This window comes from Lissotriton helveticus, chromosome 2_1, assembly GCF_964261635.1.
Source record: "Lissotriton helveticus chromosome 2_1, aLisHel1.1, whole genome shotgun sequence".
NCBI classification, from domain to species: domain Eukaryota; kingdom Metazoa; phylum Chordata; class Amphibia; order Caudata; family Salamandridae; genus Lissotriton; species Lissotriton helveticus.
The window spans coordinates 436,100,851-436,389,208 of record NC_136059.1 but is presented as its reverse complement, the minus strand read 5'-3'; positions in this window follow the sequence as shown (position 1 = coordinate 436,389,208).

Below are 288,358 nucleotides of genomic sequence, written 5' to 3'. Positions count from 1 at the left end.
TTTGTCTTTTTAGTTAAGCTGTAAATGGAATTCTTTGGGTTATTCTGATGTGGTATGTTGCATGTAGCTATTGGATAAAATGAACCTATTTGCACTAGCTTTTTCATTTCAATACTGTTTTATATGTTTTTACTTAGTGGATATTATAGTAGTGTATGGTTTTGTGTATTTTTGGATAGTGTTATTGTATTTTATGTATGACTTTTATGCTTTTATGGCACTCAATGTTTGGTGATTCTCATCGGAAAGGGACGTTTTTCAATACAAAGGGGCATATTTACATGTTCTGGTGCATCTCTGCAAATCAGCAGGGATGCGCCAGAACAGATGCATCATGCAATTCCCTCCTTCCGCCACCACAGATGCACCGCATTTACAATGCGGCGCACCATGGTGCAAAGAAGGGAAGATGCGTGACGTATCTTGTGGCGTATGGGTGGCGCATTGCAACTCCTGCAATGCACAGGGGCCACCCATACTCAACGTGGTGCGTCACTCCTTACGCCTGCTTCAAGCAGGCGTAAAGATTTGACACAGCAGCGTCGTAAAACTGACCCAGTGAAATCATGTAGATTTCACTGCGCCAGTTTTACGGAGCTTTCCTGCAAGGAACGCCCACCCTGCGACAGAACGGCCACATGAAACCTGATGCAGGTTTCATGTGGCGCAGGGCTTTACAACGTGACGCATCTGCCTAGATGCGTCACGTTGTAAATAAGACGCAACGTGGCGCATTGTTTACGCCGCCGCTGCGTCACAAAAGTGACGCAACGGCGGCGTAAAAGTGTCGCAAGGAGCTTGTAAATCTGCCCCAAAATACTTTGAATGATGTTCATTGACAGGAATAATTGAAAGGTGAGGTTTGCTGTGTAATTCAATATAATGATTTGGATATAATATCCTATTGTGAGGTATTGTTAAAAAGGCATGCTATAATCAGTCTATTGGCATTTATGAATTGTGCTGGTGCTTGTTGATTTTATCATAGTTCTTGTTCATGAGGTTTGGCACAATACATGTTGTGGTAAACACATTATTATTTAGGGACTATGGATGAAATAACGACTACTATGGAGATATGTAAATGTAAATGTAAGCAGGTATTTATAGAGCGCACACTGTCGCTCCGGAAGGAGCATCCTGGCGCTAAAAAGAAAGTAGCTTCTGTGAGATATCCGGAAAAGTGCTAAATGGCAGCAAACACATATGAGTCTGGCAGATTATATATCCAGGTTTTAAGTTTCTTTCTGAAGGCCGCTTCGGTGGGTTGCAATCTGAGGTCATTTGGCATAGCATTCCAGGCTTTAGGGGCAAGGACACCAAGTGATTTACCTCCTTTCATTTTAAGATGAAATTTAGGAACTTTAGCAAGATTGAGCCCCGCTGATCTCAAGACTCTAGTTGGATTATAGCGAGATAGTCTTTTCGACAGGTACATAGGTCCAGTGTCGTTTAAGGGTCTGTAAGCAGTTATTAAGATTTAAAAAAAGATTATTTTATGCATCGGGAGCCAATGCAAAGTTCTAAGGGCTTCCGATGCAGAAGATCTCCTAGGAAGTTTTAACACTAACCGTGCTGCCGCATGTTGGACACTTTGCAGCTTCTTAAATGTTTGTTTCTTTATTCCGGCCATGAGGCCGTTGCAGTAATCTAAGTGGGAAAGTAGGAGTGACACTACCACAGACTTTCTCGCTTCAATAGGAAGAAAGTCAAAAAAATTCTTCAAGGATTTTATCATATTGAAACAGCTGCCTGCTAGGTTTCTCACATGATGATCAAAAGAGAGAGACGAGTCAAAGAGAATGCCAAGGTTTTTGGCTGACTCAACCACGTCAGGCGGTGGAAAGAGGTACCTTCGGGCCACCATTTACTGGGGCAGAAACTATTATTTTTCCCCATAGGCAGAATTTCAGTTTTATTTGAATTGCATTTAAGGTGGTTGGTTGTCATCCACCGAAAAACCTCAGTTAAGCAATTTTGAAAGTTTGCCTCTGCTCTGGTGGTAGTTTTATCCAGGGATAGAATGAGTTGCGTATCGTCGGCATATGAAGTGACGCATATGCCAAACGATTCAATGAGAGTAATCAGGGGAGCCATGTAAATATTAAAAAGAAGAGGGCTCAAAATCGATCCCTGGGGGACCCCTGCATTTGTTTGTTTTTCTTTTGAAAGAAAAGGTCCTAAATATACCTTCTGTGTTCTATCTGTAATGAAGGAAACAATCCAGTCAAGAGCTATGTCCAATACACCATTCCCTCTCAAACTATTTATGAGGATGTTATGAGATATGGTGTCGAACGCCGCCGACAGATCGAGCAAGAGCAAGACGGCGTTTTTTCCTTCATCTTGGATAGATTTTATGATGTCAGCTACTTCCATTAGAGCAGTTTCTGTCGAATGCTTACTGGGGAAACCTGATTGTTGTTGATGCAGAAGGTCATGTCTTTCCATGAAATTCGAGAGTTCTTTGTGGACCATTGATTCCGTTATTTTCCCAAGAATTGGCAACAGGGCAATAGGACGCAAGTTGGAAAGCTCTGAAGGGTCTTTATTTAGTTTTTTCATTAGAGGTTTCACTATGGCCTTTTTCCAGTCTCTTGGAACAGTTCCTTTGCCAAGAGATCCATTAACTATGCTGTTAATAATGGGATAAACTATATCCACTACTTGATGGAGAATAAACGGAGGGCATGAGTCTAGAGGTGACCCTGATTTACAAGACATTATGGCATCCCTAGATTGGGCTAAGGTGACAGGTGTGAAAGTGCTGAAAGCACTAAGTTCCTTAATTTTGGGGCTTTTCATTACCGTCCCAGCTATCAGCTCTGCCTGGGGAAAGTCTTCCTGAATCGATTTTATTTTTTCTTCGAAATAATCTGCGATCCGGTCACAAAGGTCTTGGGAAGGAGGAATTTCTGGCTGCAGGGCTTTCGGGTGGGTAAAAGTTTTTACTATAGAGAAGACGGTCTTTTGTCTATGTTGGGCCTCTGATATCATTTTAGTATAGTGGCTTCTCTTTGCTGTTTTTATACACGCGAGATATTCCCGCCTGTTAGAAGCGGCTGTCTCTAGTTGGCAGAGGTATACACTTCTGACAAATAGGGACACACCTTTTCTAGTCAGGGCAAGGGGATCACACACTTAGACAACCCCTGCTCACCCCCTTGTTAGCTTGGCAAAGCAGACAGGCTTATCTCAGAGGCAGTGCGTTAAGCATTTATGACCACATACAGTAATAAAGTGAATACACTACAAATGGACACGACACAGTAGTATTATAAAAATAAGGATTTTTATATAAGGCTTAGCACAAGACCAAATAACGACAAAAATGTACCACAATCTTAATAAATACTCTTGGAAGGAAAAATAATAATTCAAGCACGGTTTCTTCTTAGCACAAAGTCTTTAGTATCAAAAGCAACTCTTCTTCTCTAAAACACAGTTCTTGGCAACAATGTAACCCACATGGGAGTCACACGACGTCGAGGCAAAGTTAATCCAAAGGTTTGGCGTCGACCGCGAGGAGCGCTACGTCGAGCCCGGAGTCGCACAGACCCCCACAACACAGTACCTTGGAAAAGAGAAGCACTCGATGATCAGCGGCGTCGAGATGTCCGGCGTCGCGTCTTCGGCGTCGATCGGGCCTCGGAGTCGGGGCGATCTGCAGCGGCGTCGACCGAGGTCAGGCGGGAGCAGCGCTCACGAGATGAAGCAGGATACGGCATCGTCGATGTCGATGTTGCAAGAGTGAGCAGCGCTCACGGCGTCGAGAGGGCTCGAAGTCGATGCGATCAGCAGCGGTGCAGACACGAGGTCACTTGGAGCTGGAGCCGAACTCACTACTCACTGGCGTTGTTGCTGGCGTCGATCGGGCCCAGCGGCCGGCGTCGAGGAAGCGGGACACTGGAGCCGTTACTCACGATGTCGAGCTGGATTCGGCGGCGTCCGTCGGCGTCGAGATTGCTGGATTCTTTCAAAGCTGCTGGATTCACAAGTTCCAGCAAATAGCACTTTAAGCAGATGAAGTCCTTTAGCCCTGTGACTTCAACAGGAGACTGGCACTCTTCCAGCCCTTGGAGATTTTCTTAGCAAAGATTGAGAGTACACACACAGTTCCTCTCTCCTGGTTCCTTGGCAAAAATAAAGAAGCAATGCAGGATTCCCCCAACAAACAGCACTCTGGCAGAAGGGGTAGGCAGTCCTTAGATCAGCAGGCTTCTTGTCCTTGGTTCAGGTTTCCTTGTCAGAAGTGATCTAAATTCTTGGTTCAGGGGTCCTTCTCTTATACCCCTTTTTGGCTTTGATCCCTTTGTCCATGCAGGGGAATTTCCCCCCATCTTGGGTTTGTTGTGGGTGTTGCCAGGCCGAAGCACCTGGCCTATTCACTGTGCAGGGCAGAGTCTTCAGCCGCCCAGCAGGAGTGGAGCCAGCATTGTCACTGGCAGGGGCAGGGCCATCAGTTGCCCGGCAGGAGGTGGGCCAGGAAAGTCCCAGGCAGGCACAGAGTCATCAGTCGCCTGGCAGGGGGGAGGAGCCGTCATTGTATCAGGCAGGGCAGGCTATCAGGAGCTACTCTTCCCCTACTCTCAATGCAAATGCCCCACTCACCCCATACTGACTCATTCAGACCTCTGGAGCCATCCAGCTCCTGTCACACGCACACCAGAACCAGCAGAGACCGGTAGACAGTTAGACAAGAAAATAGCTACTTTCTAAAAGTGCTATTTTCAAACACAGAGTCCAAAAACCATCCACACAAACGGATGCGTTATTAAACCCTGAGCTCAGGGATACCAAACTCGACATTGCACCATGCTCCCCGAGCCTGCTAGGATTATAGCATTAATAATCCTGGCAGCCCATTCTAACTGATGGAGAGCAGGTTACCTTACACTAGTGAAAAACGAATATGGCTGTAATTCACTATTAGGACATGCCAACCTTGTCAGGCTTGTCCTACCTTATGCTTACAATGCACCCTGCCCGTGGGCCTCCCATAGGGGTGACTAACATGAAGTTAAGGGAAGGTTTAGGGACTGGCAAGTAGGTGTACTTGCGCAGTCTGCGTGACAGTACCAGACTGCACGTGGTCTAGCAATGGTAGACCTTCAGACATACTTTTACTAGGCCGCTCTTGTGGGTGGCACAACACGTGCTGCAGGCCCACTAGCAGCATTTGTATTTACACGCCCTGGCACTCCTGGTGCACTCTACTAGGGACTGACAGTAAACCAAATAAGCAAAACATGGAATTCAATCAATACAGCAATTTCACATAGGGAGCACTTGCACTGTGGCACTGATCAGCAGTGGCACAGTGCCCAAAGCATTTACCAGCAAAAAAATCGTAAACAGAGGAGGCAAACAGAAAAAATGGAGGAGAGACTCATGCCAATGATGCCAGGTCTAACACGTGTCCCCTCCAGCTGAAATGTGGGGAGAACTACCCTTACCCTAGGGAGTCCTCATCACTAAGGCGGAAAAATCTGGACAGACCATCAGCATTGGCGTGATCTGTGCCAGGGCGGTGTTCCACCGTGAAGTCCATCCCCTGTTGGGAAATGGACCACCTCAACAGCTTTGGATTCTCACCCCTCATCTGCATCAACCATCTGAGGGGCCTGTGGTCTGTCTGAACCCGGAAGTGAGTCCCAAACAGGTAGGGTCTTAGCTTCTTCAGCGCCCAGACCACAGCAAATGCTTCTCTCTCTATCGCACTCCACCTCTGTTCCCTGGGAAGTAACCTCCTACTGATGAAGGCTACAGGTAAGTCTCGGCCCTCTTCATTCACCTGAGATAGAACAGCCCCCACGCCATGCTCTGAAGCGTCCGTCTGGACAACAAATTCTTTAGAAAAGTCGGGTGCCTGGAGTATGGGTGCTGTGCACATTGCAGTTTTGAGGGTGTCAAAGGCCGTCTGACAGGCGTCAGTCCAGATCACAAGTCGTGGCTGCTTCCTGGAAGTCAGCGAAGTCAAGGGGTGCACAATGTTACCATAATCCTTGACAAACCTCCTGTAATAACCCGTGAGACCCAAGAAGGCTCTCACCTGAGTCTGGGTTTTGGGCGGTGCCCATGCCAGGATGGTATCAATCTTGGGTTGCAGGGGGGCCACCTTGCCGCTCCCTACTTGGTGCCCCAAGTACACCACCGAACCCTGCCCAATCTGGCACTTACTGGCTTTGATTGTGAGGCCTGCTCTGCGCAGGGCCAACAACACTTCCTGGAGGTGGTGCAAGTGTTCCTCCCAGCTGGCGCTGAACACTGCGATGTCGTCCAGGTAGGCGGCACTGAAATCCTCCAGTCCAGCTAAGACCTGGTTGACCAACCTCTGGAAGGTGGCAGGGGCATTCTTCATCCCAAAGGGCATAACCCGGAACTGGTAGTGCCCATCTGGTGTGGAGAATGCTGACCTCTCTTTTGCCCCATCAGTCAAGGCGATCTGCCAGTACCCAGACGTTAGATCAAACGTACTAAGGTACCGGGCAGCCCCCAACCGATCTATGAGCTCATCAGCTCTAGGGATGGGGTGCGCGTCAGTCTTGGTGACTGAATTGAGTCCTCGGTAATCCACACAGAACCGAAGTTCCGGTGAAGCACCAGGCGCTGCAGCCTTTGGGACCAAGACCACTGGGCTGGCCCAAGGACTGCTAGAGGACTCAACCACCCCTAAGGCAAACATCTTGGAAACCTCCTCCTTGATGTATGCTCTGACCTTGTCAGTCACTCTGTAAGCCTTGTGCTTCACAGGAGTGCTGTCCCCGGTGTCCACATCATGGACACACCACTGAGTGACACCAGGAATCAAGGAAAACAGATCAGGGAATTGTCCCAACAATTGGCGACAATCCTGCTGCTGTTCAGGGGTCAGTGTGTCAGAGAGGACAACACCATCCACTGACCCATCTTGCTCTTTTGCAGACAGGAGGTCAGGAAGAGGCTCACTCTCCTCCTCCATTCCAGCATCTGTAGCTAGGAGCATGCCCACTTCGGACCTTTCTAAGTGGGGCTTTAAACGGTTGACATGCAGGACCCGCAAGGGGTTCCTGGGAGACTCCAAGTCCACCATGTAGGTGACATCGCTCTTTTTCTCCACAACCTTAAATGGTCCAGTCCATCTGTCCTTGAGTGCACAAGGTTCCACAGGGGACATGACCCAAACTTTCTGTCCAGGCGGAAGCTCTACCAGAGTGGCCTTCTGGTCGTACCACCGCTTCATCTCCTCCTGGCTGGCCTCCAGATTGGCCTGAGCAAGATCTCTGAAGCGCCTAGTCTGGTTCCTAAAGGCCAGCATGTAACTGTATACATCCTGGGGAGGTTTCCTGGGAGATTGCTCCCAGCCTTCTTTGACCAGACTCAAAGGTCCTCTTACCGGGTGACCATACAAGAGCTCAAAGGGGCTGAACCCTCGAGACTTTTGTGGCACCTCACGGTAAGCAAACAACAGGCATGGCAAGAGGACGTCCCATTTACGCCTCATTGGTTCTTCAAGACCCATAATCATGCCTTTAAGGGTACGGTTGAATCTTTCAACCAACCCATTACCTTGAGGGTGGTAAGGAGTGGTGAACTTGTAGGTTACCCCACACTCCTTCCACAAAGACTTCATATAGTTGGAAATGAAGTTGGTGCCCCGGTCTGACACCACCTCTCTGGGGAACCCCATTCGGGAGAAAACACCCATCAGTGCCCGTCGCACCACGGGGGCCGTCACTGTTCTGAGAGGGATGGCTTCCGGGTACCGTGTGGCATGGTCCACCAAGACCAGGATGAACCTGTTGCCCAGGGCTGTCTTGGGGTCCAGGGGCCCAACAATGTCAATCCCCACCCGGTCAAAGGGGGTACTGACCACGGGAAAAGGTTGGAGGGGAGCCTTCTGCTTCCGCCCGCTTTTCCCACTTGCCTGGCAAGTTTGACAGGTCTTGCAATGGATATCTGTATCCCTTCTCATCTGAGGCCAATAAAAATGGGTGACAAGCCTGTCATAGGTCTTGTCCTGCCCCAGATGTCCAGCTAACGGAACGTCATGAGCTAAACCCAGTAGGAAGGCTCTGAAGCGCTGGGGTACCACCAGCACACGGGCTGACCCAGGCTCAGCAGCCTTAGGCTCGCTATACAGGAGGTCGTTCTCCCAGTAAACAAAATGTGACCCTGACTGATCACCTGAGGTTTGGGCTGAGGCCTGCTGCCTCATACCCACAAGAGAAGGGCACACTTTCTGTTCTGCACAGAATTCCTCCCTGGAGGGACCACCATCCTGCTGCCAGTGGGTCAGCTCGGGTAGGTCTCCCAGTTCAGCAACTTGTTCACCTGTGGGTTCCAGGGCATACCCCTCAAGGTCTGCCTCCTCCTGGACCACGGGAACTACGGGGGACGGTTTCCCGCGCCCCCTGCCTCTTCTCTTCACAGCTGGGTCCTGGGCCATACTTTCAGGCTCCAGAACCCCATCAACACCCTTACTTGCTGTCATGGATCGAGTGGTTGCACACACCCACTCTGGCACACCCAACATTTTCAAATGTGTCTCCCTCTCCACCTTAGCCCAAGGGGAGTCTTCCAAATCATTGCCCAGGAGACAATCAACAGGCATGGCGGGCCTTACAGCAACTTGAAGAGTACCTGAAACTCCCCCCCATTCAAAGGAAACTTGAGCTACCTCACACTCTCTCTGGGAGTTGTCAGCAGCTATCACAGGGTAGAATGCGTGGGGAACAACCTGCTCTCTGGACACCAAGTGACACTTGACAGCTGTCACACACGCTCCGGTGTCTCTGAGAGCTTCCACTCTATGGCCATTAATGGTCACCCACTGCCTATATTTCTTAGTGTTACTAGGCAGAGGGGGTGGAGGGACCAATTCCATGTCTCCTAGAGAGACCAGGTACATCTCTGCGGGACCCTCCCCACCATGGGCAACCATCTCCTCTCCTCCCAGGGCTACACTCGCCAACTGACGGGGAGCTGCACGTGGTGGTGCAGTAGAGTTCTTCAAGGGACACTGAGGATCATAAAAACGGTGTCCCACCTGCTTACAAGCGAAGCAGGTCATTGGGCCCCTACGAACAGGTTTACCTGTCGGGGCCTCTGATTTCTTATCTGGGGGAGGCTGGGAACCCTTCCCTTGGTTCCCTTGGGTATTACTTTGGGGCCCTTTCTGGAACTCCTTCTGTTTACCCTTGTCCCCCCCACTCTTCTGCTGGGGACCCTGCCCACCTTTGGCTGAGTCTCCCACTGGACCCTTGTGGACCCTGGTACTGACCCAGCGGTCCGCCTCTTCAGCAAGTTTTCTAGGGTTAGATATCTTGCTATCAATAAGGTGCTGGCGCAGCTCTGGAAAACAGTTATTAGACAAGTGCTCCCAAGCAAACAAATCATAAAGAGCATCATAACTTTCCACTTTGCTGCCCTTTACCCAACCATCCATGGCTCTGCAAAAATATGACACATATTCCACCCACGTCGTACCAGGCAACTTCTTACATTCTCTAAAGGCCTGTCTGTACTTTTCTGGGGTTAGGCCATACCTTAACATTAAAGCATCTTTCATATGAGCATAAGACATCCTATCCTCAACAGGCATGTCTAACAGGGTATCTCTTCCCTCATTCACAAAGCGACCCCACAACCCCGCTCCCCAATCCTTCTCAGGGACCCGGTGGGCCAACAATGCTAACTCATATGCTTTAAACCATTGACCAATATCCTCATTCTTCTGAAAATCTTTGATCACATCTTTGGGAAAATAAAACCTACTTTCTGCAGGCACAGATGGGATGCTGCCACCAGAGGGATTCAATTCTAACTCTTTAGCTTTGAGCTCCAACTCCCTCATCCTGGTATCACGCTCAAAAGCTAACTTCTCTCTTTCAAACTCTAACCTTTTGATCTCCATATCAGCTTCTCTCCTGCCTCTTGCATTCTCTATTTCCAACTGCCCATTTATCTTAAGTTTTGCCATTTCCATGTTGTAAGCTCGCTCTTTCTCCCTTTCTTCTCTTTCTTCAGGAGAAAGACCCTTGGAGGAAACACTGCTGCCAGGAGGGGATGTGGGCCCATTCACTGGCACCTCCTCCTCCCCTTCCCCTGGCGGTACCACCACCGCATCAGAGGGATCTCTGGCCTCTACCCAGGCCTGCAATGCTTTGAGATATTCTGGTTTGTTTTTGCAGCCTGTGGTAGGAACTTTAAATTGCTTGCAAAAGGATTTCAGATCCTTTAACTGATAGTCGTTGATCTTACTCCTATCAAATTCCTCCTCAACAACAGGTGTAGTGCCTCCAGCATTACTCATGGTCAAAACTGGCAGTTTCAAAAATCAAGCTCCAGGAAAGCGGAGAACAAAAATAGAATATCCAACCAAAACAGATTGTGGCTGCGCTATGGTCTGCTTTCACTATGTAGCGCACACTAATCACTGCACATGGGTCATAAATGCAAAGTTCAAATCCTCACCGCTGACCCACCAATGTTAGAAGCGGCTGTCTCTAGTTGGCAGAGGTATACACTTCTGACAAATAGGGACACACCTTTTCTAGTCAGGGCAAGGGGATCACACACTTAGATAACCCCTGCTCACCCCCTTGGTAGCTTGGCAAAGCAGACAGGCTTATCTCAGAGGCAGTGCGTTAAGCATTTATGACCACATACAGTAATAAAGTGAATACACTACAAATGGACACGACACAGTAGTATTATAAAAATAAGGATTTTTATATAAGGCTTAGCACAAGACCAAATAACGACAAAAATGTACCACAATCTTAATAAATACTCTTGGAAGGAAAAATAATAATTCAAGCACGGTTTCTTCTTAGCACAAAGTCTTTAGTATCAAAAGCAACTCTTCTTCTCTAAAACACAGTTCTTGGCAACAATGTAACCCACACGGGAGTCACACGACGTCGAGGCAAAGTTAATCCAAAGGTTCGGCGTCGACCGCGAGGAGCACTACGTCGAGCCCGGAGTCGCACAGACCCCCACAACACAGTACCTTGGAAAAGTGAAGCACTCGATGATCAGCGGCGTCGAGATGTCCGGCGTCGTGTCTTCGGCGTCGATCGGGCCTCGGAGTCGGGGCGATCTGCAGCGGCGTCGACCGAGGTCAGGCGGGAGCAGCGCTCACGAGATGAAGCAGGATACGGCGTCGTCGATGTCGATGTTGCAAGAGTGAGCAGCGCTCACGGCGTCGAGAGGGCTCGAAGTCGATGCGATCAGCAGCGGTGCAGACACGAGGTCACTTGGAGCTGGAGCCGAACTCACTACTCACTGGCGTTGTTGCTGGCGTCGATCGGGCCCAGCGGCCGGCGTCGAGGTAGCGGGACACTGGAGCCGTTACTCACGATGTCGAGCTGGATTCGGCGGCGTCCGTCGGCGTCGAGATTGCTGGATTCTTTCAAAGGTGCTGGATTCACAAGTTCCAGCAAATAGCACTTTAAGCAGATGAAGTCCTTTAGCCCTGTGACTTCAACAGGAGACTGGCACTCTTCCAGCCCTTGGAGATTTTCTTAGCAAAGATTGAGAGTACACACACAGTTCCTCTCTCCTGGTTCCTTGGCAAAAATAAAGAAGCAATGCAGGATTCCCCCAACAAACAGCACTCTGGCAGAAGGGGTAGGCAGTCCTTAGATCAGCAGGCTTCTTGTCCTTGGTTCAGGTTTCCTTGTCAGAAGTGATCTAAATTATTGGTTCAGGGGTCCTTCTCTTATACCCCTTTTTGGCTTTGATCCCTTTGTCCATGCAGGGGAATTTCCCCCCATCTTGGGTTTGATGTGGGTGTTGCCAGGCCGAAGCACCTGGCCTATTCACTGTGCAGGGCAGAGTCTTCAGCCGCCCAGCAGGAGTGGAGCCAGCATTGTCACTGGCAGGGGCAGGGCCATCAGTTGCCCGGCAGGAGGTGGGCCAGGAAAGTCCCAGGCAGGCACAGAGTCATCAGTCGCCTGGCAGGGGGGCGGAGCCATCATTGTATCAGGCAGGGCAGGCTATCAGGAGCTACTCTTCCCCTACTCTCAATGCAAATGCCCCACTCACCCCATACTGACTCATTCAGACCTCTGGAGCCACCCAGCTCCTGTCACACGCACACCAGAACCAGCAGAGACCGGTAGACAGTTAGACAAGAAAATAGCTACTTTCTAAAAGTGCTATTTTCAAACACAGAGTCCAAAAACCATCCACACAAACGGATGCGTTATTAAACCCTGAGCTCAGGGATACCAAACTCGACATTGCACCATGCTCCCCGAGCCCGCTAGGATTATAGCATTAATAATCCTGGCAGCCCATTCTAACTGATGGAGAGCAGGTTACCTTACACTAGTGAAAAACGAATATGGCTGTAATTCACTATTAGGACATGCCAACCTTGTCAGGCTTGTCCTACCTTATGCTTACAATGCACCCTGCCCGTGGGCCTCCCATAGGGGTGACTAACATGAAGTTAAGGGAAGGTTTAGGGACTGGCAAGTAGGTGTACTTGCGCAGTCTGCGTGACAGTACCAGACTGCACGTGGTCTAGCAATGGTAGACCATCAGACATACTTTTACTAGGCCGCTCTTGTGGGTGGCACAACACGTGCTGCAGGCCCACTAGCAGCATTTGTATTTACACGCCCTGGCACTCCTGGTGCACTCTACTAGGGACTGACAGTAAACCAAATAAGCAAAACATGGAATTCAATCAATACAGCAATTTCACATAGGGAGCACTTGCACTGTGGCACTGATCAGCAGTGGCACAGTGCCCAAAGCATTTACCAGCAAAAACATCGTAAACAGAGGAGGCAAACAGAAAAAATGGAGGAGAGAGGAGAGCCTAGGGGGTCATAGTCCCTCCTCCATTTCCGTTCACATTTTCTGCACTGGAGGTGGGCTTCCACTAAGGCCGGTGTATACCATGGGGCACTTAATTTCTTAAATGTATTCTTCATCTTAAAGGGACGCTTCGGGGGAGCTAATTCTCGCGTGGCGGTCTGTATCCAATAATGGAAATTTTTTTATTCTAGCTCCACGTCTTCGGACAGGGTAGGAAGCCCTGACTGTACTGATTTCCTAAGACTGCTATTCTTAGCTATCCCTGTCCAGTTTGTTAGGATGTTAGGGGATATACAACCTCTTACTACCTTATTCGCAGGATGGTATAATTTTATGCTAAACGGGATGAAGCAATGATCCGTCCAAAGTTGGGGTATTGGGGTATCAGTAGATAGTGCGGGAAAGTTGGAACAAATCCTGTCCAATGTATGACCTGCTAGGTGAGTTTTGCCATCTATTTTGCCGATATGCCGGGTGAGCTCTAATAATCATGCCACGGAGATTTGGAATTGTGGATATTGCATAATGTGTTGCTATTTATTAATATTTGAATTACTATTAAACTCATGAAGTTACAAGGAAATCATTTTTTGGAAAGAAAAACATGTTGGCAAGAAGTGCTTGAACGTTTCTATGGAGTTTTAGCTGTTGAATAAATACTCATGAAAGAAGCAAACAGAAAATATGGAAAAACATAAAGAAAGATGTGACTTTATATTTGTAGACAATGTTACTTAACAAGAATATTAATCTTGAACATCTATGCATCAATGTCAAACCATATCATTGACCACATCCCATATTTAATTATGGTTGCTGAGAGACATAAGTCTCTGAGTAACCTAACTGCAAATTGTTTGTTTACATTGATAAGACTCATCATTCACATTATCCCCATCCATGGTAGAGGACACTGCTTCTGATTTAGTAATTTTCTCTCTGATAACTATCATCTCAGATTTAATTCCTTCAAGCAATGGTGTGTTATCTGTTTGATTATGATTAACTGATACAAGTGCTTCTAATATATATTCAAGAGTCTGCTGCATCATCAGTCAGTCAGCCAATACATCTTTATTATGTCTAAAATCAAGTTTAGTACATGACAATTTAAAACAGACACAAGTGCATTACCAATTTAGTAGAAATAAAAACATCTAAAGCCTTTGATAACAGGAGTTAAAACATAGCATTTAGAATAAAGTACAAAACACAGAATCAGAGCTATAAAAAAAATGGAGCTTACAAAGTGCAAATATAGTAGTGCAGGGACAGAAAGTATAACATCATCTATAAGATACCCCACAATTAATAATACATGCATAGTTCATCTTTCACTGAAACAAATGGAGCTATCTACTCGTTGTGCAGCATCTTCCTGTGTCTTAGTGCTCCTGAGAGAAAGCTTGCGACTCCCAAACTGTCAAAGGGTGAAGACAACATTTATAAGTAAATCATGGCAGTCCTCACTTGGCAAAATTACAGTTCCTTATCAACTGAAAATGTATTTTTCCGTAAAATGTTATAAAAGTCACAGAAGAAAATACAATGTAAAGTATCTTGCTCTAAGGAAGTGATGACAGGGACAGGGCTTTAAGGCACCTGGCTTTGAAAAGCCTCTGTGAATAGCTAAGAGCCAATGAACAAATTGAAATCTGACTCTGGTTAGGAGAAAACGATGATGGGTGTTATTAAGAAAAGGCCAATAAGGCTGCCCTAAAGGACAGGCCCTAAATATTATATATTGCCTTACTGTGGGCTTGGCAAGTTCCTTATCTTCCCATTCCCCCATACTCCAGGCAAGGAGCTCATTTTTAATATCCCTCAAATCACTATGGCGCAACCGCCTTGGTTTCTTAAACAATACATGGGGACATAACCTCCTCAGCTGTTCCTGCACAAAACCCAACTAGCCCACTCAAGTACAATACAATACAGTCCACTAAAACAAGCTGGTTTAGGGTAGGAACCGGACTTAACCAAATGTTATGCCATCGCATTATTGGTGCAACTGTGGTTCAGTCAACGATATAACCCTGGACAAGCTCTTCTTGTACCATAAAAAAGGGAAGACATGTGGGAACAGCAAGAAGTCTATGAAGACATTTGTTCTTAGCCATCTGCAAATTATTGACGTCTTGGTATCTCAACATATGATAAACATAGGTGGCCATAGGTATACATTTTTCTCTATAAACTTTTAGTAGGGCAGGTATGGGTTTGGCCCCTAGTCTCTTGGCAATGTCCTTGGTGGATCCCACTGTCCTTGTCAAGATATTCTTTTCAAGTGTTCTTTGTGCCTACCATGACCCCCTTTCATTAAACAACACCACCAAACAGGGGAAGGCAGAAACTTTGGTGAGTTCTGCCCCCTTGCAGAAAAACTTGTTACTTTGGGCTGTCAGTTGACATAATATATGATTTTTAAAAAACTAATTGAGAGGTCAAGGGAGTCCATAAAATCAGTAAAGGTATATAAAAGACTTTGCAGTCCTACCGCTGTCCGGTCAAGTAACACAGCGTTGTCTGCATACAACAAGGCGGTGCGGGGATACGTTTGGTACCAGCCCTAGGAATATCTTTATAAGCTGCTGATAGTAGGTCCCCTAGCTTGTTAATGTAGAGGGTAAACAGTAGAGGGGCCAGAATATACCCCTTCCTGACCCCTCTCTTAACCTCCCAAGAAGCTGATACAGAATCGTTCTTATTATATTTCTAGGAAGCTGTGAGATTATAATGGGAACTGTGTAGGAAGGCCACCAGATGTGTGCCCATACCCAAATCTATTAGGGAGGGCCAGAGCTTAGATCTGTTAACACAATTGAATGCAGAGGTTAGATCCATTAATGCCATATGCAGACGTCCCCTTTTGGCTATAGCATATTTTCCCATAACCATATGCAAGTTAATGCATTGGTCCAAAGTCCCTCTGCCTTGCCTAAAACTATACTGCAGGTCTGAAATAACGTTAACATTGTCTAACTTTAGGGTTAGGTAATCCAGTACCACCTTGCCTATGACTTTGGCAGCTGAGTTCAATATAGAAATCGGACGGTAGCATACACTTTAAAAATAGGCAAGAGAGGGGCATGGTCAAGATGGCAACCAGGTGAGACGTGCATTGGCATCTCCCTGATGCTGCCGACAATTAGCATCGAGATTGCTGCACGGTGCCAGGTGCGTTCCGAAGAAAGGGGCATGACAGAGACCTGGTGCATTGCCCCTGCCACACATACCGCGATCGCTGATCCGCAGAACCCTGAAATCTCACCAGATGGTAGTGGGGCAGAGTAGGGCCTACTAGTGTGGCGCTGAGACCTGCAGCTCCACACAGCATTACTCAGAGCGATGAGATCCCCGATAGCCCACCGGGAGAGAAGCTGAAAGCCCGGCGGAAGCAGCGACCTGACCCTGGCAGAGTGCTGTAAGAAGAGGCGGCAAATGAGATCACCATCCGGGACCTCTGAGAGGAGGTAGGCACCCGACCGGGGTGAATTGGGATCCCTGGCGTAGTGGGCTGTGATAGCCAGGACGGAAGTGCTGGTCTAGGACAGCCCAACGAGCCATGCTTGCTTATGGCACAGGGGCATGACAGACGGTGTTGGGACTCCTTTGGCTTCGTAGGCAGGCCAGAAGGGAAGCAACCAAGGGGTCGCTTGATTCTGCGCGGCAGATCAGCGCAGCACGTAACTTTTCCCAGCGGCCTGAGAACTAGTGGAAATAGTAGAGGAAAGTGAGGATCGCTGAGACCAACAGCATCCTCCCCGCCAAGAGCAGTGAAGCTTGAGAAGAGCACAGATGGGCACGAGGCATGCAAAGGCTCCAAGGCTGCGGCCCGCACAACTAGCAGAGATGGCAACTCCGGGAAAGGTAGAGGTTCCCCCATCAGCTATGTCCCTCCAATACACCCCAAAAAATCAATTGGGTTGCCATCCTCTTTAGCGCAAAATGTGGCGGTAAGTTAATGCCCACCATAGCAGAAATCAGAGGAAGGTTACTAGCAGTTAGAATTCAGTGGGAATCAATGCAATTCACGCTTGTCAGCATATACACCCCAAACACACAACAGGACACTTTCATACGCAAAGCTTTTGGAGTGGTTATGACATCTACAGATGCAGCTATCATAATTGGGGGGATTGCAATCTGTTTATTGATAACACTCTAGATCGTTCTGGACAACAACACACGCAGACAGGGTTTTTCTCAGCATACGGATTGCGTTGGCTTGCAGACCTTGGATTCCAAGGTATGTGGTGCAGTCATCATCCAGACACCAGAGACTACACACACTACTCAGCAGCGCACAAAACATTTGCCTGTATAGATCACTTCTTAGCTTCTTCAACACTAGCCTCTTTGATCCTACTATTGAGCCGCGTTCTCTCTCCAACGATGCCATGATCACGGTCTCACTACATCAGGCCACTCATTCTTCTAATCCAGTGGGGTGGCGCCTGAGGGACAGGCTTTTGAAATCCAAAATAGTGGCGGAAAAGGTCCGAGCAAGAATCCTAGACAACCTGTCCATAAATTACGTGGGGACAGTATCCTTGGCTGCAGTCTGGGATGCAAACTAGTAATTAGAGGGAAATGCATTGCGATCTCAGCAGGGCAAAATAAACTATGCCTCAAGAAGTGGCAGAGCATTGAGCAAGAAGTGGCAGAGTTGGAAACAATACATAAGCGAATGGGGGCACCCAGAGTCTGGAGAAAGCTAGAGAACAAAATGCTTCTGTTGAGATGTCTTGACTTAGACAGAGCCAAATACTCTCTCCTGAGACTGTGCCACAAGTTCTTTTTCAGCAGTGACAAGTGTGGGAGAATGCTAGCACAAAGGCTTAGAGACTAGCGACATCGATCAGTGCAATAAATAATGTCAACGGTGACACAGTACAAGCGTGTCAAGAAATAGCAGATGTATTTCAAAACTTTTATCAAACACTGTACTCTGAGCAGGACACAACCCAAATCCCACCTAGCACTTATTTGTGAGACATACAGGTGACCAGACTCCCAGCAGCTCATGCATAGCAGCTGGATCAGGCAACCCGTATGCAGGAGGTGATATCAGCAATTGCACTTCTCCAACTGCATAAGTCCCCAGTCCCGACAGGTACACTGCACAATTTTACAAAATATTTTGCCCAGAATTATCCTCCCTGTTGACACGTCTATTCATCTCTTTCTTGGAGACAGGACACTAACTGACTCTATGCTACAAGCCTCATTGTCTGTCATTCTAAAACCAACAAAAGATCTGACGGACTGCAGTTCTTACCGCCCTATATCCCAATTGAACATGGATGCCAAAATATTTGCTGGAATCCTAGTGGCCTGGTTAAACCCACTCATGGCGGGGCTGATAGACCCGGATCAGCCCGGCTTCATTCCCACCTGGCAAGGTGGGGACAACACAAAGTGGCTACTCCACCTCATGGATGTCATACACCGATCGCAGAGAGAGGCAGTGTTTTTATCCATCGGTGCTGAAAAAGCATTCGATCACATGCGGTGGTATTACCTCTTCGATACACTGCGACACTTTGGGTTCATTAAGTGGGTTAGCTGCATATGCAATGCTCCAAGAGCCTTTGTCAGAGTCAACCGAGTGTCCTCAAACAGGTTCCTAACGCAAGAGGCACCCGCCAAATGTGCCCCTTATCACCGCTTCTTTTTGCACTATATCTTGAACTATTTGCGAAAAGCATTCGTGATGACCCCCAGATCAGTGGTGTTCGGTTTGGAGCTGACACTCTCACTATCAGTCTATATGCTGATGATGTTGTCCTCTCTCTCACACAGCTGCAGACGTCTCTTCCGGCCCTATTAGCGGAATTGGAAAACTTTGGGAAGGTCTCGGGATTCAAAGTCAACTTAAGTAAATCTCAGGTCTTGAACCTCTCAGTAGCCCATGTCCATAAAGAACTGCTGAAAAGATCATTCCCACTGACATGGGCTGAACAGTCCATACCCTATTTGGGCATCCCATTAGCCCCCACTATACCCAAGACTCTCGCTCTAAACTATGCAGCTATTATCGACTAAAATCACACAGGCCCTGAGTAGCTGGGGATGTCTGGGGCTGGCGTGGTTCGGGAGAATTGCAGCTTTCAAAATGACGTTTTTGCCGCGCATTCTATACACCATCCAGACCTTACCCCTGGTTCCTCCTCTGAAATTAATTTGCTCACTCCAACTTGCCATGAGTAGATTCATCTGGGGAGGCAAGTAACTCCACATAGCCCTTACATAAATGTCACGGTGAAAGCGAGAGGCTGGGTTGGGGGTGCCTCTGGTTCATAAGTACCTACAGGCAGCATATCTATGCTATATACTTGAATGGAACCGGCCGTTGTCAGAAAAGCACTGGACCTTCATGGACCCGACGGTGGCTGGGGTAAACATCTGGAGAGAATTTTGGCTCCTACATAAAGACAGGGCATGGGGACTATACTCTTCTCCAGTAACAGCACCAACAATTTCTGTGTGGGATAGTGTGGCATGTGCCAAGCATTTGACTACTTTGCCTGCCGCAATGACTCCATTCACAAGAAACCCCAATTTCCCTCTGGAACGCAATTCAACAGTATTTGATTGGTGGCGGAAACAGGGTTGCAAGCGCATAGGATCTTTATATGATCCAGTTGGTCTGATCCCATTTGAAAAACTGAAACAAGACTACGATCTTCCCCAGCCAGACGTGTTTCAATACCTTCAACTACGCCACTGGGTCACAGGGCCTACATACCACGTGGCAGCCTCGAGGAATTTAATGGGGTTTTATAAAGTGGCTGGTACGAAAGCAAGACGACAAACACCTCATATCAGAGCTTTATGTGCTGCTAACAAAGGACACAAAAAGTGGCCACTTCAAAGGACAAAGGCGATGGGAGGAGGAGCTGGGAAGATCACTTTCTGGAAAAGAATGCGAGCATATCCGCTTTAGAGCTCACCACACAACTCACAACACAGCAGGCTCAGAGTCAGCATGTAAAGTGCTATCATATTGGTACCTTACTCAAGTGCGTATTCATAGCTGAGACAGAGGTCGACCTGAAAAATGCTGGCGGGGATGCGGTCAGATACAGCAGCGACATCCAAGATGCGATGGCAGCAGCAGCTATGGCGACATGTTTTCTCTTCATTGCGAGACGCTTCTTGCAATGCTGTGCAATACGACAGCTACAGCAGCGACATCCACAATGCGACGGCAGCGGCTGTGATGGCGACACGCTTCTCCTTCTTGAGTGGCGCTTCCAGCTTCTTGCAACACGCAGTCCCTCAGAAGGCCCAAAGCAGCAGCAGGCACTTCCAAAGAACTCTGGGGAGCTGGGGGTTGAGGTCTGTTGTCCCTGAGACTTCAACAGGAGGCAAGCTCTTTTCTCAAGCACTTGGAGATCCTTCACAAGTTGAATAAAGTGCACACAAAGTCCTTTCTCCTTTCTTTGGCAGTCAGGCAACCACTACAGGCCAATCCCCCAAGCAGCACTTCAGTTTAGGGATAGTCTCTCCTCAGGTTCTTCAGGTTCCTCTCCTCAGCAAAGGTTTCTTCTTGTTGTCCAAAAGTGATCTAATTTCTTGGCATCAGGTTCCCAATACTTATACCCCAAAATCCTTTGTCCTCTGAGGGCAGGGGGGCCTTTGCCTAGTCCAAACCAGTTCTGGGGTACTGTTTAAATGACTCCTTCTTTCCTTTCACAGTGCAGGGCAGAAACATCAGACGCCCCACAGGAGGTGGAGCCAGCATTGTGGGGGAAAGGCACAGCCCTGGAGCACTCTGTTGACATGACTCCTTCTCTCCTTTCACAGTGCAGGGCAGAGACATCAGATGCCCCACAGGAGGTGGAGTCAGCATTGCGGAGGAAAGGGACAACCCTGGAGCATTCAAACTCCAGACAAGGCATACACAACCAAGCAGGCTTGGATACTTAGACATAAAAAATACCTACTTTCAAACACAGATTGTTAAAACCAACTTAACTAAAAGATGTATTTTATCATTCTGAGTTCAGGCATAGTAAACTCGAATATCTACCATGTTCCCTGAGTCAGTTATGATTAAAAAATGTAATAATCTAACTGCCCATTCTGGCCTATGGAGAATAGGTAGCCTTGCAATAGTGAAACATGAAAATGGCTGTAATTCACTATTAGGACATGCCACACACACCAGGGCATGTCCTACCCTACACTTACAATGCACCCTGCCCTTGGGCCTACCATAGGGATGTCTGACAAAAAGGGTGGATTTAGGGACTAGCAAGTGGGTGCACATGCCCAGGCAACATGGCAGTACCAGACTGCACACAGGCTCTGCAATGGCAGACCTGAGACACACTTTTACAGGCTGCTTCTGTGGGTGGCACAACCAGTGCTGCAAGCCCACCAGCAACATTTGGTTTACAAGCCCTGGGCACACGTAGTGCACTGTACTAGGGTCTGACAGTAAATCAAATAGGCCAATCATGGAGTTACTAATCCATACATCAATTTACAATAGGTAGAGTATATGCACTTTAGCACTAATCAGCAGTGGTACAATGCCCAGAGTCATAAAACAGCCAACAACAGGTCAGAAAAAGTATAGGAGGAAGGCAAAAAGTTCAGGGATGACCCTGCATAAAGGGCCAAGTCGAACACTTATTAAGAGCTTCCTGACCGCCAGCGGTCTCATGGAGGTTCTTACTCTTTGAAACTGCTAGTGGTCAGGAAACAAAGAGGACCCTACAGCCCCCCCTTGCCCCATGCATGTTGGTGCATACAGGTCCAATTCCTGCGTAGCATGGACATAGCAGTCCATGCCATGCAGAAACTTGCTTTGGCGTTCCCTTTGCTGTGCCTTTTTTAAAAGCACTGCAGTGGTAATGCCAAAGAGCCACCAGCCAGACAAAGAGAAATCGTAATCTGGCGGGCATCTTGTGGTCAAGTTTGGCGTTGCATGAGCAGGGAGGTGGTGCGCCACCCCGCTCCATTCACGCACCGCCAAACTCGTAACCAGGTGCCTAATATCTAACACTTTCCCTAGCGTGGCTTAGATTGCAATGAGAATACTAAATCACATCCTCTTAATGTTCAACACTTTCCTCGACGTAGTTTTGATTGTTGTGGGAATAGTAAATCTTAACCCTTCAATGTCAAACTCTTTCATCAATGTAGCATAGGTTGGAGTGGGAATGGTAAATATAAATCACCTAGGGCCCGATGTAGGTAATCCTCATTTACCGACTCTAAAATACCGAATTTTACCGATTCGGTATTCTAGAATCGGTAAATGAGATGTAGCTAAAAAATCTGTATTTTTACCGAATCAGTAGGATTCGGTAATTACCGAATCGGTATTTACCAATTCGGTAATTGCCATTGATTGAATCAATGTCAATTACTGAATCGGTAAATACCGATTCGGTAAAAATACCGAATTGTCAAGGGGAACAGGGTGTCACTTTGACACCCTGTTGCACCGCTGATTTTGGGTTGTGTGCCATGTGGCACACATACATGCCCTAAGTGCATGTATGTGTGTCACATGGCACAGGTGTCCATGCACAGATGTGCATGTACACAGGAATTTGTTATTTACCATGCAATAGTATTACATGGTAAATAACGAATCGGTAATGGCCTGTGGCACTGTTTGTAGTGCCACCTCCATCTGTATTTACCGATTCGGTAACTTTACCGATTCAGTATTTTACAGAATCGGTAAATTTACCTAATCGGTAAATATACCGATTCTGTAACTGTAAGGCCCCCGACATGTCAAACAGCAAATACCGGTCGGTAACGGCCGAAATCGGCCGTTACCGACCGGTATATGCCGTCCTACATCTGGCCCCTAATGTCTAACACTTTTCCTAACATCTCTTAGATTGGAAAAGGAAGGCTATATCTTAATGTTTACTATTTTCCCCAGTGTAGGTTATAGTGACGTAAGATTACATACCTTGTAGGTTGATACATTCAAATTTTCAGGTATAATTGTTATGCTGTTCTTTTTGCACATTGATAATGTTAGTAGAAGTGTTATAGGTTTTTAGCAAAATTGTATATGTAGATTGTTTTGGCGTTCTGTATGAAGCTGACAGCGGCTTAGTATTTTATGGTTTATATATTTATTTGCATTGGTTTTTATTTTAATTCATACTTCAAAACACATTTTGTTGTAATAAATGTAATACATACAACATACATTGTATATGATGAGCCATCATTTTTATTTTATTCACAGTAAAAACAAATCCTTTTGTTGTTTTAAAATTTTATTTATTTTTCATAGTACAATATATTTTTCTTTGGGGTATTCCTGTGTGGTATGTTGGATGTATTTATTGAATAAAATGAACTTATTTGCCAACGTTTTTTCATTTCAATACTGTTTATATGTTTTAAATTAGTGGATCTTATATGTAGTGCATAGCTTTGTGTATTTTGATATATTTTTATTGTATTATATATATGACTTTTATGCCTTTATGATTGGAAAAACTGAATAAAGCTGATGATGATGAATATGAAAATATATTGCTATTTTCACACATACATTTTACATATATGTTGTACTTTCTGTTTAAAATAGCATAGACGTGTTAATGTTTTTTAAACGGATTTGCATTGTTTTGTTTTTAATTACATCTTTAAGGAAATAACAGTATGTTTTTGTATTTTTTTCATATATATTTACGGAATTCTAGTTCATTTATTATTTCCATTAAGATGCTATTTTTTACTGCATCTATATCATTTTATTCTTATTTTCCTCAGTGCGAATTTGGAGCAGTTATAGTTTGAGGGGACAGAGTGTGTTGTCAGTTACAGAAAGACATTTTTAATTTTCCCATTTCTTCTTAACTTTATTGTTAGTATTTAGTGTTTGTAATCATATTTTGGTGTAGTTACATGTGTGTCTGAGGTCGGTATTATTACTTATTGTTATTGTTAATTCCGGCTTTTATAGCGCCAACTCACCGGCAGGTCTCAAGGCGCTTATGACCGAAAGGCAACAATTACATGATTGTCAGAGGAAAAAAAGCAACATCATGTTTAGGCCAAGCTCAACATATCCCTGAACAGAAAGGTTTTTAAGGTTTTTCTGAAACGGAGGAGATTACCTTCTTTACGGAGGGTTTCAGGTAGTTTATTCCAGATTTTTGGAATCAGAGCAGAGAAAGATCTCCCGCCTTTTGTGGCCAGCTTAAACCGGGGGCATACCAACAGCTGTGTAGAATGTAGCTGTCAGTTTGGTGTAACGGTATTTGGTAGGTGCATGTAAATTGCAACGTTTTAAAACTGTTATATATGTGTTACATTAGTGTGCTACATTTAGCTACAGTTATTTTAGTTGGTGGTAGGTAAGTTACTATGTTTGTATGGTTATTATGATTATTGTGACTGGTTGTAGTTTATTATGTATTTATTATATGTGCTATGTTTTTTAAATGTTGCTTATGTGCATTTAATGTATTTGCTTTATCTAATGGTATTTATGGCAATGTTCGGTGGGATATATTTTATGTTTTTTGTCATACAGGCGAGAAGATGTGCCCTTAGACAAATTTTTATTTTGGATGCGGCTTTTTTTATTTTGCTTTCAGAGATATGTTTTAGTATGTCCTTTTTTAAAAATAGTTTCACTACCATGCCTATTTTTTGCACTTGTTTAATTAAATGTTTTTTTTTACAAACGTATCAAGATATATTATTGAATGCAGTTATTTTTAGAAATTGATTTTATATTGTTGTTTGCATTGGGCTACCCTATCTGTACTGAATTGTGAGAAGTATTATTATTTTTTGGGTGGAGGAATGTTTTATATGATTGTCATTGCCTTATATTATTTTGTTTAAATGTATATGTATTAATATATTTGTAACTATTTACAATTATCATGTGTTTGCTACTTTAAGTATAGGGTTATATTTTTCAAAGAATGTCATTGATCTGTAGAAGCGGTTTGGTTACTCTATTTTTCTTGCCTTCTGAAAGGGATTGTTGAATTCCTAAGATTTGGTAGCTGTGTCCTTTGTGTAATATTTTAATGAACTGCTATATGGTTGGATAGTGTCTGTCATTTGTGACTTGTAATTAGTTATTCTGCCCTTCTATTCCATTGTTTGTTTTTGATTCTTACTTCAGGTTGCTTTTGTATAGGTGTCATCACTTGATGTCTGTTTCCAGAGTGGTGGAGGCAACCACACCAGGTGTCCTCACATTAAACTAGGAGTGGGTATGGTTTATTTTCATTTTCATTGTAAATGTAGAAGCTCTTAGCAGGTTGTAATATCTTTGGGTGGCACAAATGCTGAAGCAAACATTGGAATGTACTATTTGTTGAGTTTTCAATACTTAAGGATTTTGGGTTTTTTGTTGGAGCCATGTGGCCCCAGCATAATGAAACTAGTGCCCTTGGTATTTGTAAATTGCGTGTATAATGGCACACTGAAAATCTATGATTATTTTATTGTGTGCATAACTGGTGCATGCATCTTGTATTTCAATAAACATTTTTAAATAGATGTTTGATTGGTTATTGGGTAGTAATGGAAATAACAATGCTATATTATTGTCATGTAGTTGTTCATGAATGGTATAGAATTGGTAGAAAGGTGGTAAGAATATTTTAAGGGTTCCCTCTATTAGTCACACAGGGCATTATTTTAATGTTTGCTTGTTTTGTTCTGTAGCAAACATTAACATTTGTTTTTCCTTACTTTATGCTCCTATAGTAGGAAATTCTCTTCAGTATCAGCAAGAAGTAAACTGTTAGGAATATATATCTCTGCAAAGGTTTAAGGGGTTGGATTTGTTATTTTATCATAGTGTCTCTTTCCACTTATGTTTGATTGTTAGGCACAGCTGGTAGTAGTGCTACCTAGTGGGTTAGGATTTTGTGGGTGTACACTTTTAGTACTGTTCTAGTTGGAGCACCAGCTCTTGACTTATATTTCTGACCTCTATTTCTGCCACATTTGGTGGATGACTATGCTCAGTGGTGCTTTCCACTTCAAAATTTAAAATAAGTGCCCTCCCACAGCAACCATTCAATTAGTATTTGGTGCGTTTCTAGTAACTCCGTTCACTGCTGCTGCGTTCGTTTCTGTAGGTGTAACCTAGGTATGTTAGCATGGGTTTTCTTTTCTGGTTAATTTGGACATACTGTACTCGGTGTTATATTATAAAATATCAACAAAATTTTCTGTATTGATTTCTTTTAATATTAATTATTTAAATTGTTTGTTACAGTCCAATATAGGAGTGAAATATTATGGTTGGCATATATTGTTCGTTTTCAGAAGTTTTATTAATTATATTTTGGTTTTGGCTATTTTATCATTTTACATAGTTCAATATATTTGTAAGATTTTGGGCTACAATATTGTGGTATCAGTTTCTGATATTTGTGTTGTTGATATTCCTCAGTACAGTCTTCATTCAGTAGGAAGACTAACCAATAGATTGGAGGATGTTTACTCTGCACATCACTGCTCGGGGACAGCCTAGAGACCGACCGTTTAAAATAGTGCCTTGTTCATATTTAAAAATAAAATTGCTCCCATAAAGCAAAAGAAAGCACCATTTTACAACAGCTGTTCGAACAAACTCAAAATTGGCTGGCATATCTTCTTAGGCATTGAGGCCTGGGAGGTCTGAGTCAACTGGTCTAACTGACAGCTAGAATAAGTGGTGTTTCCTGTATGCCCAACAGGTCACCACCCAGTCCAAACTCAGGTAAAAGCCCAGAGACTGAGCCTTCAATAAAGTGACTTACTTGTGTTTTCTGCAAAATAATGAAAACAAATTGTTTACAGAAAAGAAAATTATGCCCCATTTTATAACTCCTGTTCAAACAAAGCCCACTTTAGCTGGCATCTTTTTGCAGGTGCTGACAGTATAGGGATTCAGTCAGTTTGGCTAAATGAAAAATAGAGTTGAAGAATTTTATCTACAGCCTGCAGTCTAAACTCTGAGAAAGTCCAGAGACCAAGATTTCAATAAAGTGCATTTTGACCTGTGCAAAAAAATAGCTTTAGTTTACCACCAGAAAACACCACTTCACAGCAGCTGTTCAAAAAGAAACATTGCCTAAGAATCAGGGGGCATATTATCAAGGACGACATTAAAATTATCGCTGGTCTAGCAGCAGAAAACTGCAGCTAAGGCGACAATAATGGGCTTGATAATATGCCCTTGAGAATTTCAACAGAAGCCCATGTTCACACCAGAACATGGACTACTATTGGAATAATATGCCCCTATTTTATTTTGACATTTTTGGTAGTCAATGATTAGGGTGTCTGGCTGAGCTCTTCATTTCCTTATGTTCACCTGTGATAACTGGTTAATGTGCCAGATACTGTGATGCCCTGGAGTGTATAGTTTTATGGATAAATATACTCCTGTCCTCAATTAGGAGCTACTTCATTGTGAGCAAAATTGGAATACTGACAAGAAGCTTGCTTCATCCAACCAAGCTGCTAGTCAAAAGGCTTCTTACCTGGGGAAGATGTAGTTTTGACATTCTAGCACTTAAGCCTTTACTATAGACTGGGAATATATTCCTTGTTAAACTTTTTCATCTCAAAGAAACGCTTTGATTCCCTGCAGGAGTCTGACTGTCAATGTCATGTATAGGATATAAATTGAGCAGGGTGAGAAGCATGTAAAGTTCACAATGTGAAGAATCCTTGCAGAACAGCAATGATACTATCAGGGGTAAACCTGAAAGCCTGAGTGCCTGGGCTACAGTCCACTTTGCACATGCCTCAAAACTACTCCGTGCTCCCAGTACCTTTGTAGGGAAGTACATTAGGGACAACTAATAGCATAGCCAACTGTCATGCAGATCTGTGTAATGTCAAAGTATGAAAGGAAACACAGCAGTAACTGCATTTTTGTGCTGAAACATCAACTACGTGTAGGGTACACACACTAATAAACAATCTCCAAAAAGGAATTCCACCATACCAACACAAAAAACACTCAGAGGCGAAAGCAATAGCTAGGTTGTACCCATCAAACACATATACAATATTCATCATTGAGAGAAATTCAGCTTAAATAATTTTTACATTGACGAAAACAAATAGAAACATTCACCACATTATATTCCATACAATTCAATGTCCGGCCCAATTTTAATCCATCCCACATTTCCATCCATTGAATCTGTCCCCTTGTCCTGTGTGACTCCAGCATTGTTTGCAGGGCCAGAATATACAATCTTCTCCAAAACTGCACAATAATCAGGAGTAAAGAAGTACAACTATAATAAACCATCCCTAACTATACATGAACATTAAATTGCAAAATAATTAATGTTAGGACAACTGTCATTTGTTGTCCCATAAAGGAGGGAATGGTAGTTAAAAAGGCTCATGGCTAGTCCAAATGTGTCCTGTTGTGGACCAGCAGAGTGTTGTGCAACATAACTTGCCAATCAAAGCACTGCTAGGAGAACCTCTGCAGAAAAGTGCATCGAGTGGGTAGTCCAGGCACCTGAAAGATGTCATTTGGGAATGGGGGACTTGGTTTAGCTAGAGGGGGGGATTTGGGTTGGGGGGGGTGAATTGGGTTACAGGAGTGATGGGTTGGGATTTCGAAGTTGTCGTATATTTCTTGGGAGTAGTAGCTTGGGCTTTAGGAGGGGTGATTTTTTTCTTGGGAGTGGTGGCTTGGGGTTTAAGAGGGATCGATTGTTACTTGGGAGGTGTGGGTTGGGATTTAGTAGGAGTTGCTTTTTTCTTGGGAGTGGTTGGTTGTGATTTAGAAAGGGTTGATTTGTCCTTAGGCGTTGTGGTTTGGGATTTAGGAGAGGTTGCTTTTTTCTAGGGAGTGGTGGTTTGGGATTTAGTAGGAGACCATTTTTTCTTGTGAGTGGCGGTTTGGTATTTAGGAGCGCTTGATTTTTTCTTGGGAGTGTTAGGCTGGGATTTAGGAGGGGTCGATTGTTCCTTGGGAGGTAGGGTTTATGATTTAGGAATGATCGATTCGTTGTTGGGAGTGGTTGTTTGTGATTAGGTGGGGGTGATTTTTTCTTGAGAGTGGTGGATTGGGATTTTGGAGGGGGGTTGAGTATGGTGGATTGTTCTGTATGTGCCAGTGTGGTATCTGGGAAAATGCTGGGTGTAGTTGATGTGTTTGTGTATGCAGGTTTGGTGCTTGGGTGGATGCCTGGTGTGCTGGTTGGGTCTGTGTGTGCAGTAGTGGTGCTTGGGGTAATGCTGGGTGCAGTGGATGGGTCTGTGTGTGCAGGTGTGGGGCTTAGGGGAATGCTGGGTGTGGTTGATGGGTCTGTTAGTGCAGGTGTGGTATCAATGGGCATGCTGGGGGTGGGTTGATGAGTGTGTGTTGTCTGGATGTGTGCCTGTGTTCATTGTGGTGCTTTTGCTTGTGTTTGGTGCATATGTCTGTTGGTGTGGATACATACAAAGGCGTGAGTGTGTTTGGGATAGGATGTGGAATAAGGTAAGGGATGGGGCAGAGAAAGGAGACGGGATATGGGAGACTGGGGTGGGTGGAAGACTGTCATGAGGGAGGAGGCTAGAGTCTGAAAGGATCTCTGAGGGCCAGACTGAGCACCAAGGATGGGCCCAGCAACGCTGGAGAATGACTCTGATGAAGATGGCGCAATTGAGGTTGCGTCCTCTGTGGTACCCCTTCACACTCTGTGCCACTGGCTCCATCAGTCTTTGATGTTTCCTGACCATAGCACTGTGGCCAGCTGCTACCCTATTGATGTTGGCCATGTTTTCTCCACCTTTCTGGGATGATGCTGAAATTGAAAACAAAATAGGTTTATTGCATGTGCCAGGACACACTTTGCTAACAGCTTTGATCACGGAACATTTATCAAGCATTCAGAAAACTCACCCTACAAGTACCTGTTTGTGGCTAAATTAGCATGAGGGCATGCATGCATGCTACCCAAAATGTCAACACTTCCTCACAGTGAAGTCAGACCCCCAAACATCTACAATTGCATTACTGAAGTTTTGGGATCTCCATCTTCATTTAACTAGTAGGATATCTGAACACCTTGTACATTTTGGGACTTGTTGTATATCTTAGTACCCTGCTTTTTTCAATTAGGTCCTCAAAGTGACAGATTCCACACAAGGCTATGCAAGAATAAAATGGTTATACACCAAATCTTGATGGAATGATGGAAAAGCCATGCTGCCATGTTTATGCAATATGTACAGTCACATAGTTGCTGACACAGATTGGCCTTCACACAACATTGAGATGGAATCAACCATGAACAAATGGAGGCATGTAGATCATGTATGCAACTGTAGTTCACAAGACAATACAACAGGGAAAGGTGCACGTACAGTCTAATAGTAATGGCACCAGTGATGTCTGTTATACTTGTTTACTTTCTATTCCACACTCAACAAGAGGAAGCAATGCTCAGTCCCTGTATCAAAAGTGCACTATAGGCTATGATGTATGTCAGAGGGCCAACATCAAATGAGACACAGTACTGAGTGACCATCATCCCTGAGACAATGGACGCTACTGTCCTTGTTGGGACAATTGTCATCCGCTACTACATAAAAAATTATCTGAGTAAATACTGTACTGAGTCATGTTTCTGCAAAAAACTGTAAATTGGTAGGGGGCTGGGCTCTGCTTTGTTCCTGATCACGAAAACAACAGGCAAAGTGCATCAGCATGCACCTACTACCAGATCTATACAACCAAAATGTTTGTATGTTTGCATGTCGGCAACCCTCAATATATATAGGCAAACACCTGCCTGTAACACACAAATTAGCCAATGTCACATTTAGGAATATGGCTAGCACTTACCCCATTGCAGCTGGTGTTGGGCCATCAACTGCCCATCTAGCTCCGGATAGGCCACCACCAGTATGCTGCTCATTAGTGGGGGTGAGGGTCTGGTGCAGACGAGTGGATGATAGGTGGACTGGCCAGGCTATCCTTGGGCCCTCTTGCAGGTAGCACATCTTAGGTCCTTCCACCTCTTCCTGCCGTGGATACTGTGCTGGTTATAGACCCCCTGGGTCAGCTCTATCGGGGGATGACTTTCCACATAATTTGCTTTTGATGGGCGTTGACCTATATGGATGGGAAAAATTATGAAACAGATCTGGATAGCTAGGGTAAGGGCAACTTCTTGGTCTAAATACATCTCGTATGCAGCTACATTCATTACCACTTAACACACTACATGTGTCATTACCACAGGCTACACACCATTAAGACATTCATTCTTAGGTTCTTATGTATATGTTGACAGTGCTCAATCATAGTCAGATCCTGAACTGACTAATGCTGCCCACTACAATTATCTAGGCCAAGAACATTCTAACAGTATGGCAGGTGATGATCTATGGAAAACCACACACCATTGTTGACTGTAGTGTCAACACTACAGTCAACACTAAGTTAGTACTGTCAACAGTGAGGGGAGTGCATTGTGCACTACATGTACCATGAAGCAAAGAAGCAAACTTTTCTGGGATATGATGTAGTGTCTGGCTACACACTTTTCCCTACCTAAACTAATTTTATTCACCTCCTCTAACATTTATCACACATTCCTAAAGTTTCTTTTTGTAAAAATTGCATTCTGGCCTATTAATTACACCTCATTCAGCCCAAGCCGGAGAGTACGGCCTGGGTGCAAAGAGTACGGCCCAAGCCGGAGATTCCAATCCGACTGCGTCCGTAAAGATGCAACTCGTAAATGTCCTCTGTGAGTACAAAAAGTTGTAAAGTTAAACTTTCATCTCAGATTGCTTTTGTGAATTGGGCCCACAGATACCACATAAAACTCATGATCCAAGCTAATCAATATGTTACAATGCACACTGTGGCTATCAAATACTTCACCTTTTGGGCATGTGACACTCTGAAGGTGTCTGTGAGTCATATTTAGCTTCCAGACACCAGTTTTGCGATCCATGGTATCGTCTCAGTTAGATGTGGGACTTTACATATATCTAAAAACATCCTCAAATGCTACATCAAGTACACATACAGTGCTCATCCACTAAAGCCTATGCAAGTATCTGCTCATTTCCATGATCCAATTGGCACATGTATCATGGATATCATGAATAGAAAACTTGCATTGATACGTGCATGCAACTCAAGTCAGACATAGGGCTTTTCAACCATCACACATCACAATGGTGATGTAAACATCACACAGTATGGTACTAAACAATCCATTGCATATTGTTATAATTTGATGTGTGATATGTACCTTCTGATCTTGTAACATGGTTAGTGAGATTTAGTCGGAGAACAGCAATCGGTAGAGATTAATGTCTTGATATTTTCAGTTTCCATGCATGTTACTCTAACAATTAGAGATTGAGTACTCAAGTACTTCGGATAGGCAGCTCATAACCTGTCCAGAGTTGTAGGATGGTTAATGTAATGTACATGACCTTTAACATCCATTCTATCCAACACATTAGATACCTTTTTGGTAATGTTACATTTTCAAAGGTCCAGCCGAGTACAAGACAGTAGTTGACACAACGTTGTTAGTCTTAGCCATTTGTACTCATGTGAACAGTGCCGAGTCAAAGGGTCATATGCCACTTCCCCTCTTTAGATTTTTGTTACTGGCTTTCTATGTTGGCCCAACACACTTGTTGTGTCATACATCATGACATGGTATATTCCAGTTGATGTGACCAGGGATACAGATAGGACAGTATAGTGATATGTATCTGAGGAGCGCATCGGATGTAGCATGTTCACTTCATGGGAACTGTGGATCAGTTGTTTTTTCATTGACATTGTGCACATTGAAACATAGATCTTGTTTTGGATAACTGATACAGGGCATCATGGTAATTGCAGATATTTTAATACCATATTGCCAGCCTAATCTAAATGGTTGGTGTTACACCTGTAGACATTGATTTGTTGGTATGATGTATGCCTTTACGTTGGGTAAGTTCAGATGTAGCAGTGGATATTTTAATTCTAATATAATTACAGGCATCATGGCATGGTGTGAGACTTGCTGCAACATAGTCTATATACAACACATTCATACAGGAATAATTTCACCTCTGGCACTGATCATTTCCAGTTTGTAAGTTAGGGAAATATTTACTACACACATTGTTGAGATCTAGTTTGTGACGGGAGTGGATTTTTAGGTTTCATGTGAATTTGTGAAGTGATACTTAACAAACTCTGCTCCCTAAGGTATTCCATAAATGCCTTCAGAGTGGATGACTTACTCCTTCCAGGATATTAACTGCATAAGTGTGCTGGGAGGGCCATCATCAGTCCTCAGGGCCACCAGGTGTTGCCTAGAGGCTAGGCTAAGTACCTTGGTCCTGAGGTTGTTTCTTCACTTCCTAATATTCCCCTGCATGTGTGGAATGGTGCTACCACATTCACTTTGCAGATTACTGTGTCCCACATTTCCCTTTTCCTACTAAGAGGAGTATGTTGGACTTAGGTTCCAAACAAATGTGGCTGCTCTTGTGCTGTGGAGTGAAAAAGGATCAGGGTATGATTGGGGTGTGTTTTATAGTGTGCTATGCATGTGGCTCCAATTAGCCACGGTGTGCTGTATTTTTGTCCATCCAATTGCCACTGTTCTGTTGATTTGCTGTGTGCAAACTGCAATGGCTTCTCGCATTGGCTTCCTGCCGTCGGAGCACCACTGCAAGTGAACCAACATAACAGCAGTATTTTTGTAATTGGGTGGGTGTTAGACCTCTGCAGTGAGGGGGTTGGCGAACTAATATCCAGCATTTTAGTCCACCGCATTGCTTGCGAGGAGCACTCCATTGTGACGATTTGCCTCTCAGCCTCCATTCATTGGGAGACAGCTGCCATGGCGAGTCAGAGGTTAGACCGCCACACTCGAATCAGGCCCATAGTCACTTTTTTGGAGCTTTCGCTCTAAACTTTGAGCTAGGTTTCTTGTCAGGCTAGGTTGAGAGCGAATGACTCTGTGAGCACTCTTGGCGACGTGATTTGTCGCTTAAAATTTTCATCCACTTCAATCAATAGCTTTACTTATTGTTCAAATCATAGATTCCTTTTTTTCCAAGTTTTCCACATTTCATTTTGTTTCATGCGTTCATCCACATACAATTCATATGATTCTTCTCATATACAAATCAATAGCAGGATCAATCAACACATAATATAGGTGCCCCAATGCATTTCGGACGGCTGCCCTTCATCAGGGGGATAAGTCCTGTCGTAAATTCCTTTTTTTCAAGTTTATCACTTTTCGTTTTGCTTCATGCGTTCATCTATATACCATTTATATGATTCTTCTCATATACAAATCAACAGGAGGATCAATCAACACATTACATATTTGCCCCAATGCATTTTTGATACATAGTTTATTCCTCACCATTCACGTTTGATATGAGTTCTCCGCACACACACATATAATATGCACAAAAATTGACCAGTAAATACTTTTTTTGTAGGACTTATCCCCCTGACGAAGGGCAGTCACCCAAAATGCATCAGGGCACCTATGTAATGTGTTGATTGATCCTGCTATTGATTTGTATATGAGAAGAATCATATGAATTTTATATAGATAAATGCATGAAGCAAAACAAAAAGTGGAAAACCTGAAATAAAGGAATCTATGATTTGAACAATACATAAAGCTATTGATTGAATTGGACAAAAATTTGAAGCGACAAATCACTTTGCCAAGAGTGCTCACAGAGTCTGTATTTGTATCCCACATCTCAAGGATCAGGAGGTGATACACAGGAGCCATTAAGAGGACTAAATCAATTTAATTTTAGCCCAAAGATTTCTCAGACACAGGGTGTGCAACCGTCATCTAATCATTCACTGAGAGCGGATGACTGCAGCTTGCTTCAGGGTGAAGCCTCTGTGAAATCCTGGATGTCTTGAAGCTCAGGAGCTTTCAGTGGGAAGAACCTGAATGTCAGGCTGGGTCTTGGTTTGACATCAAATGCTTGATTCTTGATGACTGGTTGGTCAACTGTTGAAGCTTTTTCACAAAATTTCCCCATATGATCCCAAACTTATGAATCTTCTTCCAGAAAGAAGGTCCTTTTGGGCTCCTGAAGGGTCCTCAACACCAATTCAAGGCAATGGAATCTCTGAGTTGCACCTTGGGAAGGTGGGACTACAAGACCCACAATGTACAAAGCCAAATCCTAAAAGGTCCACGTAACCCTTTCCAGCTGGGATCGTCTGGTGGAGATGATGCAGGTGGAGTCTTTAAACCTGTTCCTTTCAGGGAGTCCACTCCTCAAACTTTTAGAGTGAGACAAAATCCTTCTTTACTGAAGCCCAAAGTGTGCAGCAGTGTAGTCCTTCAGAGTGCAGTCCTCTTTGTGCAGACCAGGGGTTAAGCAGGGCAGTCCTTCTTCTACTTGTTTCTTCCAGTTAGGGATCTGAGTTGCTGGACAGTTCTCCCATATTTATTCAGGTTCCTGTGCTGGCAAGCAGGGGGCATCACTGACCAATGGGGTGCAGGGTGCCACCTTCAATGATAACCACTTCCCCTATAGGGTGGTGTATTCTTGCCCCAGAAAACCCTGTTCCTTGAAAACCAAAATGGAGAACATCTCTCCTGGAGCTTCAGATCTGGCTACCCCAGCTAACTTTCCCTAAAACTCCCTTTCCAGCCCCTCTGCTAATTCAATTACTGGGCTCCCATCCAGCTAGGGATGCAGGAAGTGGAAGTGGGCCTGGGTCCTGTCCTCGCTGTCTTTCTTTATTTAAAGACCAGTTTGGCTACCCAGCCCCCTCCTGCCTATTGGTGTACCACTGCAGCTCTCCTCCCAGCAGATGTCTCTTTGTTTCCTTTCAGACCATTTCATACCTCGTCAGAGCAATTTGGCTCAACTTGTCAAAGGCTAGCCAATCAGGAAATGCTGCTGTAGAGCTGGATTCAGGCACATCAGAAAACTGTAATAGTTATGATAGATCTAACCTTGGCAAGTTGTTGGGCTTATTCTATCAATTAGACACTTTGAAGTATCATTTTAGCTTACTTTTGACACTAGTTAGACTTTATTACAGTTTAATAAATCTCTCCTACTTTCTTCTGTCAAGCTAATGTACTGCAAGGGTAAAAAATTAAATGGTCAATTTTTACCTCACCAGGGCTTATAAAACACCTTTTATAATGTCTCTGCTTATTATACCATTGGTACCTTACCCGTGGGGCACCTAGGGTTGTCCTTAGGGGTGACTTATATGTACAATTAAGTTAGTTTAAGTCTTCGGAGGTACCTTTATTTCCAAAATCAAATTTGGACATAGTTTTATTTAGAAAGCAGACTGCAAAGCAGGGCTGGCTTTTAAAATGACATCAGGCAACACAGCAGTGCACCCTTAAGTGCATTACATCTTCTGGGCCTCTAAACCTACAAGCCCCAACATAGAATAGCTTAAGGATAGGCTTTCATACCAATTGCAATTACACCTAATGGTGAGCAGGGCCCAGGACACAATCAGAATCAGTAACCACCAGTATCAGTCGAAGAATGAGGGTGATCAAGGCAAAAGGAATTACTTTCTCACAGGTGGCACATCAATTTGGTGTACTTGTATACACTGTATCATAATTTGCACACACACACCAGTTCCCAGTCCTGAGGAGATCCCTAAAGTCCTAGTGGTCCAACCACATTGACATCCCTAACAGGGGTACTGGACCTGAAGACCTTTTGAGTTTGTACCTTAAAGGGAACACACTAATTGATTAGGGTTTCCCAAAGAACTGTTTCCTGGCCTCCTGTTGTTCTATTGTGATGTAACAAATATAGCATAGTTCTGAAAGAAGACTTGCTTTTATAGGCAGTGAATGTGCATATACATTTGTCCAGGATCTGGATGTTTAAGGGACACTATCCATGCCACAGAATATTTTTTATTGCATATTAGTGGCAACTTATCACATTTCAAAGAAATATGAAAACAAGAAATAATTTCTACATGCACCACAGGAGTGTGAGTCTCTTGAAACACTTGATGTTTCCAGTTTTCGAGAACATAATGCATCAGTAATTTGCCAGACATCTGATCTTCATTGTTACAAATACATAATTTCCTGGGGTCCTGATTTATGGTTTCTGTGTCACAAATGTTACAGTTATCTTGTTCATCTTCATTATACCCTAATGCACTTGTAATAAGGTAGACGACATGTTAGTCATCTTTGTGATGCAATAACATAACCGCCAAACTATAAATCAGACCATTTAGCATTAAAAACATGCGTGTAATGTAGGATATTCATACATGAGTTATTGCACATATTGATTTCTATTCATGTTAGGAAGCATAGCTACAGACAGAAATGTATTAAACCTTGTTATTTTCATCAATGAAAACAATGTGGAGATGCCAAGGGCCTTATATTCAGGCTTTTATAGGCTTCCTCAGTGACTAATGTAACAGGTACACCACCCCAGAATTAAAAGTCTATTATATCCTTCCAATTAATATATAACACACTTGCAAAATTGACATGAGTATTAAGCATGGGCGGATTTTGCGGATTGGCAATCCGCGAACTTGCGTATTTACGGATTCGCAATCCGCGAAGATCCGCGAACTCTAGCGGACTTGCGGATTTTTCCGTTTTTTGTGTTGGCGCGTGTTCGCGCCGATTTTGGGACAAGTTCGCAATTGCGAACTTACTTTTCGGCTTGCAACGGCCGCGACTATGTTGTTTCTACGTCTGGTTTATCATCACAGGTTCACAGCACCCTCTGTTTCACCACTGCCACCCTCTGGGACACCCATGCCACCCTCTAGTACATCCTCACAGGCACCTATTAGGTTTATTTATTACTGTAGATTATGGTGGTTGAAAAAAGCTAGCACACCTGCCCTTCTTCAACTGCCATCAATTAATTTGTGTTTCATTAATGTGTCAGTAATTTTGAAAGTTCCAGTCTGGCTGGCACCTGCTTCCTTCCTTATCTGTAATTTGCTTTTTGTTGCAGTGAAATTTTTTTTTTACAGGACCTTTATGGTGCTATTCTATGAGCCTGCTGTTTGGGTCATAGCAGGGTCATAGAATTGTTGCAAACTCTGGAGGGGCCCATCAGGAAGCACTACCTTGAATGTTACTAATGTTAAGTTTGAACTTTTGCACCTGCTCATTGCTTTCATTTTAGCTAAAATCGTTTTTTTTGCAATTTCGCGCGTTATTTGGGGGCGCGAATCCGTGCGAGATCGATTTCGGAAGCCGCGAATACGTGCGAATACAAAATTGTTTTTGTTGCGACGTGTATGTTCGCGTGATCTTGCGCGTGTTCGCGAGGCGCTTCTAGCTATTCGTTTGCCAAGTTACCCTATCGGTCGTACACGGGCGCGGCCATCTTGTTGGCGTGACGTAATTCCGTTTCCGCCCGCTATGTGTAATCTCGCAAAGTGTGCTGCTCGCGAGTACAAGTTCGCGCGTACTCGCAAGGAAAATCTCGCGCGAACTTACCCACGCGGTCGTGAACGGGCGCGGCCATCTTGTTTCTCATTCATTGCTATGGTTCTGGGCATGCTTTCTCTATCCTCTCTCAATCTCTGCCATCCTTTGCTTGTTTGAAGTTTTTTTGATCTAATTTTACTTATTATCTAACCCTCTATTTTTCTAGCTCTATATTTTTGTGTTTTCTGCAGCTTTTAGTTACTTTTAAACTACTTTTTTAAACTCTTTTATTTTCTTCTTCACTATTCTATTTCTTCTTTATCATTTAAGTTTATTTCTGCCCAGACCATGGTAAAGGGAGCCGGGAAGCACCCTGAGAAGGGGAAGGGTCCCGCACCCCGTGCCCGGCTCCCGTGCGGGCGTTTAAGGGGGGAGCAAGTGGTCCCGAGGGAGATCTTTAGCGCGGAGGAAGTGGCGGCACTGATCTTCCATGTCCAGCGCCGCCTCCCCAAGACGATCCTGGGAGGCGGCAAGATCGCGACCGGCTATGGCATCCGGGAGCGCCGCCAGCGGTGGGAGAAGGTGTGCCGGGCCATGTACAAGATCTCTGGGGTCCGGCGCACATATAACCAGGCCACCCACCGCTGGACCGATGTCATGGACCGGGAGCGGGACTTGCTGGACGCGCTCGGCGTAGAGGTCCCCGGGCTTGGTGAGTAGTAGTAGTAGTACATTTACTACTCTGTTTTATCCTGCTCTGTTATTTGCAAATCTTTGTTCTTTACCAAGAGCAATAATGCTGCCGATTACATTGAGGTAAATTATATTTCAAAATCTTCTATGCATTTCATTTTCAGGTGCACTGCTCTCCTTCTCAGTAGCCTTGCTTGCTACTATGCTTCTTTGTTTTGTATGTTGTGTTCAGAAGCATTTCATTGGCCTGAGAAATTATGTATCAGTGTACTGTAAAGAAAAGAACTGCGTAATGCTAGACAGTAAGGGTCATATTTTCAATTACCGGCGCATCCCTGCAAAGTAGCAGGGATGCGGCAGTAATTGTGTGCCATGCCACCACCACCCATTGGCCCAAAACGTCACAGAAGCCTTACGCATCTGTGCCGTAAAGGCAGCGCATTGCTGGAGTTGCGTGCCAACGATGGCGCAGCTCCAGCAATGCTCTGGGGTACCCTATCTCCCCAATGCTGCATCAAGCCGTACGTCGGCTTCAAGCGCGCAGGGTTTGAGTCATGCATCATTGTCATAAAAATGACTGATTGACATCTTGTAGATTTCCCTCAGCCACTTTTAGGATTCGTTCCTGCGCAGGTACGCCCTCCCTTGCGCCGGAACGCCCCCTGATGGCGCAGGGCTTTACAACGTGATGCATCGCCCATATGCCCATATGTGTTTTTTTTTTTAATATATACGCCGCACCAACACCATGGCGAGTCTTTTGTTCTGCCGCTGCGTCAGAAAAGGCACGCAACAATGGAGGAAAATCAGCCGCAACTTCCGCAAGGGACTTATAAATCAGCCCCAACAGACTGAAGTCCAGTGTCCTTCCTTTAGACAGTCACATGGCTATCAGAAGAAATAGTGGCGGTGGTGGCGGGTGGATTGATAGTTTGAGTATTCACTGATCTGCAAGCAGGATGGACTTTGTCTGTCACGTGTTGTGCACTACTGCCTGCAGTGCCAGGCCTAGGCAAACCTCTTTAGTAGTCTGTTTATTGAGTTACATAGGAACTTTCTAAGTCAACGTTCCGCAAATCAGGCAATACGAATAACGTAGTATACCACATGAGATAGATCCCGTGGAATAGTTGTCTATCTATTTGCTATTTTTCCAAAATATGTTGTTATTGTTCTTTTGAAATGTTTGATTTGGTTGAAAAATCTCATCCATGTTTTATGGTTTTTCTTTCTTTCATGTTGTACATCAGCTCCCCCCAAGGGCAAGAGGACACAGGAGGAGGGTGCTGAGGATGCAGGCCAGGATCGGGCAGGCGAGGGCTCCTTTGCTGGCCCCAGTAAGTTTACATTTTACTAAACAGTACCTATTTTTTCCTAGCGTTCCTCATTCGATTTTTTCTAAATCGTCTTTGATCTTCTTGTAGACTGGATATAAATTCTTATCCTGCCTCGAATATGATGACTCCCTGTGGTATTACTAGACTATTCTTATTAGTCTGTCTGTGTAGCTAACTAAGATTGGACATTTGGCAATTCCATTGGACTCCCATTATATTCAGCAATACCTCTATGCACTGTCTCCTTACTGACTAGATAGTGTGGCAGAGTCATTCAGCTCCCGAAGTCACCGATTATAGATCCCCAATGATCTCTAGATTATCGTACGCAGGACAAGAGAGTAGTACGGAGTCACAGCACAGTCAAGAAGTGTCAGAGGCACTCATGCTTGCAAAAATTCCAAAACCTTTAGCTCATCCACTCTAGTCTAGAGGAACAAAAACCACAGAGTCTATTTAAGTGTAAAAGCTGTATTAAAAGTAAACACATTTATTGAAATCTACTTTGTCATAAAACTATTTAACTGTAAACGGAAAAGTGGTTAGTGCTGACGATTAATTGGACACATTTCTTGTGGTCGAGCCGAACTCTCACCTACTTTGAACTTGATCCTGGTCGTGTTCTTAGGACTCAGGAGTCAAGCTTCTGTCTGTTAGGAGAAAAAGTGGTGCGTGTTAAAAATCAAAAGCAAGCATTCATCAGTTGTGCATAAAAGTGCAGCAAGACAACAGCCTTCCCTGGAAAATGGGACATTTTTACTATGGAGTAGACAGTCACAAATTATTACATTGTATTCTGTTTTTTTAACATTTCTCCTAGACCAAATATTATATAGTAGTGAGTGGTGTATTCTAACTTTCTTAAATGTACTTTGTAGGTGTAACATCTGGTGACGGGGCCAGCGCGGAGGTGGCTGATGTGTTGGACTTGGACTCGGAGGCCTCTGGGGAGGATGCGGCGGTAGAAGAGCTGGTGGCCGTTCCTGTGGGGGATCAAACGGTGGTGGCGGAAACAGGTAAGCTATATATTCCTTACTTATTGAGATTGAAGACTGCATAGTGTGCTTTCTGCACGGGTGTATTACAATTACAAATCAACCAGGTAGTAGCCTCCTCGAAATGTACTTCGACTTAGCTGTGAAGTTTTTGGTGAGAAGAATCCCAATAAGTTCTTAGACGAACGTGATGGATGGGATGAACGAAAAGCGAAAGAAGGGTGTAAGTAAGTGGGACGCGAACTTGTATGATGGCTGGCAAAGAAGAACGATATGTGTTTGCTTGGACCCAGAGGTGGCTGGGAAGGAAAGAATATGGTATGGTGCATGGCTGGGTCAATGATGAAGCAAGGATGGGTGGAAGGACAGCAGCCTGGGTGGGTGAAACAGAAACTGTATGTGTGCGTATACTTTGAATGAATGGATGCCTGGAGCATGGTATTCTCTGACTCTTACATAGCAAATGTGTATCTAGAGAGAGTAGATGGTCGCCAGGTGAAGTAAGTGTTACCTTGAAGAGCATGTACCACCGCACCCGCACGTCCGTCCCAGTGCAGGGAAGGCAAGGAAAAGAAATTGTAAATGTGTCCAATACTACCATGAATAGTAGCAGTACTTTGTATTGCGTTTGCATTCACAGCATATATCTGGTTATTACGGTGGACACTCCGTACCTCTCTTAATAACTTTAGTTTACTTGTAGTACGTCATTCATGTGTGGGTGTATCACTGTGTTCACTCAATATTAAGCAAAGCACCTAAAGTCATCTCATCTGTCATTAAATACGTCCCATGTGAAGTGATAGATAATCAAATTAGTTAGCTTCTTCAGTTTCCTTTTCTAGTACTCATTTGCACTGTAGGGTGAAAGGTAAATTAATTAAGCAGTAGCCCTTGTAACAGAGTATTCTCAGTGCCACCCGTAATAGAAAAGTAATAGCTTCACCACCTGCATGTACTGGACCGGTACAGTAACGCAAGTCTGTCTCCATCATCATGGTGTGCAACTTTTTTTCTCGGGTGCAACTTCACTGTGCTGTGTCCATGTCATTCTGCCGGCTTGCATAAGATAACGTACCCATTTCCCTAAACAAGAGAGAAGAAGAAGAATAAGACTGGTGTACTGTCATAGTCGACTGTAATGGAAGTCCATAGTGGTCGTAGAATTAGTTCATTAAACTACCACTACTGTTAGAGCAAGGATGCAGAAGTGGGAGGGTTACATAGATACTGTCCTCAATAGTTATGTACTGTGCTTTCAATTTGCTACTTGTACTCTGTGACCCAACTTTCGGCTCAATCACTTTGTGTTATTAATAAGGAGCATTGGTTACAGACTATGTCTTTCTTTCTTCATATAGTTGCTCCTTCTTCCAAATCAACAACAAGGAGGGAGCAGGCTAGATTGGCCCGGCAACGGAGGCTGGAGGCCACAGTCGCCGAGTATCGGCGGCTGGTGGCCCTGGAGGAGGAGGAGGACACGCAGTCGAGCGGGGCAACATCTTCGACTGCATCCTCCTCCGTGACTAAACCAGCGGGACCGAGCCGGGCTAAGAAAGCCGACCGCCACCGCCAAGCACCCGAAACACCAGCTGCCCCCCACAGGAGCTGCAAGGAACGCCAACACCGCCTACGAGTCCGCATGTCCAACCTGGAGCAGGAGGTCCTGAGGTATAAGACCTTGGTTAAGGGCCTCCGCTCCGAGCTTGCCACCCTCCGCAAGGAGTATGATGCCCATGCCGCATCATGCACCAGCACCAGCACCCTCCAGTAGTGGAGTGTCCCTTGCCCTTTTTTTATAGACTTTTGGGGGGTGGGATTTGGGAGTTGGGATCGTTTTGGGACGTTTCAGAGACAATCGTTGGGGTTAGGGTGGGTGAGGGAGATTATTTTGTTAGGGATAAATAAATATATTTTTCAACTACTTTATCTGACCATACCTGTTTTTTACTGCTTTTCAGTCTGGTGGGTGGGGGGCGGGGGTGTAACAGTAACTTTGTTTTCCTGAACAGTCGTAGGACTTTAGTAGTACAACCGTCAAACTCTTGTCTACTCCGAAATAATACTCCATTATACTACCTCCCACCAAACGCTTATCTTACCTGTAATTTGTGTTAGAAATTAGGGCTAGGCCCAGGGCTGGCTCCAGGTGAAATGGGGATTAACGTTGTCATTCCTGGGCGGGTGACATTTCCTCATTGCGGTGTTACTAGTGGTGTGACACAGTGGCAGTTGCATGCCTATGGAAAAAAAGAAAACGAAACCTTGTTTGTACTCCTTACTGTAGCATTACAACGGTTACGGTACGATCGAGAAAATAGCAGGTGACAGTACACTAGAACAGTGCCATAATGTAGCCTAACAAATGGTAAAGTATTGCAAGTATAACTAGTACTTGCGTTGAATTTATTTGACATTGGCTACTACTACTAGAAGATATAGTACTGAAGCTGAGTAAGTCTAGAAGATATCCTCGTATTCCTTCACCAGCCTGTTGCTGCTATCACCTTATCCTCCCCAGCAAGTGTGTGGAATTATTGATGTCATTTTAGTCAGACATCAAGCAAAACAACACAGCCCGGGGGAAGAGGGTTAGGGTTTGTAAAATGGATGGGAATGGGGGTTTCTTTTTGGGTAGGTTTTGTTGAGAGAAGAAAAAAAAAGCAGAGCATGGACAAACAATAATTGAAGATACAGAGTTTACAGACAATCTTTGGTTACAAAGTAAAGGTAAGCACATGCAGTCACACTCATAGAATAAAAGACAACAATGGATACTGTATCTGTATTGCGTATGTTGTTGGAGTTGTCCTGTTGAAATTGGTAAGTAAGTTGCATGCAGCAAACAATTCCTCTTATTGGCGGCACTCCTCCATTCCAGCTGACGCTTCGTCCATCAATGTGGTGGTGACCACTGACAGAAGAGACACCCTGTCCACTGCCTGCCTGGCGGATGTTGACTGAAACCCGGCCTGTAATTATTGAACGGAAAACAGGAAGTGCTATTACAATACCACTGATAAATAAATAAAAGGTATGTACGCTGTGTGGTTCAAAAAGTCACACTTTGATGATGCCTAGCAGAAAAATGGTTACAAAACGTACTTTGAAAGTAACAGTAGACCCAAATACAGACCGTGGATTGTATTCAAACCACTTGCCTGCAAGCAAAAGTATCCATAGCCAGCATCGCTCCAACAGTGCTCTACAACAACAGAACCGCGTTGCAATAGAACCCCCCTAAACACATGCAATCCTGCTGCTAGGGCTAACCCTAACGAACCCTAACTTACAAAGTGCCAAAACTGGTGTTTCCTTATGGATTTTGTCCAACTAACTTCTAGCCGGTATTAGACCTTCCCAGGAATGCCCCAGGCAAGACCCGCCAACCCACCCGCAAAAAAACACCCGACACAACACCACCAAACAGCGAAAAAGCTAAATCTCATACTTACAATGTCTCTCGGCCTTCGGTCCAAACGCGGCGCTGTGCAGCTAGGTCGTCATCATCATCATCAATCATCATAACTCCTGTTTTCCACCACGGATTTCCTGAAAAGCAAATGCAATCAAGATTAGACTGTCGCAGCAGTGCTTCGACAGAGACCCCGGCCGCAACCCACCCACGAACAGCAGGAAGCCCCCCAAAACGCTACATTGAGCAAGATGTCTGAAGAAATGGCAAAAAAAAGGCTGTTCCTTATGGATTTTGTCCAAAACACTTGTATCCGGTATTAGACCTTCCCAGGAATGCCCCAGGCAAGACCCGCCGGCGCCAACCCACCCGCAAAAAAACACGCGACACAACACCACCAAACAGCGAAAAAGCTAAATCTCATACTTACAATGTCTCTCGGCCTTCGGTCCAAACGCGGCGCTGTGCAGCTAGGTCGTCATCATCATCAATCATCATAACTCCTGTTTTCCACCACGGATTTCCTGAAAAGCAAATGCAATCAAGATTAGACTGTCGCAGCAGTGCTTCGACAGAGACCCCGGCCGCAACCCACCCACGAACAGCAGGAAGCCCCCCAAAACGCTACATTGAGCAAGATGTCTGAAGAAATGGCAAAAAAAAGGCTGTTCCTTATGGATTTTGTCCAAAACACTTGTATCCGGTATTAGACCTTCCCAGGAATGCCCCAGGCAAGACCCGCCGGCGCCAACCCACCCGCAAAAAAACACCCGACAACACCCCCAAACAGCGAAAAAGCTAAATCTCATACTTACAATATCTCTCGGCCTTCGGTCCAAAGTAACGCGCTGTGCAGCTAGGTCATCATCAATCATCATAACTCCTGTTTTCCACCACGGATTTCCTGAAAAGCAAATGCAATCAAGATTAGACTGTCGCAGCAGTGCTTCGACAGACACCAAAAATTACACACAAACCCCCGGAACCCCGCCAAAGAGCACCTCAAAGGCAAGCAAGTCAGCAAAAACGGCAAGAAATTTTCACCTCATATTTGGTCCAAAACACTTTTGTCCATTATTAGAGCTTCACAGCAATGGGCCCAAAACCGTCAACTCACCCGCAAAGAAGTACAACACCCCCACAAGTGCTGAGTCTTTCTTCATTGTGCGTAATCCAGCACTCTGCTTGGAGGGAAATCGCAGTCTGGAGGAGGAGGATAGAGGAGCATGTTCTTCAGAACTTGTGAACCTGAGGAATGTAGACTGCGGCACCTTCAAATCAATAAGCAAACAAGTGAAGACAGTTCTGATGATGGTCTTCTTTTTGGGATTAGGTGATTAAAGTTTGAATTAAATTAACTGTGCAAAACAAAGAAAGAGAGACACAAAGCACACAGGAATAAAAGTGAATAAGGACGAAAAAGAAAGTTCTTGATTGATTGTCTCATTTTCAGGGCTCGGTGTCAGGGAATAAGAACAAGATTTCGTCATCATACTCTGCGAATTCAGGCTGGATGAGGTCAGTGGCACCGAACAGAGAAAAAATCCCCTCATCTACGTTGCTGTCCTCATCGTCTTCATGTGGCGTGCTTTCTCGCACTTTGTAATCTGGTGGTATGAGGTGCTGATTCATCTTGATCATTGTCAGCCGCTCCACATTTTTGGGCGATAGGCGGCTCCGTTTGGCAGTTACAATGCCACCAGCAGCACTGAAAACACGTTCAGAAGACACACTTGCGAGTGGGCAAGACAAATAGTTTATAGCCAGGTTGTAGAGCTGTGGCCACAATTGTTTTTTGCCATGCCAATACTGCAATGGCTCCTCATTAAGAAAGACCACTGTTGAGTCATTCAGATAGTCCTGCACCATCGACTCAAGGTCATCAACTGTTCCTCCACTTTGCTTACTTTTTGCTGTGCCTGTGACATTTTTTAGAGAACCATACCCCATCAAACTTAGCCAATCCTCCTCCCCAGCCACTGTTAGTGTTGTCATTGTGTGTGGTGCAGATGATCCAGTTGCCGGTGTCTTTAACGGCTGAGAGGTCACTTGTGCCCCAGCCACAGGTGCAGAAGTGGATTCTTGTGACTGCGGATGGCCTGCTGATGCTGATGCTGATGTACTGGCTTCTCCTTCAATAACCTGCCGTTCTTTTTCAAACCTCTTGGCTGACCAGGCTAACCAATGTTTGTACTTTTGAACATCTGCATCAGCGAAAGGAAAGAATGCGTTGTCTGCCAGCGCCTTTTTGTAGCGTGGATCCAGAATAGTAGCACAAATGTAATGCTGATCTGAGTTGATGTTTTTAAGACGTTCATCACCACGTAGGCGATGTAATAATTTCTCAGACAAAATGAAATGGTTTTTTTTTTTTTCATCTTTTTCAAACTCAGAAGAAACCGCCATCAGTTGGTGCTCCAGTATGCACAACAATGGGATAGCTTTTCCCAAATTACAGTCCTCCTGGCTGACTGCACGCGTGAAGAACTCAAAAGGACGAAGCATGTCTGTCAGGCTTTTAACTATGGCCCATTGCGCCTTACTCATCCGCAGGTCCTCCTTCTGAGATGTAGCCTCTGTCAAGAAATAGTGATCGAGTACCGTATACTGCTCATGCAGACGCTCAAGCATGTAGAAGGTTGAGTTCCAACGTGTTGCCACCTCCTGGATGAGTGCTTTCACTGGCATTCCACGTTGAAGTAGCAGTCTCCGCAGATGCTTCCGGGCCTTAAAAGAATGGCTGAAATGGTTGCACATTTTGCGGCAGGTGGCCATTACCTCGAACGCTGGACTCTCTTTATCACTCAAGAATTTTTGAACTACCAGGTTGATACAGTGCGCCAAACACGGCACTCTAACATGGTGACCCTGTGACATGGCCTTAACTACATTGGCGCCATTATCCGTGGAAACATAACCAATCTTGCGTTTTAGGGGGGATAGCATTGACAACACCTTTTTGTCAAACTCTTCCAAAAGGTTTTCTGCTGTGTGACTTTTCTCCAAGGCAAACATGGCTAGTGTTGCATGTTTCCGAGCAGCTTTGAAAACTTGGTCCGGGTCAACACCTGCGTTTAGCTTTGCTATAACACCTGAAAAAGAGACCCAGTGTGCAGTGATGCACATGTAATCATCGCCTGGGCCACTGGTCCACATGTCTGTTGTCAGATGTATTGTGTGAACAGCACTCTTCTGCAAAGCTGCCCCAATCGCCTGCAGCACATCTTCATGTAGTGCTGGAACCGCAACTCTGGCAAAATAGAACCGGCTCGGAACCTTCCATTTAGGGCAGAGCGTTGCAACTAATTCAAGAAAACCTACCGCTTCTACAAAAGAAAAAGGTAGAAGGTCCACAGCTAGCATTTTAGCCAGCTTAGTGTTATACAGACGCGTCAGTGGGTGGTTGCGTTCATATGGCACGTCTGAAGTAAGCATTGTTCTAATGTTGGCCTGGACCAAGCATTTACGGGCTGATAATGACTTCGTTGACCCAATTTTGCTCGCTGGTGAACTTTTGTGCGTTGGTGTCTCACTCGCTCCAACACTCTTAGTGTGCCTCACATTGGGTGTGCTGCTGAGAGGGGTACTGGGTGTAAGGGAAGTGTTTGACACGTCTTCTTCCTGCTCGTCAACATCAGATGAAACATCAACGTTTCCTTGATTTTGGCCTTTCTTGATCGCAGCTAGGTGCGCAAACCATTGGACACCGTGCTTTCTGTCAAGATGACCACTCTGGCCGCCGGTACCATAGTTGCTACCTGGCTTACCACGACTAACTGCAAGCTTACAAAGGGTACAAATGGCAAACCTTGGATTTTTGGGACAAACAGTAAAGAAGTCCCAAACTGGGGACTTGAAGTGTCTGTGGGACCTGGAGGAGGCGGCGATACTGGTGGTGGTGGTGGTCATGAAGCTAATGCCAGATGAAGTGGAGGATCTGGATTGGCCAACTTTTGTACGTTTTCCACTTTCACCGCCACTAATTAAGGTCGAGGTTGACGCAGGTCTCTTCTTGCCAGAAAGAAATATGGAAGCGGGACGAGTTGGTGTACTACTTAACTCCAATGATTGTGGTGTTTCCACTGCCTCCTCATCGACAACATCATCATCATCATCATCACGCGCAGCAGCTCTTCGGGCTAGGGTCAAAATGTCTGTTTGCTGCATGCCCGCTGGGGCTGCAGTGACCTTTATGATGACTGGGTCGTCGTTGGCAGAGTCTTCATCAGCAGCAGTATCCGCCACTTCTTGTTGAGCCTCATCACACTCCATAAGTCTGAGACTTTGGACGAGCTTCCTTTTACGCTTAAGTACCTTTGTTGGATCATGGTGTGCCTCACTCTCAGACGGCTGTGGTGCTGGTTCCCAAGTTTGATCCGTATCATCAGAAGGAGGTGTGCTTGAAGAGGATGTAGACACCACCCTTGATCTCTTCCTTGCTAGGGTTGTGGAAGACAATGAAGGATCATCAGGAGGAGTGGCTTCCTCAAATGATACCTCGCCTTGATTGTCGATTTCCTGATGTGCCCCTACTTCGGGAGGAACAACTATTGTGGGCACTTGTTGTGACCCTCCATGCACCTCTGCATGCGCATCTCCTTGCGCTGCCTCTCCTTCCACATGTACTTGGGCTTGTACTTGCACATGTGATTGTTGTTGCCGCTGTGGTTGTTCAACACTCGTCAGATGAGCTACAACAACCTGTGTTGATTGAGGGACATTGCTGCTGCTTTCTTGCGATGAGCCAACATCACTGGTCGATGGTGATTGAAGAAGTATACTGGCTGCCTCTGCAGCACTCAAGGGCTTGGACTTAAGTTGGCGTGGTGGTGGTGGTGGCACTGAGCCCAATGGAGCGGGGGTGCTGCTGCCAGCTTGGTCCCCAGCAGATCCCGCTGCAGCTGCTGCAGGCATACTTTTTTTTTTACTCACAAAAAAAGGGGCGGGCGGCACACCAGTGTCCTTGGTAACTTGCTTCTTCTGCTCCTTACTGGCACCTTTCTTGCTAGAGGAGCTACGGGTTACTTTTTTTGGGGCCATCTTCTTCAGAGCAGGTCAGCAGGCAGCAGTTGCACGAGTTGCAGAGGGTTCTGTGTCCAGACGTGACGTCGCGTGACGTTATGCTGCACACACCGCTGCAGGACTTCTTCCTGGCACTGGTGGTTCTATTGAGTCTTCTTGTGCACCTAAAAGCAATGGAAGACAGAGGAACATCAGTTCAGTTATACACCCCAAAAAATCGACAAAACACAGAAAAATGAGCACAATCCCATGCCATCCATGATGTTTACATTGAAGACACCCCACAGAAAGACTAGGGACATGCAAGTATGCAACACTCACTACCCCTGGGCATAAGGGATGAAAAGTAGGCAAAATAAGTGCAGGCCTCAGACACTGCCTCTCCTCAAAATGGCCCCCTTACACCCCAAGCACATGTTGCTGCCTGTACCAGCCAGCACTCAAGATGGCCACCACCACCACCCACATGGCCAGTCCACATCAACAGTACACCCCCAAAAAACAGAAAAACAGCCAGAAATCACCACAATCCAATGCCATCCATGATGTTTACATCAAAGAGAGTGAGACAACACCACAGGCACACTCAGTCCATGCACCACCACCACCCCTGGGCAAGCAAAAGGCCACACCAGCAGCCCCCCAAAAACGACAAAAAACAATAAAATAAGCACAATCCCAGCCCATCCATGGCCTCAATTATGTTTAAATTCAAGAAGACACCCCACAGAAAGACTAGGCCCATGCAACACTCACCAACCCTGGGCAAAGGGCCACACCAGCAGGCCCAAAAAAACGACAGAAAACAATAAAATCTGCACAATCCCAGCCCATCCATGGCCTCAATGGTGTTTAAATTCAAGAAGACACCCCACAGAAAGACTAGGCCCATGCAACACTCACCACCCCTGGGCAAAGGGCCACACCAGCAGGCCCAAAAAAACGACAAAAACCAATAAAATCTGCACATTCCCAGTCCATCCATGACCTCAATGGTGTTTAAATTCAAGAAGACACCCCTCAGAAACACTAGGCCCATGCAACACTCACTACCCCTGGGCATAAGGGATGAAAAGTAGGCAAAATAAGTGCAGGCCTCAGACACTGCCTCTCCTCAAAATGGCCCCCTTACACCCCAAGCACATGTTGCCTGTACCAGCCAGCACTCAAGATGGCCACCACCACCACCCACATGGCCAGTCCACATCAACAGTACACCCCCAAAAAACAGAAAAACAGCCAGAAATCACCACAATCCAATGCCATCCATGATGTTTACATCAAAAAGAGTGAGACAACACCACAGGCACACTCAGTCCATGCACCACCACCACCCCTGGGCAAGCAAAAGGCCACACCAGCAGCCCCCCAAAAACGACAAAAAACAATAAAATAAGCACAATCCCAGCCCATCCATGGCCTCAATTATGTTTAAATTCAAGAAGACACCCCACAGAAAGACTAGGCCCATGCAACACTCACCACCCCTGGGCAAAGGGCCACACCAGCAGGCCCAAAAAAACGACAAAAAACAATAAAATCTGCACAATCCCAGCCCATCCATGGCCTCAATGGTGTTTAAATTCAAGAAGACACCCCACAGAAAGACTAGGCCCATGCAACACTCACCACCCCTGGGCAAAGGGCCACACCAGCAGGCCCAAAAAAACGACAAAAAACAATAAAATCTGCACAATCCCAGCCCATCCATGGCCTCAATGGTGTTTAAATTCAAGAAGACACCCCACAGAAAGACTAGGCCCATGCAACACTCACCACCCCTGGGCAAAGGGCCACACCAGCAGGCCCAAAAAAACGACAAAAAACAATAAAATCTGCACAATCCCAGCCCATCCATGGCCTCAATGGTGTTTAAATTCAAGAAGACACCCCACAGAAAGACTAGGCCCATGCAACACTCACCACCCCTGGGCAAAGGGCCACACCAGCAGGCCCAAAAAAACGACAAAAAACAATAAAATCTGCACAATCCCAGCCCATCCATGGCCTCAATGGTGTTTAAATTCAAGAAGACACCCCTCAGAAACACTAGGCCCATGCAACACTCACTACCCCTGGGCATAAGGGATGAAAAGTAGGCAAAATAAGTGCAGGCCTCAGACACTGCCTCTCCTCAAAATGGCCCCCTTACACCCCAAGCACATGTTGCCTGTACCAGCCAGCACTCAAGATGGCCACCACCACCACCCACATGGCCAGTCCACATCAACAGTACACCCCCAAAAAACAGAAAAACAGCCAGAAATCACCACAATCCAATGCCATCCATGATGTTTACATCAAAGAGAGTGAGACAACACCACAGGCACACTCAGTCCATGCACCACCACCACCCCTGGGCAAGCAAAAGGCCACACCAGCAGCCCCCCAAAAACGACAAAAAACAATAAAATAAGCACAATCCCAGCCCATCCATGGCCTCAATTATGTTTAAATTCAAGAAGACACCCCACAGAAAGACTAGGCCCATGCAACACTCACCACCCCTGGGCAAAGGGCCACACCAGCAGGCCCAAAAAAACGACAAAAAACAATAAAATCTGCACAATCCCAGCCCATCCATGGCCTCAATGGTGTTTAAATTCAAGAAGACACCCCACAGAAAGACTAGGCCCATGCAACACTCACCACCCCTGGGCAAAGGGCCACACCAGCAGGCCCAAAAAAACGACAAAAAACAATAAAATCTGCACAATCCCAGCCCATCCATGGCCTCAATGGTGTTTAAATTCAAGAAGACACCCCTCAGAAACACTAGGCCCATGCAACACTCACTACCCCTGGGCATAAGGGATGAAAAGTAGGCAAAATAAGTGCAGGCCTCAGACACTGCCTCTCCTCAAAATGGCCCCCTTACACCCCAAGCACATGTTGCCTGTACCAGCCAGCACTCAAGATGGCCACCACCACCACCCACATGGCCAGACCACATCAACAGTACACCCCCAAAAAACAGAAAAACAGCCAGAAATCACCACAATCCAATGCCATCCATGATGTTTACATCAAAGAGAGTGAGACAACACCACAGGCACACTCAGTCCATGCACCACCACCACCCCTGGGCAAGCAAAAGGCCACACCAGCAGCCCCCCAAAAACGACAAAAAACAATAAAATAAGCACAATCCCAGCCCATCCATGGCCTCAATTATGTTTAAATTCAAGAAGACACCCCACAGAAAGACTAGGCCCATGCAACACTCACCACCCCTGGGCAAAGGGCCACACCAGCAGGCCCAAAAAAACGACAAAAAACAATAAAATCTGCACAATCCCAGCCCATCCATGGCCTCAATGGTGTTTAAATTCAACAAAACAGTTGTATCATGCACCCATAACCAACCCTGGTCCTACTGGATACTGTGGCTACCCACAATATAATTTATTTAATTTTCTGAAAAAGTTGCAAAATTGTACTTGCAGCAACTGTAATGCCCCAAACAAACTTACTTGTGAAAGTTGATTTCTAATCCAAAAGTGATCCAAAGACAGTCAAAAAGGCCTCAAATCCAAATATCCAGCAGCACCCACAAAAAGTAATCCTTCCAGCTCCAGATCCAAATGAAAGTGACCAGGAGATGGACAAAGCACTGGGAGGAGCCTGCTGGACAGGAACAGGAAGTTGGAGACTGTGGGGCACTTCCTTCCTCCCCCCCCCCCCAAAATGGACTCCTTGCAAAAAAAAAGGCCATGCAAATGTCAACCTGAGGAGTGATTCTGATAAAAATCATAATTTTCTGAAGGTTTATCCTGTTTGCTGGTGATTTTCTTGTGCGAAATTGCAAAATCTCTATTTCGCAAGTGCGAGATTGTTCCTTTCCGCCGCAACTACATGTTCGCAATTGCGAACTCTCGCGAGGTGTGCTGTGCAAGGTGGCAAGCCGCGAGTACGTATTCGCGGGCGACAAACTCCCGCGGGAACACGCAGCAAGATCTAAAATGGCGCGTCACTCGCAAAGAAAAACAACTCGGCAAACGCTAAAATGACGGAAAGTGAACGCCGTGCACCACGCCGCGCGCCGCAACCAAGCAAAAAATCCGCCGCGAGCGGATTCACGGATTTTCGACAAATTCGCGAGCGTTCGCGGATTGCGGATTTGCCGAAAATCCGAAAAATCCGCGAGCGGAGCGGATTTTACGCCCATGCTTAATGAGTATACCATTGAAGTGTGTGCCCTAATATTAAAATATGAAAACTGTAAAGAAGGGTTAAGAACAACATTGCATATTTTTTCACATAAACAAATGTACCCCCGTATTGCCTTCAGCTCCCCATCCAAGTAAGGGTAGGCCACTGCCAAAATGTGACTCATCAAGGGGTGTAGCTACACCCACACCCACCTTTTCTGGTTGAGGAACCTTCCATATTTAGTTAAAGCAATGAGGTGGGTCCACCGCCGAATGTTCTTCAACTTTTCCTGCAGTCGATGCTGTGGACCTCCTGTTAGACCATTTGTTGAGCAGTGGCCCACCAGATCTTGTTCTTATGGCGGGTTCTGACCTACACGTAGGGAGATAAGATACATCTTTTAAAATACTATTCTTAACCATGCTATGATAAATATTATTTATATACATTATTATGCATATATGATCAGAATTTGATGCATTCCAAATGTGATGGATATACCGTCCCTCTTATTATAAGTGTCTGATATACTATGTAACTTGTAGTAAGATGGATGTGAGGGAGTAACATGTCAAACAATCTCAAAACCAGTGTTGTATTTTAAGATTGTTGTTAATTGTTTGTGATTATTTTACTTTGGCCATCACTCAATGTTGTGTGATGCCCTTTAACACCATACTTTCGGGCTGATTTATTTTGGTTGTTACTCCATGACAATGCAACAGATAGGATGTCCATATTATTACAGGTGTATTATATAGTATTTGGCTTGTAATTACGTGTATGGGATATATGACACTTTGTGATGGAATAACACTGTCTAGCAAACAGAACAGGGTCCTTAGGTTTTATGTAGTAGATACTCCATTCCAAATGTTGGGGAATAGCCTGTCCACAAATAAAACATTATAATCTTAAGCGTCAAGCACACAATGAAATAACAATATGCACCATTCTTAATAGCTTTTCTGTTGGGAATGAACGTCCACAGCCATGGCCACCCTTGGCTCAGATAGTGCCAAGCCCTCTATCAGTATCATCACTCAGATTATTTAATGCCCTGCTCAACGACATAGCTGCTCTGTGCCAAAGAGAGGGCCTGCTTGCCCTGGGCAATGCGGACGCACGTGAGTCAGTTACTTTCACTCGACGCTAGCTGCTAGACGCATTAAGTTTTGCTACTGCCATTTTAAATGCTTAACTGAAATTTCATTGCACTAAATACTTTGTTTTAAAGAGCGTTGTTCACATTTTAAAAAAACTGTACCCTATAGTTGTGCCTGATTAAGTGCGGTAGACAGCCAACTGCGTAAATACCTCATTTGCAGTCTGGTGCCATCTCTTGAGTTGCTCTCCCCGGTCCACCACGGGTCTTGGTCCCGATTGAGTGGAGGGAGGCAACTTCTGGCTGATTGGAGGTTGGCAGTCTAGTCCGCCAACTTCTACATAAAAACACATGCAAAACAGAGCACGCAGCAGACGGGTGTGAGTCAATTTCTTTCACTCTGCGCTAGCTGCTAGACGCATTAAGTTTTGCTACTGCCATTTTAAATGGGAACTGAAATTTCTTGCACTAAATACTTTGTTTTAAAGAGCGTCATTCACATTTTAAAAAAACTGTACCCTATATTTGTGCCTGATTAAGTGTGGGGAGACAGTCAACTGCGTAAATACCTAATTTGAAGTCTGCTGCCATCTCTTGAGTTGCTCTCCCCGTCCACCACAGGTCTTGGTCCCAATTGAGTGGAGGGAGGCAACTACCGGCTGATCAAAGGTTGGCGGTCTACTCTGCCAACTTCTACATAAAAACACATGCAAAACGGAGCACAGAGGACACGTGCAGCGTGCGCGCCCGACCGTCGCCAGGAGCTAGGACCCCCGCTCAGTTTGACCCAGAACAAGGTACTGATTGTAAATGAAAATATTCTAGGAGAGACCTAGTGCACCTCAGGGAAAACCTTCAATGTCAGAGCCACCCTCCTATAGTGAATGAGTTGAGGCGCCTCGCTTCTCTGGAAGGCCATTTCTCATGTATGCGCTGCAGGTACCAGAGTATAGGACCTGATCATGAGTCATTCAATTTAGATGAACCTATACTGTTGGGTCAGCCTTACATTAATATGAGACACTCACCCATAAGGAAAACTATAAGACAGAATCCAGGGCAGGCACCAGCCTGCTCCAGGCAGAGCTGGAAGGGTTTTAGGGGCAATGTAAGATCTCTCCCTAAGCACACAATCAAAATTTGGGACTTACTCAACTCAGAGAAACCAGATCTAGGCTTCCTAACTGAAACCTGGCCAAAACCAAGCTCCACGCCCACAATTACCATAGTAATTCCAGAAGATTAAAAGATTCAGAGATTAGATAGGCAGTCTAAAGTAGGCGGTGGGATAGCTATAATCCACACCGACAGGGTGAGGGTTACAGTACTGGAACAACGGAGTAACGAGAAAATCAAAATGTTGATATTTCGGATGGATCTATTCTCACACTACAGCTGGAAAGGTGCATTAGTCTATTGGTCTCCGGGTCCTATTGCCGAATTCTCACTCCAGTTGATGGAACTGATTGCGTCTCATGTGATCTCTTCCAACAACTTTATGCTGTCGGGAGACTTTAATATACATAGTGAGTCCCAGGACAATGCGGAGACAGCATCTTTTCTGGCTGATTTGGCCACACTGGACTTAATTAAAATCAATGATGGCCCGACACACAAAGCGGGACATACCCTAGACATAATTTTTTCCAACTCAGTCCACCTCTCTTGTAAAGCCCCACGGCCACTTGATTGGTTGGATCATTCACTTATTGACTTCCAAAAACAGGAACCCAGAGGACAGGAGTTACACAGCCTAGATCGCCAGTCCCTATATAGACAATGGCTTCAAATCACCTCTGACTCCTTTTCATAGGTCTTTACCTCTTCATGGGACACTGAACCCAGGAATATCAAGGAGGGCCTAGCACATTTAAATGAGGAGGCTAAAGCAGCCATTGATCATATTGCCCCATTAAAAATTGAGATGAGTAAATCCAGGCAAGCCCAAGTAGCCTGGTTTACACTTGAGCTTCGTGATGGAAAAAAGCATTGTAAAAATCTGGAGAGACGTTGGCGACGGACTCATCTTACTGATGACAAAGAGAAATATAGGACAGCTGTTACCCAGTAAAATAAAAACATAAAGGGTGCCCGGAAATCCCATATTACCCAACAGCTTAGTCAGGCGGAGAATACACCTAAAGCTTTGCTTCAGATGCTGAAAACGTTTACTGATCCCAAAACCTGTGATCTTGAGGAAGCCTCATCTCAAATCGCCTGTGATAAAATTGCTGACTATTTTATACAGAAAATAGATACCATCTATAGTAAGACCACCTCTGCAGGCAGCTCACAGGGTGCGGCAAATATAGAACATCCACCTTGTTTGAAGGCAAACCCATTGGTGAGCTTCCCTCCTCTAACTCTAGAGGAGGTGGAAACCTTAATGTACAATGTGAAATCAGGCTCGCCACTTGATGTTATACCTGCCAAACTTTCATCCTCTTTCGCTAAACAACTGGCAGCCCCAATCCGCTCTTTACTTAATTTGTCAATGAAGGAAGGACAGTTGCCTTTGGCATTGAAGGCGGCACAGATAATTCCGATCCGGAAAAATGCCAAAACTCCTATGGAAGACCTCTCTAATTTATGTCCAATCTCTCTCCTACCTCTTATGAGCAAACTGCTGGAAAAGCACATTAATAAACATATGTCAGACCATATCGAATCGGCAGGCAGCCTTGATCCATCACAATCTGGCTTTCGGCAGAAACATAGTACCGTAACAGCTCTGGTAACTGTCACAGATAACATCAGGCTAGCATTCGATAGTGCTCAATCCACTCTCCTGGTGCTATTAGATCTCTCCGCCGCATTTGATACGGTCGACCACCAGATTTTGCTCAGGAGGGTAAAAGAATCTGATATTGGTGGAGTGGCACGGCAGTGCATGACAAGTTTCCTTACAAATCCATCCCAGACCGTGAATCTGGGGCCGTATCGTTCTAATCCTAAAGAACTGACCAAGGGAGTGCCCCAGGGGTCTTGCTTAAGCCCCACATTATTTAACATCTATATCGCTTCCTTGGCTGTACTTTTAAGGAACCATGGTTTCGTCCCAATATCACATGCAGATGACACCCAACTCACCGTCACCCTCAAGAAATCTCTCCAGACAGCTCAAACCATCTTTTCCTCTGGCATGTTGACCATCTCTCAATGGATGTGGAACAACTTTTTACAACTAAATGCCGGAAAGACATGCTCTTTGAAGAGGCTCCACTGCTGTGGACTCCAGAGTGGTGGCCAAGAGAGCTAGGGACTATCCTGGTACCAAACACAATGGTAAAAAATCTAGGGCTACATATCGAGCAGGCCCTGACTATAATGGAGCATGTGACCTACACAGTTAGCTCATGTTTTCTGCTGAGCCTGCTAAGAAGAGTCTTCCCCTTCCTCCCAGATTCTACAAGGAAGTCACTTATCCAAACCTTAGTGTTGAGCAGATTGGACTATTGCAACGCTTTCGTGATTGCAGCCAATGAGTCCTCTCTTGATCGCCTACAGGTAGTACAGAACACGGCGGCTTGCTTAACACTGAACGCCCCGTACAGAACTGCCTCACTCCCCCTTCTCCAACAACTCCATTGGTTACCTATACGCAAACGAATACAATTTAAGGTTTGCTGTATGGCACCCAAAGCAATGTGGGGTATAGGACCTATTTACCTGGCAGAGAAACTCAATCGCTACATTCCCCGTAGCGATCTCTGCTCTAGCTTGAAATACCTCCTGAAGACACCCAAAGTTAAGAAGTTGAGGACAGGGGGGAAAGCTTTCTCATATTTTGCTCCTCTCTTCTGGAATCAGCTCCCCATTTCACTGAGGCAGTGCCCGGACCTTTTGCAGTTCAGAAAGGCTCTGAAAGCTGTTCTGTTCAAGCTCTTGATACTTGTGACAGCTCTCTTATTGTGGGTCCGTGAGTGCTGAGATACCCCTTCGGGGGTGATTCAAACCCTATACAAATCCATTAAATAAAATAAATAAATTACAGATTTGCTTTTGCCCACAGCATACCTGGCTGGTCAAGTACTGTGGCACATAATTAGAATTCTGCATCTGTGGTGTAATTGTTAATGTTTCAGGAGTACTATATGTACATATAAATATATATATATATATATATATATATATATATATATATATATATATATATATATATATATATATAGATATAGATATAGATATAGATATCTATATCTATATATATATATATATATATATATAGATATATATATATATATATCTATATCTATATCTATATCTATACATATATATATATATATATATTACCTACTGGTAATGGTCTCCAGTAGGTAGATATAGTTAAGACTAATTTGCCATGGAAATCGCAACATTCTATTTGGAATAACTTTGGTGCCGGTTGACGGATCTTCACAAAATTCTCAAAACTAATGGCCAGGTCCGCTCCGCTCCTATCCTGAAAGTCTAGGGGTGATTCGTGAAGTTGGGGTTGAGAAAATAGGTGTCCCAAAACGTGTTTTCCCCATGCAATTTTCTATAGGGACCTCTAGCCGCAGCTACACCCCAAACTGCTGAACAGAATTACACCAAATTTGGCAAAGAGGAAGTCTTCAGTTCAGACTCATGCCTTTTGCTTGAATGGTGTCAATCTGTTCAGTCATTTTTTAGATATTAAAGTAAAAAAAGTACATATATATCTGGGCGGAGCCTAACAACACATCTCATTGTGAGTTCTGATTAGCTGTCAGCAATTCATCCAAGAAGTGTTGGCAGCCACCTTGGGACCAATGTACATGATAGCACCTCATTAAAACGCATTGCAGTTAATAGAAGGATTATAAATCATTTGTTGATGGTACCATACTCATTTTAGGAATTGTGGTGTGTTCTAAGGTGATTTTACCATGTGAAAAAGCCTTCTGCTGGGATAGCATGAATCATGTTTGAGAGAAAACTATTTTCTTATGGTTGTCCCATAGAGGTTTGGAAGGTGCTCCAGAAGCTAAAATGAGAGCATATTTTCTGTAAATTAACATTATCTTTCTCAGGAATGTGATAAAAGAAGTCTGACATTCTCAGTAAAACATGTACATCCAACAAGGGCAGAGACTGTCAGTTGATTCGTTTGTGTTCTACTGCAGCTTCCCCAGAGTGTTCTAAAGAACAACCAGCTTGCTTACAGCCTTACTAATCACAACAGTATGGCACACCTGAAGCCAGCTTGATAAACTGGTAACACTCAAAACATTTAATTTAAAAAGGAATAAAATGAGGGGGTTCATTTTGTCCTAGAAATTATGGTTAGTGCTGTAGGAAGAAAAATTAGGACATGTTTTAAGTGAGATCTCAAATATCTTCCTGGTATATTTCAACAGAAGCAGCCTGGAAGTTGATTCCTTTGTGTTCTACTGCAGCTACCCAGAGTGTTCTAAAGAACAACTGGAGCGCTAACAGTCTTATTTATGACAAAATGATGGCATACCTGAAGCCATCTTGATTGGAATAAACTAGTAACACTTAAAACATTTAATTTAAAAAGGAACAAAACGAGGAGTTAATTTTGTCATAGATATTATGGTTAGTGTTGTAGAAAGAAAAATTAGGGCATGTTTTAAGAGAGATCTCAAATCCTCTTCTATTTAATTTGAAAATTCAGATATGCAGACTAAACAATCCCTTTCAATACCAGCAGTAGACTTCCAGTTAACTCCCTGGTGAGCACTACCCCCTACACTACTCAAACACCACTGCACTACCCTAAACCTTAAAACACAACCCCCAACAGGAGACCTCACACTACACAAACACCACTGCACTACCCTAAACCCTAAACCCTAAAACACTACCCCCTACAGTAGACAAACACCACTGTGCTTCCCTGAACCCTAAAACACTAGCCCCAGCATGACCCCCTATACTACCAAACACCACTGTACTACCCTAAACCCTAAATCTACCCCCAGCACGACACCCTACACTACCCAAACACCACTGCGCTACACTAACCCCTAAAACGCCACCCCCTACATTACACAAACACCACTGCCCTACCCATAACCCTAAAACACTACCCCAGCACGACCCCCTACACTACACAAACACCACTGCACTACCCTAAACCCTAAAACACTACTCCCTACACTACACAATTACCACTGCACTACCCTAAACCCTAAAACACTACCCCCAGCATGACCCCCTGCACTACACAAACACCACTCTATTACCCTAAACCCTTAAACACTACCACTGCACTACCCTAAACCCTAAATCTACCCCAGCACGACTCCCTACACTATCCAAATACCACTACACTACCCTAAAACAAAATCTACCCCCAGCACGACCCCTACACTACCCAAACACCACTGCACTACCCTAAACCCTAAAACACTACCCCAGCATGACCCCCTACACTACACAAACACCGCTGCACTACCCTAAACCCTAAATCTACCCCCAACATGACCCCCTACACTACACAAACACCGCTGCACTACCCTAACTCCTAAAACACTACCCCCAGCATGACCCCTACACTACACAAACACCACTGCATGACCCTAAAACACTATCCCCAGCAAGATCCACTACACTACCCAAACACCGCTGCGCTACCCTAAACTCTAAATCTACTTGCAGCACGAACCCCTGCACTACCCAAACACCACTGCACTACCATATACCCTAAAACACTACCCCCAGCACGACCCCCTACACTAAACAAACAACACTGTACTACCCTAAACACTAAGACAATACCCCAGTACAAACCTGCAAACACTACACAAACACCACTGCACTACCCTAAACCCTAAATCTACCCTCAGCACAATGCCCTACCTTACCCAAACACCACTGCACTACTCTGAACCCGAAATCAACCCCTAGCACAAACCCCTACACTATCCAAACACCACCGCACTACCATAAATCCTAAAACACTACCTCATACACAAACACCAGTGCACTACCCTAAACCCTAAAACACTATCCCCAGCATGACCCCCTATACTACAAAAAAACCACTGCACTACACTAAACCCTAAATCTAACCCCAGCATGACCCCCTACACTACCCATACACCACTGCACTACCCTAAACCCTAAATCACTACCCCAGCACGACCCTCTACACTACCCAAACACCATTACACTACCTTAAACCTTAAATCTACCCCAGCACAACCCCTTACACTACCCAAACACCACTGTACTACCCTAAAACAATACCCCCTACACTACACAAACACCTCTGCACTACCCTAAACTCTAAATCTACCACCAGCACGACCCCCAACTCTACATAAAAACCACTGCACTACCCTAAACACTAAATCTACCCCAGCACAACCCCCTACACTACACAAACACCATTGCACTGCTCGAAACCCTAAAACACAACCCCCAGCACGACCCCTACATTAAACAAACACCACTGCACTTCCCAAAACCCTAAAACACTACCCGAGCACGACCCCCTACACTACCCAAACACCACTGCACTACCCTAAACCCTAAATCACTACCCCCAGCACAACCCCATACACTACACAAACACCACTGCACTACCCTAAACCCTAAATCTACCGCCAGCACCACCACCTACACTACCAATTCACCACTGCGCTACCCTAAACCCTAAAACACTACCCCCGGCACGACCCCCTACACTACCCAATCTCTACTGCGCTACCCTGAACCCTAAAACACTACCGGCACGACCCCCTACACTACCCAAACACCATTGCGCTAACCTAAACCCTAAAACACTACCCCCGGCACGACCCCCTACACTACCCAAACACAACTGCCCTGTGGTGCGTTTTAAGTTGAGGAATTAATTCCTCTTCAATTTTGAGGATCCCTGGAGGCCAACTAGCCCATTATGTACCTCCCGTATGTGCCAGGGAGCTGCGTTGATGAGAGGTGTTCTGAGGCCACGCCCCTTTTTACACCTCTCTGCAACGCAGCTCTGTGGTGCTTACTGGAGGTAGCTGGTGGGCTAGTTGCACCCCAGGGACCCTCAGTATTCAAGGGGAGTTAATTCCCCAACTTACAGGGCGCGTTTGCACAGTGGTGAAGGGACGGGGCGGGGCCTGAGTTCACATGTGTGCAAACACACCCTGTGGCGCGGTTTAAGTTGGGGAATTAATTCCTTGTCAATCCTGAGGGTCCCTGGGGGCGAACTAGCCCACCAGGTACCTCCAGCAAGCGCCATGGAGCTGCGTTACATAGTGTTGTAAAAAGGGACGTGGCCGCTGAACACCTCTCTGCAACGCAGCCTCCTGGGGCATTCTGGAGGTACCTGGTGAGAATTAATTCTCTAACTTAAAACACGGCACAGGGCAGACATATCACCTCAGGCCACGCCCCCTTCCTTCCTTCACCACTGCGCAAACGCGCCCTGAGGCGCGTTTTAAGTTGGGGAATTAATTCTCTTTCAATACTGAGGGTCCCTACTGGCCAAATAGCCCAACAGGTATCTCCAGTATGTGCCAGGGAGCAGTGTTGCAGACAGGTGTTCAGAGGCCACGCCCCTTTTTACACCTCTCTGCAACGCAGCTCTGTGGCGCTTACTGGAGGTACCTAGTGGGCTATTTTGACACTAGGGACCCTTAGGATTGAAGGGGACTTAATATCTCAACTTAGAACGGTGACAGGGTGTGTTTACACAATGGTGAAGGGAGGGGATGGGGCCTGATGTGATGTGTGCAAACACGCCCTGTGGCGCGTTTTAAGTTGGAGAACAAATTCCACTTCAAACCTGAGGGACCGTGGGGGCCAAGTAGCCAACCAGGTGCTTCTAGGAAGCGCCACTGCGCTGCGTTGCAGAGAGGTGGTGCAGGCCGTGCCCCTTTTTACATCTCTCTGCTACGCAGCTCTGTGGCACCTACTGGATGTACTACGAATTACGATTTACTTACCTGTTATCAGGAGAGACCTCAGTGTTGCATCTTTGAGCCCAGTACTGAGCCTGAAAAGTAATTCTAACCATACTATGGTAATTCTAACCATTCTAACCATGGGGGAGAGGAGTTGGCCTAACGGCTAGGGCGCTCGACCTCGGTCCTGGGGATGTGGGTTCGAGTCTCGGTAACGACGCCAAAACCTCCTGTGATTCTGGGCAAATCACTTAATCTCCCAGTGCCTAAAATGAAAGTGTGTCCTCATGTAACGTAACTAGAATATGTAAAGTGCTCTGATACCTGATTCGGTTTGGGTCTAGTTAGCGCTATATAAAACTCTGCAAAAAAAAAAAAAAAAATACTTACCAGTAACTTGAATTTATTTCCATAGGCTAACATTGCCTTTTTTCACTTGGAAATTCTTCTAAGTGTGGAGTTTTCGAACTTTAAAATATTCACCTAAAATCATCTGAACAACGAGTGCTGATTTACTCACCTGTTATCAGGAGAGAACCCAGTGCTGCATCTTTTAGCCCAGCACTGAACCTGAAAAGTAATTCTAACCGTACTTACCAGTAACTTGTATTTCCTTCCATAGGAATCCATTGTCTGGTTTTCACCATAAAAGTTTCTAAGTGTTGATTTTAACAAACTACAAGGGGGTGCCACCTCAACCATAATTAAACAAAGCCCGTGGTGGTGGTGGTCTCTGGGGCTTGGGGGGGCCCACGAGGCCCCCACTCATAATTGAAGAAAGTCCTGGGAGGTGACGGTTCCCGGGACTTGTAGAGCCTATAAGGCCCCCCACCCATACATATTAAAGCCTCAGGGAGGTGCCAATCCCCGGGGCTGCAGGGGCCGGCACAGACCCCGCACATATCTGGCACATTGCCCCCAGGACCTGGCCCACCGCGGGCTTATTAAAACGAAACGCGGGAGTGCGCGCTTCATTTAATTTTTATTTTTTGTCCGGATTTGTGCACCCAGCGCCAAAAATATTTTTTACAAATGCTTATTTAGGGCCTGGGGGGTCCCTGTGGTACCCCCCGAGCAGTTCTTGTGGGTCAGGGTGTTTCTACCCTACCCCCTTTTCATGTTTTTTGTCCTTTTTTCTTGTGACTCAGTTCAACTGAGTCACAAGATGGCTGCCAACACTTTGTAGTTTGTTGGCAGCCAGAGTCAAGTGCGCGCTCGGGGGGTGGGTCGCGGATCCACCGCAGTCACCAGATATGCAATTTTTGTAAGATATGAATATTTCAGGAACTACTGAATGGATTTACATCATTTAACAAAAAGAACGCTTTCTGAACCAAGAGCTACCTTTTTGCCAAAATTGGTGTAATTACGTTCAGCAGTTCGGGCTGTAGCTTTGTCAAAATTTTCCTATGGAAAATAACATGGAGAAAATACATTTTGGCCCCCCCTTTTTTCTCGGGCCCCTGCTTGACAAATCACCCCAAAACTCAATGCAGGAGCTGACCTGAGCTGGGCATTAGTTTTGAAAATTTAGCGAAAATTCGTCGTACGGCACCAAAGATATTGACAAAAGAAAAAACGCTTTTCCTATGGAAACTGGGTCCCAACTATAACTACCTACTGGCGAATATATATGTATGTGTGTGTGTGTGTGTGTGTGTGTGTGTGTGTGTGTGTGTGTGTGTGTATATATATATATATATATTTATTTATAGTACTCCTATATCTATATGTCTATTGACATTTGTGTACAAATTGCGTATGAGTAGCTTGTGAGTAAAGCACAATTTGTGTGATCATAGAGTTTGGAACAATGTGGATGTGCTATTACATACATTAGAATCCGTGTGTCCCATCACTCACAATAATCATATTAACAAAATAAATGTAATTGTAATTGATATACATGTATGTAGCTTACCTGCCTTACTGCTGGCCCATGTAGCTGGATGTAGTTGGGCAGGGTCCACTCTACAAAGATGTCCAATTTCTCAAGAGTGCAGCTTGGCACATAGTCACACATGCGGACAGCAATGGTGGGTTCCAGCAGAAGTAGTTGGGCAGCAACAGGAGAGAAGGTCTGATACATTTGACGAATAGCGAGCAAATTACCTAATCGGCTTAGAAAACAGTACTTCTACTTGACAGAATTTCCATCAACAGCCACTTACATAGTGGATGATGAATTCCATCAATCTTGGACCATTACAGCCAATGTCAGACAGCGCCCTCCAGAAACGGTAGTTACGGACTGCACTTATTAGCCATTCATCCATTAGAGATATGTGAGACATCCGCCATGTTTGGTCTACTATCAAAAACCAACATTAGAAGCATGGGCTTAGAGTTAGCCTGACAAAATGGTGGCCTGGCAGCATGTTATTGACTGAAACATCTGGCATCCATGATATTGCTTCTGATTATAACTGGAACATTCCCATTGCAAACAATATATAAACACCATGTACCATGTAATATTTGGCAACCTTGACAGAATTGTAAAAACTCAATAGAAAAATAAATTAATAAATTGCAATATAAATTTTGTAATAAAAAACCAATAGGGATGTAATTGCTTATTTTAAAATATCTTTTATTTCAAACAAATCATTTTCACATGCACCTAAAAATAAAATGTACACATTCCACTCATACTGAAACTTTTACATATTGCACTCATATGTTACAGATATGTTCATCAACCACCCCTGAAAACAATGTAATGAATATAAATAAAAACCATGTCCCGATCCATAGACCATGCAGGGAAGACAAATCATTAAGAACTATAGGCTAAACCGATTCACCTTTGAGGCTTTGGCACTGCATCAAAATTCAGACTGTTATCCCAGATTATGAAAGTACACAGTTAGCAATTTCAATGAGATGTCATAGCACAATTCCTCTCACTCATAGAGTGATCAAGTAAATGAGTTTCATCACACTTACCTGATAAATGCTGTCTGTGTGTCAAAGTGTAGAACTTGATTTGACGTTGTCAGTTGTAGCATATCTGTGGAACTTAGGTGTAATTCACGTTTGCGTCTGAGCAAAATGATGTGCAAATCAATATCAATTCCTTTTATTTTTTACTTAAATACATCTAGGTTTGATGATTCCCTGTAACCCAAATAACTCCCTTTTGTAAAGTTTGATTGTTCAGTTAGATACACAGTGCAGGTGCAGCATTACACCTCATTGCTTACGTACTATTTATGACAGTATTTTTCCTACAGCCTGACAAACAATCTATGGGCATCAGCTGACAAATGTGTCCAATTAACTGACAATCAGTTGTTAGCAGAGATGTGTTGTGCCAAAGTTGAATGAGACATCTGTACCACCCTGGTCCGCAGACACAGGCTACTTTGCAGTGCTTTTGTGTGACATATATACTTCACTTGATATCTACTCATATATAAATGAGCAGATGTATGTGTATTTGCAACAAAAATAGTTATGCAATTTTCAAGGCTCATCGTATTATGCAATGAATGCCATGTGTGAGGTAATGTGTGTTAAAGTAGTGTGTTACTTAAATGACAAAGTGGATCAACTTCATTATAACTCCACGTTTCCATTCCGTAGCTTTCACTTTCTAAATTCATTTGAATCAAACATTTTTCATTGTGTGTTTGTTCAAAGGCAAAATAAAAGAATGGAAATAAACTCCTAGATTGCAGAGATAAACCCTGAACTGCAACAGTTTTATCCTAGTGACATGGATTCATCTGTTTCGACTTGTAATACTGTAATATCTTTGTATGATATTGTATAATATCAGGAGAGAGCGTAGGTGCTATGTGAGTATAATAAGAGTGGTTAGAGCTTAACTCGTTATGAATAATGTGATAGGTATTGTCATTCCATGGGGGATGACTTGTTGTCCAAATGTAATGTCACACCAGTTTGTGTTTCTTGCATGAGGTGGTTTAAGGAGAATGTTGGGTCAAAGTGAGCAAAAAATAGATTTTTAATACATAGAGAAATATAGTGAGTTGTGACAGACATCAAGTTGCATACTTGTGTGAACAGGTTGTCCTTAGTGTAGACATTTGCATCAGAGAGCAAAGTATGATAAATAGGTATTGCGAAAGAGATGGTGTTTGTACTTGCCAGTTTCCACTCTGATTGCAGTTCCCACAATGCCTTCAGTGTGGAGTATGGACAACACATTCTTATCCCACAGCATTATGTCGAAAGGCCTGGAAGACCCACAACCAGTTTCCATGACCGCTTCATGTGCCCTGGATGTAAGGGACTGTCCCCTGCAGGTAGTTCCATAGTCTATCGATGTCCTTCCTTGGAACTGGAAACAGCCTTTACCTTATCAACAATTCTGTTCCATATTTACTATCTCATGCCCACGGTTGTTGTCTAGACCAGTGCTTCTAACAACTGGGGCTCAGTCCTAATTATCTCATTCACCATGACAGTTAACTCATCTTCCCAGAATTGGTTATCTTTTTACCTACATATTATGCGATAATTAAGAAGTACCTCTGCTGCTGGTTGTGAGTAGTAAATGCCTAACAAAAATGAATGTGTCCTCATGTTACAAAACTGGTGCTATGTATGGCCCTCGGATACCCGATACCTGCGGGTCAAGTTTGCGCTATATAAAACTCTGCAAAAAAACCAAATAGGTTGTGTGGATAATGACGTGTCTTTTGTTAGTTGGAACTGCGAGCGTTGTTGGTGAGCATATTTTGACCAAATGTGTGTTGATGGACATACTTGCCAATGCTGATGGACACGCCCTCCATTGGAGAAACAGTGTCTTTCATCACTGTCCTTTGTTGTGAGGGTCCCCCAGTCCCACACTTTTTGGTAGACATCTTTAAATATGGCAGACAGATGTCTATCATACCAAAGTTGAATGAGTGGTGTTCATCTATGGTGGATGGAGTAGCAATAAAGGACAACTAAAGTTCAGCCTAAGTACTTTTGTTAATCATGATGAATGAGCGTTCGTCAGGCCAAACTCTAAGCGAGGAGGATGGTTACCAGTTAGCCTGATGGACGAATCAGATCATCTAATACTGTGGAATGATGGTCTGTCTTTCAAACTCTAGATCACAAATTCTGAATGCTGCTCTCTGGGTAAGGTAAGCTGACCTCATGCTGTTCCACAGAAAAGAGGACGGTTTGAAAACATATGAAAGACGCTAATGTTCAGAGACCAAGAAAACAAAAAGAGCTTACCTATAGCATGTCAAGCAAGAACTGTACTTTTTACGAAAAGGTCAGGAAAGAGTGGTTGAAAAGCCTGTTTCCACTGAAATCTGTATTATGGTGTCTAATGAGCTATCCTGTGCAGAACGTTTGCTTAAAGTACTTAGGATTTTTCCACTTGCATTTAACACCATTTTCTGAATCATAAACATTTGCGCCACACAAGTGACATGATTTTGAAAACCATTCATTGGGGCATTATTTGATTTAAAATCAAAGGGAATGATATACTTCCCCCTAGTAATGATTTTAAAAACACAGCCAGAGCATTGTTGACCTAAATTCCTACAACTGAAGCTGCATTAAGTATATCATAAAATTGCAATTTATGTGTTTTTTTTTAAATATCTCACGATTCCTCTAAGTCAGATATGTTTAATTTATCTGCAATTTAAATTGTCTTTTGAACTAATTGGTTTGTGAGTGTTATGCTTTTGATTCCTAAAGTTGTTTTGGTATTGGTGTTCTTACATGCATTTTCTCTGATGGAAACATGGTGCAGGGCCAAGCTTCCAAGAGTAAAACCAGGATGTCACACACAAACCAGCATTTGCATTTGCCACTAAATTATTTAATTATAGGAGCTCAGCCAAAGCTCACATCAAGGATGAGATTTTTTTCTCTCAAATCTAGTTTCCTTCACTCAGTATTTACCCAGTCATTCAATCATAGTGTGTTATGACCCATCTCCTTTTTTGCTCAGTGATATATTTTAGAAAGATAACTGTACTGCATAGGATGTGCATACAACAATGTATACAGCCGAAACGTGGATGAACAGAGCCTTCATGTGAGAGCACATTTTTGTTAAACTGCAGAATATGACTACAATAGCCTACAGAGGGCAGAGAACACGTTCATCAAACGACTTCTGACAGTTCCCACAAGTACAGCTTCCACCATTTCCCACAGTGAATTGGGTGTGATCCCATAGACATTTTGTATACAGTCAGCCCCTTTAATGTATGGCATAGCATTTGGGCGAAAGATGAAGCAGCCCTGAACTGTGCCCTTGTTCTAGATTGTTTAAAATTGGATCATTTCAGGAAAATCCCTTGGCTTTCTTATATTAGTGATTTTCTTGAGAAACTAGGACTCCCTGATTGCCCTGAAAGCCCTAGTAAAATAGCCAACATACCAAGGGCCAGGTTGAAAAAAGAAATGTTAACCCACCTGTACTCAGCTAGAGATAACAAGGAGAGGGGTAAAAAAAGGGTTGTTGACCACTCATTATTGATTTGTAAACCAGGTATTGCGCCGTACCTCTCCTTTTACTTTAGGCACACCAACATTTTTTATTTGATAAGATTTAGGATGGGAACTTCCTATTTACTGGTGTTATACCCACTTGACACACATTGTGATGCCAACTTGAAATTGTGCCCTTGCGATTCAAAGTCAGTCCAGTGTACCTTGCATTTTATTTTATTTTGTAATCTTTATATAGAACCAAGACGTGCTTTTTTGAAACCGCTTTTACGATTTTTAAACATTCGCAAGTGTCGGGCCGCGTTAAACCATCTTCAACTGCTAAATAATTAATTCATTTGTTTAATGGTGTGTAAGTATATCTCTTCGGCTGTCTGACAACAGAGCATTGTTGGAACATTATCATTTTGTATTTGGATTATATTGATCAGATCAGCATGGCCATTCATGAATTCTTGCGTGGAAAGATAGTATGACATTGTCTCACATATAATTTGCATTATTCACAATCATCATTATCATGGATTTATGATTATTTGCTGGTATTTTACTCTACTATGAATTTGTCTGATGAAATGTTGTTTTTTATGATGCTCTCTTTTATGACTTGTATTCAGCTGAATAAAGACTTTTGACTGACTGAATGACAGGATTCCACTGATCCCCCTTCCCTAAAGTCTACATCGCTGGAACAACCCGATCGCTCTCTGACCTCACTTCCCACAGCTGGTATTCCATTTATACCAGATGCACCAATCTTATTACCTTTATCAGCACAACTCTCTGATTCAATGAAAGATGATCATATTGTTACTCATTTCGTTGCCCCAATAACACATAATTCTCCTTGCCCAGGATCCTCGTCTATTGACGCTTTGTCGAACATCAGAAAGCCAGCCTCTTCCATCCAGCAGCTTCACGTACTATTTTGGAATGTAGCGGGCCTCCGTTCAAAGCTAGACCTCAAACCATGGTTGGACATAATGTATTCCCATCAATTAGTCTGTTTACAGGAAACCTGGGCCATTGAACCCTTACACATTCACGGCTATAAAACGTTCCACTCCCCAGCTAGCACTACCACTCATGGCAGATCTAAGGGAGGGCTAGTGGTGTATATTTCAAACAATTTACCATCAAAGAAAACAACTGTTTTATATACCACTATGAACTTTCAAATTATTATGGTTGTATTTAGTAATTGTATGTTACATCTCTTTATTAATTTCTATAACAACCTCTGCCCCGCCGAATGTGTTAAGTCTGTAAATGAAATCTCCACAGTTATAAATGACCAACGTAATAAGCACCCATCATACGTATGCTATGTGATTTGGGGGGGGATTTCAATGTTCCTCTGTGTACCAACCATATGAAAGGTATTTGTGGTCTCCTAGATGAAAATGACTGTCCATTGATTCACTTCACGCACACACTCGTAGGTAATGCCCTGAATGTCAGTCTTTTTTCATTGGAACTAGATTATGCAAATGACCTTGTGGACCCCTCAGTTGATTTTAAACCCACATTCCACGGTAGGGGCTTGTCATGCACTATTGATTATAATGTATGCTCACAAACATTAAAGGGTAAACTCCAACAGTTCAACACAGGCACTGATACTTCCAGTTACCATTTTCCTAATAGTATCACCCTGTCAATCGACACGGATGTTTTACATCCTACTAGGATTAGCTAATTAACCCAGCAATCATTGGCCTTGGATAAAGTCAATGGCTTTACTGTGAAATGGTCTAAAATTGACCCCGTAGCTATCAGTGGCAATGTTATATCAAAAACCCTTCCATGGATAAATAATTGCCTGGCAGAGGACTCCCCACCTCAGTTGATTCTATCCAGTTTCTCGGAGATTTTAAAAGCTATGGGGTCTGAATTATTCCGTAATCATAATCCTGGTACTCAGGACTCCCAAAGGTGGTTTAATGCAGCCTGTCGGAAAGCGTTATTTGCCCTAAAAAAGGCGTTACATAATCCAAATAGAAATATAGCCGAGATAGCCAAACTTAGAAAGGACTATAAAATGGCACAACAAAAACGTAAAAAGGAACTAAAGTAAAACTTATGGGCCCAACTGCATGAGAGCTGCCTAAGTAAAGACAGCTCCCAGTTTTGGCGCGTAGTCAAAACACCTTTTTTGGTTGACGCTAAAACCCCCCAACACTTAGATGTGGCCGTGACCGCTGACGAGTGGGTGACCCATCTCTCAAAAATTTTTGGGGGCTTCTCAGTTGATACTACAAAAACGGTCAAGCTAGTAAATGATCCCACCAAGGCACAAGTATATCCCATCGAACTTCACTTTAGTCTAAGTGAGGTCATTTACGCTTTAAGGTCCTCCAAAACCGGTAAGGCACCTGGCCCTGATGGAGTCCCATTAGATATTTTTGTAAATAACTTAGAACTATGGTCCCCCATCGTCGTCCAGGTGATGGCGGCAGTTTCCAAAATTGGCTTAATAGATTCTTGGTCCTCTTCCATCTTGCTTCCCATCTTCAAAAAGGGGGACCGCAACAACCCAGCCTGCTACAGGCCCATTTCCCTCCTGGACTCCTTGGGGAAAGTCGCAGGGCATCTGATCCTGGAACGTCTCCAAGACTGGGCGTCGGTGAATAACATCTTGACCGACCTCCAGTACGGATTCCAGGACGGACTCAGCACTGTTGAACAGGCCTTAAACTTAACCCTATTAATAGGCAAATATGCCGGGGCTAAAGGTGGCAATCTATACTTAGTATGCGTCGACCTCAGTGCAGACTGTGTGATACACTTTAGGCTATGGTCCATCCTTAGTGAACTGGGGGTAGATCCCCCTCTCATTAAATTCCTTCGTGAGCTCTACTCTGACGCCACAGCGTGCGTGAGATACGGGATCGGCGGTGAACTAACACCTTTATTCACAAAAAATAAGGGAGTTAGACAGGGCTGCGTCCTGGCTCCTTTCCTGTTTAACCTCTATACTAACGGGCTGGAACCGGCCATGTTAGAAAGGAGCCAGGACTTACCATCCATCAATCATTGCCCTATTCCCGCTTTATTCTATGCGGACGATTCCGTCATTTTAGCAAGGACATTAATCCAGCAACAAAAACAACTAGATAAATACTGCCAGTTCATGCTCTCCCTGGGGTTAAAAGTCAATAAAAGTAAGACCTATGTCATGTACACAGGTCCTAAGGTAAAGAACCCCAAGCCTGTTTTCATAGAACAAGTTAGATTGGAGCGGGCCAGGGAATATCCCTACCTTGGCATTTTAATGGACGACCAGTTATCTTGGAAGCAAGCAGTGGCAAGCAAAAAAATGCTCTTTCAGAGAGCAACTTCAGCCCTTGTCTCCTTCTCAAGAAAACTGGGTAAACCAGCCCCAAACGAGTTGCTTAAAATTTACCACGCAAAATGTCACAGCGTAGCAACCTATGGTGCTGGCGTCTGGGGCTATGTTCCAGTAGACGACTTACAAATGGTCCAAAACGGGTTCTTAAAATACATTCTGGCACTTCCCCAAAGTGCTCCAATATACGGTTCTCATATCGAGCTAGGTATCGATTACATAATCAACAACATCAGATGCCAGCCGATTCTCTTATGGCACCATATTTGGAATAAACCCCAATGTCACCTAACCCGTTCCCTAATACAAGATTGCCTATTCTCGGCGAGTTGGAAAAAAATACCTTGGTTATTGTATGTTTCCAACTTTCTAAAGGATTTGAACTGCACATCTTACTTCATTGAACCAGCTTCAATTTCAGACATCAGTAGAAAGGCGTTGAAAAATCTCTGTCTCAACCATCTGAGAGATCTACGCCTTTCTCATGAAGCATTAAAGCCAACAAATGTGCAGATCCTCATGGTTCAAACCTCCCCTGGTATACAGCCTTATTTAACATTCTTTTTATCTAACCACGAAAAATTTGTTCTAACTAGGTTCCGTTTTAATACTTTTTTCCGCCTTGTTACCTTCCCCAAAGAGTTAAACTGGTCACATGATCTGGTAAAATGTCCGTGTGATGGTGTATCACCTCAATCGACCATCCATTTAACCCTGTTCTGTCGCAATTATGAGCAACCTCGCAAGCGCTGGATCATCCCACTTCTTCGATCAATGGGGTTGAGAACTTGTCGGCCAGACTATCTGGCACTTCAACTGTTAGACTCACAATATGTAGCCAAATGTGTAGCCCTTTTTCTAAAATCATGCTTGAATATTCGCTGTAAAATTGGACCACCGTCTCCCTGAATTGATGTGAATCGTTGTTTTATTGATTATCTTGTAAATCAGGTCTTCAGGTAAATAGTATATTAGACCCGCAGGACATCTATTTTAACATTACAATTATGGACTGGAGTAATCAGATAGAAAACATATATTCCCAAGATGGCGGGCATGAAACCCTCTTCGTTTTTTGACTCCAATAATGGCACAGAAATCAGTCTGATGTAACAGGTGTAGAAATGAATTGATATTGAATTGGTATTGACAAGAATACTTGTAATATGATGTTTAAGCTGCAATTTAAGGGTACATAGAGGTATGTTTTACAACCTCTGAATAGAGGTTGCAAATCCCGATCCACGGCAAGATAGAATGATTTATAGTAATGAAGTATTGCTGTAGAAATGACGAGTATTTATGTTATAATTGAAGGATAAAACCTGGGCTGAGATTAAATATCGCTGAAGGTTGGGAAGGATATACTTCCAAGATGGCGCGCGCTGTGTAGTGCAATCGTCGTCCTTCTATGATTACTATGACAAAATGCAAAGCAGCTTAAAATGGCACTGCGCAGCGCGTTACGTGTTGACACCGAGGAAGGAGTTCCTCCTAAACGCGCCTGTCTGTTTAATAAAGAAACACCGCGAGTACTGTTTTCCTTTCAAGCAAGAGAGAGGATTGGGAAGCTAAATATTGATGCGAGACACCACCGCAGAACAGCCCCCGCCGTGTGAGTGACTCGCGTGTTTGGTGTAAGCGGAGCTGTGATATATATATATATATATATATATATATATATATATTACCTACTGGCGGTCGCCAGTAGGTATATATAGTTAGGATTTTTTCCCATGGGATTTTTCAAAATTCTATGTTGAATAACTTTGGCGTTGATGGACGGAATTGGCTGAAATTTTCCTGAAAATGGCACATTTACTCGCCGGTCCTTCCCTGAAATTTTGGGCGGGATTCGTCAAGCGGGGGCCCAGAAAAAAGGGGGGTCCCAAAACGTGTTTTCCCCATGTTAATTTCCATAGGGCGGTTGGCCTCACTTTTAGCCCGAACGGCTGAATGGATTTTCACCAAACTTGGCAAAATTGTAGGGACTGGTAGCCCGATGTGCCTTTGCTATGTCTCAAGATATGTGCTACAGTGGTTTTTACGAAAATTAACTTTGAAAAAATATATATTGGGCTACATTGGGCTATATATATGTTAGAGCCCAAATGTAGCCCAATGTAGCCCAATGTAGCCCAATGTAGCCCAATGCAGCCCAAAGATGGCCACCAGAGACAAAAAAAACAAATGTAGCCCAAATATCAGCCAGATGTAGCCCAACTATAGCCCAATGACAGAATGTCCCAGAGTGTTCTAAAGAACAACTAGAGCGCTAACAGTCTTACTTATGACAAAAATATGGCACACCTGAAGTCATCTTGATTGGAATAAAGTGTTAACACTTAAAACATCTAATTTGCAAAGGAACAAAATGAGGGGGTTCATTTTGCCATAGAAATTATGATTAGTGAAGAAGAAAGAAAAATTAGGGCACATTTTGAGTGACTTCTCAAATCCTCTTATATTTCATTAAAAAAATTCTGATATGCAGTCTCCCAAGATGGCCACCAGAGACAAAAGAGCCCAAATGTAGCCCAAATATCAGCCAGATGTAGCCCAACTATAGCCCAATGACAGAATGTCCCAGAGTGTTCTAAAGAACAACTAGAACGCTAACAGTCTTACTTATGACAAAAGTATGGCACACCTGAAGTCATCTTGATTGGAATAAAGTGGTAACACTTAATACATTTAATTATATATATATATATTCACTGAAAAAACCATAGGTTTCACACCAGTTATAGTTAGGAATTAGCATTTAAAAAACCTATTAAATTCACTGAAAAAACCATAGGTTTCACACCAGTTATAGTTAGGTGGAAATTTTACTCGCATATAACCATTGAAATTCCCACGGTATAGTTAGTTGGACTCACTATAACTTGCGCGTGCAATGTACTGCTGATGACGTCACATATTACATCACTCATGACATGGTCAGTGACATCACTCATGACATCACTGATGACATCTCAAATGACATCACTGATGACATCATCCAGTGAATGTGTATCTTTCTGAAAAATAAATATTTTTTATATATGTATATCTAAAGGTTGATGGAAGAATAAATGGGTAAATAAATGTCTAAATGGATGTTTTTTTGTGTAAAATTGATTGGTTAACTGACTTATTAAATGTATCTTAGTGAATACATATATTAGCGAGTAATGTTTAAATATTTAAATATCTGTATCTGTGTCTCACTTTGTGTATAAGTGGCTGCATGGGTTGGTGAGTAGCTACATGAGTGTGTATATGGGTTATTAGTTGGTTTTTTGAGTATCAGTATCAGTGTCTGTATGGTTCGGTGGGGGATATTACTTAGAGCACAGATGCATGAATGAGTGACTCACTATTTGTATGTATTTTGAAGACAGCATGTGTGCAAGACTGTATGGGTGGATGATTGTGTGTATGGGTGGGTTAGTGAGTATGTGTTTTTATAATTGATTGTTTAAGAGAGTAAATATGTTTCCGTTTCTGTAGAAGTATGTGTAGTGGTGTGTATATAGCAGTATAATCAAGTAAATGTTTTTTTGATAGTTTATTTGCATGTGTGAATTTGTGTGTGAGTAACTATATGGATGAGTATTAGTGTGTAACAGGATGTATAGGTGTATGAGTACATATGATGAGTAAGTACATGCATGAGTGACTATATAGAACTGTTGGTGAATGAGTGGATGTGTATGTAGATGTTGGAATTACCTAATAAGTTGTTGTAATTGGTATTGGTTTCTCCTTTTTTAAGAAAATGTTAGTTTCTATTTTTGAATGTGTGTGTCAAAGGTTATTTTATGCTGATAGGAGGTCTGCCACTTTGTCACAAGGATGTTGTCATCAGTGATGTCATTTGAGATTTCATCAGTGATGTCATGAGTGATGTCACTGACCATGTCATGAGTGATGTAATATGTGACGTCATCAGCAGTGCATTGCACGCGCAAGTTATAGTGAGTCCAACTAACTATAACGTGGGAATTTCAATGGTTTTATGCGAGTAAAATTTCCACCTAACTATAACTGGTGTGAAACCTATGGTTTTTTCAGTGAATATATATATATATATTCACTGAAAAAACCATAGGTTATAGACCATATATAGTTAGGAATTAGCATTTACAAAACCTTGAAAATTCACTGAAAAAACCATAGGTTATAGACCATATATAGTTAGGGATTAGCATTTACAAAACCTTATTTTACTCACACAAAACCATTGAAATTCCATATATAGTTAGTTGTACTAACTATATATCGCGCACCCGCAATCCACTGCTGATCATGTCACATATTACATCATTCATGACATGGTCAGTGACATCACTGATGACATCACTGATGACATCTCAAATGACATCACTGATGACATCACTGATGACATCTCAATGACATGACTGATGACATACGATGAACTTCTTCAGACTCTAAAATAACCTTAGATACACTCAGTGTAAACAGACACTCACAGACTGTCACTCATCCATGGAGTTACTCACACACCTACTCAGTCATGCAAAGAATCAATTACACCTCCATTTCCTCAACTATACAGTTATACATACCTTACTTATTCAAACATATACTAACACATATTTACTCTCTATTAAAATCCCTGATACAAGTTCACAATGATCAATACAGCCACTCACACATTCACGGGCTCTTATGCACAGTTATTTATATATGTCAACTCTCACATGTACTGTGTTTTACATATGTTCTTACTTTGACATGTAGCACTCAGATATCCATTCACTCACCAATGCACTCAGTCAACCGCCCATACACCTGTTTCCACATGCACTTTTGAATCCATATATCTAGTGAATCAACTGCTTACACATCTATGCACAGAGTCATACACCTCCCAGCCACCCACACACACACTCAGTCTCCCATACAAATACTTGGGCAACCAATCAATAACCCATATACTTACTCATATAGCTACTGATCAACACATGCAGCAGTTTACAGAACAACAGACATAATGATGCACAAATTAAGACAGTTTACTCACTAACCCATGCACTCAGTGACAAAAATGTAATCACTCACTCATACAGTCAGTCACACACCTACTAAATCCTTCATCCAGACACTTATACATCCGCTCATTCTTCAATATGTAAGACATTTGAGATGTCATCAGTAATGTTAAATGAGATGTCATCAGTGATGTCATCAGTCATGTCATTGAGATGTCATCAGTGATGTCATCAGTGATGTCATTTGAGATGTCATCAGTGATGTCATCAGTGATGTCACTGACCATGTCATGAATGATGTAATATGTGACATGATCAGCAGTGGATTGCGGGTGCGCGATATATAGTTAGTACAACTAACTATATATGGAATTTCAATGGTTTTGTGTGAGTAAAATAAGGTTTTGTAAATGCTAATCCCTAACTATATATGGTCTATAACCTATGGTTTTTTCAGTGAATTTTCAAGGTTTTGTAAATGCTAATTCCTAACTATATATGGCCTATAACCTATGGTTTTTTCAGTGAATTTCAATGGTTTTTTAATAGCAAATATCAAAACCTTTACAATGTATTCTTCTTTAAATCGAAAAATATTTTTTACATGTTTTTAATACAATTTTTTTTTTATTATTTTTATTGTTTCGCTCCCGGTACGCGAACCGGTTAGCTTCCCGTTAGCTCAATTCGGAGCCGCGACCCGGTCCGCGAACCGGTAAACGTTCCGTTTGCGCAACTGTCGCGTTAGAAAACAACATCGTGACGCGTCGCGTCAGCATGACGTTTCGCGTTCTCGCGTGATACGTCATATGACGTGCTACGTTAGCGTACCCGGAAGCGCAGCGGTACGCGAACCGGAAGCGATCCGCGGCGCGGCGCTGACCGCGTAACGTAAACACAGCAGGTCATGTGACTCGGTAATAACACTTTTCATTGGTTCATTTCACTTTTGGTTTCCTAATAATGTAATACTAGGTCATGTGATCTAAAATGAACACTTTTCATTGGTTTAGAACTTTTGCTTTTCCCAAATGATGAAAACCCCTCCTTCTTTCCTCACTCTGACTTTCATCTTGGTGAGAGAAAGACCCTTTATTTACATTGTGACATGGCTTCATTAGTAGCTTCAGCTGGTTCTAACCCACCACCTCCACCAAATCCAAAGAAGAGAGGACCACCTGCTGAAGTAATTTTACAACAAGAAGAGGAAGAACAGGAAGAGGAGGAAGAGGAGGAAGAGCCAAGGTTTTTGCCAGAGGAGCCCAGGAGGTATAATCGAAAAGAGAACTACATTTGGCAATTCTATAAATTTCCTGAGGGGCAAAAAAAAGTAAATGCACGCTACGTGTTTTGCCGTATATGCGGTGATAGACTGTCAAGGGGAACTGAAAAAAAGTACAGTTACGGCAATCACACTATGCATCGGCATATGAGTAGGTGGCATCCTAATAATTATAGTGCTGCCCAGCTACGTGATGAGCAACAAAATCCCCTTCCGATGGCAAGAAGATCGGTTGTTCCAGAGGTGTCGGGACCAGAGGCGAGGGAGATGATCCCAAACATTCAAATGTTGTTTGGGCACGTGAAGCAAGTGTGCGTGCACTGCGGCGATTTCATTTGCTACAGGGAAAGTAGCATCATTTTGATTATGAGAGCTATTCAGAATCATGTTAATGTTTGTCCGAAACGCCCCAAAAAATAAATTCTTTTTTTTTTGTTGCTCCTGTTGAGCCCTTTACAATGGATCGTTTTTGTTTCCCCCCCCCAAAAAAAAACCAAAAAAAATATAAAAACGTTCAGAAAATACAAAAAAAGTAAAAAAATGTTCAAAAAATACTAAAAAAAATATAAAACAACAAAAACATTAAAAAAAAGTTCTTTTCAGAACTACCTCCCCGTTATAAAAAAATTGGTAGAATATTTGGAACTCTGCCAACCTCTATTTCTCTTAGTTCGCTCCCCGGAGCGCTACCCGGTACGCGAACCGGAAGCTAACCAAAAAAATTATTTAAAAAAAAAAAGAACAGTAAGTATAAGGGAAGGAAACAGACAGTTATGTGAAAAGAAAGACAGCTCTAGGGAGTAAACAAGAGATACTGTTACCCACAATCCACTGCTGATGATGTCACATATTACATCATTCATGACATGGTCAGTAACATCATCAGCAGTGGATTGCGGGTAACAGTATCCTTAGTTTACTCCCTATAGCTGTCTTTCTTTTAACATAACTGTCTGTTTCCTTCCCTTATAGTTACTGTTCTTTTTTAAAAAAAAATTTTTTGATCAGTCAGAAACAGTGAAATTAATAGAAACAGAGAGAGTGAACAAGAGTGAAGAACTATGGTCCTCCTCAGCCACCCTCAGAAAACCAAGGGGGTCAAGATACATCTACCGTGCCCCCTTCTACCCATTCTGAATATTATTTGCCCTCCATCTTGTATCTTGATTCGACCGAAACACAAAATGGTGGACTCCCGTAACGCTGCTGGTTTGCGAACCGGGCCGCTTCCCGGGAAGCGGTCCAAAAAAAAAGGTGGGAAAGTAATTCACAGACACTAAGAGTAATAGAGACGGAGTGAGTGAACAAGACTGAGGAACTATGAGAAGAGAGGGACTGAGAAAAAGAGTGGAAGGAGTTGAGTAAGTAGGTAATAGAGAAAGGAATGAGGAAAGTAGCAAAGGCAGGAAACTGAGGGTTAAAGAAGTGAAGCAGTGGAACTAATAGTAGGTGAATGTGATAGAAATGTAACGAAAAGAGTACAAAATATTTACCTTATAATTGCCGTTAAATTACTCACTTTTTGTTTTTATACTTTCAATCTGTGAAAGAGAGAACCAACATTTGAAAAATATTAAAACATGTATTTAAAAATTACAAAAGACAAGAGCAAAGATTGAAGGACAAACAGTTTTTCAACAACTTTGACACTTACAGAAGCTTCTGCTTCTCCAGGCCCCCTACACAGTCCTAAAGATATACATTTTAAACTAACAGTATCTTGATGCAGATGAAGTGAGGCCTATCTTAAAACATGGTGCATATTTTGCATTGCTGTTGTTTCAGAAAAGTGTTGCAAGACACTAAAATTTTAAATAATTGCTTCAGGATGCCAATAAGATGTCTACTATCCAGAGTTTTGTTTCAGGTGAGGCCTACTCAGGGTTGCAGATGAAATTTCGAGTTGTTGAAGAGAATAGAGGACATAATACATGTGAAGGTCTACCAATGAAGTGAGTCATGTCCACTGCACTCTTCAACAAAGTCCAAACCTCCTATGTTTCCCTGGACAGACCTAAACTTGATCTGCACAATGTGATTCGTAATGATAGGAAACACAGGTGATGTAATTGAAATACATGCAATTTATTTTGCTCATTTCACAATCACATCACTTGTGTTTCCTTTGCTTAGGTATCTCATTGTGCAGATGGAGTCTAGCATATGAAAGAATACGCAGAAGTGCAGCACTGCATGCAACAACTTTGACACTTACAGAAGCCTCACCTTCTCCATGCCTCCTACACAGTTCTACATATACATCATAAATGCAAACAGTACAGAATTAATTATACATGTTAAATGGTTTATTTTTGCTGTTCTCAGAATGTATCAAATTTCACTAAAAACAGTGACTTGAAGGTATTCATCATGTAACAGCGGGGAAAAAAAAACACAATCAAAATGATTGTGTTTAAAAAACCCATACAACATCTGAAATCAAAATTCAGAACTCCTTAAAGTTAACTTACTTTTCATGACGTCCAAGGATGTCCTATGAACAGCTTACACTCTTTTGTGCTGTTATTACTTTCAGCCTGCCACTTTCTGAAAGAAAATCTCCATCGTTTTTAAAAACACGTTACATGCAATAAATGACTTCTTGCTCTCTACCACAATTTTCCACAAGGCCAAATCTGGTCAGAGCCATTTATAACTCTTGGATTTCTTGTAAGCCAATCCCGTCATTTGGCATTTCCGCAACTTTCAGAATTAAAATGTTGAAGATCATTTTCACAATCCTGGAATAGTAATATCTTCCCCTTCTTGCTCAGTCATGTTCTACTTTTCCTATGACACTGATAGAAGCAGACTTACACTACCTCTATGACTAGTACAATTATTTAATTCTCTACATCACTTTTAATCACAAAGCAATGTAAAACAGTGGACAGCATTGCAGACTTACATTCCCTCTACTCCATGTTTTGATTGGCTGCTTCAATTAGTTTATAAAAAGAAACAGTTTTTCTGAACTCATTCAAAGTGCACGTATTTCTCCATAATGTCCATTTCTATGGTTAGAAGTTATGTCTCTGAACTACACTTATCCTCAAGGCCAAATTGTGTAGGAGCCATTAGAACTTCTTGAAATTCCACAGAGCACATCCCGAGATTATTTCCCTAAAATTTTGGTTTTAAAAACACCAGGTAAGAGTTTTTAAGGTCATACGGCAATTTTTTTTTGAAAATTAAAACAGAATCATTGCAGAATGACCAGCCATTTCTAGACTTTAAATAAGCTGTGTAATGTCCTGATGTTATTGAAGGGCCGTCATGATATATAATTGCTGCAGTTACAAAAGTCCTTCCTGATATTGACAACTGCGAAGCTACAAAATTTTTAATTAAAGTTGTCAATTTTGTTCCATCAGGCCTACATCGTTGGAACATTAAAATGACATACTGGCCATATGTTCGTATAAATAATGTGGACATCATTTCAGATTTACATTGGCTACACTCCATGCTGTGATCAGCTGCTTTTACTAGCTTATTAAAGGAGACTGATTTACTGTCTGGCAAAGGTAAATATATAGTCTACACTAGTAGTACTTGATACCATACAGTTCTCGCAGTCATGCTGCCATTGATAAGAAAGCCCAAACAGCTGATCTACATCTACACCTTCAGCATGTAATACATCAAGCATATACATTAAAAACTCCTGACAATCTTGCTGAATATTTGAGAGAGTTGTGTTTGGCCTGAACATCTGTCTAACAGATTTCGAATTTCAGACACACTTTCTATGTTTCTTCTATCAATGGTACATTTCTCTAACACAGAATTTAACAAACTGCAAAATCTTTGATCAGAATTGACCACAATCTCTTCTTTTACATTTTTTAGAGAAAACAAAACATTAACAACTACATTAGCATAGCAGTTGACACCAGAACTGTTTTCAAACTGAAAACCAACAACATCTTCAACAGAATCCTTTTTGTTTCTGCTTGTAATTTTAGGTTCATTGACTTTTTGTCTTTTTGCTACAACCTCCCCAGTATTGTTCTCATTTCTTCGTTTCCGGCCTACCACACGTTTCTCAAACAAAGGATACTGAGGCAAATGTGGCGCATACTCTCTTCTTAACCTATTGTATTCCTTAACACAATCTAGATCCGCACAAATGTTTGTGACATCACACTCAATCAAGTACAATCCCGATAAAGTTCTAACTCGTGACAATGCCACATATGCCATACCCTCCTTGAACACAGAACTGCCAATATTCACCAATGCACTGTCTACACTTAAACCTTGCGATTTATGAATTGTCACCGCATATGCCAAGCAAACAGGAAACTGCTTACGGCGAACATATAAGTCTTTTACAAGCAAAAATCTAGCAGAACAACGAGCAATTAGCTGTACTTCCTCAATGCCATCAAATTTAATTTTTAAAAATTCAATTCCATCTCTATTTCTGTATTTCACAAAATCAACAACATTACCCATTGATCCATTTACCAGACCTCTTTCAACATGTAAATTCCTTCTTAAAATTATACGGCAGTTCAAGCACACATTCAGAGTCTTTTCAAAACCTGCAGTTTTAGATATACTCTTCTCTAATGAATCCAATTTTGTTTTCAGATTCTCAGACAAAATAATTGTTGATCCCATATGCTCTACTCTATCAATAGCTTCCAGTTTCATAATCTCTTGCTTTTCTAAATGCAACATTTTGTTGTTAAATTTGGCACATTCTGCAAGAGTTGGCATCAAACATATTCCAGATTTCTTCTCAGTAATTTTCTGAAAAATATTCTCAGGCACAACATCTTGTTCTGGATATAAATTTGACAGTAATCGTGCATGTAAAGCTTCTTTCCCATGCTCGGTCACTTTTCCAATTCTAACATCTTGTAGAATAGTCTTGTAAACTTCATCCTTCGCCTGACGCATATTTTCATGCAGTTCAGCATAATTGAAGTTTAACCATATATTGACGTTGCCAATGCTGCCTAGGCACTTCCTGGTATCTTCATGCGTGAGCATTTTGAACACAGGTTGCCCTTTCACTGGTGTCAGCTGCAGAAGATCTCCGAAAACAATGATGTGTTTGCCACCAAATAACACATCATACTCTGTTTTGAGAACTTCTTGCATCCTCAAATGCACAAAGGCAAGCATGACATTGGAAACCATGCTTACTTCGTCAATGATAAGAAGTTTCATTTTCCTCAAGATTCTTGAAACTTCAAAACAAGCATCTCCAGATAGCTTGTGATATTGTAATTTGTTGTCATGCTCCACTGGCAGCATCAGTAAACGATGTAAAGTAATCCCTTTAATATTATGTGCTGCCAGTCCAGTTGGAGCAGTGACAACACAAGACAGCGATGACTCTGTCCTTTCCTGCAAATAGCATGAAATTGCTTTAATGAGGAAACTTTTTCCAGTTCCCGCTTCTCCACTCACGTACAGTCGGACAGGCTTCAACGACGTACATGAGCACTCTTTCTTATCATGACTTAATCCATGATCAATTTGCATGGTAACTTCGTCATATATTTTCCTCTGCTCAACGTTGAGTTGTCTTTCCAACTCTTCTAAGTTAACCGCATCCTCTTGATCATGTGCCATGGCTCTTTCCACTTCATTCATAGCAGTGGCAGCTTCATTTTCGATAACAGGTCCTCCTAGTGGATCCTGACTCAATGAAGCAGAACTCTGACTGTCCTGAGAACTGTCTCTGGCAATCTCGGCTGCAATCGTTGTTTCCTGCTCAATTTCCGCATTCAACATTTCTACATATTTGGGAAAAGCAGGACATTCTATGGTCTCCTTGGCGGCATTGAAAGAGTCTTCGTAACAGAGGAAATCTCCAAGCAGTTCCTCTTCTGCACGCCAAGGCTTGAAAAGTTGCAAAAGTGCTAAATAGAAAAACTCCTTTTTTTCAGGAGATTCACCACTCAATTTTCGATGGTTTACCAAGTGGCATTTTCTTTGCTTGACCAGACATCCCTCACTTCCTATTACAGCATACACTCCTTTCTCAGTATCTTCTTTGATGTTCCTCTTGAATATGTAATTTTGCAGAACCTCATACAGACAAACATTCTCGAGGTGACTGCTTCGATTTGGATAATATGTATCCAACATGTTTGTCTTCAAAATGTCGGTACTGTTTGGCTCCTTTTCCGCCAAATACTCAATTTCCCGCACAGGTTTGAGAACTCGATTACGCGTTGCTGCAAGACCAAGACTCGCCCAAACGATACTCCTGGACTTGGCATAGAGACTTGCTGAAGACAACCGGTCAGAACATTCGTACGCTCCGATTTCTCGATGCGACAACATCTTCAGACTGAAACTGTACAACTTCTTGCTGAGGCTCTTTTCATGGGAAATGTCCTCCCACATATCCTTCAATTCTGTCTTCTCTTTTTTGGTGATGTAAGACGTCACATACCGAGCCACAGCCATACAGTTATCAGCCACAAACTGTATATCCATGTTAGCATTCCACATGGACAAAATCACCGGGTTGTAGTCGTTGATGTACTTGGACTCTTGGTTCCTCTTCAAATTGTAAGTGTTTTTAGGTGATTTCTTCATGACATTGTGTCGCAGCGAAGACATCAAACTGTTTACTCTTCCTTTAGAAATCACCGGTCGTGGAAAGCCGAAACGACATTTAGTGTAGAACTTGTCCTTGTTTCGGAATTTACGACGGCAGTACTTTCCACATCGATGGCTTTGGAAACGCAGAACTTTTTCTCTTAGGCTTTTCTTCTCCTTTGCGTTTGGAACAGCACACATAGAATACTGTTGGATGAAACTCATCACTGAGTCTTCTGGATCCGTTCCAAATTTAGGTGCATCCTTGATCCACAGCAACATATGTATATGAGGAGCACCTCTTGCTTGGTACTCCTTTCTCCAGAAGAAATCCAACACCTCTCCAAGAGGTGGATTCTTCTTATTCATGATGAAAGACATCATAGCTTCAAATCTATGATTGAAGTACCTACATACATTGACTGGATCCAAAGAGCACAGTTCTCCAGGTGTCTTGAATTCGATGTTATCTACGTTAGCATTTGCCTCTCGTAGAAATTCAAGTAAGTCTTCCCAGCCATACTCGGCACAGCTCAGAGTGAGGAACCATGTGGGAGTACCTAAGTTCCTCAGCATACATTTTAAATCACCATGACGACGGTACCAGTACTCATTAGTACCACGCTGACACGCCATGAGATTAATCAAGTGAGAATCCAAAATACTGTCTTGGACATTGACTTTATCCATAAAGTCACTTGCCGAGATGTTTTGCATGTGTATACCACTTTTCAAGATGTGGTTCACTGCATATGACAGTCCAGACAGATCGCTTTCAAACAGGAGATGAAACAAATAAGGAATGCATTGTCGAAACCTAGCATCTCCTGCATACAATCGCAAAGTCCGGTATTCAGAAGCAGGAATTTGATGAGGTCGCTCATCATATCTTCCTCCCTGACCTGTTGGAAAAAGCTGTGGGAAACACCGAGCTTCCAAACTTTCCTCCCAAACACTAATGGGACTCCCTTTGGCTTGTTTCATTTGAAACAACTCAATAGCATTCCCCATGACTTCCTTGGAATGCAAAGGATGAACACTATAATGTTCATATATTTCTTCACTAGTAGAGGGTTCTACTTTCTCAATTTGACCAGCACACAAATCGCTATCCTCTTCCTCACTTACTTCCTCTTCTGCAACATATACATTCTTATAGTATTTATTATTTTTTTTCAAATACAATGTTGCCTTTTTAACTTTCCTAACATCTACTAAATCTTGCCATATTTTCTTATTCTTTGTCGGAACCCCATTAACTAAGATAACCAGAGGTTCCTCTTCCACTTTTTCTACTCCAATTGTGTTAATGTTTTTCTTCAAATCTAGAGGCAAATAAACAACTCTTCCCTTTAATCCTCTCTGTAAATCTGATGGAGGCAATTTCCCTGTCTTTGGCTCCATTCTTACAATAGCCTGAAAGGGATGGATACTTTGAATCAAAATAGATTCATAAGTATTTAAATCCTTCAATTCAGAAGGAATCTCAACCAATTCCAGATTATTATGAACTGCTCTAGCAGGCATCTGGTTTTGATTTAATTTGCAACAACAATAAGTACACACACGTTGATCCAATCCCAAATCAAAACAATTTTCTACCATCAAGTATGTTGCAAAATCCTTCCATTCACTATTATTTTCCCTTTCACTTTTTGCATATAAATCCACTAACTTAGTCTGATTCTTATAATAAGTGCGTCGACAACACACACAAGTGAAATTAGGCCTCTCACTTGATTTCACCTCAAACGTCGCAATTTCCCTCTGGAAATTATCTGTACTGGAAACCTGTACACTATCTTCCACATGACCCTCTTCTTCTTGCTCAATTTCAACATTCTCCTCTTTACTTCCAAAGTAACAAAACTCAATTTCTTCACATATATTCTTCACATCTATTTCAGAACCATGCAAAAGAGCAGCGCATAATTGTTTAAGCATAATTGCTGGACTCTTAGCATAATACAACATTCTAACTAATTTCCTCACTTTGTTATGATGCACTGCTAGCATCCTGAAATGATGAAAAACACTCTGGCATACTCTCCTGGAAAGACAAGCCAGTGAATGTCCATGCAAACCTGTCACTTCTCTTACTCTGCAAGGATCTAATTCTTGCAACAACATCATTTTCTGCTTCAAACTTTTCTTATTAAATGACCGTACAAAATCACAAAGCAAATTGATGGAATCCTGTCGCACACTGCAAATACTACTACACTTCCAGGTGTACACAGGACCCTTAGCACGTCTTCCTAAAACCTCATTACCTAACACCTCTTCTGCCTCTGTTGTCACAAGTTTTTCTTTTTCAACTGGACAACCATCTTTCACTTCATAAGCACGACCACTGGTGTCAACTGCATGCACCAAATCATTATCCTGGAAATAACTCTCCTCATTAAAAAATGCCTCACAGCTTGAACTATGCATCCATTCTCCAGAAAAAACTTCACAAAAATTACTACGATTAACTATTCTCTTCCATCTACTATTTCTTTTGAAATCAAAAATTGCCTTGTTTAGCTTCCTAATTCTATTGATTATCAAAATAAATAACTTACGTTTAATTTCAAATGCCTGATCAATAACTTTCTCTACTTTTTTTTTTGTCTTATAAAAAACCAGTTTCTGTTGACCTTTCTTAATATTTTTTAACAAATTGCCAATTATCCTGTTCCGGAACATTCGTTTACGAATCTCCCTAAACTGTTGTTTCCTTCTACTATCATGCACAGAGTTATCTCTTGCTCTAGCAGTAACATTTTTCATTGGCCTTTCTTTTCCATTTGATTTCCTTCTCGTTTTATGGACTGAAACATTTTCTGTAGTAATATTTTTTTTACTACACATATTTCTTATAAATTGTTTTGTGCTCTTACCCGGTGCTTTCTTCGTGACTTGACAAATCTTTTTGTTAGAGGACTGCTGCGTGTTTTTTTTCACCTGCTGTCTTTGACGTTTTGCAGCCTTTCTCTGTCTTTCTATTGTAGGCATGGTGAAATCTTGAAATGATCTGCAGTTGAATCTGTGGAAAAATATAATAAATAATGTTATTAACCATTATTACCAAACAGTAAATCAGTAACAGTGATAAAAAACTTAACACACTACTTGACATTTTAATTAGAAGATTTTTTAGTCGTTGGCAAATTTACAATACAGAAATACCAGAAAAGAAATGACATTTATATTTATGTTACCTATGCTATTTTATATGTGAATCTGATCTAATTTTATGAGCATATTTTAATATTTTATTGAAGACACTACACATAACCTGCTTTTGAAGGTGTCTTTATTTTTAAATTAAACGGTTTACCTTTTTACTTTTTATTAATTATAAATTTTAAAAATAAATGTTTATATTTCCAAAGGCTCAAGCAGGTCAGCTTCCCATCCTATATCATATAATTCGGACAAATCTGCATCCTCATCACGCTCTTCTTCATCCTCAGGATTTAAATCATCCAAGGGATCAACATCCACTGATGTTTCAATTACAAGTTCAATGATGAGGTCAAAATCAACTGATTGCAGATTGTCGCTCATGTTGAGGTTGTCTTTATCTTTAAAGAAAGATAACAACAATGAGATGTTGCAGAGTAAGAGACAAATCTCACAGATTATAATAGTAAAATTGTTTAACAAGAGAAACATTTTGCAGCTATTATTTAGCCATGTCCAGCGATGCTGAGCAGGTGAAGCCTATGTCTAATCTTTCACTGAACAGGACTCATCTCTTCTTAACCTTGGATAAGCCTCACCGACTCTGTGTCCCCTGCACATACTTAAATGTAAAGGGGCAGATTTATGTTAAATGGCACATCCCCAGGCATGCACCAGTTAACGTGCACCACTGCTCTGCCACCCATGGTGTGCCGCATTTACAATCAGATAGGAGAAACCTGCGTCAAAACCCTGCGCCTGCTTGAAGCAGGCATAGGTCTTGACGCAACATTGTGGAGATGGTGCACCCCTGAGCCTTGCTGGTGCTGCATCGCACTTGCGATACAACTCCAGCAATGCGCCACCTTAACGGCACAGATGCGTCAAGCATCTGTGCCGTTTTTGCCCCATGCTGTGCCGCATTGTAAATGCAGCACACCATGGGTGGCGGAACAGCGGCGCAAGATGACTGGCACATCCCTGGTGATGCGCCAGTCATCATAAATCTATCCCTAAGCTTCTTATCTTGTTAGAGATGAACTGCCATATGTATCATCAAAATATTTTGCATTTCCTAAATAGCGAATTTTAAGGAATAAATAGCGATTCTTTACCATTCCTAATTTGCGATTAGCAATTTGCTCATCACAAATTAGGAATTTTTCCAAGGGTGCAGGGGTGTCTCAAGAACACCCTGCTGCACCCCTGAAAAAGAAATTTGGGGGCATATGGCACACATACATGCCCTAAGGGCATGTGTTGGCGTCATATGGGACCTTTTGTTTTTTTAAAAAAAAGCTTTTTGAAAAGAATTCACAAATTACCACCAATTTACCACAATAGTTTCCAAATCCTTAATGTCATTTTTTACATATTTTTTGTTTGATACATTGCATTTAAGTAGTCACAAAATTTGCAAATCCTTCAGTGCAATTGCAAAATAAGGAATAGCAAATTTTGCTACTCCTTATTTTGCATCAAACTTGTTTGATACATACCATTTGTCTAATTAACATTCGCAAAGGCCAAAATTCGTAGAATTTTGATCTTTGCGAATGCTAATTAGCTTGATACATATGGCCCCAAGTGAGGCCTGTCTTACGACATGGTGCATCTTTTGCATCACTGCTGCATCGGTTTCATGTGGTACGTTTTTTTTACACCATGACATATCTGCCTAAATGCATCAATTTGTAATGTTGTCTCCTCATAGCAAATCTTTTGCACCGCCGCTGCATCATAAAAGTGACGCACAGTGGCACAAAAGAGGCATACACCTATCATAAATCTGTCCCTAGCATTTTAAATGATTAATCCAGGATGACGATAAGGTGTGGCCTATCCAGAGGTTTGTTTAAGGTGAAGCCTACTCAGGATTGCAGATTAAAGTTACGCTTGATGAAGAATACAGAGGAGATAATACATGTAAAGGCCTACCAATGAAGTAAGTAATGTGCACTTTATTGCGCCAGTCATCATAAATGTATCCCTAAGCTTCTTATCTTGTTACAGATGAACCACCATATGTACCATCAAACTATTTTGCATTTCCTAAATAGCAAATTTTAAGGAATAAATAGCAATTCTTTACTATTCCTAATTTGCAATGAGCAAATTGCTAATTGCAAATTACCCATTCACTTCCATGGGCTAGGAGGCTCATAGGAATGAAGGTTGCAATTTGCGATTAGCAATTAGCTCATCACAAAATAGGAATTTTTTCAAGCGTGCAGGGGTATCTCAAGAACACCCTGCTGCACCCCTGAAAAATAAATTTGGGGGCATATGGCACACCTACATGCCCTAAGGGCATGTATGGGCGTCATATGGGACCTTTTGTTTTTTGGAAAAAAATGCTTTTTGAAAAGAATTCGCAATTTACCACAAACTAGAAGTTGGTGGTAGTTTCCAAATCCTTAATATCATTTTTTACATATTTTTTGTTTGATACATTGCATTTAAGGAATCGCAAATTTTGAATTAAGGACATTTTAAGTCATTTCCACATATGCAGTGTTTTCAAATTATGATTTGAAAATCGTTTTTGGGGAAAAGTAATGGTTTGCAAATTTATGACAAGGACATAATGGTGTATGCTTCTCTATAAGGCATTTCAGTGTCTCTGATGTCATTTTTCCCATATTACATTATAAGACCTTTCCCCATGGAGCACATTCCTTGTAAATATGCTCCCACCTGTGCATGGCGAATTTAGATTTTGACTGTTTGAGTCACATAGCCATGTTAAAAGTGACCCAAAAAAATTGCAAACGTTTTAAAAAAACACATTCATGTGTCTTAAGGACATTTTAAGTCCTTTCCCCATGGACAATGTTTTCTAAGTGACGCAAAAGAGGCATACACCTATCATAAATCTGTCCCTAGCATTTTAAATGATTAATTCAGGATAACAATAAGATGTTGCCTATCCAGAGGTTTGTTTAAAGTGAGGCCTACTCAGGATTGCAGATTAAAGTTACGCTTGATGAAGAATACAGAGGAGATAATACATGTAAAGCTCTACCAATGAAGTAAGTGATTTCTACTTCATTGCGCCAGTCATCATAAATGTATCCCTAAGCTTCTTATCTTGTTAGACATCAACCGCCATATGTATCATATAACTATTTTGCATTTCCAAAAAAGCGAATTTTAAGGAATAAATAGCGATTCTTTACCATTCCAAATTTGCGATGATAAAATTGCTAATTGCAAATTACCCATTCATTTCCATGGGCTAGGAGGCTCATATAAATGAAGGTGCAATTTGCGATTAACAATTTGCTCATCACAAATTAGGAATTTTTTCCAAAGGTGCAGGGGTGTCTCAAGAACACCCTGCTGCACCCCTGAAAAAGAAATTTGGGGGCATATGGCGCACATAAATTTTAACAACATTCCTTTACCTCAAAAACGATTTTCAAATCATAATTTCAAAACACTACACATGGGAAAATTACTTAAAATGTCCTTAAGACACATAAAAGCGTTTTTTGATTGCCTTTCCTGCATGGTTGGGTCACTTTTAACATGGCTATGTAACACAAACATTCAAAATCTAAATTTTCCATGCACATGTGGGAGCATATTTACAAGCAATTTGCGCCACAGAGAAAGGTCTTACACTAAAATGAGAAAAATAACATCAGGGACAGTCAATTGCCTTATAAAGAAGCATACACCATTATGTCCTTGTCATGAATTTAAAAACAATTCCTTTTCCCCAAAAACGATTTTCAAATCATAATTTCAAAACACTGCACATGGGAAAATGACTTAAAATGTCATTAAGACACATGAAAGCGTTTTTTGATTGCCTTTCCAGCATGGTTGGGTCACTTTTAACATGGCTATGTAACACAAACATTTAAAATCTAAATTTCCCATGCACAGGTCGGAGCATATTTACAAGCAACTTGCGCCACAGAGAAAGGTCTTACATTAAAATGGGAAAAATAACATCAGGGACAGTCAATTGCCGTATAAAGAAGCATACACCATTATGTCCTTGTCATAAATTTAAATCAATTCCTTTTCCCCAAAAACGATTTTCAAATCATAATTTCAAAACACTGCACATGGCAAAATTACTTAAAATGTCCTTAAGACACATAAAAGCATTTTTTCATTGCCTTTCCTGCATGTTTGTATCACTTTTAACATGGCTATGTAACACAAACATTCAAAATCAAAATTTTCCATGCACATGTGGGAGCATATTTACAAGCAATTTGCGCCACATAATTCATAATTTTCTCCTTAAAGCACACTATTCTCTATCTAAATTAAAGAAATATTTTCTCACCTTAGCAAATACTTTGAGTTTGAAAACAGTCTCAGAAACACACCAATTTGTCTTCAGCAGAGCAAAAGGTATGCACTCCAGAGTCTGCAGCTATCAAAAGCACAGAAATGCTGTAATTCTTCACACATATTTCTCATGTCACCCAATCAAAACTCTTCCCTCACTTTTTTTCAAATGAAAACCCTTCCCCCCTCTGCCCTTTCTGTCTTTTCTGCATGGCAACCACCTCTTGGAAGACTTCTGGTGTTTGCAAGTTCACACAACTTTGTTGCAATTGAACTCTGAACTCTCAGTGCACCTGCATATCCAGTGCATTCTTTCATTTAATGATTTTTTATTGACCACTCAAAATACATCTTTCAAATAACTCATCCGTGCACCCTAACTTTCTGTTTTCAGCAATCAAAATCCACCAATCACTGTTACTGCTTCATGAACACAGAAACTCCACAGTTTTTTTCATTTTAAACTCTCATTTTTTCAACTGCCATTTCATTGCCACACTTCATCTGACTGCAGGAGAACCTTCTCTCACCATGTTTTCTGTCTGGATTGTTGGACATAGTTATATTCACTGGGCTCAAAGGTACGTTGAAAACAGGAAATTACCTAACCTCAATTTACAAGATGTGGAAATTAAGTGGTTTGGCCACAGAGGATTAAAATGTCACCAATTGATACCATTGGTGAAAACCTTTATGCATTTGCCCAAACCTGACCTGTTAATTGTGCACTGTGGAGGTAATGACTTGGGCACTTTGACTGGTGTAGGTCTGGAAATGCTTTTAAAGGACACCTTTGAGCAATTAATGGCACTTTTTCCTCAGACTGCCTTGGTATATTCAAATATATGCCAAAGACAGAAATGGAGGTGGTCAAACCAATTTTGTCCACAAATTGAGAAGTCGAGGAAGCATGTAAACAAATCTGTTTCAGCTTACATGAGAGACCATGGAATGGGCTCCCTGTACAACAATAACTTGCGTTACTACATGCAAGATATCTACAGAGGAGATGGAGTTCACTTCTCAGATGAGGGCAACAGAATTTTCACTCTGAATTTAAGAATGTGCATTGGTACCTACTTATAAGTACCTAAATGTACCATAAACCCAAAAGCTCTTCTCAGAGCTACCCTACATCTGATCACTCACAATTATTATTTTACTCTAACATTTTTCACTAATTTCCAACAAAGTACGCTCCCTGGGGCGCTACCCGGTACGCGAACCGGGAGCTAACCTCGCGAAATTTTTTTTAAAAATGTTTTTTTTTCGCACATATAAGCCTCCTCAGCCACCCTCAGAAAACCTAGGGGGTCAAGATAACTCTACCGTGCCCCCTTCTACCCATTCTGAACATTATTTGCCCTCCATCTTGTATCTTAATTCGACCGAAACACAAAATGGTGGACTCCCGGAACGCTTAAGGTTCGCGAACCGGGGCGCTCAACGGTTCGCGTACCGGGTCGCTCTCTGGGAAGCGCACCATCAAAAAAGGTGGGAAAGTAGTTCACAGAAAAGCCACTGGAGACAATTTCACCAAATATAGATTAGCTCATACTACATACCAATCCCTACCATTTTCACAAATTTGATTGGAATTCCATTTAGTCATTTAGCCTGTAGACCTCTCTAAATACCCTGAGGTAAATTACTTCACAAAACACATCTGAAGTGTTGGAATTCACAACCAATGAAAATGTTACTTTCATTTTCTATTTTTTTTACCTGACATTTCATTGGTTATATACCTAAATATATATAAAGGAAGAGAAGAAAACACAGCCATTTTGACTACTACTTCTTGCTGTACATTTCAATAGTATTTTCACTAATTCCTTCAACTTCTTTCTAAAGGTAAGTTTTTATTTTTAAAACTGAAGTATATTGTGCACTATAAGTTAATATGGTAAACTTTTTCTGATAGATATATACTATCCCTCTGTAGTAGTTATAGATTTAGAGAGACTTCTCTGTTATAGTTATGAATGGAGTTAGGCTTCTCTTGTATAATTATGAATTTACTTACGTTAAATCACATACACTTTTTTATATTCCTACTTCCACTCTGATACTATACACTGCCCAAAGACAAATTCACTGATAAAAAATGCCTATCTAAAATTATTCCCAACATTGCCCTATCTCTACTAATATATATTTTTTTAATCCAAATTTCAGGCAAAATGGAAGGCGAAAACCAAGTTTCTTTTGAAATGGACCTGCAAGAGAGCAGCCAAGAATTGATTGATACAATTGATCAAATTGACATTGAATTTTTCGATGAAACTTGGGACAATGAACTACTGCAATGTGTACAAGCAGTAGATAACCTCCTTGCAAATGAGGACATTTTACACCCTCAGAGACTACAATGTATATTCCATGATAATTATGACATTTCTGACAATGAAATGTTAGAAAGTTTAATAAATTATGAAACACAATCACATTAAAAAAATGCTTAAAAAATAAAGAAAAGAAAAAATAATCAACAAAAACAACAACCAATTAACATACAGCATTTGAAAAGTCTATCATTCATTTTTCATTGCAGTACGCTGCCCAGAACGCTTCCCGGTTCGCGGACCGGGCGCTCCCCACGCAAAAAAAACAAAAATTTTTTTTGGGTTTTTTTGCCCCGCGGGGCCCTTTTAAAACCTTCACATTAAACCTAGGGGGTCAGGGAGGATCTAGTATGCCCCCTTATGGTCATTTTTGCCTTTGTTTTGGCCTCCTCTTGTCTCTCAATCCTACAGAGAGACAAGATGGCGGCCGCTCCGGACTGTTTAGAATGTTGACAGACACCGGAGAGCCAATCAGCTTAGCTACGCGAAGTTCCGGTACGCTTAAGGTCCGCGGACCGGAGCGCTGCCCGGAGCGCGCTTACAGATATATATCTTTTTTTAAACGTTAATTTCTCAAAATCCACTGGAGCACATATATTGAGACCTAGAAAAGGCACATCGGGCTACCAGTCCCTACAATTTTGCCAAGTTTCATGGAAATCCATTCAGCCGTTCGGGCTAAAAGTGAGGCCAACCGCCCTATGGAAAACTCAATGTTAAAAACACGTTTTGGGACCCCCCTTTTTTCTCGGCCCCCCCTTGACGAACCCCCCCCAAATTTTCAAGGGCTGCTCAGAAACAAAATGTTCCATTTTCCAGAAAATTTCAGCCAATTCTGTCCACAAACACCAAAGTTATTAGACATAGAATTTTCAAAAATCCCATAGGGAAAAAATCCTAACTATATATACCTACTGGCGACCGCCAGTAGGTAATATATATATATATATATATATTCACTGAAAAAACCATAGGTTAGAGACCATATATAGTTAGCTGGACATTTTATTGACATAAAACCAATGAAATTCCATATATAGTTAGTTGCACTAACTATATATCGCGCACCCTCAATCCACTGCTGATGATGTCACATATTACATCATTCATGACATGGTCACTGATGACATCACTGATGACATCTCAAATGACATCACTGATGACATCACTGATGACATCTCAAATGACATCACTGATGACATCATCTAGTGTCTGTGTGTTTTTGTAAAGTTTAAATATGTTTTACATATTTAAGAATGAGTGGATGTATGGAAGACTGAGTGTGTGTGTGGCTGGCTGGGAGGTGTGTGACTCTGCATATCAATGTGTACTTGTATCAGTGATTGTATAAGAGAGTAAGTATGTGTTAGTATATGTGTGAAAAGTATGGTGTTCTGTGTTTAACTGTATAGATGAGGAAATCGAAGTGTGATTGATTCTTCACAGGACTGACTAGGTGTATGAGTGCATATGATAATGTTGTAATAATGAGTGACTGTATGTATGAGTGATTGTATGGGTGAATGAGTGAATGTGTGTGTAGACGTAGGAATCAGTGAGTGCGTATGTAGTAACTGGTATTGGTGTGTCATGATGTCATCAGTGATGTCATTTGAGATGTCATCAGTGATGTCATTTGAGATGTCATCAGTGATGTCATCAGTGATGTCACTGAAGTATGGTGTTCTGTGTTTAACTGTATAGATGAGGAAATGGAAGTGTGATTGATTCTTTACAGGACTGACTAGGTGTGTGAGTAACTCCATGGATGAGTGGCAGTGTGTGAGTGTCTGCATAGGTGTATGAGTGCATATGATAGTGTTGTAATAATGAGTGACTGTATGTATGAGTGATTGTATGGGTGAATGAGTGAATGTGTGTGTAGACGTAGGAATCAGTGAGTGCGTATGTAGTAACTGGTATTGGTGTGTCATGATGTCATCAGTGATGTCATTTGAGATGTCATCAGTGATGTCATCAGTGATGTCATTTGAGATGTCATCAGTGATGTCATCAGTGATGTCACTGACCATGTCATGAATGATGTAATATGTGACATCATCAGCAGTGGATTGAGGGTGCGCGATATATAGTTAGTGCAACTAACTATATATGGAATTTCATTGGTTTTATGTCAATAAAATGTCCAGCTAACTATATATGGTCTCTAACCTATGGTTTTTTCAGTGAATTTTCAAGGTTTTGTAAATGCAAATTCCTAACTATATATGGTCTATAACCTATGGTTTTTTCAGTGAATTTCATTGGTTTTTTAAAAGCTAATATCTATAGCTGTAGCTGTAAAATATATTCTTTATTACGTGACGTATCACGTAGCCACGTGAGACGCCTCATGACGCGTCGCATAACCGTGACGTATCGGCTCTACAGCGCAAACAAAACCCGTAACGTAAGCGTGCCGGAGCACGCTTACAGATATATATATTTTTTTTAACCTTAATTAGACAAAATCCACACGTGCACATATCTTGAGGCCTTGCAAAGGCACATCAAACAAACAGTCCCTACAATTTTGCCAAGTTTGCTGGAAATCTATTCCCTTAATTTTTTTTTTACTGTTTCTCTTGGTTTTCCCCTTGTTACGCTTACCGGGACGCTACCCGGTACGCGAACCGGACGCTCCAAAAACACAAGATGGCGGACTCCCGTTACGCTGCCGGTTAGCTGCCCGGTTCGCGTACCGGGAAGCGCCTCTACCGCGAAAAATCGCGGGGGACTTTAATATCCCCCTCATCAATCCTAGGGGGTCAGGAGGGGTTTACCTTGCCCCCTTTCCTTCATTTCCTCCTTCTTTTTTCACCACATCTTGTCTCTCGATCGTACCGAGAGACAAGATGGCGGCCGCTCCGGACTGTTTAGAATGTTGACAGACACCGGAGAGCCAATCAGCTTCGCTTCGCAAAGTTCCGTTACGCGTCAGGTACGCGAACCGGGGCGCTAAGCGGAGCGCTGTCACAGATATATATATTTTTTTAAACGTTAATTTCTCAAAATCCACTGGAGCACATATATTGAGACATAGCAAAGGCACGTCGGGCAAACCATATCTACAATTTTGCCAAGTTTCATGTAAATCTATTCAGCCGTTCGAGCTAAAAGTGAGTCCAACCGCCCTATGGAAAAATGAATGGGAAAAACGTGTTTTGGGACCCCCCTTTTTTCTCGGCCCCCCCTTGGCGAACCCCCCCCCAAATTTCCAGGGGCTGCTCAGAAGCAAAATGTGCCATTTTCCTGAAAATTTCAGCCAATTCCGTCCACAAACGCCAAAGTTATTAGACATAGAATTTTCAGAAATCCCATAGAGAAAAAATCCTAACTATATATACCCACTGGCTATCGCCAGTAGGTAATATACATATATAAACATATATAATCTGCATATCTATATAAATATAAATGCATGCATACATATACATATATGCATACATATGCATGTTATTTACATGAAAGTTTTAAAAACACTAATAAAAGCAAAGCTAAAAAGCCACCTCATTACAAACAGAATGGCTTTAACTTAAACGAGGGCGAGATCTATTGCATTTTCAATGCTTGTTTACATTGGTTCTATCAAGAAGGCATTCAGATGTGTCACACATTTGCCATAAATTCTGAATGTTAGCACTCTAGTTGCTCATTAGATCACTGTAGTAAAGCTAGTGCTCACCAGGGAAGTCTGCTGCTAATCATGGTTTGCAGCCATTTTCCCGCATTTTTTATCCCGCAGACTTTCAGTCCGCATACCATTATCCCGCAAGGTCATTGACCTCGCATACCATTATCCCGCATTTTTTCAAAACGCATGTGCATTTATCGCGCATGCCTTTACAAAGAATTACGTTTTAAAGGCATGTATGGTAAATGCATTTGCGTTGTGAAAACCACGATGACGAGAGAGGTAAGTGGGTTTGTGTTAATTTTTTCGTGGGTTAGTGATTGTGTAGTGTAGTGTAGTGTTGTGTAGTGTAGTGTTGTGTTAGTGTAGTGTAGAGTTGTGGTGGTTGTTTAGTGTAGGGTCATGCTGGGGGTAGTGTTTTAGGGTTTAGGGTTGTGTTGTAGTGTTTGCGTAGTGTAGGGTCATGCTGGGGGTAGTGTTTTAGGGTTTAGGGTAGTGTTGTAGTGTTTGCGTAGTGTAGGGTCATGCTGGGGGTAGTGTTTTAGGGTTTAGGGTTGTGTTGTAGTGTTTGCGTAGTGTAGGGTCATGCTGGGGCTAGTGTTTTAGGGTTTAGGGTAGTGTTGTAGTGTTTGCGTAGTGTAGGGTCATGCTGGGCGTAGTGTTTTAGGGTTTAGGATAGTGTTGTAGTGTTTGCGTAGTGTAGGGTCATGCTGGGGGTAGTGTTTTAGGGTTTTGGGTAGTGTTGTAGTGTTTGCGTAGTGTAGGGTCATGCTGGGGTGTAGTATTTTAGGGTTTAGGGTAGTGTTGTAGTGTTTGCGTAGTGTAGGGTCATGCTGGGGGTAGTGTTTTAGGGTTTTGGGTAGTGTTGTAGTGTTTGCGTAGTGTAGGGTCATGCTGGGGTGTAGTGTTTTAGGGTTTTGGGTAGTGTTGTAGTGTTTGCGTAGTGTAGGGTCATGCTGGGGGTAGTGTTTTAGGGTTTTGGGTAGTGTTGTAGTGTTTGCGTAGTGTATGGTCATGCTGGGGGGTAGTGTTTTAGGGTTTTGGGTAGTGTTGTAGTGTTTGCGTAGTGTAGGGTCATGCTGGGGGTAGTGTTTTAGGGTTTAGGGTAGTGTTGTAGTGTTTGCGTACTGTAGGGTCATGCTGGGGGTAGTGTTTTAGGGTTTAGGGTAGTGTTGTAGTGTTTGCGTAGTGTAGGGTCATGCTGGGGGTAGTGTTTTAGGGTTTAGGGTAGTGTTGTAGTGTTTGCGTAGTGTAGGGTCATGCTGGGGGTAGTGTTTTAGAGTTTAGGGTAGTGTTGTAGTGTTTGCGTAGTGTAGGGTCATGCTGGGGGTAGTGTTTTAGGGTTTAGGGTAGTGTTGTAGTGTTTGCGTAGTGTAGGGTCATGCTGGGGGTAGTGTTTTAGGGTTTTGGGTAGTGTTGTAGTGTTTGCGTAGTGTAGGGTCATGCTGGGGTGTACTGTTTTAGGGTTTTGGGTAGTGTTGTAGTGTTTGCGTAGTGTAGGGTCATGCTGGGGGTAGTGTTTTAGGGTTTAGGGTAGTGTTGTAGTGTTTGCGTAGTGTAGGGTCATGCTGGGGTGTAGTGTTTTAGGGTTTTGGGTAGTGTTGTAGTGTTTGCGTAGTGTAGGGTCATGCTGGGGGTAGTGTTTTAGGGTTTAGGGTAGTGTTGTAGTGTTTGCGTAGTGTAGGGTCATGCTGGGGGTAGTGTTTTAGGGTTTAGGGTTGTGTTGTAGTGTTTGCGTAGTGTAGGGTCATGCTGGGGGTAGTGTTTTAGGGTTTAGGGTTGTGTTGTAGTGTTTGTGTAGTGTAGGGTCATGCTGGGGGTAGTGTTTTAGGGTTTAGGGTAGTGTTGTAGTGTTTGCGTAGTGTAGGGTCATGCTGGGGTGTAGTGTTTTAGGGTTTTGGGTAGTGTTGTAGTGTTTGCGTAGTGTAGGGTCATGCTGAGGGTAGTGTTTTAGGGTTTAGGGTAGTGTTGTAGTGTTTGTGTAGTGTAGGGTCATGCTGGGGGTAGTGTTTTAGGGTTTAGGGTAGTGTTGTACTGTTTGTGTAGTGTAGGGTCATGCTGGGGGTTGTGTATTAGGGTTTAGGGTAGTTTAGTTGTTTAGTGTATGCTAAAGGCATATTCGTTCTAAAAGTTTTCGTTATTTTAATTTGCGGCCTAATAGTACATGCAGGATTTTTTTTGCGGACTGATGGTATGCGGGATTTCGTCATATATTCGCTAATCATACTTTCTATGGCAAAATGAACCCCCTCATTTTGTTCCTTTTTAAATTAAATGTTTTAAGAGTTACCACTTTATTCCAATCAAGATGGCTTCAGGTGTGCCATACCTTTGTAATAAGTAGGACTGTTAGCACTCTAGTTGTTCTTTAGAACACTCTGGGACATTCTGTCATTGGGCTATAGTTGGGCTACATCTGGCTGATATTTGGGCTACATTTGGTTTTTTTTGTCTCTGGTGGCCATCTTTGGGCTACATTGGGCTACATTGGGCTACATTTGGGCTCCAACATATATATAGCCCAATGTAGCCCAATATATATTTTTCAAAGTTAATTTTCGTAAAAACCACTGGAGCCTATATCTTGAGACATAGCAAAGGCACATCGGGCTACCAGTCCCTACAATTTTGCCAAGTTTGGTGTAAATCCATTCAGCCGTTCAGGCTAAAAGTGAGGCCAACCGCCCTATGGAAAATTGCATGGGAAAAACATGTTTTGGGACCCCCCTTTTTTCTCGGCCCCCCCTTGACGAAACCCCCCCAAATTCTCAGGGGCTGCTCAGAAACAAAATGTTCCATTTTCCTGAAAATTTCAGCCAATTCTGTCCTCAAACGCCAAAGTAATTCGACATAGAATTTTCAAAAATCCCATAGGAAAAAAATCCTAACTATATATACCTACTGGCTATCGCCAGTAGGTAATATATACATATATATATATACACATATATATATATATATATATACACATATATATATATATATATATGGCGGACTGGTGCTGGGCTAGCACTCAATAAAGATATTTGCACTTTCTTTGGGTCTCGCTGCTCTTGTTTGGTTCGACGGCGATTGCTGCTGCTGTTGCTGAGCATTTCGACTGGAGAGCACCACATACCTTATATATATATATATGTGTATATATATATATATATATATGTGTATATATATATACATACATATATATATATATATTTATATATATATATACATATATATATATATATATATATATATATATATATATATACATATATATATATATATATATATATACAAAAGTCTATACAACTCCGCAAGGAAGAGGCACGTACACGAGGTAGGAATGAATAAGGAGAGATCGGGGAGGACATGGGAGAGATCGGGGAGGACATGGCGGCTAGCAGCTAGCTGGTCGCAGAGGCTCCACAGGATCCGGACAGACGGACAAATGTGAAACCGCGTTTTCGTTACTCACTGCTTCACGGCATGTATGGAGAAGGCTGCAATACTGGGGGTGATTACATATTCGATACCACGATCAAGGGTCGAACATCTCGCTGTTTTGTTACTGCTTTCCCCCGCCGCGGGTAGGAAGCTGCCGAGAGGCGGGGCTGGCTGATTCTTTAGGGCTGTGGAAGCCTGTCGCTCAGTTTCAATTTGGATACATCTCTTTGGTTCCCCGCCGTGAGGAGTTTCTCTCTGGGAGTTGCATACCCCGGGATAACACCCCAGCGCTGGAGGGCTTGGACCAGGCTGTCACAGGAGCGGCAGGAGCCGACTTCAAGGGCACCGAATTCACAAAGGTCGTGGAGAGAAGCACGGAGGTAAAAGGCTCTCAACCCATTGTGAGTGAAGGGGGTTTAGAAGGGGGTTTAGCTCTTTGGACTCGGGCAGCCTGGGGGGTTAGAAGGGGCCGCAGCGCAGTGGCAAGGGTCTCCCGCATAGGCAGAGGTTGGGGAAATCGGAGCTGCACTGAACTCTCTCTCCCAGAATCCACTGGAGGTAGTGAGGGAAAGCAAAGCACTGGCTGGCAAGATCTGGATTTTGAAGACTTAAGTGGGGAGAATTTACAGCTCTCTTTAAAAGGTACGGCAAGCTCACCAGTTTCTAGGTATACCCTCAGGAGTAAAGGTAGAAATCAAGTCTTAATGCTAGCGGATACATCTAATATCCTCATTAAAACGAAAAAGGTTGTGTCAGGGACCTTTGTAAAAAAGTATCAACGACAACTAATCCCGCTATTTCAATCAAATCTAAGCCAAAGTCTAAACCCAAAAGGAAGGGTGGTATCAAGAATTCCATCAAGAGAGATACTCTCCCCATATGTGGAACAGAACAGATGGCAGATCAGGGATGCGTAAATGAGGGGATATCAACGGACCAGACTGCCCTGCGAATGCTTCAGTCTTTAAGTCAAGAGATGAGCAATGGCTTTGCGGTCTCGAAAAAGAACCAGCAGGAGATTAAGTCCTATTGCGAAAAGTTAGAAGAAAAATTTGACTCACTTGCCGCTAGGACTGAGGCCCTGGAATCAGTAGTAACAGATCTGAAAACTCTGACTCTACAACACACAAAGAAACTTGACAATCTAAAATAACGTGAGCGGGGCCTTCAGGAAAAGTTAGAGTCCATTGAAAATTCTCAGAGGAGAAATAATCTACGACTCCTCAAAATTCCGGAAGGGGGCCGAGGGGTCTAACATAAAAGAATTTGTGGCCAAACTCATAATATAAGCTACCGCTTTAGAGCTCTTGGAACAAGATCTCATGAGGGACATACAGCGAGTGCATAGGGACTCTTTTAGGCTAAACCCCAATAAAACTAGACCGAGGAAAATCCTGATACACTTTTTAACCTCAACTCTAAAAGAGGAGATCCTCAACAGGGCATTAAAAAATAGCACTCTAACTGCTGAGGGCATAGTGTTCCAGATAAGGTCAGATGTCTCCTCAATAACTGCGTCTAGGCAGTGGGAGTTAGGGAAACTTCTTGAACCCTTCAGGCAGGTTGGTTCAACGACACAACTGAAATTCCCGACGTCCCTAAAAGTAATGTGTAATAATAAAATGAGGGTCTTTAAATGTGTGGAGGAGGCGGAAGCTCATCTACAACTGATCTCTGAAACAGTGTGGGAGGCAGAATTGAGATAACTTCTTACACATCAACAATACCTCCACAACGGACATTCACTCATTTCACCATGTCATGTTATCCAGAGTTTCTAGAGTTTAAAAAAAATACACACATAGAGATTATTCAACACTGTCCGGATGCTGGGAGGGGAGCCTCAAGGCCAGAGGAGGGCCATAGGAAGAAGAAGGGGAGTTCTCCAGGGGAGCGCTTGGGAGGGTAAGGTGGGGGGCTGGGTGGGGTGGGGGCCACTGGGTGGGGAGCATGTGGGAGAAAAACAAAAGAAAATTGTCCAACTCGCCAACTAGGTCATCTGAAGGCAAACAACAAACACTTAGATAGGAATGTCACAAGCTAGGGCAGCTCAGGATATATACTTGAAGGTTCTAACATGGAATTTAAATGGTCTGAGGGTAAAACACAGAAGGGAGACAATATTCCAATATCTTAAAGATGCGCCAGAGCAAATCTTTATTTTGCAAGAGACACATGTTATGGAAAAAGAGCTGAAGGAGTTTTGCAAGAAGAAAAAATGGATACAGGAGGTTATATGCACCACTCAGCAAGTCCATATAAAGGGTGTGGCTATTTTAGTCAAAACCAATTCAGCTCTCACAGTGGAAGGCCATAAGGTGAACAAGAAGGGCAGGTGGGCAATAGCAAAGATTAGGTACCATGCAGAAAAATATACGATTGCCGGCTACTATGGACCAAACTTGGACGATCCCGCCCCGTTGAGGGAGTTGCTGGAAGACTTATTAGTTTATAAAGATCCGCTAATCCGAGCGGGAGACTTCAATTTGGTCCTGGATCCTTCAATCGATAAAACTTATAAGAACAAATCTCCACAGAACTGTAGAATTAGATCTCTATTAGTAAATGCAATCCACCAAATGGGTCGGTTGGATGTATGGAGGAAGAAATAGGGGCCTAAAAAGGGTTATACTTTCCACAATAAGAAGCTGGGGCACAGATCCAGAATAGATTTCTTTTTGATTGCTGAAGAATTATTAGCTGGTGTGATAGATGTCAAGCATTTAGGCGGGCATTTGTCAGACCATTCGGCTGTCTCCCTAGTTTTAAAACTGTCCTCGGTTCAGAACACTTGGAGATGGACTTTAGATCGAACTATATTCTCTGACGACGAAGTGGTAAAAAAGCTACTACATGAGTCAGCGAGCTTCTTTGAGACGAATCTAGGGATCTCTTCAATTGACATAGTATGGGACACTTACAAGGCATACCTGAGGGGGTTGATCACAGCTATACAATCTGGGCGACAAAAAAAGTTTAGAGCCACGATAGCTGAAATTGAGGCTAAAATCCGTAACTTAGAATATGTTCTAATAGCACAGACTCTGACATCCAAGGCCCACATTCACGAAGAGCTCTCAGCTTGCAAAATAGAATTAGCAGATGTTTTGATGCCAGAGTTAGGAAACGATGGCAGGCGAGCTTCCTTGCACATTTAGAGTATGGGGAATCTAGTGGGAAACTCCTAGCAAGGAAAACTAAGAAGGAGCAAAGCCGTAATAGGATTAGAGGTGTCTTGTCTGAAACCGCAGGCGGGATCTCAGAGAACCCCAAGGTTATTGAGGAGGCTTTCTTTAAACATTTGGAGCAGGTCTATAAGGAAGATCTTACACCCCAGGAAATGTCATTGAAGTTTGGCTTGATCGTTATGCTGTGGCAAGACTCGATGACCCTACATCTAAAAATCTAAACAGAAATATCAGTGCTTTGGAGGTGGCTAATGCAATAGACTTGGGTAAGAGAGGGAAAGCACCGGGCCCGGATGGCTTGCCAGCGGAGCTTTATAAGGTTTTAGCACCAGTCATCGTCCCCATCATGCACAGGCTTTTTTCATCCATTTTTGAGGAGGAAGGGGAAACTCCCCCGTCATGAAATGAGGCAAACGTGGTCCTTATTTTGAAACCATCCAAACCACCAGCCCAATGTGACTCTTACAGGCCAATCTCTCTGCTTAATCTTGACTATAAGATCTTTGCCAAGATTTTAGCAGAGAGATTAAATGGTGTAGTAGGGAATATATTACATAGCAACCAGAAGGGCTTTGTTAAGGGACGTAGTATACAAGACTTGACAGTCGCACTAATTGGTGCTATAGATCTAGCAACTGGGTATAAATCGCCATTGGCCATCATTACACTTGACGCGACCAAAGCGTTTGATCGCGTAAATTGGGTTTATTTAGCACGAGTGTTGGAAAGATGCAATCTGGGCACCAAATTTTGTAGAACCATCTTATCTTTCTATCATCACCCCACTGCAACAGTATTGGTTAATGGCAATCTATCTGGCCCAGTTACCATCAAAAGAGGTACGAGACAGGGTTGCCCCCTGTCACCTTTACTCTTCAATCTTTATATAGAGCCGTTGGCAGAGAAAATCAGACAGGACACTAATATACTATTGTTTAAAGTTCGGAATTGGGAAAAAAAGTGTCACTTTATGCAGACTATATGATGATTTATACCTCTGATCCATTAGGGGCGATCCCACTAATATACGATGCAGCGGTACAGTTTGGGCAGATCTCGGGATATCAGATCAATCAGTCCAAGTCAGAGTGCATGGTTTGGAATATAAATGCTCAGGTTCCCATCTTGAAACATGAGATTAGATACTTGGGGATCCAAATTACCCAGGATATTGAACACCTGACCGACAGAAACTTGGCCAAAGTAGAAAAAGAAATTGTAGAGTCCTTAAAGGGATGGTCACTCCTCCCCCTTATGTTAATAGGTAGAGTCAACATCTTGAAAATGATGCTCCTGCCCAAACTGATATTCCTATTCCAGAATATTCCTCTTGCATTTAAAGAAGAGAAACTTAAGAAAATCCAAGCCAAATTCAATTCCTTTGTATGGGCCTCAAAGGGCATAAGGATCTTGTGATGGAAGCTTTGGCGAAAAAAAAGCAAAGGGGGCCTGTGCGCCCCAGACCTGTAGCTGTACGCTTGGACACTTTTGCTAATAGCAGGGAAAATGCTTTTCAATCAGCCAGATGGATCAGAAACAGACAATGTTCAAAGAGATGTTATGGGAGATCAAGGGAGGAAATCACGGCTTCTTGTATAAGTATGGAGATCCGCGTTATTTTAAAAGGTTCGCTTAAAGGTATTGAAAGATATGGCCTTTTTTCTGGGCAAGAACAAGGAAATCCCTGAATATCGGCTACTACAGTGCGCTGGCTCCCATCTGGGATTCACCGGGGTCTCCAGAATGGTCCAGGGACGCGCTTTCAAGGCCATTGATGGAGGCCAGGATAAATCAGTGGATCCAGCTAATGCCCGAGGGTTCATTGATACATTGGGATGAGATTACAATAATGACAGAGAGGAAACTATCCAAATTCAAATATCTCCAAATCTACAGTTGGAGCCAGGCTATGGGATCCCTGGTAGGAGGAACAAATGATTTGGAGAACGCGCTCTAAGGAAAGAACAAGAAGATAAAGGCAGCGACCTTGTACTGGACTATGCTGGAAGCCGAGGATGGGAATTTCACTCTGCCTGCTGGGCTTTGGGGAGAATACTTGCCGGATGAGAATACAGAAGAATTATTGCAAGTATCTTATGATTTACTACACACTACAGTAGCGCCTGCCAATTTAAAAAGAAATCATTTGTTTTCTCTCCACAGAGTGTATTGGTCTCCAGCTAGGCTTTCAAAATTCTCGAAAGGCCCTACTCCCTGCTGTCCAAAGTGTCAGCAGGAAAAAGCGGACGATCTCCATATGTTTTTTAAGTGTCCAGTCTTACATAACTTCTGGGTAGCGGTCTGTAAAGGTATGGAAGACATGTTTAAATTTGGAATCCAGGTGAGCATAATCTTAATTTTTTTTTGTATCTTGCCAAATTATGATCTATTATCTCGTGATATTAATAAGCTGACAATATACCTGATTGTACTTGCTCGGAGAGAAATATGCAAATCCTGGTTAAAAGATACTGCACCAATTTATCTAAATTGGTTAAAAGCAGTCAAACATACTTTGAATTTAGGCAGGACAAATTGGAAAAGGAAAAAGCATTTCTGGCTGCCCTGCATAACCTGGTTGGATCAGTTGTGATACATCTAAGCTATTTTGTCCAATGATTATGCCTTTTTGCAGACTCATATACCCTTTGGATCAGTCCCGTGGTTGGCAAGGTAGAGGAACTGAACTGTCTATATGTGAGGGTATCTGCGGAAAGTGCATCCCAAAAGATCTCCAGAGTCACCTATAGGTGGAGGCCTACACTGGCTGGGAAGTGTGCTACACAGTTCTGGTGGACTCTGGGCGTATCATTGGCGTATGAGGACAAAAAAAAAAGGATTGTTTATTAAATTCAGGTCTCCCACCCACGACCCCTGCACAGCACACTTTATCAATCTGTTTGGCGCCATATAATTTCACCTATATATAGCCCTCCCACCTCACATAGGCTTCAATAAACATAGAAAGCAGAGTTTGTGAGTGACACCCTAACTGGCAAAAACACACTGATCATGGCATAAAAATAAAATGCCTAGTGCAGAAAGTATATACATACAAATAACAGCAAAATGCACAGCCATCCTGTTTTGCCAAAATTAGGAATATCACATACAATACATAAATGTATAAATGTGTGTTCCCTAATCGGAGGATGAGAGTATTGAGATTGTAGTCTCAAATAAAGTTATTGTCAAAGAGATGCACCAAAGCTCCCCAAATCATGCAGCCTACCCAATACTTAATATCATTAAAACATGCTTAACAATGTGCTAAATGTTAAATTCATATATACATGCAGACTATAAATTGCCACATTGCTAAATGGAACCTAGTTCTCCATCACTCAGTTAAGGCAGACAAAGCAGAATGAAAAAATGCATCTGAAGTTATCAATCACCTGGAACAAATTAAGGAGAATTGAGGCTCATAGCACAATACACGGGCTCGGATTGCATTAACTAAGTGCACTTTCGACCCTAATATCAGCCTCCGGAAAATCTCTACTAAACAGCAGGACTGCGAGGCCCAGAATCCTCTATGACGGCTTAGCTAAATCAAAAGTAATTTATAGTTATCTGAGCTAACTATATGCACTCACATTGCATTGCTGATGGCCTCACATATTACATCACGCATGGCATAGTCAGTGACATCACTGATGACATCTCAAATGATATCACTGATAACATCATCCATATAACCACTCACCTACCCACTCACACCCCCGTACAACCTCTCATACACCCACTCACACACCAAGAAAACCACTTGCATACCCATTCAGAGACCCATACAAGAACTCACACGACCACCCACTTCTCATTAGAGATGCTCACTGTCCCACTCACTCACTCATACAGTCATTCTCACAACCATTCACCTCCCTATATTGACATTCATGAAACCAGTCACTCACCCATACAGCCATACTTTCACCCACACAGCTACTCACACAAATACGTATTCACCTATACAGCCACTTAACCACCCACTCACACACCCACACAGCCACTCAACATAGCCACTTAGTGAGTAATACAAACACTCACAAACCCACACAACGTTTTAAATACCCATTCACACTTCCATACAATCACTCTCATATCTGCTCACTTATCTATACAGTCATTCACACAGTCTCCAATACAACCACTCACACACCAACTCAATTAACCTGACACTCACTCAAAAAACCAATCTCTCACCCATACAGTCCCAACCAAAAAAGCATTTTTATAGGCAAGGAGGGCCATGCGGTCCCCAAACTGGGGCGATTGGGCTGCGGGGACCCCAAACCCTGGAGCCTGGTCTTTGAAAAAAAATATTAAGCGGGGAGGCAGCCTTTTTTAAATTATATTTGTAATAGGGAAGGGGGCCCATCCATTTAGAAATGAGGAGGCTGCGTAACCCTCCTCCACGACTGATCAGGCCCCACAGACCCTATCCCCCATGGCCTGGCCATGTTTCCCTGGGTGCCCCCAAGCCACCCAGTCTGTATTGGGACTGTGGAGGAGCCTGAAGGCCACCGTGGTCCCCGCTTCCAGTAGGAGCCAGCATTGCTTTCTGACACAGAGAGCTGCAAAACATGTAGCTCCTGTGTCTGAAAGCAATTCATCAGTTTCCCTGCTCACTTGACAGCGGGCAGAGAAACAGATGAATGCTCAACTTTCAGCAAGTTAGAAAATGTTCACTGGTACAGGCCTGTCCCTTTCATGCCGCACCTGGCCATTGAACAGGGCTACATGACCCAGATCCCCTCTACTGCTTACCTGGGACCTCGGGCGGCTACAGCTGCCACCACAAAGTCCACTGTTGCTTGCACTAATGTACCATAGGAACAAATTGGATTTTAAAAAACCTGGTAATCCGCTAATATACTCACCTTCCATTCCTTTGCACTACAAGGCCTCCATTTCTGTTACTCATGAAACATCCTGCTGGAAAATGCTACTTGGGACTGGGGTGAGCACTTGGGGAGGGCACAATAAAGATGGCCTATTTATTGACATGAAGAAATGTTTGCCGGAGGGGCACTGATGACCCTAAATGTCTTTTTATGTATGAGCCAATGCCATGAAGTGAACGCTGCTACCCCTGGCTTCCCCTGGGAGCCCCCCACAGTTAGCACACTGCACACAGTAATTAACTCTGAAGGGCCGAAACACTTGGGGGCATATTTACAAGCCCCTATCGCCACCACAATGTCACTTTCAGTGATGTTTTAGTGGCAATAGGGGCTTCGCCTTCTTTACAAGACAGCACTAAGCCCTGTAATGTAGCTTAACGCTGCCTTGTAAATAAAGCACCCTTTCTCGCTGTGCTTAACGTCAAAGGGGAGGGCAATGGCTGTTGCGCTGGGCTTTCCAATGCAACACCTATTGATTTTGACGCTGCCCCCCTATTTACAAGGGTGGTGTAAATAGGACGCAGCGGCAAAATTAAAACCAGGGAAAACCTGGTTTTAAACAGGCGACACGAGGCGAAATGTTTTATTTCTCCTAATGTTTGCTGTTTCCATGTGTGTGGCATTGTGCAGTACACAAAGAAACAACAATTTGAATTTATTGTTTATGTGCAGAAAGGTCACCTTTCCTGCATATAAACAATTTAAAAAAACGTTTTGCAACTTCTATGTGTGCTGCATTCAGCAGCACACAAAAAGTTACAAAACGTAATTTAAAGATTGTTTAGTGCAGGAAGGGGGATCTTCCTGCATATAAACAATCTTCCCCTCAGTGCTGACACCCTTGCATTATGGTGCAAGGGTGAGTGCTTTGGCGCTAGGCTGATAACTTTAGAGCCAGCGTAAGGGTAAGTGCATGGCTGCACCATATTGTTGTAAATATGGTGCAGCCCTGCATTTCTGAAGTGGTGGAGCGCAGCGTTAAGCCAAGAAGGGTAACTCCGCACTCATTCAATTCATTATAAATCTGCCCCTTGGTCTCCCTCCTGTATCACCCGGAGCAGTTGGAGATGCTGAGCATGGGGGGGAGCGCCCGAGAGTGGTGGGATCTGGAATTGGAAACTCCCCTTACTGATGCACAGTGGCTTTACTGTTCTCAGCAGACAGGGTGCATCGCATCGAGCAGTATGCTCCACATTATTCAATATAAATCCCGGCCAGGATATACTATACTCTTTCAATATTACACAAATATCATCTCCACTCGGATGACAGATGCGCTAGTTGCGGAATGGAGAGAGCGGGCTTCCTCCATCTGGCCTGGGCGTTATCGCTAATCACTGGTCAATCAGTCACTCTCACGCTGTTGGCGGGGATGTCGGGACACACAGGGGACATTGAGGCAGGATTTCGAAAATGTTTATTGCTTAGCCTGCTTCTGGCCAAGATGCGAGTGGCATGTAAATATGGTAGGGTCAAGGGCACCGATTTTAAGAAATGTCTACAAGATCTGAAATATTGCAGAGACCCAGCATACTGTATACGCTGAATTATTGACCCCCAGCTCAAGACCCATAGACTTAAAGGAACCGCTGGAGGCGTATCGTCTGAGCTAAGCCTCAGATGCTGCAGATAATACCACCTCATCTTAGTGGCTTGGATAGACGCTTGTATATATTATGCCGAGATCATTCACGCACTCCCTCAACAACTGTAGTGAAATGGCAGATCTGAATGATGCCTTGGTGTGGCCTTTCTATCACTGCACGCCCCCCCTGACTTTGGAGGGGGAGCCCACGCAAACAATCACTGGAGGCCCACTAGTGGCCAACTGAGCCTCAATTCACTGTTTGATGTATTGTAACATGCCTATCGCTGCTTTACTATCACTGGCTCTCTCTCATGACTCTAGAAGCCCATTAGACACAATGGTATGATGTAGCAGAAGATTAATGTATCTGTTGACTGTTACACTTCTTTCTTTTTTGTCTTTTTACATGATATATGTATCCTCTGTGGATTAAAAAAAAATGACAATAAAAAAATTAAAATTAAAAGTATACCTTACGAGGATGTGCATCTCTAAGCAGTTCTCGAACCAGAAAGATCTAAGATGACATCTAAAGCTGTTCGAGACCCCCCTTCATCAACCAGAACGTTAACTGGGGTTTCCTATGGCCCACGCTTGGTGGAACCCTTGCAGACCATGCATGCTTGTATTCTCATAAATAAGACATTGTTCATGCTTATGGGGAAGGTGATCGACCTGGTCCCTTGCATTCCCACCAGTAAATCCCTGGGAGCATTTACCTCCCTTTCAAACTTCACAAACCTTTCACACCCCTCTTTGCCCCAGCCTACTGCAGGTTTATGGTGAAGCCCTGCGCACTGGTGTTCTGCCACCCTCCCCATGGGAAAGCATCCTCATCATGCTCCTAAAGCCAGACAAGTTCCCTGAGTGTTCTAACTCCTATTGCCCTATTTCACTAATTAATACTAATGCAAAAATCCTTGCTAAAGTGCTGGTTCTCTTGAGTTGCCATATTTATTTGCAGTCTTACTTTCCCTTGGTAGTCTGGACCCTTCCTAGCATCGGCTATATTTTCTTTTTGTGGCCCACTCATGGCGGATCTGGATTAAATCATTGTTATCGGATCCCATTTCCAATGGCAGAGGAACCCATCAAGGTTGCCCCCTGTTGCCAATGTGCAGGAAAGTGCCCCTTTGTGCGTGGTTGCCCCCCTCTTCTTGCCTAATGTTGATGTACATTGACTGAGTGTACCCTGGGTTCCTGCCAAACGGGGTACTCAGAGCCTTTGTTCTTGTCCTAAACTACACTGTTGCAAAATCCAATTGGCAACTCTCTAGCCCCTTGTAAAAGGTACCATAGGTACCAAGGACACTGTGACCAGGGAAGACCTCTAAGGGCTGCAGCACTTATTGTGCCACACTTACTAGCCATGTACCTTTACACAAACAAACTGCCATTGCAGACCACGTGTTTTGGTGCAGAATAAGGTCAAGAGTCAACATAACACACATGCCTGCGTGCGTTGCCTTCAATACACTGCCCTGGCATAAGTAAGTAACTCTCCTAGCTGGGTGCACTATACCAATGGTGAGGATACAGGTGCATGAGCCCTGTACCCCTACAGTGTCTAAGTCAATTCTTAGACATTATAAGTGCAGTATTGCCATAAAGAGTATATAGTTTGTCATTACAAACTACACAGCACAATGATGACTTTACTGAAAACTGAGAAGTTTGGTGTCAAACATTTAAGCACATTAAACCCACACTGATGCCAGTGTGCAATTTAATGGAAAATGCACTCAGAGACCATCTTAAAGATTACCTAGTTCTATTGTCCTAGATGAGTAGCTGCTCGGCAGCTGCGACCACCAAACATGTTTCTGGACCCCTGGTCAAAAGCCTGCCGCTCTTGAGTTTCTGAAACAAAGCACATCCTGGGAGGAAGTGCCAAGCCTCATCCCCCAGGATGGGAAAGTTCCATTAAGGGGAAGCATCAAAGGCTTGCCACCTTTTTGAGCCTACCCCTGCCATTTGCTACTCCCAGCAACTGGCCCCTGCTGGTTCTGACCCCCACCTTGCGTGGGAGAATCGGTGGAAAAACCAAGTTAGGAGGAGAGGTGTGCCCACTGTTGCCAACCCAAACCCTCGGGTGTGGGTAGTGAGGGGAAGCCAACCAGGCTTACGCCCCCTCCCCCTGGAGAGTGCCATAATAGGGGATGTACCGATCCCAAGGAAGAGACTTATTGGTCCCGGCCTAAACTTACCTGTAAACACCCCTACATTTAGTATTTAGGGACAACCCTGAAACTGGTCTCCTCAGACCAGAGAAGAAAAGATGAAGCAAGAAGAAGAAGGACGAACAGCCGTGCAGAGAGAAGAAGAGGAGGGCACCAAATGACATGGTCCCAGTCCTACCGGCCTGCTCCAACCTCAGACTCCTCCAGCAGAATCTGGGTGTGTCCTGCAGTAAGCAGTCCTCGAAAACCTTTGAGAACCGGTCCTGCCTTTGTGACTAAAAAAGACATTGTATCCTGTGAGCACTGGACTTACTCAACGGTAACCGATGCTGACTCTGGCCGACTCCGTGATTCTCCACCACTCTACACCCAGTGCCTTGAGCCTTTGCGATTAGCAAATTGTGAAATCGCAATTAAGGAATACCTTCCTTAATTGCGTCATTCTCAATTTGCGATTCGCAATTTGAGAATCGCAAATTGAGAATAATTTCAAGGGTGCAAGGGTGTCATACGGACACCCTGATGCACCCCTGAAATGAGCATGTATGCACATATGGCGCACATACATGCCCTAAGGGCTTGTAGGAGCGCCACATGGCATCTTGAAAAATGCCAAAAAGTGCATTTTTGAAAGAAAGTGCAAATTACCACCAAATTGAAGTTAGTGGTAATTTGCGATTTCTTAAGGAGAAATCGCACAACTTGGGTGCTTGTTACATAGCATTTAAGGAATCGCAATTAAACGCTTACGCAAGATTAAGGAATCAAAAATGTTGCGATTCCTTAATATTGCAATGTGATTTTGCTCATACATCGCGTTTTGCGAATTTTTTGTCACAAACGCTGCGAATCGCAAAAAACATTTATTTCATACATAGCCCCCTAGCTGCATAAGAAATGTAATTGCAAAGTAATTCTGAATATCTGTAAATACAAAATAATTACACTGTATCTAATTCATTGCATTTGAACTGTATTTAAACTGCATATGCTTGCAAAGTATTTCTCTACTGACCTGTACGAGGCCAGGCTTGGTTCTAGAAAATAAATATAAGTAAATCATATTTTTCATACCAACAAATTGGTCTGAGTTTAGTCTATTAGGGTGTAACATTATTTCTTATGTGAGTTGTGCAAAAAAGTGCTTAACACTACCCTCTGATAAAGCCTTACTGCTCACCCATACTACCACACGTAGGGGCATATTAGCAAGAACGGCGATAAAATTATCGCCGCTTTAGCGGCAGGAAAACTACCGCTAAAACGGCGATAATGGGCTTGATAATATGTCCTTGTGAATTCGCCCCATAGAGAGCAAGGTATTATCTACTTTAACCTTTGCCTACCTGCGGGGATCCACTGGACTCTGTGCAAACTATACCTTACTTTGGTATAGCATATACAAAGCCAGTCTCCTGCATTGGTAGATCAGCGGTGGGATATACAACTTTGCTTTAGTTGGACTGACTTGGTCAACACCAGATCACACGACAGAACTGCAAAATTGTCTTTAGAATTCTGGTTTTTTTATTGAATTTTTTATCCACATTACTGAAAGTCTTGTTAGAGCCTTAGTTAAGTACCTTTCGAATTTTAGAAAACTCTCATTATAATTAGGGGTAAGAGGGATTAGATTTTTTTTAGAATGTCCCTTAACAAGAACCCAACTGTTAGTGGAAACATCACCAATGAGAAAGAAGATATGGCTGAGGAGCTCAACCTCACCCCGTATCCCCATCCAGCATTTATGGGGTTAAGGTTTCTATGTAAACTTAAAAATATTACCATGGGGTACCATCCCTCCAAACAAAGGCTCCAGGAGCTGTTGGCAGGGAATGCTAAGGACCACCCCTCTGAACAAGGTGAAGACCTCTCAGATGGGGAAGAGGATGGAGGGGATAAGGATAACTTCCAGCCACATCACCTCCAAGAGAAACAGGGTCCCTGTGCCCCTGACTCCAAGAATACAGCTCACAGCACCTAGATCCCAGGTGGGTCAGGTACTTCTGAATCCATTAAGGATAGCCTAAATGTAGAGACCAACCTCTTACTGAGGTTGATCAAAGATTAGATCTGGAGACCAGACTCCTGGCTCTGGAGAAAGAAAGAGCAGAGATTGGCTTAGCTCCCATCAATGGTGGCAGCAACATACTAAATAGAGACTGAGAGCAGTCATATGATCCCAAAATCCCCAAAGGGATTGACCCCAAATTTGAGGAAGGTGATGACATCGCTAAATGGTTCACATCCTTTGAGAGGGCTTGTAAAATGAGGAAAATGAGAAGGTCACACTGGGGTAGGCACTCCTCTGAGAAGTGTTCACTGGTAACTGCAGGGAAAGACTCCTGACTCTTACAGGGACAGATGCTGGGCCTTATGACCTCATGAAGAACCCTCCAGTTGAGGGCTTTGGACTCACAACTAAGGAATATAGAATTAGATTCAGTGGGACCCATAAAACTCAAAACCAATCCTGGGTTGACTTTGTTGACTACTCAGTTAGGACACAAAGGGCCAGATGTAGGTAGGACTCAGTTACCGATTCTTAATTACCGAATTTTACCGATTCGGTAATTAAGAATCGGTAAAGAAGAATGGGGGACATGTAGGAACATCCAGATGTTCCTTTTACCGAATCGGTAAAAATATGTATTTACCGATTCGGTAAATACCGACCGGTAATGCCCATTCATTTTGCAGCCCATAGGAATGAATGGGCATTACCGATTCGGTATTTACCGAATCGGTAAATACCGAATTCAACAAGGGTGCAGGGGGTCTGGCATCCCCAAAAGAGGCTCGGTGCCATGTGGCAGGCATACCTGCCCTAAGGGCAGGTCTGCCTGTCATATGGCACAGGTGTGCATGCACACATGTGCATGCACACCGGAATCGGTATTTTACCATCAAATATATTTGATGGAAAAATACAGATTCGGTAAGGGTTGTGGGACTCAGAAGAGTCCCACCTACATATCAAATTTATCGAATAGGTAAAAATACCGATTCGGTATTTTACAGATTCGGTAAATTTACCGATCGGTAAATTTACCGAATCTGTAAAATATGTGGCCCTACATACCATTTCGTAAATACCGGTCGGTAACGGCCGAAAATACCGATTTTCGGCCGTTACCGACCGACCTACATCCGGCCCTAGATGTATGGTTAACTGGAAACACTGTGCATGATTTCAATGGGTTTTACAATCTTTCTGTGAAAGAAAATATTTTGAGTAATTGCAGGAATAAAAAGCGACATCAACATCTGGTAGACCTAGGACTAATTTTTCGCTGACAGCATTACTACTAACCATGCCATGGCTATGGTGACATTAGACTGGGGGGGGGGGGGGTAATGGCCTTAAACAGGTAGTTGTCTCTCTCAAGCTTTCCAGCTGCCTGTCTGCTTGGAAATTACCTGGAGACCTCAGCATGGGCTGAGGTAGAATTGAAAACCCATGCCGCAATGCTGGAAATCCCTGAGATTGTGTGCGTCAAGACTAGAGGACTGAGTCGAAAATGCGGTGAAAAAGAAGTGTTGGAGCCTGAAAGATTGGCCCAACTTTCCAAGACAAAAGGTAATAAGACTAGGAAACCAGCTTCTGAACAGCAAAAGACTCAGGTCTCCTCTTCTCAGGGAGAAGACTTGAAAGCCCCAGAGAGAACTGAGCCCATGGAGTTTGACCCTTACCAGTTGGAGCTCTTAGGCCCATGGGGCCCTCTAGGGAACAACTGTGCCTTGGAAACCTGACCTGTCCAACTCCTGAAAGCCTAAGGCAACAAGCTGCTGCACAGGAAAAGGGAGATGTCAGTGGTGCGCACTGAGCCTATTGGGAGGAGGGACTCCTGTACACTGAGGCTAGAAACCTCAACACTGGCGCCACTAGAAGAGTGATAGTGCTTCAAATGTATAGAGAGTTCCTACTCACTTTGGCTCATTACATCCCCCTAGCTGGGCATCTTGGCCAAAGCAAGACTTGGGAAAGTCTAGTCAACTACTTTTACTGGCCCCAGATGACCCAGAAAGTAAAGGGGTTTGTCAGCTCCTGTGTCACCTGTCAAGCCAGTGGCAAAACAGGTGGACACCCAAAGGTGTTTCAGCTGACTACATCTTTCACGAGCAGCACACTGGAGAGACGATTGAAGGCAACCCCTGCCTCACGTAGGTAAGAATCAGCCAGATTAAATTAGAGGAAACTAGACCTCTTAAACTTTAAATGTGAGCGTATATGCTAATTAGATGTATACTGCTCTTTCTTTCATTTTCTAGCTTTGTGCAGCAGCAGCCACATCCTCGGCAAGCTGCCACGCCGTTTCCATTTAAAAGCCGAGTCTCACTACATCAGAACTCGAGCTCATTTCAGGTATGCCTTTTAGACAACTAGCAGCGCGCAGTTCCCATAACTAGATCATTTTGTTTATATTATAAGCACGCACTTAGATAAGATGCGTTCTTTTTCACCCCACAGCTTCGTACATCAGCAGCCAGATTCTCGGCAAGCTGCATCGTTAATATTATTAATAGCCAAGCTTCACTGTATTCGTATTTGAATTAACTCAGGTACGCCTTCAATTTTATTATCAGTGCACATACAGAGATAGGAACCCACCGGTCCCGTTGGACTGCTAGCTCATAAGCACTTTCTATTCTTATTTTAACAGTGAACATCATTTGGAATTTAAATGCCAGAGGTCCCATATCATCAAAATATCGGAGCACCTCTCTTGTCATAGGTATGTAGTCAACCCAAGAAAGATTTAACCTAGAGTTCTTACCCCATGAGATATATCACTTATAGATACATTCTTGTATCTCTCCCATATCTACAGACATCCGGACCCCTAGTGACGGCTTTCGAGTGCATGGTAAAAGGTTTTTCAACTATACTTAGCTATATCATGTCCCCGCTATACCGCCCGCAGGGAGATCGCCTCTATAATTAGAAGAAAGCATCAGTACCTGTTCTCTAACTAGGTAGAGTTTCCTTATACCAGTTAGGGGGACAACCTCATTATAGCAAATAAACTTGAGGGCCTTTTGCTCACTTTCCTATACAGCAATTTCATCATACTTCCTGTTTTTCTTTATTGTTTTGTGACATTAGAACACCACTTCCTGTAGGACTTGAACTGTTACAGAGCGGTCTAAATTACAGGTGCCACTGCCCACTAGACAGCACAAATCAGTGATTGATCTAAAACACCAACGTCAGCGCCTTGGTCAGGTGAGCCAGAATTCCATTACATCATGTGCAATTCATAGCCCATTATATAATCATATATAGATATCTTTTTCGCAATCAAATATATGAGTATAAAACCAGTAATGAGTGTGCTGGAACCATATAATGGCTATCCCCCGACCGTAAGTCCTAGTAACATGTCACACATTTATATCGGGCTCTATTAACAACGGTCTTTCATACATGACTGGGTAGAATATCCTCAATAACCTAGACACATGCCAGATGAGCGTGGTATGTAAGTTCTCTCATCTTGAGTGGTTGTAGACTCCATCATGCTACATTTGTTCCATTCTGAAATCTTCGTATTCTTCCTCTCTGTTTATCTTCTTCTTTTCTTTTCTTTTGCTTCCCCTTACCCTAGAACAATGCTTTTCGCAGGTACACAGAAACGGTTTTAATGTATCTTCTATAACAATGTGAATGTTGTTCCCAGAGAGAAATATTTACTGAAATGTCAAAAAAGTAATTTGGAACATGTATCTTACAATGTTTATCTTCATTGTAGATTGTTTTAAAAGCTTCTTGATGGTAATTTCCTGAGGGAAGACACTTGTTGTCGAAACGCATAGAGAAGAATTCGTCATTACCTCATTTGTACCATTTTTTATTGCTTGTTTTTTTATAATTTGTTGTCAATGTAATGTACTTTTATTATATATAAATATTTTGTATGTAAAACTTTTTATTCATATGCACATTATAACCATTAAAAAAATGTTTTTAAAAAAATTACTTTTAAACAAAAGACACTTCCTTGTCATTTTCAGTTTTCTGGGTCTCATCACATTGTATATTTAGGTTGCTTGCCTGGGTGTGTTATTTTCAATAGTTTATTTACCCTGACCCAGGAACTTGATCCAATTTTCAGGGGGTCCTTGTTGCTTATAATTAGGACACCCAAAGCCCCCCTTAATTCAACTACCAGTGGTTGGGGTTCCCTTTGAAAGGGTCGGTGTGCCCATAGTGGGGTCCACTTGAACATCCCAAAGCATCAGGAAACAAATTTATATTTGTGGTAGTGGATCACGCCACGAGGTGTCCTGAAGCAAATCCCCTTAGGACTACTACAGCTCTTCCAGTAGCCAAGGCCCTCATCGGTGTCTTTACCAGGGTAGGTTTTCCTTAGGAGGTGGTGTCAGACAGAGGGTCAAACTTCATGTCTGCATACCTCAAACACATGTGGAAAGAGTGTGGAGTGAAGTACAAGTTTGCTACACCCTATCACCCACAAAACCAATTATCTTGTTGAAAGGCTCAACAAGACATTGAAGGTCATGATCATGGGGCTCCCTGAAAAACTCAAAAGGAAATGGAATGTCCTCCTGCCATGCTTGATTTCACATATAGGGAGGTGCCTCAGAAGGGAGTAGGGGGTTCCCCCTTTGATTGTCTGTTTGGCCATCCTGTCAGGGGACCACTCTGTCTTGTTAAAGAGGGTTGGGAGAAGCCTTTCCAAGAACAGGATATTGTTGAATGTGTACCAGGCCTAAGGTTCAGAATGGCAAAGTACAGGGAAAAAGCTTCCAAAACTCTTGAGACCATCCAGGAGTGCCAGAAGCACTGATATGACCAAAAAGCTGCACAGACAGAATTCCAACCAGGACAAAAGGTGTGGGTTCTGGAGCCTGTGGCACCAAGGGCTCTCCAAGACAGGGAGAGTGGCCCTTACCCCATCTTAGAAAAGAAAAGCGAGGTCACCTACTTGGTGGACCTGGGCATGAGCACGACCCCCAAAATGGTGCTCCATGTGAACCGCCTTAAGCTTATCCATGACAGGACTGACATATCCATGCTGATGGTTCCTGATGAGGATCAGGAGACAAAGAGTGATACTCTCCCTGACCTTCTCTCTTACAGCTCCACACATGGGTCAGTGGATGGAGTAGTCTATTCAGACACCCTCACTGCCCAACAGCAGGATGACTGTAAGCAAATCTTACAGCACTATGCTAAGCTCTTTTTCTTGACCCCTGTTAAGACATACTGGTGTACCCATGATGGGGACACTTGGGACAGTGTGCCTGTCAAGAACAAAATATATCAGCAGTCTGACCAAGTTAAGGAGAGCATAAAACCTAAAGTCAGCAAGATGCTGGGGTTTGGGGTTATTTAGCCCTCTGAGAACCCTTGGGCCAGCCCAATGGATCTAGTCCCCAGGGTGGAAAGAGAGAAATGAGGTTCTGTGTGGACTAAATAAATCAATCAATCAAGGCACTTATATAGCGCGCTACTCACCAAGAGGGTCTCAAGGCGCTAGGGGAGGGGGGTCCGCTACTGCTCGAACAGCCAGGTCTTGAGTTGCTTCCTGAAGGCGAGATGGTCCTGGGTCAGGCGGAGGTGGGTCGGGAGGGAGTTCCAAGTCTTGGCGGCGAGGTAGGAGAAGGACCGTCCCCCTGTGGTGGCTCTTCGGATGCGGGGGATGGCGGCGAGGGCGTGGCCGGTCGATCGAAGCTGGCGTTTGGGAGCGTAGAAGTTGAGGCGGCTGTTGAGGTATCCTGGGCCTTGGTTGTGTAGGGCTTTGTGTGCGTGGGTGAGGAGACGGAAGGTGATTCTCTTGTTGACCGAGAGCCAGTGCAGGTCTCTCAGGTGTCCGGATATGTGGCTGCGGCGGGGGATGTCCAGGATGATTCGTGCTGAGGCGTTCTGGATCCGCTGGAGTCTCTTCTGGAGTTTGGCGGTGGTTCCGGCGTAGAGGGAGTTGCCGTAGTCCAGGCGGCTGGTGACGAGGGCCTGGGTGACCGTCTTCCTGGTCTTGGTGGGGATCCACCGGAAGATCTTACGTAGCATGCACAGGATGTTGAAGCACAACGAGGAGACGGGGTTGACTTGTCTGGTCATGGAGAGGGAGGAGTCCAGGATGAAGCCCAGGTTGCGTGCGTGGTCGGTTGGTTTGGGTGCGTTGCCTAGGGCGGGGAGCCACCAGGAGTCGTCCCAGGCGGAGGGTGATGATCCCAGGATGAGGACTTCCGACTAAAGAGGACTCAACTCCGCCAACAAGACAGATGCTCACCCTATCCCAAGAGCGGATGAGTTGATAGACAAACTGGGTACAGCCACATTTCTTGGAACCTTTGACTTAACTGCAGGGTACTGGGAGATTTGCATGGCACCCGGAGCCAAAGAAAAAACAGCATTCTCCACACCTGATGGGCATTACCAGTTTACTGCTGTGCCCTTTGGTTTAAAGAATGCCACTACCACCTTCAAAAGGTTTGTGAACCATGTCCTTGCTGGATTGGAGGCCTTTAGTGCAGCATATCTTGATGATATTACTGTCTTTAGCTACACCTGGCAGGATCACCTGATCCATCTGGGGAAGGTTTTAAAAGGCCTACAAACTACAGGCTTAACTATCAGGGCATCCAAATGCCAGATAGGGCATGGAACAGGTGTATACTTAGACCACCTTGTCTGTGGAGGCCAAGTGCATCCTTTACAACCCAAGATCCAGGCCATCCTGGACTAGGAGGCTCAACAACCCAGACTTAAGTCAGGGCATTCCTTGACGTGACTGGGTACTACAGGAGGTTTGTGAAAGGGTATGGATCCATTGTGACAACCCTCACAGAACTCACATTCAAGAAGATGACCAAAATGGAAAACTGGACAGTTAGTTGTCAAAAGGCTTTTGAGACACTGAAAGAGGCAATGTGCTCAGCACCAATTCTCAAGGCTCCAGACTATACAAAGCAGTTCATTGTGCAGATTGATGCCTCTGAGCTAAGGATAGGAACAGTCCTATTGAAAACAGAGGGTAATACAATAACTTATGGACACTTCTACACTTGCCAATATGCATACACAAACAAATTACATCATTGACTTTCATCCTGGTTCTAAAGTTAGGAACCGTGTATATAGGACTACACCCTAAACAAAACTGTAACATCTCTAACTCCTAGGTAATGGATAGATAAATGGTCAATATAGGGAAAGAGATGTTTATTTCCTAATTATATTATTGTCAGATGAATTGATAGTATTGCGTTAAATATTCAATGACCTTTTCCATAAACTTTGTGATGCTGTTTTTTTCATGGCATCTTTCCCCAGGAAAGGTTGCCATAGCTCTATTTCATTAAGATGGATATGCTGATCTCTACTTGTATTTATATGGCTTAATACATGTAATGCAAACTTATTTCCAACAGACACAATATCTTGTTTCTATGTTCACTGTTAGTTTATGAAAGAATTTCTATATATGCACACCCGGCATAATTTCTTGAAACAGGCAGGGAGGCAGGTTTAAAACATGTTTCAAACTCCAACTCTCCAAATGTTCTCAAGTCACTCCTGGATCTTCATATAATATCTCTGATCCATAAGGGGCCAGTCGAGGTATTTTGCCTTAATATAAGTTTAGCAACAGGGTCAGTGAAAAGTCACCATAATTGAACTTAACTAATGCTCCTCATATTACCATTATTTTCTAACAACCAAGGTGTCAAGATTATCTTTCTAGTTTTAATTTCTAGGAAACAATAAACCTAGGTGTTAGACCTGTCAACCATAGGATAGTCCTCCCCCAAACCTTTTGTCTTCCTCCTCCATTTTTTGCTGAACTCGTTTTTTTCTGGCCTTAGGACTCTGTGCACATTATCACTGTTAACAAGTGCTAAAGTGCATGTGCTCCCTATTTAAAACATGGTAACATTGGCTTATACACAATTGCCATTTTTCATTTACTCATCAGTCCCTAGTAAAGTGGTACTACATGTACAGAAGGCCTGTAAATTTAATGCAACTAGTGGGTCTGCAGCACTTATCGTGCCACCCATCTAAATAGGCCATTAAACATGTCTCAGGCCTACCATTAAAGCCTTTATGTGCAATATTGAACAGTCATTTCTCCCTTGCCAAAAATCATCCTTTTTTTATGAATCGCCCCTAGGACAGGCTTTGGACAGCCCAGGGGGTAGGGGGCAGTGTATTTTAATTGTTGGACATATATTTTTAAGGGATCACTGACTAAATATCGAGGGACAAAATATAGACTACCCAAAATATAGATTCCAAAATATCGACAGACGAAATATCGAATTCCTATCTACAAACAGGTAAGTACCAAAATATCGACCCCAAAATATTGTTTATATATATATATATACATTATAAAAATATCGAATTTCTTAAAATTAATGTAAAATTAAAAAAATATTAAAAATAAATAGCTAAAATGTACTTAAAAATACTTAAATTACCTTAAAATTATTAAATAACTAATTTAACTTATATAAAAAAAATCATATCTGTTAAAACATATATATATATTAACATAATATTAATCAAAAATACACAATATTATTACTGTAGGATAGCGGAGGTGTAAAAATTACTATTCACACTCCTGGAAGTGCAACAGTAGGGAAAGCGTTGGATAGCGTAGGAGTAAAAATTACTATTCCCACTCCAGAGAGTGCAACAGTAGGGAAAGCGTTGGATAGCGTAGGGGTAAAAATTACTATTCCCACTCCACAGAGTGCAACAGTAGGGAAAGCATTGGATAGCGTAGGAGTAAAAATTACTATTCCCACTCCAGAGAGTGCAACAGTAGGGAAAGCTTTGGATAGCGTAGGGGTAAAAATTACTATTCCCACTCCAGAGAGTGCAACAGTAGGGAAAAGGTTGGATAGCGTAGGGGTAAAAATTACTATTTCCACTCCAGAGAGTGCAACAGTAGGTAAAGCGTTGGATAGCGTAGGGGTAATAATTACTATTCCCATTCCAGAGAGTGCAACAGTAGGGAAAGCGTTGGATAGCGTAGGGGTAAAACATACTATTCCCACTCCAGAGAGTGCAACAGTAGGGAAAGCGTTGGATAGCGTGGGGGTAAAATTTACTATTCCTACTCCAGAGAGTGCAACAGTAGGGAAAGCGTTGGATAGCATAGGGGTAAATTTTACTATTCCCACTCTAGTGAAAATAAATTAATATAATTCACATAATTATCAATTAATCAATTAATAACAATTAATTATCAATTAAGAATTAATCATCAATTAAAAATTAATTAACAATTTGTTCAAAATAAATACCAATAAATTAATTAACATATTTAATTATTTATAATTAAAATCCTTCCCACCCTATTCCCCTATAAACCTACAACCCGCTACAGAAAATGAATTAATATTATTCACATAATTATCAATTAATAAAAAATAATCATTTAAGAATTAATTAATTACCAATTAAAAATTAATTAACAATGTAATCAAAATAAATACCAATTAATTAATTAACATATTTTATTAATTACAATTAAATTACTTCCCACCCTATTCCCCTATAAACCCACAACCCGCTACAGAATTAAATTACACAATAATTAAATAACTAATTACTTAAAATAAATTACAAAAATATATACACTTTTCACACATATACTAACATAAAAAACACTTTAAAAAATTCGATATTATTAAAAATTCGATATTTTTAATAAACTATATTATGTACTTCGATATTTTGACTGTCTATATTTTTAAAATCGATATTACATTACTTACCTTCAAAACGATATTTTTGATGTCTATATTCTGTCCATTCGATATTTTGTCCATTCTATATTTTGGACTCGATATTTTGGTTTGTCTATATTTTGAAATCGATATTTTGACCATTTACCATTTTTAAGTTTTATGTGTCCTGATAATGAACAACTTTTACATTTGTTTTTCAGGACTGCAAGGCCTGCATTTCCTTTAAGATAAAATTGGATTTACATTAATATATTTAATAAGTTGTAATTTCCAAATTGGAACAGGCCACCAAGTATAAATATTTACCTGAGACACCAACTCTTCAGTACACTTCTGGGCCTGAATAGACTTTGCCAGGAAGAAATACTGCAGTGCTTCTGAAAGCTCTGCCTTGATGGGTGGCTGGATTGCTGTCCTGCTGCACACCTGCCTGAGTCAGAGGGATTTGGACCTTCACCTGAACCCAAGTAAGCATGGGCGGAATTTGCAAATTTGCGATACGCGAATTCGCATGAATTCGTAATCGCGATTCGCAAAAATACGCCAAATTCCGCAAGCTTGCGAATTTTTTTTTTGCGAGTTATCAGGATTTTTTTACCAGTTTGGGAACGAGAACTTGCGCATGCGATCGCCATGGTCGCGAACATGTTGTTTCCAGAGAGTGCAACAGTAGGTAAAGCGTTGGATAGCGTAGGGGTAAAAATTACTATTCCCATTCCAGAGAGTGCAACAGTAGGGAAAGCGTTGGATAGCGTAGGGGTAAAAAATACTATTCCCACTCCAGAGAGTGCAACAGTAGGGAAAGCGTTGGATAGCGTGGGGGTAAAATTTACTATTCCTACTCCAGAGAGTGCAACAGTAGGGAAAGCGTTGGATAGCATAGGGGTAAATTTTACTATTCCCACTCTAGTGAAAATAAATTAATATAATTCACATAATTATCAATTAATCAATTAATAACAATTAATTATCAATTAAGAATTAATCATCAATTAAAAATTAATTAACAATTTGTTCAAAATAAATACCAATAAATTAATTAACATATTTAATTATTTATAATTAAAATCCTTCCCACCCTATTCCCCTATAAACCTACAACCCGCTACAGAAAATAAATTAATATTATTCACATAATTATCAATTAATAAAAAATAATCATTTAAGAATTAATTAATTACCAATTAAAAATTAATTAACAATGTAATCAAAATAAATACCAATTAATTAATTAACATATTTTATTAATTACAATTAAATTACTTCCCACCCTATTCCCCTATAAACCCACAACCCGCTACAGAATTAAATTACACAATAATTAAATAACTAATTACTTAAAATAAATTACAAAAATATATACACTTTTCACACATATACTAACATAAAAAACACTTTAAAAAATTCGATATTATTAAAAATTCGATATTTTTAATAAACTATATTATGTACTTCGATATTTTGACTGTCTATATTTTTAAAATCGATATTACATTACTTACCTTCAAAACGATATTTTTGATGTCTATATTCTGTCCATTCGATATTTTGTCCATTCTATATTTTGGAATCGATATTTTGACCATTTACCATTTTTAAGTTTTATGTGTCCTGATAATGAACAACTTTTACATTTGTTTTTCAGGACTGCAAGGCCTGCATTTCCTTTAAGATAAAATTGGATTTACATTAATATATTTAATAAGTTGTAATTTCCAAATTGGAACAGGCCACCAAGTATAAATATTTACCTGAGACACCAACTCTTCAGTACACTTCTGGGCCTGAATAGACTTTGCCAGGAAGAAATACTGCAGTGCTTCTGAAAGCTCTGCCTTGATGGGTGGCTGGATTGCTGTCCTGCTGCACACCTGCCTGAGTCAGAGGGATTTGGACCTTCACCTGAACCCAAGTAAGCATGGGCGGAATTTGCAAATTTGCGATACGCGAATTCGCATGAATTCGTAATCGCGATTCGCAAAAATATGCCAAATTCCGCAAGCTCGCGAATTTTTTTTTTTGCGAGTTATCAGGATTTTTTTACCAGTTTGGGAACGAGAACTTGCGCATGCGATCGCCATGGTCGCGAACATGTTGTTTCCATGTAACCAGCCTGCTCGAGATGCCTTTTCCTGTTTCGGGTCGCAATGATGTGTTCGCGTTCACAATTTCCTGTTTCGGGTCGCAATGACGTGTTCACGATCGCGGCGTCGCTCGGCCAGCTACCAAAATCTCGCAGTGCCTGCAAACAGGGAGGAAAACTCATCAGCGAACGCAGAATCATGGTAAGTCAATGACGAGTGAGATTGTATTTTTGAAGCGCGAACAAGAAAAAAAATCCGCCAACTCGCGAATTGCGGATTTTTGGGCAATTTCGCGCGGATCGCGAAATTGACAAAAATTAGCAAATTCCGTGAGCGGAACAAATTTTCCACCCATACTTAAACACAAGACTCCCAGAGTGACTCCAAGGGCTAGTCTGCTAGAGTAACAGGGACATAAAAAGCTCCCAACCACGTGAACCAACACCCAGATCCAGCTAGAGCACTCCCCTGACCACCAAGTGGTACCACCCAGGTCCTGAACGGGTGATGTGGCCTCAAGACCGGCTGGTTTGAAGCTTTCTAACTCTTTGCAACAGGCAAATGGGCACGTTGGTGCTGAAACCTTGTGACTTGCACAGCCCACCAGGTCAAAGTTCCATCAGCCACATCCTTTATGCTACAGCATCGACTGGTCGCGTGGAGCGCCAAAGTGAAGCACCAGTCCAGCTGTTCGCAATGAAAACAGTATCTCCATGCTACAGCAATACAATATGTCTGTGGCTCCAGGCCTGCTCTTTGTGCTACGTTGCTGACAATCCTCGACACTTCTCTGCTCCTTGCGGCCCCCTTCACCATGAACAGAACTCTTTGCACTGGACTGAGAAGGTAACTTCTCAGCATGTCTAACTTGGTCCCTGTATTTGACCGGCACACCATCACGGTTGGCCTGAACTTGTGGCTTTCTCCCAGTCTCCCACGGTCAGATAGCAGCAAGTGGTGCTTGGGCTTTTTGGCACTATTTGCACTTACATTTTTTTAAATCGCATATCTCTGGTTCTACTGGTTGGATGTTTGTCATTGGGGTCTTGATTTATGTATTACATCTACTCTATTTTGCTAATTTGGTGCGGGATGTTTTTGTGCAGTGTTTACATTTATTACTGTTTGAATTGTTGCACAATAATTTATACATTCCCTCCACTTTAAGCCTGACTGGTCTATGCCAAGCTACCAGAGGGTTGAGAACAGATTAATTTGGGGTTTCCTTGTGACTTCACCCTGACAAAGATGGTGGCTCCTGCTTGAGTAGGATTTCACTCCCTTAACCAGTAACCAAAACTAGGTATTTATATGCAGTCACTTCTAGAATCAAGATTTTTCTTTTGTTCATGTTTACTGCTAAGTGATTTACTTCACAGTAGCTGCAGAGAGTCTCCAATTTAGATTATAAATCTAATTGTGCAATAATTCATTAATAACAGGTGGTGCGCATACAATAAGCAAGGGATCTGTGTGTCTCCCATCTTTAAAATAAATGAGTATGTTCCCTTTAAAATCTTGGGAAGATTCCCCAAGTACAAACCAAAGAGGATTTGAGGCAACACACTTCTTTGATTAATGTTATTACTTATATTAATACATCTTGCAACTCATCCTAAAAGGTCTGTGTACATTTCCGCTGATTTTGAAGCACGGAGGAAGTGGGTAGCTGACAATAAACCAACAGGTTTATTCCAAGCGGTCAGTTTCTTCTATGAACTTCAACAATACACCATGAAGTCAAAAAACAACTGTATAATCTCTGGTGTAATTCTATTGACTCTAGGGTCATAGCCCGTAATGCAAAACAGGTGAGCTCTGCTCTGATTCAAACAGGAGCCAGCTGAGGTTGGCGATGAGTGGTGTTCCTCTAATGCTTGTCAGAAATGTGGCTATGAAAATATATGAAAACATGACACTGTAAACAAATTTCTCCATAAGCTCAATAAAAAAATGTGTATTAATTACCAGTTTTATACATTTTTATATCACACTTCTGCATCAAACGTGATTGGCATACCTTACAGATATTTTTCACATTAAATATAGTTGAAAAAGAACATTTTGAACAATAAGATGTCAAGCATTAAACTAGCTAAATTCGATGGCAACTATCTTTACTATGAACTCAGTGAGTTTGGAGGCCACAAGACACTAACAATTTTTTTGTTATTTTGCACAAAAAAAATCACTTATATTTTAAATGCCTCGTACCATTGAGTAAGCAGTTCCTGATTGTATCCTGTTCAAGAGCAATTACACTTAGTGTGTTATTACGATGTCTGACATCATTGGGGTCTCGGGACCGACCTACCTCTGGTCGGCAGTCCCGACACCGCTATTACAATGTGACCGCACCACCCCAATGGGCGTTTCTGTCAATCCCTGCACTGTGTGGCAGAGATTCACAGAGGGGAACCATAGGTGTCCCTCTGGCTTCCAACCGGAGGCCACAGGGAGAAGGTGGCTCTGCTAGGAGCCAAAGTCGCTTTCCATGTCAGAAAGACCAGCATGGAAAGTCTGTCAAAATCCAACATCATAATCTTGATGGCGGACTCGCCGTCTTTAGGGTTTGTGGTGAGGCCTATGACTGGCCGACTGGCTCAAGGAGCCAGTCGGAATCCAGCCGGAATGACCGGTCAGTTTCACTTTCGACTGCCTGCATTGTAATACAGTTGGATGTGAAACCTACGATGTGACTGCGGTCGGAGGCTTTCCCAGTCACATCGTAATGAGGCCCTTAGTCTTAAAACAGTCAATCCGGTAATATATATGTCTGTGGCAATCGACATCCTGACTGCCTGTATTGTAACGAGAAGGCAACTGAAAGCCTTGCCCCACGACCCCTAATAATTACATAAAAAGTGTTCCCTCCACATGTATAAGTGTTTTTACCCCAATTTAATTTAACAAAGTAACCCCAATTTAATTCCGAGCAGGGCCGTTTCTACCATTAGGCAGGACTAGGCAGCCGCCTAGGGCGGCAAAAGGAGGGGGGGCGGCAAAATAACCTAGAAAAAGGCCCTGCGTGAGGTGCAGAAGAGGGCAGGGGTCACTGTCATTAAGCCCCTCTCTCAAGGTAGAGGGATTCCGAGCACTGCCAAGGGAGTGTACATGTGAGGCGCACCAATTACGCCACTATCAGAGAGCAGGGACCCTCAGACAGGCCAGGGCGGCAAAGTGCTTGGCAGAGGTCGTCTTCCGGTCGTGCTCCTCGTGCAGGCGCTCAGCCCGGGTTCCCTCTTTTGTCTCAGTTATTCGCATTCATTATTAAAAGGCGCCGGAAACAAATGTGTCAGAAATCCGGCTGCAAAAGTGGGTCGGTGGCTGGGAGAGGTACCATACATGAGGCTTGGCACGGACAGGGATGAAAGAGCTCTGCGCCACCCTCGAGCTGCGCAGCATCAGTAATTCAGTGCGCCAAGAAGATTATACCAGTGGAACAGGAGTGAAGAGCCAGGCGCTTGCTACTGGTGTTTTCTGGTTTCGTGGCGCTGTTAATGATGTAAATAACATGCTACTAATTCCCAAATGGTTTTAGAAAGTAAGTGCTTATCCACACTTTGGCCAAGTATTGTAGTTTATGCATTAGGTCACGGTGGAGATTGTTTGTGCTATGATTAAAGTAAAGTAACTTTTATAGCGTTGTTCTAGGTAGCAGCCAACATTACCAACTGTGTAATTTCCACATATAATGTGATGGAGCAATAGTGTTTTAAGGCACCTACAGAATGATGAGAAGCAATAGATACACGTAAAAACATGGTAATTACTATAACAATTATTAAATAACGTGTTATGATACTTTTATCATAATATTAATTACAAAGGAATGCAAAAAGTGTAAAAACACGTTTTGTTAATTCATTTAAAAAACAGTGTAATAACACTTTATCGATATATGTTTATCACATCCCCAGTACTAAGTAAACTATTACTTTTATTGTAAAAATAGTGCAAAAAAGGGAAATTAAATATTTTTTTATTGTAAATTATTTTCTAATAACAAAAATATCGAAGTATTTTATTATGGTGAGAGTTATAAAAATAACAATGTGAAAGTACGTTCGATTGTAGTAACTTTAACACAAACCCAATGACAAAGGTCGGTGATACTTTTATTGGCATACTACTAAACAGGTGAAAAAAAAATGGGAAGGCAGGATTTTTGTAAGAGCCACAACAAAGTGAAATTCCGCTTTCATTTAAAGGAGCAGAAGATATTCACTGTCGGATGCTTGATAGTAGGCATAGTGTGTAAATAAATATAATATTCACTGATGCTTATACCGCCTGAATTATTAGTAATAATATTAATTAATTATTCATGCTCGCCTTGAATACTAACTTCCCAAGTTGAATATTGAAATAAAATTTTACTGCATCAATCTATTTACCAATTGCATCTTACAGTCGGTGAATTCATAGCTCAACAGATAGACCTTTAGAAAGTGCCTCATGAAACCCAAGTTCAGGCTCTGCAAACTAGCTTCCCATGCACTAGCGCACTGACTGACGTTCTTCTTTCTGGTCACTTGATCGAGCGAAGACTATATCTTGTGATGTCAAAGAACGCTGCTACCCCCACCCACCCAACCATCCCCATCCCTTCCTTTTGCCACCCGCAAACAAAAATAATACAGTTATTTTCATATAGTGCTTTACACGATGCGTATACAGTTTCCAAAGGCTGCAAATAACAGGTTTCACGATTACTCTATTTACCTACCTCGGCAGGATGGAAGACCGAGTGTGCTTAGCAAGGATTACGAACTTGTAGCTGATGAGTGAAAGGGAGGGGGCGGCATTTTTCAATTCTCGCCTAGGGCGGCAAAACACCTAGAAACGGCCCTGATTCCGAGGTGTATGTCCTGATATCTTGTTGCTCATTAGAGTGCCGCTCATGTTGATGTCCATGTGGCATGCTTCTTAGTAAAATGAAAGTGTTATTAGCCCAAATGTTATTACTGACTAGTCTGTAGCAATGTTAAATTATTGGAAACGTGGCTATTTGTTTATAATGTCCATGTACTGCATGTACTGATGTGTTTGTACTTATTACTGTACTGCCACAACGATTTTGAATGTTATGGCATTACAGACTGATCAATAAGAGTAGTAACAATAATAATAAAGCAGTAGAAATGTGGATCTGACATGGAAATTATAAATCAATTCCCAGGTTAGAATGACATTTTACTACCTCTGTGATAGGTTTCAGGAGGCGAGAGCATATTCAATACTTAAGTAGAGATGTTAAAAGTGAGTTTTAAGTGGTTTCCAAAAGTGAGAACGCCATTGCTGTTTAGTGCTCTCTCTCCGCTTCCAGCCGGTCCCTGCTGACACCCCTGCGCGGGTCTGCTTGTGCTGCTGCCGCCTCCCCCTTCACCTCTGCCCCAACCGGCCCAGCTCACGAGAGGCATTCCATGCAGCGTTAGGATGTATTACGAAAGTTGTGCAGCTTCTCTCGCGCCGTCTGTTGCTGGAAGCCCCGTATCACGTTGTACAACAAGTGTCAACTTCGTGATGTGTCTTAACACCTTAAGCAATGGCTCACACTCGAGTCCAGATAAAACCAATGAAAAAGGCTGCTGCGGTGCAACAATAACCAACAAGAGACCCGTGCAGCCGTGTTTGTCTTTGGCATACATGCCATTAAAGGTGTCTGTTTCGCGCACTGAAGCAGCAGCCGGGTTGCGCTATATAGCAGACTGCCAGGACAGTCCTTTTCAAATAACGTTTCTGTTTATGAGAACACTAGAGGTACATGTGCCTCCTTGGTAGTGATGCCGTGGCAGCTCTTTGGGGATTGTATTGCACGATTATTCAGACGAGCAGAAGGATGACACAATAAGATCTTTAGATGCTGCTGAAAGGGCGAGATTTTGATCGATATCTTATATCTATTGATCTAAACCTCAATCTGGTCGACTGAACCTTTGTTGCCTGTCTTGGAGGAAAACAGTACACCCATCTGCAAGCTAGTTCACCCCATAAAGGACTCTGCTCCCAAAGATCACAAACCACTTCTAGCTTTCAAAGGTTTATTGTAAAGATATGATAAGCTGCAAATACAAGCATCTCAGAATGAGATTAACGAGATACACAGGTCCAATTACATACATGTGCTCTCGGAAAGCCCTCAGACGAGCAACAGAAATCACTAACACAAGTTCTAAGAATAATAAAGCTATCAGCATAGACGCATATCTCTCCTTCATTTAGGTTGGAGGAAAACACACAGGTTAGGCGTCCCTACCCTGTTCTAGATGGTATCCCTACTTAACCAAATCCCAACCTAACAAAGGTGTCAGCAGTGAATGACCCCCAAGGGAAGTCACCCACTCTAAGTCTCTTGGTGAAAACCTATAGTTCTCCAGTCATGACCCCTCACTGCCTACCCATCCGCTCTCTAAAGGGTCCTCAGGTATCTGCTCTAACTCCACCCAGGGGTGCTGTCCCTAATACAAAACAGTCAACAACATTTGAGACGCCCCTTGCGAAACGCCTCTCACGTGGTGTAGCTTCAGGCTTTTTCCATGATGCTTTGTATTGGGCCTCAGACGTTAGAGTTGACCTTGCTTCTCAGGCTCTTCTCCGGCCCGCTGATACCCCTTAAACATTCCAAAACCCTCCTCCATGTCTGGGCCGTCTACTGAACAGACCTCTATTCATTCATTTATAATTGGATCCCCCCTTTCCTGTTGCAGACAGATATCTGCCGCCAAGAACCCAACTCTCATAGACTTCTAAAAAGGCTTGCAACATTTCTCAGCCCAGACATGTACGTGTAAATCAATGCTAAAACATTTCAGGCCTACAATATTTCTCATTATGATTATGGCATTCAACTTCTTCATTTAATTAAAGCATGTTAATACTCTTATTCTATTATTCAACAAACATATTATAATTCATGGCCCATTTAATACGATGACCAACCATTAAAACAATCTGTGTCGTGAAAAGAAACACCTTCCCTTTTAGCTCCAGCTCTGGCCCTGAGGCCTACCACATTCTGCGTTTAACCACAGACCATCTTAATTTTTTAACAGCTACACGACATAGATTCAAAAATAATCACATCTAATAAAATCATATAATGTCACACATTTCTGTATTAGTTCCACTTCTACTTAAATCTCTATATTAGCTATACTTTTAGAATATAATTGCAGATACTATTAGCACTCATGGCATTTCTCCTCATGATTTGTGCTTACTACAGGTAAGTGTGGTGCACTCATACATTTAAGTCAGTTTGCGCTCTCTCAGTTCCCCCCTTTGATGACCTCTCGGGGTCATCACTAACATTTAAACTAAAGTTATTGCTGGCATTCTCTGCGCTTCCAGAGCCCTCAGACTCCTGTACTGATTATCTTGTATGGCAGCCAATCTCTGCAGCTGTTCTCTTTGGGCCCTTTCTGACCTTCTTGCTCTGTACCATTTGAATACCCTCACCAATCCCCACAATATAATCCCACAGATCAATATTATGATGACAGGTTTTAGAATATACCAAACAAAGCTTTTGCCTAAGGTGGAAAACCACCCTCCAACTGTACTCATTCCGTGGCCCACCTTTTCCCAGACATTTTCTCTACTCAAGTCTTCTATCTCCTTGTGAATATTAGTTATGTTCTTAATAACTTTCTCAAGGGGCTTCGAATTGTCTGGAATGTAAGTGCAACATTCCTGGACCTTCAAAGCCTTACAGACTCCGCCCTCTTTTGCTAATAGGACATCTAATGCAAGACGATTTTGAAGAACCATAGCTCTTATCGATTGCATCTCTCCTTCTACCAGCATTAAGGACTGAGCAGTGCTGGCAGACAACCTGTCGACAACTGTTGCCAGTCGTCTAATTTTAACATCATTAAGGATTATTCCCAATAGAGGGAACATAGCTCCAAAGACATCTCCAACCATTTCGGCATCACCTACATCTCTCCTTCCCCTCGATGATGTCTGACCCTCAATGATCACTAAGTCTTGTGCATGATATATTTTGGGGAAGACAATTGCCAAGTAACATGATCCATACCAGTTGTCAGGTAGTCTCACGTAAGCATTTCTTCCACATACAAAATACACATTTGGAATCACTTGCATTCCCTTCAGGAAATCCTTAGTATAGTACTCTAAATTAAAAGCATGTTCACAGTCAACTTCTCCAACGTATACATTTTCATAATACGTTTTGGCTCTGTGAAGACATAACTTTCCTCTCTGCGCTTTATCTAAAGCTATTGGACCACTACTACCCTTTCTCTGGTGTGACTTCTCTTCCTCGGTCCAATCTGTTTTCCCTTGTCCTGATTTTTTCAAAATCTTTTGTCTCCTGTATCGATCATCCACCTGCCCTATGAACTTCTTCTCGACTTCTGACACCTTGCATGTCAGATTATTTCTACGGGCATGTGAAGTATCTAAGGTAATCCAAGGAATGAAGAACTTGGCCAATCTGTCTTCACTCTTCCAGTAATCCCATTTGTTCATCTGCTTATAATTTGGGACTTCTGGCAACACTGAATCATAATTGGAGAAATAGTATTCAAAACTATCTCTCTCATAAAATATACTAAGCAATAAGCTACATGTAATGCCATATGTCAGAGGGAGGTGATGGTATCTAATACCCTCATCTACAGACGCCGGCAACTGCATGCAGACGTAGCAATCCTTAACCTCCATGGCATCCACGTATTCATATAAAAGTTTAGCATAAGCATTTGACCTAAAGTCTCCTTGGGACTCGTCTACGTGTAACCTGCGGGCTTCTGCAGCCAATAACGCTTTCTCTTGAGTGTTTTCCCTTTTCTCACCAGCAACAGTAGGTGTAAGCGTTTCTACAGATTTCACATCAGTTACCTTTGCCTCTTCCTCATGTCCCTTTACATAAGAAATTGTTACCACTAAAGCTATTAATATTATCACTCCTACTATTAGTGTACCTATTATACATTTAGCTCTGCGGTTCGGGGTGCCGGCCTCCATTTCGTCAGACAATATAGCTCTCTCTTTATCTTTGCAAAAAGTTCTTTTCCTCTCGTTCCTTTACAGTCTCTTTTCAATCCTTTTGTCTTTAGAATCCACACAGCTGGAGGCTGACAACCTTCTTCGCAAAAGTCCTTTAACAGTTCAAAAAAGACAACCCTAGCCCTTCTCCATCAACTCAAGGGAAGTTCCCTAAAATTCTCTGCTTCCTGGGCGCTAGGTAATCTTCTTTTTCTGTTTGCTTTATTTCCAAAGTCCTTTAACAGTCTACTATCAGATTTGTGGTTGCAGCTTCAATAGCATAGTTCAGTATTTCCAAACGAAGATTGTGCTCTTCATGTGCTGTTATCGTTGTACCAAAGTCGGGGAATTGCAATTCTGTAAGAAACATGTGTTTTAACTTGCTGAGGCGGGGAGGTCTGGGGAGCATGAATGTTAGTGACCCTTCTTGTTCGACACCGGGTACCAACAGTCGTATTTCCACAGTGATAATGGGCTCAGAACTGGACACCACCACCGCTCGGATCCTCCCTGTCTCCGGTTTCACAGACATTTGTCGCCAGATATGTCCACTCAGGTGTGGAGTATCTTCTGTTAGGCACACGCACTCTTCTTGACCTTCTTCGGTCGGGTGCTTCAGCGCCCTGAGCACCTTCTTCCGGGTCTGAGTCTTCTGATATCGGAGGAAGGGTTGCTTCTGGAGTTGACCTCAGGCTAGAGCTCCTTCTTTGCGGCCAATTTGCTTCTCCACGTGCCCTTCTACTCCTTCTTCTTCTTGTCTGTTCCCGCTCTCTCTCAGACCTGTCAGGGTCTGACTCGTACTCCCAGCTACTTTCTCCTTCTGTAGCGTCTTCAGTTTCACTGTTGTACTGACCGTCCTCAGCTTGGTCAGACTCGTTCCCTGCTTCCGCTGGCACCTCTACAGCTTGGCTAGCCTCCTCTATGGCTTCTCGGTCCTCAGCTGGACGTCTATCCGAGAGAGGAGCTGTTTCCAGAGGTGCTGGAACCCTTCGCGTATGTGACGCGTGGATCCAATTGGGCAGGCCTCCCACCTTTACAGCTGTGTTTGTGATCAGGATGACCTGGAAGGGCCCACGCCAACGAATATCCAAGCAGCTTCTTCTCACATGTTTCTTCACCAGGACCCAGTCCCCAGGGTACAGGTCATGGCACGGGCCCTGGCACGCTGGAACCTCGGCAGCCTGCACCTGAAGGGACACAGAACGCATGGCGTCAGACAGCCCCTTACAATAGTCCAGGATCATATCATCTGTGATATTTAACAGTGCAGTAGCTGGAATAGATGGCAGCCTCATTGCTCTCCCCATTAACACCTCATGTGGTGACAACCCTGTTCTTCTGTCTGGGGTACTACGAAGGCTCATGAGGACCAATGGCAGGGCATCAGGCCAACTCAGGGTCGTTGAGGAGCACACTTTTGCTATCCTGCTCTTGATCGTGCCATTGATCTGCTCCACAATCCCTGAGGCTTCTGGTCGGTAACTGCAATGCAGCTTTTGGTCAATATTTAGTGCTACACAGATCATCTTCACAAGCTCGCTGTTAAAATGTGTTCCCCTATCTGATTCCAAAAAGGCCGGCACCCCGAAGCGAGGAATGAGTTCTCTAAGCAGTAATTTGGCCACTGTGAGGGTGTCGCACCTACGTGTAGGGTATGCCTCAACCCATCTGGAGAACACACAAACAACCACCAGGACATAGCGGAGGCGGTTGCACCTTGGCATTTCAATGAAATCTATCTGCATTCGATTGAATGGACCTCCAGACCTTCCTATGTGACTTAGTGCAACTGGTGTTCTTTTTCCTACGTTCAGCTGCTGACAGGTCACACAACGCTGGCACACTGCTTCTGCTGCTATTCTAAACTTAGGATTGTACCAAGTCTGTCTAAACACTCTCAGCATAGCATCTCTCCCTAAGTGTACGGGACCATGTATGAGTCTAGCCATTGGACTCACCATCTCATTGGGCAACACTGCTCTGCCGTCTGCTGAGACCCAAAAATGGGTCTCACCCATTACACATCCTGCCTTTTCCCATGTTTCTTTTTCAGAATCAGGAGCATTTTCTTGCATGGTTGACAGTTCATCCCAAGTATCAACAGTTTCCAGTATCATGGCTAATTCGGTTCTTACATTTATTCCACCCACATCCACCTCTGTGAAAGAGTACCCTTGTTCCGCGCAATACCGTGCAACTTCATCTGCATATCTATTGCCTTTCGAAACAAAGTCCTCATTTCTGGTATGTGCGGTGCACTTTACAACTGCGATACCTGCTGGGCATTGCAATGCTTCTAACAACAGGCGCACAAACTCTCCATTGCGAATGGGAGAGCCTGAAGAGGTCATGAACCCTCTTTGAGACCATAACTGCCCGTAATCATGAACTACCCCATACCCATACTGGCTGTCGGTGTATATGGTAACTCGAATTTGATTGCCTGCTAAGCAAGCACGTGTCAGGGCGATAATCTCGGCTACCTGAGCGGAGTGTACTCCTTCCAGGCACCCAGCTTCCACAACTCCTTCAATTGTACAAACAGCATAAGCTGCTCTCAACTGCCCAACTTCGTCTCTTACACATGAGCCATCGACAAAGAAAACTTCGTCTGGGTCAGTCAGTGGCTCATCTACGATGTCGGGTCTGGGTTTGGTGCATAGTTCAGTCACATCGAGGCAGTCATGGTCTGTACATTCATCATCATCATCGATATCATTTGGAAGTGGCATTAAGGTGGCAGGGTTCAAAACAGAGCATCTCTTGAGGGTCACATTCTCCGCAGCAAGAATAACTTGCTCATAGCGCGTGAGCCTGCTGTTGGTCAGATGCTGTGTTTTGGTCCTGGTCATCAACAGTTCAACAGAATGGGGCACGCACACCTCTAACGGGTGCCCCATAACGATATTTTCACATCTTTCAATGCTGACACCCGTTGCAGCAACGGATTTGAGACATCCGGGCAACGCTGCGGCTACTGGGTCTAAAGTAGCCGAGAAATAAGCAACTGGTCTACGGGCATTCCCATGGATTTGGACCAACACAGACAACGCACAACCTTCCCTCTCACAACAGTAAAGAAAAAATTGTTTATTGTAATCAGGCATTCCCAATGCCGGAGCACGACACAGGTCCTCTCGCAGCTGTAAGAATGCCATCAAACAGTCTTTGTCCCATGGTACCGGATCACTCACCTCCTTGTGCGTCAGATTTTGCAAGGGCTTTGCTTTCAATGAAAAGTTCGCGATCCACTGTCGGCAATAACCCACCATCCCTAGAAACATCCTGACCTCTCTCTGTGTCTTAGGCGCATTCATTTTCATGATCGCCTCTATCCTGTCTGGTGACACTTTTCGTTTGCCTTTCTCTATTCTGTGTCCCAAGTACTGCACCTCTGTCAGGCAGTACTGCAATTTTCCCGGGGACACCTTGTGCCCATTGGCAGCTAGGTGATTTAACAAAGCAATGGAGTCTTCCCTGCAAGCTTCTTCTGTTTCTGACGCCACAAGAAGGTCGTCTATGTACTGGACCAGAACTGACTTCTGGGGCAGCACTAGACTTTCAAGATTTTTCTTCAAAAGCTGGTTAAAGATCGATGGGCTCTCTGTATACCCTTGAGGGATACGACACCATGTTAGGACGCGATTTTCCAGCTTAAATGCGAAAAGAAAATGGCTTTCTTCGTCCAGAGGGATCGAAAAGAAAGCCTGACAAAGATCGATCACAGTGAACCACTCAGCTTGGAATGGAATCTGAAACAGTATCACTGATGGATTCGGTACCACTGGACAACACGAAACGACTATGTTATTAATCTTTCGAAGGTCCTGCACTATCCGAAATTTCCCATTTGGTTTCTGCAGACCCATAATCGGGGAGTTGCATGGACTACCCACGATTTCTTTCAGTATTCCCTGTCTAATCATGGACTCGATCACGGGTTTTATGCCTGCAATCGTTTCTGGAGTCAATTTATATTGGGGTGTTCTTGGGAACTCAGCATGCGGTTTCACTACAATTTTCACTGGGTCCACCCCTTTGACCAATCCAATCTCTTCCCCAGTGAAATCCCATACTTCTGATGCCACTGTCTCTCTCAAGTCCCAGGGGAGCTCATCTACTGTCAAAGTAGGGTACAGTTCCACGCATATTCTTGAGTTTGCAACTTTGAAATCTGCGTCATCATCATTGGTCAATACCTCCACTCCCTGAGGTGTACAATATATAGTACAATTCAATTTACACAACAGGTCTCTTCCTAGCAGACACACAGGGCTTGAATCGCAAACCACAAACTGGTGCTCATCGCTGTACTTCCCTATTTTCACCTGTACCGGTTCTGTCAATTGGCTGGTTATTCTCCTGTTTGCGACCCCTACCACCTGTATGGTCTCTCCAGACATGGGCAGGTCTGGAACTGCAGCTGATCTGATCGTGGACCTAGTGGCTCCTGTGTCCACCAGAAATGTCGTAGGGCACCCTGCTACTTCTGCTTCGACATAGGGTCCCCTCTGATCCACCTCTAAGGCTGCCCCAAGGGTGCAGTCTTCTCTTTCCACTCTCTGTCCGGTTAATGGGTCCACATAATAGCACTCTTCCCCTTCCACAAACAGGGGCATTTGTCTATAGGTCTTACCCATACTCCCTACTCGAGGAGGTTGCGGGAACTGGGCTCGGGGAGGAGCCCCCCCCCCTTTGAGCACCTTTCCTTGGTATGGCGTTACCCCTCTTGTAGGTGCGCTCTGAACCTCTTCCTCCTCTATCTCTTGCTCTCCTATCTCTACATTGTAGGGGCACTCGCGTTTCCAATGCCCCAGCTCGTTACACTGGTGGCACCTAGTCGTTTTCTTCAAGGTAGCTATGTCTATCCTGGGTCTAAAGGTGGAACTCTCCTCATTGCCCTTGTTCTGACTGTACTGCTTCTTTCCTCCTGTACCTGTTCCCTGCTGCTGTTGTTGTTGTCCCCCTTTCCCTGCTGCCTGCATCTGTACCACCATCAACTTTTCTTTTAGTTTCTTAGCCTTAGAGTCTATCTCATCACAGCAATACCTGGCATATCTCAGTATTTCGTCTAGAGGTTTAGTTTGCCAACAAATCGAGTGTTGCTGAATCATTAAACTAATATCCGGTCTCAGTCCCAGGACGAACTTGGACACAAATTGCCCTATGTCTTTTGGATCCATTACATCCAAGCCGCTATACTGTTTAAACGCCTTCAGCAATCTCTCGTAATATTCATGAACTGTCTCTTTGGGTTCCTGCCTTGTTCGGTCTATTCTGACCCAATCTATGTCTTGCATTGGCACTTTCTCTTTCAGCCAAGTCATCACTCTCTCGAATTTTGCCATCACAATCTCGGACGGCCCATTAGTCTTGGCATCTCTCTCTGGCTCCGTTGTGGGCCACTCAGCGCTAACCTTGCATGCTGTCCACAGATCTCCTGGTACTACAATGTCAAACAGCGTGTTCAGATCTATCCAAAGGACCTTTGAGATTTTTACAAACCTCTCGACTTGCTTGTACCACTCCACAGGGTTCTCTCGTAACTTGGGGAAAGAGGTGGTAAAAGCAGCTAAATCTCCCCTACTCCAAGGGACATGTACATAGTTCCCATTTGCGACTTCACGCAAAGGGTAAGCTTCTATTCCCTGCTGTCCTGGTGTCATACCAATCATGCTTCTCCTGCCGGTCCCTTTCTTGGACCACCTCTCTTCCCACTTATCTAGTGCTCTCCATGTCCTTATTCCAGTGATCAGTTCCCTTATGTGCGTTTTCAGCCCAATCGTTCTCCTCTCATCTAGGTCTCGATCTGTATAATGTAGCCTGTGGTTACCCTGTAATGCTTTGGTTCTTGACAAGTCCACCATATATTTGCCTGCTAGTTCGACTAACTTCTCATGGACTGCTCTCGCTTTTCGAGTAATGTCCTTTGCCATATACAGTATTTCATCCTGTTCATACATTTCCATTCTTTCTAAAGGCAGGGTACCATCTACCATGTCATCCAGATCTGACCTTAAGCTGGAGACATCAAGTCTCTTGGCATTTATCTCAGCTCGCAATATGTCTTTCGAAGGGGGCTCACTGGTCTCCCTACCATCCCAACTTCGAGCTCTGCGTTTGGGCTCGGGAGAGTTAATGGGTGCCCTCCCTTGCTCCCATCTCTCCAGGTCCCATGCTCGGCCATCCGATCTTGGAAGGTGATGGAACACGGGCCTGTTACCCCTACTCTGGCTCTGCCCATTCTCTTCTTCTTCTCTCCTCTCACTGCACACCTCTCTGTTATTTTCCCTCTGGTCGCTACTCTCCCTTTGCCTCGTATCGCTCAGTATCCGATACGATCCTTCCTGGTTCCCCATATTCCCTGGGCTGCGCTCATTTCTGTCATCACAGGGACTATGGTGCGACCTCTCACAACTCCCATTCTGTTCTCTGGTGCCGGGTACACAGTGTGGACACTTAAAGCTGTTTCTGTACTCTTGCGCTCTCCTCTCCCCTTCACTGAGTATTGGGCGCGCCACCCCTCCACTCTCGGGGCCCCCGTTTTCCAGGTCTGTTCTACCTCCACTCCGGGCCCAATGGGTGACTCCCCTACTCCCTCTACAGTCCCACTCCGGGCTACTCTCCCCAGCCCCGCAGTGAGTCCGTGCTCTGCTGTCCTGACTTTCTCTTTCAGCTTCCGCAGCATTGATGCTCTTTTGAGCCTTCACTGCCTCATCCCACTGTTTCATGTACTCATTTAGCTCTTGAAAGGATTTTCGTCCAGATCCCCTCAGATCCATTGGCCATCTAGGGCCCCCGGGATCTCCTCCTGGGTCCCCTGCTGTGTGCATCGGGGTGCTCCACTCTCTGGGTAACGGCATCTGACTTGGGGAATTAGTGGTATCGTTCCTCCTTGCCTGCTCTGCTCTTTCTCTGTCTTTCCGTTTCCGTTCTTCCCCTCTTGCTCTTTCTTGGTCATATATCGATATTATAGGACCTATGGTAACAGGTACCTGTAGTGCATCTGGTAATGGGTAGGATGTGGCGCTTTCCGTTTCCGGCGCTCTTTGTACCACAAACCTCCCGACTACCTGTTGCACCTGACTAGGCTGGGACAGCTCTTTCTTTGGCTCAGGATCCCACTCTGAACTGGGAAGCGGTCTGTGCTCTCCTGCATTGCCCCCCTTTTCTCCTTCTTTATTCTCGACCTCCCCCCCTGCTCTATTATATGGGGGTGGCCTGTCTGTCAATAATCTGTTTATCAGGCTGTCCTCTGTTTCGCTCTCTTCATCTTCTTCTAGGGGACTTTTATTTACTGGCGCCTCTAACACTGGGTACAGTTTATTTACTTCCATGTTATGCACTCTCCATCTTTTAGCATCCGCATCCCACCTGGCATCCTGCACTGCCCTTACCGATCGTTTCACCCTTTCTTGTCGTCTGTTCATATTCTTTTCATGCGCTGCCCTAATCCATGCATCAAGAGCTTCAAACTGGGTTGGTCTAGGCAAGGGTCTCTTTGAGGTCATGACTGATTTCAATCGATGTAACACCTCTAATCTGAACGTCCCGTACTTCGGGAACGTCAGTTCCTCATTTCCTTCAGTAATCTTACTCCACTCTGATATCCAAAGGATCGTATGCAACCCAACATTCACTGCCATATAACGAGCTGGCGTACCCTCCGGCGGGGCTTCTTCCCCTTCATACGATCCCCGCTTCTCTTTTTTAAACACCGCTTTCAGCCATTTAAAACACTTCATAATTATGCGCACAAAATCCAGCCTCGCTACTCTGTTTACTTCCTGATGACAATCCACCAATCCTGTCGCGGCTTTGCTAGCTTGGCCTATCGCAGCGCGGTCTTTCTCCAGTCGGCCAATCACGTCGCGACACTACCTGACGTCACTTTTCTCCGCTTCGCAGCAGCACCCCTCCTTTCTCAACTCGTCTCCCGGTTATGCATGCGTCCCATTCATACACCGAAAAAATGACTACTTCCGACCAAGCGGTCACTTCTCTCGACTGTACGTCCACAGTCTATCTGTAATTGTCAACACAACTGACGAGATGTCTATCGTCCCTCTGATAGGTTGCTTACACACACAGTAACTTCCGACCAGCGTCCGTTACTCACGCACTCACTCTTACGTTCCCCCTATCTCGGTCTTTCGGGTGATCAATGGTACCTCATGACCCCCTTCACACTAGTTGACAATTACTCTGGGTGTCCGATACACCCGAACCACTTAAGCTCTCCTTGAACTTAAGATTTCCACCGGTTGCGCGCGCTCACAACCTGTTCCACAGTCACTCTACAGACATTCAACTCCGCCAAACATTACAACATAGATACAATACAAAACACCGCAATCTAACACGCATAACCCTTTATACTCACTCTCGACCGATACTGCTGCTTTTTCTGTCTCACGTCATCCGGATCTTCTTCAGCGGGCTGTTCTTCCAATCATCGAATTCTAGGGGCCTTGGGGTAAGCTAACCTGGCCTAGGTTACCGTCCTCAAGAAGGCAACCATCCTCTATAGCTACCAACTGAAAGGGCGAGATTTTGATCGATATCTTATATCTATTGATCTAAACCTCAATCTGGTCGACTGAACCTTTGTTGCCTGTCTTGGAGGAAAACAGTACACCCATCTGCAAGCTAGTTCACCCCATAAAGGACTCTGCTCCCAAAGATCACAAACCACTTCTAGCTTTCAAAGGTTTATTGTAAAGATATGATAAGCTGCAAATACAAGCATCTCAGAATGAGATTAACGAGATACACAGGTCCAATTACATACATGTGCTCTCGGAAAGCCCTCAGACGAGCAACAGAAATCACTAACACAAGTTCTAAGAATAATAAAGCTATCAGCATAGACGCATATCTCTCCTTCATTTAGGTTGGAGGAAAACACACAGGTTAGGCGTCCCTACCCTGTTCTAGATGGTATCCCTACTTAACCAAATCCCAACCTAACAAAGGTGTCAGCAGTGAATGACCCCCAAGGGAAGTCACCCACTCTAAGTCTCTTGGTGAAAACCTATAGTTCTCCAGTCATGACCCCTCACTGCCTACCCATCCGCTCTCTAAAGGGTCCTCAGGTATCTGCTCTAACTCCACCCAGGGGTGCTGTCCCTAATACAAAACAGTCAACAACATTTGAGACGCCCCTTGCGAAACGCCTCTCACGTGGTGTAGCTTCAGGCTTTTTCCATGATGCTTTGTATTGGGCCTCAGACGTTAGAGTTGACCTTGCTTCTCAGGCTCTTCTCCGGCCCGCTGATACCCCTTAAACATTCCAAAACCCTCCTCCATGTCTGGGCCGTCTACTGAACAGACCTCTATTCATTCATTTATAATTGGATCCCCCCTTTCCTGTTGCAGACAGATATCTGCCGCCAAGAACCCAACTCTCATAGACTTCTAAAAAGGCTTGCAACATTTCTCAGCCCAGACATGTACGTGTAAATCAATGCTAAAACATTTCAGGCCTACAATATTTCTCATTATGATTATGGCATTCAACTTCTTCATTTAATTAAAGCATGTTAATACTCTTATTCTATTATTCAACAAACATATTATAATTCATGGCCCATTTAATACGATGACCAACCATTAAAACAATCTGTGTCGTGAAAAGAAACACCTTCCCTTTTAGCTCCAGCTCTGGCCCTGAGGCCTACCACATTCTGCGTTTAACCACAGACCATCTTAATTTTTTAACAGCTACACGACATAGATTCAAAAATAATCACATCTAATAAAATCATATAATGTCACACATTTCTGTATTAGTTCCACTTCTACTTAAATCTCTATATTAGCTATACTTTTAGAATATAATTGCAGATACTATTAGCACTCATGGCATTTCTCCTCATGATTTGTGCTTACTACAGGTAAGTGTGGTGCACTCATACATTTAAGTCAGTTTGCGCTCTCTCACTGCCAAGCTCAGCTTCCAGTCTGCTGTTGCTTAAAATAGTGCCTAAAAACCCACGAATGAAAACTAATTTCTATCATTACAGCATCATACAAGCAGTATCTTGCACATCTTCCCCTCGCTGGAGCAATGCAGGATGAAACGCTGAATGCTCCTCTTCTGATTAGGGTGCAGGTGCGCCCACTGGTGACAGGGGATGCCTTTTCACTTCATTTGGAAGTGAGAGAAACAAAGAGGCTAGTTGCCTCTGCTGCGCTGCCTCATTCTTGGATGAGCACTTAATACGCCTTGCGTAAGAGCGGCAAATGGCTCCTGAAGGCAGGCCGCAAAGTAATCACATGCTGCCACGTTGCGCTCTCACAATGCTAGCACAATAGTCATTGACTCGACTGTTCTTGCAGAGGCCGCCTCACCCTCCCGAAGGGGGGGAGAGGATCAGGGGCCGGCACTATAACCTACGCCGTGCCCCCCAGTGAAAAAACGGTTCTGGGCGCTTTAGAGCACCCAGAAGCAAACGTAAGGGGAATGCCTCCCGCCAAAAAGGGAGAGTGCCCGATGGCGCCAAAAGGCGACCAATGGGCGCACATCGCGATGTTCGAACCCCCCAATCAGGGGGTACCACCTGAACCCCAGGTTGGCGGAAGTGGCCAATATAAGTCGCCGCTCGCCCAGGTAGCTCCTAACTTCGTGGAGCAGGGCGAGCGGCGCACCAACTGAGTTCTGCTGAAAGGCGAAACGAGTCGACGAGGCGAAGCTCTGCTGGAGGGACCAGCCAACTACGGACCATCGGTGTGGTAACGGGACTGACGACGACGGTTCGTTGCTTGGAGGCGGAGGACATCGGTGCGCCGGCAGGTCTCGCGGTGGTAGAGCCAGTGACCCAAACGTTCCACGAAGCCAGGCCTGACACCTGAGAAGGGCGCGTCAAAGCCCAGGAGGACCCGCTGCATCTCGCCTTTCAGCGCGCATTGAGCCGCTGGGGAGGGGAGAGGGCAAAAACAGAGTGAGCAGGCGGCGTGACAGCAAGGGAGCAGAGGAAGTGAGAGCCCGGTGTGACCTCACCCACGAGGCCGGCCGGGAGCCCGCAGAGAGGAGCTACATTGAATATTGCCATCACCCGCCTGAGCCGCGCCGACAGGAGCCGAGCTCGGTGCGACCGGCGGGGGAACACTACAGACCCGGGATTTGGCCCGAGCGGCGGAGAGCCCTCAAACCTAAAGCCTACAACGAGAGACTTGTAGCTGACTTCGTGGCACAACGGTAGTGCGTCTGACTCCAGATCAGCAGGTTGCGTGTCCAAATCACGTCGGGGTCACGTTGAAATACTTTGGGGTTTGTTCAAGCACGTTACCGGTATTACGAGCGGCGGAGAGCCCTCGGGAGGAGCGGACAGGCAATTAATTGATTACTGACAGAAAAAAAGTGGGGGAGAGCGTTCGGCCGGAACGAGCGCACTCCGAGGGTTTCGCCCGGCGCCGCAACCAGCCGGACAAACAGCAGGACAAGCGTGCTTCTTTGGGGGGCCGAAAGGCTAACCCATCACCTGTGTGACCAGCGGACCAGCATCCCTGGCGGTGAGCAGCTGATTAATCGGCGTAATGTTGCGGATCCAAAGGCGGCAGTACCAAGCGAAGGAACATGGCCGAGGTGCAGCCAGAAGAGGTCGCCGAACCACTAAAACGGATCCGCGAAGTCTCGGCGGTCCACGGCAGCGAGTGGCTGCAGCTGCACCTGGAGCAGGCCGGGGGCGCCGGCCCGGAAGCACGAAAGGATGAAGAGGCAGGCCCTTTTGCGCCCAAGAAGCGCAGGATCACACCGCAGAAGAAGGCCCCCAGGAAGCCAGGAAGAAGCCCCCAAAGAGGGAGCGGCCGAGTGAGGGCGTACCACCGAGGACGGGGGACCACAGCGACGCTACCAGCAGCATGGCGAATGGTGAGCATATTGCGAGCATGTTGAAGGAATGTCCTTGGCGCCTGCAGTGCGGGATGGGACAGGTCAGGGGGTAGCAAGGCCAGAAGCTCAGCGTGCAGAGGAGACATCAGGGCTGCCATGGCATCTAATCGACCCAGGCCGGGCGCGACAGGAGAGAATACAGGGGCAGGTGGCGCAAACAGCGCAAGGTGCGCAGGGATCCCCAGTAGCTGCATGGGGATACAGTAGTAATACAGGCATCACTCAGCCAGAATGTCCAGTCACTGATCCGTACACCAGGCCATCCCCCGGCCCGGCGTCACTTACCACAAGGGCCACCGGGCTAGCCTGCCTCATGCCCCTGGCAGTCAAGGAGAGGATATGGCGCAAGGAATTTTATCTTCTCCCTGCTGGAGATTCAGCTTGAGGGCCTGGACCTCACAACCTGTGATAAGAAGGCTGAGGATAGAAGGGAAAGGTGCGGCGCTAGGAAAGAAAGAAACTTTGATAACTGGCTAGACGCATTCAGAATCATGGCATGTATTATAGTTGAAAAATTCCCGCGCTGCGCCTCAGATTTATGGCTTTATGAGGCCAATATCCACTGGGCACAGAGGCAGTTTCCCGGGGATGCCTGACTGGAGTATGACAAGGGTTTCAGGCTCAAAATGCAGCGACATCCCGAGATGGAATGGAATGAAGAGGATGTATCAGGTTTCATTCACAAGATGCTAGTGGCGAAGGAGGCGAGGGCATGGGCGGGAAAAAGCGACCAGTCCTTTCGGAGCTCCTACCACAAAGGGAAAGGAAAAACATTCCACAGGGCAAAACATAGCTCAGGGAAGCCCCCGTCCCCCAATGGAGGCACGGCCATCTGCTGGAAATATGATGCCGGTGATTGCTCGTGGGGCGCTGCGGGTAAATTCCAACACACATGCTCAAGCTGCAGAGGAGGGCACCCGGCTGTGGCTAGTCGGAACAAATGCGAGTCTAAAAAGGATAAAAAAGATAGGAGCAAAAAACATTAGCAGCAGGACAACAGGTGGAGGGGGTCTGAGTGACATACAAGATTGCCAGCTGGCCAGATCCCCAATCATTACACAACAGCTGCGCAGACTAGCTAATAAATACCCTAACAAAACAGACGCCACGGTCCTAGTAAGGGGCTTTGAAGAGGGCTTTGTGATCCCATTTATGGGCCCGCTACCACTAGAGGGGGCAAACTACCTGAAATCCGCGTTGCAACACCCCGAGGTAGTGTGAGCCAAACTGAAGAAAGAAAAAGCATTAGACAGGATTGAGGGCCCCCTTCCGCCACAGTTGCGCAAGGGTATAGTTGTGTCCCCCCTGGGCGTGGTTCCCAAGAAGGATCCAGGGCAATTCAGGCTCATACATCACCTCTCATTCCCCGAAGGGTCCTCCGTGAATGATGGGATCGCCCCCGAGGCTTGCTCAGTGGGATACGCATCTGTTGACAATGCAATTGACCTAGTAAAAGCGGCAGGAAAGGGGGCACTGATGGCCAAGGCCGACATTGATTCTGCATTTCGCCTTCTGCCTGTCCACCCATCCAGTTTCCACCTCCTAGGGTTTCAGTGGGGGGGGACCTGTTTATTGACAAAGCAATGCCCATGGGTTACGCCATATCGTGCGCATACTTTGAACAATTTGCCACCGTTCTGGAATGGGCATTACACGACAGACACCCGGTGGGTGGAAAACTTCATTACTTAGATGATTTCATGTTTACAGGCCCCGCATGGTCTCCCACATGCGGGAACACCCTAGCCGCTTTTGAAGAGCTAGCCAGGACGCTAGGGGTCCCTCTGGCGCCCGAAAAGACAATGGACCCAACCACAAGACTCACATTCTTGGGCATTGAGCTAGACTCCATAGCCGGGACGGGAAGGCTCCCCCCGGAGAAGGTGGAGGATTTCAGGGGGGAGGTCAGGAGATTGTGCGGCCGGAGAAAGGCCACACTCCGTGAACTGCAAAGCCTGATTGGAAAACTCAATTTCGCGGCCAGGGTCATCCCCGTGGGAAGAGTTTTTGCACGGCGCCTGACACAACTGACATCAGGTATCACTCACAAACACCACCACATCCGGCTAGGAGCTGGGGTAAAACAGGACCTGCTCATGTGGGAGGAGTTCCTCAAAAATGTCAACGGCATCCTGATATGGAGAGAGGGTTGGATGACAGCCAAACAAATAGCCTTGTTCACGGACGCCGCAGGGAGCTTGGGGTTCGGCGCGATCCTGGGGAAACGGTGGTGCGCCAGCCGGTGGCCGGAAAGATGGCACAGGCGGGGCACCACCAATAATATCACATTCCTAGAGCTGTTCCCAATAATAGTAGCATTAACAGTGTGGAAACAGGAGCTGAGAGACATGAAGCTGACCCTCTGGTCTGACAACAAGGGGGTGGTGCAGGCCATCAACAAAGGCGCAGCAAGGTGCCCTGACACGTTGAGGTTAATGCGTCAGTTGATTAAATTGCAGCTGGAGGGAAACCTGGAGCTGAAAGCTCGCCATGTGCCAGGGGCAGAGAACACGGCAGCGGACGCCCTGTCACGATCCCAGATGAAGCAATTCAGAGAACTAGTGCCAGGGGCAGACTGGGAGATGAGCCCTCTTCCAGCATACCTGTGGGACCTGGGGGGATAGACTTATCTAGACTGGTAAATCAATCACTTACCCCCGAGGCAACCAGAAGATACAAGAAATATGCCACTACTATAATGAGAATTTGGGGCATGCAGTCACTGGGCAATAAAGCTGGGATGCAAACAGCAGTGGAGAAATTCATCCAGTGGGCATTTGATAACAAGAAAACTAGGTCGAGGGCACAGGCCCATCTGGCGGCCATGGCACACTTCGCCAAAATCTTCACGGGGGAGGATCCCACTGCATCCCTGTATATCAAGACAGCGTTAAAGGGGTGGAGTAGAGCTGAGGGGGTAAGGGCGGACACCAGGCGCCCCCTTGATTTCAAAAAGCTGGGACAGTTATTAGAGGCCCTGGTGAGGGTGACAAAAGACAATTTTGAGCTACAACTCTTCAGGGCAGCATTTACAACAGCATTCTTTGGCGCTTTCCGCATCAGCGAGTTGGTGGCGCCCAGCAGGCAGGGCTCAGCACAACGGTGCCTACAGGCCACAGACGTCAGGCCCCTAGGAAAGGCAGTAGAAATGATACTAAGAAGGTCAAAAACTGACAAGACTGGTAAGGGGGCAACCATTCGATTCCAGTGCATCCCGGAGCCAGCTTGTGCGCAGTGTGCTGTCTGGTTAAATATATGGTGGCACGCCCGGCAGGCGAAGGACCACTCTTCAAACACCAGGATGGGAGCAATTTGAGCAAGTTCCAAATCACGGCGGTGATGCGCCAGGGTCTAACGAAAGCCGGGCTCCATCCAGAGTTCTTTGCCCCCCACTCTTTCAGAATCGGCGCAGCCACCTCGGCATCGCAGCATGGCATGCCAGAGGAAGGAATTCGAGCTGTTGGCAGTTGGCGCTCCCAGGCTTACAAGACGTACATACGCCCACAACTATTGTAAAACAAAAACAGGCAATTGGGGTCAGTCACTTTGGGATGCCGCACAGCAGGGTGACAGAAATCCCATCCCACATCCCAGGCTACAGACAAGTGAACCGGTGCGCAGCAGGCCACCTTATGTTAGTCTTTTTCTTTTGCAGGGAGACGCCCGCAGCTGGTATGGGTAGTGGGTCACTCCTTCGTGTCCAGGATGGAAAGCTGGTGGCGGCAAGCGGGGCAAAAAATGGATAACAGACCCAAAGCGACATGCATCCGCTGGGTGGGGCAGCCAGGGATGAAATGGAAGTAACTACCCGCGGTACTGGACAACTTATTGGGGGACTCAGCATGGCATCCGGATGTGCTGCTCATACACCTCGGAGGCAATGACCTGACCCAAATGGGACGCAAAGCATTGGGGCAGGCCATCCAGATGGACCTCACCAGGGCGGCCACGTGGTTCGATGGCACGACAATCATATGGTCCGAGATGGTCAGCAGAAAGCATTGGAGAGGCGCGGAATCCAACAAGGCGGTGGACAACGCCAGGAGAAAGCTGAACATTGCAATGCACAAATTCTGCAAGACCAACGGTCTAGACTCCATCAGACACGGTCTGATTCATCCAGGACGCCCAGAATTGTATGGACCGGACGGGGTCCATCTCTCCGCCAGCGGAATGAGAGTCTTCTGGGACAACCTGTGGGGAGCGATGGCCCTCGCAGGTTGAAGATAAAAAAAACAATCCGTATTTAGGAAAGGGGGGAGCCGCAGGAAGACGTGCGCCTCCCAGCGGCGTGGCGGAAATTGGTGCAAGGATTGGCTAAGGAGACACACCGACGGCCGGTGTGTAGGATAGGGTCCACTCACTTTTGGATGCCGCATGGCAGGGTGAGGTGGTCGCGCCAAAGAGGGGACTAGCAAAAGGAGACGGCGCTCGCGGCCCAGACCCTGCCGGACGGCAGGGCACAAAAGGTAGCGAGCTGGGGGCCTAACTCCAGGGACAGAAGCTACCCTCCACGACACGCAGAGGGCGTGGGCGATCGACCAAATGGTAGTCCCGGAAATAACCAACAAAGAGGACTACCATGAACTAACAAAAGGAACTGGTTTTGGGGTGCCATTTACGAACTGATAGATATCACAAGAGCATCGGCCCAGAAGCGGGCCAGGACAGCTTATGATATGACATGTATAATTTATGACCGACCTACAGCAGTTCGCAAATGACAAATGTTTAACCAGTATGTGTACAATCTTAATAAATCTGCGGCCAACAACGACCACAACAGACGCACGTATTGTTGGCTAAACTTTGTTGCGAGGGTAGACGGGCAGGGTGGAGGGGCATATGTTTTCACGGAATGGGGCAGTGCGAGGGTTATGCTCTGCTCGCTTCTCGCAGAACCTTAGGCTAAAGACTAGGCGCCCGTTCTAAGGAAAATAATGTTTCCAGGTACTTTGACGGGTTACCTCTGTGTCACATTACCATATTTTGTTCCTGAAATAGTGTGAAATGTTTCTTGTCAACTGTTTGATTAAGGAGAATTTGATAACAATAGGAATACGAGCACTACAGGTAATGTCAGTACAGAATCAATATGTCTAGCATGTCACTACAGTCCCATTTAAAGTTATGTAATGTGTTATGCTATGTTACTGGTTATTTGTATAGGTTTGCGCTCGCTTATTGCTTGGCCTCTAGGTATTTATCATATTTAACAGACTGAGAAGTGCCATGAATGTCTCAAATGCTTTTTGTGATTTAAAGCAGGTTTTGGACCTCAGGGGCCAAAGCAGTGGATTTTGCTTCACTAACAATACTTATGTGTGTTGATAAATGTGCACCCTCTTCCTGTGAATAGTTATTTTCCGTCTTTGTCACTTTCCAGAAATGTTGTTAGCTGTTTGATCCAATGTCCGAACGATCAGATCTGCTTCAGCAGAGAGGAAAGTGTATGCAAAGGACACTTGTCCTTTCTTTGAGTGGGAGGAGGGTAGGCCCAATGCCTTGGACGGCTGGGAAAGGCTCCTGTGAAGAGTGTACTTTCAATTCATCTGGCCATTCCAGAGGATGTGCAATGATCAGAAAGGTCTCTCACTCTCGGAAATTCTGCTTAGTGTTTCGGGACCATCCAGGCATCTGTAGTCATCTGTCTTTCAGGCCACAGGAAATGATCCTACTGTGATCCTTGTGTTGTTCACTCAGATATCCAGTTGGATACAAATTTATATGTTAAGAATGTTTACAAAGCTCAATGCATTGCAATAATTTGATCCCCCCACCCCCTCTGTTCATTGTTTTGAATTGTTTATTCTTCTAAACCTATTGCCCATCCATTGCCAATCTTTCTTTACTGTGCTTGTCTTAAATGCTTCCTTTTTGTTGGTGCTTTTTCGTAGACGCTGTCTGCGAGAAATGTTGTATTCAGTCTATGGCTGAATGGATAAATGCGTATAAGATCCCAAAGGCGAGACCAAATGCATTGCAAATGCTCGATTATAAAAGGCAATCAAACTTCCATTTCTGCAAGGAATGAAGTTGTATGTAAGTGTTTGGCCTTCATTATAAGCATGACAATGGGGTAGTCACACTGTGGGATTTCTATTATTTTCTTTTACATCTGAAAGCAGCTATGGCAGGACAGTGAGGGGCGGGGGGCGAACATAAAGACTTAGAGGTGGGAGAATAGCAGCAGATGGAAACCCAATACAGACAGACCGAGCGGAAGGGAAGTATGTTGCAAGACTGGAAATGAAAGGAGAGACGAGAGGCAAAGATGGAAGGAGAATCGAGAGAAAGGAAGACCGTTGTGGGCCGGTTCATATAGGTATGATTTTGCATTCTGATATTTGTAGTTTTGCAAATTAATGTAAATATAAAATTATAAGTGACAGAATACGGAGAAAATCCTAAATGAATGAGCAACATTGGCTTGAAATACAGCAACGGGAAATCTCTCAACACAGACTGGGTGAAGGAAAGCGTGGGAGGGAGAAAGGGCATCCTCGAGTGAGAGGGTGAAAGAGAAAATCAAGTCATAGGGAGGAAGAGGCAGAATATGGAGTAAATGCGAGGTTGCAGACATTGAAAAATAAAGTGATATGACAGAAGTTCTCACAAAGAGAAAGAGAGGAACGATGCACAGGGGAACACAGGGACTTGTTCAGAAGCAGCTAATTCTTGTTACTGCTGAGTGACCCTGATTGTTGCAGCAGTGGCTGGGTTGAAGGGTGCTTGTGTGGCTCGGCTCGAATACCTTCATCCCCGAGCAAAACGTGGGCTAACTGAGACGCTAGAGTATGCCAGATGTATGCACATGTGTATGATTGTTGTAAGTGCACAGCGCAAAGCGAGCTGAAAGGCATCAGAACCCGGTGCATGGGGAATGGCAAGGCTGCACAGCCCCTTTTGTACAGCCCTGATAAGTGCCATGCTTCGCGGGCTAGTCTAATGCATAATTGTGAATGTAAATTTGATTGCATTTATATAGCCCTTTCTACCCCTGACGAGGCGTCGAAGCGCTTATGTGCTCATTACTGCACCACCACATAATTATGCATCGTCAGGCTTGAGTCATTAGGTCTGCTATTGCTAGAGGCGGTCTGTTTAGTCAGCCTGCCTGGCCCAGTGCAAACCGAGGTCTGCAGCAGGTAAGAAGCCCTAGCAAGACAGAGAGCTGGAGCCAAGGGTCGAGCAGAGGTGATGTTTCGCATGGATACACCATCACTGCCTGTCCTAATGATCCCAGACTGCTTTCTTCAAGTCTGAGGGCTGTAGCCCCCCTTGTTATGTCACCATCTGTGAGTTGTGATTGGGCCGTGCGGCATGTTGTAGGAAGTCATGGCCCCTATAGATGCGTTGCCCAGACAGGCATACTCCCTGGGTGATCCAGGTATCCCATCACAGTGAGTACTTCCTTTTGTGACTATTTATGTACCACAGCACGACAGCCGGTGAACTGCAGAGCGGTCTAAGCAGAGGGATCAGCCGATCAGGTTTGGAAGTGTGCTCCACTGCACTCGCGCGACATGCGGCACTCGACCTTATTGACCATGATGACCTTTACTGGCACGTGCTGCACTCTCTGGAGCAAGGGTGAGTGACTTCCCATCAGCATACAACCACAAAGACAGAGCACAGCACTGTAGAGACAGCGACTGCTGCTCTCCAAGGAAGAGCCACTTTACGAGCTCTGCAACCTCGAACCGCCCAAGCCGTGACATGTGTCTGCAGCACGGAGACTTGACTTCAAAGTCATCAAGTACATTTTACTGAGTGTCTGAGTGCGTCACTCAGCAACAGGTTGCGTCAGACTGCATACATTTGACTAAGTGAGAGCAGAGGCTCTGGCAGTGCTACCGAGGAGTGCACCATCTTTTTGTAGGCACACTCGAAATCAGTAACATTTGCTCTTTCTAAAAGAGTAACTCTACCGAAATCCTGCATTTGAAACGCTCCAACTGTCAACCCCAATACAGACATACACACACACCCATACACCCACCCACACACACACACAAACACCCCCCCCCCACACACACGCGCACATACACAAAAGTACATATTCTATTGTGTTTCATTTGCTCCAGTATGCTAAGGAATACTCCCATGGCAGTATACCTCTCTCTGTTTGATTTGGTTTGCAGCAGGGTTGGATTGGGATCACACTTTGGCCCGGGCACTGACGGAAAGAGTGGCCCACATTTGCGGGGCGTGGCCCACATTTCCGGGGCATAGCCCACATTCGCAGGGCGAGGCCCACATTCGTGGGCGTGGCCCATATTCACAGGCGTGCCGTTACATGAAACACACAAGGGGCCTCTTTTATGAGGCCTAGCGTCAGATTTGCGCTTCCGATGCGTCACTTTTTGTGACGCATCGGCGGCGTAAAACATGCCTCCTGTTGCGCACTATTTACAAAGTGACGCATCTAAGCAGATGCGTCACTTTGTAAACCCCTGCGCTACATTATACCTGCGTCAGGTATAATGTATGCAGAGGGGGCGTTCCCCCGCAAAAAGCCTCGTAATAGTGACGCAGTGAAATCTATGAGATTTCACTGCGTCACTTTTAGGACGCTGTTGTGTCAAAATCTAGCGCCGGCCTCACAGCAGGCGTAAGACTGACGCAAGCCCTTTCACATGGGACTTTCCCCATGTGAAAGGACGCATTGCTGGAGTTGCGTCACTTTTGTGACACACCCCAGCAATGCGTGACTTTTGCGCTTACAGATACGTCAGAAATACTGACGTATCTGTAACTCCTTGCGACATGATGCGTCATACTGTAAATATGATGCATCAATCATGTCGCAAGGAGTGCGCACTGAGAAGTGACGCATCGCTGCTTTCACGCAGCGATGCGTCATTTCTCATTAATGAGGCCCAAGGAATGTAAGTGGGAGGATATTGTTCTTGGGAAAGACACAGGGCCAAGGTGACAATGTCCTACAAGCTGAGCACCTGAAAAACAGCCAGGCCGCTTTCTATTACCAAATTGTTCCCAGCCCTCCAGCGCAGGAGCACCTGAAAAACAGCGAGGCCCCTTTCTCTTAAAAAATTATTCCACAGCCCTCCAGCGCAGGAGCCCCTGAAAACAGCGAGGCCCCTTTCTCTTAAAAAATTATTCCACAGCCCTCCAGCGCAGGAGCCCCTGAAAACAGCGAGGCTCCTTTCTATTAAAAAAATATTCCCCAGCGCTCCAGCACTGGAGCATCTGAAAACAGCGAGGCCCCTTTCTATTAAAAAATTATTCCCCAGCCCTCCAGCACAGTGGCACCTGAAAACAGCGAGGCCCCTTTCTATGAAAAAATTATTCCCCAGACCTCCAGCGCAGGAGCACCTGAAACACAGCAAGGCCCATTTCTCTTAAAAAATGATTTCCCAGCCCTCCAGCGCAGGAGCACCTGAAACATAGAGAGGCCCCAGCTATTTGTAAATTACTCAGCCCTCCCCAGCCCTTCAGTGCCTCAGGGCAATGGTGTGGCAGGAGAGGGGCTAAAGCAAAATTCCCCAGCCCTCCAGCGCAGGAATACCTGAAAACAGCGAGGCCCCTTTCTATTAAAAGAATTATTCCCCAGCGCTCCAGCGCTGGAGCATCTGAAAACAGCGAGGCTACTTTCTCTAAAAAAGTGATCCCCCAGCCCTCCAGCGCAGGAGCACCTGAAAACAGCGAGGCCCCTTTCTATAAAAAAATTATTCCCCAGCCCTCCAGCACAGGAGCACCTGAAAAACAGCGAGGCCCATTTCTCTTAAAAAAATATTCCCCAGACCTCCAGCGCAGGAGCACCTGAAAAACAACGAGGCCCCTTTCTCTTAAAAAATGATTCCCCAGCCCTCCTGCGCAGGAGCACCTGAAACATAGAGAGGCCCCAGCTATTTGTAAATTACTCAGCCCTCCCCAGCCCTTAAGTGCCTCAGGGCAATGGTGTGGCAGGAGAGGGGCTAAAGCAAAAACACAGCTTCTGGGCCATCCATGGGGGTGAGGGGTAGTCTAAGGTGAAGATGGTGCGAGTTCCCCACATCACACTGGCCCCCAATAGTGAGACCCATTCTTCCTCGCCCACTATGCCCTGAATGAGATGGGCTGTGGGCGAAGACTAATGCAAGCACTGTTTCTGGGCTGCGTGGGCCCCAGGGGGGACGAGGTGAAAATGGCTCATAGGCTTGAGCAACACCTGGCCCCCTGGGAAGCCGATTCTGGCACACAATCACCCCTCCCCAGCCCACCATCAGCATGATTGCTTGGCAGGGCAGGGGGTCAAGGAGAGGCCACAGCTGATCATCACTGAACAGCCAGCGCACAGCGAAGCTGCTTCCCTCTCCCTGTCAGTGCTCTCTGTGTGTAAAGGGGGGAAAAAGCAGCCCGCAGAGTGCACTGAGACACCGGCCCTTCGGTCCATGCCCGTCTGCCCGCAGTGCTAATCCGCCCCTGGTTTGCAGTGTACCTCTCTCTGTCTGGTTTGCAGTATACTTCTCTCTGCCTGGTTTGCAGTGTACCTCTCTGTCTGTTTTGCAGTGTACCTCTGCCTCGTTTGCAGATTTCAAATCACAATTCTGAAAATGCCACTTTTAGAAAGTTGGTGTTTTCTTGTAATAAAAGCCATTTGTGCCTTCTGCTAGTATCTTTGGTCACATGACTATGAATGGCTTTGCTGTTGGACTTTGTGTATTCCTTCCAGACAGTGACACAAAAGGGCATTAGGTGTGGACAGATTGAGAGATCCTGCCAGGATGGTTGGGGGTGCAGCTGTATCCAGCTCCACGCATATTTTAAAGGGCTTTGCCTCCTGCACACACTAAGGAGTCAGACAGCAGTCTTTTGACACCCAAGAGTTCTTGGAGCCTTGACAGGGGAAGGGAAGAACTTTCTAGGACCAGATGCAGGGGAATACCCCCGCTACAATGGCTGGAACTAGATATAAATATTTGACCTCCAGAGTCACACTCAAAGTACACTCTTAGATCTGTGGACGCTACAGAAGAAGGAATGCCTTGCTCCCCATAGGCCTGTCCTGCTGCTTGTGGGCTGCCTTGCTCCCCAGAGGCTTGCCCTGCTACTACCAGAGGACTGTCCTGCAGCTGGAAGACTGACTTGACCCACAGAGGGCAGCCCTCAGTGACGAGCGGTATGAGGCCGAGGTTGGCGAGGTTGTCGATCAGGGTGGCGGAGTTGACGTTGCTGTTGTTCTAGAGGTGGAAGTTCAGGTCCCCGAGGAGGATGTAGTCTGTGGAGGCGAGTGCGTGGGTGCTGGCGAGGTTGGCGATGGAGTCGCTGAACAGGGCCCATGTTCCGGGGGGGTCTGTAGACGAGTGTTCCTCTGAGGGTGGTGTTGGGGTCGGTGTGGATCCTGAAGTGCAGGTGTTCAGCGGAGTTGAGGGTGTCATCTGCGAGGGTGTGGACCTGGAGGGTGGACTTGTGGACGATGGCTAATCCTCCTCCGGTTCCATTGGTGCGGTCTCTGCGGGAGATCTTGTAGCCGTCCGGGGTGGCTATGGCGATGTCAGGTGCCGAGGAGTCGTTCCACTAGGTCTCGGTCAGGAAGGCGACGTCTGGGGCGGAGGTGTCGAGCAGGTCCCAGAGCTCGACGGCATGTTTGTGTGCGGAGCGGGTGTTTAGGAGTATGCATCGGAGGTGGTTGGGTCCGGTCTTTGGAGGCTTGGCGGTTCTGTCGCAGGTGAAGCTGCAGGTGTCGCAGGAGAAGGGCCCGTGGGTGCGTTTCAGGGCGGCCTGGAAGCAGCGCTGGTCTCGGCCCGGTGTTGAGAGCGTGGTGGGTGTTGGCGTCATATTGGAGTCTGGCGTCGTGAAGTGTGCGGGGTCCAGGGGTCCTGGGCTCCGTCCAGGCGCATACAGGCGCAGACGGGCTGCCTTTGGCGCGCCCACTGCGCGTCCGGGCGGTGGTCGCCATAAGAGGCGAAGAGGGAGGGAGGAGCAGCTGGGAGGCGAAAGGGGGGCGGCGAGGGGGCGTGGCCGCGGGGGAAGCGGTGGGAACAGTGGACACAGTAGGCAAGAGTGGGGGTAGGGGGGGTTGAAGGGTGCAACGAAGGAGTACAGAGGCAGCAGGGAATACAAAACAGAAGCAGCAGTCAGAAATAACAGTTAAGTAAAAACAAACCACGGCTGAGATGGGCACAGGAGGCTCGAACCCCAGTCAGGAGCGGCAGCAGCGGGGGAGAGTGCGCACAGGTGGTGCAGTGGCGGCAAGGGAGCAACCCAGCCCTTGAGCAGTTTCGAAAGTCACCCTGTCCGTCCGATGGCGGGCGCCTTAAGAGGCGAAGAGGGAGGGAGGAGCAGCTGGGAGGCGGGAGCGGGGTGGCGAGGGGGCGTGGCCGCGGAGGAAGCAGCGGGAACAGTGGACACAGCAGGCAAGAGTGGGAGGGGGAGGGGGGCTGAAGGGTGCAACGAAGGAGTACAGAGGCAGCAGGGAATACAAAACAGAAGCAGCAGTCAGAAATAACAGTTAAGTAAAAACAAACCACGGCTGAGCTGGGCACAGGAGGCTCGAACCCCAGTCAGGAGAGGCAGCAGTGGGGGAAAGCGCACACAGGTGGTGCTGTGGCGGCAAGGGAGCGACCCTTGAGGAGGGTCGAAGGTCACCTTTTACTTCCTGTATGAGCTGCAGTGACACAACAATCTCCAGATGCCTCCTTGCAACTGCCCAGCTGTCTTGCTGCAATGGAACTGCCATGAACTGCACCTGACCTGCCTGAGCCCTGCTGGCCTCTGCTGGAGTGAGTTTCTGAACCTCAATAGATACCCCCCAGGCCTTGGACCCTTGGCTTGCATCAGTTGAGCTCCCCCTGTGAATGAAAAAACAGTGAATTCCTAAAGTTTTGGCTCCTTTGTGACTGCAAACAGGCTTGTTCAAGCCAAGACCCTGCTGCACATGACTGCCAAAGTGGAGCTCTGGTGAACCTGACTCTGCACCACCGCAACAAAGTGTTAAAGTGTGTGAAGTTAATTCATTTATTAGTTTCTTTTTTTTAATTAATAATATTTCTTTAATTGGAAATTCATTATGTTAATTATGGATGTACTTTTTTTTTTAATTTAGATGTGAGTTGTGATTTGTGTGGAGTTATAGGGTAGGAAATAAAATAAATACATTCATGGAATAAATTATTACATAAATGTATTTCTTTTATTTCTATTACTAATAATTAATGTTTTAATGTTTTTTTGTAAATATTTTTTAGTTAAAATATTTATTTGTTTGAAGTTTATTTTTTATTTTACTTTATATAATATTTGTAGGTATTTGTCATATGGAATTAACTTTATAATGTTGTTGTGTTTTTATTTTTAATATTAAATATATTTGTGTTTTAATCTTTAAGATATTTATACATTTATGTATTTATTTTGTTTCCGTAATTGTTTTTGATTTTGTAAATATTTCTTTTGATTTTATTTTTGAACTGACTGGAGTGTGAATAATAAATGTTATCGCTCTGCTAGCCAACATTTTCTCTACTGTTGCACTGACTGGAGTGGGAATAGTAATTTTTGCCCCTTTGCTATCCAACACTTTCCCTTCTGTTGCACTCACTAGAGTGGAAATAGTAATTTTTACTCCTCTGCTAGCCAACACATTCTCTGCTGTTACACTCACTGGAGTGGGAATAGTAATTTTTACCCCTCCGCTATCCAACACTCTCCCTACTATTGCACCGAATGGAGTCGGAGTAGTACATTTGATGTCTTTACTATCTAACACTTTCCTTACTGTTGAACTCACTGGAGTCGGGATAGTAATTTTCACCCCTCAGCTATCCAACCCTTCCCCTACTTTACACTCACTAGAGTGGGAAAAGTAATTTTTACCCCTCTTCTATCCAACACTTTCTCTACTGTTGCACTCACTGGAGTGGGATTAGTCATTTTTACCCCTCAGCTTTCCAACACTTTCCCTACTTTTGCACTGACTGGAGTTGGAATAGTAAATGTAATCCCTCAGCTATCCAACACTTTCACTACTGTTGCACTCATTGTAGTTGGAATAGTACATTTTACCCTTTCTCTATCCAACACTTTCCCTACTGTTGCACTGACTGGAATTGCAATAGTACATTTTATTCCTCCACCATCCAACTCTTCCCCTACTGTTGCACTCACTGCAGTGGGATTAGTATTTTTTAACCTCTCCACTATCCAACACTTTCCCTAAAGTTGCACTTATTGGAGTGGGAGTAGTAATTTTACCCCTCCTCTATTCAACACTTTCTCTACTGTTAGACTCAGTGGAGTGGGAATAGTAATTTTTACCCCTCCACTATCCAACACTTTCTCTACTGTTGCACTTACTGAAGTGGGAACAGTAATTGTTACACCTCTGCTATCCAACACTTTCCAGACTGTTGCCGTGACTGGAGTTGGTATAGTACATTTAATCCCTCCCCTATCCAACACTTTCTCTACTGTTGCACTCATTGGAGTTGCATTAGTACATTTTACCCTTTCACTATCAAATACTTTCCCTACTGTTGCACTCATTGGAGTGGGAATAATCATTCGTTCTCCTCCTCTATTTAACACTTTCCTTACTGTTGCACTGCCTGTATTGAAACTTGAATTTGAAATATTTTTAAATAGTTTAATTATTTAATTTATAATAAAATGTTCTTTTTTCCCCCCCTGAAAGTGGCATGAGGGCCACGGGGACTCCTCGTTAACCCCCTTCATAACTCTGCAGCAGCATTGATAACTTACTATAGAGGGGACGCAGAGGCGTGCATTGTTGCATGTCTTTACACAACATAACCAGCCATTCCAGTCACGACCTGTACATTTTCCCTGTATCCATTTGGGAGTATGTTGACCCCCAGCACGAAGAACCTGTAATTATACAGGGGCATTACAGACCCCAGCTGACGTCTTACTACTTACAAGGGTGCAGTGCACAATGGAGGAAGAGGACGAGAGAAGAGCGGCAGGCCAAATCTTATTTACAAGAAGACAGAAACTAAGGACTGCAAAAGAGATAGGGACAGTCCATACACAATCAATGGATGACAAACTATATAAGCTGGAAAAACTTAAAAAGATTGAGATATCAATGTGGTGGGAAGCCATTCTCCACAAAATTATATAGATCAAGAAATGGTTTCCAGGGGCTTACGGATTTTTACCACACCGACATATGAAACACCTAATCCTGCAATGCTCGCTGAGAGGTCAGAGAACTCCACTGTCAGTTCCAAAAGGATGCTGGAGATTTTGGTGAAGTACGCGTGGATTGACAGAGACCTCATATTGAAACAAATACAAGAAATAATGGAAGAACTCAAGTAAGTCACGGAGGCTGAGACTGTGGAAAGGGCAATAAATACTATAAAAGATCGCCTTAAAAAATATGAAGAGGATATCAAAGCGCGTAAAGAAAGAAAACTCGACCGGGAGTAAAATTATTATGAGAGTGGCAGAATCCTTACGTTTAGTCGAAAATACCACCATCTGTACAGCAAAAAGTATACATTGACAACAACCCTTGGAGATAAAGATGAAAATCAGACAGCTTCGGTCTCCACAGCAAGTGAAACTGAATCTGACAATTCAGTGGAAGGTGTTCCCAATACAGATCACACAACCCGCCCAGTGAATTTTTTAGAGGAATATCGCCATCTGCGCTGGAGCGGGCGGACGATGAAGGAGACTCCGGCACCAAAGAAAGGAGACTCTGGCACCGATGACATGGGGGCAGAGAGGCCAAGGACGAGGCAGAGGATGGGGAAACGGAGAAACAGAAGAAAAAGACTACAACAATGATGGCAGAAGAGGCAGAGCAAGGGGTGGCATGGGAAACAACTGAACTCGCTCCAGCAAAGTTTATCATGAAATGGTAAATAAGACTGTGATCAACCAGTCTAAAAGAGTGATGAGTGACATTGAAAAAAAGACTTTATGTTTGGGACTTTAATTTTGCCCTTCTAAATCATTCAACTATATGGATGGCAGAATTGATTTATTTATTAGAAAACTAAAATTGAAAAAGTGGCACAAATTGAAGAGAGTGGGGGAGAACAGAAGAACCAAAACCCTTGCTCCCAGACACCTTGACAATGTCAATATAGGGGACATTGATACCCTCATTAACATGATAGAATCAGAACAGGAGAGCACGGAGAACACCAGAGCAGGCAGTGATAACCCATTAGAGCCCGCTCCTGATAACAGCAGTGAGATTTACATCACTCAAGTCTTGGATAATCTAGACTTGACCACGGACAACTGTGCCCTCTCAGGTTTCAGATCCAGATCAACGTTTCTTCCCACGCTTCCCCTTGATAATATAGACACATTTCATGAGAGTGTCAGCAAGGCATTGTGTAAATTCAGGCATAAGAAGAGGAACCTCAAAAGTACCTATAACAATCTATCCTACACTCAGCGACAGGCACTCAAGTCCCTTACGGAGGATACCAATATTGTCATCCTTCCAGCGGACAAGGGTGGCAATGTTGTGATACTGGATAGGGACAGGTATATTGCGGAAGCATGAAAACAACTCACTGATACCAGGTTATATGTACCTATTTCTGGGACAAATTACCATATGGAAGAAAAAGGGCATCCTGGAATGGGAAAAGAACAGGTAACTCAAAAACGATCATCCGATACTTCCTGTACTCTACCTTTTGCCCAAACTTCACAAAGACCCCATTGCTCCACCAGGGGGTCCCATTGTGTCGTCTAGGGGAAGTGTGTCAGAACATGTTTCCAAATATGTGGGCTACTTCCTCAGGGATTGGGTCACGCGGTTGCCCAGTTACATCAGGGACACCAAAGATTTGCTTAAGAAAATCCAGCACATACAGTGGGAAGAGGATTCCCTACTCATCAAACTTGATGTACAATCATTGTATACCATCATTGATCACCGTCAAGGAGTGGATGCATGTGGCCATTTTCTCAAATCCAGGCCACTTTGTTCCAGGGAACATAGTAGGATGATATTAGACATGATCGAATATTGTCTTACCAACAATATCTTTCTGTTCAATGGTGTCCTGTATAGACAAGTGGTCGGTACTGCAATGGATTCGTGCTACGCTCCCAGCTTCGCAAACCTCTTCATGGGTCGCTGGAAGGAAGAGGTATTTGACGACCCTGACTATGCGGGACACCTCGAACATGTGACCACATGGATGCGCTATATTGATGACCTTTTCACTGTCTGGAAGGGCAGTGAACAGGAGGCGACATAATTCATCGACCAAACTGAACGCTAACAACTGTAACATTATTCTTTCAGGCAGCATCAGTAAATCCAAGGCAGAATACTTGGATGTCAAGCTTGACATCAAGAACAACCAAATACATGCCACAATATTCAGAAAAACCACTGCCGGCAACATTATCCTACATGCCCTCAACAGTCATCCTGAGACTCTGAAATTGAGTATTCCCTATGGGGAGCTTCTGAGGGCAAAGAGGAACTGTAACACCGAGGCTGCCTATCAGCTAGAGAGTGAATAGATGTTAACCCGTTTTAGAACCAGAGGGTAGCCCAATTGGGTGTTACGTAGAGCCAAAGAAAGAGCAGATGGGGTGTCCAGATCCCTTACTATTTTGGACAAACTTGTGGAATCCACAACAGACTGTGACAACAACACCCGAATCATCATGACATTTAATTAAGATTCCAGTAATATCCAAAAGATTCTTGTTAAGAACTGTGATATTCTCAAATGTGACAACATCATTAGCGAGAATATTCCCTCACGGCTCAGTATCACATACAGGAAAGGCTGAAACGTCAGAGATATGTTGGTGCACAGTGATGTCACTACATATCCCACTATGCACGAACATGGTGAAGAAAATAAGTTTTTACTAGGTCCTATTACTTTCCTTACATTCCTCCATTTCTTGACATCTCGTGACGAAACCCTGCCTACTGCCTCCATTTCTGCTGCCGCTAAAAAAAACTATCATATACCCAAGCCCCCTGTTCTTTGCAGTTAACCAATTCATCAACAGAGAGCCATGAGACACCTACGCCCTGTGTAAACAAGCTTGTTTTTCATCTTCTACTCCCTGCTTGGATTTTTCCCCTGCGGCCATTGTAAAGCCTGTAGAAACAGTACCTTCCGTAGCAAGACCACCTACAACGGGGTTGACAAAGCAATCTGTCAATTCCTAACATGCAGCTCTACCTTTGTCATTTACATGATAGAATACCAGTGCAAATTCAGGTACATTGGCAGTACCACTCTTATGGCCAAGAAATGTGTACTAGAGCATTGCGAGGTAATCACACATAGGGACGAAAAATATCCAGTGGCTCACCATTTCAGGAACAACCATTACTCCAATCTTGCACTTCTGAGATTCTTCATCTTGGAACAAATCACTAACAACCCCAGAGGTTGGAATAGAGTGTTGGAACTGAGGCAGAAAGAATCTAAATATATTGTGGACTTTCAGACCAAAGATCCAGGGGGGCTCAATCATGATGAGGAACTGGCAATACACCTTAAAGATTAACTGGGACTTGCCAATTTCCCACAGCTTTCCCTATGCTTTCTCTAGTTCAGTCTTGAGTTTTCTCCAGTTTTTCTTACTCTGCCGGCGGTTCAAAGGTAACATCACAGATCCCAGAGTCCTGTTACACTGGACTGTGCATTAGAGATAGAAATACTGCATTGTTTTCAAACTTTTATTTTTGTTTTTTAATGTATTCTGTTTTCTCTCTCTTTACTTGAAGGAGGAAAGGAAGGGGCCCAGATACTGGCACTCACTCATCACGGGCCGCCTACCCTTTTCCCCTTATTGTCACTAATCACGGTTGATTGATGGGCAGTGTGAGCATGAGTTGCGAGACACACATTCGGACTTGAGCTTAGTCATCTGGGACTTCATCCCATTATAGACCACAGTCACCACCACCCACGTGGATTAAAGGGGCACTTACCCTTTTATTTTGACAACTCCAGACATTGTCCATGTTCTGCCAGTCTTGGGCACTGTTGCGACTACCATCATTGGGCACTTGCCCATACATCGCATTTGGCATCCCTAGTCATGTACTTCATCACTGTGAAGCCCATTACAGATTCATTTTGTGATCACGCGGCCTCACAAAACAGCAGGTATGCATTTTAGCATTATTTGAATCATTTACACTATCCACCGTGACATGTATATACCAGGACTTTATCCATATATGTCCGCCATATTTGTACGATTGTTCATGCACACCTGGCATGCCTTTATGTTTTGACTAACTACTGATTGCTTTGTCCTCTTGACTGTGCTATACCTTAATATTTTGTATCTATTTGAAAACACATTGTGGTTTATACATGTGTGGCCATCATTCCAATATGTCCACCGCATTTGCGCAGGTTAACGTGACTGTGATGTCTTATCATGATGTCCCTCGTTTATGTTCATACCCCAATGCTTTATCAATCATGCTTGTGTGCACACCATTTCATGTGAACAAGGCTTCGCAGTAAGCCGAAACGCGTTGTGAAATAAACACCCTTGGAACTTTGGATTGTCGCGGAGTCTGCTTCTACTGAGAGCGCACGTTATTGCCTTTTTTGTTGGATGAATTTACCGGCACGCTCCGCCGGTATGTGCGCCCCTTCCCTAGGGTCCACTGGAGTCAGAAGGAACATTTACCTACTGGCGGTCGCCAGTAGGTAGTTATAGTTAGGACCTAGTTCCCATAGGAAATCTGCAAAATTCTATTTGGAAAACCTGTGGCGCCGGTTGACGAATCTCCGCGAAATTCTCCAAGAAGATGGGGCGCTCCCCTCCGCTCCTATCCTGAAAGGTTCGGGGTGATTCATCAAGCAGGGGTCGAGAAAAAAGGGGGGTCCCAAAACGTGTTTTCCCCATGCAATTTTCCCTAGGGACCTTTAAGTGAGGCTACAGCCCGAACTGCTGAACAGAATTACACTAAATTTGGCAAAAAGGTAGAGTTTGGTTTGCAGATCATGCTTTTTGTTAAATGGTGTAAATTCGTTCAGTAGTTCCTGAGAAAATCAAATAAAATCATAGATATATCTATAGACGACGTACGGTACGCGTATGGTACGCGTACCCTCCCGAGCACAAGCTTTATGCTAATTGGCTGTCAACACTCCAAACCAGGAAGTGTTGGCAGCCAAACTGAGAAAGAAACAAGAAAAGGGGGCAGGGTAGAAACACCGTGACCCCCTAGGCCTGCCCAGGGGGTCCCACAAGGACCCCAAGGCCCCAATTTTTTTTTTAAATCGCAGGATAGGCATAGGGTACGCGTATCCCGTGAAAAAAAAACCCGAAGCTGCTTTATTGGTAATTAGCCCCCGGGGGGGCAAATTCTGGGGGCAATCCCTGGGGACCGCCACCCGGGGCTTTAACGTTATGTATGTGGGGTGGCTCATGGCCCCCCTGCAGCCCCGAGGACCGCCACCCCCAAGGCTTCTTTTACTTATATTAATGGGGGGCCCAGAGGGGCCCCCGGCCATGGGTACTGTCTCCCCCGGGGCTTTAATATTATGTATGCGGGGGGCTCACGGCCCCATCCGCTGCCCCGGGGACTGCCACCCAAGGGGCTTCTTTTTTTTGTAAATAAAAAAAAAACTGTGTGGGGGGGCTCCTCCCCGGGGCTCTAATATTCAAAATAGGGGGACCATGATGGACCCCCAGCCCCGGGACCACCCCCCCGGGGCTTTGAATGTTGGGAGGCCCCTCCTGGAGCCTTGTGGTGGCCCTGGGGACCGCCACCCCAGGGCCGGCTCCTGCAGTGTCCCGGGGTGCCCGCCCCCGGGACACTGTAGTTTTCTATGGTACCATAGCAAACTGCAGGAAACCTGCTCTCCCTTTCAAAAACCAAAGCTGGTCGCTTTTCTGCATGGGGAGAGGCATGCAGAAAAGCAATGCCGGTTCCCGCAGGATGTGGGGAGCCGGCAGGGACCGTGGGGGGATTGGGGACCCCCCACGGTCCCCAACGGAGAGGGCCAGGCATGGGGTCCCCGGGGCCAGAAGTGGCCCGGGCGGGGGGCCATGCGGCCCCCCCACCCCAAATAATAAAAAAATTAAAAAAGGAGGCAGGCAGGCCCCGGGGGATGGGGTCCCCGGAGCCTGGAATTAGCCACGGGAGGGGGGCCATGCGGCCCCCTTCTCATTAAAAAAATAAATATTGGGGGTCAGGCCCTGAGGGATGGGGACCCAGGGCCCAAAAAAGAGAAAAAGAAAGGGGGCTACACAGCCCCCCTTCTTAAAAAAAAACGGGATCGGGGAGGAGGCCACGCCCCTTTTTACACCTCTCTGCAACGCAGCCCCCTGGCGCATACTGGAGGTTCCTGGTGGGCAAGTTGGCCCCCAGGGACCCCCAGTATTCAAGGGGATTTAGTTCCCCCTCTGGAAACGCGCCAGGGGGCTGCGTTGCAGAGAGGTGTAATGAAGCCATGCCCCTATTTACACCTCTCTGCAACGCAGCCCCCTGGCGCATACTGGAGGTTCCTGGTGGGCTAGTTGGCCCCCAGGGATCCCCAGTATTCAAGGGGATTTAGTTCCCACTCTGGAAACGCACAAGGGGGCTGCGTTGCGGAGAGGTGTAATGAGGCCATGTCCCTTTTTACACCTTTCTGCAAAGCAGCCCCCTGGCGCATACTGGAGGTTCCTGGTGGGCTAGTTGGCCCCCAGGGACCCCCAGTATGCAAGGGGACTTAATCCCCCAACTTAGAACGCGCTACGGGGCGTGTTTGCACAGTGGTGATGGTAGGGGGCGGGGCTTGAGGTGATATGTGTGCAAACATGCCCTGTGGCGCGTTTTAGGTTGGGGAATTTATTCCTCTTCAACCCAGAGGTCCCCTAGGGGCCAACTATCCCAACAGGTACCTCCAGTAAGCGCCACAGAGCTACGTTGCAGAGTGTTGTAAAAAGGGGGCGTGGCCTCTGAACACCTCTCTGCAACGCAGCTCCCTGGCGCATACTGGAGGTACCTGGTGGACTAGTTGGCCCACAGGGGACCTCAGGATTGAAGAGGAATTAATTCCACAACTTAAAACGGGCCACAGGGCATGTTTGCACACATGTCACCTCAGGCCCGCCCCCTTCCTTCACTATTGAGCAAAATATTCCTCTAAAATCCGCCGAACTACGAATTCCGATTTACTCACCTGTTATTATGGGAGACGTCAGTGCTGCATCTTTGAGCCCAGTACGGACCATGAAAAGTAAATCTAAGCGTACTTACCAGTAACCTGTATTTCCTTCCATAGGAATCTATTGTGTGGTTTTCACAAGAAAAGTTTCTTAGTGTCTATTTGTGAAATGTACAAATATTACTCTAAAATCAGCCGAACTACGAATTCCGATTTACTCACATGTTATCAGGAGAGACCTCAGTGCTGCATCTTTCAGCCCAGTACTGATCCTGAAAAGTATTTCTAACCATACTTACAGTAACTTGAAATTCCTTCCATAGCCTAACATTGACTGGTTTCACTTGGAAATTCTTCTAAGTGTGGAGTTTTGGAACTTAAAAAAATTCCTCTAAAATCAGCCGAACTACGAATTCCAATTTACTCACCTGTTATCAGGAGAGACCTCAGTGCTGCATCTTTCAGCCCAGTGCTGATCCTGAAAAGAAATTTTAACCGTACTATAAGGGATTGTTTAGGAGAGTAAGTATGTGTACGTTTCTATAGAAGTAAGTGTAGTGGTGTGTGTATAGCTGTATATGCAAGTAAATGGATGTTTGATGCATGTGTGAGTAACTCTATGGATGATTATCGGTGTGTAACAGGATGTATAGGAGTATGAGTACATATGATGAGTGAGTACATGTATGAGTGACTATATAGAACTGTTGGTGAATGAGTGGATGTGTATGTAGATGTTGGTATTACTGAATAGGTTGTTGTAACTGGTATTGGTATCTCCATTTTTATTTTTGAATGTGTGTATCATAGGTTATATTACGGTGAGAGGAGGTCTGCCACTCTTTCACAAGGATGATGTCATCAGTGATGTCATTTGAGATGTTATCAGTGATGTCATGAGTGATGTCACTGACCATGTCATGAGCTATGTAATATGTGACGTCATCAGCAGTGCATTGCGGGCGCGCGAGTTATAGTTAGCTGAACTAACTATAACGGGGGCAAATTTCAATGGTTTTGTATGAGTGAAATGTCCAGCTAACTATAACATGTGTGAAACCTATGTTTTTTTCAGTGAATATATATATATATATATATATATATACATATATATATATATATACATATATAAATATATATTAATTATGCCTCAACACGCATCGATTTGCTCTGTTTCATAAGGAAGTTAAAACTCAAGAAATTCTTTGCAGTTAAAAAAGTATGGGATGATAAACTGACTCGAATCTACAAGCATTTGAGGTACCTGCTCTATGGGCATTGCATGATCTCAACAATGAAGAACCTAGTACCACACAAGTATCCACACAAACCAGACTAAGAGAATTGGACTTGTTACAAAAAGGCGCAGGGGAAAGTCTGTTTAGACCGAAATCTTCCTTTATACCCCTAATGCCAAAAGACGCAATAGATGTGTTTCATGATAGAGTTATTGAGGAGATAAAGAAACTCAATTGCACAGTCAATTTAATAAAACAACGAATAAACCAGAAGCAAATTGAATTTAATAACCTCATGGAAAAAATCCAGAAAAATCCTGGGATAATCGTAAAAAAGTCTGATAAGGGCGGGAACATTGTTCTTTGGCCGAAAATTCAGTATGATGAAGAGGCTATGCGACAGCTTAATAATACTGACTGCTACGAGAAATCAACAATGAAGGCCTATAACAAAGCAAAAGACAATATCAAAAAGGAATTACAAAATTGGAAGCGAGAAGGGCTCATAACAAATGAAGAGTACACCTTTATGTTTAACCCACATCCAGAGGTGCCCTTCTTATATCTCTTACCAAAGATACATAAAGGAAAGTTCCCAATTCCAGGACGCCCCATAATATCCACATTGAACAGCATGACGGAGCAAGTGGGCGAATATATCGACTTCTACTTACAAGATCTGGTCAGGACATTGCCGTCTTTTATCAAAGATAATGGGGATTTCTTAAGAAAAATAGAGGACATTGTTTGGACTGAGGACTTAGTATTATTGACTCTAGACATAGAATCATTATACACTAGTATCCACCATGAATGTGGTTTGAGGGGTGTTAAATATTTTTTAAATACGAGACCAGCGGAATATGTACTGTCAGTGGAGAAGTGTGGCTCAATGGTTAGAGCGGCAGACCCTGATACAGAGGTCTAGCCCGGGACCAGGGTTCAATTACCCGCCTCGGCGGGTCTTGGGCTCAAAAAATTCCAAGGACCTGATAATTCTCACCTCGGTGCCTATTCCAATCATGGAGTCCCACTCTGCAACTCTGGTCAATAGCTTGCTTAATCTCCACAATGGCCCCCACAACGCTAAGGATGCCTGGCCTCCACCTTGGGGGTGCCCAGGAGTGGACACCTCACAGTGAAAGCCAGGATGGGTTCCACAGCGGTATTCGTACAAGCGCCTTGAGACCCTTGCGGGTGAGTAGTGCGCTATACAAGTATCAATTTACATTTACAACAAGATGCTAATGTCTCTAATTTCATGGTGCCTGAATAATAACTTCTTTTCATACCGGAAGGACATTTTCAGACAAAAACAGGGAGTTGCCATGGGGGCTTGCTTCTCCCCGAGCTATGCGTGCTTGCACGTAGGGCTCTGGGGACAGCAAGAGTGCGCAGAATTTTGTAGATCAGCTCAATATAAATGATTTTAATTTGCACTTTACGTGACATAGCAGTCCATCCACAATCGAATTCTTAGATGAAAGCATACAGGTGGTGGAGGAGAAGCTGGTAACTAGTGCCTTCAGGAAACCAACGGCTGGTAACGCAATTTTGCATGTGACCAGCGCACACCCCAAACACCTAATCACAAGTATTCCCTATGGGGAAATCTTGCGATTGAAACGCATTTGCAGCACACAAAAAGAGTTTGAAAGATGTCACGGTGAAACCCTTAATAGAATGATACGGAGGGGTTACACATAGAACATCCTGACAAAAGCAGTCTTGAAAGCCAGTGAGATGCCCAGAGAGTCATAACTACCAAAAGGCCATGATTCAGAAAAGGAACAAGTGATAATGATGAGACTCCTAGATTAATTACGACTTACAGCAGGCAAGAACATAAGACCAAAGCCATTTTAACCAAAAATTGGCCCATAGTGTTAACCGACAACATCTTGAAAGATAGATTACCGGTCAAACCAACAATAACCTTTAGGAGGTGTAAAACTATGGAGGCCCGCCTATCTAAAACCAGAGTGGAAGGAGCTCCGGTAAAAACGTGGTTGCGTACTAAACAAGGGTTTAACAAATGTGCCACTTGCCGGGCATGCAAGTTTGGTGTCAATACTATGAAATATAAAACGTGTGGGCTAAGATATGTGGGAAGCACAAAGCTCCAGGTGCACGTGAGAATCTTGCAGCACATTAGAGCAATCATAAACTGTGATCCTGCCTATCCGGTGGCACAGGATTTTAAATCTGTACACAATAAAGACATCAATTGCCTGACATTCTTTGTTATTGATACAGTCCCTTTGCCACGCAGAGGTGGAGATAGAGAAAAATTGTTGAGACAGTTGGAGACAAAATACATTTTAAATTTGAACAGTAAAGCTCCAAATGGCCTCAACAATACTGAAGATTTGCATACATTCCTTTAAGATATCCTCCTTTTTTCGCCTATATTTATGTAGTGTTCTCTGCTGTTGCAAGAAACTTTTAAAAGAACAATAGACCCCTTTTTTGTATTCCTCTTAACCAACTTTTAAACCTGTCCTGCAGGCTTGCAGTGATTGGGATTCTGATCAAATAGCTAATAATAGTTGGATTACTGACACAAGGGAGCAACAATTATCTGATAGTGTTCAACCTTAAGATACTATGGTAACAACATATCTTAAATAATTTTGGAGTTCACAATCATTTTAGCAATCACTCATTTTTATTCACTCTGAGCACTTAGCACCTTGGCAATGCTGTATGAAATAATTATAGGAGCTGTTTTTTGGCACTTGGGATCAAGCGTCAAATTAATCCAACAATGGGTGTGAGTTGAAACACCAATTGTAAGAATTGAATGAGCGGATAATTCTGTCAGCAGTGACATTGAGTTTGCACATACGCAACTGCATTTAGGCAGTCATTTTGCGCAAGTTCTATGGTGTCTCAAAATTAATATGTTTGAGATGCACAAGAATTAAATTATGAATTAAAACAATTGCGTAAGTTGCACATGCATCACAGCATTTAAGCTGTTATTGTGCACAAATAACCTTGATGGGGTATAGGAATGTAGATCTACATTTAGCGCAATGTGATTTTAACAATGAAATGCAAAGAGAAATTCCTATTTGTGAATATGTGTAAATAAGTGTTCAATTTTATAATTTTATAAAGTTTGTATGCAGCAATTCTTATGAACAAATATTTATTGCGTACTATGCATTAATGCTGACATAAATCCGACTGAGAAATGAGCTCAGAAAAAACAACAATTGCTGTTTATAACACATTCACTAAGTATTTCTACACTTTTTATAATCATGTGGTATTTGAAATGAGAAAAAAATGAGTATAAAAACATTCTCTTGCATTGCATGCCTGTTATGTGATCAAGGGTATTAACTACCCGAAACGCGTCATGCCTAAATGAAACAAAGAAGAGATAATAAACTTACCTGATATTCCATGTTGCTTGGTGGTCCGTGATTTCTGCTGTGCCGCGAACCGGAGAGACAGAATTTGCCTTGGATATATATATATATATATATATATATTTATTTTTTTTCCTTTAAAACGCCCAGAAGCATTGAAAGGGAACACAACAGCACTTCTACCCTTCGGTTTTCTGCCTCGTTGCAGCACACATTTCTGTTGCCTTTTAACTTCAAAACCATGGCGACGCATTTTGAGGCTTCCACGCCTCTTCTTCATAGGCTTGCTGAGACAACATTGACAGCTTACCTTTCTTTTGTATTCATTACTTTTATTTATGCGATCGCCTCCAGTGGGTGTTGACATAATTAAAATGTTTGTTAGTGCATGATGGGATATATAGTCCCTAAAGGTGAGTAAAAGTATTCCTTAGTAGGTTCAATGCATTCTCAATTATTATGCTTTTTATACCGCCAGTAGGTAATATATATATATATATATATATATATATATATATATATATATTCACTGAAAAAACCATAGGTTATAGACCATATATAGTTAGGAATTAGCATTTACAAAACCTTGAAAATTCACTGAAAAAACCATAGGTTATAGACCATATATAGTTAGGAATTAGCATTTACAAAACCTTGAAAATTCACTGAAAAAACCATAGGTTATAGACCATATATCGTTAGGAATTAGCATTTAAAAAACCTTATTTTACCCACACAAAACCATTGAAATTCCATATATAGTTAGTTGCACTAACTATATATCGCGCACCCGCAATCCACTGCTGATGATGTCACATATTACATCATTCATGACATGGTCAGTGACATCACTGATGACATCACTGATGACATCTCAAATGACATCACTGATGACATGACTGATAACAACATCCAGTGATTTTTTGCTTCTGTAAAGTTTAAATATGTCTTACATATTGAAGAATGAGTGGATGTATAAGTGTCTGGACGAAGGATTTAGTAGGTGCATGACTAACTGTATGAGTGAGTGATTAAATGTGTCTCACTGAGTGCATGGGTTAGTGACTAAACTGTCTTAATTTGTGCATCATTATGTCTGTTGTTCTGTAAACTGCTGCATGTGTTGATCAGTAGCTGTATGAGTAACTATATGGGTTATTGATTGATTGCCCAAGTATTTGTATGGGAGACTGAGTGTGTGTGTGGCTGGCTGGGAGGTGTGTGACTCTGTGCAGATCAATGTGTACTTGTATCAATGATTGTATAAGAAGGTAAGTATGTGTTAGTATATGTTTGAAAATGTAAGGTGCTCTATGTTTAACTGTATAGACAAGAAAATGGAAGTGTCATTGATTCTTTACATGACTGACTACGTGAGTGAGTAACTCCATGGATGAGTGGCAGACTGTGAGTGTCTGTATAGGTGTATGAGTGCATATGATAGTGTTGTAAAGATGAGTGATTGTATGTATGAATGATTGTATGGGTGAATGAGTGAAGGTGTGTGTAGACGTAGGAATCAGTGAGTGCGTATGTAGTAACTAGTATTGGTGTGTCAATGGTTTCAAAAATTATACTCTGTATTTAACACTGGGTGAAACAGAGGTTATAATAAAATGTGAGGAGATGCATTGTATTGTCACATGAATGATATCATCAGTGATGTGGTCATTGATGTCAAATGAGATGTCATCAGTGATGTCATCAGTGATGTCATTTGAGATGTCATCAGTGATGTCATCAGTGATGTCACTGACCATGTCATGAATGATGTAATATGTGACATCATCAGCAGTGGATTGCGGGTGCGCGATATATAGTTAGTGCAACTAACTATATATGGAATTTCAATGGTTTTGTGTGGGTAAAATAAGGTTTTTTAAATGCTAATTCCTAACGATATATGGTCTATAACCTATGGTTTTTTCAGTGAATTTTCAAGGTTTTGTAAATGCTAATTCATAACTATATATGGTCTATAACCTATGGTTTTTTCAGTGAATTTCAATGGTTTTTTAATAGCAAATATCATAAGCTGTCGAATGTCAAGTACGTGGTAAGTAAAAACATTTTCGTGTTTATGCACACTGATCTGCTTTGAATGCTGCCCCCCCCCCCTCATTTCTATTAGGAGTACTCTCTCTTTGCAGATAGTGAAAGGTAGTTAACGCAGGCCTTTGCCCCCGTTGTAATACGTCGTGCCTGCTTCTCTCTCCATTTGATTGATTGTTATCCAAGCATTTACTGTTTTAGAATTGGTTCTCTTTGGTTCATTCTCTATTTACAAACAAACACAGAGTCTCAATACTCTGTTTAGTCTTTGCAGATAACGAAAAATCGTGTAAAAAAACAAAAGGAATCGAGCAAAATCAGTAGGCCACTAATGGGATCTCTTTTTGACCTCGCTAAAATAGAAACATTAAGAACAACCCCTCATGACAAATACGAAACTAGTGAGATGAACTGAACTCCACACCATGATGGCTGCAATACAGCTCGGCTCCGCCACCCACCCCGCCCAAAATAACGATAAAGAGCGGCTGCCATGATTGCTCGCGGAATGGCCACGACGGAGCTACGAAATGGTGGTGCTCTCATGCTAACGCCAGCTTCAGTCTGAAACATCCAGAAACACTGTAGACTACCAATTCGATCAGTTCCGGTAGCGCCCCAATGTAACCCGGTAGAGAAGAACTAGCCCTCCCCTCTTTGACTGATGGTTCTTGTTGCCTGTCCCTTCTGTTGTCATTTAACAGAACTATTTAGCCTGCTGAAAGGGGTTGTGTTCCGACCGCTGGTTGGTGGAGACATTTTGACTATATTCTGGACCTGCGTTGTCGCGTAATGCGTCATATGACGCGCCGCGTTAGCGCATCCGGAAGTCATCCGGGGCGCGACGCGCAGCGCGTAACGTAAGCATAACAGGTCATGTGACTTGTTAATAAAACTTTTCATTGGTTCATTTTACTTTTCTTATTCTAATGATGAAAGGCTTGGTCATATGACCTAAAAATTACGCTTTTTATTACTTCCGAACATTATTTTTTCTTAAATATATGTTATAATGTTCCAGGCTAATGTACTTTCCCGGAAAATTTACAACTGTCCTGCAAGTAAAATATATTCTTTTTTCGAGAAAAAGGGCGTTTCTTCGTCCCATGACGGAGCCGTTGAGCAAAAGAGGGTCGACCTGCTGTCTTAGTCGCCGATACGCCTGAATATGAGATTCTTATCGATCACTTTATGTTGCAGGAGTAGAAAACACAACAGCCCTTGACCATTTATCTTTACTGCGTTCCTGCGTATTATACCTTTTACCCTTCATGTGATTGGTCTGCTATATTTCACTTGCCTTTTAATGATTCTAAAACAGTGACTATTATTAAAAAATTTACCAATGTATATACTACTACCATGTTTTCTTTTAAAAACCTTTATTGTGAAAATTTCATTATACAAATACGAGCCTATAACCACGTGGGCCGGCCACGGAGCAAACTGTAATCGTATATGATGAGTAGACATTTACACTGTAGAGGAACGTAACGGGCGGGCCATTAGGTTGCAAGAACTAAGGTGTCTAACAGTTGCGGAATCGGTGGACGTACATTTTATAATTAAAATACGACAGGGCCAGTTACAATAAAATTATCTAGATATACATTTGCGGGCAAGTACCATGCGTGACGTTAATTCGAACTTTCAATAGTACAGTAATCAATAACACATCAGAACTTAATATCAATAGGGATGTCGAAATACTCAATCAATTCTCGTCCCCGCCCGCCATGTGCTTCAAAATTGCATACGTATCTCGTGATTTCAAGGTTCTGCAACCAGTACACAATAAGGAGTTACGAGTCCCATTTATTCCGGCGCCATTTTGGGCGAGGACGGGCAGGTCCAGGATATAGTCAAAATGTCTCTACCAACCATCGACTATGATGATGTTCATATGCTGTATTTATAGAGTAACACTCATCTGTCCACATGAAATTAATTTGCCACAATCTAAACATGTCATTTTAATCTTTGCAAAGTTCTTCTAAATATTTGGGACCGTTTCCCTTGCCTCTGATGCTGTCAGTGCCACTTCTTTGGTGAATGTACTGGCAGGTCGGGGGTTCTCCTCCAAATCTCTCTTTTATGCAGCACTATAATTAATTGGTGCCACCTCTCCATATGACGATGCATGGTATAGTTACCATAACTATATTTTTTTTCGGTTCCTCTGGAGAGTACATCGTGGCAGATGAAGCGTATAACGTACCGGGCATTTACCTTTTTTTGCATGTAGAGGAAAGGAAAAAAAAATCGAGCGTCCGAGTTCTAAGGTGTCCCAGGGCCATTTTAGTGGACCAGGCCCAAATCCAAAGAACAGGCCGCCATTTTGAGAGTCCTGTTGCAGCCGCCTGTCGCTGTAGCATAAAGAGCGGCCAAAACTCAGCTGAATGGCAACTGAAACGGTAAAGGGGCGCCCCACTACAGCAGACGAGCCTCCACCTAGGAAGGCCCGTTCACGCCGCCTCCCCCCCCTTTCGGGCACCCCACGCCGTTATTCGGAGCAGTATTGTAGGATGGCCACACCAGTGCAGCAACTTGCTAGACACCACCTCGGTGGTAACCGAATCTCAGCGCCTTGTGGTGTCTTCTATTCAGAAAACATTGTTGTGCTGCCTTCGACCTATTCGCCGCAAGTGCACACGCAACTCAGCTGCATAGCTTGCTAGACACCACCTCGGTGCTAACCGAATCTCAGCGCCTTCTGGTGTCTTCTATTCCAAAAATATTGTTGCGCTGCCTTTGGCCCCATGCGCACATCGGTCCGCTACTGCCGCCATCTCACAGGCCAACGGGGCGCCCCACGCCGACTTTCAGCATTGTAGGATGGCCACACCAGTGCACCTTACTAGACACCACCTCGGTGCCATCCGGATCTTGGCATCTCAGCGCCTTGTGGTGTCTTCTATTCAGAAAATATTGTTGCGCTGCCTTTGGCCCCATTCGCACATCGGTCCGCTACTGACACCATCTCACAGGCCAACAGGGCGCCCCACGCCGACTTTTACCATTGTAGGATGGCCACACCAGTGCCACAACTTGCTAGACACCACCTCGGTGCCATCCGGATGTTGGCATCTCAGCGCCTTGTGGTGTCTTCTATTCCGAAAATATTGTTGCGCTGCCTTTGGCCCCATTCGCACATCGGTCCGCTACTGACGCCATCTCACAGGCCAACGGGGCGCCCCACGCCGACTTTCAACATTGTAGGATGGCCACACCAGTGCGGCAACTTACTAGACACCACCTCGGTGCCATCCGGATCTTGGCGCGTTGTGCTGCCTTCGGCCTATTCGCACATCGGTCCGCTACTGACGCGAACTCACAGGCCAACGGGGCGCCCCACGCCGACTTTCAGCATTGTAGGATGGCCACACCAGTGCTGCAACTTGCTGGACACCACCTCGGTGCCATCCGGATCTTGGCGCGTTGTGTTGCCTTCGGCCTATTCGCACATCGGTCCGCTACTGACGCCGCCTCACATGCCAAAACGGGGCGCCCCACGCCGACTTTCAACATTGTAGGATGGCCACACCAGTGCGGCAACTTACTAGACACCACCTCGGTGCCATCCGGATCTTGGCGCGTTGTGCTGCCTTCGGCCTATTCGCACATCGGTCCGCTACTGACGCGAACTCACGTGCCAACGTATTTTCTCCGCATTTTATACCCTATGCCGCATAACAGGTCATGTGACTTGTTTATAAAACTTTTCATTGGTTCATTTTACTTTTGGTTTCCTAATGATGGAAGGCTTGATCATATGACCTAAAAATAACACTTTTCATTGGATGAAAACTTTTTTTTTTCCCAAACGATGAAAGCCCCACCTTGTTTCTGGATGTTTCAGACTGAAGCTGGCGTCAGCATGAAAGCACCACCATCTCGTGGCTCCGTCGTGGTCATTCCGCGAGCAATCATGGCAGCCGCTCCCCACCAGAAGCCTGCAGGAGTCGGGGGCCCCCAAAACTTTTGTTGAATCCTCAAGGCGGAGGGGACGCTTTCGAGAATGGGGTCCAAGACCTAGCAGACAGTCGTCCGATTTCCAAGGTGTCCCAGGGCCATTTCAGTGGACCAGGCCCAAAAAGAAAAGAGCCTGCCGCCATTTTGAGAGTCCTGTGGCAGCCGCCTATCGCTGCACCGCAAGAGTGGGCGCAACTCAGCTGAATTGCGGATTTTGACACAGTGGACCAAAAGCGGACGGAATGGCAACTGAAATGGTAAAGGGGCGCCCCACTACAACAGACGAGACTCCACCTGGAGAGGCCCGTTCACGCCGCCTCCCCCCCCCCCCGGGGCGCCCCACGCCATTATTCGGAGCAGCATTGTAGGATACCAAAACCAGTGCGGCAACTTACTGGACATCACCTTGGTGCCATCGTTCTGCTGCCTTGGAACTATTCGCACAACAGTTTGCTACGGATGACCCACCCCCGCGACGCCCCACGCCGGATGCCGAAATCAGTGCGGCACCCAGGCAACATCACCTGGGTGCCGTCCAGAAATTTCTGGACGTTGTGCTGCGTTGGGACTATTCGCACAGCCGACCGCTACTTCGTTGTTTTTCCCTAAAAATGTTTATATGTTTTTACTGTTTTTGTTTTGTTGTATATATTTATAAGTTATTAAAGTTTTATAATCTTACTACTTTGTTGGAGTGCTATATATTTTTAATGTGACACATAATTGTAAAAACTTTGATGTACAAAGAGTCATCCCTGGAATCTTCCGCTTCAGGCTCGGTCCCCTCCCCAATCACAATACAGGATGGTTTTCAGATAGTAGGAACGCGTGTGCTGTGACGGATCTCATCGAGTGTGGGCCTTGATCTACTATAACTCCTTTGAAGAGGGGTGATTCTTTACAGCTGGGGCCATAAACTACATCTGCAGGGCTAGCTGATAGCCTAGGACCGGCCTGGACAATCGGACACAGAGGAAAAGGAGTGTCAGAGGGTGCGGTAGTGAATAGGGCGAAAGGGAGGTGTCGGGCGGGCACAGGGTGTGATTCTCAGGGAAGAACAACGCAGATGGGGGGAGGTTTATTACCCATGCATAAGACAGAGAGCGGGGGTGACCAGTGCCTGGGGGAGATGCTTGCGAAGGTGGGGAGCCATGCTAAGGATCGACAGCGTGCAGAGAGTGGGTCTGGTCAAGTCATCTAAAATGGCTGCCGTGCACGACAAAAGTGTGGCATTTGAAAAAAGGCAAGATGGCGCAGACAATGTTTTTCAACACATCCTGATTTCCTTCGAATCGAACGTTAACAGACGTTGGGGCATATTACCAAAGTTAAGCGATATTTATCCCTAACGATGCTTAGCAACGAATTTTTTACCGCTAAGCATCGTCAGAAATTATCGCAGATAAACCTTGCTATTATCAAGGTTTTCGCAAATGCCATAAAAAACGACCGCAATGCATTAATATCGCTGAAAACTCAGCGATATTCATGCATTACCGAGCTAATGCTCTTAGCCATGTTATCCACCTCCCATTGGATAACATGGCTAAGAACTGCTCAGGGCAGGTGGTAGCTTTTGAAGATATTCGTGCTTAGCACGAATATCTCCAAAAGTTGGTAATAGGAGATAGCGATGTTAGCGACTGTTTCAAGTCGCTAACATCTTGGCATGCCCACTTTGCATGTCATTAGTGATAAATATCACTGACATGCAAAGTGGGGCCCAAGATGGTCGCTATCTCCTACTAGCGGTCGCTAACTGGTGTTAGCAACAGCTAGGTAATACAGAGATCATTTTATCTCCGAGAAGCGGAGCGCTGTTACAGATATATATCTGTTTGGAATGTTTACAGACGCCGGAGAACCAATCAGCTTCGCAAAGCTCCGTAACGCGTAAAGTACGCGAAGCGGAGCGCTGTTACAGATATATATCTTTTTTTGAACGTTAATTTCTCAAAATCCACTGGAGCACATATATTGAGACCTAGCAAAGGCACATCGGGCTACCAGTCCCTAATATTTTGCCAAGTTTCGTGCAAATCCATTCAGCCGTTCGATTATTATTATTATTATTTTTTTTTGCCCCGCGGGGCCCTTTTAAAACCTCCACATCAAACCTAGGGGGTCAGCGAGGATCTACTATGCCCCCTTATGGTCATTTGCCCCTTCGCTTTGGCCTCCTCTTGTCTCTCGATCCTACCGAGAGACAAGATGGCGGCCGCTACGGACTGTTTGGAATGTTCACAGACGCCGGAGAACCAATCAGCTTCGCTTCACAAAGCTCCGTACCGCGAAAAGTCCGCGAACCGGAGCGCTGCCCGGTCCGCTGTTACAGATATATATCTTTTTTTGAACGTTAATTTCTCAAAATCCACTGAAGCACATATATTGAGACCTAGCAAAGGCACATCGGGCTACCAGTCCCTACAATTTTGCCAAGTTTTGTGGAAATCCATTCAGCCGTTCGGGCTAAAAGTGAGGCCAACCGCCCTATGGAAAACTCAATGTTAAAAACACGTTTTGGGGCCCCCCTTTTTTCTCGGCCCCCCCTTGACGAACCCCCCCAAATTTTCAGGGGCTGCTCAGAAACAAAATGTTCCATTTTCCTGAAAATTTCAGCCAATTCCGTCCACAAACGCCAAAGTTATTAGACATAGAATTTTCAAAAATCCCATAGAGAAAAAATCCTAACTATATATACCTACTGGCGACCGCCAGTAGGTAATATATTTATATATATATATATATATTTATATATATATATATATATATTATATATATATATATATATATATATATATATATATATATATATATATATATATGTGCCAGGAAAAAACAAGCAATGGCATTCGTTCCCAAAAAGGCATTCAATTCCTTACCTAATTAGGGACATTAAATTATTGGGGTTCAAAGTTAAGCCTTGTAAGGATCTGTTCAACCGTGTGTTGTAAAGCTGCTAAAAGGCAAGACGGTTCTCACCTACCGGTAAGGATGCACCCGCTGTAGTGTTCGGCCGCCTGGTGAAGTGGCGTTGTGGAATATAATTTGGTGTGCTTGAACCCCAGCGTCCCAACGCTGGATGTCTGATGAAGACGGGAACTATTCAAGTTTGGGGTTCCTCGACCATGTGAGGATCACCCACTGACGTTTGTGGCATTAACAACAGTGGGAAGCGAAGGGAGCATGCATAGCTTCTATAAAGATGAAGGACTTTACACTCGAAACAACACGAATATTGGCAGAATAATGAAAAAGCCCATTGATTTTGGAACACGGAGAACGGATATTCATGAGTGATGATGGTGTATTGTGGGACATTGAGGCCCTACCGTTCCGCTCTCCAGTGCCTAATGAAGGATGTGCCGTTCCGGGTTGGTTGAAGCTCCACCAATGGAGTGCAATATTGTATAAATTGACTGGAAGCTGAATATCGCATTCCCATATGGTTTCGGCACTGAAGAAGGTTAAAAATACCGAAATGCATTTGCCAAAATAAAACCATATTGCATAATCCCGGTGTGCTCCGTGTGTTGTAAAGCTGCTAAAAGGCAAGACGGTTCTCACCTACCGGTAAGGATGCACCCGCTGTAGTGTTCAGCCGCCTGGTGAAGTGGCGTTGTGGAATATATATATATATATATATATATATATATATATATATATATATATATATATATATATATATATATATTCACTGAAAAAACCATAGGTTATACACCATATATAGTTAGGAATTAGCATTTAAAAAACCTTATTTTACTCACACAAAACCATTGAAATTCCATATATAGTTAGTTGCACTAACTATATATCGCGCACCCGCAATCCACTGCTGATCATGTCACATATTACATCATTCATGACATGGTCAGTGACATCACTGATGACATCACTGATAACATCTCAAATGACATCACTGATGAGATCACTGATGACATCATCCAGTGACTGTGTGTTTCTGTAAAGTTTAAATATGTTTTACATATTGAAGAATGAGTAGATGTATAAGTGTCTGGACGAAGGATTTAGTAGGTGCATGACTGAATGTATGAGTGAGTGATTAAATGTGTCTCACTGAGTGCATGGGTTAGTGACTAAACTGTCTTAATTTGTGCATCATTATGTCTGTTGTTCTGTAAACTGCTGCATGTGTTGATCAGTAGCTATATGATTAACTATATGGGTTATTGATTGATTGTCCAAGTATTTGTATAGGAGACTGAGTGTGTGTGTGGCTGGCTGGGAGGTGTGTGACTCTGTGCAGATCAATGTGTACTTGTATCAATGATTGTATAAGAAAGTAAGTATGTGTTAGTATATGTTTGAAAATGTAAGGTGCTCTATGTTTAACTGTATAGACAAGAAAATGGAAGTGTGATTGATTCTTTACAGGACTGACTAGGTGTGTGAGTAACTCCATGGATGAGTGGCAGAGTGTAAGTGTCTGTATAGGTGTATGAGTGCATATGATAGTGTTGTAAAGATGAGTGATTGTATGTATGAATGATTGTATGGGTGAATGAGTGAATGTGTGTGTAGACGTAGGAATCAGTGAGTACGTATGTAGTAACTAGTATTGGTGTGTCAATGGTTTCAAAAATTATACTCTGTATTTAACACTGGGTGAAACAGAGGTTATATTAAAACGTGAGGAGATGCATTGTATTGTCACATGAATGATATCATCAGTGATGTGGTCATTGATGTCAAATGAGATGTCATCAGTGATCTCATCAGTGATGTCATTTGAGATGTCATCAGTGATGTCATCAGTGATGTCACTGACCATGTCATGAATGATGTAATATGTGACATGATCAGCAGTGGATTGCGGGTGCGCGATATATAGTTAGTGCAACTAACTATATATGGAATTTCAATGGTTTTGTGTGAGTAAAATAAGGTTTTTTAAATGCTAATTCCTAACTATATATGGTGTATAACCTATGGTTTTTTCAGTGAATTTTCAAGGTTTTGTAAATGCTAATTCCTAACTATATATGGTCTATAACCTATGGTTTTTTCAGTGAATTTCAATGGTTTTTTAATAGCAAATATCATAAGCTGTCGAATGTCAAGTACGTGGTAAGTAAAAACATTTTCGTGTTTATGCACACTGATCTGCTTTGAATGCTGCCCCCCACCCCTCATTTCTATTAGGAGTACTCTCTCTTTGCAGATAGTGAAGGGTAGTTAACGCAGCCCTTTGCCCCCTTTGTAATCCGTCGTGCCTGCTTCTCTCTCCATTTGATTGATTGTTCTCTTTGGTTCATTCTCTATTTACAAACAAGCACAGAGTCGCAATACTCTGTTTAGTCTTTGCAGATAGCGAAAAATCGTGTAAAAAAACAAAAGGAATCGAGCAAAATCAGTAGGCCACTAATGGGATCTCTTTTTGACCTCGCTAAAATAGAAACATTAGGAACAACCTGTTGAAAATAGCAATGCGTATGTACATAAGCGGCGTTCATTTGTGTTCACAGTACCCCTTGTTGATTGTTTGAATCGAGCATTGAATTGTTCGAAGTTAATTCTCTTAAGGATCTTCTCTGCCTGCAAACGAGGAAGAATAGGAATATTCTCTCTCCCTTTGCAGATAGTGAAGGGTAGGTAACGCAAGCCTTTAACACGTCGTACCTATTTCATTCCTCATTGATTGATTGATTGTCCGAACATTGACTGTTTGGGAATTAGTTCTTTTTGGAGGTATTCCCTGTTTGCAAATAAACGTAGGAAAATCTTTGCAAGTAGTGAAAGGGTACGTAATGCGGACCTTTCTCCCCCGTTGTAATCTGTCATGCCTATCTACTCCCCACTGATTGATGCACCTGTTTCACCCGGACCATTTACTAGAGATACGTCATCTGGCCCGACCAGAGAGCACCCCTAGTGAAAAGGACATATGCAATAATAACGAAGTGATCACTGTATCCTGTTAACAGAAACTTTAGCATGAAACAACCTGGAAAGAAAAGAATAGGAAAACGAAAATCAGTAGGCCACTGATGAACATGAACTTTTATTAAACAACGAACAAAGAAACGATAACATAACGTAATGATAAAACCTATTAATGTCCTAGAAACAAGAAAACGTTAAAATATGCCAGTGGTGAGAGACCAGAAAAACAGTAAGAGAAACCAAATCACCCCTCGCTGTCCCACCGCCTGCCACGCCAAAAAAATCGATAGACTAGGGAAAATGCAAGTCAGTAGAACATCCGCCCCCACTCTGGAAACTTCCAAGGTGGGGCAGGGTTCCGGCTACGCCCAGCCGGGAGCAGCCCATATAAGGCAGGTCCTGCTGCCACGCCTCGGCCAGGAGATCCTAACGTAGGGTGTAGCCGGAGGAGAGGCCGAGGCCAGCGGGACCCGGCCAGGGGATTGCCTTTACAACGCTGAACAGTTGCAGGGGGGGGGAATGTCTCCTCGACCCTCCCCTCTCTCTCCCAGTCCGGCCGCGGTGGCCCTTGAGAGTTGCAGGTAGTCCCGCCACATGCTCTTCCGGTCCGGCCACCAACGGTCGGGGGGCCGAGGCCGACGGGATCCGGCTGCAGCCGATAAACCAAGAAACCCGTTCATGGGGCCAGAGCCAGGGGCGTCCGGCCGACATCTACCGGAAGCCCGGCCCGAAGACGGACGGGACACTTCTTCTTTCTTGAATAATGGCTGCGACAACACTGGGGGGGGATGTCTTGCACATGCCTCCGACCCCCCCCCCCCTCATCCTCATCGCCTGGTCCGGCCATAACAAATCTCAAGCGAGACGCCGTGGGGTGCACTGGGAGGGAGAGACGGTGCGAACAGGCCTCTCCCGCCTCCCCAGGTGGAGGCTTCCCAGCTGCACCCTCAGCGCTCCAGGCGCCCGGAAAAGGGTTCTTCCACTGTGGCCATGCTGCAACGTCTCGCCCGGCAGGGTGGAGCCCGTCCGCTCATGTGACCCCGCGATCGCCGGTAGCTGCCGAACTCTCAAAATGGCGGTCGACCTGGCAAGAGCGGGCCCAGCATAAAGAAATGGCCCGGTCACTGGTTGACTCCACCACCGTAGTCCTCCACGACCTTGAAGATTCTAGAGGAGCCGCGGGAGTCTCCGACCCCCGATGGGGAATGACTGCCATGATCGCCCGTGGAGTGACGAAACTGTATCCGCGGGACGTCGGCGCTCCCATGCTGGCGCCAGCCTCACTTTGAATTGCTAGAATCCTGCAGACCTCACTTCTGGTGAAAGCACAGTGTGACCCGGTAGGAAAAATTATTGCACCCCCTCCCCTTTTTGACTGATAGTTCAAACCACCGATCCTTTCCTTTGCCCTTTTAACGGAACTTTGGACTGCCTCCCCCTCTTTTACATTTTCTAGAGAAAACAAAACATTAACCACTACATTAGCATAGCAGTTGACACCAGAACTGTTTTCAAATTGAAAACCAACAACATCTTCAACAGAATCCTTTTTGTTTCTGCTGTGACCCTGCTACAGCACAGGCATTGTCCCCAGCAGTAATTCTGCAATGCCGGTAAGAATAGCTGTGGTGCCTACTGGACTCACTCACCCCCGCGGCGCCCCACGCCGTTATTTGCTGGGCGGCAACTTACTAGACATCACCTTCGTGCCATCTAGATTTCAGCGCGTTCTGCTGCCTTGGAACTATTCGCACAACAGACCGCTACTGACAAGAACATTTCATTATTGGTGCTGTCAATTTCAATAAATCTATCGGATAATTCAAAAGAAATTGCCACGGTCTCTTCGTTGTTTAAATGTTTTTACTGTTTTTGTTTTGTTGTATATATTTATATGTTATTAAAGTTTTATATTCCTACTACTTTGTTGGAGTGCTATATATTTTTAATGTGACACATAATTGTAAAAACTTTGATGTACAAAGAGTCATTCCTGGAATCTTCCGCTTCAGGCTCGGTCCCCTCCCCAATCACAATACAGGATGGTTTTCAGATAGTAGGAACACGTGTGGTGTGACGGATCTCATCGGGTGTGGGCCTTGATCTACTATAGCTCCTTTGAAGAGGGGTGATTCTTTACAGCTGGGGCCATAAACTACATCTGCAGGGCTAGCTGATAGCCTGGACAATCGGACACAGAGGAAGAGGAGTGTCAGAGGGTGCGGTAGTGAATAGGGCGAAAGGGAGGTGTCGGGCGGGCACAGAGTGTGATTCTCAGGGAAGAGCAGCGCAGATGGGGGGAGGTTTATTGCCCATGCATAAGACAGAGAGCGGTGGTGACCAGTGCCTGGGGAAGATGCTTGCGTGGGTGAGGAGCCATGCTACGAATCGACAGCGTGCAGAGAGTGGGTCTGGTCAAGACATCTAAAATGGCTGCCGTGCACGACAAAAGTGTGGCATTTCAAAAAAGGCAAGATGGCGCAGACAATGTTTTTCAACACTTCCTCATTTCCTTCGAATCGAACGTTAACAGACGTTGGGGCATATTACCAAAGTTAAGCGATATTTATCGCTAACGATGCTTACCAACGAATTTTTTACCACTAAGCATCGTCAGAAATTATCGAAGATAAACCTTGCTATTATCAAGGTTTATCGCAAATGCGATAATAAACGGCCGCAATGCATGAATATCGCTAAAAACTCAGCGATATTCATGCATTACCGAGCTAATGCTCTTAGCCATGTTATCCACCTCCCATTGGATAACATGGCTAAGAACTGCTCAGGGCAGGTGTTACTTTTTGGAGATATTCGCGCTTAGCGCGAATATCTCCAAAAGTTGGTAATAGGAGATAGATATCTTGCATGTTGTAATGCAAGTTATTGTGGTATATGGAACTCATACCATAATCTCTCAGGAAAGCAGAAACTGATCCTTTTGGGACCGCCTAAAAAGGCCTAGGGGGTGAGGAGTACTCTACTTTGCCCCCTTTTCACGTTCCGAACTATTTTATTTTACTCTCTTCTGTAATTACACAAAATAGCAGCGATAAGATGCATCGGAGACACACAGTGAGAGAAAGGAGGCCGGAGATGAAGAAGAGATGTCAAATACACATTGGAGATAATATAGTGGCAGAAGGGAAGTAAATATGAGTAAACTTACCATGTAACATAAAAATGTTGCACTCTATACTATAAGTCTCATTTTATACTACAATCACTTCGCTACAACCTCATAAATTAAAAATAAAAATGAATAATGTCTCAAACAATTTTTGATTTCTAAATATAAATTTATTCTTCAGAATTTTCTAAATTTGAAAGAACTAGTAACATGTCCTCATCAGCAATGTCCTCATGAAAAGTCTCCAATGATGATTCTTGTAACTCTATGGTCTCCAAACACTCGATAAATTCGCCATCAAGAGATTGATCAAAAAAATCATTCAAGTCATCTCCTCCTTGTGACAATATTTCATTATTGGTGCTGTCAATTTCAATTAATGTAGTGGAATCATTCAAGTCATCTCCTCGTGACAATATTTCATTATTGGTGCTCTCAATTTCAATCAATGTAGTGGAATCATTCAAGTCATCTCCTCCTTGTGACAATATTTCATTATTGGTGCTGTCCATTTCAATCAATCTAATGGAATCATACAAGTCATCTCCTCCTTGTGACAATATTTCATTATTGGTGCTCTCAATTTCAATCAATGTAGTGGAATCATTCAAGTCATCTCCTTGTGACAATATTTCATTCTTGGTGCTGTCCATTTCAATCAATCTAATGGAATCATACAAGTCATGTCCTCCTTGTGACAATATTTCATTATTGGTGCTCTCAATTTCAATCAATGTAGTGGACAATTCAAAAGAAATTGCCACGGTCTCTTCATTGTGAGCCATTTTATTTTGAAATTGCTTGCTGTAAATTGCAGAAAAAAATAATCACTTTCATTTATCGTTTTTAGTAATACATAATATAAAACTAACTTTATCAAGTATTTAGTATAACAGAAGGACTGCAAATAAATAACAGAAAACATTTTTCAAATTATCTTCAAGTGTACAACATAGTTCCCCTTACAAATTAACAACTCACCTTTTTAAAAGTAGGAGAAGTGTTAGTACTGTGTAAATCAAACACCAGAAATTCACCACCAAAAATTCCTCACAAATGTACCTCAGACAGTAGTATCACAAAATGGCTGTGGTTTCCTCTCATTTGAAATATATACATAACCAATTAACTTTCATCACACACAAATACAAAACCAAAGTAACATTTTAATTGGTTCTAAATTTCAACACTTTCAAATGTGTTTTCCCCATGCAATTTTCCATAGGACATTTACATACGTCTACAGCCTGAATGGCTGAACGGAATTACACCAAACTTGGCAAAATGGTACATCAAACCTAAGAGGTCAGGAAGGATCTACTATGCCCCCTTATGGTCATTTCCCCCTTCGCTTTGGCCTCCTCTTGTCTCTCAATCCTACCGAGAGACAAGATGGCGGCCGCTACAGACTGTTTGGAATGTTGACAGACGCCGGAGAACCAATCAGCTTCGCAAAGCTCCGTAACGCGAAAAGTACGCGAAGCGGAGCGCTGTTACAGATATATATCTTTTTTTGAACGTTAATTTCTCAAAATCCACTGGAGCACATGTATTGAGACCTAGCAAAGGCACATCGGGCTACCAGTCCCTAATATTTTGCCAAGTTTCGTGCAAATCCATTCAGCCGTTCGATTATTATTATTTTATTTTTTTTTGCCCCGCGGGGCCCTTTTAAAACCTCCACATCAAACGTAGGGGGTCAGCGAGGATCTACTATTCCCCCTTATGGTCATTTGCCCCTTCGCTTTGGCCTCCTCTTGTCTCTCGATCCTACCGAGAGACAAGATGGCGGCCGCTACGGACTGTTTGGAATGTTGACAGACGCCGGAGAACCAATCAGCTTCGCTTCACAAAGCTCCGTTGCGCGAAAAGTACGCGTCCTGGAGCGCTGCCCGGTCCGCTGTTACAGATATATATCTTTTTTTAAACGTTAATTTCTCAAAATCCACTGTAGCACATATATTCAGACCTACAAAAGGCACATCGGGCTACCAGTCCCTACAATTTTGCCAAGTTTCGTGCAAATCCATTCACCCGTTCGGGCTAAAAGTGAGGCCAACCGCCCTATGGAAAACTCAATGTTAAAAACACGTTTTGGGACCCCCCTTTTTTCTCAGCCCCCCCTTGACGAACCCCCCCCAAATTTTCAAGGGCTGCTCAGAAACAAAATGTGCCATTTTCCTGAAAATTTCAGCCAATTCCGTCCACAAACGCCAAAGTTATTAGACATAGAATTTTCAAAAAACCCATAGAGAAAAAATCCTAACTATATATACCTACTGGCGACCGCCAGTAGGTAATATATATATATATATATATATATATATATATATATATATATATATATCCAACGACAGGAAAGCACAATGAGGGAGGCCTCCAGCAGCTTAATAAAGTTCTTTAATAAATCACGAACACTTGCCAGTAGTCACGAACAAAGTCTTAGGCTTCCAATTTTAGAGACACTGCCAGACGCGTTTCAGGATAAACAATCCTTTCCTCAGTGGCTGCTCTTGGAAATGAACCATCGCGCTTCACAATTCTAATTATAAACACCTGCCCTGTTGGGCGTGGCACTCACACTGCCTCTTGGTGTTTGTAGTTCAAACCCATGTGGGTGCGCAGTTCAATCCTTGTAGTTCAAAATAAATCTCCAGTGAGTTGAAGCGCTATACTCTGCGCTGTGGCTGCCCTGCTTTACAGTGGTCGTGAATGAACTCTGTGCAGGCTGCAGCTCCTGAATGCAGCCTGCTCTGCTTCTCTCTGATAGTTTCAAGCTCGAGGTCAGAGCCTGAACAGACCTGTAGACACACAGTGAGCCTCCCTCGTCAGGCGTGCAAAGCCCTATACATCCAACGACAGGAAAGCACAATGAGGGAGGCCTCCAGCAGCTTAATAAAGTTCTTTAATAAATCACGAACACTTGCCAGTAGTCACGAACAAAGTCTTAGGCTTCCAATTTTAGAGACACTGCCAGACGCGTTTCAGGATAAACAATCCTTTCCTCAGTGGCTGCTCTTGGAAATGAACCATCGCGCTTCACAATTCTAATTATAAACACCTGCCCTGTTGGGCGTGGCACTCACACTGCCTCTTGGTGTTTGTAGTTCAAACCCATGTGGGTGCGCAGTTCAATCCTTGTAGTTCAAAATAAATCTCCAGTGAGTTGAAGCGCTATACTCTGCGCTGTGGCTGCCCTGCTTTACAGTGGTCGTGAATGAACTCTGTGCAGGCTGCAGCTCCTGAATGCAGCCTGCTCTGCTTCTCTCTGATAGTTTCAAGCTCGAGGTCAGAGCCTGAACAGACCTGTAGACACACAGTGAGCCTCCCTCGTCAGGCGTGCAAAGCCCCATACATCCAACGACAGGAAAGCACAATGAGGGAGGCCTCCAGCAGCTTAATAAAGTTCTTTAATAAATCACGAACACTTGCCAGTAGTCACGAACAAAGTCTTAGGCTTCCAATTTTAGAGACACTGCCAGACGCGTTTCAGGATAAACAATCCTTTCCTCAGTGGCTGCTCTTGGAAATGAACCATCGCGCTTTACAATTCTAATTATAAACACCTGCCCTGTTGGGCGTGGCACTCACACTGCCTCTTGGTGTTTGTAGTTCAAACCCATGTGGGTGCGCAGTTCAATCCTTGTAGTTCAAAATAAATCTCCAGTGAGTTGAAGCGCTATACTCTGCGCTGTGGCTGCCCTGCTTTACAGTGGTCGTGAATGAACTCTGTGCAGGCTGCAGCTCCTGAATGCAGCCTGCTCTGCTTCTCTCTGATAGTTTCAAGCTCGAGGTCAGAGCCTGAACAGACCTGTAGACACACAGTGAGCCTCCCTCGTCAGGCGTGCAAAGCCCCATACATCCAACGACAGGAAAGCACAATGAGGGAGGCCTCCAGCAGCTTAATAAAGTTCTTTAATAAATCACGAACACTTGCCAGTAGTCACGAACAAAGTCTTAGGCTTCCAATTTTAGAGACACTGCCAGACGCGTTTCAGGATAAACAATCCTTTCCTCAGTGGCTGCTCTTGGAAATGAACCATCGCGCTTCACAATTCTAATTATAAACACCTGCCCTGTTGGGCGTGGCACTCACACTGCCTCTTGGTGTTTGTAGTTCAAACCCATGTGGGTGCGCAGTTCAATCCTTGTAGTTCAAAATAAATCTCCAGTGAGTTGAAGCGCTATACTCTGCGCTGTGGCTGCCCTGCTTTACAGTGGTCGTGAATGAACTCTGTGCAGGCTGCAGCTCCTGAATGCAGCCTGCTCTGCTTCTCTCTGATAGTTTCAAGCTCGAGGTCAGAGCCTGAACAGACCTGTAGACACACAGTGAGCCTCCCTCGTCAGGCGTGCAAAGCCCCATACATCCAACGACAGGAAAGCACAATGAGGGAGGCCTCCAGCAGCTTAATAAAGTTCTTTAATAAATCACGAACACTTGCCAGTAGTCACGAACAAAGTCTTAGGCTTCCAATTTTAGAGACACTGCCAGACGCGTTTCAGGATAAACAATCCTTTCCTCAGTGGCTGCTCTTGGAAATGAACCATCGCGCTTCACAATTCTAATTATAAACACCTGCCCTGTTGGGCGTGGCACTCACACTGCCTCTTGGTGTTTGTAGTTCAAACCCATGTGGGTGCGCAGTTCAATCCTTGTAGTTCAAAATAAATCTCCAGTGAGTTGAAGCGCTATACTCTGCGCTGTGGCTGCCCTGCTTTACAGTGGTCGTGAATGAACTCTGTGCAGGCTGCAGCTCCTGAATGCAGCCTGCTCTGCTTCTCTCTGATAGTTTCAAGCTCGAGGTCAGAGCCTGAACAGACCTGTAGACACACAGTGAGCCTCCCTCGTCAGGCGTGCAAAGCCCCATACATCCAACGACAGGAAAGCACAATGAGGGAGGCCTCCAGCAGCTTAACCAAGAGGCAGTGTGAGTGCCACGCCCAACAGGGCAGGTGTTTATAATTAGAATTGTGAAGCGCGATGGTTCATTTCCAAGAGCAGCCACTGAGGAAAGGATTGTTTATCCTGAAACGCGTCTGGCAGTGTCTCTAAAATTGGAAGCCTAAGACTTTGTTCGTGACTACTGGCAAGTGTTCGTGATTTATTAAAGAACTTTATTAAGCTGCTGGAGGCCTCCCTCATTGTGCTTTCCTGTCGTTGGATGTATGGGGCTTTGCACGCCTGACGAGGGAGGCTCACTGTGTGTCTACAGGTCTGTTCAGGCTCTGACCTCGAGCTTGAAACTATCAGAGAGAAGCAGAGCAGGCTGCATTCAGGAGCTGCAGCCTGCACAGAGTTCATTCACGACCACTGTAAAGCAGGGCAGCCACAGCGCAGAGTATAGCGCTTCAACTCACTTGAGATTTATTTTGAACTACAAGGATTGAACTGCGCACCCACATGGGTTTGAACTACAAACACCAAGAGGCAGTGTGAGTGCCACGCCCAACAGGGCAGGTGTTTATAATTAGAATTGTGAAGCGCGATGGTTCATTTCCAAGAGCAGCCACTGAGGAAAGGATTGTTTATCCTGAAACGCGTCTGGCAGTGTCTCTAAAATTGGAAGCCTAAGACTTTGTTCGTGACTACTGGCAAGTGTTCGTGATTTATTAAAGAACTTTATTAAGCTGCTGGAGGCCTCCCTCATTGTGCTTTCCTGTCGTTGGATGTATGGGGCTTTGCACGCCTGACGAGGGAGGCTCACTGTGTGTCTACAGGTCTGTTCAGGCTCTGACCTCGAGCTTGAAACTATCAGAGAGAAGCAGAGCAGGCTGCATTCAGGAGCTGCAGCCTGCACAGAGTTCATTCACGACCACTGTAAAGCAGGGCAGCCACAGCGCAGAGTATAGCGCTTCAACTCACTTGAGATTTATTTTGAACTACAAGGATTGAACTGCGCACCCACATGGGTTTGAACTACAAACACCAAGAGGCAGTGTGAGTGCCACGCCCAACAGGGCAGGTGTTTATAATTAGAATTGTGAAGCGCGATGGTTCATTTCCAAGAGCAGCCACTGAGGAAAGGATTGTTTATCCTGAAACGCGTCTGGCAGTGTCTCTAAAATTGGAAGCCTAAGACTTTGTTCGTGACTACTGGCAAGTGTTCGTGATTTATTAAAGAACTTTATTAAGCTGCTGGAGGCCTCCCTCATTGTGCTTTCCTGTCGTTGGATGTATGGGGCTTTGCACGCCTGACGAGGGAGGCTCACTGTGTGTCTACAGGTCTGTTCAGGCTCTGACCTCGAGCTTGAAACTATCAGAGAGAAGCAGAGCAGGCTGCATTCAGGAGCTGCAGCCTGCACAGAGTTCATTCACGACCACTGTAAAGCAGGGCAGCCACAGCGCAGAGTATAGCGCTTCAACTCACTTGAGATTTATTTTGAACTACAAGGATTGAACTGCGCACCCACATGGGTTTGAACTACAAACACCAAGAGGCAGTGTGAGTGCCACGCCCAACAGGGCAGGTGTTTATAATTAGAATTGTGAAGCGCGATGGTTCATTTCCAAGAGCAGCCACTGAGGAAAGGATTGTTTATCCTGAAACGCGTCTGGCAGTGTCTCTAAAATTGGAAGCCTAAGACTTTGTTCGTGACTACTGGCAAGTGTTCGTGATTTATTAAAGAACTTTATTAAGCTGCTGGAGGCCTCCCTCATTGTGCTTTCCTGTCGTTGGATGTATGGGGCTTTGCACGCCTGACGAGGGAGGCTCACTGTGTGTCTACAGGTCTGTTCAGGCTCTGACCTCGAGCTTGAAACTATCAGAGAGAAGCAGAGCAGGCTGCATTCAGGAGCTGCAGCCTGCACAGAGTTCATTCACGACCACTGTAAAGCAGGGCAGCCACAGCGCAGAGTATAGCGCTTCAACTCACTTGAGATTTATTTTGAACTACAAGGATTGAACTGCGCACCCACATGGGTTTGAACTACAAACACCAAGAGGCAGTGTGAGTGCCACGCCCAACAGGGCAGGTGTTTATAATTAGAATTGTGAAGCGCGATGGTTCATTTCCAAGAGCAGCCACTGAGGAAAGGATTGTTTATCCTGAAACGCGTCTGGCAGTGTCTCTAAAATTGGAAGCCTAAGACTTTGTTCGTGACTACTGGCAAGTGTTCGTGATTTATTAAAGAACTTTATTAAGCTGCTGGAGGCCTCCCTCATTGTGCTTTCCTGTCGTTGGATGTATGGGGCTTTGCACGCCTGACGAGGGAGGCTCACTGTGTGTCTACAGGTCTGTTCAGGCTCTGACCTCGAGCTTGAAACTATCAGAGAGAAGCAGAGCAGGCTGCATTCAGGAGCTGCAGCCTGCACAGAGTTCATTCACGACCACTGTAAAGCAGGGCAGCCACAGCGCAGAGTATAGCGCTTCAACTCACTTGAGATTTATTTTGAACTACAAGGATTGAACTGCGCACCCACATGGGTTTGAACTACAAACACCAAGAGGCAGTGTGAGTGCCACGCCCAACAGGGCAGGTGTTTATAATTAGAATTGTGAAGCGCGATGGTTCATTTCCAAGAGCAGCCACTGAGGAAAGGATTGTTTATCCTGAAACGCGTCTGGCAGTGTCTCTAAAATTGGAAGCCTAAGACTTTGTTCGTGACTACTGGCAAGTGTTCGTGATTTATTAAAGAACTTTATTAAGCTGCTGGAGGCCTCCCTCATTGTGCTTTCCTGTCGTTGGATGTATGGGGCTTTGCACGCCTGACGAGGGAGGCTCACTGTGTGTCTACAGGTCTGTTCAGGCTCTGACCTCGAGCTTGAAACTATCAGAGAGAAGCAGAGCAGGCTGCATTCAGGAGCTGCAGCCTGCACAGAGTTCATTCACGACCACTGTAAAGCAGGGCAGCCACAGCGCAGAGTATAGCGCTTCAACTCACTTGAGATTTATTTTGAACTACAAGGATTGAACTGCGCACCCACATGGGTTTGAACTACAAACACCAAGAGGCAGTGTGAGTGCCACGCCCAACAGGGCAGGTGTTTATAATTAGAATTGTGAAGCGCGATGGTTCATTTCCAAGAGCAGCCACTGAGGAAAGGATTGTTTATCCTGAAACGCGTCTGGCAGTGTCTCTAAAATTGGAAGCCTAAGACTTTGTTCGTGACTACTGGCAAGTGTTCGTGATTTATTAAAGAACTTTATTAAGCTGCTGGAGGCCTCCCTCATTGTGCTTTCCTGTCGTTGGATATATATATATATATATATATATATATATATATATGTGCCAGGAAAAAACAAGCAATGGCATTCGTTCCCAAAAAGGCATTCAATTCCTTACCTAATTAGAGACATTAAATTATTGGGGTTCAAAGTTAAGCCTTGTAAGGATCTGTTCACCCCTGAATGAACTGAATAGAATGATTAATCATGTATATATTAATGGTTTTCATTGCAATTATCTCTGTTTGTAAATGCATTCAATTGTTGAATACTTGGATATATGTATAGTATAATCTATGTTTGTGCTTAAACTATATGATTTATGTTTGTGTTCACACTGTATTATAATAATTTGGCATACTGTCTAGTTGATAATGTACTCTTTTTTTGCAAATTCACGACCAAAAAAACTTTATTTAAATTGAATAAATAAAAGGCATAAGTAATTGCCAGGATAAACCTATAAGGTTCTGTTTATCTTGTTTCACATCAATAATGTGCTGAAATAATTCGAGGCATAGGTAAATTTCCTCTATTCTCATAGGAAAAAACAAGCGGCAGCTTTGCAGAAAACTTCATCAACACTGGCACCCGAGCAAAGGAATATTTCGGCAAATGCTGCAGTGGAATCATTAATTTCTGATGCAGCCTCGCTAACCAGTGACAGCGATTCGGAAGCAGGGGGAGATCGCGGGCGGTCAAATGAAACAGTCATCATCATACTCAAACCGGGTGAGGAGCTGAATTTTTTAGCCGAGGACCGCCGTCAAACTCTGAGGCTTCCACAAAACAAGGCAGGGTCCGGAGAACCAAAAGGCGCAGGGAGAGATACAGAGCCAGAGGTGCTAAAAAACAAGAGAACGCAATGGCGAAGGCGTTAGAGGACAACACTACTATCAATCTCTCAAAAAAAAAACCTTGACTAAAACGGAAAACCAATTGCTGGCATTAGGACTGTCATTCTGTTCTGTGAGCAATTTTAACTACAGCAAAACAAGAGTGAATGTGTTTACCTACATCAGGAAGTTAAAAATTGAAAAAAAGTGTTCACCATCAAAGGAAGCAAGAAGTTGACACAACCGTCTTTAAGTACAACTGTCTCTTCCGACAGCTTGAGCAATCTAATAGTGTCTGATGCAGCACTTCTAATGGATATGAATGAGTTAAGCAATGATTGTGATGACACAACAGAGGAGGAGGAAAGGACACCTTTACAAGATAGACTCGCCAACATCATACCTATTCAACCCAGTGCAGGCAAGAGTCCTTTTAAGGGAAAGTCAACCTTTGTACCGATGATGCCAAAAGACGCCATCCATATATTTCACGAAAGGGTCACGGAGGATCTCAAGAATCTTTACCGCAAGGTATGTGGTACAAAAAAGAGTTTAAAACACCATGAGATCATGTACAAGAACTTAATGTCAAAGCTCAAAACCAATCATGAAGTCATTGTTAGTCAATCAGATAAGGGGGAAACATTGTCATTTGGCCACGAAAGGAGTATGTGACGGAAGCCAAAAGACAATTTAATGATCCTCTCTGTTATCAAGTTGCAATGATGTCGGATTTAAAAAAAGCTAAGGAGTCCTTAAAGAAATCTCTGTTGGATTATAAAAGGCAAGGGCTAATTTTCAATCAGGAATATATGTTTTTACACAATGAGTTTCCAATTACTCCGTATTTATACCTTATTCCAAAAATACATAAACAAGTTAATCCCACTCCGGGACGACCAATTATTTCGGCTATAGGGGGAGTCAGCGAAAACATCAGCAGATATGTGGACTTCTACCTTCAACCTTTAGTACAAGGTCTTCCATCTTATCTGAAAGACACTGGCGACTTTCTCAATAAACTGAGAGTCACACGATGGAAACAAGGGCAGCTATTAATCACTCTTGACATCGAAGCACTGTATACCAGCATAGACCATCAGACTGGCATACCAGCGGTAAATCACTTTTTGGACACAAGACCACTGAATTTTTACCCCCATAATCTGATGCTTTTAGAACTTATCAAATGGTGTTTATTTAACAATTATTTCATTTTTGTAAAGAGCTGTTTTTACAAAAACGTGGGGTGGCCATGGGTTCCTGCTTCTCCCCAAGCTACGCATGTTTGCATGTTGGCTTGTGGGAGGAGCAGGTTCTCAAGGACACTCATGGTGTAATATTCAATACCAAAGTGATCCAATGGTATAGATCTATCGATAACGTGTTTTTAATTTGGGATGGCAGTGTTGAAAGTGCACAGGAATTCATTGAATTCCTGAATGATAATGTTCTTAATCTAAAATTTACATCACAAATCAGTGAATCAAGTGTAGAATTCCTGGACACCACAATATACATTGAGGGCAATACTATCCAGACAACGTTGCACAGAAAAGTAACAGCGGGCAACACAACCCTCCATGCTACTAGTAGCCACCCCAACACGTCATAAACAATATTCCCTACGGTGAACTGCTCAGGGTAAAAAGGATATGCAGCACAACAGAGGAATGTGAGAAATGGTTGGCTGACCTATTTCACAGATTTGAAAAGAGGGGTTACAGTGAAAAAGTACTCAAAGATGCAGATAGAAAGGCCAAAACCAGGTCTCGAGAGTCTCATTTAAAAGGGAAAATCATCTCTAATGAGACAGTGTCTGTACCTACGGCCCCTCGCGGCGGGATGCCTGGCTTTCACCTTGTGGACACCCTGCCGGGGTTTCTCACAGGGGAATACCAGGACGGGTTCCCTAAGCAAGCGCCGGGACGCTCACGGGCAGCTGTGCGCTTTACAAGTCCAGCACATTTACATTTACATTTACATTTACCTTCTAGCACACCTACTGTCCGAATGGCTCCCAGATTCATTACGACTTTTAACAAACAACACAAACAAATCAGGGGGATTATGAATAAAAACTGGCCAATTTTACAAACGGATGGTGTTTTGGCCCCCATGTTAGCTAACAGGCCCACCATGGCATTTTGAAAGGCCAAATCAATGAAAATGGACCTTAAAATGGACAGTAACTGCGAGATGAGTAAGAGTACTTGGCTTAAACCAAAGAATGGCTTTTTTAAAATTTTCTACGTGCAGAGCCTGCACATTTGGGGTCAATAAAACCAAATACAAAGTGCCTTTTAGCCCCAATGAAAGACCTATGACAGGACACTTTACATGTCGCACAGAATTTGCTATATATGTCTTGTCATGTACATGTGGTCTTTCATATATTGGCAGTACGAAACTGCAGGCACATGCACGTATTTTACAGCATCTTCGGGCCATCGTCAACAGTGATTCTTGCTATCCAGTGGCAAGGCGTTTTAAAAAGACACATGCCAACAATCTTAACTGCCTAAAATACTTTGTAATTGATGCCATTCCTCCTCTTCACAGAGGTGGTAACAGAGAGAAACTTTTAAGGCAGCTAGAATCACAATACATTTTAGAATTTGACAGTAAGGCCCCAAACGGTCTTAATAATACGGAAGACATACACAATTTTTTATAAGATGTCTGTTCTTTTAAAGACTCATCGTGTTAATGCTTTTATCTAGAATGGGAGACAAATAACCATATGTATGTTTCTTATTTTAAGCAAGACGTTGTATAGACCTGCCAGTAATACTTGTGCCTCCATTTACAGATCTTATACATTTTAGCCTGCATTTTCTATTACTTTTTACCCGTTACGATCAATACAAACGCTATATACACATATATTCATTTTTTATCTCTTGTAGATATGATGTCCACTCCAAGGATTCTTTGTCTGAAGTTTATCGATTGGATCACCATACAGAATCTTTTGTTTCACTCAATGGAATTATATGTATACAGCCGGCTGACCTCCCATTTTGTATCAGGATTGTATTTATACACAGCAGTTGTTTGCACTTTTATATCACAATTTCTTAGCATGGTTTTAATGGACTTATATATTTCATTTGAATTGCATTCCTGTCAAGGTTCATTATTATGTATTATTTTAGGGCTCTTGTTCTGGTGACAAATTGAGGACTGCGTATTTTGCACATTTGCAATGTTTTGCACAAAACTTGATTTGCACAAGTTAAATGGTATTTTGTACTGTAAGCCAGCAATTAGCTAAGGTAGCAATTGTATGACTACTATGTTTTGCACTTTATCAGCGTATTTTGCACAGGCTTGCTAGATTTGCACACAGAATATGAGTCTTGTGAAAATGTGGGGTCATCCTGAGTCTGACGGGTACCACGACTTTGGCATAATCACAATATTTTGTACTGGAAATATCTAAGAAATTTAAAACTGACATTTGTTATGTTATATATTTTATTACTCATTTATATATAGAGTATATATATTAAAAATGTCATTTAGAATAAGGACTGTCAAAGTATTAGGCTTTCCTTAACAATAATGGGAAATGCATACCAGATGTATCTTTTCTATGTCCATTTGAAGAAACCATGTGACACTAGTGGGATGTGCATTTAAGAATCAGATCTCACGTTGTATTGGCTGGCCGAAACGCGTAATGACAGGTTGCGGGAGTACTGCATACAAGAATAAATACAAAATACCTTTAATCACAGGAATTGGAGTTCGTGTGTCTCTCCATCGCCATTTGGAGGTTGGGGAGTCGTTGGATTTTGAGCACGCTTTTATTTATTTGGTGTAAATTCATTCAGTACTTTTGGAGAAATATCGAAATTTACAGATATTGATATTTGGGAATTCTTCCATCTGATTGGCTGAGGCGTTACGAGCACAAGCTTGCTGCTGACTGGCTGCGAGCAGTGCGGGCGGTTGCAACTAGGAAGTGTTGTCCGTCATTTTGTGATTCTGTTGAAGCGAGTAAGGGGGAAAAAAGGGTGAAAAAAGTGGGAAAGAGGAGGGTAGGAGCACTGTAACCTCTGTGGGGTGCCTAGGGTGTGCTATAGTGGGGGTGTGAAGCAAAGTATATACCCCTACCGGTGTGAAAGTGGTGGGCTACGGAAATTAAGTGAGGTGTTTCCTGGAGTCTGATGCTGCTAAGATGAGCTGGTGCGGGACTCAGGGATTAAAGCATGAGCCCAAATTGTGTGTCTTGTGCTGTGAAGTCATGTGCCGTGGTCGCTGCACTACACCTGTGGAAGTAGTGTCAGCATGTATTTATACCTACTAGGACAAACTACTGACCCATACTGTTCTGAAAGTCCTGGGGTATGGAAAATATGTGAGGTACTGTCTAAGTCTCATGCTGCTAAGCTGAGCTGCTGCCAGACTCTGGAATGAAAGCGTGAGCCCAAACTGTGTGTCATATGCTGTGAAGTCATGTGCTCTGGCTGCTGTGCCACATCTCTCCAAGTAGTGTGAGCATGTAGTTATACCTACTCGGGTGAACTTTTTTTTTAACATTGTAACTTGTGTATTGTTCTTAGGGGGTGTTATACAGGGAGTGCAAAGGTAAATTTGTGCATATCAAATTAATTCGGTATTTGTGAAGTGCGAACTACTCACTAGTACGGGTCTGATGGCGCTGGGGACGTACCTGAGCTGCTGCCGGAGTCGGGGTAAAGTCGCTGAACTACTGACCCCTACCGGTCTGAAAGTGCTGGGTACGGAAATTAAGTAAGGTATTGCCTAAGGTGTCATGATGCTAAATTGAGCTGCGGCTGGACTCGGGGATGAAACCGTGAGCCTACACTGTTTGTGCTATGCTGTGAAGTCATGTGCTCTGGGTGCTGTTCCACACCTGTCCAACTTGTGTATGGTGCTTAGGTGGTGCTGTATAGGGAGTGCAAAGGTAAATCAATAAGGTATTTGTCAAGTGCAAACTACTCACCCCTTTGGGTGAGTAGAGCCGGTGATCACTGTGCCTCAGAGAGAGATGGTCTGGCCGCTGTGTCACAGCTGTGTGGAGAATACATTTTGGCGATGGTCCAGGAGTTGCCATTACCTGGCCCTAAAATAGCGGGCCTAAGTTGTAAGTTATAGGGTGTCATATTTTCGTGTGCAGAACAATATACGAACTGGGCAGTGTATCCCATCAAGATCCAGCACCTGATGCACTATTCCAAATCAATATAAATACAATGAAATTTCTTCATTGATTTTGGGTGTACACTGTAAGTGCAGGGACTACCTCAGTGCAATTCAATACAGGATTTTAGTATTTAGAATAAATCGCAAAGGTGCACCTTGTGTCTTTTTGAACTGGCACGGCCACTCTGCATTTCATTATCAGCACTTTAATGCAACTAAAGTTGAGATAAATCTAACACAGTATTCAGAAGTTGGTGCAAACTTCAGATATCACCCGTATACCCGCGATAAGTGCTCCAAAATTTAACACCATGTTGGATACCAGCAAATAACAGTAATAATAACAAGAAAGAGTCACACAGCAGTTAAGAAAACAACCTAAAAGGTTAATCATTTTTTTTGTCAAACTTTCTTTTTTTATTTTATAAACATATATGAACATAAACTATTTTCAATTTTTTTAAAATAATATATATAAAAACAACAAGGTGGAAGACTCCAGTGGGGACTATGGATGTTGACGACAGAGCCTGGAAAATAAAGCACACAATAAGGACGTGTGTAATGCGCATATCAAAGGACTGAGAGAGAGAAACAGAGAAGGAAAAACAAGCCAGAGAGAAAAAGAGAGGGAAGGAAAGAAAGGGAGTGAGAAAGGGAGAAGGGAGAGAGAGACAGAGGCAAGGAATGAAGAGAGTGAGAGAGAGATAGAGAGAAGAGAGGGAAGTGAGAGAGAGAGAGCGAGAGAGAGAGAGAGAGAGAGAGAGAGAGACTGTCGCCTCTGCGTATCCATGAGCAAATAATTACCTGGTGCCAGCGGAGTGTGCAGCAGTGGGCGGACTCCACAAGCCCGTCAAAACCTCGCTGATCTCAGAGGTTTTGCTGAATCCTGAGTCCTGAATGGCAGAGACAGCATCAGCTTCTTCGCGGATCTGAGAGATGTCGCTGATTCCTGAATGGTGGAGACCACATCAGCTTATCCGCGGCCCGGCAGATCTCACACATGTCGTTGAGTCCTGAGTTGTCAATGGCGGAGACCATCTTAGGGTTTGGTGCCGCTAAGCCTGTGGAACTCAAGTTTGAGCCACGTGGTGGTAGGCTCCTGATGGCCACATGAGTTTGGGGTGGCACTAACCCTATGCATATGAAGTTTGCACCAAGGGGATGGTAAGCCGCTGATGGCCATACAGCTGAGGGTGTGCCTAACTTTCTGAGCAACTTTTCATGGACTGTTTATGGTTGCGATCTGTGGAGCGTTTACCAGTCAGCCAGCACCAGCAATAAAGGATGTGACGTTGTCAATCTATTATATTTGCGTGGTCACATGGCCTGTGCAGCATGGGCCCGATGGCTGTGGTGTGTGTGCAAACCTGCCCTCAGGGTGTGTCCATGAGATGTTGAGAACTAGACCACTGACCTGCACACCAACAGCGAGTATGCCTGCGACAGGTAGCTATGTGCGACCACCGTTGGAACGTATTCGGAGTGGTGTGGTGTGGCGTGGCATGGCGTACGACGGAACAGGGCAGGGATAGACACAATGACGCAGACGTCTCGTGGTACTGCGTCTGGGAGTTGAGCGGACGGGCCGCAGCTGTCCCTCTGCGAGCCTGGCTCCGAACTGTTCATAACTCACACTACGTAAGTATTGAAAAACCATTTTGTGATTCAGTCCGTCAGCTGGCATCTGTCTGAGGCATTTGTGAAATCATATCAGAGTTCTTTCTGTGAGTGATACCCCTCTGACGCTCCCTCTACCCACATTAGCAGGTAACGTACCCTCTTCCCACATTACCAACAAACCCCCAACAACCTTCTTGGGCCCGGAAATGTCCCTGTGTGGTTGGACAAAGAAGAATCTTGGTCATGTATAGATTTATATCTAAAAAAAATGTATTTAAAGAAAAGAACAACAAAGAAGACTGAAGGGAGTCTGGCGCTGTGGTCGCTGCCTTGAAGTTGGGGTCACTGCCGTTCAGGACTCAGGACACAGTTACACATGTGAGATTGGTTTGTGTTAAATAGGGTTAGTGGTACCAGAAGCATTGAGACAGTATGAGCCTATGAGATGATGTTTGATGTGGACGGGTCGCACTGGGAGCAATGTGTCTTGCCTACTGGACTGCGTCATGTGGAATCGGAACTGTATCGGAATTGTGAGGCCTGCTGACCGTAGTGTAGGCCAGAGGTAGCGATGAGGAAGGGCCCACATCCATGTGCATACGTTGGTGGCCCCACCGGCCTGCGTAGTGCAGGTTTAGTGGCACCACTCACTTGTCGGCAGACTTCAATCTGTAAATACTCCTCACTAATCGAAGGGAGTGAGGTGCTGTGGTCGCTGCCCCAAAGTTGGGATTGCTGCCATGCAGGACTCAGGACACAGTTACACAGGTGGGATCGGCATGTGTTAAAGAGGGTTAGTGGGAGTACGTGTCGCCGGCCTTACATATGGAAATATGCCTCACTGATCAGGGGGAATCTGGTGCTGTGGTTGGTGCCACGGACTTGGGGTCACTGCCATTCAGGACACAGTACCACATGTGAATCGGCTTGTGTTAATGAGAGTTAGTGGCACCATGTGTCGCAGCTGTTGCATATGGAAATATGCCTCACTGATCGAAGGGAGTCTGGTGCTGTGGTCGCTGCCATGGACTTCGGGTCACTGCCATTTAGGACTCAGGACACAGCTACATATGTGGGATCGGCTTGAGTTGAACAGAGTTAGTGGCACCACGTGTCACCGGTCTTGCATATCGAAATAAGCCTCACTGATCGAAGGGAGTCTGGTGCTGTGGTCGCTGCCACGGACTTGAGGTCACAGTTATTCAGGACTCAGGACACAGTTACACATGTTAGATAGGCTTGTGTTGAACTGGGTTAGTTGGCACCACGTGTCGCCGTTTTTCCACAGAGTAGGTTGGAGGCAGCGGTCAGCAAAGACAGGTGATGTTGACCTGAGCTGCACAGATTGGGAGCATTTGGTCTTCTTAACCCATTATAGTCTCTTACACAATTTACATCGCTACTAATCTTGAATTGTGAACCGTGTAACCCCAGTGTAGGGCGCAGGCAGCGGTCAGGATGGGCGCACAGCCACGTGGCGTTGAGTTGAGCTGCACAGTTACTGGCACCTGGAGTACTTGGTGTGTGCGCACCCTGCAATGATACCTGGTCCCGGCGGCCCACACTGGAAGCAATGTTTTGCCTTGATAAGTCCGCGTGGAGATGACTTATGGTGCAGTGAGTTAGTAGCACTTGAAGCACACAGTGTGTGCGCATCCTGCGATGATGTGTGGTCCCTGCGGTCCGCACTGGAAGCAACATGTCTTGCAAACTGGACTGCATCACCTGCAATCGCCACTGCATCTGAATTGTGAGCCCTGCTGTCCACAGTGTAGATCAAAGGCAGTAGTTAGCATAGACATCGAGGATTGCTTTTTGTCACTTCTTCTTGACAAGAAGGACATAGAGTACAATTCTCTGTGCAATTAATAAATCAAGGCTGAATACAAAATGTGAACCCTGCTGTCTGCAGTGTAGATCCAAGGCGGTAGTCGGTACAGACATAAGTCTACGGTGCTGTGCTGCTGCGTTTGCAGTGTGTCTGTGTGGAGGAGGCCCGTGGTCATGGCGCCAGCCACGTGCCAGGGTGAGGGCCGCTGATCTGCAGACTCGTTGGTCTTCCCACAAGTGAACAACGCCCAGGGCCTGGCCTATTTATTCATACTGCTACGCTGGAGTGGCGTACGTTGGACCAGCTCACTCCGCTTCCGCTTCAAAGGGGGACAGCACAGCTACATGACCGACATCTTCCCCACTGCCTGAGGTAACATGGTTGCGTCCACTGTCCACTACACTACAAGTATCAAGAGTATATCTCCACATGGAGAGGTTTGTGCTTTGCATAGTGAGATCTGTGCAGCACATCAGCGTTACACTTGACATTCAAGAGACGTTTTCAACTTCTTCTTGGAAGCTTAGGGGGGGCTGCTGAGGGGGCCGATGGCAGCTTCTGCCTCCATGTTTCCCACGTTTAGAGCGGTCAACCTGCCCAGTTCTCTTAGGATCCTTAAGGCATTAAAATCAGGTTCCCCCAATGATCCGTGTGCTGCCAGGCTTCTGTCGGATGTGGCAGATACCATTAATGCAGAAGTGAATTTAATGGTTAACCAGTCGCTTTGAGAGGCGCATGTTCCACTGTTATGGAAGCAGGCGCTTATTCTTCCTCTTCTTAAAAAGCCATCTTTTGATCCTCTGCTTCCTGAGAACTATCGCCCTATCTTGCTCCTACCAAGTTTGGCCAAGGTGTGTGAAAAAGTGATCACTTCCCAACTTACCAACTATGTTGAGGCTTTTGGCCTGCTCCATCCGGCACAATCTGGCTTCCGTGCTTCACGGAGTCAGCTTTGTTAGAGGTGACAAAGGCGATTCGGGAGTGTTTGGATGCCGGCGGGAGAGCGGCTTTGGTTATGCTAGATCTCACGATGGCATTTGACACTGCACCCCACTCCTTGCTCCTTGATCGTATAACCGAGATAGGTATCTCTGGCTCAGCCCTGCTGTGGATCAGGTCCTTCTTGGTAGGTCGGTCACAGCAGTTCTGTCTTTCTCCATGCGCCTCTGTGCCTATGCAGGTGACCACCGGGGTGCCGCAAGGGTCATCACTAAGCCCCTTACTTTTTAACATCTATGTGACCCCGCTGGTCTATCTTGCAGAGTCATTAAGGTCTAAAGTGATGGCATACGCGGACGACACCCAGCTTCTGTTCTCATGGAGCAAGGAGGATGAGTCGGTAGTGGCAGCCCAACACTGTCTGCCCTTGGTTTTTCAGTGGCTGGTCAATGCTCATCTGAAATGCAATGAAGGATTCAGTGGCTGGTCAATGCTCATCTGAAATGCAATGAAGGAAAATCGGAAGTGCTTCTTTATGGCTCGTTCACTTCGGTCTTTAAGAAAAGGCTTTGGCCTCCTGGTTTTCCCTGTCCAACGATAGACAAAGGCGCCGCAAAACATCTTGGCATCTGGTTTGATGAAAACCTGAACTTTTCCACACAAGTAAAGAAGCTGGCTGGTATCTGCTTTGGCACCTTAAAAATTCTGAGGACGTTTCTTCCTCTACTGCCAGGTAGTGCCAGAGAAACTGTGGTCGGTGCTTTCATCTTTTCCCAGTTGAATCTCATTTGAAATTCAAAATGCTGACTATCGCACATAGGGCCCTTTATGGGCTAGGTCCCATTTACTTGCAGAAGAGGTTTGTCTTTTATACACCAGAAAGACAGCTGTGCTCGTCTGCCCAGCTGCGGATACAGACCCCTAGGTTTAACCGCCAAAGACTTAGTGGAAATTTGTTTGTGTGCAAAGCCAGTTTGGCTTGGAACATGTTGCCCTTGGCTCTTCGGGGGCCCGAGGACCCATTGCTCTTTAAGAAGAAATTGAAAACGTTGCTTTTTTAGTAGCTGATTTGTGCGCATTGGTTCTTTCCTGAAGCTAGCGCAGGGACACTTTAGAGTAGCTGTGCGCTGTATAAATTAAATATAACATAACATTGTGTGCATTATTATTGATGGGTGACTTACCTTCTTCATATACAGTTGGTTGCCATATCTCCCGACATTCAGCTATTGGGCGGCTGAGGGGAAATGGTATTTTGGGAAGGTCTGTTGTCCTGTTTTGCGCTGCCTCGGTGGTAGTAGCAGGGGGATCCGGGGGAGGTTCTGGTGGTGGTGGTGCTGGGTGTTGTGGCCTTGTTGGGTGTCGGAGCTTCATGATCAGTCTCTCTATCACATGTTGGTCTTTAGATGTGGCTGTGAGTTGGGTCTAATTCACGCAGTAGATAGTCGACCTCCTTACACCAGTTAAAGGTTGCGATGTCATCAGTGATGTCATCAGTGATGTCACTGACCATGTCATGAATGATGTAATATGTGACATCATCAGCAGTGCATTGCGGGGGCACGATTTATAGTTAGCTCAACTAACTATAACAGCGTAATTTCTATAGTTTTGTATGAGTGAAATGCCCAACTAACTATAACGTCCCTGAAACCTGTTTTTTTCTGTGAATTTCTAATATATATATATATATATATATATATATATATATATATATTACCTACTGGCGGTCGCCAGTAGGTATATATAGTTCGGATTTTTTCTCTATGGGATTTTTGAAAATTCTATGTCTAATAACTTTGGCGTTTGTGGACGGAATTGGCTGAAATGTTCAGGAAAATGGAACATTTTGTTTCTGAGCAGCCCCTGAAAATTTGGGGGGGGTTCGTCAAGGGGGGGCCGAGAAAAAAGGGGGGTCCCAAAATGCGTTTTTCCCATGTTAATTTCCATAGGGCGGTTGGCCTCACTTTTAGCCCGAACGGCTGAATGGATTTGCATGAAACTTGGCAAAATTGTAGGGACCGGTAGCCCGATGTGCCTTTGCTGGGTCTCAATATATGTGCTCCAGTGGATTTTGAGAAATTAACGTTTAAAAAAAGATATATATCTGTGACAGCGTCCCGGGTAGCGCTCCGTTTCGCGTACTTTTCGCGTTACGGAGCTTTGCGAAGCGAAGCTGATTGGCTCTCCGGTGTCTGTAAACATTCCAAACAGTACGGAGCGGCCGCCATCTTGTCTCTCGGTAGGATCGAGAGACAAGAGGAGGCCAAAGCGAAGGGGCAAATGACCATAAGGGGGCATAGTAGATCCTCCCTGACCCCCTAGGTTTGATGTGGAGGTTTTAAAAGGGCCCCGCGGGGCAAAAAAAAAAACAAAAAAAATCGAACGGCTGAATGGATTTGCATGAAACTTGGCAAAATTGTAGGGACCGGTAGCCCGATGTGCCTTTGCTGGGTCTCAATATATGTGCTCCAGTGGATTTTGAGAAATTAACGTTTAAAAAAAGATATATATCTGTGACAGCGTCCCGGGTAGCGCTCCGTTTCGCGTACTTTTCGCGTTACGGAGCTTTGCGAAGCGAAGCTGATTGGCTCTCCGGTGTCTGTAAACATTCCAAACAGTACGGAGCGGCCGCCATCTTGTCTCTCGGTAGGATCGAGAGACAAGAGGAGGCCAAAGCGAAGGGGCAAATGACCATAAGGGGGCATAGTAGATCCTCCCTGACCCCCTAGGTTTGATGTGGAGGTTTTAAAAGGGCCCCGCGGGGCAAAAAAAACAACAAAAAAAATCGAACGGCTGAATGGATTTGCATGAAACTTGGCAAAATTGTAGGGACCGGTAGCCCGATGTGCCTTTGCTGGGTCTCAATATATGTGCTCCAGTGGATTTTGAGAAATTAACGTTTAAAAAAAGATATATATCTGTGACAGCGTCCCGGGTAGCGCTCCGTTTCGCGTACTTTTCGCGTTACGGAGCTTTGCGAAGCGAAGCTTATTGGCTCTCCGGTGTCTGTAAACATTCCAAACAGTACGGAGCGGCCGCCATCTTGTCTCTCGGTAGGATCGAGAGACAAGAGGAGGCCAAAGCGAAGGGGCAAATGACCATAAGGGGGCATAGTAGATCCTCCCTGACCCCCTAGGTTTGATGTGGAGGTTTTAAAAGGGCCCCGCGGGGCAAAAAAAAAAACAAAAAAAATCGAACGGCTGAATGGATTTGCATGAAACTTGGCAAAATTGTAGGGACCGGTAGCCCGATGTGCCTTTGCTGGGTCTCAATATATGTGCTCCAGTGGATTTTGAGAAATTAACGTTTAAAAAAAGATATATATCTGTGACAGCGTCCCGGGTAGCGCTCCGTTTCGCGTACTTTTCGCGTTACGGAGCTTTGCGAAGCGAAGCTGATTGGCTCTCCGGTGTCTGTAAACATTCCAAACAGTACGGAGCGGCCGCCATCTTGTCTCTCGGTAGGATCGAGAGACAAGAGGAGGCCAAAGCGAAGGGGCAAATGACCATAAGGGGGCATAGTAGATCCTCCCTGACCCCCTAGGTTTGATGTGGAGGTTTTAAAAGGGCCCCGCGGGGCAAAAAAAAAAACAAAAAAAATCGAACGGCTGAATGGATTTGCATGAAACTTGGCAAAATTGTAGGGACCGGTAGCCCGATGTGCCTTTGCTGGGTCTCAATATATGTGCTCCAGTGGATTTTGAGAAATTAACGTTTAAAAAAAGATATATATCTGTGACAGCGTCCCGGGTAGCGCTCCGTTTCGCGTACTTTTCGCGTTACGGAGCTTTGCGAAGCGAAGCTGATTGGCTCTCCGGTGTCTGTAAACATTCCAAACAGTACGGAGCGGCCGCCATCTTGTCTCTCGGTAGGATCGAGAGACAAGAGGAGGCCAAAGCGAAGGGGCAAATGACCATAAGGGGGCATAGTAGATCCTCCCTGACCCCCTAGGTTTGATGTGGAGGTTTTAAAAGGGCCCCGCGGGGCAAAAAAAAAAACAAAAAAAATCGAACGGCTGAATGGATTTGCATGAAACTTGGCAAAATTGTAGGGACCGGTAGCCCGATGTGCCTTTGCTGGGTCTCAATATATGTGCTCCAGTGGATTTTGAGAAATTAACGTTTAAAAAAAGATATATATCTGTGACAGCGTCCCGGGTAGCGCTCCGTTTCGCGTACTTTTCGCGTTACGGAGCTTTGCGAAGCGAAGCTGATTGGCTCTCCGGTGTCTGTAAACATTCCAAACAGTACGGAGCGGCCGCCATCTTGTCTCTCGGTAGGATCGAGAGACAAGAGGAGGCCAAAGCGAAGGGGCAAATGACCATAAGGGGGCATAGTAGATCCTCCCTGACCCCCTAGGTTTGATGTGGAGGTTTTAAAAGGGCCCCGCGGGGCAAAAAAAAAAACAAAAAAAATCGAACGGCTGAATGGATTTGCATGAAACTTGGCAAAATTGTAGGGACCGGTAGCCCGATGTGCCTTTGCTGGGTCTCAATATATGTGCTCCAGTGGATTTTGAGAAATTAACGTTTAAAAAAAGATATATATCTGTGACAGCGTCCCGGGTAGCGCTCCGTTTCGCGTACTTTTTGCGTTACGGAGCTTTGCGAAGCGAAGCTGATTGGCTCTCCGGTGTCTGTAAACATTCCAAACAGTACGGAGCGGCCGCCATCTTGTCTCTCGGTAGGATCGAGAGACAAGAGGAGGCCAAAGCGAAGGGGCAAATGACCATAAGGGGGCATAGTAGATCCTCCCTGACCCCCTAGGTTTGATGTGGAGGTTTTAAAAGGGCCCCGCGGGGCAAAAAAAAAAAAAAAAAAAAACGAACGGCTGAATGGATTTGCATGAAACTTGGCAAAATTGTAGGGACCGGTAGCCCGATGTGCCTTTGCTGGGTCTCAATATATGTGCTCCAGTGGATTTTGAGAAATTAACGTTTAAAAAAAGATATATATCTGTGACAGCGTCCCGGGTAGCGCTCCGTTTCGCGTACTTTTCGCGTTACGGAGCTTTGCGAAGCGAAGCTGATTGGCTCTCCGGTGTCTGTAAACATTCCAAACAGTACGGAGCGGCCGCCATCTTGTCTCTCGGTAGGATCGAGAGACAAGAGGAGGCCAAAGCGAAGGGGCAAATGACCATAAGGGGGCATAGTAGATCCTCCCTGACCCCCTAGGTTTGATGTGGAGGTTTTAAAAGGGCCCCGCGGGGCAAAAAAAAAAACAAAAAAAATCGAACGGCTGAATGGATTTGCATGAAACTTGGCAAAATTGTAGGGACCGGTAGCCCGATGTGCCTTTGCTGGGTCTCAATATATGTGCTCCAGTGGATTTTGAGAAATTAACGTTTAAAAAAAGATATATATCTGTGACAGCGTCCCGGGTAGCGCTCCGTTTCGCGTACTTTTTGCGTTACGGAGCTTTGCGAAGCGAAGCTGATTGGCTCTCCGGTGTCTGTAAACATTCCAAACAGTACGGAGCGGCCGCCGTCTTGTCTCTCGGTAGGATCGAGAGACAAGAGGAGGCCAAAGCGAAGGGGCAAATGATCATAAGGGGGCATAGTAGATCCTCCCTGACCCCCTAGGTTTGATGTGGAGGCTTTAAAAGGGCTCCGCGGGGCAAAAAAAAAAAATCGTTTTTTTTTCGTGGGGTGCGCCCGGTTCGCGTAACGGGAAGCGGACTGGGGAGCGTACTACAAGGAAACAAGAATGATTGACTTTTAACTTATTGTATGTTTATAGACTTTTTTTTTCTTTTTTTTCTGCTGAGTGACGTCTCGGCCTATCTCCACGGGATGCAGTCCCTACCATCTCGGCGTTTAAGCCGAGGGGGACCGGTAGTGTGGGAGAGATAACGTCTGTTAACGTTCGATTCGAAGGAAATCAGGAAGTGTTAATAAACATTGTCTGCGCCATCTTGCCTTTTTTCAAATGCCACACTTTTGTCGTGCACGGCAGCCATTTTAGATGCCTTGACCAGACCCACTCTCTGCACGCTGTCGATCCTTAGCATGGCTCCCCACCCTCGCAAGCATCTCCCCCAGGCACTGGTCACCCCCGCTCTCTGTCTTATGCATGGGCAATAAACCTCCCCCCATCTGCGCTGCTCTTCCCTGAGAATCACACCCTGTGCCCGCCCGACACCTCCCTTTCGCCCTATTCACTACCGCACCCTCTGAAACTCCTCTTCCTCTGTGTCCGATTGTCCAGGCCGGTCCCAGGCTATCACCTAGCCCTGCAGATGTAGTTTATGGCCCCAGCTGTAAAGAATCACCCCTCTTCAAAGGAGTTACAGTAGATCAAGGCCCCCACCCGATGAGATCCGTCACACCACACGCGTTCCTACTATCTGAAAACCATCCTGTATTGTGATTGGGGAGGGGACCGAGCCTGAAGCGGAAGATTCGAGGGATGCCTCTTTGTACATCAAAGTTTTTACAATTATGTGTCACATTAAAAATATATAGCACTCCAACAAAGTAGTAGGATTATAAAACTTTAATAACTTATAAATATATACAACGCAACAAAAACAGTAAAAACATTTAAACATTTTTAGGAAAAAAGAAGCAACAATGGTCAGTAGCTGTGTTTTGTGCGAATAGTCCCAAGGCAGCACAACGTGCTGAGTTCTGGACGGCACCCAGGTGATGTTGCCTGGGTGCCGCACTGGTTTTGGGTATCCTACAATGCAGCTCCGAAAAACGGCGTGGGGCGTCCCGGGGGGTGGCCTCGTCAGTGGCGGTCTGTTGTGCGAATAGTCCCAAGGCAGCAGAACGCGCTGAGATGTGGATGGCACCCAGGTGATGTCCAGTAAGTTGCCGCACTGGTTTTGGTATCCTACAATGCTGCTCCGAATAACGGCGTGGGGCGTCCCGGGGGGTGGCTCGTCAGTAGCGGTCTGTTGTGCGAATAGTCCCAAGGCAGCAGAACGCGCTGAGATGTGGATGGCACCCAGGTGATGTCAAGTAAGTTGCCGCACTGGTTTTGGTATCCTACAATGCTGCTCCGAATAACGGCGTGGGGCGCCCCGGGGGGGGGGGTGAGGCGGCGTGAACGGGCCTCCCCAGGTGGAGGCTTGTCTGCTGTAGTGGGGCGCCCCTTTACCGTTTCAGTTGCCATTCCGCCCGCTTTTGGTACACTGTGCCAAAATCCGCCATTCAGCTGAGTTGCGCCCACTCTTGCGGTGCAGCGATAGGCGGCTGCCACAGGCCTCTCAAAATGGCGGCAGGCTCTTTCCTTTTTGGGCCTGGTCCACTGAAATGGCCCTGGGACACCTTGGAAATCGGACGCTTGTCTGCTAGGTCTTGGACCCCATTCTCGAAAGCGTCCCCTCAGCCTTGAAGATTCTACAAAAGTCTTGGGGGCCCCCGACTCCTGCAGGCTTCCGGTGGGGAGCGGCTGCCATGATTGCTCGCGGAATGACCACGACGGAGCCACGAGATGGTGGTGCTTTCATGCTGACGCCAGCTTCAGTCTGAAACATCCAGAAACAAGGTGGGGCTTTCATCGTTTGGGAAAAAAAAAAGTTTTCATCCAATGAAAAGTGTTATTTTTAGGTCATATGATCAAGCCTTCCATCATTAGGAAACCAAAAGTAAAATGAACCAATGAAAAGTTTTATAAACAAGTCACATGACCTGTTATGCGGCATAGGGTATAAAATGCGGAGAAAATACGTTGGCACGTGAGTTCGCGTCAGTAGCGGACCGATGTGCGAATAGGCCGAAGGCAGCACAACGCGCCAAGATCCGGATGGCACCGAGGTGGTGTCCACCAAGTTGCCGCACTGGTGTGGCCATCCTACAATGCTGCGCCGAAAGTCGGCGTGGGGTGCTCAGTTGGCCTGTGAGGCGGCGTCAGTAGCGGCCGATGTGCGAATAGGCCGAAGGCAGCACAACGCGCCAAAATCCGGATGGCACCGAGGTGGGGTCCAGCAAGTTGCCGCACTGGTGTGGCCATCCTACAATGCTGCGCCGAAAGTCGGCGTGGGGCGCCCCGTTGGCCTGTGAGTTCGCGTCAGTAGCGGACCGATGTGCGAATAGGCCGAAGGCAGCACAACGCGCCAAGATCCGGATGGCACCGAGGTGGGGTCCAGCAAGTTGCCGCACTGGTGTGGCCATCCTACAATGCTGCGCCGAAAGTCGGCGTGGGGCGCCCCGTTGGCCTGTGAGGCAGCGTCAGTAGCGGACCGATGTGCGAATAGGCCGAAGGCAGCACAACGCGCCAAGATCCGGATGGCACCGAGGTGGGGCCAGCAAGTTGCCGCACTGGTGTGGCCATCCTACAATGCTGCGCCGAAAGTCGGCGTGGGGTGCCCCGTTGGCCTGTGAGGCGGCGTCAGTAGCGGACTGATGTGCGAATAGGCCGAAGGCAGCACAACGCGCCAAGATCCGGATGGCACCGAGGTGGTGTCCAGCAAGTTGCCGCACTGGTGTGGCCATCCTACAATGCTGCGCCGAAAGTCGGCGTGGGGTGCCCCGTTGGCCTGTGAGGTGGCGTCAGTAGCGGACCGATGTGCAAATAGGGCCAAAGGCAGCACAACGCGCCAAGATCCGGATGGCACCGAGGTGGGGTCCAGCAAGTTGCCGCACTGGTGTGGCCATCCTACAATGCTGCGCCGAAAGTCGGCGTGGGGCGCCCCGTTGGCCTGTGAGGCGGCGTCAGTCAGTGGGGGCTGTTTGAGGATCTGACTGCATTGGAAAGCAATGTGATGCTGTGCGTCGCCCCCAAAATGAAGGTTCCTCGGCTGCAGTGGGGCGCCCCTTGGTGTTTCACTCGCTATGCAGCTGAGTTGCGTGCGCACTTGCGGCGAATAGGCCGAAGGCAGCACAACAATATTTTTGGAATGGAAGACACCACAAGGCGCTGAGATTCGGTTGGCACCGAGGTGGTGTCTAGCAAGTTGCCGCACTGGTGTGGCCATCCTACAATGCTGCTCCGAATAACGGCGTGGGGTGCCCGAAGGGGGGGGGGAGGCGGCGGGAACGGGCCTCCCCAGGTGGAGGCTCGTCTGCTGTAGTGGGGCGCCCCTTTACCGTTTCAGTTGCCATTCAGCTGAGTTTCGGCCGCTACAGCGACAGGCTTGATGCTACAGCGACAGGCGGCTGCAACAGGACTCTCAAAATGGCGGCCTGTTCTTTGGATTTGGGCCTGGTCCACTAAAATGGCCCTGGGACACCTTAGAACTCGGACGCTCAAATTTTTTTTCCTTTCCTCTACATGCAAAAAAGGTAAATGCCCGGTACGTTACCTGCCTCATCTGCCACGATGTACTCTCCAGAGGAACCGAAAAAAAATATAGTTATGGTAATTATACCATGCATCGTCATATGGAGAGGTGGCACCGATTAATTATAGTGCTGCACAAAAGAGAGATTTGGAGGAGAACCCCCGATCTGCCAGTACATTCACCAAAGAAGTGGCACTGACAGCATCAGAGGCAAGGGAAACGGTCCCAAATATTTAGAAGAACTTTGGAAAGATTAAAATGACATGTTTAGATTGTGGCAAATTAATTTCATGTGGACAGGTGAGTGTTACTCTAATAAATACAGCATATGAACATCATCATAGTCGATGGTTGGTGGAAACATTTTGACTATATCCTGGACCTGCCCGTCCTCGCCCAAAATGGCGCCGGAATAAATGGGACTCGTACCTCCTTGTTGTGTACTGGTTGCACAACCTTGATATCACGAGATACGTATGCAGTTTTGAAGCACATGGCGGGCGGGGACGAGAATTGATTGAATATTTCGACATCCCAATTGATATTAAGTTCTGATGTGTTATTGATTACTGTACTATTGAAAATTCGAATTAACGTCACCCATGGTACTTGCCCGCAAATGTATATCTAGATAATTTTATTGTAACTGGCCCTGTCGTATTTTAATTATAAAATGTACGTCCACCGATTCCGCAACTGTTAGACACCTTAGTTCTTGCAACCTAATGGCCCGCCCGTTACGTTCCTCTACAGTGTAAATGTCTACTCATCATATACGATTACAGTTTGCTCCGTGGCCGGCCCACGTGGTTATAGGCCCGTATTTGTATACTGACATTTTCACAATAAAGGTTTTTAAAAGAAAACATGGTAGTAGTATTTACATTGGTAAAGTTTTTAATAATAGTCACTGTTTTAGAATCAGTAAAAGGCAAGTGAAATAAAGCAGTCCAATTACATGAAGGGTAAAAGGTATAATACGCAGGAACGCAGTAAAGATAAATGGTCAAGGGCTGTTGTGTTTTCTACTCCTGCAACATAAAGTGATCGATAAGAATCTGATATTCAGGCGTATCGGCGACTAAGACAGCAGGCCGAGCCTCTTTTGCTCAACCGCTCCGTCATGGGACGAAGAAACGCCCTTTTTCTCGAAAAAGGAATATATTTTACTTGCAGAACAGTTGTAAATTTTCCGGGAAAGTACATTAGCCTGGAACATTATAACATATGTTTAAGAAAAAATAATGTTCGAAAGTAATAAAAAGCGTAATTTTTAGGTCATATGACCAAGCCTTTCATCATTAGAATAAGAAAAGTAAATGAACCAGTGAAAAGTTTTATTAACAAGTCACATGACCTGTTATGCTTACGTTACGCGCTGCGCGCCGCGCCCCGGATCGCTTCCGGGAAGCTGCGCTTCGCGCACCGGAGCACTTCCGGATGCGCTAACGCGGCGCGTCATATGACGCATTACGCGACAACGCAGGTCCAGAATATAGTCAAAATGTCTCCACCAACCAGCGGTCGGAACACAACCCCTTTCAGCAGGCTAAATAGTTCTTTTAAATGACAACAGAAGGGACAGGCAACAAGAACCAGAAGTCAAAGAGGGGAGGGCAAGTTCTTCTCTACCGGGTCACGTTGGGGCGCTACCGGAACTGATCGAATTGGTAGTCTACAGTGTTTCTGGATGTTTCAGACTGAAGCTGGCGTCAGCATGAGAGCACCACCATCTCGTAGCTCCGTCGTGGCCATTCCACGAGCAATCATGGCAGCCGCTCCCCACCAGAAGCCTGCGGGAGTCGGGGGCCCCCAAGACTTTTGTAGAATCTTCAAGGCTGAGGGGACGCTTTCGAGAATGGAGCCCAAGCCCTAGCAGACAAGCGTCCGAGTTCCAAGGTGTCGCAGGGCCATTTTAGTGGACCACGCCCAAATCTGAAGAGCCGGCCGCCATTTTGAGAGTCCTGTGGCAGCCGCCTATCGCTGCACCGCAAGAGCGGGAGCAACTCAACTACATGGTGAGCGAGACGCTGTAGTCGAAAGAGCGGGCGGTAAACAGCTGAATAGCGGAAGAGGCACAGTGTAGCAAAAGCGGGCGGAATGTCAACTGAAACGGTAAAGGGGCGCCCCACTACAGCGTGTCTTTAGGTGAAACGGATTGCGGGACAAGGTCAAGAATGGAAGAGTCACCAAAAGGCAAAAAGTTCCGCTTGACCCCGGGAGCCGGCCACCTATGTCGGGGGCGATCTCAGGCCACACCAGGGCAACACGACTTGGGGAGGGGGCCGGAGCCAAGCGCCCCCTCCGAGTCCACGCCATCACACCGTCCCTCGGGGGCCTCCGTCAAGCGGTTCAGGGTGGCACCGCATCACATTGTTTTCAAATGCAGTCACGTCCTCAAACAGCCCCCACTTACATTGAGAATAGTGAAGCTGTAGCAAGTGCAAATAAGCTTCAGACAGTGTTACAAGCACTCCTCAAAACTTTGAACTATCAGAGTGCATGAGTTTCATGCTCGATCGATTGAGCTAGCCGGATCGGGCACCAAAAAGTATAAAATAGTTATGTAAATAGTTATTTAATAACATGTTTTACCCTGTTACTTTGCTGGTGTGTTGTATATATTTGTAATATTTGCATAGAGTTTATCGTTATTTTGGGCGGGGTGGGTGGCGGAGCCGAGCTGTCTTGCAGCCATCATGGTGTGGAGCTCAGTAAGCATGAGCGCAAAATCCGCTCCGATCGCGGATTTTGCGGATTTTCGGTAAATCCGCGATCCGCGAACTCTCGCGGATTTACCGAGAATCCGCAATCCGCGATCGGAGCGGATTTTGCGGTCAAAAGTTCAAGCCTGCATAATTTACGATGGCGCCGGCAAGCTGCCAGCGCCATCCTCAAATGGTTACTTAATTAGCTTCGACAGGAAGCTCTAATAGATAAGATACAGCAGGGGCTCGAGCGCCTGCTTTATTTTAACAGTTGGAGCTTCCTGTTGAAGCTAATTAAGTAACTATTGCAGGATGGCGCTGGCAGCTTGCCGGCGCCATCGTAAATTATTTCAACGGTGGTGTCTTCTTGAGTAAATATGAAGGGCAGGGTTCATTCGGGCACGACGGTCCTGGCACAAAAAAATAAACCTCAACAGGAAACACTTGCAGATATCAATAAAGCATGTGCCCTAGTTGAAGCTTTAATTCAGTGACTCATTGATCAGCCCAAAAATTAATCTGCTGATCGGTCTCTGCCCTTTTATACACACAAGAGGCATGCTCGCATGGACGCCCCGTCCGTTTGGCCCCGCCCACACACTCGAGGTGTGCACCGTCTTCCCGCCATTTACCCACTATGATGGACATTTCACTAAAGGGACCCCTGCGCACTTCGGCGCGATTGCATAGTAACACACACTTGGTCGCTGGAACTAGTTGAAGCGCAAATGTAGTGACTCATTCATCAGCCCAAAAAAAATCGTGAGCGTTGGGAGGCTGGGCAGATGTGCCTTCTTCCCAAATATCCCATCGATGCTGCTCTGATCGGTCTCTGACCTTTTAGACACACAAGAGGCATGTGCGCTCGCGTGGAAGCCCCGTCCGTTTGGCCCCGCCCACACACTCGAGGAAGCCCCGCCCCCAATCCGCAAATCCGCTGAATCCGCTAAATAGGCGGATTTTGCGGATCCACGATCCGTGGATCCGCTAAATCCGCGAATCGTGGATCCGCAAAATCCGCCCATGCTTAGAGCTCAGTTCATCTCACTAGTTTCGTATTTCTCATGAGGGGTTGTTCCTAATGTTTCTATTTTAGCGAGGTCAAAAAGAGATCCCATTAGTGGCCTACTGATTTTGCTCGATTCCTTTAGTTTTTGTACACGATTTTTCACTATCTGCAAAGACTAAACAGAGTATTGCGACTCTGTGCTTGTTTGTAAATAGAGAATGAACCAAAGAGAACCAATTCTAAAACAGTAAATGCTTGGATAACAATCAATCAAATGGAGAGAGAAGCAGGCACGACGGATTACAACGGGGGCAAAGGCCTGCGTTAACTACCCTTCACTATCTGCAAAGAGAGAGTACTCCTAATAGAAATGAGGGGGGGGGCAGCATTCAAAGCAGATCAGTGTGCATAAACACGAAAATGTTTTTACTTACCATGTACTTGACATTCGACAGCTTATGATATTTGCTATTAAAAAACCATTGAAATTCACTGAAAAAACCATAGGTTAGAGACCATATATAGTTAGGAATTAGCATTTAAAAAACCTTGAAAATTCACTGAAAAAACCATAGGTTAGAGACCATATATAGTTAGGAATTAGCATTTAAAAAACCTTATTTTACTCACACAAAACCATTGAAATTCCATATATAGTTACTTGCGCTAACTATATATCGCGCACCCGCAATTCACTGCTGATGATGTCACATATTACATCATTCATGACATGGTCAGTGACATCACTGATGACATCACTGATGACATCTCAAATGACATCACTGATTACATCACTGATGACATCTCAAATGACATCACTGATAACATCTCAAATGACATCACTGATGACATCTCAAATGACATCACTGATGACATCACTGATGACATCTCATTTGACATCATTGGTCACATCACTGATGATATCATTCATGTGACAATACAATGCATCTCCTCACACTTTCATATAACCTCTGTTACACCCAGTGTTAAATACAGAGTATAATTTTTTAAACCATTGACACACCAATACTAGTTACTACATACGCACTCACTGATTCCTATGTTTACACAAACACTCACTCATTCACCCATACAATCATTCATACATACAATCACTCATCTTTACAACACTATCATATGCACTCATACACCTATACAGACACTCACACTCTGCCACTCATCCATGGAGTTACTCACACACCTAGTCAGTCCTGTAAAGAATCAATCACACTTCCATTTTCTAATCTATACAGTTAAACATAGAGCACCTTACATTTTCAAACATATACTAACACATACTTACTCTCTTATACAATCATTGATACAAGTACACATTGATCTGCACAGAGTCACACACCTCCCAGCCAGCCACACACACACTCAGTCTCCCATACAAATACTTGGGCAATCAATCAATAACCCATATAGTTACTCATATAGCTACTGATCTACACATGCAGCAGTTTACAGAACAAAAGACATAATGATGCACAAATTAAGACAGTTTAGTCACTAACCCATGCACTCAGTGAGACACATTTAATCACTCACTCATACATTCAGTCATGCACCTACTAAATCCTTCGTCCAGACACTTATACATCTACTCATTCTTCAATATGTAAGACATATTTTAACTTTACAGAAACATACAGTCACTGGATGTTGTCATCAGTGATGTCATCAGTGATGTCATTTGAGATGTCATCAGTGATGTCATCAGTGATGTCACTGACCATGTCATGAATGATGTAATATGTGACATCATCAGCAGTGAATTGCGGGTGCGCGATATATAGTTAGTGCAAGTAACTATATATGGAATTTCAATGGTTTTGTGTGAGTAAAATAAGGTTTTTTAAATGCTAATTCCTAACTATATATGGTCTATAACCTATGGTTTTTTCAGTGAATTTTCAAGGTTTTTTAAATGCTAATTCCTAACTATATATGGTCTCTAACCTATGGTTTTTTCAGTGAATATATATATATATATATATATATGCAAGAGCTGCAGCTTCCCAGAGCTCCGTGTTAAAGCGACCAAGGAAAACCACACGAATCCAGCGTAAATGAAGGCAGAAAGTTTTATTTATATATATATACTGTTAGAACTGGGGGTCTCTAGTTGGCAGAGGTAGGTACCACTGTCCAAATAGGGACCCTGTCTTCTAGTCAGGGTAAGGAGGAAAACTCTACTGATAACCCCTGCTCACCCCCTTGGTAGCTTGGAACGAGCAGTCAGGCTTATTGAAGGCAATGTGCAAAGTATTTGTACCAACACTCATAGTAACACAGTGAAAACACCTCAAACTGACTCCACAACAGCTTGGAAAAATAAAGGTATTTAATCTAAACTACACAAGACCAAAACGACAAAAATCCAACATACACAGTTTCAAGGGTATGGTTTCAAAAGAGTTCTTACGGTTCTGTTAAAATAATCCACAGTTGCGTCACGTTTTAGCCAACAGTACCTTTAGATACGACAAAAGTTCCAAGTGAAAACTGCAGCGTTGAAAAGCAAGCGATGCGTCACTCCAGAGACCCTGGGGAAGCGATGCAACAACCCCGCTGGACGCAGCAGGCATGTTGCGATGACTCTGGTCTGTATGGGGAGGGATGCGATACCTTGCGTGGATTCTGGTGCGCAGATTTCGGTTGAAGCGGCTCGCAAAAGGTACGATGCGACGATCTTCGGGATGGCGACGATCTCAGGTGCGGCGGCGATGTGCGGCGCAGCGTTGATCTTCGCCTCTCACGGCCCCTCGATGAGATGGCTCTGCGACGGCTCTCGCAGCGATGTGATGCGGTCCGCAAGCAGGCGGTGCGACAATCTCACCCAGTGACGACCGGCTCTGCAATGATGTTCGCAGCGATGGTACTTTTCCCGCACTGGAGCGATGCGTTCCCCAAGCGAAGTATGCGTAGGTTCTTGCAGCGGCAGCAGGCGCTGCGACGATCTCTATTTTCGCGGTGGCGACAATTTCCTTGTACTGACCGGGATGCGCTCCGCAAGCGAGCGAAGCGTGAAACTTTGCAGAAAGTCTTTACTATCTTCTTTTCCAGCTTCCCAAGCACAGGTACAACTTCCAGAGGCACCACAACTGGCCCAAGCACTCTGGGAAGGACACAACTCTCTCAGTAGAGTTCAGGGAAGCTGGGGGTGAAGTCCTATTGTTCCTGGGACTTCTTAACAGGGAGCCTGCTCTTCTCAGGCCCTTGGAGATTCCTTCAAGCAAGGGGACACAGCACAAAGCAAAGTCCTTTGCCCTCTCCTTGGCAGTAACTGCAGGTCAGTCCACAAGCACACAGCAGGACAGTCTTCCTTCTTCAGTCTTCCAGATTTCTCCTTGGCAGAGGTTCCTTCTTGATTCCAGGATGATCTAATTTTCTGTAGTCTGGGGTCCTGTACTTATACCCCTAGAGGGATGTATGACGTTACAACGCATACTTTTACCACGCCTACCATTACCACGCAATTTTTACAACGCAGGATCCATTACAACGAAGTACCATTACCACGCATGTATTTACAACGCATATACCTTTACAACGCATACAATTACAACGTAAGTATTGGTAAGTATATAATATTTTTTTTAATTTCATTTAATTAAAATTAATATAATGTAATTTAATGTAATTTAATTTAATTTAATTTAATTTAATTAATTTAATTTAATCAATTTAATTTAATTTAATTTAAATTTAATTATATTTAATTTTTACCCTGTACCCTTTTACCCAAAAACCCAAAACTGACATTGAACCCTAAAAATACCCCTTTACCCAAAAACCCAAAACTGACCCTGAACCCTAAAAATACCCCTTTACCCAAAAACTCAAAACTGACCCTAAACCCTAAAAATACCCCTTTACCCAAAAACTAATCCTGAACCCTAAAAATACCCATTTACCCAAAAACCCAAAACTGACCCTGAACCCTAAAAATACCCCTTTACCCAAAAACTGAAAACTGACCCTGAACCTTAAAAATACCCCTTTACCCAAAAATTGAAAACTGACCCTGAACCCTAAAAATACCCCTTTACCCAAAAACTGAAAACTGACCCTGAACCCTAAAAATACCCCTTTACCCAAAAACTGAAAACTGACCCTAAACCCTAAAAATACCCCTTTACCCAAAAACTGAAAACTGACCCTAAACCCTAAAAATACCCCTTTACCCAAAAACTGAAAACTGACCCTAAACCCTAAAAATACCCCTTTACCCAAAAACTGAAAACTGACCCTGAACCCTAAAAATACCCCTTTACCCAAAAACCCAAAACTGAGCCTGAACCCTAAAAATACCCCTTTACCAAAAAACCCAAAACTGACCCTGAACCCTAAAAATACCCCTTTACCCAAAAACCCAAATAATATTTTTAATAAAATAATATACTTACCAATACTTACGTTGTAATGGTATGCGTTGTAAAAGTACCTGCGTTGTAAATACATGCGTGGTAATGGTATGCGTTGTAATGGATCCTGCGTTGTAAAAAATGCGTGGTAATGGTAGGTCGTTGTAAAAGTTGCGTTGTAAAGGTTGTATACCCCCCTAGAGAAGTCTTTGTTCCCTTTGTGCAGGAGGTCTCTGAGCCCAGTCTGAACCAGTTCTGGGTGTTCCTTGATCACTTTGTTTTCCTGGCTTCTCCTTTCCTTTCAGACAGAGGGGCAGGGTCGTCAGCCGCCCAGCAGGAGGTGGAGCCAGCATTGTGGAAGGCCCAGGTGCTACCCACTCCCACCACTCTAGATGCAGATGGAGCTATTCAGCCCAGGGATGGCCCACTCAGCCTCTGGGAGCCACCCAGCCCAGTCACTCACAAACCAGACAGTCAATTCAACTAAGTCCAACTAACTATAACGTGGGAATTTCAATGGTTTTATGTCAGTAAAATTTCCAGCTAACTATAACTGGTGTCAAACCTATGGTTTTTTCAGTGAGTTTAATAGGTTTTTTAAATGCTAATTCCTAACTATAACTGGTGTGAAACCTATGGTTTTTTCAGTGAATTTCATAGGTTTTGTAAATGCTAATTCCTAACTATATATAGGGCCTCAAACCTATGTTTTTTTCAGTGAATTTCAAAGGTTTTTTAATAGCAAATTTCTATAGCTATGAAATATAATATTTTTTATAATGAATCCTATATTGTATATTTATGTAATACTATTTTTTTTATGTATATTGTTCATGTTTATTTTATTATATATTTTTTTTAGCCCTGGAGCGCTCCCGGTGCGCATACCGGTGAGCGTCCCGTTAGCGCTATTGCCGCGAACGAAAACATCATTGTGACGTATCGCGTAGCCGCGTGATGCGTCTTATGACGCACGGCGTAAGCGCACCCAGAAGCGCCCGAGCGCATACGATCGCGCTACGTAAGCGCCCCTGGGCGCGCCCCGGGGCGCGTAGCATAAGCGCGTCGGGTCATGTGACCTGAAAATAACACTTTTCATTGGTTCAGAACAGTTTTTTTCTCCAAATGATGAAAGCCCCCACCTTTTTTCCTCATTCTCACTTTGTACTTTGACTGAGGAAGACCTGTTTGCAGACCTGTTTGTAGTAAGTGAGAAATGGCTACAGTAGCAGCAGCAGCAGGAGCATCTCAATCACCACCACCACCACCACCACAAGGACCACCACAACACCACAGTGGTGGTGAAGAAGAAGAGGAGGAGGAGGAGGAGGAGGAGAGGCAGTTCCTGCCTGAAGATAATACCCCCTATAAACCCAAGGAGCACTTTGTGTGGGAGTTTTTTAAAATCCCAAGGGGTCAAAAGAAAGTAAATGCTCCAAAAGTCACATGTCTCATCTGTGGCACTGTACTTTCCAGGGGGAACCCTGCAAAAAAGTATTCATTTGGCAACAATACAATGATTCGCCATATGCAACGCAAGCACCCAAATAACTATGCTGCGACAGAGGTCAGAGAACTGACAAGAAACCCTCCCCAATCTTCTCCCAGCACCTCCAAAAGAAAACAACCCACTCCATCGGGTCCAGAGACAAGGGAGATGGTCCCAAATATCCAACCCCAGTTTGGAGATTATAAAATACTTTGTAAATTTTGCGGGACTACAATTTGCTATGGAGAGCAAAGTATCAAACTGATCAACCGTGCTGGAGTTAATTTACATAAAAACCACTGGAGAGACTTTCACCAAATATAGAATAGGCCCTACTACATACCAGTTCCTACCATTTTCCCAAATTTGGTGGAATTCCATTGAGCCATTTGGGCTGTAGCCCTGTCTAAATATCCTGAGGTAAATTACATGACAAAAAAACACATATGAAAGTGTTAGAATTTACAACCAATTAAAATGTTACTTTCGTTTTGTATTTTTATGTGCTGACATTTGATTGGTTATGTACATGAATATATATGAAAAATGAGAGGGAAACACGGCCATTTTGACTAGTACTACCTGATGTACATTTATGGTTTTTCTCTCAAAACTTCAACTGCTTTCTGAAAGGTAAGTTGTTAATTTGTAAGGGGAACTATGTTGTGCACTTTAAGTTAATTTGGAAAAACGTTTTCTGTTAGTTATTTACTGTCCCTCTGTTAGATTGAGATAGGCTTCTCTATTATAGTTATGGGTTGAGTTAGGCTTCTCGGGTATAATTATGAATTTACTTAGGCTTCATCACATGCACTTTTTTATATTTCTACTTCCTGCCTGATACCATACACTGCCCAAAGATAACTTCACTGTTAAAAACTCAGAAGTACCTGTCTGAACTTAAACCCAACAGCGCCCTAACTCTACTGATATAGTTATTTTTTATGCAATTTACAGCAAGAAAATGGAAGGTAAAGAAGAGACCATTAATATTTCTTTTGAAATTATGGATGAGGACATTCTTGAAGAAGATTTTCTTGACTTGGATTTCATGGATGAGTCTCTGGACCAAGAAATAATTGACTGTATAGAAACCATTGAATCATGCAATCAAAATTTTGAGGAGATTCCAGATAATCAGATGTTGGAAGTTCTATTAAATTATGAAAATTCTGAACAATAAATTTATATTTAATAATTTAAAATTGTTTGAGACAGTATTCATTTTGATATGTAATTTATGAAGTAGTACCAAAATGATTATAATATAAAATGAGACTTATAGTAAACTGTGCAACTTTTTTGTGTTACATAGTAAGTTTGCTCATAGTTACTTCCTTTCTCCCACTATATTATCTCCAATGTGTATTTGACATCTCTTTTTTTTTTTTCAAAACCGTTATTTGACATCTCTTTTTAATCTCCTGCCTCCTTTCTCTCACTGTCTGTCTCTAATGCACCATATCACCGCCAATTTTGTGTAGATTCAGAAGAGAGTAAATTGTAATACTTGAAAACATCATAAGGGAGCAGGGTAGACTACCCATGATCCCCTAGGCCTTCTCAGGGAGTGCTTAAAGGATCTGTTTCTGCTTTCCTGACAGACTATGGTATGGATTCCATATACCACAATAACTTCTGTAACAACATGCAAGATATCTACAGAGGAGACGGTGTACATTGAATTTAAGACTCTGCATTGGTACCTACATGTTGGTACTTAAATCACCCACACAACACAACAACTCTATTCAGAGTTACCCTACCTCTAAGCACTTTAAATTATTATTTTACTGTTTCACTGGGGTTTCCCCATGGTACACTCCCCGGTGCGCGTACCGGGCGCTCCCAACCCCCCCCCCCCCCCCCGCGAAAATCGAAAAAAAAAATTGCCCCGCGGAGCCCTTTTACAGCACCCACATCAAACCTAGGATCTCAGGGGGGTCTACCCTGCCCCCTTTTGGTCATTTCCCCCTTTGTTTTTGCCACCTCTTGTGTCTCCATCCTACCGAGACACAAGATGGCGGCCGCTCCAGACTGTTTGGAATGTTGACAGACACCCGAGAGCCAATCAGCTTTCCGCTCGCGAACTCGCTTAGCGAGCTGGTGCGCGCCCCGGTGCGCGTACCGGGGCGCGTATATAGATATATATATTTTTTTAACCTAAATTACTCAAAATCCACTGGAGCACATATCTTGAGACATAGCAAAGGCACATCGGGCTACCAGTCCCTACAATTTTGCCAAGTTTGGTGGAAATCCATTCAGCCGTTCGGGCTAAAAGTGAGTCCAACCGCCCTATGGAAATTAACATGGGGAAAACACGTTTTGGGACCCCCCTTTTATCTCGGCCCCCGCTTGACGAATCCCCCCCAAACTTTCAGGGAAGGAGCGGACCACCGCGAGGCAAATTTGAGGAAAATTACAGGCAGATCCCTCAATCTGTGCCAAAGTTATTCCCAATAGAATGTTGCGGATTTCCTATGGAAAACGATCCTAACTATAACTACCTACTGGCGACCGCCAGTAGGTAATATATATATATATATATATATATACATATATACATATATTTAACATACCAGATTTCCCCAATGGAGATGTCACTCGCGGAAGGGTTACTGCACACAGCCTCCAGCAGCAGCAGCCACAGCTGACCCTCACACTTCCCTCTTGAAATCTGCCAAACGCGTTTCGAGCCCTACAGCTCTTGATCACTGGCTTTCAACAAAACTACGGAGACATCGATGTTTGTCAAAATCGCCATTTTATTCAAGTTGCAAAGTCCCGCCCAAGTGGGCGTCAGCAACATGGCATCATGGTTATGGTAGTCTGTATCATTTCCAAGACTTAAATACAGTGAAAAACCCTGGTGGGTATCCGTACCAAATTCAGACCCCAGTGGGATAAATGCCTCAATGTCTTTAACCCCAGTGGGTGGAGGTGACAGAAAAGATCGCTGTTCTGCTTTAGGGAAGGGGAGTATAGCCCAATGACAGAAAGGATTGGTCCCCATTCCTTTTTTCCAAATCTATCCTTGTCATCCAGTGGCTTTCTGCTCCTCCCTGGGTAGGCAGGTTGGGCTATGTCCCCTAATATACTCTCCAGGGGCCAGAAACATTGTTGGCCCTTTAGGGTTCCGGGTGAACAGCCCTGGTTCTAGTGGAATTTCTGCTCACAGGGTCCTTTTGGACCGTTAGGAATGGGGGAATGGGGTGATACCAAGACAGACTGGCCACTAGCGCATTTTACTTTTTCACTTTTAGAAGCATTGACGTCAGCATGCATGGCATCCTGCCTGTCACTGCTATAAACGAAACACCAGCACTGCAGAGGAAGCTGTTCCCGTGTAGTTCTAGTTACATTATTGAAAAAGAAATACTTCTGGTGAGAGCACCAAAGTAGTTTCCTTCCTTTAGAGGGAGCAGTGGATACTGCCTATCTAAAGTGGTAGGGTGGCCGGGGGGGACTAAAATAAAAAATAAAAAATACTTACCTGCTGCTCCACTGATTGATGCTGGCTGCCTCATTGCTCCTCTCATACATGGCGGAAGTAGATGGGCTTCAAGGCACAGGCTTCCCACCCAATCCAAGATCTGCTCTCATGCTATACATAGCATGAGAGCAGCTCCAAGATTAGTCCGAGTGGCCTCATTTGCTGCTCAGATAGTGCCTGGGAGTTTTTCTCTAACCTAGCTGTGGAAGACAACTGGATTGGGGAAACATAAGTGTGTGAACATGCACACTTATAAGTGGACACTACTCCTCCTCCCTGCCATGCCCGCCCGCCCTATCCTCATTGCGCTACTCTTACAATGAGAAATAACATAACATAACATTGTGTTATTATCATTTTAGTTACCATCTACTGGAACCGGGCAGTTGGGCGCTGCTACTCTGCCATTATGGAGAAGCCGCCCCTGAGAGAGAGGACAAAATGTTCACGTCCTCCGACCTGCAAGGCACTGTCGAGGATGTGAAAATGTTGTCCTCTGCACTTAACCATTTAAGGACAATACAAAGGATGTATTAAAATCTACACTTGAATTATTATGGGACAGTGACCTGAATGTTTCTTGCCCTATTAAGTTATGGAACCTTGTCTGGTTAAAAGTACAGATTACATCTTGAGCTGCCAATACCTCAATACAATACCAAACTGTAAGATGCAGCAGTACCGTAATAAAGACTCGGAGCCGCTGTTGTGCTGATTCAAGCCTTTATTTACCGAGCGCCGGGAAACCTCTGCGTTTTAACACTCGCGCGTTCAGCACCTGAAATGGCTGCCGCGAGAAGTCCCAGCAAGCAATGGGGCACGTCGCCCAAACAACTAGACCGCAACACCTCATATCTCCCCCCTTTTGCAATGAAGGGAACAGGATAGGTAGGGAAAAAGGGGGGAGCAAAGGAGTAGGATGCAGTAGTCTTACTTGTCCTTCATGTCAAACCCTTTGAATCTCTTCGGCAACTTGACCAGTCTGCCCATGCATGTGCGTGTGTGTGCAGTGTCAATGTCCGCTTGCTGGACGTTGACCGGGAGACCTCTGTCAGGTTTCGCGCTGGTCTGCTGCATCATTTCTCTCCCACTGTAACCTGGGCTCTGTGGAATGGACTGCTGACCGGATTCGTCCAGGCCATACCTCCCTTCCTGGTTGTCCAGATCATCATTTCCTGGCTCATCGTGGTTGGAACATGCACCACACCTTCAGGTGCCTGTGTAATTTCTTGTGGACTGTTTCCTTCCGGAGTAGCTGGAATCGGTCTGGTAGGGTTTTCCCACCTCAGGATCCGGTTACATTTTGCCATCCTGTCCTGCAACCATATTTTTCCATCACTTAGTAGGGCTGACCTGGTGTATGGTTCCACTACTTGTAACAGTGGACTAAACTTACTGTCTCATTTCTTCCTTAGCACGGCCTGTTTCACCCTCACCCACTCGCCCTTTCCCAGGGTGACTTCTTTGACATTGTGTCGTTTGAATATTCTGTGTATAGGGCCTGCGCTTTGTCGAGATTGCAACGTACCACTGCCTGAGACCTCTTGCTTTGGATGGTGAGTTGTTTCCATGCTAGATTGTCTCTCGTGAAGGGGTCACGCCCGCATAAAATTTTGAACGGACTGTACCCTGTGCTCACCGGGGTGATGCGATATGCCCATACCATTTGTTTGAGTTCCTTCTCCCAGTCCTTTCCTGCACTTATCGCTGCCTGTACCAACCCCATGATCACTCGATTGAACCTCTCTGCTAGTCCATTTCCTGCCGGGTGGAACACTGGGGTGTGCTTAACTTCGATCCCATTGCGTTCCATGAAGGCCTTCCATCTTGCCGATATGAATTGTGGTCCATTCTCACATGTCACGATTTTAGGGATTCCTTCTCTTAAGAACGTGGAGGTGAGGAAGGTCAGCACTGCTTCTGTATCGCCTACTTCACATACTTCCACGTCTGGCCACTTGGAATACCTATCCACTAGTACAATTGCATACTTGGATATCCCATGCGCATCCAGTATGGGACCCAGGATGTCCACTGACAGCTCTTTCCATGGACTGGAGGGACTTGCGAATCTCCCTAGTGGTGGGCGCAGCATGATCTGTGCTTTATCTGCGTTGTTGCACTGTTCGCACATCCTGACATGTTTCTCCACTTGACTGTCCATGGCAGGTCACCAATATGCTTGTTTTGTCCTTAATTTGGTTTTTACTATCCCGAGGTGTCCTTCATGTAAGATGGTAAGAATGTGGTTCACCATGGATTGTGGGGGAACTACTTTGTCTTCTCTTAGTAGAAAAGCTGGGTTGTCTCCTATGGACAATTCTTCCCTGACTTCCCAGAACTTCCTCAAATTGCTGTCCAGGTGCTTTTTGTCAGGCCACCCTTGTGTCACGTATTTCTTGACTGTCTTACGTCATTGGCGTAGGCCGTTTCCCACTTTTGCGCACTTATCACCGCTTTGTGGTCTTCTGTGAGCGCAACCAGATACTTTTCCCATTCCGTAGGCTCTTGGCCCGTTGCTGGCCCTATTGCAGCAGCTCTGCTTAGGTAATCCGCAACCTTGTTTCTGGTGCCGGGAAGGTACTCCACATCATATACGTAATCAAGTAGCCTCAGGGTCATCTTCGCAATGTGGGGCGGTGATGCAAAACTGATTGTGGTGACCTCCCCCTTCTGGGATTTCTGTGTTAGCACCACGCCTAGACCCTTGTGGCTGGCGTCCGTAGTCAGAATAGGTAGCGCTTCCTGGTCAAACCCATGGAGGGGAACTGCGGCGCAGATGTCTTGCTTCAGGAGATCGAATACCGTTTGTTCCTCTTCTGACCATTTGAAGGTGTACTTCTCTTTTAGGAGTTGTCAATCAATCAATCAATCAATCAATCAATCAGAGAACTTGTAAAGCGCGCTACTTACCCATGAGGGTCTCAAGGCGCTGAGGTGGGGGGGGGGTGCTGCTACTACTCGAAGAGCCAGGTCTTGAGGAGCTTTCTGAAGGTGAGTAGGTCTTGGGTCTGTCGTTGATGGGTGGGGAGGGTGTTCCAGGTCTTGGCGGCGAGGAAGGAGAAGGATCTGCTGCCGGAGGTCGTTCGTTGGATGCGTGGGACGGTGGCGAGGGCAAGGCTGGCGGAGCGGAGCTGGCGGGTGGGGGTGTAAAAGTTGAGTGTGTCGTTCAGGTAGGCTGGTCGGCATTGTGGAGTGCTTTGTGTGCGTGGGTGAGGAGTTTGAAGGTGATCCTCTTGTTGACGGGGAGCCAGTGAAGATCTCTTAGGTGGGAGGTGATGTGGCTGCAGCGGGGGACGTTGAGAATCAGTCAGGCTGAGGCGTTCAGGATGCGTTGTAGTCGTCACAGGTGTTTGGCCGGGATTCCTGCGTAGAGTGCGTTGCCGTAGTCCAGTCTGCTGCTGACGAGGGCCTGGGTCACCGTTCTTCTTGTTTCGGTCGGGATCCACTTGTAGATCCTGCGGAGCATGCAGAGGGTGTTGAAGCAGGAGGAGGAGATGGTGTTGATCTGTTTCGACATTGAGAGGGAGGGGTCGAAGATGAATCCTAGGTTGCGTGTGTGGTCCGTGGGTGTTGGAGATGCTCCCAGTGCAGTCGGCCACCAGGAGTCGTCCCATGCGGAGGGGGAGGGGCTTAGGATGAGGACCTCCATCTTGTCCGAGTTCAGTTTCAGATGGCTGCTCCTCATCCACTCGGCGACGGGCTTCATTCCCTCATGGAGGTTGATTTTGGCGGTGTGTGGGTCCTTAATGAGGGAGAGGATGAGCTGGGTGTCGTCGGCGTAGGAAATGATGTTCAGGTTGTGCTGTCGGGCTACTCGTGCGCGGGGGCCATGTAGACGTTGAACAGCGTCGGGCTGAGGGATGATCCCTGGGGTACCCCGCAGATGATATCGGTGGCTTCGGAGTGGAAGTGCGGGAGGCGGACTCTCTGGGTTCTGCCGGAGAGGAAGGACGTGGTCCAGTCCAGGGCCTTTTTCTGGATACCGGCTTCTTGGAGGCGTATTCTTAGAGCGCAGTAGTATACCGTGTCGAAGGCGGCAGACAGGTCCAGGAGGATGAGGGCTGAGGTTTTGCCGTTGTCTAGCTGGCACCTGATGTCGTCTGTGGTGGCGATGAGGGCAGTCTCGGTGCTGTGGTTGCGTGAATCCGGACTGGGATGGGTCTAGGATGTTGTTGTCCTCGAAGTGTTGGGTCAGCTGCATGTTGGCGATTTTTTCAATGACCTTTGCCGGGAAGGGGAGCAGGGAGATGGGCCGGAAGTCCTCGAGGTCTTTGGGGTCCAGCTTTCTGCAAATGTTGCTGTGTCGAAGGAGATGTTAATGATCTTCCGCAATTGGGATGCTATGGTTGCGTCAGCTTTGTTGAACACGTGGTGTGGGCAGGGGTCTGCCGGAGATCCTGAGTGGATGGAGTTCATGACCTTGCGTGTCTCTTCATCGTTCACGTGGGACCAGGAGGTCAGCTGGTTGGTGCGGGTGGCGATCGGGGTGTGGTTTGTTGTGGTCGGGGCGGGTGAGGAGTTGAAGCTGTTGTGTATGTCGGCGATCTTGCGGTGGAAGAAGGAGGTCAGTGAGTCGCAGAGATATTTCGAGGACGGGATGTCGTTGGTGTTGGCGTTGGGGTTGAAGAGTTCCTTCACTATATTGAAAAGTTCTTTGCTGTCGTGTGCGTTGTTGTCCAGTCTGACTCTCTTGGCTGTTCTGATGAGGTGGTGATGTCTGCAAATGGCGTCTTTGTGGGCTGTGTGGCTGTCTGGTGCGCGGTCGTGGAGCCATATCTTCTCCAGCTTCCGGCACGCTCGTTTGGAGATCTGGAGTTCAACAGGAAGCTCTAATAGATAAAATAAAGCAGGTGCTTGAGCCCCTGCTTTATTTTATCTATTAGTGCTTCCTGTTGAAGCTAACTTAGTAACTATTTCAGGATGGCGCTGGCAGCTTGCCGGCGCCATCCTAAAATAGTTACAGGATATGAAGGGCAGGGTTCATTCTGGCACGATGGTCCTGTCACAAAAATTAAACCTCAACAGGAAGCACTTACAGATATCAATAAAGCATGTGCCCTAGTTGAAGCTCAAATTCAGTGACGCATTCATCAGCCCAAAAACAATTGTGAGCATTGTCGAGGCTGTACAGTTGTGCTTTCTTCCCAAATTTATCGTCGAAAATCAGCTGTGATGTTGGATAGAGGCCTTTGCATCCTTGACTTTCACGAGCGCAATCCCCTGGCTGTTCCTGTGACCAGGAGCTTTTTTCTCTTCATCTGCTGCTCTGATCGGTCTCTGACCTTTTTTACACACCTGAGGCATATGTGCTCGCACGGAATCCCCGCCCGTTTGACCCCGCCCACACACTTGCGGTGTGAACCGTCTTCCCGCCATTTACCCACTATGATGGACAGTTGAAGCTCAAATTCAGTGATGCATTCATCAGCCCAAAAACAATCGTGAGCATTGTCAAGGCTGGGCAGGTGTGCTTTCTTCCCAAATCTACCGTCGAAAATCAGCTGTGATGCTGGATAGAGGCCTTTGCATCCTTGACTTTCACGAGCGCAATCGGAAAAAAAAACGGATTTTGCGGATCAACAATACGCAAATCCGCAAAATCCGCGGATCGTGGATCCGTGAAATCCGCCCATGCCTAGTGGTCAGTCCAGTGGAGCTCGGTGGTGTGGTTGAAGGCGATGTGGGTGCTTGTGGTGAAGACAGGGTAGAGCGTGTGGCCGGCGGCGTGGGTGGGTTTGGTGACGAGTTGTCGAAGGCCAAGGTTGGCGAGATTGTCGATCAGGGCGGTGGAGTTGGCGTCGTTGTTGTTGTTCTCCAGGTGGAAGTTCAGGTCCCCGAGGAGGATGTAGTCCGTGGAGGTGAGTGCGTGGGTGCTGGCGAGGTCGGCGACGGAGTCGTTGAAGGGGGCCCGGGTTCCAGGGGGTCTGTAGATGAGATGAGTGTTCCTCTGAGGGTGGTGTTGTGGTCGGTGTGGATCCGGAAGTGGAGGTGTTCGGCAGAGTTCAGGGAGTCATCTGCGATGGTGTGGACCTGGAGGGTGGACGATGGCTATTCCTCCTCCCATCCCGTTGGTGCGGTCTCTGCGGGAGATCTTGTAGCCGTCCGGGATGGCTATGGCGATGTCGGGCGCCGAGGAGTCGTTCCACCAGGTCTCTGTTAGGAAGGCAATGTCTGGTGCGGAGGTGTCTAGCAGGCCTCAGAACTCGGTGGTGTGTTTGCGTGCGGAGCGGGTGTTGAGGAGGATGCAGCGGAGGTGGTTGGGCCCGGTACTTGGTGGTTTGGTGTTTCTGTTGCTGGTGAAGTTGCAGGTGTGGCAGGAGAAGGGTCCGTGGGTGTGTTTCGGGGCGGCCTGGAAGCAGCGGCGGTCTCAGCCGCTGTTGAGTGTGTGGAGGGTGTTGGAGTCGTATCAGAGTCCGGTGGTGTGCCAGGCCAGGCGCGGACGTGCGCAGACAGGCTTGCCTTTGGCGCGCTTTTAGCGCGCAATCGGCATGCCCGCTGCACGCGTCCGTTGCGCATCCGGGCAGCGGATGCCATTTAAGGCGAGGAGGGTGAGATGATCAGCTGGGAGGCGGGAGTGGGGCAGCGAGGGGGCGTGGCCACGTGGGAAGCGGCGGGAAATGCAGTGGGTCACAGAAACGGGAGGGGCAGCGGGGAGGAGCAGGGGGCTACAGTGGGGAAGCAAGGGCGTACTTATTACCAAAGTGAACGAACAGTCAAGGGGCAAAACAGTAGACACAGTTACAGACCAAGTAGTCAACGGTGATCCTGGGCACAGGAGGATCGAACAGACCCTGGGAGTGGCAGCAGGGAGAGAGCGCACAGGAGGCGCTGATGTCAGCAGGGGAGCGATCCAGCCCTGGAGCAGGGTCAGAGGTCGCACCTAGCGTTGGTCCGCGATCGCTCATGAGGCGAGGAGGGTGGGATGATCAGCTGGGAGGCAGGAGCGGGGCGGCGAGGGGGCATGGCCACGGGGGAAGCGGCGGGAAATGCAGCGGGTCACAGAAACGGGAGGGGCGGCGGGGGAGGAGGAGGGGGCTACAGCAGGGAAGCAAGGGCGTACTAATTACCAAAGCGAACGAACAGTCAAGGGGCAAAACAGTAGACACAGCTACAGACCAAGTAGTCAGCAGTGATCCTGGGCACAGGAGGATCGAACCGGCCCTGGGAGCGGCAGCAGCAGGGAGAGAGCGCACAGGAGGCGCTGATGTCAGCAGGGGAGCGATCCGGCCCTGGAGCAGAGTCAGAAGTCGCAGGTGATGTGTCTTTGATGCGAAGTGAGGTACAAATTTACTGTTAAATTCTGCCATCCCTAGGAAGGAACGGACATCCTTCTTCAGCTTTGGCGTGGGCACTTCTTTGATGGCCGCCACGTTAGCTCGTTTTGGTTCTATGCCCTTGTCGCTAATCTCGTGGCCCAAGTACGTCACAGATCTCACTCTGAATTTGCATTTTTCCCACTCTGCCATGAGTCCATTTTGTGCCAATACGCTCAGGACTGCCTTTAGTTTTGCATCTTGATCAGGTTTGGATTTCCCCATGATGAGGATGTCATCCTGAAAGTATTGCACTCCTTCTATTTTCTGGAACAACCGGTGCATGAGTTTCTGAAATACTGCTGCGGTGGACACCAAACCGAAAGGCATTCTCAGGAATTTGTAGCACCCAAACGGCATGATGAAGGATGTTAGATGGTTGCAAGAAGGGTGTAGAGCGATTTGGTGGTATACCGAAGTAAGGTCCACTGTGGAGAACCACTTGACGCCTTTGGTCCCCGCCAACATTTCATTTATCCTCGGTAGTGGGAACTTGTCCACCACAATATTCTTGTTGAGCTCCCTTAGGTCCACACAGAGGCGTACCTTGCCATATGGTTTCTGCGCGACCTCCAATGGTGCCTGCCATTCCGCACTTTCGATTGCTTTGAACACCCCGTTTCCTTCCAGGTGTTGTAGTTCCTCCTGTACCGCTGCTCTGATCCTGAAAGGGACGTTGCAGACTTTGTGACATACCAGTTTTGTTCCAGCCTTGAGGCAGATTTTATGGGTGAATTTCGTCAGTCGCCTATCGTGCCGTGGAAGACTTCCGGGAACTCTTCCTTCCATGCATTTGTCGTGTAAGTCTGGGCGGTATCTGTCATGAGCACTTGTGTCGTGCCACCCGGGTTTAGCTTGATGCCTAGGGCTCCTTGGTCCATCCACCCCAGTACATTGGGTCCTTTTTCTGCGACATACAGCTTTCCTTCCGCTGTACGCCCTTTGAACTCAAACAGCAGTGGGCGATATCCTACCATGGAGATGGGTTCGCCTGTAAATGTAACTGGATGTATGTCTGTGGGAACCAGGTGAGCGCCTACTTTGGGTTCAAAGTCTCGCTCCCATAAGTTGCGTTGGATGATTGTGTATGGGGATCAGCTACCATGGTCACCTGTACACCTCCGATCGACATTGTGCATGTGGGCTTCCTGGATCTTGTACAGTCAATTCCCGGATTCCGGTTGTCTATGCACAACACTTCATCTTCTCCTTCTTCTGCGACCTCTTCTTCCCTGTCCGATTCCTGTGTGACGTATTTCACTTCTGTCTTCCTGGGCTTTCATCGGCATACTTTTTCATAGTGTCCCATTATTCCGCAGTATGAGCATTTGGCTCTGAATACTGGGCACCCTTTATCGTTGGCCACGTGTGTCTGGCTACCGCATCTGTAGCAGTTATTCTTGTTGACCCCTTGCGGTCTCTGGAGAACTTGGACGAGTATTTCTTTTGGTTCCTCGACCCTTGCGGCGCGTGCTGATGCTTCGTCTCTTGTGTGCTCCTGTCCGATACTTTGCACACCGGGGTTCTGCTAATGCTTTCTCTTTTAGCTGCTTCCGCACACCGCTTAGAGAGTTCCCCTTTCTTCACGAGTGCTACTACTTCCTTGAGGGGAGCATCTCCGTTGGCCCATAATTTTTCCTGGATTGTCGTGTTTACCGTGTGCCCTGATGAGTTTGTCATGTAGTGTGCCGGACTTGCACATCACTGCTAGTTTCTGTAGTGCCGCCAACTACTCGTCTATTGATTCCCCGCTGGTTTGCTTCCATTGATAGAAGTTGAACCTGTCTATTGCGGTGCATACTACTGGGCGGTAGTGGGAGTCCAGGACCTTTAATGCGTGTTGAAACACATCGGTGTCTTCTGGGGGTCTGGCTTTCTTCACAAGGTTGAGGTATACCCTGAGACCTTCTGGGCCTAGGTTGTGTAGGAGGATTTTCTTCCTTCGTGAGCTGGAGAAGGCTCCCTCCCCTTCCTCTTCCAATGCTGATAAGTAATTTAGGAAATAACCCTTCCAATCTTCCCATGGCATTGCTGGGTCGCCCATTTTGGGTAAGAAGGGAACTGGGTTGGTGAGGGAGAAAGTCTAAGCGCACATGTTGGAGGCGTTGAGTGACGGTGGGGGTGAGTGTTCTGCTGCTCCTGGCGGGCTCCCCGGGGCTTGCCTCTCTCTGGGCTCTGGTGTCTGCATGGGTGTAGGGTTGTTATCACCCTCGTGGGCTCAGCGTTGGTGCGCCAGTGTTCTGTGCCCGCCGTCGGGTGAGGTGTCTGTTGCTGGCTGGCCGGTTTCTAAGTATCCGGGCTGGGATCAGTGCCCCCCTACTGTGCTGTTTCCCGTGCGTGCAAACGTGCACTGCAGTGTAAGGCAGGGGACTCACGGTTATTTGGGGCTGCAGTCCCAGCTTTCCCCTGGCTCCACGCGGATCTGGGATCTCCTATGGGCATACCTGCGCTACCGCTGGGTGGAGCAACTGCTGCCCGCTGAACAGTGCATGTCCTGCACTCTCCCCCAGGTCTGGGGCGCTGTGTGCCTCCTCTCTTGCTTCCGGCGGGGCCTGGGGCTCTGTCTGTCTCTTCTCGTGAAGTCGGCGGCTGCCTGCATGTATCGGGGCCTTTGCGCTGGCTCGCGCTGCCTGCGGGCCACCGGCGGGAGTGTGGCCACCCGCTGTGATGCCAGGGATTGCTGTATCCTCTGCCGCGCTCGGGTACAGGCTGATGGTAGCACCGTGGGACTCGAGGTGCGCGTCGCCGTTCGTGGATCCGTGGCGGCACCCCACTGAGTCTCGTCGCCAATTTGTAAGATTCAGCGGTACTGTAATGAAGACTTCGAGCCGCTGTTGTGCTGATTCAACCCTTTATTTACCGAGCGCCAGGAAAACTCTGCATTTTAACACTCGCTCGTTCGGCACCTAAAATGGCTGAGTGAGAAGTCCCAGCAAGCAATGGGGCGCTTCGCCCAAACAACTAGAGCGTGACACCACACAAACAAACATTATTCTTTGTTTCTTTGTGTATAATAGATTGTTACCTTGTGTCCACTGTGTAAAATTAAGCATTACATTAAACTCAATATTGGTCTAGTGCGGCAATGGATGGTAATCTGATGCTCATGCATTTCACTTGTACCCAGGTTCAAACGTTTTGGCTGAAAATATGTAGACATATTAACCTACATTTTAATGTTCATTTTACTTTCCCTTTTTCTAATGTTTCTCCAATGACTGGTCCTTTTTACATGTACAGGACAATATATTTGACTTCATGATAGCTATTGTTTTTAGAAAATTACTTGCAATTGGAAAAATAAAATGTATATTTGTATTAAAGTGTGGTGGAATCAGGCTTATTATAACCACAGGGAACACAGACCAAATGTTTGGCTATAATAATTTACGGGGGTTACCATTACCATCTGTCCTGAACAAATCAGCCAGTCACTGTTACCTACAACAGATTCATAATTAGGAGATTCTTAAGCCCATAATATCAATTCAGTCTCTCTTGGCCTTAATCTGCCATTACAACTGGTGTACACAGGCATGCTTTAAATACGGAGAGCGACCTGCGACTGGCAACATGCAAGATTTGGAAGACCCGATGTAGGTGTACAACCGGACTTTGACTTTTGATGAAGTAGGCAAAACAGAGGGGTTTGATATGAGGAATTGCTTTCAGAAGGGTTAGTTTACCAATGCTTATACACTCTCTGCCTTCATTTTTAGTGTTTGACAATAAGGTCCTTAGCAAAACGCTTTTATTAATTACTAATGTGTCATGCACTTTTACTAAATACTCACTAGGGTATTTTAATGCCCCATAGCAGGTCTGCCCGACTCTTAACCCTAGATCTGATCAAATTACACCATAAGGATACACTCCTTGAAACACACGTGCAATATGAAATCCCTTTAATTCACATTCAGAATATCCATGAGTGGCTAGTAAGAGCAGTGGGCCGGGGTGGGATGGAGACCCGACAGATGAGGGAAAATTAATAATGTATTACATTTTCCCTCAACGTCGTCTGTCGAGTAAACCCCCACCCCGCCTCACTGCTCTTACCTGCATGGGCCGCAACTGAGTATATCAGTTTCATCTGCACTGATTTGAATATGTGTAAATGCACATTTGAATTCACCACACCATCAGCAAAAATGAGTTGGTTTTCGTGGCCAAAGTTCACTGCATGTTTCAAGGCACAATATGCTTACGACCTAGTAATAATGACACTAAATTATATCTTTCTTGTTCCTAGCGATACCAAACTAAGCAGTTATACCAGTTCTGGTGTGTATGTATAGAATGCTTGCATGAGTGTAAAAGCTTTAATGCGTAAGATTACCTCAAATTAGGAGGATACTTTGTGTAGACTATCATGTCACCAATTGGAATTCTGTAAAGGGATCAAACTTTCGGTCCTGAAGAAAGCCGACTGACCTTTTTAGGTATCTTGATGGCTGCAATATGTAGACCCCTTGATGCTAGAGATAAGTGTAACCTCTAACAGCATCACCTCTTGAAGTTAACCCTACATGGGTTCCCATCTTGATAAACCATATGGTCTTAACCATATGGTGCCACAAGACAATTTTAAAGTGAGATCCCTCCACCTGATAGAAAGAGCTCCCTTGTAGGTTTATACTTGGACTTGGAGGGCAGGAATCACTTCAGCCAGAATCTAGGTGCGGGCTCAAGGTTGTTGGAGCATTTTATGTCCCTGTAGCTCAGAACAACAAGTGGCCAGCCAATCACCCCATGGAATGACTCTGGTAGTCCTGGAATCAAACAGCAAGGGAGGCCTCAAGCATCAGAGTACTTCCTTGAGGGTACAAGGCAGGCTTTAAGCATGAGGGCAGTCCTTTGTTAGCAGCAGGGCAGTCCTCTGAAGTACAAATCAGGCCTCAAGCAGGACAGTCTTCTGTGGTTGGTACAAATCAGTCCTTCTGGAAGTCCTCTGAAGGTCCAGAAGTGAACTGAACAGTGTGTCTGAGCGCCCTGTTTGTATACCTGTGCCAGCTTTGAAGAGGAAGAATCTTCTGGAGTTTTCCACCCACCACCCGCAAAGATGGTTCTGGAATTTCCTTTTATTCCTGCTCAGGCTCCATGGAGTCTGCAGTGACGAAATGCTAGTGTAAGGTTCTTTGTGAGTGTACAGAGGTGAGCACAAGCACTTTTGCATGGATAAGCAGTGGTAAATTGCACAGAGTTATAAGGCCAATAAAAATGAATTTCAATAAATAGGAGGTGAGAAAGCAAAAGGTTTTGGGGAAGACCACCCCAAAGGCTGCCAGGTCTAAGAAAACTATCATAGGAATTGTGACATGATACATGAATGGTATTTAAGTAAAGACTTTACAAATGTCAACAATGTTTCCTGCAATGTCTTCATTAAAATCATGATTTTTATAAACTGCTGAACAGATGGATGTGGTAAGGGTGAAGCATGTGAAGAAAATAAGCACTCCACCCAAATTTATATTTGGTCAAGTAATTTTAATTAATGTCTCTGGCGAAATAATTATATATTTTTCACCACACCATCAGCAAAAATGAGTTGGCTCTCGTGGCCTATGTTCACTGCATGTTTCAAGACACAATATGCTTACGACCTAGTAATAATGTTGTTCCTAGCGATACCAAACTAAGCAATCATATCAGTTCTGGTGTGTATGTATAGCATGCTTGTATGAATGTAAAAGCTTTAATGAATAAGATTACCTCAAATTAGGAGGATACATTGTGTAGACTATCATGTCACAAATCGGAATTCTGTAAAGGGATCAAACATTCAGTCCTGAAGAAAGCTGACTGACCTTTTTGGGTATCTTGACGGCTGTTATATGTAGACCCCTTGATGCTAGAAATAAGCGTAACCTCTAACAGCATCACCTCTTGAAGTTAACCCTGCATGGGTTCCCATTTTGATAAACGATATTGACTTAACCATATGGTGCCACAAGACAATTTTAACGTGATTTCCTTCCCCCTGATGGAAAGAGCTCCCTTGTAGGTTTATACTTGGACTTGGAGGGCAGGACTCACTTCAGCCCGCATCTATGCGTGAGTTCAAGGTTGCTGGAGCATTTTATGTCCCTGTAGCTCAAAACAACAAGTGGCAAGCCAATCACCCCTTGGAATGACTCTGGTAGTCCTGGGAACAAACAGCAAGGCAGGCCTCAAGCATCAGAGTACTTCCTTGAGGGTACAAGGCAGGCTTCAAGCGTGAGGGCAGGCCTTTAATAGCAGCAGGGCAGTCCTCTGAAGTACAAATCAGGCCTCAAGCAGGGCAGTCTTCTGTGGTACAAATCAGTTCTTCTGGAAGTCCTTTGCAGGTCCAGAAGTGAACTAAACAGTGTGTCTGAGGGTCCTGTTTTTGTACCTGAGCCAGCTTTGAAGAGGAAGAATCTTCTAGAGTTTTCCACCCACCACCCCAAAAGATGGTCCCGGAATTTCCTTTTTCCCCTGCTCAGGCTCCATGGAGTCAGCTGCGAAGAAAGGCTAGTGTAAGGTTCTTTTTGAGTGTACTGAGGTTCGCACAAGCACTTTTGCATGGATAAGCAGTGGTAAAGTGCACAGACTTGTAAGGCCAATAAAAAAGAATTTCAATAAATAGGAGGCGAGAAAGCAAAGGTTTGGAGGAAGACCACCCCGTAGGCTGCCAGGTCTAAGAAAGGTATCATAAGAACTGTGACTTGATAAATGAATGGCATTTAAGTAAAGAAGACTTTAAAAATGTCAACAATGTTTCCTGCAATGTCTTCATTAAAATTATCATTTTTATAAACTGCTGAACAGATGGTTGTGGTAAGGGTGAACCATGTGACGAAAATAAGCACTCCAGCCAAATTTATATTTGGTCAAGTGATTTTAATTATTGTCTCTGGCAAAATAAATATATCTTTTTAACCTTTTGCTTCAAACCGTATGAAGTGCACCTAAACTTAACTCAAATTTGAACCAGATCTCATTTAAACTAATTGTTTTCAAATCGTCACAGATGAATCCATATTTTGGAATAGTTGCAACCTCAAAAATCTTGGCAGCATGCAACAGTTCTTTCCTTGTAATACAGTCCTGGTCACCCAGAATATGATTACTCATGGTTCTTATGCTGGCTTTCTCCTCAAATTGACTTAACCTATTCTTGGTCATGCAGAATGATGAGAGCTTGCTGCCCTGGACTGTTGTGAGGGGGCAGCTATAATACTTGACACACTCCCATGCTTCAATGTACATAGGTTTAATCATTCTGTCACATCCTCGGGGGGAGTGTTAGTCTAGGCATCATCACAAAAGTTTAGTACTTGCCATTTTCTCTCATTTGGTTTGTAGAGGTGTTTAGTATAGTTCAAAATGATCATAAGCATTTGTTACAGAACCAACATTGTTATTATGATTGGAGGTATTTGGCAGAGAGCCATGAACACAAAATGGTGGTGGTGGTATATAGGCATTTGGCACTTCCCAGGCAAAGGATATATAAGTCAAACAAATTAACGTCAAGTGTGCTCAATGGGCTAGTGGCTCCATGCCACCATGGTGATGTACATCATACATGAGAATAAACTCCTGCATATAACAAACATACAATAACACCCAGAGCACTCCAAAGTATCTTATAAGATCTGAAAAATGAAAGCAGGTCTGTTTATTGTGGACGATTCAATGGCCCAACTTTGTTTGCGTTTTAGAAAGACAGGCTGTCTTCTGATGTGCACACAAAGTTGGACCATTGACTCGTCTGCAATAAACGATCGAATTCAATGGTCCAATGTTGTGTGCACATAAGACAGGCTGTCTTCTAATGTACACACAAAGTTGGACCATTGAATCATGTAAAATAAATAGAGGTGCTTTCATTTTGCAGGCCTTATAAAAGGCTTTGGAGTGCTCTGGGTGTTATTGTATTATTGTATGGCAGAGAGTCAGTCCCAATCAAGAGTGATGCTTTCTTTTAACATGATATTCATCAAACCAGAGCAAGATGCCAGCCTAATTCGGGTAATTCTATGCAGAAACAGAGGGTAGATTGGGCAGAGCTGGACAGTGCTGTCTAGATGTGTATTTAGCAATTTAGAAGAAAAAGGGTTTCCCAAGAAAGTCCTAGGGGCCATTGCCTTCACAAGGTCCATATACTAGGTCAGGTTCCTTTTGTGTGAAACATTCATCTTCTACGCACATACCAAGACTCCTCAAATTTGGGAGAGGTGCCCTTCTAATCCAAAAGGGACAGGGTTTCAAAATTAATAAAAAACAAGTAAGAATCTCTTTTGTTTCACACACTCAAAAATTCTCACCATTCATGACTGTGGGCTAGATGTAGGTAATTGCAATTTACCGACTCTAAAATACTGAATTTGACCGATTCGGTATTTCAGAGTCGGTAAATGCAATGTAGGTAAAAATTTGGTAGTTTTTACCGATGCGGTAAAATTCGGAATCAGCCATTCGGATTTTACCGAATCGGTATTTACTGAATCGGTATTTCCCATTCATTCCTATGGGCCAAAGGCCCATAGGAATGAATGGGAAATACTGATTCGGTAAATACCGATTCGGTAAATACCGAATTGGAAAGCTTTCAAAAGTGAAACTTAAGTAGGCAGCCAATCAGGTGCTACCACCCTCCCTACCAGGAAGTGGCTACACAGGCAGCTGCAAGTAATTAGAAGCTTCTGGAGAGGCTGTGAAAGCTGAACTGAGTCCCTGAGCCACAGGAAACGTTTTGTGCTTTTAAACTTTAAAAATGGCAAGCAGCAGTGAGAAGGAACATACAGAGGGAAGAGAAAAATAAAATGTAGCACAATGGAGCTGCAGGTCCTCGTGGAGGAGATGGTGAAGGAACACCAGAAATTGTTTGGCAAGCTGTCCCTGACTGTGGCTGAATCTGCCAAAAGGAAGATTTTGCTGGATATACAAGCAAAGGTGAATGCTGTAGGAGTGACTCCAAGGCACATAGATGACCTGAAAAAGAGGTGGTATGACCTGAGGAGCCTGACTAAGAAAAGAATTGCTGAGCTCCACAAAGAGGCAAACAAAACTGGAGGAGGGAAGAACCGTGCACCCCCCCCCCCCCCGACTGAGCTGGAGGAGCTGGTGGGGTCCACCTTTGAACCAGAGAGAGTCTGTGGACTGGGAGATGCAGACAGCTCAGCCAGAGCTGCCACCAGAAAAGGTAAGAGGCATGCACCGCAATCACCCCCACCCCATCACCTTCCCTTTTCCCTATGTGGCAAAGTTAACCCCAGTCCAGTAGAGGTAGCACTATACCGGAGCAATGCATTAGGGACATGTAGTCATTAAATGAAACACCATGTCATACAGCACAGCAAGCAACAAGTGAGGCAAATCGTTTCAGGCATAATCAAGCGCAGGCAACATGTACAGTGTTTAAGTGAGAATTATTAATTGTAAAGGCTGTGAGGCAGGAGCACAGAGCTAATGTACGCTTATATGTCCACAGGCGAGACATCTCGCAGGCGTACCAGGGAGAAGGAAGGCACGGCACCAGAGAGGGATGACAGCCAGGAGGCAGCCACAAGTGCAGAGAATGTGACAGAGGACACAGGTGAACCAACACCACAGCCACCATCCCAATACCTTGAAATGTCTCCACAACTGCAGGCATCCCCAGAACGTTCAGGAACCCCTCTGCCAGTGTCCTCACCTGAACTGCCTGCGTCATTGGCTCTAACAACACCAGCATCACAAAAGAGCAAGAGGCATGTAGTTGCCTCACTAGTCCAAATGGAGTCATCAGCAGGTGACATGGAGGGGGATGACACTCAAACCTTGGCTGGGGAAGGAAGCACTGCCACACAGCAGTCCAGTGCAGAGGTTGCCCGTACAGGTACCAGACGCCGCAGGCACAGAGATAGCAGTGTTGCAGCACATGTGGAGGGTCACAGTGTCTTCCGTGGCCTGGAGGGTAGCATGGTCAAGATTCAAAGGATGCAGGGGAAGTCCATCCTGTCTGTCCAACGCCAGATGAGGAACCTGAACACAAATATGGAAGACATAGGGAAGGGCATCAGAGAACTGGTTGATGTGAACAAGGAGATGGCTGCAGGGATGCGGGACATGACACAATCGGTGCAGCTTCTGTGTAGTAAACTGGACCAGGACATGTTAGCAAGGCAGCAACAAAGTAAGGCAATCAACCGCCTGGCCACAGCCACTTCCCTGATATGCAGGCAATGCATCAACATGCAAGAGGGACTCTCACACAACAGCAATGAGGTGTCTAGGGGCATTGCTAGGATGACCAGTGCTGTAGAGGTGCTGATTAATGCACAGACAGCACAAACTGCTGCTCTGGATGTACCGGAAAGTGAGGAAAGCACCAGTAGGAGCAGCATGACAAGTCCCCTTGTAGTTGAGACACGGAGGAGCAGCAGGCGCCATGGTGAGCCAACAGCCCAAACACCCAGTGAAGAGAGCCAGCCACTTACATCTGGCACTGGTAGGTGTGGGCGGAAATGACTTGTACAGTAAATGGGAAAGTGACCCAGGACTACCATTAATAAATGGATTACATTTGTGTTGCACATTTGTGCTTTTGAGTACCTGTGTAGTGCAAATATTAAACTATGTTGGGTGCATACTCCACCTGTCTGTGTCTCTTTACTTACTTAATAGTAGTTGCGTGTGATCTCTGCCTGTCTGTGTCTGCCATCTGTTGGTGTCGCAACTCCTGCTGTGTTGGGTTCAGGTAGTGCATGTTCATCATCATGGTCCTCATAGTCACTCAATTCCACCTCGGTGCCATTCTTAGTAGCAAGGTTGTGCAACATTGCACAAGTTGCAATCATCTTACAGCAGATGATTGGTGAGTACTGCCGTGCCCCTCCACTTTTGTGGAGGCAGTGGAACCTGCTTTTTAACAGCCCAAAGGTGCGCTCCACAATGTTCCTAGTAGATTTGTGTGCCACGTTGTATCGTCTCTGGCTGGGGATTGAAGGGGTGAGGTAGGGTGTCAGGATGAAAGAGCGGACAGCATATGCACTATCCCCTATTTGAAAATGAAAAAGCCATTACTCACATGCACACATACACATACATCTGCAATATGTATCAAGGGAGTGTCACACAGTGTTTTACCTAGCAGGTATCCTTCTCCAAATTCCCCCGCTGTCAGGCGTGTGTAGATCCCACTGTTCTGAGAGATGTAGGAGTCGTGGGTACTTCCTGGGAACTTGGCCACTATGTCGTGATAATGTACATGGCATCACAGATTAACTGTACATTGATTGTGTGGGTTGACTTTCTGTTTCTGTAAATGTACTCTGTGGAAGCAGGTGGGCATATTGGGATGTGGGTGCCATCAATACAGCCGATGACATGTGGGAAATGAGCAATTTGACAAAAGTCAGTCTTGGTCTTGAGCAGTTCGGCGTGAGTTTCAGGGAAGCTGATGTAATGATGCATTCTCTGCATCATGGACTCTAGGAACTTCCTGAAGAAACGGGACAGGCAGCTCTGGGACACCCCACCTAACGCAGCAATCCCACTCTGGTTACTCCCAGATGCAAGCAGGTGTAGGCTACAGAGCACCTGCACATGGGATGGGATGGCATGCGCCCTTGGGGTTGGGTGCTCCAAAAGTGGGCGCAGGTCCCTGATCAAGTCCAGGAAGGTGTGGGGGTGTAGCCTGTACCTTTGCAATATCTCTGGCTCAGTCAGTTGAAATAGCGTTATCCTCTGCCTGTAGACTTGCTCCTCCCTTCTCCAGACCCTCTTTCCGGCTGCATGTAGCCGTAGCCGCCTTGCTATCACGTAGAATGCCGCCATTATGGTCACATTGTTGCATTTTGGGCCCTTTTTTATAGCCTGTACCTGGTTACCACCTGCTTTCAGTCCATGGTAAATACCGATTCTTAGAAGTTACCTACATCTCAAAAATCATATTTTTAGCATTTCTTATTTACCGATTCGGTATAATTACCGACTCGTATTTACCGAATCGGTATTTTTTGTGACCCTACATCTCAGAATCTAAATACCGGTCAGTAACTGCCGAAATTCGGTATTTTCGGCCGTTACCGACCGGTATTTGGCTACCTACATCTGGCCCTGTATCTCTTATATATGTAGAGGGAAAATACATTTTAAAATCGCATACTAGCTATTATATGTAACACTTCATCACAAATCCATCTCAAAATAATCTTCTACTACAAATGGTTATAGATGACAATACCCCTACATTCATCAAATATAAAAACATATATACCAAAATCATATAACAACACGCATGTTTGCCACAGGTTGTCATACCAAGGCTCCTCACATAGAAAACCAGGCATACAGCACACAAATACTAGCATTCAGGCCATCGCGTCACAATTTGTACAGACACAGCAGGCTCCTCTCCAAGGGATACTACTCAAATGGATTGTCATTGCCATCGACTATCAGTCTCCGCAAAGCCTGTCCTATAGAGAAGAGTGTATTCCACTTTAACTATGGGATGGTGGTACTCTAAACTAGCAGAATCTGCAAGGCATAAATACAAACAAGGTAAACCAGTTAGCTTGAGGATTGGAAGGTATTGGGTAAACTTTCCAGGTGTCTGTAAAATAGGCAAACAGAGGCAGTGTTACTGCTGATCACACAGCTTCACAAAGATTCAGGCAACCCTAGCCAGGATAATTATAAACTGGATGTGATCATGATCCCTCAGAAAAAGTACCAGATGTCAGATCCCCAAATGGCAGGCTTAGCAGGGATTTGCTACGGTAGTCAAGATGCATTTGCCAACGTTTTTTTATCTCATTCCTATAATCCATCAAACTATTTACTGCATTCAAATGGTATGGAATGGAGGTGCTGGGGCTGTATAAACTGTTACCAGAACCACGAATATCTGGGATCAGTAATAACCGTAGGGATTGATGTGGTGTTTCTGATTCGCCCAGGAATATCCAATTTCTCAAGGGTGTCTCAGGGATCATCAGGATAGGGGGAATACAGCTTCCGAATTAAAGGCAACTTGTACCCGTGTTCCTAGTCTCCAAAAATATATACAATGTTGCCATTAAAAATAGGGCTATGGGTTAATGTGTGTGCTACAAGGATGTCATTACGTTTACTAGTTTTTACATTTGTTTTCAGTATATATTCTTCTTCTTCCTAAACTACAAATGTGTAGGGAAAATCAGGAGTATTTCGCTTAGCTGTTAACTCAAATGCTAAGACTATTTCGCATTTGTAAAGATTTTATTTGCCATATATAAATACAATAAACATAGTTTACCATATATTTATAACAATGTCCTTTCATGCAAAATATTTCATAATGCATGGTGCAACATATTTGTATTCGTATTGTACTAATGTCGCATATCCTAGATATATGTAAAAGGATGAAAAACAGCCTTTGAAATTCATGCTGTCTGCAAATTATCTGTATGCAAACGCATCCTTGTTTGCTATGGGTATTGAAAGGGTAAACCTAGTACTGAATAGTACTTACCACATTTTGATAATCCTTGCCAACTAGTTGCATTCCAATCACAGAAAAAATATAGATGACCAAGACAACTATCATTGTCAGATTTCCCATCTCTTTTAAAGAGCTGAAGATGACTGTTATTAGCATATTTAGCGTTTTCCAGCTTTTTGCTAATTTGAATATTCGAAGCTGAAATAAAAACAAATTGCTCATTGGAACTGAAAAATTAAAAATGATTTCGATATGGCTTTAAAAAAAATTACGATGTGTTGAGAAATATAACAAATTGCACTTACCATTCTCAGGGACCTCATTACTGACAGACTGAAGGCTGCAATATTCAGTGATGACAGCCCCCAGTCAATTAAACTGAGGCAGACGATCGAGAGATCAAAAGCGTTCCAGGCATCTCTTATATAGGGTAATGGATTTAGGGCAATCATCTTTAGCACTGCTTCTGCCACAAACACAATTGATAATACCTGCAAAAAGTAGATTACATAATCATTAAGACTTCAAAAATGTATATTTTCATATAAGTAATTATACACAAATGTACATAAGTCAGAGGTAGTGCAGTTTGAGCTTTACTCGTAGTGGCTCCAGGACTACAACTGGCACAACTGGAAATTCGACAAGGTTGATTTGGATCCGTGCAAAGGATTCATTACATTTGTGAAAAATTGTGCAAATGCCAATTATGTGGTTGCCCGTATTTTGCACCTATTACTTTTTCTCAAATGGAAATGCTTGCATAATTTCTCTTGCGCAGTGATTACTTTGAACAAAGAAGTTGTGCTGGAACTGTGGGACTTCCATGTGCTGCACGTGCATGCACTGTAACCACTACTTGACTTTAGGAACTGAATGGACTCCGTATTGAGGGCTTATCTAATCTCATTTTCAAGTTGAAGACCACTGTGGCCCCTAGTTTAACTTTAACTTTACCCTCACCTGAAGAAGGAACTGTCAGTACGGCTCTACTAATGCAAAAATGGAGGAAAAGGAATCCGCAAATACTGCTTTGGTGATTCCAGTGGCTTAGTGCAAAATGATGGCCCTCCTTGCAGAATGTGATGAGGCCCACTAGTTTCCCATGTGTCACTGATAATTTTTAACCATGGTCTGCACTGGGACCCCCAACATTTCGGTGTGCACCTTAAGGGGAAGTTTGCCCCCTCTTGCGTTGCTGGGGCTTGAGTCACACCCCTGTGCGAATCTGAATTCATCAACTGTGCAGCCACAGCTCCTCCTCGAGGCAGTGGAGCATCACTCCACTGCTCTATGAGGGGTCTAAAAAAGGAAAAATAAAATGGTGGTAACTGATGGTATTATCATTTTATCTTTAAATGCAGACTCGTAACTAGGTTGGGGCGAGGTGGGGGTTGGCTGTCAGAGCAGGGCGAAGAGGAAATATGTGCTCCATAAGTGCACATGTCAGTTTGGCTGGACGTCTTGGGCCGACCAAACATACATGCATACTTAGCATTTCTCCACCCGGCTATGTTACGCAGCCAGGAGGAGAACTGTCCCAGGCATATCCTGAGTGGTCAAACAGGCTGCTCAGACCAATGATGATTCTGCTGTCATACTGATGACAGCAGGGTCGTGACTGGCTTAGGAGAGGCTGGTAGCCTGTGTGCTTCCGTTCCATGCTGCCGAGAAGAGAAGAGGATGGAGAAGAGGTGGCAGCCATTCACAGGTAAGTGTTATTTTTTTTTATCCCCCGCCCCACCACCCCCATACCACGACAGGCACCACTGCGTCTGTAAATCTAATGTTTTGTGCACCTAAATCTAAATTTGGGGCACAGAAAGATTTGAGAACTACTACCAAATTTAGTTAAATAAAGGGGTGGCATGAAGGCCATGCTCATGAGATTTAAATGCAATCAGCGTTTCTTTGATGTTAAACACAAAAATACCAGTGGTAGCAGAAACAACATTGTAAATTATTTTAATAAATAACATCTCTGGGTTGACTCCTTGGCCCCTTCTAAACCATCAATCTGCTGTCAAGAGGCTAAAGTAAGTGGAAAGATTAGAAACTTCAAAATCGAACGATGACTACTTCTCCTGCTTTGCTGGCCGACCAACTGTGGAACCTGGGGATTTCCAGGTCAGCACTAGATCTTCTTGAAGGATAGATCCCAGAAGGAGGTTATGAACCAGTTTAATTCTGATCCCTTCCTTATGCTATCTGGGGTGCCTCAGGGTTCCTCCCTGATCTTTATGTCTCCCAGCTGACTAAGTTGATACAGTCCTTTAAGCTGCAGTCCCTATCCTATGCTGATGACATACAAATTATTGTGTCCATCTCCAAGGACATGGAGGCCAAGGCAGCCAACTTTAAGAAATGTATATAGACAGTAGCCACTTGGATGGATAACAACTACCTCAAAATTAATGAGGACACAACTGAGATTTTGATTTTTGGAAAGCAGCCCTCCATCTGGAATAATTCCTGGTGGCCAGAAATACTGGGGGTATTGCCAACCAGCAGACTTAGTGAACAATCTTAGAATACTTGTAGATACCCTTTATTTGACCTTTAGGTTAACTGTATGGTATTCACTTGTTTCTGGATTATCAGGATACTGATGGTCCCTTTTTTCTCTTTGAAGCCAGCACACAGGTAGTTCTGGCCTTGATCTCCCCCAGGCTAGACTACTGCAATGAACTCTATTTGGGGATCAATAGATCAACAAATGCTAAACTACAGGTAGTGCAAAATGTGGACGCAAGACAGATACTTGATATTCCCAAATGCCAGTCAGTCTCAGCGGGAATTTCAAAATTGCATTGGATACCGGTTAACAAGGGTATCACCTTTAAGGCATTATGTGCTGTTCACAGAGCGGTGCAAAATATAGGTCCCAAAGGATTGACTAAGATGCTCCTGAGAAACACCTCCACTAGACATCTTCGCTCAGCTAGCTACAACTGTGTAGTTGTGCCTAAATTTAGGAAGACCAAGTGGGGTAGTAGGACTTATTCCATGGCCGCAGTAAAATTTAGGAATTCACTTATATGCGATATCAGTGATCTTCAGGAACACAACAGCTTTTGGAAAGCATTGAAGACCTGGCTTTTCGTTCTCTAATTTCTGGCCTGTGATTTTCCTAGGGATAGTAGTTCTTTCCCAAGCCTTTCTCCCTGGAGCTCTCCTCTCTTTAGAGCCTCACCGCTCTTTGGTATTTGTGCACTTTATCAATCTATATCATTTCATTTCAAGAGACGACACTGCATAATGAACTCTGAGACCAGGTATACTAGAGGACGAGCTAGTTTCTACCTCTGGTTACCTCTAACTGAAGGCTATTGAAGGATTTCAGAGGTAAATAGCATGTGTTTGTTGTTATAAAGCAACGTATAGTGTCTACCAACAAAAATGTCATGCTTCAGAAAACTGTATTTTACTACTTCAGAGCCCCAACAAGTGCACTCACTGAATTAAAGATTTTTAGTTCTCAGCTTTAGCTGTCAGTTGGCACGACCTATTGTTTTCTATACATTACATAAACATGAGGTAAGCTTTGAGTCAGCCCCTTATTTGTGAATAAATGGCTTTGTAGTCTACACCAGTTGTCTATTCTTGATTTGATTTCTGTCCTCAACATTCTTGTCTTTGTCCCACGCAGGACCAGTTCAATCTCACAGCATTGTGACTAGATGGGTGGTATCCTTTCAGAACATACTTGCGGGGGTCTTTTTTTTTATTGTATATTCAGCACTTCAAGGAGTGCATACTTCCTTGCTCTCTTCCCCTACTTTCTGCACATCATCTTGCAATTTTTACGTTACTTTTTTCTGTGCGCTCCTTCCCTTCCCCCTCCACACAATTCCTAACTTCACTCCCCATCATTTGTTTCCTTTATTTATTGTTTTTGTAAGAGCTTTGCAGGTGCTGGGTCGTTCACTTTCTTTTTTGTGCATGTGATTGTTTGCACTTTTCTTCTTTTTTACTTTGATTTATTTACCGTTCTAACGTTGCCCTCCTTCCTGCTTGAATAGAAACAAAAATATTCACTGTGCATTACCAGGCATGTGCACTCAGCCGTCACTATGAGCGTGCATGTGGGACAACGCTTATAAGCACATTGGCTATATTTTAGAATTGGTTTGCAACATTGCGGCTTTTAGTGTGCTTGCATCTTGAGGCTCGTGTGCACTTCAAATGGTGTCCTGAAAACTTTGGCTGCACTGGAGATTCCAAAACCGAGATGTTTGTAACTACTCAATCCCATATGAGTGGAGAATGTGGTGATCACTTGAGATTCTAGGCTCAAAATTAGCTGGTGATAGCCATCCCTTAAGTCCATCTTTGAGAACCATTTTCATCCACTGACTTCAGATACAATATCGATGACGGTGGGTGTCAAGTGTCGCTGCGCGTCTGATAGCCAGATTAGGTAGGCTTTTTAAGTGTAAGAGCTACAACAATTGGGGGCACCACCACGTCGGGGTTTCAACCTTCTCAATGATATCCACCTGTTCCAGCTTGGTCAATTCTTCCTCCACCTTTGGCCTTAGGTGAAAAGTCATGCTTTGATGTTTCAAGGCCACCAGCTGGATCAAATCACCGATGTGTAGGCATATAAAAAGGTATGTGAGGCATCCTATGCCCTCAAACAATGACAATTGCGTTACCAGATTCTCTACGCTTTCCTGGTGTATGCTGAAAGCAAATTCAATGAGTTGATGCTGTTCGGCAACTCAATAGCATCCCAAAGCCTCATTTTGAAAACTCCTCAAGACGTGGCTTTTCCAACACTCTTACCTATAACCCATTACCCTCCTTGACACTGTAAGCCCCCTTCCCTTGTTTGGCTGCTAGCGCTGGGATGCCTCAGGGTATGCTAAATATTAATAATAATAATAATAATATACTTTGGTATGAGTCAAGCGGGATTTATGAGCAATGTCGGTTGTGAATACCCCCGCTAGAGGAAGAGGAGAAGTGGATCTGAAAGCAAACACCTTTGTAGTGGTTGGTCTTAGATTGGGTTGTACCGGAAGAGATTGCATCAGGGACTGGGCCATTATGTTGATGGAAGCCCCAGTGTCAACCAGCGCCTAGGAGAACACTGCAGCTCAGAATATGATTTTGGGGGGTCCATCAGGTTGCATGCCAAATATCACACCTTCAACATCATCATTGTTCATATCCCCTGCTTCCTCTGGGCCATCTGGTATATGTAGGTCATTAACCAGTTGGGGTTTCTGACCTTTTAGGGATGCCGGCAAATGACAGACCTTAGGAAAATGCTTCAGCTTGTTGCATGTTAAGCATCGCTTCCCTTGTGCGGGACAAGCCCCTTGGTGTGGGTAGGAGTCTCCGCACCAATAGCAAGTCTCCGATGCTTTAATTGTCTTGGTACGAGACTACCACTTGTCAAGGTTTCTGACAGTGACTGCATTGACCAATTCTGTTTTGACCTGGTGTTGTAGTGCCGCCTCCATATGGGCTGCTTGCAACTTGAATAGTTCTTTCGACCTACCCATGGTTAATCTGTCACTCATTGGCATTCCCAGGACTTGGAGGATATTTTCTCTGAGCTTCTTCAATGAGCAAGACCTCTGATCTCCTGGTCAGGGACTCTGCCCTCTGCCCCCTCACCTCTCCTAGTGCGTAGGTGTTTGAGACTCGTTTTGTGCCTGGTGAGCGTTTTTGTGCCTATATTTGAGTTTCTGCCTTATAATTGTTATTTTTTGTTAAGTTGCCTTTTCTGTGTCCTTGTTGTGTCCTCCGTACCCGTTTCATCGCCCTCTCCTTCCACTGCTGCCCCCACTCCCGCATCCCACCTGCGCTTCCCTCCCGATCCCTATATAATGGCTGCTACACAGCGGGCGTGCAGCAGCCACGCCCAGGGGGTGCGCCGCTTGTGAGTCAAAGCCAAGCCCATCTGTGCCCGTCCGCAAGCCACCCGCAACTTGCACCAGGGACCCTGGATCTTCGACCACCTACCGCTACGACTCAGCTGTCCTCCTTGCGCTCAACCCCAGAAGGAACTAAAACGGCCAGCTGTCTTTGCAAAAAAACACGCAGAACCAGTTCTCCTGCCAACACTGCCGACAATCCTTCATCACCCTCTGCACCCCCACGACTGCTTAACACACGTCGATGCCAACACAACCGAAGCCCAAAAGTGCATCCTCCTCAGCGTGCGCTCTCTGCACAGACATGTTGTAGAGATCTGGGACCTCCTCGACACCCTCTCACCAGATGTCGCATTCTTCACAGGAACCTGGACCAACGCCTCCTCCACCCCAACATCGGCATCACCATACCTGATGGATACAACTGTTCAGGAGAGCTCCCTCCAACTCTCCACCTTCTGCACAAGCGACTCCCCTTCCACCACTGAACACCTCCACTTCCAGATCCAAACAAGCCACAGAACTATGTTTCGCAGCACCATCGCCTACAGACCCCCTGGACCTCGTGCTTCATTCACCACCACCATCGCTGACCTCATTGCACCCCACGCCATTGTCTCTATGGACTAATACTGCTGGGAGACCTGAACTTCCACCTGGACAACTTCAATGGCCACGAATCCACCACCCTCCAGGACAACCTCACCAACATCGGACTGAAACAACTTGTTACCACCCTCACCCACAAAGCAGGAGACACACTCTGCACCCTATGTTCGCAGAAGGAACCAACATCCACTTCAGCCACACCTCGCAGCCCCTCTGGACGGACCACCACTGCGTACACTTCTCTTTCAACACGGCCATTGTTCACAAACTCACTCCAAACACACCACAAAGGAACTGGAGCAAGGTTACAGAGGAGCACCTCATCCACGACACCCCACCCCGATCAACGCCAACTCTGCCGTCAAGGAGCTACACCGGTGGATCACCAACTGCACAGACAAGATCGCACCCCTCCGTAACCCCAACAGACAATGCCCCTTGAAGGCCATCTCGTTTACCACCAACACAGCTGCAGATGCTCCGAAAAACGGTGGAGAGACAGCAAAAACACTGAAGACCAAACCACATACAAGAACTCTACGGCAGAATACTGCCAACTTATCAGATCCACCAAAAGGACCTTCATCCGGAAAAAAATCCTCACCAACTCCAGCAACTCAAAGGAACTCATCCAGCAATTCGCCAAACCCCTCAGCGGAGCCACAGATGTTAGACCCTCCCAGGATCTCTGCAACAAGTTCAGTTCCTACTTCCAGCTGAAAATCAAGGCTCTCTATGATGACTTCAGTGAAGAGACTCCAGAAACCACCCTTTCCTCCAGCGACGACAGCCAGCCCACTATCACTGTCTGGACCACGGTCACCACCGAAGATACCACCATGACCATGAAAAACACCCATTTAGGAGCTCCCACAGACCCCTGCCTGCCACACATCTTCCACAGAGCTGCCGCTGCCATAGCACCTGAGCTACGATGCACCATTAACACCACCTTCGAATCCGCATTTTCCTCGATGACTGGAAACACAAAGAAGTCAAGCCCCTCCTCAAGAAACCCTCTGCAGACCCGTTGGACCTGAAAAACTACCGGCCGAGCTCTCTCTCCTTCCCTTCGCAGCTAAAGACAAACTTCATTCAGGAGAAAGCCATCCTCGACGCTTCCCATTGCAGATTCCACATCAACCACAGCCGAGACTGCCCTCTTTGCTGCCACAGATGACATTCGCACACTCCTCGACCAAGGTCACACCATGGCCCTAATCTTACTAGACCTCTTCGCAGCCTTCAACACTGTGTCCCACTGCACTCTCGCAGCCAGACTTCATGACACTGGCATACAGGGAATCGCCCTTGACTGGCTCCGCTCTTTCCTTGCTGGCAGATCACAAAGGATCAGATTCCCGCCTTTTCTCTCCGAACCCACAGGGATCAACTGCAGAGTACCCCAAGGATCATCGCTCAGTCCCAGGCTCTTCAACATCTACATGGCCCCCCTCGCTGCCATCGTCAGACAGCATGGACGCAGCATAGTATTCTATGCCAATGACACCCAGCTCATCCTCTCCCTCACAAAGGATCCCGAAGCCACCAGACCCAGCTTCCAGGAGGGAATGAAAGAAGTTGCAGCCTGGGTGAGCAGGAGCTGTTTAAAGCTCAACTCGGAGAAGACAGAAGTCCTCATCCTTGGACCCACCCTCTCAGCTTGGGACAACACCTGGTGCTCCACTGCCCTCGGTAAACCCCAACCCCCTCAGACAACACCCGAACCTCGGCATCATACTTGACTGCTCCCTCACGCCAACGCCTCCACCTGCTTCAGCACCCTACGCATACTTCACAAGACCTTCAGGTGGACCCCCCTGAAGCCAGAAAGACTGTCATCCACACACTCATAACAAGCAGGCTCGACTATGGAAACGCCCTCTACACCGGACTCAACAAATCCCTGTTACTCAAACTCCAGACCATCCAGAACACCACAGCCAGACTCGTCCTCGGCATCCCATGACATGAGCACATTAAGCAACACCTGCAAGACCTTCACTGGCTCCCCGTTGAGAAGAGAGTAGACCTCATAAACCTCAGCTCGCAATCTTGCAAAACTTACAAAGCAATGCTCGCCGCTATTAAAGATATGAAAAATCTTCTATGCTTGTCTGAAAAATGGCTTGCAAAAATTGAGGTTTTTCAGTCTTCCTCCCCTGAAATGCAAGTTAAACACCGTTCCACCCCAATGGCATTTTCTAACAGAATTTAACGTCCGCGCACACAACTCAACTATTTGACTGATAGTCAGTTAGTAGCCATTATGTCTACTTATGAACCCACTACTACCTCTCAAACTAAGATAGGCGAAAACAACAATATTCAAACTATCATAACGAACGCTGGTAGAACCTCTCAGGTAAACATTAGAAGGATTAATGCCAACAATCTTATGAAAGTATCATTAATGCCCGAAGAATCTTTGCCACCTCGGAGCATTTCGCAGAAACATTTTCGCTGCGCCCTACTCAACTGTCGCTCAGCAAATAAACACGCGGCAGACATAGCCGACCTCATACTTACCCAGGAAATTGACGTAATCCTTCTAACTGAAACTTGGCTTCCTAACTCCTCGTCGCCCTGCCTAGACCTATTAGCCCCACCGAACTACGAGATTTTGAGGCAGGACAGAAATATCAGAAAGGGTGGAGGCATTGCTTGTATACATAGATCTAACATTTCCATCACAAAAATGCAGGCTGATCCTTTAGAGTCTTGTGAATATCTAGGCATGTCCTTAAGATCAGCAGACAACCAGAACTGTAAACTCCATGCACTAAACCACCCCCCGGGTACAAAGACCAAATTCATCGACCAGTTGATAGAAATCATTACTACTAACCCTGACCCGCAGTCTAACGATATTTTCTTAGGAGACTTCAACATTCATTGGGAGGATCAAGATGACAATCAAATCACCCTGTTTAAAACCTTCCTGGATGTGCAATCCTTAGTCCAAAAATGTCATCTCCCCACCCACAATAAAGGCTCCATCCTAGATTGGATCATAGCTAAAGAGAAAACAATTGGGAACATTGTAATCACATCTTGCGATTGGTCGGACCACCACATAATTACATTCAAAATTCCTTTCAGAAAAATGAAAGCGTCTACACAAGCTATTAAACCCAAAGAATGGACCAGGGACACTAGAGGAATTATTTTGGAAACCATTGAAGCGCGCTGCAAAACTGTTCTGCAGCCACCTAAGAGAATGGTCGACGTCAATGACCTCAAGTCGCATTATAACAAAGCCCCGCTAAAACTGAAAAGGTTCTCGGATAAAGACAGAAACCTGTGGTTCAATGGTGCCCTAAATGAAGAAAGAAGGTCACTGAGACTTTCAGTACGTAAATGGCGACAACACCCCTCTTCACCCATCTAACCCGTCTGAGACAATCCAGATAAGCGTATAATAAAAGCATTATTAAATCAAAAAAAGAATTCTTCAGGAAAGAATTGGATAACGCAGTAAATAGACCTAGGAAACTATTTGATCTACTTAAAGATCAATCAAATAAATCGGCCAAAATGGCACCAGTCATTTCCAAAACAAGCTTAAATAGCGAAGACTTCTCAATCTTCTTTACAGACAAGGCAAACTCATTGGAGAGGGAACTCAAAAAAGCTGCTGAAGACATTGAAATGGAGAAAGGTATGGGAGATAAGGTGCTGGATGAACAAGAATTAGTCAAACCTTAAAACAATGCCAGGTGGTCAGGTTTTATACCGGTCAGTGAATTAGACATTTCAAAGATCATGGCGACCACGAAATCAAACAATCACTATAACGATCTACTACCGGCGAAGTGCTGGTCTTCCATAAATCACCTGCAAATCCCGTCATGGACTAAGGTCATTAATGCCTCACTGTCACAAGGTCAAATACCGGCCTGCGTAAAAACAGGGCAAGTCATTTCTTTCCTAACAAAAACAACCGAGAACCCTTTAGATCCGAACAATTTCAGACCGGTAACAAATATTCCCATGTTGGCCAAAATTCTGGAAAAATGTGTCCAACAACAACTGAGTCTACACATCTCTGATTTCAAGCTTTTAAACGATTGTTAATCCGGTTTCCGTCCAAACCACAGTACAGAAACTGCAATTCTACACATAGTAGATGACGCGTTACTGGCTCTCGACCAGAACGAAACATGTCTATTAATCTTTTTGGACCGGTCGTCAGCTTTCGACACGGTGAATCATGATAAAATACTTGATCGACTGAAAAACAGAATGGGATTTGAGGGTACAGTGCTAACCTGGTTCAGCTCCTTTCTGGAGAATAGATCGCAAAAAGTAATTGTCAACCAAAGCCTCTCAAGCGCAACGAACAATACTAGAGGAGTTCCGCAAGGATCAACGCTTTCTCCGGCACTTTTCAATCAATACGTAGAACCTCTTACGGAACTTCTACAAAAAGCTAACATTGCTTTCCACATGTATGCTGACGACACTCCGTACATCCGGGTCGCGTTGACTGATGATATAAAGTCAATGGACCTAGCTCTAACGAGAACACTTCTTTGGATAACCAAGAACCACCTAAAGCTAAATCCTCAGAAAACTGAATTCCTACTGATTACACCACAGAAAAGCAAAATAATGATAACAGAATGGTCCAACCTCATCACTGCTCTAAAGTGCACTCCAAAGATTGTTGAGTCAACTAAATCACTAGGTATCATTCTGGACAAAAACCTGAACATGTCAGCACATATCAACACAATGGCAAAAAACGCCAGGTTCCACTTAAGCTACTTACGAAAATTTAAACCTTTTTTAAATAAAGCAGAACTCAAAACAGTAGTTCAGGCACTGGTCATTTCAAGGATCGAATATGGTTGCACAACCTTAGCAGGGCTCCCTAAGATCTTAACAGCCCCATTGAAAGCATGTCGTAATGCAGCTAAAAGACTTATAGCGGGTTCCAAAAAATTTGACCATATCTCCCCTCACTTGAAAGCTCTCAACCTGCTACCCTTGGAAGCACAAATTCATTTCAAGCTGGCATGCATCGCTCATAAAGCAATACACAAACAAAATCCAGTCTAACTCACCCAGAAACTCACTCATTCGGGAGGGACACGGTCTTCCAGGAGCAAAGCTGATCTACTACTGAAACCGGCTCATTTTTGTAAGAAAAGGACTTATGACCAAGCATTCTCAAGGGCAGCACCGAGAATTTGGAACGCCCCCCCCCCTACAGAGAAGAATTCCTTCCATCGCAACATTTAAAAAGGAAGCAAAATTGTTTTATATGAGGAACTTTCTCCCCTAATACCTTCAGCTGAACAAATCTGTATTTCATTCTGTCATGCTGTTCGAATGTGCACGCAACCAGCTCAATGTACAATTTTGGACCTGTATATTAGTTTTTGTCTTATTGTGTTGTATAGTTCTAGAGACATTATGGTAATCTATCTGTTGAACACTATATATGTTTTTATACCCTCCAGAATTGTAATTGTCGCTAATCAGTAATGTCTTGTAATATGTAAAGGTCGGTGTGTTGTAATGCTCCTGTAAAGCGCTCTGATACCCTATGCAAGGTCATGTTTGCGCTATGGAAAACAGCTAATAAATAAATAAAAAATAAAATGACCTCTAAGGCTATTTATTTGCTTTGGTCCCTATGTCATGTTCCCAAATATTCCAGACGTACGGGAAGGGAACAATTCAAAACACCCCTCTATGGGTTAACATGGTGGCTGAACTCACCATCATCCTAAACATGACAGCCTTATTGAGCAAATACCGACTGGCTTTGCCAACACTTGTCCTTGTTGGCAATAGGACTATACATTTGTTCTACAGCATGAAATAAGACCTAGCGCTCTTTTCAGTCAAGCATGTAACCATGTGTTCTTAATAAATTCCTTTGGATTAAATAACGAGTTAACATTTTATATTTTTGGCAAACATAAATAGAAGCTTCTTGTCACTTAGCACCACTCATCAAAATGGAAGCAAGCTATTAGCTGCTCATAATTCACAGATTCATTAACAAGTTTAATGTCTTGCACTATCTCACTGTCTCACCATCTGATGTGGTAAATAAATATAACAGAAAGTTGACATTCTCAGAAATTGAATTCTCACCAAACGAGAAAAGCACAAAATGACAAACACAGGTTCTGCCAACGATGACGCCAGGGTACAGGGAGGTTTTTCAGCACATAGATGGCATTACACAGTATAAACAACATTATCGAGTTGTAAGGTTCCATCTTATCGGCTGTCATCAGAGAGCAGCTATAAAAAGCATCAGCACCTCTAAATGTCTTTAAATACAGATTTTTCGTTATAACATTATTAATAACGTTCACTCACTTTTCTGGGAGAAATGGTTAATAGCATTATGACATATTAATCTCACACAACTCACTGTGCGTATGTGGGAAGAAACACTAAAAGCAATACACTTAATTTTCTTCTCGTCTTATCAGCATATATTGGGAGATTTCACATGCAAAGGGGCCTATACACAAAGGAATTTTGAAATAAGTACTACTCTTTTAGGTATTCTTACATGTCTATGTGAAATGACATCAAAATATTTCAAATGGGACTAACACGGAAATATTCAGGCACTACTCATGTACATTTAGTACAATTTGACAAAGGGAAGTTTACTATTTGCCCTTTTACTAAAAGGGAGTTGTACACTTGGGGGTGCTAAAGAGCCCCCTGCTCGATGGCTGCACTTTAGTGTAGCTCACCCGTCCCGGGTCTCAATCTGCCAATTTTCCTGTTCAAAACTCGGCATCTTTGATAGAGGAGGACAATGAATCTGTGAACAAGCCACATCTCCCTGGTGTTATTTCTAGCCGCTAGACACCCGTGGAGGCTGAATATGCAGCTGCCGATCACGGATGCTGTGACTTCTCACAATGGCGGTTCCGGTCCGGACCCTGTGGTGATACGCGGTGAGTGGCTAAAGTGGGGCAGCGACTAATGTTTAGATGCTGAGCCGATTGCCTGGGATGTCCTATAAACAGAGGCAGAGCAGCTGGTAGAGGCGAAGGAGCGACTGACCTGGTGCAGAATTCCCACTGGTGTTGCCTAGTTCGGGTTGCATTGCTGTCTCCCCAGTTGGGGAGCTGCGCCAGGCAGAGGATGGTGAGGGTGTTGCTTTGTGCTGCTGGTGGGCGGGCGTCCCATGGAGCGGCACCGTTGCTGTGATTGGAGCCTGGGGGGAGCTCCTCCCAGGTTGAAGCACCCCGTTTAAAGGAGCCAGAGAAATATCCTTGAGGCGGGCCCGCAGAGCAGTGGTCTTCGGAGCCTTTCATGGGTGAGCAGCTAATTGGCTTCCCTCCTGCGGGCGGCTGGCATTGTGGGTGTGTGCGCAACGGAGGCCAGGGATGATTTGAGCCGACTCATCCTGTGGGTGAAACCACAGGCTGTGTGCTTCTTCAGGAGCCAGCTTTGTGGTCTGGGAAAACCTAAAAACTGCATTGTTGGCTTGGGCCCAGAGCATAGTGGTGTGCAGGTTCTTCGAGCTGCTGGGCCCTTGAGATACGCGGCTGAGGGTGTCCTGAGAGTTAGACATTCTGTGGGGTAGTCTGCGCCTCCTGTGAATGGAACCCCAAGGTAGTGGTTGAAGTGCTACAATCGGTTATGACAAAAGGAAATTGAGGACGCAGAATTACTTTAATTGCGTAGGCCTACGTCAAAGTAAGAAGGTGAAGACGGACCACCACCAATCCGTCTCACGTTTGAGACAAAAAAGACAGCCAAACATACACAGCATGCGTACTCGGACCCTGAGCAGGAGCTGCCTCCGCAACCTGGAAAGGCCTAGGAAGAAACACTGCTGGCCATGCAACAGAGCCTAAAGCCAATCGACAGCAAGACTGAAGTCTTAAACGCCTGCATGGACAATATAGCCTCGAAGCTAGACACACAGGCCTCATGCCTCTTAACGGCAGAGCAGTGCATATTGAATGCTGAGGATGATATAATAATAATAATAATAATAATAATATATATATATAAATGATATCCAGGAGTCAAAGCGTAAACAGCTAAACATGGAAAAAATATTGGCTGTCATACAAGCCAAGAATGAGGACCTGGAGGTGTGCTCGAGGCGCAATAATCTAAGGATAATGGGTGTCCTGGAGTCAGCCAATACAAGCCACCTAGAAACATAAGTAGAGGATATGCTTACCGGTGCCAATATTGGAATGAGCACACAGGTCCTTGCAGGCATGGCTGCCTCCCGGAGCTCCCCGAGGCCAATAATTGCCAGACTCCTAAACTATAGCGATCGGGACACTGTGCTATGCCTTGTGTGTGAGAATGGAGCCACGCAATAATAGAGCAATTAATTTTAATTCTACCCTGACTTCACTGCCATGGTACAGGCGGTGAGGAGAGCGTTCACCCCAGCAAACAAGAAGTTACAGTCCCTAGGCCTGAAATATGCCATGTTGTACCCAGCTCGCTTGCGAGTAGAGCATGATGGTTGACACACTATACTAACTACTCCTAAGGCAGTTATGGACTTTATAAAGAGTATTGGAAGGCCTGTGGTACTTCCCAGGACGACAGGGAAGCTGCAACTGGTGCCAGGGACTAAAGTCAAGCGTTGGGTGGGAACAACATGCCCAGGTATGCTTCTTGTGGGCAGATTTGAGTCAGGAAGGTTTTGATGTTCACAGTGACTATGAGTGTAAAATGGAGTAGATATGGGTTAGCAAACTGGAGCATTGACCAAGAATGACATTTGGGTGGGAACATATTGAGCTTGACATGAGGAAGTTGGCCCCCTAGAATATATAAGTAGGATCAGGTACTAAGGAGTATGACTTCTTGAATATGTAATTGAAATGGGCTGAGCACATATTGTACTCTTCCCCGGCCACCTTCTAGAAGGTACAGATGGGAAATAGCTTCTTGCGCCCCCCCCCCCCGTGAAGGTACACCCCACTGGCTGCAAATGTTTTATGATCTAAGTCAAGGTCCCTTTGGGCTTAGTAATTCTTTATGTTGGAATTTTTCAGTATTTTTTGCTGGGTATGGCTTCTTTTTTTAATTTTTTTTTATTTCATGTCAGCAAGTAGTTATACAGAAGATAAATCATACAAAAAGAAAAAAAGTGATCATACAGATCCAGCGTAATGAACGTCATATTAGAAAGAGCAAAGCAGAGAGGAGAGTAAGTACAAAAAGCAATATATGATAAACATTTTTTTTTTGGAGAAACAATCGTTAATCATAGAGAAAAAGAGAATCACATCCAGTTCGAAATAGGGGCCCAAAGTTTTCAACCCAGTGTCTTCTTTTTCAGACCCTTCAGTTTATACATTGCATTTTCGAGTTGATATATAGATAATAATCTTAGGTGCCAATGATGAAAAACTGAAAGATCAGAATCTAACCAACTGGAAGTTATACAGGATCGATATACAGACATACAGATAAATAAAAAGTCTTCTTCTTCAGTTGTTCTTATCCCAATTTGATCTGTCTGAATTCCAAGAATTACTAATTCTGCGGACAATTCAGTTTGAATCCCTAAACTATCATTAAAAAAAAATTGTACATCCGTAATAAATTGAAGTAATTTAGGGCAAGTAAAAAACATGCGAATAGAATCTGCGGCAATATAACTACAACCACTTTTTGATCTCCATTTAGCTAACATCGCGGGGATATAATACAAATCAAAAATGAACATAAAATGTTGACTTTTAAAAGATCCATTAAATAAAGTACTAATTAACAATTCGATTGCTCTAGACAGATCAATTTCCTCCTTTTCTAATTTTCTTTGCCATTTATCTGTATGTACACACAAATCATCTTGCAGCCTGGTTATCATCATCTGATATATTAAACCAATTCTACTTCCCTTTCTGCTGCATTCCAGAATATCAATTTTATTCATCAAGATTTGATTTAGAAACCCCTTAGACTCCAGAAAGCTTCTAATCTAAAGGTTCTAGAAAAATGATATTTTTGCTGTAGATAGGCATAATAAACAAATCGATCATCTTGATATAAATCACCTAGTATACGCACACCAGCAGCATGCCACCTCATCATTACTTGATCTCTAAAAATTTCAGGTAAAAGCATATTATGCAACAAAGGCATATAATAATTCAAACCGAGACAGTAGTTAGATCTTTTTTTAAACTGCTTCCACAATTGAAAAGCAGGTATCATCATTTTAAATTTGTTTTTTGTAATAACTGGGTTCTATTATTCTCACCAGACATTGTCGAGCTTCCTTCCCCAAAACCATTTCATAGATTGAAGGCATAATAGATTCATCCAAAGTAATATCTTAAAAAATTAGAATGCCCATATATCTTAATAGAACCGCCCAATAGTATAATCGAAAATTCGGTATCCCCCAGCCTCCCCAGATTCTAGGTAAAGTACACCATTTCAAAGCTCTTCTAGATCTCCGATACCCCCAGAGAAACCTGGAGATCATTCTGTCTATTTTACAAAAAAAAACAGAAGGAAACAACAAATACAAACATTTTGGGAATATTAAAATTTTTAGCACATTAGTACGACCATATAGAGATAGATGTAAATTATTTAATCTCTCCAGTGTTCTATTAGCTGACTGTAATATAGGGTCAGTGTTAAGTCGAACAATGTCATTTATTTTGGCAGATATTGTTATACCAAGATAAAAAGCTTCAGCAGGGAACACCAGTCCACCCGGTCGACCCTCTGCCGAGCGAATCAGCTGGGTTTTCGAGACATTCAATTGGTATCCCGAGAACTCGCCAAATTGCTGAGCAGGTTCTATTATTTTAGGTAACGCAAGTTTTATATCAGAGGTGACAATAGCGACGTCGTCAGAATACGCAAAAACTTTATATTCCACTTGATAAATTTTCACAGGAACAATATCAGCTTCCATTCCTAAGCAGTTCAGATGGGGCTCAATATATAATGCGAACAACAAGGGGGAACAAGGGCAGCCTTGCCTCGTCCCCCTTGTTATTGGCAGAGGATCAGAGACCTCACCGGCAACACGAATTACAGCTTTAGGATGGCTATATAATGCCTTTATCGCGTTTATATATTCTATGGGAAAGCCCTTCCATGCCAGCACTGACCACAGGAATCCCCAGTCGACCCTGACGAATGCTTTTTCCGCATCCAACAGGGCAACCCCGACTGGGGATTCCGTGGCCTGCACCTAATCTAATAAGGCAATAATCCTTTTCAGGTGATGAGTAGTGTCCCTTTTCTTAATAAATCCGTGTTGTATTTTTGAAACTAACATAGGCATAAAATCATTTAATCTGTTAGCTAAAATCTTAGAAAAAATCTTGCTGTCTGAGGAAATGAGAGAAATAGGTCGATATGACCCTAACTCAGTGCTCACCTTTCCTATTTTTTAAAAAAAAACTATAGTGGCCAAGGACCAAGAATCAGGAGAATGACCTAGAAAAGCCTGACGATAAACTTTAAGTAGTTCTGGTTTTAATATACTACAAAAAGTCCGATAAAATTCCAGCGATAAATATTGTCTGGTCCCATTGCTTTCCCGGGGGCAAGGCCTAAAATAGCCGATTCAATCTCTTCCCATAAAATAGGGGCAGCTAGCAAAGTTTTATGTATTTCCAGAAGTTTTTTATTATCTAGCTTTTCCAGATAATCTAAGTCATTTTTTGGTACACGGCTACCATCATTCGGCTCATTATATAATGACTGATAGAAATCCCGAAACGCCTTTAGGACCCCAGCTTTAGATTCCTGAATTACCCCATTTAAATCAGTAATGTTTAAGATATCGTTGGAAGCCGCCTTTTGTCTGAGCCTTTGAGCTAGAATTCTGCCTGTTTGCTCTTTTAACTCGTAACATTGTGTCTTATATTGCCTATAATTAGACGCTATCTGATCGGCTAAATAGGAATAGGTTAATAATAATAATAAAGAAGCTTGTAGAGCGCCTGGTAATGCCATCCCGGTGTGTCCCCGTGCTGTGGAGAGTATCGGCCTACCCATAGAATGAGGAAAGCCCCCAATTTCTGCTTGGCATTACATAGTAAACAGGTGTGTTTTTAGTCGGCTCCTAAATCTGGACTCGGAGGGCTCCAGCCTCAGAAAAAGCAGGAGATTGTTCCAGTATTGAGCCGCCAGGACCCTGAAGGAGCGTCCGCCCATCCTGGCTTTATGAAACCTGGGGACAGCCAGCTGTCCTGACCCCACCGATCTCAGGGCCCTACCTGGTACATATCTGGAAACCAAATCTCCTAAATAGGAAGGAGCCTTATGCCAAATTATACGATGGCATATAAGAAGGGATTTAAATAGAATCCGCTTCTTAACAGGGAGCCAATGTAGAGCAGTCAGCGTGGGGGGCTTAGAAGGCGCTCTTCTAGGTAGTCTCAACACTAGCCTTGCTGCCGCGTTTTGTAAGACCTGCAGGCGGCCTAAGATCTTTTCCGACGCTCCCAAGTATAAAACGTTCCCGTAATCTAAACGGGACGTAATGAGCGCCTGAGTCATCGTCTGCCTAGCTTCTAGAGGGAGCAGGTCCAGTATTTTATTTAATATTTTTAACACACCAAAGCATTTCCCTACCAGCCGCCTTATCTGGCCCTCATAGGAAAGGGCAGAATCCACCCAGATCCCCAGGTTCCTTGCCTCCTTACAGGGGATAGGGGTGGGGCCCAGGCAGGGCGGCCACCAGGCATCCGTCCAGCTAAACCTGTTGCTCCCCACCACCAGCACCTCGGTTTTGCCTCCATTTAACTTTAAGCAGTTCTTACTCATCCAGGAGGCCAGCTCCTGCATGCATGCCCTAAAGTTGGCGGCCTCAACCGAGGGAGACTGGGATAGGGATATCAGCAGCTGAGTGTCGTCAGCATAAGATACTAACTCCACTCCAAATGCCTGCACCACCTCAGCCAGAGGGGCCATGTACAGGTTGAACAGGGTGAGACTCAGGGCAGAGCCCTGAGGCACCCCCTGTTCTAGCGCGATCTCAATAGATTGAAAGGAGCCCCGCTGGACCTGGAAGCTCCGTCCTGTCAGGAAGGATTTCAGCCATCCCAGAGCGGCACCCGACACACCTCCCTTGTTCAGACACTGCAGCAAGGTGAAATGCGCCAGTGTCGAATGCCGCACTAAGGTCGAGCATAATTAGTGCCATAGTGTGTTCGGCATCCGCTCCTTGCCTGATAGTCTCAGTAGCTCTTAATAGGGCCGTTTCGGTGGAGTAACCTACCCTAAACCCCGATTGGGAGGGGTGCAGGAGGTTGGCCCTTTCCAGATAAGACATCAGCTGGGAGTTAGCCACCTTCTCTGCAACCTTTGCTACGTAGGGTAGTAGAGAGATTGGTCTGAGATTTTCTAAGACATCGTGGCTAATGTTAGATTTTTTCCTGATAGGTAAAACCACTGCTCTCTTCCATGCTGTATTCAGTGTCTGGGACTCAAAGGAGGTCTCCAAGACATAACTAATGTAAGGCTCGATAACCGCCATACTGCCGCCTAACACTTTAGGGGGGGCGGGGTCTCTAGGGGACCCTGATTTTATAGAGAGGCAGATGTCACTCAGTGTTTCTGGAGGGGGGACCACAAACTGCTCTAATCTCAAACCCTCATTACTGTCTCCTCAAATGCCACCCCACTCTCAGGACAGCTAGAAAATGAATCATATATCTTTCTGACTTTCTGCGCAAAGTACTCCGCAACTCTACTGCACTCAGCCGCAGAATAAATGCCAGGCGTATTCGAGCCAGCTACCAGGGAAATCTCTTTAAAAATTCTAAAGAGTTCCTTGGCTGAATTCTCCGCCTCTCCTATTCTGTTTTTGTAGTGGGTGGATTTTGCCCCTCTCAGAAGCACTTGATATTTCCTACAGGCTACCTTATATAATTCCTTTTCCTGCCTGCCCATGCTCTTCCTCCAACTCCTTTCTAGTCTCTTGCAGTCACTGTTCACCGATTGCAAGGCGGGGGTGAACCAAGGTGCGAATTTCCCAGCTCTATTGTCCGACTTTCTCTGTCGCAGAGGCACCACCTTATTGAGAGCCTTCAAGATACGCTCTTCAAGGTTGTCATTGGCGCTTTCACAATCCAAACCGCCTGGCGCCCCTCCCTCTCTCAACACCCTACTAAAATCTTCCTGCGAAAAGTTCCTCCATTTCCTGCAGGGGTAGGTTTTACTTCCTTCCTTCCGTGGTTCCTCCAACATAATGTCAATACTAAAAAGTATAAAAAAGTGATCCGACCACGGGACGGGCAGTGGCGAGCTCACCACCACCCCCTCCCAACTGGCAAACACGGGATCTAGCAAATGACCCAACTTATGAGTAGGGACACAAGATTTAAGTTCCAGCTGCATCGCCTGTAGATCCTGTCTCAGTTCTGCAGCTTCCCTATGCTGGGGGTCCTCCAAATGCAGGTTCAGATCACCCAAAACAGGGAGCCTACTCCGCCTGGTTGCCAGGTGGACAATCACTTTTTGGAGGCTCGTGCTGAAATTACCAAGCCCTCCAGGAGGGCGATATATAAGGATCCCGTTATTGAGGACCTGGGACCCGTCTTCAACCCAAATAAGCCTGCCTCACAGTTATTCACCACTAGAGGTTCTAGGTTGCATTCATACCCCATCCTGGCGATGATTGCAATCCCACCACCCCTACCCTTAGCTCGATCCATTCTGGCTATAGAGTATCCCGGGGGAAGGGCCTCTACTATGTCGGAATCCGAATTAGGACCAAGCCATGTCTCAGTTAGAAATAGTACATCTAGTCCTTCATCTGAAAGAAGCTCCCAGGTCTGTGTACTATGTTTAACTAATGATCTACAGTTAAGTAAGCCACCCCGCAGCGTTTTACTGGCTGCCTCACATTCCAGCTCTCCATTACCTCTAAAAGGGCAGAAAGGGCAACTTCGCAGTTGCAGCGCCTCCATTAAATGTTCACAGTCTCTTCCTGCCGGTAAGCGGAGCTGCATTAGATCCTCTCTCCCATATCCAATGCGAACCGGCTTAATTTGACCAGGGGTTATGGCACCGGCCCCCGTACGGCCGTGGACGGCTGCAGATGGGCACGCCTTCGCGCCGCCGGCACGCCCGCTGCGCGCGTCCGCTGCTCGGCCACCGTCCGGTCCACATTAAGTAAGGAGAGGGGCGGGCCAACTAGAGCGCTGACCTGACTGCAGTGAGCCCGGAAGTGCTGGGCTCCTCCTCACCCTCCTCAACTAACGCCCACAATGGACGCGGCGGACCGGGGCAGGAGTGCAGCAGGTATGTGACCTCACCGGGCTCTAGAATCAGCCCCTATAGTGTGCAGACCATCACAAGAAATTGCAGTTTAAAAATAGAAAACACAGTGCGATATTTTTTTTAAAAAAATGCTAGTAGTACTAGTTGACACCATGCAGTTTAGAACATCTAAATAGCTGCTGTCCACATGCTCTTAATCAGCGCTAAACAGAGTAATATCCAGCGTAAACAAGCGGAAAGGAGCCTGCCTCTGCCACCGGCAAGCTAGTCTCCACAGTGTGGCCGCGCCCCTCACTGACCTAAATACAGAGCGTTCCAACGCAACTAGAGCGCTGACCTGACTGCAGTGAGCCCGGAAGTGCTGGGCTCCTCCTCACCCTCCGCAACTAACGCCCACAATGGACGCGGAGGACCGGGGCGGGAGTGCAGCAGGTAGGTGACCTCACCGGGCTCTAGAATCAGCCCCTATAGTGTGCAGTCCATCACAAGAAATTGCAGTTTAAAAATAGAAAACACAGTGCGATATTTTAAAAAAATGCTAGTAGTACTAGTTGACTCCATGCAGTTTAGAACATCTAAATAGCTGCTGTCCACATGCTCTTAATCAGCGCTAAACAGAGTAATATCCAGCGTACACAAGCGGAAAGGAGCCTGCCTCTGCCACCGGCAAGCTAGTCTCCAGCACGTTTAATGATTAAATCATGTTGAGCGTCTTCAATACCCTGACCGGATTTAATATTTGCAGCCAGCTTTATCTCTGCCCTCATCACCTTATCCAAATCTTCCTTATATTTGGTCCGTCTAATTTTCTGTTGAAAATTCGAGTAGCTGAGAGTTTCTCCTCTGATTATTGTTTAAAAGTGTCCCAGACAATTTGAACAGATGCCGAGTCATTATTACGCAATAAAAACTCCTTAATAATTTTAGCCATATGTTGAACATAATCATCATCAAGCAACAAATTCCTTTGAAATGACCACTTATTTTTAAATCCTTCTTTTGGGGCGGATAATTGAATTTCCAATATTACGGGGCTATGATCTGAGACAATTTTTGGCATAATGTCAATATTAGCTTTCTCTATAAAATCTTGAGAAATAAAAAAATAATCCAGACGGACAAACTTTTGGTGTGGGGAAGAAAAAATAGTGTATCCAGGTTCACTAGACCGAGATCTATTCCAGACATCAATAAGCCTATTCCCTAGCGGTTTTTCCGACCTTTATATTTCCAGCTTGTCCTAATAATAAAATCAGCGTCAATATGAAGATTCAAATCACCACAAAGAATTATTGGTTGACACCATGCAGCCAGCTCTAAATTAATCGAATTCATTACCTCACAATCATCTAGGTTCGGGCCATATAAAGAGCAAATAGTGAACTTATTTTCATCAATTTTAATTTCTACCAGTCCCCATCTTCCCCATTTGTCTGCTAGCGTTCTGACACATTTCCCTAAACCCCGTTTCATGACAATAGCAACTCCTCTTTTAATCCCTGTCTGTTTCGTGCATACTAATAAATCAAGACCTAAATTTTTCAGAGAATTTCTCTTATCCCATGTGATGTGCGTTTCTTGTAAGCACAGAATGTCTATTTGTAATAGTTGAATTATTTTAAATAGAATCCCTTTTTCTTGAAATCATTAAGGCCGTTAATGTTCAGCATACAAATCTTAACTTTTCTATCCATTATTATAAATCACATATAACAAAAACCGTGCTTTTCTATTTTGGTTCATACTACAGACATTGTATAATTATACATTCTGCTGTCCGTTCAATAATAACTACTGCTGCCTTACACCCCACTACCCTCCAACACCACCGCCAACCCCACATCGCCACCCATCCCCCCACCCAGCCCACCCATCCCTCCACATGAGGCACAAGGACTATTGGTCCCTGAGAACACAGATTCCCCCCCCTACTCCCTTTCTTGGTCGGAAAAAAGAAGGCAAATGTCCTTATAACATATCTGACTATCACCCATTCGGCAGTGTTCACTCAAAATAAAAAATCAAGACAAGAAAAGAGGAGCAGAAAAAGCTGCAATAGAATCTCAAAAAGAATAAACATTCCGTAATGAGAAAGGACCTAGTTATCAGCTCTTCACAAAGCTATAGGACGAGGCCAAAGGGCTAAATACATTCAGATTCATGTTCACAATGACATCAAATAGTTCTTTGCCACTATCTCCGAAAAAAAAAAATAGTTTGTCCTTTAACAGTAACTTTTAACTTTGCTGGATTCTGCAGGTACACAGTTGCTCCTTTCTCCTGAAATCCTGCAATCAATTGCCGTAGATGCCAGTGCTTAGAGTCCGTGGCCGGGCAAACATCTGGCCGAACAAAAAAGCTACGGCCCTTTGCGGATCTCTGCTTATCAGGTCTAGCAAGACCAAAAACTGCCTCTCTAGCCAAAAAATTATTAAATCGAACCAAAAGTGCTCTAGGCCGTTCCACCTCTGCCTGCTTAGCTTTCTTGATTATGAAAGGAAAGCGATGCACCCGTTCAATAACTGTAGACCAAGCCCATGAAGTTAGCTCTGGGAATGCATCTTGGAAAAGTTTGCAGATACATTTCCGTAAATCAGGCCCCCCGATTTCTTCTGGGACCCCCAAAACACGCAAGTTATTCCTTCGCGATTGATTTTCCAACTCCGTAAGCTTGAAGCTTATGTCGTCACGTTGAGCTTTTATGGCGTTGAGCGCTGCCTTTTGAGTCGCAACTTCATCCTCAAGAACGGATATCCTAGCCTCTGCTTCAGTAACTCGTGATGCAATAGCAGTAAAAATTTTAGTAACACGCCTGACAGCATTCTGAACCTTTCTACATGTGGTTTGCGTATGTGCAATTTCAGTTTTTGACTCAGCTCTATGTGCTAGCATTGTCTGATAAATCGTAGCTAGAGTCACCTCTTGATCATTATATGATTCGTTAGATTGCTCTCCTCCAAAGCAATCAGATTGAGATATAGCTTCCACAGCCTTACCACTAGAGTCAAGTGTCTTGCTCTTAGCGCCTGTAGACTTTCTGGCTCTATGTTTTTTAAATGTTATCGCAGACCCCGGGAGAGTCTCACTTGTTCTGGAATCTTCATCTATACTGCTATCACCTGGATAATCTGCCCAATCCCTATCCAAACTCTCATCCGATGAATGGTCTGACATTGCGTAGAAATTATCAGCAGTCTCTTGGAGGGCCAGAGGGTCTGAGCATAGAGGCTCCGCTGACACGGATAACATTGTTCCCTCAGCATTTAAACCAACAGCATTTTCAGAGTTTAAGCCAGCAACTACATGAACTCCATTTCCCATAATGCAACCATCCAGGCTCATTTCAGCGTTATTTACAATATCGGATACAAACGTTTCTGTAGCTGAGTTAATTAATGCCTCTGCTGCAAAATCTCCTTCCTGAATTACCTGACTCATTGGCGCGTTTTCAGAGCACTCTAATAAGTTGTTCTTTGATAATTGTTTCTCAAACATCTGGGGGAGTGTTTGTGCTGCAGGATTCAGGTTATGCGCTTTCTTTCGCTCCCCTCCCTTCTTACTGTTTGATGTCGGCTCCTCAGCGCCGCCCGAAGCACCCGACTCATCCGCGGCTCCTAGATTCTTCGTTCTGACACTTCTTCTAACGGAGGCTTCATTGGAGGTTTCGGCAGCATCCTCGGTTTGGAAATAACATCCACAGGCAAGTATAATCCTGAAGATAGGGGAGGAAATCGCCACGCTGGAACTCGGGGAAAGCCGAGAAACAGAAGCGGTGCAACCATGGATTGCTCTAGGACCATGCGTTCACGCCGAGAACTCAGCACGCTGAAAGTGGTGGAGCCGCCACTCCGGATCTTCTGTATAATCCAATTTTCACTACATTTCGCAAATGCCGGCAGCGAAGAAAAGAAAGATCCCAAACATCTAAGTGAGTATTGCAAGTTTTCTCCATTTCCTGACCGGGAGCAGAGGAGCAGGCACCTCACACAGCCGCTGCAGCGGCCGCCATCTTGCCCCCATTTGCTGGGTATGGCTGCAACGGGTTGGGTCCGCTGAAGTGGGTGTGGGTTGGATTGGTTGGGTTGGGTTTATATAGCTCAATGGGGAGCCCAATAGGGCCCGAGGCCTTGCCGGATCGGACCGAACGGACAGCAGCGGCAATCTCGTCCACAGTAGGCGGAGCATCCAGAGCATCCCTATCAATATCAGACAATCGGGGAAGTGCAATATCACGCAATAACAGGTGGGAGTCCTGCTCCGATCGATCAGACACCTGGGAGTACACCTCGCGGAAATAATCGGCAAAACATGCGACAATATCAACAGGGTCCGTACAACACTCTCTATTCTCCGCAACAATCACAGGGACGACACGACTCGCACTTTCCCTCTTATCCAACCAAGCAAGCAATTTCCCAGCCTTATCACCCACATCATACAGGCGTCCCTGCTGTTCCCGCCCCATTTCCTTAGCAGCTTCAGTGACCAGGGCTCTGTATTCATGTTGTTTCAACTCCAGTAGATGTAACCCCTCAGCGGTAACCCCAGATTCCAAGCCCTCCTCCAGGGCCGTGATCTCCCCCTCAAGTCGAACTGTCTCAGCACGGTTGGCCAACTTCACGCTACCAATCAATGAGAGGGCCTGGCCACGAATGACAGTCTTGTAAGCTTCCCAAAGTACACTAGGGGAGGAAACAGAGCCCACATTTTCCTCAAAATAACAATCGTGTGCTTTAACCAGCTCATCCCTGACCCTGGGGTCCTTCAAATACCAGGGGTTGATCGGGGCCACTCGGCCCGCCGAACCCTGCCGTGCATCAACCACCAGCCAAAGCGGAGAATGGTCCGAGATACCCCGTGCCAGATGTTTAACTTCCCGTATGAGGGATGCATGGGCCGAGGGCAGTAAAACGTGATCTAGCCTCGAGAGACTACCATGAGCACCAGAATGATAGGTATATTGCAACTGTCCCGGGTGAAGCAACCGCCAGCAATCAGTGAGCCCCAACGTCTCCAGGAAGTCGCTCAACCAAGTCTGGGCCCTCGGCAGTTCCCTGGGAGGGTGACGATCAAGCATTCCCGAGACCACCGCATTAAAGTCACCCCCAACCAAAAGCAAACCCTCGGGGAGGCCCAGGATAAGTCCACTCAGATCAGCAAAGGTGGTGGCCTGGAGGCCCGGGGGCACGTAGACAGAAATCAGAATAAGAACCTTCCCCTCCCAGCGCCCCACAATGGCGGCATATCGTCCCTTATCATCCAATATGACATCATCAATGGCCAAGGGGAGTGAGGCCCGAACCAGAATGCCCGCCCCCCTAGAGCCCGAAGTGAAACCCGAGTGCGCCACAAGGCGATAACCACGCCTATTCAAAGCGTAGCACTTGTTGCCGAGCAAATGAGTCTCCTGCAGTAAGACAACATCTGGAGTCAAACGTTTCAGCAATTGTAACACCACCCTCCTCTTAATCCCATCCCCCAACCCGTTCACGTTCCAACACAATAACCGAAGTCCCCTACCCCCCATCCCCGTGCCCAGCCCCTCCCCGGCCCCACACCCAGAGCAACTGCAAAAAACAGGAGAGCGCCTTTCCTTCGCCTTGCAAGTAACAAGAAAATTCAAACAAACAACCCAGCCCCCCCAACAATTGCAAAACAACTATACCCCCCACCCCGCACCCCTGCTGAAGACCAAAGAGCCCCATAAACTCGCAGTGTGCCTGTCGCCCAACCACCCAACTAATCCACGAAAAGAAAACCCAGGAGGAGAAAGGACCCGTCCACCCCCCACCCACCCCAAAAAAGAGACTATTACTTGCAAACATTAAAAACACAACATAGCACAGTTCAAAGCCAACGGGAAGGGTATGGGGTCAAAGTCAACAGTTACTCTTGCTCCGTCGGGCCACCTTCCGCCCGATCCGACTTGCCAGAGTCCTCAAAAGGTTCATGATCCATAGGCAGCGTGTCAAGCCAGTCACTCACAACCCCAGGATGGTCGAAGAAAAAAGTACGATCCTTATGTACCACCCGCAGACGGGCCGGAAAGAGCATGGCATACTTCATTGACCTTTCCGGAGTCTCTTCTTGACCCCCTGGAACCCCAGCCTCTGTTTCTGGACCTGTTGTGTAAAGTCCGGATAGAAGCTGACAGTAGAGTTCTCAAAGGCAATGGGACCTGACTGCCGCGAAGCCTGCAGGATAGCGTCTCTGTCCCGGAAATGAAAAATCCTCGCAATGATAGGTCGAGGGTTAGCACCCGATTTAGGTGTGCCGCCGGGGATCCTATGTGCACGTTCGACAGCGAAAAACTTGCTGAGACCCTTGGGCGCCAGGTGGTTCAGCACCAGGTCTTCCACCAATAGGTCCGTCGAGGCAGCAGTCGATGATTCTGGGACCCCAATCAGGCGGATGTTATTGCGCCTGGCACGGCTTTCATAGTCCTCTAGGCGCCCAGAGTAATAATCATTGGCTTTCCTCAGATTCCCGACTTCAGCCTGCAAATCAGAGACGTCGGTGACCAGGCTAGAGGTCATAAGATCCAAGGATTTGACCTTTTCGTTTGTCTTCGCCAAGTCCGCCCTGATCAGATTGACGTCAATCGCCACCGTATCCAGTTTGAGAGTCAAGTCCTCATATTGTTGCCCCAATGAGGCCTTCATACCAGTGATGGCGCCCATGAGATCTCGCAGCGAGGGCTCGTCCTCAATCGATGAGTCCTCCGGCATTGTCGTCGAGGTTTTAGCTGCTGCTCCCGGCGATCCCTTAGCTTGGGTGTACCGGTCCATAATGTTCGTTTGCAGAGCACTCCCTCGAACGCCTGGTTTAGGCCCGCGCTTCCCACCCTCAGGCTTGGTGGCCATCTTGGATCCTGGACCCGCACGGGTCGCCCGTTGACGGGTAAAAATGGTGACTGCGGTGGCAAATGTAGGACCAAAAGGGCGAAGGTGGTGCCAGTCTCAGATCTGGAAACCGCTACAGATCGGCAGCAGGAACGGAGAGACCAAGGGTGCAGGAGTGTCCGGCCGCCCACGGAGCCGACAAAGTCAGGTTGAGCTCCGGATAGAAATCGAAACCGAAAGCAATCGCCAGCCCACGCAAGTCTGGCAGTCCGTTGTTGTTCACTTACTGAACGGCAAGCGAGACAAGAGAGCGCGGGGCGTCACCATGGAGCAGGCCTGAAAACTGCGACAGTCTGTAGCTCTGGACCCCGAAGTCCAAAAAAGTTCGTTGAAACAAATAAATGAGCAGTAGAACTGTGCCAATAAACACCCGTCGTCTGAACCAGGATAAAGGACAGGATAGTCGATGGAGGTGGCGAGGGTCCGGGCGCCCTGTGCTCACGCGACCATCTTGGGTGCGCGCCAAGCTCCTCCCCCCCTCAATATGTTTTTTGACCTTGCCTGTGGTTCCCCCAGGTCTCCCAATAAAAATTGTACCTCACTCTTGTGGGTGGGTCAAGTACCCGCGACAGGCAAAGGCCCCAAACATATTGTGGAGACATCAAAATTACAGGGCATTCTAGTAAGAAAACGTTAGGGGGTCCACACAAGCCAAGCCTCGTTGGACTCCCCTGGGTGTCTAGTTTTCAGAAATGTGTGGATTTGGTAGGTTTTCTCAAGATGGCCCAGTGCCAAAATCCAGGTGACCCCCCCTTGCAAAACCAGGTTGTTTTGTGATAGGTAATTTTGATGTCTTTTCAATATGTTTTGGGCACTTGCCTATCATGGATACTTGGCCCACCCATGCGAGTGAGGTACCAATTTTCTCAGAGGACTTTGGGAAATGCAGGGTGGGTAGAATTTTATGGATCCACGCAGATTCCAGAACTTTCCACCACAGAAATGTGAGTAAAATGTGTTTTTTTGGACAAAGCTTGAGGTTTGCAAGGGATTCAGGGTAACAGAACCTGGTGAGAGCCAGACAAGTCACCCAATCCTGGATTCCCCTGGGTGTCTAGGTTTTAAAAATGTACAGGTTTGCTAGGTTTCCCTAGGTGCCAGCAGAGCTAGGGTTCAAAATCTACAGCTAGGCTTTTTGCCAAACAGGGTCAGTTTTCACTGTGAAAATGTGGCATGTCCACATTGTATTTTGGGCTGTTTTCTGTCGTGGGCACTAGGCCTACCCACAGAACTGAGGAACTATTTTTCTCGTAAGACTTTAGGGAATGCGGGGTGGGTGGAATTTTGTGGACTCACACAGATACCAGAACTTTCCACCACAGAAAGGTAAGGAAAAAGTGTTTCTTTTTCTTCAAAAAATTGAGGTTTGCAAGGGATTCTGGGTAACAAAACCTTGTGAGAGCCAGACAAGTCACCCCATCCTGGATTCCCCAGGGTGTTTAGTTTTAAAAAATGTACAGGTTTTCTAGGTTTCCCTAGGTGCCGACAGAGCTAGGGGTCAAAATCTACAGCTAGGCATTTTGCAAAAAAAGGTTCCGTTTTCACTGTAAAAATGAAGTGTGTCCACGTTGCATTCTGAGCCATTTCCTGTCGCGGGCACCAGGCCTACCCACACAAGTGAGGTATCATTTTTATCGGGAGATTTAGGGTAACACAGAATTGTAGAACAACTATTATTACCTATTGGCTTTCGATGCATTTCTGCCTTCCAAATGAAAGACAATGTTTAAAAAGAAGTAACTTTTGTAAAATGCCCTATAATTCTCATGCTAGTATGGGTACTCACAATTTCAGAAAAATGTAATACTACTGTTTCTAAACTCTATATTTTGTACCAATTTCAGAAATACATAGGCGTCTTTCATCCTGATTTCTCACTATTTATATTTTCCCAAATGAATTGCTATATACTTGGCAAATAATACAAAACCATTGAAAGACGCTGCTCAGTTATTGGCTCTGGGTTCGTCAGGTTCTTGGTGAACCTACAAGTCCTATATATCCCCACAACCAAAAAGGTCCAGCGGATTTAAGGATATATTGCTTTCAAACATCTGTCATGATTAGAAGAAGTTACAGGTGAAAACTTTGGCACAAATGGCTGTTTTATTAAACTCATTTTAAATTGTTCCTATAATGTATATCTTTACAGGATTCATTTTTTCATCCATACCCATGTCTACAATTAACTGGAAGAGGGTTGAAAGTACAAAAAATAGCAAAAACTATGAAAAAAAATTGGTTTCTGGCAAAAGTATGTCAGTCCCTGAAACTGGGAAATTTTTTATTTCAGACCCAAAAACCATTTGTTGATACCATTTGCAAGGAAAAAACAGACGCCTTTATTTGCAGCACTTCTTTCCCATTAAATTTTTTTTTTTTTTGCTGTATTTTGGCTTATTTCTGTGTCCCCTCCAGAGGGATCCACAAACCGTAGGTACCCTTTAGAATCCCCATGATGTTGGAAGAAAAGGACGCAAATTTGGCGTGGATCCCTTATGTGGTCAAAAAGCTACAGGGACCTAAGGCTAAACTGCCCCACATAGCCAAAATAAGGCTTAGCACAGGGGGAAAGGCAGTGAAGGAGTTAACACCCCAACAAACCTTGTCACAGATTCACCCAACATTTGTACCCTCTTGTGAAATTTGTGCCTTTTTGTTATGACGTTTTTACAGGCTTTGAACCTTATGTCCAAGGATTTTATAGCAGAGACATACTCGTCTATTCCACGAACACCATCATCATCTTCTTCATTCAACAGGACAGCTTCCCTCGGTATGTGTTTCAAAATTTTCCAACCATCTGGTCCTAAACAATGTCTTTGAATAGCAAACCTTTTCTTATGTGTGAATGAGTCTCCATCTAGAGCATCTATATAAGCCTCAAAGCCTTCATTCCATTGCTCCAAGTCTGGCTCTGGATGTGTTGAGTTGGGAGAAAAAATCGGAGGTGGTACAATTGATTGCTGCATTCTGTGATTTGCACAGTGCAATTCTGATGAAAGAAGCACAAGAATTCGCAAAGGTGTGGGAATCACCACAGAAGTGTGAAAATATAATATGAGCACCACTGTAATACATTAAACTAGATCCTAAAAATTGGTGCAATAATTTGAAGAAAACTATGCTGACTGTAGTATAAATGAAATACTAGCACTAAAAACCAGGAATGATGATGACACTATTCCAAAAGAGCCCAACCAAAAATGGCTCACAATGGTATGTTGCAGACAACGCATTGTAGTGTGCGCACTGATGATGTGCTGTGGTATTCGATTTGGATACTTCCCAAATGAAAATGGCGCAATATGGCAAAGTCGCAGTAATAATAGCAAAATGGTGTGTGCAGAGACTGAATGTGACTTGCAGCCAGGTGCAAAATGGCTGCACATATATAGCTGGGGTGCGCGACGTGCACCAATCACAATGGTTGCACACATCGGGATGACGTACAAGGTCAGGCAACCTCGAAAACAAGAAGATGGTGCTGGCAAAACCTCAAGGAGGAGTACATTGACTACTCTCACCGCAGCGAATAGCTCCTGAAGAAGAAACAGTCTCCCACATAATCTTCTGGAAATCGCACCTATAGAATGCCGAGTACACGTGTGGCAGCTCCTTATTCATCCTGTTATATGAAATCAACATCCCATTCTCATTACCAATATAAAGACAGTGATTCAATAATGTATTTATTGAGATTTGTAGTACAACAAATACAGCAGGATCACACTTGGATGCAGCGTCAACCTCCTCCCAAACCAACTGCCACCCACAGGATTCCACTCACCCACATTCAACAGAATTTATCTTCAATATTCTGTAACCATGGTGAGTAGAACCTAACACATCTTTCCACTCATAACAAGAACAATCCAACAGGTCTCTGTTGTCCAAAACCTCTAGTCGCACCAGTCGTGGAAGCTGCCAAGCACTCTCTTCAGTGGGGGCATCCAGGTTGTGGTGTAGGTGCTGCCATGCTCATTGCCAGCCTCTTCTGCGCATCTCGCAGTTTTCCATGGTGCTTGCGAGCTGCGTGTGTCTCCCTGCAGCGGTGCTCCACTCTCGAACATGGTGGCTCCAGGCCGGTTCGCTAAGACTCCATCAGTCCCAGGGCTGTTCGATTACTGGCGTGGAGCAGAAAGGGTCCACCGCCCTGTAGTAGTCCTCAACCGGGGCTCCAAGTTGCCCGAGTCCATATTCACTACTAAGCCATGCAGTTACCACCATTTTGTGCTCGAGCCGCGCTGGTAGAGGCATTCCACCTGATTACAGCAGCATTGCTCCTAAATTGAGTCTTGGTGTCGCTGCCATGGCTCCCTCAGCAGCAGAACAGAATAGAGGGGGTATTTAGGGCTCTCGGTAGGCAGGCCCGGTTCTAGAGGGTGGGCCGGGTGGGCCAGGCCCACCCAAACATGAGCCTTGAGTGTCGGATTGGCAAGGCGGGCATTCGGCCAGTACCTGAGTCCTAGTGCCAGAGACTTGATGTGAGCCGTTTTTTCCCCCCACCAGTGTTCGGGCTGACTCTCCTGATCAGACTTCAAGAGGCTGCTGCCGCCTCTGCACAGCCCAGCACAGATTATTGCGGTCCATTGTCACATATAGAATGACAATGGGCCAAACCCAGCAGTCACAGCGTGTGGTGGGAGCTCTGGCCTTGGGGACAGGTCTTCAAACGGTGGTGTGAGCCTCCCTGGGGGTCAGTGACAGCATTCCCAGGGGGGCACAACTGCGTCTGCAAGGAAGGAATTGTAAATGAAGGTAGCCTGGAAGCGTAAACATTTACCTGGTGAGTTCACAGGCTGTCTTTTATATGCAGAAGTTAAACAGCATATAAAGTTTGCACCTGTAATCCTGATTGTTTCCTGGGGCACTGTCTGTGAGTAGGGAGACGGGGCTCAAAGGTAAACACAATATGCTAATAACTATGCAATTTTTTGATCTTCATATAATTGCATATATAAAAAATGCGCACACACAGTAAATGAAAAAACAAAGCAAATGAAACAAATTTTGGGAAAATATACTCTGACGTTATAAACCTCTGTTATATAAAGCAATCACTGGAGATTTCTGTGGCTGACCAGAGAGTCGCCGATTTGAATCCTGGTTTTCACAGTGGGAAATAGTAACTAGTGTATTTATAGAGCTACACGTTCCATGCCTGTGGTAAAAAACACTCTGGCATCAGATAAAGCATATATTAGCTCTTCGGCTGCTTTTATGTGTGTTGCTTAACCAGTTGCATAGGGGCCAGTGTCATGAGAGGCCTATTAAAGCAAGGGTCACTGGAATTATGCAGCAGGGGAGGACCAAATCATGTGGCAGGGTTGACTAAATTATGTGGCAAGAAAAGGAAAATGATGTGGGGTTATACAGAACATTTTGTCATGCGTCTACTTTGTTACTTTGTCATTTGGTAAAAACTATCTGGGCATTTGTTTCACCTCATTAAGGCTGGTTTAACGCCTTCCCTGCAGGGCTCATTCCCCTGCTGTGCTGGGGGGAGGGAGGGCACGTGCAGCGGTGCTCATGACGACCTCGGCTCGTCATGCAGCACGGTGGCACTGTGCTCATGACGAGCTGAGCTCATCATGATCACGCCCGTTCCAATGGAACGCCCTGCACAGCATTTCCCAATGCCCTTGGGCCGGGTCCTCCCTACGTAAAACCAAAAAAGGGATGGATAACCTGTTTCAAGATTGGAGTGATAGCCATGGTCGGTAAGTTGTGAAAGAGGCAGAGGAGGTAGAGGGCTACTTAGGGCCTCAGCTATCATTAGTGCAGAAAGTGCAATTCCATTGGGTCCCAGGAGTACGAGGGGCTCATAAGAACCAAATTATGGAGAGAACAGTTTTTTTTGTCAATTTCTGTTATTGTTTGATGATTTTCCGTATCATATGTTTCACATTTACTGTGGATTATGAGCAACAAAAAAGTATCCATGATATGATCTCAAACGCTCTGCCTTTGCACACTGCCCTGCCTCTCCTGTTTCCGGATTACTGGAATAAAGTTTTGCCGGGGTCCCCGACTTCAAAACATTTTGCTTTGGGGGGCTCCATGCAAAAAAGTTTGAAGACCACTGCCTTAGGGTATGACAGTGAGGCCTCACCACAGGAGAGGCTGCTACTGCGGGCCAGAGTTTTCACTCCCCTTGGAACAGGAAGTGATGGGGGCAATAAACAGGGTTTTGCTCCCTCCCTCCTCGCAGTGGTTGGCTGGCCCGACTCCAACTCATGCTGGCCAGGTAAGGCATCCTCACTGCTATTCTAACCTCCCATCTCAAACTCAGAATTTAACCAGAAACCAACCCCCACCTTACCTGTCTCTTTGAGATGTGGCATTTAATGTATAGGCTTTGTCAGCAGATGCCCTTGGCAGTGAGTTTCCTGGGCCCTAGTGCCACCGCAG